This window comes from Hyperoodon ampullatus (genome assembly GCF_949752795.1).
Source record: "Hyperoodon ampullatus genome assembly, chromosome: 3".
In the NCBI taxonomy this organism is placed as follows: domain Eukaryota; kingdom Metazoa; phylum Chordata; class Mammalia; order Artiodactyla; family Ziphiidae; genus Hyperoodon; species Hyperoodon ampullatus.
In genome coordinates, this window is record NC_136916.1 from 33,223,194 (window position 1) to 33,511,551 (window position 288,358).

Genomic DNA, 288,358 nt, shown 5'->3' on the forward strand with positions numbered 1-288,358 from the left:
AATCCAACGGGGCCGGACATTTTAGAAAGGCTGCCACCAACAGAACTTTCCCCAGAAGTTACCTCAGATGTGACCTTCATCAGCTACACTGAGAAAAATCTGTTCCAGGTATACTGTCAGCCACAAGAAGGGACTGAATTTTAGGCACTGAACTTAACGAGAAGAAATTTCTAACTTTGATTCAGTTTCAACTCAGACTCCCTTAAACCCCCCAGTGGAGAGGGGCCGAGGACCCCCAAAGGGAGAGAGGACGGCCCAGGAGAGTGACTACGCCTTGAACACAGCACACCGCTCCTCCAGGCTTTAGAGACCCGAGCCCAGAAGCAGAACTGGGGCTGCTGCAACAGCGGAGCCCGGCGCGGCTCCCACCCGGGCGGCCCAAGGCTGCTGCCACCTGCCAGCCCTCCCGTGCCCACCGAGGCGCGCCCCGGGCGCCGTGCCACCAGGAGGGGCGTCCCGGTCCCGGCTGGCCAGGGGGGATCCCCTCGCGGAGGGGGCGGCGGGGCCCGGCGGGACCCCAGCGAGCATATCCTCCGCCTGTGGCCGGCGGGCTGGCTCCGCAGCCGGGGACCCACCCGCGCGACGCCGCGGCACCGCCGACCGCGCTGCGCCCCAGCCCCGCAGGCACCGCGGCGGCGGGTCCCGGGTGCTCCTGCAATGCTTACCTGGCGAGGCCGTCCCGAGCGCTCGCTGCGGCGCGTGCCGGCCAGGGGCTCGGGGCGCGGAGGGAGCTGTCCAGGCCCGGCTCGGCGGGCAGCGGTCGGGCTGCGGCTGAGTCAGCGCCCCGGCGGCGCGGGCGAGCGCGGGCCAGCCGCCGAGAGGGGGGCTCTGAGCGGAGCCGCGGCCGCCCTGGCATTTTAAAGGCGAGGCAGCTGGATGCTGTTCAAGCGGAAACGCAGGGAGAAACTTCAGCCCCCAGACCAGAGCGTGGATAGCGCGGAGGGGGCCCAAGAGACCCTTGCAGGGGCACAGACCAGTCTGGGCTTCTCTGATATGCTGTTCACAAGCGTTCCCATCAGATTTTTCTTTCATGGGAAAGCAGATACGTCTCTCAGAGGATCCGCCTGCATTATGCTTCATAGCGAGACAAACGTTTCCATCAAAGTTAGGAGCAAGACCAAGAGGCTGGTTTGGAAAGTCTGGTTAATGCAATTAGACAAGAAAAGGAAAAAGGTGTAAAAACACTGAAGTTGTGCCTTTGTAAAACAAAGAAAAAATTGAGGGGGGGGGGCTTTTTAAAAATTGGGAAGTAGAAGAAAAACAGTGACTATATGCAGCAGATGTAATTGTTTAGATGGAAAATCCAAACTGAAGATTGAGTGAAATAGTCGTCTTTTCCAAGGAACTGGCAGGTTACAAAATAAACATCCCAAATTAACAGCGTTCCTGTGCATTTACTAACCAGTTAGAAATGCCAGTGGAAAAAAAAAAATGTCATTCTTACTACTAGCAAAACCATAAAAAGCTAGGAATATAAGTTTACCAGGGAATATATTCTACTTTGTTAAAAACTTCTACTATCTACTGAGGCACCAAAGAAGACTGGAATCTATTAAGACACAATCCTTTCTCTGGGACAAAAATACGCCAACATTGTAACCTTGTGACATCCTCTTTACCTGTAAATTCAATACAGTGTTCATCAAATTCCAAGTAGAATCTTTTTTTCACTTGACATAATGATTGTAGGTCTCATGTGGAAGCATAAAGAGAGAACAGTCAACACAATGTTGATAAAGAAGAGAAACTAGGCCTGGTTCTGTATAAAAGAAACTAGGCCTGTTGGATATTAAACTGAAAGAATGCATACATGCATGAAGGAATAAATAAAATGCAACAGTGACGCAGGGCTTACTATTTAAGGAAGTGCTTTACATGTATTAATGCATTTTGATCCTCACAACAAACCTGTGCTGCAGATACTAATATTGCTGTCACTTTCAGATAAGAAAATGCAGGCCCTGTAGGATAAATATCACACCCCAAATCACACAGCTAGGAGTGGGGGATTAGGGATGTGAAGCAGGCATTCTGCCTCCATAACCTCTGCACCTGTGCTTAAACCTCCCTCACACTACACCACCTTTATCACAAAGCCACAGTAATTAAAACAGCACGTTACTGCCCCAGAGATGACTGTTCAATGGAGCAGGACGAAGAGCCCAAATTTAGAAGGACAGGAGAAGCTGTGGTGTTAAAATGTGGCACTTCAAGTTGATAGAATAGAGGAATTTTTCAAAAAATGATACTGGACTAGTGGAAGCTGATTTTCTACATAGTTCCCTAGGCCAAAATAAATCCCAAATCCATCCAATACTGAAGGTAAAAAAGTGAAGCCAAAAAATAATTAGATGAATATATAGGTGAATATTTGTTGTAAACATGTGATTGTGAAATTCTAAGTATATCATGAAACCATGAAGGAAAAGACTGATAGGTATGATTTATTAAAAATCCAAATAAATTTCTTTGTTAAAAAAGGCACCATAAGGGACTTCCCTGGTGGCGCAGTGGTTAAGAATCCGCCTGCCAATGCAGGGGACATGGGTTCTATCCCTGGTCTGGGAAGATCCCACATGCCACCGAGCAACTAAGCCCGTGTGCCACAACTACTGAGCTTGTGCTCTAGAGCCCACAGAGCCACAACTACTGAGCTCATGTGCCACACCTACTGAAGCCCATGCGCCTAGAGCCCGTGCTCTGCAACAAGAGAAGCCACCGCTCGCCACAACTAGAGAAAGCCCGCGTGCAGCAATGAAGACCGAATGCAGCCAAAAATAAATAAATAAATAAATAAGTAAATTTAAAATTAAAAAGACACCATAAAATAAGTTTAAAAGTAAATGACAAAATGGAAAAGATACTTACTATATATATGTATATATATGATATGAGATTGCTACATTTGACTAATAGAAATACAAACGCTCAGTTAAATTTGAATTTCAGGTAGACAACATATAATTTTTTAGTATGAGTATGTGCCATAATTGTTTATCTGATAGTCAAATTTAACTGGATGTCCTGTCTTTTATCTGGTAGACCTAATATTACAGTAACATTTTAATGTACATAATTTACAAAGAACTTTTACAGTCATTACCAGAAAAGATGATCACCCTAATAGAACAGAGAATTAAAGAGACCAGCAGGCAATTCACAATATCCAGTAAATCGGACAAAACATCCAGTAAATAGGACAAAATAGCCATCCTCTTTTGCAATGAAATAAATACAAATAAGAAGTTTGGAATGTTGTGCTTTTTACTTTCTTGACTGGCAAATTTTAAAATATTGACAAAACTCAGTGTTGGCGTGGGGCTTGGAAAAACAGGCATTCTCTTCTCACTGTTGCTGAGAATGTAAATTAATATTATTTCCAGAAAGCAGTTTAAGAAAAAAATTGAATACTTTATGTGCATAGCCATAAACCAAGCAAATCCATTTTCAAGAATTTATCTAAAGAGATAATTTGACAAGGGAACCAAATGCATACAGTGGATGTTTATTGCTTTGCATAAAGAATTTATAACAGTGAAAAATTGGAAACAACCTAAATGTCTATAGCTAGGGGACGCGTTAATTAAGTAATAATGACATATATTGAGACTTTACTGTGATGCAGGCACTGTTCTAGGCGCTTCCTGTGTATTAACTTGCTTAATTCTCAAAAACAAAACAAAACAAAACAAATCTCTGCAAACCCCCCTACTAACTCCAGCTGAATAGAAAGATAGTGTTAGCATCTCCATTTTACAGAAGGGGAGACAGGACGGAGAAGTCAAGCAATTTCCCCAAGTTCCCACAGCTGGAAAATGGGGGACTAGGATTTAAACTGAGCAGTTTAACTCCAGACACCAGGTCTCAGCTCTTGTGCTATGTTGTGTACTTAATGGAATCTCACAGAGGACGTGCCAGGATGAGTTCCTCCATAGCGTGGAGAATTTTGTAGCCATTAATGATAACAATGTGACTCTGTACTTATTGGCAGAAAAAATGTTCACGACATAATGTTAAGTGTAAAAGGAAGTTTGCAAAACCACATTGCTATAGACTAAATATGTCCCTGAACAATTCATGTTTTGAAACCTAACCCCTGTGAGGGTATAGGAAGTGGGGGCTTTGGGAGGTGACCAGGTCATAAGTGTGGAGCCCTCCTTAGTGGGATTATGCCCTTGTAACAGAGGCCCCAGAGAGTTCCCTACTTACATCCACCATGAGAAGACACAGCAGGAAGGAAACATGTCTGTGAACTAGGAAGCTGGCTCTCACCAGACACTAAATCACCTTGCGCCTTGATCTTGGACTTCCGGCCTCCAGAACTGTGAGAAATAATTTCTGCTACATGTAAGACACCCAGTTTATGGTATTTTGTTATATCAGCCTGAACAAACTAAGACACACATACATAATATAATCCCATTTATGTAAAATTGAATCTATTTATATATGGCTATATATATATTATATATATAGGCTTAGAGAAATATCGGATGAGTAATCAACTAAGAGTTCAACAGGCTTTCTTTCTGAATGATGGAATTTCAGATGATTTTTTTTACTTTCTTTTTTATACTTTTCTAAATGACATAGGTTTCAAAAATTATGAACATATATTATTTAAACATTCAGAAAAAAAAATCTTGGGGGAAAGTTCCCACTTTATGCTTCAGTCCTTCAGCATCCTGATATTCTAGGCTTTTCCCAATCTCGTCTCTCTCTTCAAATTCTGAGAACTCAGTTCCATGGCTGAGAGTTCTTAGCCCCAGATTAATCCCAAGCATCCCCTGTGCACCTTCCACCTGCCCTCTAGCTGAATGAGGACAGTGCACTGGACCAAATCGGGTGAAGTCTTGGTACTGCCACAGAGGACACTGAGAACTTGGATAAGTCCTATCCATTTTCTGATCCTTAGGGTCTCATCTGTGAAATGAGATGGGTAAGGTAGGGTTCTGGTTGCAAGGGACAGAAATCAACTTAAACTAGCTTAAAAATAAGGCATACTTCCTGGAAGGATTAGAGAATCCAAGGAGAGTAAGACAACCAAGGCAGAGTAAGGACCGAGATGCCAATTAGCTTAAAGGGCTGCTGGAGAAGCACAGGTTTCAAGGCTTCTCCCTTTCTTCACCATGTCTGCTTCTTCTCTTTAATCTGACACTTGGCTCCATTCCTCCTCAACCCATGAAACCACGGCAGTCTCCTGAGTTTTATGTAACAGCTTTAGTCACCCAAACTGATGAATTTTCTTGGTTCTTAGTTTTTAAATTTCCAAGTCATGGCTTCATTAACCCAGCTTGGGACACATTCCCGCTAGCTGGGGCATCAGTTAAGATAGACGAGGTTATGCCATGGTCACAAACGAACCCTAAATCTCAGCGTCTCACTACAGTAGAGTTTACCCCTCACTCACGCTGCATGTCCATTGTGGGTGGGCTGTGGCTTGGTACCATGTTGGGAACCCCTTTGGGAACCCAGGCTGAAGAACAAGTTTCTATATGGAATATTTTTGGCCTGATGGCAGAGAGAAAGAGTGGACACAGGTCTTAAAGCTGCTGCCAGAGCAAATCACTTGGCCAAGCCTAATGTCAGTGAAGCCAGGGTCACCCAGAGCAACAAAACAGCCTCCCATAGCCAGTAAACTGTGGCCAAGGGGATGGGGCCATAATAGAATATGACATTAATCACCACAACCATTGAATGGAACAGTGATGCCATGTTCTGACATGTCTCCATCCAGAGAAAAGGGGGTGGGAACATTAAGCAGACAATTATATCACTCTTGACTACAGTGGTCATTAGCTTGAGACTGTGATGATGGAAATGGGCTCCATGGTCCCTGGGGGAAGTTGGGGATACACTGGAAAGAATGCTGGACTTGAAGTCAGACAGCTCTGCAGCTCATTAGACATATAACCATGGCCAAGTCAGGGCATCTTCTCAATCCTTAAATGGAGATAACAATTCTGCAGGGTTGTTGCAGAGATCAAACGCAACATCAAATGTAAACCACTTAGCAGAGTGTCGCTGGGTTGACTCAGCCCTATTGTTGACCTTTAAAAAGAGAAATTTGCCCACCTGCTCTTACACAGCGTCCACCGGGAACAAATCAGTGGCATCATTCATAAAGGGATGCCCTGTGTCTACTGAGTTGTTGTTTTTTTTTTTTTTCCGGTATGCGGGCCTCTCACTGTTGTGGCCTCTCCCGTTGCGGAGCACAGGCTCCGGACGCACGGCTCAGTGGCCATGGCTCACGGGCCCAGCCGCTCCGCGACATGTGGGATCCTCCCGGACCGGGGCACAAACCCGTGTCCCCTGCATCGGCAGGCGGACTCTCAACCACTGCGCCACCAGGGAAGCCCTCTACTGAGTTTTTAATTCACAGGTTGCTTTCAACAGGATTAAAGTGTCACTCATTTGCACCTGATTTTGGTGGATATTTGAGCACTGAAGTCAGCTTATGTGGAAGCCTGCCCTCTTTGTGGGAGGGACTACAGGTAGGGGGGCACCAACCTTACCCTGTGGAGTCTGTTTGCTCTTCCCTGCTTGGCAATCATCATTGGCATCAGCTTGCACCCCAGTGATGCCACTGAAGGCCCAGCATCTGTGCCCGTGGGTCCCTAGTACATTTATAGGTACCAATGCCTTCTCTGCAGCAGGTGACATGCATCTATGACCTCATCATGAAGCAGGCATATAGCTTCCTGGTTCCCAATTCCTGCTGGTGGCCCAGGGATTCTTTTTTTTTTTTTTTTTTTTTTTTTTTTTTGCGGCACGCGGGCCTCTCACTGTTGTGGTCTCTCCCGTTGCGGAACACAGGCTCCGGACGCGCAGGCTCAGCGGCCATGGCGCACGGGCCCAGCCGCTCTGCGGCATGTGGGAATCTTCCCAGACCGGGACACGAACCCGCGTCCCCTGCATTGGCAGGCAGACTCTCAACCACTGTGCCACCAGGCAAGCCCGGCCCTGGGATTCTTTTACTTCAATGGCGGGATTCGCAAGGAGACAGTTGGGGGAAAATATTTCCAAAGCTTCTGGCTGTAACCCAGCATGGGATGAATTATGAACGCAGTAGGTTTTCCGTCTGAGGAGATGCTCAAAAAGAGAGCGGAGGGAAGTGGTGCCCTAGGTGCTAGTATAAGCCTGTACTAGCTGGCAAGAGCCAGTTTTAAATTTTTGGAAAATTTCAAGCCAGTTTGTAAGCATTTTGGTGGCTGGAAATCACCAGTAACATTTTCAGCACAGCACCGGGGGGTGGTCACTGCCTGGAGGGCTGCCGAGGGATTTGAGCTCTGACACGGGCTGGGGCGGAGGAGAGTCATACTGGTCTGTCTCCAAGGCTCCTTCCCAGCCCAAGGTTCTGATTGCTCTGGGCCTGGGAGACGCAGCTTGCTGTCTGTGGCTGGCAGCTTCGTGGTTCCAGACAACTGTGGTCTTCTCTTGAAGCCCACGGTGGGGGGCATAGCCTGAGAAACCGGCTCTGCCGTGGGTAAGGAAACGCAGGCAGCAGATTCCACTCAGCCTCAACTCCTCCCGTGATTTTTGATGCGTTTTCTTACTCTACACTTACTAGTTAATTAAGCTGGTCCTATCTACAGAATACATTCAGAATTTGACCACTCCTCCAAACAGTGGCCACAGCTACCCTCTTTAAAACCTCCCACTGCTTTAGATGCGGAGGACCTAGAGACTGTCATACAGAGTGAAGTGAGTCAGAAAGAGAAAAACAAATATCGTATAATGTCACTTATATGTGGAATCTAGAAGAATGGTACAGATGAACTTATTTGCAAAGGAGAAATAGAGTCACAGATGTAGAGAAAAAACTTATGGTTACCAAGGCGGGAAGGGGGGTGGGAGGAACTGGGAGATTGGGACTGACATATATACACTACTATGTACAAAACAGATAACTAATGAGAACCTGCCATATAGCACAGGGAACTCTACTCAATGCTCTGTGGTGACCTAAATGGGAAGGAAATCCAAAAAAGAGGGGATAGGGGCTTCCCTCGTGGCGCAGTGGTTGAGAATCCACCTGCCAATACAGGGGACACAGATTCAATCCCTGGTCTGGGAAGATCCCACATGCCACGGAGCAACTAAGCCCATGTGCCACAACTACTGAGCCTGTGCTCTAGAGCCCGTGAGCCACAACTACTGAGCCTGCATGCTGCAACTACTGAAGCCCACATGCCTAGAATCCGTGCTCTGCAGCAAGAGAAGCCACCGCAATGAGAAGCCTGCGCACCTCAACCAAGAGTAGCCCCCGCTCGCCGCAACTAGAGAAGGCCTGCGCACAGCAATGAAGACCCAACACAGCCAAAATAAATAAATTTTAAAAACAAAACAAAGAAAAACAAAAAGGAGGGGATATATGTATACATATAGCTGATTCACTTTGCTGCACAGCAGAAACTAACACAACATTGTAAAGCAATGTTTCACTAATAATAGTGAAAAAAAAAACCCACACCTACCACTGCTTTGCAGAAATCTCCACTAGTTTTCCATTTCAGAGTAAAATCCAGGAGATCACCCTGGTCTTTCTCCACCCTCCTCTCCTGCCCCTTCCACCCGCACTCATGCCTCTTCAGCATGAGAGTCAACAGGCTCTTCTGCATTCCCAGTTCATTCTGCCCCTGGGCCTTTGCACTTCCTGCTCCTTCTACCAGGACCATTCTTCTATCAGAGACCAACAAGGGCAGCACCCTCCCTTTCTCCTGTGCTGAAATGTCAGATAACTTCCATGATCATTTTATACACATAGAAACTCTGACCCTTCCACTGTGTCTCACTTACCTTGCTTTGTTTATTTGTAGCATTTATCCCCACTGTACTTACTTGTATAGTTGTGTGTGGTCTGTCTCTCTTCATTGGAGTGCATGTTCATGAGGGCGGGTCACTGTTTTCTTAGGTTCTGTGTCTTTAGTGATGGGCCCGAGTTGAGGACGTGGATGCCCAGGTTGGGTAACTGGTGTGGGAGGCGAGGCTGCTGCCTGGTGGGGATGGGAGAGCTCTTGCCTCCCGTGCTGGGTGTCAGGCACTGGGGCAGGGTCTGCCTATGAAAGCTCAGCTGTGGGCTTCTCCCTGTCTGGCCATGTCCTAGCCCAGAGGAGGCCTGCTTGCCTCCGAGACCTGGGAAGAGGAGACCCAAAGACCCTCAGGAAAGACCTCAGGGGCCACCTCAGGAGGCAGCTTGGAAAGGGCACACTGGGCAGGATTCTGCACATGACTTTGGACCAACCCTTTGCTCTCTCTGGTCACCTTTTCTCCACTGGACTAGAGCACCCTGAGCTTCCCATCAGCTCTGGCATACCATCCCGGGATGGGCGGAGGAAGTGGCTTTTGAGGGAAAGCTTTGGAAAATCCACAGCTGTTGGCTGTTGTTTGCAGTGTAGTACGATTTCTGCCTCTGCTCTGGGCTCCCTCCCGCTGCTCACGACAAGCCAGAGCTGTGGGGTCAGCTCCCCCGCCCTCTCCCAACACCCTGCATTTCGGGGCCAGAACCTTCAGGCGGACTCATGCTCCCAGTGAACTAGAAGGGCAGCAGGCAGCAGGTTTTGGTGATGATGGCCCGTCCCTCCTCTTTGCATTTTGCAAAGGACTGATGGATGACCCAGTCCTAAATGAAGAGGCTCCAGGGAAGAAGATGGCGCCCGCCAGCTGGACCAGCTCAGAGTATGCAGGACCCTTTCTCATACATCATCTGTCCAGGCAGGGCGGAGGGGCAGGGAACGATATCTGTTTTGAGGATGAGGAAACGGAGAGTACAGAGAGATTAAGTAGCTGGTCCAAAGTCCTGAGACTTCAGTCCAAAATCCCAGAACTAGAACCCGTCTCCTGAGTCTCTGGCTGAGGCAGTTTCTGCCATGTCCAACCGCCTCACCTGCCATCGTCACGTTTTCACTCTTGAAGTTGAAATTGTTACTGTGTGGCCAAGTGACACCAGACCTCCTGGTCTATTGTCTCCCTAGGTTCTGCCAAGCCAAGGGCTCAGAGCATTTAGCTGGAAGGGGAAGACTCAAGGGTGTCGATGCTCAGTGTCCCTCGGGGCTGGAGATGCAGACAAGGGAGGGAAGCCCCATTGGACGAGGTGCAGGAGGGAGGTGTCAGCCCAGCCTATGGTCCCTCGTACCATAGGAGGAGGTATGGAGGTGCTGCTCTTCTGTAGCCTGTTTCCAGGAGGTACCCACGTGCCCTCAGGAAATACACTAAAGTATGAGGGGAAGGGTATGGCATGGAAGACCCCTGACTACCTTAGTCATGCATACCACCCTCCTGTCACCTTTTAAAGGGGGAAGGACTCGTAGCTGGCCTGCATCTTGGATGGGCATCCAGGATCGCCTCTTGCTGAAGGGGGCGGGGGGTGAAGAGAACTGGAGAGCCGGGAGAGGGTACGAGATCCTGGCCCAGAAAGAGATGCAGCCAGAGGAAACGATCTGGGAGAGGATTGGGAAGCAGAGGACAAGTTTTCGGGAGGTTCTGGAGCTGCAGCTCGAGCAGAATAAGGGGGGAGGACTCTGGAGAGAGGCAGCAGGGGAGAGGCAGGAAGTGGGTGGAGGGAGGGATTATTAAACAGCTGCCAGAGGGGCTGATATTTTGCGAAGAGAGAAAGACATGATTTTTTTAAATTTTATTTTATTGAAGTATAGTTGTTTATAATGTTGTGTTAATTTCTACTATATAGCAAAGTGATTCAGTTATACATATATATATATATATAATATATATATATATATATATATACACACACACACACATTCTGAGAAAGACACGTTTAGAACAAGCTTTCAGAAAGCCTTGCTGAATGGTTTACAATGTAACCTTCTCTTGTCTCCTGGAGAAAATCCTTAGTAAAGATCCCATTACCTGGAATTCTTTGGGAACCCGTTTTGGGGAAGGTCTTAATGTGCCAGGGAAGGGGGGTTTCTGTGGGATGCAGGGCAACAGCAAAAGCTCTGGTGCCATGAGACACTCGAAGGGTTTCTGGAAGCAAGATCCACAATAGAGACCAGCTGGCTGTGACCACGGGTGAACTTTTGGAGCCAGACAGATGTGGGTTCAAATTCTGGCTTTGCTACTTATTCACTGAGAGGGTTTGGGCTTTTTACTCACCATCTTCATGTCCCAGCTTCCTTCCCTGGACAGGAGGATAAACGGGTGTCTGCATTTTAGGAGTGTTGTGAGGACTGAACCAGGTTACACAGGTAAAACGTGAGTGCAGAGCCTGGTGTATAATGAGTACACCAAGGGTGAGAGAATAGTTAAAAATCATTAAAGATGGACGCATCAATTGAAATGGTTGCCAGTTATGATAGTAATGCTAATGAAGATTGTGGGAAAATGTTTGTCATATGATAATGAGCAAAACATGATGACAAACACTAAACAATGTACAATTATTTATTCAGATGAATAGTGAAAGGAAGAGAAAAAAAATGAAAACCAAAAATGGTTGATTTGTTAGGGTGATGGGATTCTGAACATCCTCCTGTGCATTTTTTACTACTTATATTGTTATGGTATTTGTGTCCACTAAGTCCATAGGAAGAAATGGGTGCTCTCCCCTGGAGGTGACTATCGTGGAGGCTTCTAGTGCTCATCCACAGTGATTCTCTCCTTCTGGGCACATGGGAGGGTTATATTTGACTCTTTCTGGTTAATGGATTGTGAGTGGACATGAGTGTGTCCCCTCCAGGATGAAGCCTCTAATTGCCAATGCAAAGGCTTCTCAGCGCCCGCTTCTCCTGCCAGGTGATGGAGAAAGCCATGGATTCCAAACAGTACAGCCACAATGTGGTAGAATTTCCATCAGTCAGGGTCCTTGAAGGACTGCGTAGAGCAGAGCTCCCTACTGACCCCTACTGGTCATGGACAACTTGAGCAAGAAATAGACTTCATAGCATTCAGCCACTAGATCTGTTGGTTACAGGCCCCATAGTTACAGGCGTTACTGAACCATGGTAAATGAAGGCAGGGCACTCACTCTGAGCTGTTTCCCTCAAAGTCTGCTCTTCCCTATGTGAACACTCCTTTCTAAGTCCTGGATTCAAGTCTTGCCCTCCTGAAGGGGATCTAGAGAGAAAGAAAATGTAAGCAGGTTATTAAAAAAATTTTTTTTCATTGAAGTAAAATGCACATAACCTAAAATCCACCATTTGAAGTATTTTATTTTTTAATTTTTTTGTTTTTGTTTTAACTTTTTATTTTACATTGGAGTATAGTTAATTAACAATGTTGTGATAGTTTCAGGTGTACAGCAAAGTGATTCAGTTATACATATACATGTATCTATTCTTTGTCAAATTCTTTTCCCATTTAGGTTGTTACCTAATATTGAGCAGAGTTCCCTGTGCTATACAGTCGGTCCATTTTAAATATAGCAATGTGTACATATCAATCTGAAGTGTTTCAAAATGTACAATTCAGTGGTTTTTAGTATATTTATAATGTTGTGCAACCATCCCACTGTCTAATTCCAGAACATTTTCATCACTCCAAAAAGAAACCCCACACCCATAAAATAGATAGTACCTCTTCTCCTCATCCCCTAGACCCTGGTAACCACTAATCTGCATTCTGTTTCCATAGAGTTGCTTATTGTAGACATTTCATAGGACTGGAATGACAAAATATGAGTCCATTGTGACTGGCTTCTTTCACTTAGCATGTTTTCAGGTTCATCCGTGTTGTAGCATGGATCAATACTGCATTCCTTTTTATGGCTGAATAATATTCCATTTTGTTTATCTAGTCACCAGTTGATGGACTTTGGTGTTGTTTCCCACTGTTTGACTGTTATGCCACTGTGAACATTCCTATACAAGTTTCTGTGTGGGCAGGTGTTTTCAGTTCTTTTGGGTATATTCCCAGGAGGGGAATTGCTGACTCATATAGTAGTTTTCTGTGTTTAACTTTTGGAGGAATGCCAGCAGGTTCACAGGAAGCATAAAAGATCCTGTGACTGGTGGAGGATTAAGGGCTGTAGAATTTGCCAGGCAAAAGCAATTGTTCTCCATCTGACCCTTTCCCATTTATTTCTGCTGTCACACCTTTGTCCTGGCACCTGCCAGGATGCCATGCACCAATTTCCATGACTCCTCCTCTCTTTTCCAGGCTTTCCCAAGGCCATCCCAGTCTGTCAACACCCCTAAACTGATCTTCCTGCAGCCTGAACATAGCAGCCCCTGAGAACCCAAAGGGTGGCCCCAGGACCCCAGCATCAGCGTCACCTGGGAATTCTCATTTGTGTTAGCTGTTCAAACTCGTGGGCCCTACCGCAGATCTGAATCAGAGTCTCTGGGAGGAAGGGCCCAGTCATCTTTGTTCATGTATGATCCCAGGTGATTCGAGAACCATCGAGTTTGAAAGTTCAGCCCAGAAGAGTCTGACCTCTCTGGGATCTGCATCATTCAGTACAGAGATCTTTGGGCCCCTCGTCTTCTCCTTCAGCCCAGAACGGGTGACCATGTGTGTGTGTGTATGTATATGTATATATGTGTGTGTATGTATGTGTGTATGTGTGTGTATATGTGCGTGTGTATGTGTGTGTATGTGTATGTGCGTGTGTGTGTGTTGAGAGGTGGTGTGGAGGTTTGTACCTGCTCCCAGGAAGATTAGGCTCGAGTTGGTGGCCCCTCAGGAGCCCTGGTGCTGCAGAGTCCCCGTTTACTGTGGATCCTCTTTTCCATCCTTGCTGGAGTCTAGAGTTACTTGTCCTCTGAGAACTTAGCCTCCTCATCCCACCTTTGTCTCTGGGCTTTCTTTTGGAGTGGGGCTGAGCCCCAGCTTCCCTCCTGCTTTACTTCCAGAGACAGGCACGCACTGTTGCTTTAAGGGGCTTCTTCTCTGGGCAAGCAGAAGGCAGTAGCAAATGGCTGGGGGCGGGCGGAGTGCAGAGTTTCCGGAACTCACAGAGCTCTCATCACAGTCCTGATCCTAGGTCTGTGGTTCCTGACTCTCCTACAAGTGAGTGGGCCTGGATGGATGCTTCCCAGGAAGCATTGCCTGCTCAAAAGCCCAGAGTCCCCTGAAGAGCCATAAGGAATCCCCACTCCCAAAAGACCATTTGCCTCTTCACTCCCTGTGCCTCCTCCTCCCCTTCAGGGCTGGGTATGAGGTACAGCTCCAGGCACTGCTGGCATCTCCCCATATCCTCTATCTAACTCCAGACTCCAAATCTCAGCATTGTCTAGCAGATGGGATGCACTTCTAATTCAAGTAAGCTGTGCCCCCATGAAGGTAAGAGCTGATGCAAGAGAGGAAAAACTGAGAGATAAGACTTTTAAAAAGGTCTGAGCTTAGGGTAGGAAAGGAGAGAGACTGAAATGAAATCTCAGACCACTCAATCTGTGTCTGTGATCAGTTCTTGTCTTCTTCCCTAAGGTTGAAGAATTTGTCATTGAAAAGGGTCAGCCAGGCAGTAGTGAGGTGAGAGTTCCGGGTACCCTTTACAGTAATTCCCATGGCCATGGCCACTACTGATGACCCTCGGATGACCTGCCTCAGGAGAGCCTGGTTGTTCAGATTACAGGACAATAACCTGTCATTTCTAGCTACGGAAGAAGGAGGGGACCCCAATTTTTTGTGTCTGCTATACTCTTATCCTGTGCCTGGTAATTTCATATTCCCCACGAGCCTACAAAAGGATGACAAGTATTTCTCTCATTCCCTCTCTCCCTCCCTATCCACACACATATATGCCTCTCCTCTCCCCCTTTCTCTCTGTCTCTCTCTGTCTCTCTCTTTCACACGCACACACACTCATTCATTTAACAAGTATCTATCTACTGGGTTCCCACTGTAAATTCAGTGAATAAAGAAGACATAGTCGGACTTCCCTGGTGGCAGAGTGGTTAAGAATCCACCTGCCAATGCAGGGAACACAGATTCCAGCCCTGGTCCGGGAAGATCCCACAGGTCACAGAGCAACTAAGCCCGTGCACAACAACTACTGAGCCTACGCTCTAGAGCCTGCGAGCCACAGCTACTGAAGCCCGCGTGCCTAGAGCCCGTGCTCCGCAACAAGAGAAGCCACTGCAATGAGAAGCCCGCGCACCACAACGAAGAGTAGCCCCCGCTCGCCGCAACTAGAGAAAAGCCCGCGCACAGCAACGAAGACCCAATGCAGCCAAAAATAATAAATAAATAAAATTAAATTAAAATTAAAAAATAAAAAGAAGACATAGTCTCTGTTCTCACAAAATGTATAATCAAGTGGGTTAGAGTTACATTAAAGAAATGTGTACAAAGTATCTGGTTACAATTCCATTGTGTCTGATGGAGCAGTGCAGGGCACTCTGAGAGAATGTGGTAGGATCTGGGCACTTGGGAAAGCTTCCTGGAGACAGTGACATTCATGCTGACATTTACAGCGAGAAGGAGCTAAACGGGCAAGGAATGGGGAAAGAGCAGACCAGGATAGCAGTATGTGCAAAGGCCCTGAAGTAATACTGAGTTCCATGTAACAAAGGAGGAATGGAAAGAGGACTAGGTCATAAGGTCAGAGTGGTGAGCAGGGGTCAGCCATGAACGACCTTGGAGGTCTCCATAAGGATTTTGCCCTCATTCTAAGAACAATGGGGGGCCTGAGAATGGTTCTAAGAAGAGGGGGACTTGGTTAGATTTGCATCTTTTTAAAAAAATTTGTATTATTTCTTGGCCACACAGCACAGCATGCGGGAACTTCGTTCCCCAACCAAGGATCGAACTTGTGCCCCCTCCAGTGGAAGTGAGGAGTCTTAACCACTGGACCACCAGGGAAGTCTCCAGATTTGCATCTTAAAGTAACCTGGGAGAACTAAAGGACAGCAGGGTGGTGGCAGGGGTCCATCCAGAGGCATCAGATGATGGGCCTGTACCAGGGTGGCAGCAGGGATGGATGACACCGAATGAGGACTTCCAGATATGTTTGAGGGTAGAGCTAATGGGACTAGGTGGTGAACTAGTTTGGGGGGTTTCAAGAGAGGGGCCTACCAGGGACAGTGCTCAGGGTTTTAACTTGAGCCGTCAGGCAGGGGTGCGGCAGGAGCAGAAGAAGAGGCATTTGCTGAGATCAGGAGCAGTTCTGGGGGACAATAGATCATTAGTGCAGGCTTGATACGTCAAGTCTGAGATATCTGTGGGGTGTTCAAGTTGGAATTTCACAGATGCAGTGAAATACACGGGATGGGAGCCCAGAAGAGAGGTACAACTGGGGGGATGTGTGGGTAACTGAAGTCATGCACCAGAACGAACTGCCCCGAGAGAGCAGAAACTGCAAGGGGGGTGGTCGGAGGACTAAACATGGGGACACCAGTGTTTCCATCCTGGGTGCAGGAGGATGAACTGGCTAAGGAGAGGGGTGTGGAGTGGCAGAGGGGAATCTCAGGAAAAGGGCCAACCACACCAAGGAGGAGGTGGTGGACGCCATTGAGAGCTGAGAAAATTAAGTCCATGAGGACGGAAAAGCAAGCCTGGGGCTCAGCAGTGTCCGGGTTCCAAACCATCTTCACTAGAACAAGTGCAGTGGAGAGAATGGAGGGAACACAGATTGGAACTGGCAGAGGAGTGAGCGGGAGGGCATGAGATGGAGAAACTAAGGTCCGACGACTCTCCAGAAGTGAAGGAGGTGGGGGAGCCTGAGGACTTCAGGAGAAGTTCTTTTTGTTTATTTTACTTTGTTGGATTTTTGTTTTGTTTTGTTTTCAGCAGGGAATGACTTAAGCAATTGGGATGCTGAGAGGATGGATCCAACAAACAAGGAGAGGCTAGTGAGGGTAACAGGTAATTCTAGAACCCTGAGAAGGCTGGGAGTGGGGTCCGGGGTCCAGAAGGAGGAACTAAGTTCTACTGGGAGGCACGGGGCTCCTCTATCACATCAGGGTGGGAGGACGAAGCCTGAGTGCAGATAAAGGCAGGTCTGTTAATGCCAAGGGGGTTCCTGTCTGGTGGCCTCTATCTTCTCTGTGAAGAATGAGGCCAGGTTATACTCAAAGAGTGAGGAAGGCAGAGGAGAGGTCAGAGGTTTGAAAGAGTGGAGAAATTATGAAACATGTATCACTGAGTTTTAGCTTTTTCATCAGTAAGGTTTGGGGATAATGAAAGGACCTGTCATCACAAATGGCAAGATTTCGTTCTTTTTTATGACTGGGTAATAGTCCATTGTGTATATATACCACATCTGCTTTATTCGTCTATCAATGGGTACTTAAGTTGCTTCCATATTTTGGTTATTGTAAATTGTGCTGCAATGAACATTGGGGTGCATATACCCTTTTGAATTACTCTTTTCATTTTCTTCAGATAAATACCCAGAAGTGGAATTGCTGGATCATATAGTAGTTCTATTTCTAGTTTATTGAGAAACCTCCATACTGTTTTCCATAGTGGCTGCACCAATTTACATTCCCACAAACAGTGCATGAGGGTTCCCTTTTCTCCACACCCTCACCAACACTTGTTATTTTTTGCTTTTTTCATAATAGCCATCTGGACAGATGTGAAGTGGTATCTCATTGTGGTTTACATTTGCATTTCCCTGAGGATGAGTGACTCTGAGCATATTTTCATGCTGGCTATCTGTATGTCTTCTTTGGAAAAATGTCTCTTCATATACTCTGCCCATTTTTAAAATAGGTTGATTTTTTTTGATATTGAGTTTTATGAGTTCTTTATATATTTTGGATATCAATTCATCAGATATATTGCTTGCAAATATCTGCCCCCATTCAGTAGGTTGCCTTTTCATTTTGTTGATGGCTTCCTTCGCTATTGTCAACAAAAATCAATTAACAATCAAGTTTAGAATAAAAAAAAGGGAAATTTATTCAGGCCTACCTGAGGTTTATAAGCCAGGAGAGACTCACAGAAGCTCTGAGAACTGTTCTGCCTCTTAAAAGTCAAAGCACAGGCTTCCCTGGTGGCGCAGTGGTTAAGAATCTGCCTGCCAATGCAGGGGACACCAGTTCCAGCCCTGGTCCGGGAAGATCCCACATGCCTTGCATCAACTAAGCCCGTGTGCCACAACTACTGAGCCTGCACTCTAGAGCCCCCGAGCCACAACTACTGAAGCTCACCCGCCTAAAGCCCGTGTTCTGCAATAAGAGAAGCCACCACAGTGAGAAGCCCGGACAACGCAATGAAGAGTAGCCCCCGCTCACCGCAACTAGAGAAAGCCCGCGTGCAGCAATGAAGACACAATGCAGCCAAAGATTAAAACAAAAAAAAAAAGTCAAAAGCACAGTTATACACATTTTCGAGATAAAGGATCGTTCATCAGGATGACATACTGATATTTACATAAAGTTCACCAAAGACACATGGTCCAGGTAGGCATGTACAAAGCAAGTAGCAAGTCACCATGACCCCCTGCAGAGCTGGGAAAGAATGCTGTTCTTTTAAGAAGTTATATTGTTAGCATCAGGAGGGAGGAAAAAAATTGATCTCCAAAGTTGAGCAGGCGTTCTCGTCTTTGAGGAGGTCTGGTTAATGTGTAATGCACGTGCACCCTGCACATTAGGGAGGGAGGAGACCCAAAGGGACGCAGAGAGAGAATTTTATGTTTAAATTTTCTTGTCCTGCCTTAAAATATAAATTTGATTTCATCGCTGTGCAAAAGCTTTGTAGTTTGATGTCATTCCATTTGTTTATTTTTGCTTTTGTCACCCTTGCCTGAGGAGACATATCCAAAAAATATTGCTAAGACTAATGTCCAAGAGCTAACTGCCTGTGTTTTTTTCTAGGAGTTTTATGGACCTAGAAGGTATTATGCTCAGTGAAATAAGTCAGACAAAGACAAATACCATATGGTTTCACATATATGTGGAATCTAAGAAACAAAACAAATGAATAAACAAAACAAAACAGACACAGACTCAGAGATACAGAGAACAAACTGGTGGTTGCCAGAGCGGGGGAGAGTGAGGGGGACAGGCAAACTAGGTGGAGGGGACTAAGAGGTACAAACATCCGGCCGTAAAATAAATAAGTCACGGGGATGTAATGTACAACATGGGGAAGATAGTCAATAGTACTGTAATAACTCTATATGGTGACAGATAGTAACTAGACTTATCATGGTGATCATTTTGTAACATATAAAAACATTGAATCACTATGTTGTACACCCGAAACTAATATAATATTGTAAGTCAATTATAATTCAATAAAAAAAGAAAGAACGGACTCCTGTCCATGGCCCTCAGGCAACAAAACTCGGCATGCTTAAACTACACACATCACTCTCTCCTTTCAGATCACTTCTCCTGAGTTCCTCATCTCAATCCTGTGTACGACCGCCCAAGCCAGGTTTCTAAGGTCTACACTGCAAAGTCAGCCGCAGTCATGCCTGCCTGATCTCCTGATCGAAATCAGTCACCGAGGGTCATTGGCTTATGCCTTTTTTTTTTTTCTTTTTTTTGCGGTATGCGGGCCTCTCACCGCTGTGGCCTCTCCCGTTGCAGGGCACAGGCTCCGGATGGGCAGGCCCAGCAGCCACGGCTCACGGGCCCAGCCACTCCACGGCACGTGGGATCTTCCCGGACCAGGGCACGAACCCGTGTCCCCTGCATCGGCAGGCGGACTCTCAACCACTGCGCCACCAGGGAAGCCCTGGCTTATGCCTCTTAATATCACCACCTCCTTCTCTCCATCCACTGCCACTGCTGCATCTGCTTCTTTCTCCACTATGTCAGAATATTTTTAGGGACTTCTTTGGTGGTCCAGTGGTTAAGACTCTGCGCTTCCACTGCAGGGGGTGCAGGTTCAATCCCTGGTCAGGGAACTAAGATTCTGCATGCTGCACGGCCAAAAAAGAAAAAAAAAAGGATATTTAAAAAAATCATAGGCAAGTACAGAGCTTATTATAACAGATACCAGGTGCCAGCCACTCAGATTGAATGTATATTAATTGTCTTAATTTTTCTTTTTTAAAAAAAATTCAAGAAGTATACTGGAATTCTTTCCCTCACAACTTATTTGCTTTTCTTCTGATTCATATATATATTTTTTGATGTGGACCATTTTTAAAGTCTTTATTGAATTTGTTACAATATTTCTTCTGTTTTACGTTTTGCTTTTTTGGCGGGGAGGCATGTGGGATCTTAGCTCCCTGACCAGGGATTGAACCTTTACCCCCTGCATTGGTAGGCAAAGTCTTAACCACTGGACTGCCAGGGAAGTCCCTGAGTTGTATTTTTAAATAGGTAAATAGTCACATGGTACAAGATTCAAAAGTAGGAGAGGTCACTCCTCTTTCTACTGTCCTGACAGCATTATCTAGTGCTAGCGAGTGTGCATTTCAGAAAGGAGTGTGTCTGGGCCTCTAGTCCAGCAGGGCTGTAACAGGGAATGAGGAAGGGTAGTGAGGCACTAATACAGACGCCATGGATCCTGCATCCCTCCACGAACCTCAATTAAAGAATCCATTGAGAACCAATCTTCCATTGACAATTCAGTTGGGTGTGATTTGAACTCAGACTGGGGAGTCGACCCAGGTCTGTCTCACTCCCAGACCATGCATTTTCCTCTCTCTACCAGACCTCCCAAGAGAATAACATGGTGGTGTGTCCCAGTCTCCAGCTGCCCTCCAAGTGGTGAAGGTAGAAGGTAATGGTTGCAAGGGGACCTGAGTGCCATTTCCGCAGAGCTTCTGGGTCAGTGGAGCAGGACCTCGGGTCCTATCGCCCTGACTATCGCGGAGGTAAATGCATTCTTGAGAGAATGCTGTACAAACAATTGTTGCCACCGTAGCATGATTAGATCTTTAGGGTCTGGACTTAGCAAGATGTTAGGCCCCTTCCAGCTCTTGCTGTGTTATTACCCTTGCTTTGCCTCACTTCTTGCACATCCTGGGGCTCGTGGGAGCCGGCAGTGACTACCCCCGGTTGTTGTCAGCACCAGGCCATATGGTAGAAAGAACAATGAATTCCCTATGTGGCTGAGCCAGCTCAATATGCTTTTCCTTCAAGTGGAGGAACACAGTTGCCTCCTTCCAAATGCTGTGGAAACAAGTGACACAATGTATATTCTGCCCTGGAGACTGGGCCCAGGGTCCTCTAACCCAGACACTACCTGTCACACAGAAAAATATAAACTAAAAATTCCTCCACGTTTTATTGAGAAGCTCTTATGTATTAGGCACCACTGGGGCCAGAGACAGGAATAAGACTGTCTCTGGAATTAAGGTGTTTACGGACCAGTTGGAGACGCAGACACATCATCAAGTAAAGTTCAACTGCAAAGCATTAAATTCTGGATGACCAAGAAGACAGAGCACAAGGCATTATATTACCAACCCTCTAGCTGGGTCTTCCAGGCACCTCCTCATCACTCTGCTCCTGTTCTCGAGTGTGTTCTCTGCACTTACTGTCTACACCTTCCCCTCACTGCTCAATTTACTAAGATCTGGCTTATCTCACCAAGGGTGTCAATGACTTTAAATGACTAAATCCAACAGCCCTACTTTTTTTCTTTCCCATCTTCCTTCCTTTTCTTTCTTTACTTCTGTCAACATTTAGCTCAGTTTCCACGCCCTCAGTCTTAGTCTGCTTGGGCTGCTATAACAAAATGCCATAGACTGGGTGGCTTAAACAACATGCATTTCTTTCTCACAGTTCTGGGGACTGGAGGGTCCAAGGTCAAGGTGCTGGCAAGTTCTATGTCTGGTGACAGACTTCTTCCTGGCTGGCAGACACCACCTTCTTCCTGTGTCCTTCCTTGGTGGAGAGAGGAAGCTCTGGTGTCTCTTCATCTTCTTGTAAGGGTACTAATCCCATCTTGGGGGCTGTACTCTCATGACCTCATCTAAATCTAATTATCTTCCAAAGGCCTCACTTCCAAATACCATCACATAGGGGGTTAGGGCTTCCACATATGAATTTGGGGGAACACAAACGTTCAGTTCATAGCATCCTCCTTCTTCCCTTCATTCCATGTTGCCCATCTCCTGTGGCTTTCCTCTGTCCTTTCTGCTATCTGTCTTAGGCTGCCCAGTTGGCATGTCCTTCTTAGGGCTCGAAGCTCCCCGGAGCTCTATCCTGGGCCCTCTTCTTGCCTCAGTCCGTGTACCATCGCTTAGATATCCTGCTCACTCTCAAGGCTCCAATGATCATCTCTGTGCTGACAGCTCCCAGACCGCCAACCAAGCCACCCTGTCTCTCCTGACCTTCAAGCCCACACCTCCAATCACCATCAGCTGCACTTAAGGCTGCTTTATCTCCACGTGTCTAAGACCCAACCGATCTTCTTCTTCCCTACCCCTGGCCCTCTTCTCATGTGTTTTATCTTTGTCAGTGGCACCATGCCCACCCAACTTCTCAAATCCGAGACACAGGAGTCATTCGTGAGTTGACCTCACTCTACTCCACACTCTTAACAACCAAGGCCCTGTATTTGTCCACTTCTCTCCACCCCTGTTGTCCTCACCCACCATCATCTCTCTTCCAGATTATTGCAGCAACTTTCGAACTTTTCTTATTTTCAGGTTGGCCCTTCCCATTCTTCATCATGTAGTTGAAACAATCATTAATAACTCAAATCAAATCATGTCATTCTCTTGCTTAAAACCTTTAAATGGCTCCAATCACCATTGGAGTAAAGCAAAATCTATTATTATAGAGGTATTTTAGGACCTTACTGAAATCCAAACTGAGTTCTTTCTTTGTCCCAGAGGAGATTTCAATTTATTTATAGTACAGGAATAAGGAGGGAATTTCAAGGTGGGGAGACACGAGGCTAGAGAAAGGTGTTTTACTGTCACCCCTTCACCCTTCACCCAAAGCAAGATCAAACACCGTTCAGATGTTACCCACCCTGGTTTCTACCTTTTGAGGGTGAAGGAAGTTTTGTTTATATCTTGAGCATTTCTGGACACTTCTTTTTCTTTGAGGGGGGATGGTCACTCTTGGAAGGTTTTGCCTGAAATTGCCCCAAAGCTAGGAGTTGTTTTAACTCCTTTATTATCTCCCCTGAGGCAGAAATGATTGCTTATCCAAGATGAGGTTTAATGATACCTCCCATACTTTGTATGAGGTGGTTCAGTGGGAAGGATTTTGTTCCAGGATTGACAGTAAACAGAAAGCCAGCATGATTTCTACACAAAAAGATTTTGTAAACATTGCCTGTTCTATTTGCTGTAATATGTGAAATATATCTTTTTCAAGAAGGTATACACATATCTTGCCATATCGTGCTTAAGTTCAATAACGAAATTTGACACAAATCTTATTGCAGATGAGGAACTTGTATCCAGAACATATTAAAAAACTCCTGCAGGGGCTTCCCTGGTGGCGCAGTGGTTGAGAGTCCGCCTGCCGATGTAGGGGACACGGGTTCGTGCCCCGGTCCGGGAAGATCCCACATGCCGCGGAGCAGCTGGGCCCGTGAGCCATGGCCGCTGAGCCTGCCCATCCGGAGCCTGTGCTCCGCAACGGGAGAGGCCACAACAGTGAGAGGCCCGCGTACCACAGGAAAAAAGAAAAAAAAAAAGGACAAAGAACCCAATTAAAAATGGGCAATGATCTGAATAGACTTTCCTGCAAAGATGTATACAAGATAGAATACCTATCTATCTATCTATCTATCATAATCTTCATCATCATGTATCTATTCAAGATGGACAAAAAGCACATGAAAAGATGCTTAACATCATTAGTCATTAGGGAAATCCAAATTAAAACCACAATGGGATACAATTACACACCCACTAGGATGGCTAAAATAAACAAGATAAACAATAAAGAGTTTTGGCAAAGATGTGGAGAAATAGGAACTCTCATGTACTGTTGCTGGGAATACAAAATGGTACATTCACTTTGATAAACAATTTGGCAGTTCCTCAAAATGTTAAACATAAGAGTTAACAAGTGCTGAGAAATTCCACTCCCAGGTATATACCATAGAGAATTGAAAACTTGTCCATGCAAAAACTTGTACAGACGGTCCCTGAGTTAAGATGGTTTGACTTAAGATTTTCTGACTTGATGATGGTGAGAAAGTGATATGTATTCAGTAGACACTGTACTTCGAATTTTGGGACTGCCCTGGTGGCTCAGTGGTTAAGGCTCTGCACTCCCAGTGCACGGGACTGGGATTCGATCCCTGGTCAGGGAACTAAAATCCTGCATGCCACAACTAAGACCCAGCACAGCCAAATAAATAAATAAATATTTTTTTAAGAAAAGAATTTTTATTTTTTCCTAGGCTAGCAATATTCAGTAGATACTCTCATGATGCTGGGTACAGGCAGCAAGCCAGAGCTCCCAGCCAGCCCCAAAACCATGAGGGTAAACAACTGATATATTTACAACCATTCTGGACCCAGACAACCATTCTGTTTTTTACTGTCAGTACAGTACTCAACAAATTACATGAGATATTCAAACTTTATTATAAAATAGGCTTTGTGTTTGATGATTTTGCCCAACTGTAGGTTAATGTAAGTGCTCTGAGCATATTTACGGCAGGCTAGGCTAAGCTATGGTGTTCTATAATTTAGGTGTATTAAATGTATTTTCAAGTTATGACATTTTTAGTTTACAATGAGTTTATCAGGATGTAACCTCAGGTTTGTTAAGTTGAAGAAGATCTGTACAAAGATATTCAAAGCAGTGTCATTAGTACTAGTCAGAAAAATGTAATCAACCCAAATGTCCATCAACTGATGAATGGATAGACCAACCGTGGTATATCCATGCAATGGAATATTATTCAGCCATGAAAAGGAATAAATTACTGATACATGCCACAACATGGATGAACACTGAAAACATTATGCTGTGTTAAAGAAGCCAGTGGCAGATGGCCTCATAGTGTATGATTCCATTTATCTGAAATGTCCAAAACAGGCAAATCTGTACAGACAGAAACTAGATTAGTAGTTTCCAGGAGTTGGGGAAATGGGGAAATCAGGAGTGACTGCTAATGGGTATGCGGTTTCTTTAGGGGGTAATGAAAATATACTGAAATTAAATAGTAGCGATCGTTGCACAGCTTTGAACATACTGAAACCTGCTGAATTGTATACTTTAAAAAGGGTGAATGTTGTGGTATGTGGATTACATCTCAAAGTTATATGTACAAGGAGAAACAGTGAGGGATTCCTCTGGCTCTGGTGGTCCAGTGGGTAAGACTCTGTGCTTCCACTGCAGGGGGCACGAGTTTGATTCCTGGTTGGGGAACTAAGATCTCGCATGTCATGTGGCACGGCAAAACAAAAAAAAGAAAGAAAAGAAACAGTGAGTGGGACAGTGTGGCTGGCACAGTGTTGGGTGGGGGGCCACCAAGTCACAGAGGAGTTGGGGGGTGTCTGCGGGGAGACCTCGGACCATCCTGAGTATGTGGGTGGCATGGGTAGGGTTGTGCCAGGATGCACTTGGCCAGGATGTGTGGAGTGGGCTTGGAATGGGAGGAGGTGGGGGCCGTCTTTTTAGTGATCAAGGATATCTATTTGCAAGAAGCTGGGCTGAGTTTCAAATGGCATCTGTGTTCAGTGAACTGAATAGCTTCCTGGTCTTGACCTCAGCACCATCTGCCGTGTGCCAGGCTGAAAAGAGACCACGTTTTAGGTCACCTTCGCCCCGATAGGATGAATGAGTGGCAATGGGAGGAAGATGCTTTCTCTAAGAGTCCAGGTAAGCGGTCGGGGGTGGGGAAGATGGTCTGATGGATGATGGAGCCTGGCAGCCAGGGGTCTGCTTTCCCTGGGCAGGGGGCCAGGAGAGTGATGGTGAAGGATTTGGCGTGAGGGGTGAGGCTCACTGAGGCTTTCACTGAGAAAGAACCGCCCTTTAGGAGACAATTCACTCAGTGTGTAACGTGAATGATGAAATGAAGGAATGAGTGACTGAACCTAAGAATTTCCTCTTGGGAGTCTGAGGGCCTTTCCTGGATGCGCTGAAACTAGGAACTCGGCTCTTCAAGCCTGAGACCTTCCTGTGTCCTTGGAAAGGGAGCAAGCGGGCAAGTGGGGCAGTGGGTGTGGGGCTGGGGAGGAAGTGGTTTGGGGTCTTGTCCTTCAAGTCATCACGTTTTCCACTGACAATGAGTTAAGATATCATGTGCAGCTTTAAGAAATACAATTGACCAGGAGGCTATGGGAGTGGGTGGCATGAGGAAGCACGGTACCCCATGCTGCCACGGGGTCCCTGTCCCGGTGGGCCTGCAGCTGTCCCCGGCGGAGAGAAAGAAAGGTCTGGGCAGACTCCCTCCCACAGCTCCACGGACCTCCCGGTATGGCCTCCACCCACTTCTTCCAAGGACCTCAGCTGCGCACACATGGGGTCACATCAGAATCCCAAGGTCAATTCCCACTTAACCGGTGCTTCTGCCACAGATCCCACTTTCACAGCCAGTTTGCCATCTGGACCATGTCCGCCATCTTCTCTCCCCTTTCCCTGTCCTGCCCCCACTGGCGCAGTCCTGAGTCCCCTTCCCTTCTTGGCCTGGTCTCCAACACCTTCCTAGGGTCCTCCTCGCCCTCTGCTGTCTCTCCCTGGACCTTTCTCTTCTCTCTACCCGCAGAAACTCGCAACGCCACCTCTCTCAGCATCCTGAGCTTTCCAAACTACCCTCCTATCAGAAACACGCACAGACCCTGAAGCTGGCACGTCTGACCCACGCAGATGCACTCCATGAGGTTTTTGGTTTTGTTTTTGTTTTTTGCGGTACGCGGGCCTCTCACTGTTGTGGCCTCTCCCGTTGCGGAGCACATCCCGTTGCGGATGTGCAGGCTCAGCGGCCATGGCTCACGGGCCCAGCCGCTCCGCGGCATGTGGGATCTTCCCGGATCGGGGCACGAACCCGTATCCCCTGCATCGGCAGGCGGATTCTCAACCACTGCGCCACCAGGGAAGCCTCGACACATGAGGTTTTTACGTACTGGCCATGGAGGCTGGGATCAGGGCCCCCAGAGGCCTCCATACTGATGGAGTTCATCTCACGGGGACAACTTCAAGGAGCTTGTTTGGAGGTTTTTCACCTGCTACTGATTCTTGGTTTAAAAAGGGCACAGGGAAGAAGTGTACATGCAAGAACCTTAACAAAGTATACACATTATTATGTCTTGAAGTACAATCCTTCTATAAATGCTCTCTTTAAGAGAGGTTGGAAAGAGGTATTTCACCTGTTGTATGCTAACACCCTAAATGTACTAGAAAATCACTTCACAGACAACATCTCTCACAGAAATAACATAATAATATGAAGGTTCTGGGGAAATAGCTGATTTCCACGTGCCAAAGGACAAAATTCATTGGCATTAAACAGATTTTGAAAAAAAATTACCTTGAAGATCCTCCAATTACGAACATCAGCTCTCAACCTGTCTTATAGTGTCTCCCCAGTGACTTTTGGTATAAGGTACCACTGTGCTCATGAGACTCCATCTCCCCCAGCAGCGTTCCCAGCACCTTGCAAGATGTGATGAGATTTCCAGAGGTGGAGGAGGGTAGGGATGGAGAGGCCCCAGGGACCCCTGAGACCAGAGCCTCAGCACAGAGACCACGCCCCAGGCCCCAGATCTCATGTAACTCACACTCCGTTCTCAGAAGCCTCAACCCCGGAGGACAAGGCCATGAAGCCTGCAACGTCCGAATCAAGAAGCCCGAGCGCCGGGCTCAGGAAGACCCCATGACTAGCACAGAGGTCTCGGTCCTCGGCTTCCACGGAGCGGACCTCTCACTCGTCCAGCTACTGGGCGCGATTTGAGAGGCGGCGGGTGCGCTGTGCCCATGACACCCGAGTACGCACGGTGCAGGGGGTGGCCGTGGCCTGGTAGCCCCAGAACGCCAGCGTCCCCGAGGACCAGCTTCCCCGCGTTTTCACAGGAGGCACCCTGTGCTCCCTGCCCAGCCCCGCAGACCCCGAGTCCCTGCCCGGCGCTCCAGAGCCTGGAGCCCGCCCAGCCCGCTGTCTTGAAGGCGCGCGGCCACCCGCGAGTGGCTGGCGAGACGGGCTTCCGCCGGAAGGCCTGCTGTCGGTGTTCCCGGGGCCCCGGCCCGCGGTGGCGCATGCCGAGTGCGGGATTAGGAGGGCTTCCCAGCTGCCGCGTCTTCTCCGAGGAGCTACTGGAGCGCCGGCACCGACGCCGCCACGCCGGCCCCGACGCTGCCACCGCGCGCCCAGCGGCGCTTGCTGGTGGCCGAGGCCCGGGAGGTGCAGGCCCAGGAGGAAAGCTGTCGGCGCCCGGAGGCCAGGCTGCGGGCGCGGAGCCGGGCCCTGAGGCGGCTGCTGGAGGAGGCCCAGCAGAGGCGGGTGCGCGCGCTGGAAGGGCTGCGCTCAGACACCGGACGGCGAGCAGGTATGGGGGGTCTGGGTCTGTCCCGACAGCCTTCGAGGCCAGCTCCTTATCGCCTCCGGAGCCCCTGCACCCGCTGCTTCCGGGGTCCGCTCTCGCCCTCCACGTGCCCAGGAGGGATGCCTGGAGGGACCCGGGGCTTTGGGACAGCCGACTCCAGATACCAAGTCAGGGCAGAGGCTAGCCCGCCAGGACAGATTGGAGGCCTCACCTAGAGGATGAGTCCCATGGAGACCCTGAAGATGACCACGGCGTAAGTCGGGAAAGAAAAGCGGATTTCAGGGGACTCTGGGGACTGGGAGGGGCCTCAGCTCTAAAGAGGAGAGGCTGTGAAGGGGGTGTAGCTGATTCCTTGGGGGAGGGCACAGAAGGACTCCAGGATGTGGAGGAACCAGCCTGCACTAGAGCCATGGGAACAAGCCCTCAGCCAAGACAGCAGGATCTCTTCCCAGCCACTTCCAGGGAGAGGCAGGAAGGAGGCGCTGCAGGAGGAGGGCAGGGCCTCTAAGGGGTCAGCTCACCATCCAAGTCCTCTGGCCTCCCTGGGAGAATTGGGGTTGGAGGGATGTCTGTTGCCTCTTTGGGCGGAGTAGAGGTGGCAGCTGGGCTTGGGTGCTGTGCTCTTCTCAGAACAGTAGATCCAGTTCTGGACAGTTCTGCAAGGGAGCCTCTCAGGTGCCATGGAAGCAGCTTAGAAACTAGTTCATCCCTTTAGAGCAGGTTTTACCTTCTGCTGATGAACACATCCGTGGCACTTATTCTTTCTTTGTCCTGTGGTATCAAGGTAGGACCTATCTTGAGATCAGAAAACTGGAAGAAACACCTGGCTGAGAATCAAGCAGCAAAAGAGAGGGTGAGGCCCCTCAACCCTGGAATTATAGCGATGGTCCAGGTGAGGATGGGAAGGGGCATGTTCAGGCCCAGATTCCATCTTGGGCAGAAATACCAAAGTCACAGCCACAGCATCAATTCTTAGGGCTTGGGAAGCTCTGGGGGTGCCAGAGGTGTGTCCATGTCCCTGGGAGATGAGAAGAGTGACATAGGGAACCTTTAGGGCCCAGGATGTGTGGGCAGGGGCTCCAGGCCTGGCACATCCATCCACAGGCTGTCCTGTTTGTACTTCTCAGAGGGACGGAGAGGGATTCTGAGAGTGACAGGGTCTGTAGTGGGGGGAAGTGGGGCTTTGAGGCAGGATCCATTCTGCATGGTTCTGATGATGAAAAAGGAAAGCTTGTGATTCTCAGAGGTACCAGTTGGGAATGGTCTGGCATTTCCAGGATGAGCAGAGGCTGGCTGGAATTTTCCCACTGTCCAAAAAACCTTTTGGCTGAAAAAAAATTCTTCCCCCCAAACTGCATACTCCTAGTTAAATTCCTCTATGTACAGTCCAAAAAAGGCCTCGAATGCACCGTGGTGGATTTTCTAGTAGGGCCTTTGGGGCAGGAAGTTGGGATTGGTGCCTATCAGAGTAAAGAATCTTGGGTGGTTCACATGTTATTATTTTTTTAATTAAAAAAAATTTTTATTTTTATACTTTCTTGACTGTGCCATGCTGTATGTGGGATCTTAGTTCCCCGACCAGGGATTGAACCTGCACCCCTTGCATTGGAAACTCAGAGTCTTAACCACTGGACTGCCAGAAGTCCCTCACACGTTATTTTGAATTGCATTTGGTATCCAGCCTTCTTCTTCACCACTAGACATGTACACTCGGTAGATGTTGAAGAATGCTGTTTTAACCCTCACAGAATACTCTGGTCACTTTGAGGTATAAAGAACAGAAAGGGGTCATTGTCTCTGAATACCACGATAGAATTCTGCTGGGTCTGACTTTTGTATAGTCTATGTGTGCTTTCATCCTTTGATTGAAATCTTTGAATCCAGCTACAAGACTTTTTAACATATTTAAATAGATGCAACTACATTTTTTTTCTTTAAGACAAAATAAGTTTATTTCTATCTTTAAGATGTTAACCGAACGTCATTCTTTCTTAAAATGACACATTCAAAGCATATGTCTGTTGAACTTAAAAAAAATTTATTGTTTTTCAACTTATAAAGGTCTTAACGTTTCCATAGCATGTTTAAATACAGATTTTTTAAAAAGAAGTAGTTACAGTTGCAGCCACCTCCTCATATGTAAATTACACTTCCTGTCTTAATGTGTCCAATTTTCAAAAATACTTGTGTATCCTTCCTTGCATTTTCCTTGCTTGGATATATCTGTATACAGTCACAGGCACACACATAGATTTTTTTTTGAGTTTAGTATTTTCTTTTTTTTAATGGAAATTGGGTCTTACTCTACCCACCTTGCTCTGCCCATCAGAAGGGTACGCATTACTGGAATGAACACTGGGGAGGGCCTTGGGGGCTGGGGTAGGGGGCATGAGCCAAGGGCACCTGGCGGCAGCTCGGGGTCACCACCCAGTCAGTTGCAAACCCTGCGGAAGGCAGGTTGGGAGCCCAGCATCTCGTGCCGCCAGCGACCAGCCCAGCCTGCCCAATATCCCTGGGCCGCCGGGCTTTGCTGGGACGAACCACAGGAGGGGAAGCTGGCGGCTGAGGAGGGCGAAGCTGGGAACCCAGACCCCGGGAGATCCAAGTAGCAGCCGCCCTGGCAGTGCTTGTGCCACAGGTGGATGGCGGAGGGTTGTCAGCCATCGTGCTTCTGGACTGTGACTTGGGAAGGGTGAGGGAGGGACGGTCACACACGTGCCTGCCTCCGCCCAGGTGAGGGGCCTGGGGTCGAAAACCAGGAGGAGGACAGTCAGGACAGTCACACTCTTCCAGGTTGGAGGCTCTGCCCCGGAGGGTCCTCCCAGGGCACTCATCCCTAGTTGGGGGGCCTGAGACCACACTGTGCTCTTCTGGAGCCTCCCAGAATTGCTGTGTGCCCAGGGCCAGGGGTCGTAGGGCTGGGCCTGGCCACCTCCCTTGCAGCAGGTCTGGCTGTATATTGTCCCCTGTGGACATCCTGGCATTTTTGAGGTTCTTTTTTGGTGGGTTTTGGCTTCTGGGAGCAGACACTGCAGGGAGAGCAGGTTTATGACTGTGCACCGCCCTGCCGCTTGGCCCTGGGCCTGTCCACTGCAGCTGTGCCCAGCACATGATCCACGGTTAGAATTTATGGATCCTTTCTAATGATGTACTTTCCTAGATCTTGTTTCAGCTCTATTTCTTTTATTCTTCCCCCCTGCCTCACTTCCCAACCCCTCCCCACTTAATTTCCCTGGGAGAATCCATCAGTTCTCCTTTGTCCCCACCTTCACGTGATTCTGAGGCCCTGGATACCCATCCTGTAGGAATCCCATGGAAGATGCTAGAAAGTGGTCCATGTGCTAACAGCTGCCCAGGACCTTGGGGTGGGAGGCCTGAGGGTCTGCATTTCTTGCAATATCTTGAGGTAATTCCGATGCTGATAAAGTGGGAGCTTTGCATTTTATAGGGTCCCTTGTGAGACTGGCCTCTGATTTCCCACGAGCTCCACAGTCGTGTGTGGTTTAGATGGAAGACTTGGGAAGGAGATGGCGCTAAACGACAAGGAATCTGCAGCAAAGCCTGCCTGGTCTTTCAGTTTTCTCCACTGTCATCACTGGCTGTGAACAGACTGCCCTATTCCTAGACCAAAGAACTGTCTGAATGAGCTTAAAACAGACTCTCCAGATCTCACTTCTGGGTAAGAAATGAACTTAGAAAATTCGACAGTAGCAACAAATCCTGTTTAAAGTTTTATTTGCTAAAACAAACAAAACAAAAAGGAAAAGGGCCCTGAATAAAATCCCAAAGGGCGAGAAATGAGTCTCTTCCTTTAGGCAATCTCCCTAGTCCCAGCTTTCTTATCTCCTAACACTCAAGAGTGTACAAACTAAAATCCTCGGAATAAAGATCCCAGGAATATTACTGTCACCTAGCGAAGATCTCCCCCACTGCTGGGTCAGGCATTTGTCCGAGGTCCTTCTGGGCTCCCTGGGCCTCTGTACTTGACACTCAACACACCAAGCTGCAGAGCTATTAAGACTTCCCAGCAATGGGCATGTCCCCAGTGACCTTGAGCCCCTGAGCCCTGAGCACCTCCCATAGTCAAAGACAGCCCTCCACCCTGATTTCTTCTCATCAGGGGTCTCAGGATTATTCTGGTCCTTGTGTCCCTTTTAGCAGCTTTTCTGTTAAAGGACCTAAGGGCACTTCTGCTTTGTGCCTAGCACCCGGAAAATATGCCACCTCTGAGGCTGGGCAAACAGCTGTGTAAACTACAACTTTAAGACTGGCAGAGGCCACAGAAACACTGGGAAGGAGAGAGGTGAACAGTTAGAAAGGCCTGATTCTGAAGGCAGCCATGGACAGAGATCCAAACTCGCAAAGCTGGCCCCAGGTGCAGTACGCTAAACTTGTGGGTCCTGGGCCCTTTTCTACTTTCAAAGGAGAAAGTCTTTTGCCCTGAACCTTTTCAACTGGATTGGAAGTGCCTTTGACTTATGATATAAACCTCCAGCGCCTCTTGGGGTGCCTGATGGTTCAAGGGGGCCTTGCCTAACACCACCTGTTCTTCCTGCTGGTAAAGAACCCGTCATCTTAGTCTCAAGCTCATCAGCTGACCTCAACTTGGATTATTGGACCTCGAAGGTGCTCTGGCCTAGAAATACTTCCTGGGTTCATCTTCTCACAGCTGATAGCTTGATTCCCTGTTTTATTACACAAGTGAGAAATGGAACCAGGAAAGGAGTATGGAGACATGAGCCCTGACCTGTTAGCATCCACTCCTGCTTCCTGAGGAGGGAAGAGGTAAGGAAGACAGCAGCTACTGTGTCCTTTTACACGTGTGTGATGAAATCCTCACAAAGACTCTCTCAGGTAAGGAGCTGGTAGGAAACGCTTTGCTTTTTTATTTTTAATTTTTTAAATTAAAAAAAAATTTTTATTGGAGTATAGTTGCTTTACAATGTTGTGTTAGTTTCTGCTGTACAGCAAAGTGAATCTGGTATAAGTATACATATATCCCCTTCTTTTGGGATTTCCCTCCCATTTAGGTCACCACAGAGCACTGAGTAGAGTTCCCTGTGCTATACAGCAGGTTCTCGTTAGTTATCTATTTTATACATAGTAGTGTATATATATATGTATGCTGCATATATACATACAAAGTGAAGTAAGTCAGAAAGAGAGAAAAACAAATATCGTATAATATCACATATGTGGAATCTAGAAAAATGATACAGATGAACTTATTTGCAAAGCTGCAAAGGAGTCACAGATGAAGAGAAACTTATGGTTACCAGGGCGGGAAGGGGGTGGTGGGATGAGCTGGGAGATCAGTATAGCATTTAATCAGCTTCTCCCCAAACCCAGGATCGGAACGCCAGCCAATCCTTCACAGAATCCCAGACTTACCCTGAGCCACCTGCTCTGCCATCCTGCCTCCAATTCCAGCTTCTTTCCATTCCTCTGATGCAGAGTTTTGGTTTTAAATGTATTGTCTCCTTTCATGGATTGGACCCAACCCTCATCATGACATCCTAGCCCCGTGGCTCTCAAAGTCGAGCAAGCATTAAGATCACCTAGGGGGCTTGTTAAAACACACATTTCCCGGCCTCACCCCTGGTGTTTCTCATCCGGGACATCTGGGGAAGAGCTTGAGAATTTGAAATTTTCTAACAAGTGTCCGGGTGGTGTTGATGTTGCTGGTGTGTGGGCCTCCCTTTGAGAACTACTAGTCTAGGTGGTGATCACTTCTCTTTTACAGGGAACCCCCAAACTGGGAGCTGTGGGGGCCAAATGGAAGTTATCTCCATGAGGCTCTTGGGCAGCAGCCCCGTCAGAATATAAGGGAGAGGGACTTCCCTGGTGGTCCAGTGGTTGAGACTCCGCGTTCCCAATGCAGGGGGTCTGGGTTCGATCCCTGGTCAGGGGACTAGATCCCGCACGCATGCCACTAAGACCCGGCGCAGCCAAACTAAATAAATATTTTTAAAAGGAATATAAGGTAGAAAGAAGGGGAGGCTAGACTGTTTAGCTGACCTCCTGGGTAGGATCTTTCAAATCATTGGGATTTCAAGCCACTGGAGCCCCAAGGGCTTGGCAGCCAGTGATGTGAGGCTAACAACTGGCCACTGAGGGTTTGGGGGGGGATGCCCAGATTTGTGGCACCTACCAATACCTATCTATGAATATGCTGTAGCCAATCTCAAGCTACAGCTATATTATCTTGGGCAGTCTTCCATTTCCCCAAATATAAAGGGCAGTGATAAAATACATTCTCCGTGTCATCAGGTGTGTTAGCAATAATGCACATAGACTCCCAGGAGCAGAAGGGACACCCAATAAGTGGTTATTCTTGTTTTCAAGATTCCTCCCAAAACTCCCCGGTAAGGATTATAATTTCTCCCAGTGAGTTATGTGTGTGATGCATTCAATCACAGTGGAGGTATGTTTTCAAAGTCAAGCATTTTTGTTTCAGAACCTGTTTTAAACTGCTGGAAAACAAAATTTCAGCTAGCATTTGGCCTAGAAAAAGGGTTGAGAATGCTATGCCCCATTCGGAAAAAAGTTGTTATGGTATTTTTCTCATTTACACTTATGGTCTCTTATTGTGCATCAGTGATATTAAGAATTTTAAAATGATTGATAATTAGTCATTGACTCTTACCAAACTGTTGCTCTTTTTCTTTGGTTATCATGAACAAAGTATTTGCCTGGAAGACAGCGCTTGAGAATTCTTCAAGTCCAAGAATATAGAACAGTGGGAAACCAGACCCCTTCCCACCTTTCAGTACTGTTTCTAGACGGCATTTTCTCCCATAGCAGCCATAGGCTCTCCCAAAACACCAGTTTGGGCACATGCTTGCAAACCTTCAAGTGTGGAGACCTGAAAAGTGCCCATTTGGCATTTACAGATGGAAAGAGGAATGAACTCTTACGCGCCGTAGGCACTCAGGTTGTAGAGTCCTGCCTTCAAAGACTCTCAGTGGGTGAGGTCTGCAGGCATGTAAACATTGAATTGAGTGACTGTGCAGAAAGAATGCCACCAAGTTTAAAATATGAGCTTGTGCAATGCAGGAGGAAAGAGCAGTCCTTGTAATGGCACAAAGATAAAGGAGGCCACTCTTAACATAACTCAAATCCAATTTTAGGACAAAACGTCATACATTTTACAATGAAAAGTCAGAAGTTCTGTTGAATGCAGATTTGTCTTAATTAAAATTATTTGGGGGCCTCCCTGGTGGCGCAGTGGTTGAGAGTCCGCCTGCCGATGCAGGGGATACGGGTTCGTGCCCCGGTCTGGGAGGATCCCATATGCCACGGAGCGGCTGGGCCCGTGAGCCATGGCCGCTGAGCCTGCGCATCCGGAGCCTGTGCTCCGCAACGGGAGAGACCACAACAGTGAGAGGCCCGCGTACCTCAAAAAAAAAAAAAAAAAAACAAACAAACAAAAAAAAATGTACATGGTCTAAAATTATTTGGTTGCAGGTAAAGGGAAGCAACTCAAGTGGCTTCAGGACTAAAAATAGAGATGGGCTCCGCAATGCTTTGGGGAGCCCTAAGGCTTGAAGGTCACAGGACCCTTCATGGTACCCAAGAGCCAGAAAGCCCTCAGATATTCAAACTGTTCTCTCTCCCCATCTCTTTCTCCCTGCGTGTCTGTTTCATTCTTGCCTTTCTTCCATTTTTCTTTCTCTGCCTCTCCAGGAAGAAGATGGAAAATGGCTGCCCCACACATCTAAGTATGTCTTCCCTAAATTCAAACAACTGTAGCCACATAGCAACATGGCAACCGCAGGGCACTCTGCTCGCAATGGGCAGTTCTCAGGGAAAGTGAGTCACGCCTTGTGTAAACCATCCCCATAGTGTAAATCATCAGGTTGGGACATAAATGGGGGATGCAGCCTTTGCCCTCAAGAAGCTTACGGTCCAGTGAGTGACACTACTCAAGTTGCACAGACAGCAATGGAAATGGCAGAATATCACCAGATCTGGAAGAGTGGTGCAGATAAAGTGCTGGGGGAGGTCAGAGGGAGAAGAGAGGGAAGAAATGGGAATAAATGGAGCATTGAAGGAATATTTCAACCAGCGTAGGAATTGGAAGGAACCCCAAACGCAAGGGGTGAAACGGCATCTAAGGGATTATCAAACAGCAACCGGGGAGACTGAACACGGTATGTAATGAGGGGCTGGGAATTAGATGAGGCAAAGCGGTTCAGAAGGAAAGCTGGGACTGAGCTTGTCCTGAAGTTTTCCTTTTGTGATGTGCATAGGAAAGCTGAGATCCTCAAAGAGCTGGCTCTGCAGAGTTACCCCGTGCCCATTCCTTGGATTCATCTTCAAAAAACCTCTCACGTTTTATCCTCATAGTGACCTTCCCATTCTTGTTCTGACTAGTTAACATCTGGTGAGCAGTTTACCATGTGCCAGGTGCTGTGTTACCTATACTGTCTCAGCAGATTCCCATAACAGTGCAATGAACTAGGTGTCATTATTCCCACTTTAAATGCAAAGGTTAAGCAAGTTGCTTAGGGTGACACAGCGACTAAGTGACAGATCCAGGTCTGTGTGATGCCAACACCTGTGTTTTGTTGTCACTCTATTGTCTGTGGGTTCTCTCTCTTGCCGGTTAACTTCTGAGTTGTCACAAAAATAGCATCTGATGTATCACATTTTTCTGCCTCCACTAAGAAAATGACTAATTGCAAATCACCTAAATAGGTTGAAAAGAAGCAACCGAGACTGGTAAATACAAGCAAATTCCTGGAAAAAGTCTGGTACAAAATACAAGACAAGGGGCTTCCCTGGTGGTCCAGTGGTTAAGACTTTGCCTTCCAATGCAAGGGGTGTCGGTTCGATCCCTGGTCAGGGAGGTAAGATACCACGTGCCTCGCGGCCAAAAAACCAAAACATGTAACAGAAGCAATATTGTAACAGATTCAGTAAAGATTTAAAAACAAACAACAACAACAAAAACCCAAAATACAAGACAAGTTCAGCCTAGAAAACTCCCACCAGGTTTCTGCCCACTTTCTGCCTCTTGGGTTAAGAGTTCTTGAAATCTGCATGACCACGTGTTTTCATTGTAAAACTTCTCACAATAGCATTATAGCTCCAGTGGGGGATGCTTTTGAAAGCAGAAGAGCATCCACATTTAGCACAGAAGGTCAGAAGGAAGCCTCTAAGTAGGAAAGTATGTGTGCTTAAACTTTTGACTGATTTAAATATGAAGAGAAATTTAAGCACTCTTTTGGTGTCAACAATTCCAACCTCATAAATTAGGAACAACTACAGTAAATGCATCTGACAGCATTTAAGCTATCCTTTTTTTTTTTTTTTTTTTTTGGTCTAATTATAAAGCGTGGGGCTGAAATCATTTGCTTTGATTTACCCAATTTCCTATTGTCAAGTGCTACGTCTATGCTTGATGTGATTATGTTAATGTGCTAATTAAGTTCAATGTCCTTTGTTGTACATTCTGCTTTCAGCAAAACAAGAGAGTAGTTCTCAAAGTATGTTTTCTTTGACTCTGTTCTGGGATAAATAGGGCAAATACCTTGCGAGGGCAGGAAATGTTATCTTTGGGGCTGAGCTGGCTTCGATACAATTTAATTTGAATAATTGAACATATTTATGAGGTACAAGAAGCAAATAAAAAAAGAGCATTCAAGCTGTGTGTTGTGCCTTGCCTTCACCATTCGAGCTGCAGTAACAGTGAGCATGCAGCTCTGTGGGTCATAATGTTTTGGGGGGAACACTATGGGGACACAAGCCGAGAATATTCTGCTTATGTTTCCCCCAAAGCCATCTTTTCCTTGAAGTTATATCTTGTTGTATTATTTCTTGACTCAGTTTACACAGACATTTTCATTATCTTGCATGTTAATATTGCTTCTGATTTTCATTTTGAAATTCCAGAAAAAGACCTGAGGCCCAGGTCTTGTCTGAGATAATGAATATTTCTTAAAAGAGACTGAAAGAATCCATTGTTTTAATTTGCAAACGGTCCCATGAGTAGAAAGAACTCAGGAATGCCAGTTCCCTGCTCCCAAGATTATCCTGATGGGCTTGAAGGTATTTGGTTAACCTGCACTGCCTCGAGACAGAGCCAAATATCTGTGAGTACTCTGTATTAGGTGACTCATAGGGCAAAGGAAGTTGACACCATAATATCAAAAACTGAGCTGTGAACAGTGGGGTGCAGACTGGCTAAGAGCTGGGATGTGCAGTCAGACCCGAGTGAAGATCTTGGCTCTGTCGTTTACTTGCTTGGTGAGTTATTTAATCACCCTCAGCCTCTGTTTCCTCTTCTGAACAATGGGAAGAGTACTGTGTTTCATAGACACCATCAATTGTAAAATACGTTATTGATTGATGTACCACAACAAAAAACACACATGCACAAGAAACAATGACAGTTAAACTGACGTGATACTTTCTTAGCATTTAAATTTTTATTTCATGTTATTGAGAGATCTTTTAGATTTATTTAGAGACTTCTTAGAAAATCATATATCACTCTTATGCATATATTATTTAATCTTCTCCTAAAAGTTGGTCACATTCAGTGTGCTTCTTCTGAATCACTTTCACCTCAGAGCTGTCAGTGTCCATGTTTTTCTTTACAGTATAATCATGTGGGCCATCAGCAGTGTGGAATTTGGAGCACTTCTTACAAGAATGTCCTACTATTGTCTTCAGGACATTCTGCAAGTCTTTGTTTTGTTTTGTTTTGTTTTTGCGGTACGCGGGCCTCTCTGTTGTGTCCTCTCCGGTTGCGGAGCACAGGCTCCGGACGCACAGGCTCAGCGGCCATGGCTCACGGGCCCAGCCGCTCCGTAGTATGCGGGATCCTCCCGGACCGGGGCATGAACCCGTGTCCCCTGCATCGGCAGGCGGACTCTCAACCACTGCGCCACCAGGGAAGCCCCTAGCTATTATCTATCTGTCTATCTATCCTCTATATCTATTATCCATCCGTCATCTATCATCTATGTATCTATTATCTATCTATCATCTATTTATCCATCTACCTGTCTATTATCTGTTTATCTATCATCTATATCTATTATCCATCCATCATCTATCTACCTGTCTATCCATCTATCTAGCTATTATCTATCTATCTATATCTATTACCCATCCATCATCTATCATCTATGTATGTATTATCTATCTATCTCTCTCAATACTAATAACATCATCAGTAATTGTGAAAAACCAATTCCCTGTACACTTCTCACTCTTGCACCTGCTCTCACTTTCTCAATGAATCTGTGAGTTCTGGCCCCTGGGCATCTCACAAAGCACCACTTAGAGGTCATCAGGTATCCTTGAGAAACACAAAACCGAAGAGCTTACTAGAATAGCTTCTGTCCACACAAAATCCCTTCATATTTTTTGGAGACAAGGCAAGGGGATGAGTCCAGTTGTCTGTGTGCAGCAACATGAATGAATGAAAGACCTGGGTGAGCGTGTTCATGCCGAGGAGCAGACTGTACACCTGTGGCTGCAGAGGAGCAAATACGTTCACTGCGTGTTTTCCTTTGCAAGGGGCACATGACATACTGTAATTACCATACATGAGCAGGGTGTAAGGAGCAGCCGTAAAATGGGTTCTCACCTGTGTAACCTGCGTGTCCACCACCGAGCTCAAGGAATAGCATGTGACAGATGTCTAAGCCCCATGTGCCCCAGCCCGGATCTCCTTCCTCTCCCTCTCTCCCTACTTTTCTGAGTTGTGTGCTTATTATTCCTCTGCTAGCTTTTTAATTTTACCACATGTGTATGTATCCCTTAAACATGCATGTTTTTAACTTTATGTAACCAAAATCATGCTTACGTATTCTTCTGAAACATTTTTTCTTATTCAAAGTTGTTTTTAAGATTCAACCGTGTTGATGTTAGTAGCAGTTGTTCATTCGTTTTCACTGCTGTGTATTACTCCACTCTGGAGCACACACCACATTGTGTTTGTTCATTCTCTTATCCATGGCTATTTGGGCTGTTTCCAGTTTGGAGCTATTAAATAAAATGCTGCCATCAGCATCTTTTTGCGAATCGGCCGTGTCCCTCTGCATCCCTGTGCAATTTGGGGGCTCATCTGCTACTGTGACCCAAAGAGCTTCCTTGCCCAGTTGTTGAGGGTATAAAACACAAAGTCCAATCATAAACCTTAGGAAGCCCAACTTTGTACTTTAGAGAAGTTGTTTAGAGAAGTTATTTCAGTTCACTTCTGATCTCACCAGGAAGTTCAACAATCTGGGGTCGAATCTGTGTACTGACATTGTCAACAGGATAAGGGACAAGGCACTCATCACAGTGTGTGTTCAGCTAGTGACCAGCAAAACCACAACAACCGGGTCTCAGAGTGGTCAGCCTGCAGGCTCCTGCCATCTGCATGACCAGAGCTTATCTGGGGTGTTGAGGGCTTACCAGGGAAGTTACATTTCTAGTTTGTATGTTAAAATATCTATCAGTAGTGAGGGGCTCTTTTTTGCATACATTAACACTTGGAGATTGAGTGAGCAAGAATTTTTGAGTCTGATCAACCTGGGTTCAAAGATTTAGCTGTGTGACCTTGAGACAGTTGCTTAACCTCTATGAATATCAGTCACCAGATCTGTAAAATGATAATAAGCAAAGATTTACATAAAGGGTTAAATGAAATATATACAGAAATAATTTTTCTCTCTTCGGGCACTCTTTATATAGGTATATGTGTAGATAAAGGCCTGGATAGTCACATGAATACAAATGTCATAGAGTTGTCCTATAGCTTGTGTTGATTTAAATTAGACATTGGTGAGACCAGGATCTTCTCCAGGGAGGTCAACGGATGCTCAGCGTCATCTCGGGGCACTGCCCATGGTCTGGAACATTGTTTTTTTTTTTTTTTTTTTTTTTTAATTTAAGCAGAGCTTGTCAGGTGTTGAGGGACAGACTGAACTGACCAAATGCCAATCTTTTTTTTTTTTTTTTTTGCGGTACGTGGACCTCTCACTGTCGTGGCCTCTACCGTTGTGGAGCACAGGCTCCGGACACGCAGGCTCTGCGGCCATGGCTCATGGGCCCAGCCGCTCCGTGGCATGTGGGATCTTCCTGGACTGGGGCATGAACCCGTGTCTCCTGCATTGGCAGGTGGACTCTCAACCACTGCGCCACCAGGGAAGCCCACCAATCTATTTTTAATAGGGAACATAAATACCACGGTGCTCCCAAGGGTTGGTCAGTTCGTTACTTCCTTAGGTAACCAGATCATAGGTTGAAGGCTGCGAGGGCAGGGTGGTGTGTGTTTTGGGGCGGAGGAGGGAGGGGGGTACAGGCCAGATGCTGAGTGATAGGAGATTAGAAAGATGGCCTTGAGGCCAGTATCACTGAGTCATGACAGCCTGATACATCCAAGGGGAGGAACCAGACACATGAACAGGTCCCAAGATCCCACTGGAGTCTTGGACACACTTTGCTTTTTGCGTGTTGCTTGATAAGACTCCTCGCAGACCATTCCTTTTTGCTGCCAAAGGAGTTCTTGAGTATGTTTGTTGGTTGGTTGGTTTTTTAATTGTTAGTTGTAACTAGTCTATTCTTTGTTTATTTGAATATGTATTTATCTTCGGCAGGGCTTGCTTAGATTTTTTAGTCCTGTTCTTTCTGCTTTAGAACAAAGATCTTCTTTTAAGTCAATATCTGCTTTAAACAACTTTATCCATTTTATGTTGACTTCCCACCCCCTGAGCTCTGGGCTGGGTCGCATTCTCAGCACAGGATCCCGTTGCTCTGATCAGAACTTCAGAAATGGCCATGGCAACTTGGCAAACAGCTCCTCTCTTTGGGCACCGTGAGAGGGTGACTGGGGAAGTTCCCAATTAGGAATGCACCTGAAAAAGAGAAAAAAGTGAGGGTTTCAAAGATACCTTGTATTAACAATGTCTGGGACCTGTCACAGCGAGGATGCTACTGTCCTGTGGGTTGGCTCTCCCTCTGACCGAATTCTCCTGAGTTATGTCAACAAAGTGCCAGGGGACTATCCAGGGGCTAAAGCCGAATGGTTCTCACAGTGAATATAGGGGTAGTCAGTATTACTTTTCCATTCAAGGATCATGTAAGACAAATATAATTTGATGGACAAATATTCTGTTTAAATTAAAATTTTAGAAACTCACGTGATGAAATGGAGACCATATGAGGATTTGTGCTTTCTCCTAAGCATTTCCTTGCTCATTTTCCCTCAATCCTGCAGGATGCTATGCTTAAACAGTGACATGAGGATGAGGAGACCCGGCCCCACCCTTGCTATCATCCCACAGTCTCTGTAACAGGGAATCTGACTTACAAGATTGAGAAGCCCATGCCTAGGGAAGGGTACCATTATCAGTCTCATCCTTGTCTTATCCATTCCCCAGGAACAGCGGGGAGGAACCCACATCTTGGTAGGTCAGGAAGGGAATGCGTGTTCCCACTTTCAGTTCTCTAGGGAAGCTGGAAATCTTAAACCAGGAATTGAGGTGGGCTCTGAACTGTCTGAGGGAGGGATGTTCCCAGGTTTCTGGGAGCTGGAAGACATTGGGACTCTGGACTTCAAGGAGCAGAGAAGGCTAGAGCACTGGGTGGTGAGAGGTGTGCACGTGGAGGTAAGGCCAGGTACGTGGTACCAACATGCCCCTGGTTTGTGCTTCATTTGGTTTGGCTTGGTTTTCAGTTGATGGCAAGTTGGTGTTCAGTGCAAGTGGCAGGTGACTTAGCAGCAGAGAGAAGGGCCAGTTTCTGGAGCAGTCAGCACATGGGCCTGTAGTTAGAGAGACTCTGAGGGCTGGTCCCATCCACAGGTGAGAAGAAGGCACAGAGTTGCCCTTGGTAAAACAAGGAGAGCAGAGCCTGCCCTAGAGCCAAGCCAGGACGGCAGCCAGGGTGTTGGCAGCAGTGCCCAGTAGAGCAGAAATCTAGCAGGGTTCCTAGAAGAGACAGGTGCTGACCAGGAGAGAAGTCTGAACTAAGATGTTGCAGGGAGGTGGCCACCTGGGGTGGCAAGAGGCAACCAAGACAGATTCGTGGGAAATTCAAATTCCTCAAGGACCCCCAGAGATGCCTGGCCATGGGAAACCTGGTGAAAGACTAGACTTCTTGCTAATAAGGTGGGTATTTATGTCGTACTCTGAGGCACCATAATGGAGGACTAGGGATTTCTTCCCCTTCCTTCTAGCCATAAGGCACCCACCTTGCCCAAGATGCTCACATGGTACACGTCTCTTGCCGTTTCTAACCTTTAATTGCCTAATAGATACAATAAGCAGAAAGAACTGGAAAGTTTCAAAGGTTTACCTCGAAATTACACACGAGATGGGTTTTCAAGTTTACCTCTAAAAGTCTATGACTGTGTTTAAAACAGGTAGATATTCAGAAGAACAAAGCCTAACCCCTCAGTGAGTGAGACTGAACGTTTGCCAAATAAATGTTCTTAAACAGAAACAGATCTCCCTCTAACAGTGTGACCTACAGGAAGGGAAGTCATTGTCACCTGTCTTTTATTTGTAGTAATTTGCATGCTAGTGATTGAACAGTCGCAGACCAGTTGGTTGGATAATGAATTTGGTCTAGACGTATTGTATCAGAGTAACCAGTGTGGATGCCAACAGAATGCTGAATATCACTTGGAAAGGGAGATTAATCATTAACCCCATTAATTCACTTGGTATTTTTAAGCAAAAATTACCCCTGTAAATGTATAACATGGGAAAAGACCCAATGCATAATAGTTAGCATTACCTACTAAAACACCCAGAGAATCTTGTTAGGCTGAAAAAGAAAATTGTTGTCCTTTGTGAGGTGGTTTCCAAAATGGATTAATACAAACAGGAAAGTGGTTATCTATCAAAATATGAATAATTTCACATAGGTTGTATTTCTTCACTAATAAAGCCAAATCAAAAATGCCTGAGCCTGGGGCTTCCCTGGTGGCGCAGTGGTTGAAAGTCCGCCTGCCGATGCAGGTGACACAGGTTCGTGCCCCGGTCCCGGAAGATCCCACATGCCGCGGAGCAGCTGGGCCCGTGCACCATGGCCGCTGAGCCTGCGTGTCCGGAGCCTGTGCTCCACAACGGGAGAGGCCACAACAGTGAGAGGCCCGCGTACCGCAAAAAAAAAAAAGGCCTGAGCCTATGGAATAGTAGTGTCAGAGTGATGTGAAAGTCAGAGAGTGGGGCACATAGGAGAGGAGTTGTTCTAATTCCTACTGGAAATGGAGTTGCTGAAATCGTTCTCATGCACCTGGAGAAAAGGAAGACTTACACTGCATACAGCGCTGAGTACTGGGTAGAATATCCTTTTTCATACTCACTTCCCTCTGGTTCTCCAAGGGTAACTGATGTAGCTTTTAATACGGATCAGAACTATGGTTACCAATGGGGGGAAAGGTGGGTGGGATGAATTGGGAGATTAGGATTGACATATATACACTATTGATACTATGTATAAAATAGATAACTAATGAGAACCTGCTGTATAGCACAGGGAACTCTACTCAGTGCTCTGTGGTGACCTAAATGGGAAGGAAATCCAAAAAAGAGGGGATATATGTGTACGTATAGATGATTCACTTTGCTGTACAGCAGAAAAGCACATTGTAAAGCAACTATACTCCAATAAAAATTAATTTAAAAAAAGGAAAAAAAAAGAACTATAGCAGGAAATTAAAAATAAAAACCCAGCCAAGAGGAGTTAAAAGATAGAGCTACTGGGGTTCCCTATTGCTGGAAATGTGTAAGATGTTGCAGAGAGAAGCAACATTTCGTTCTGTGTATCCTATCAAGGCAGTCACAGTGGGGAGGCATGGTGGGTTATACGATCACTCATGTCTGATAAGATACTCAACCACTCTCTCCGTAAATATTAGAATACTCCTTATGGGTCAGGATATGAGCTAGGTACCAAAGGAGAAAAAAAAAAAAAAATGAAGGCAGTAGCTCACAGCTTAATGAAGCAAAAAACATATAAAAAAATCAATCCCAGTACAGTGAGATATATGCTAAAGTAAAGGAAAAGGAGGGATATGGAGCCCCTCCATGAAAGAAGTCATGGAGTCATTGCTTGGAAGGGAGAAGCTGATCAACAAATGGTGACCGATGAGTGAGAAGGTCATGTGGGAGGGGCAAAGGAAGCATTATGGTGTGTGTAGGAAATGACAAGTACTGGACTTTACTGGAGCATAGTTGTTGGTGGGGGGTGGAGAGTGAGTGTCAGAGGTCAAATGGATAGGGAGGTGGAGTGGATACACGAAGGTCTTTTCCAAAGGCTCAGCCCTTGGAGTAACTGATAAGTGCTTTTTTTTTTTTTTTTTTTTTTGTGGTACGCGGGCCTCTCACTGTTGTGGCCTCTCCCGTTGAGGAGCACAGGCTCCAGACGCACAGGTTCAGTGGCCATGGCTCACAGGCCCAGCCGCTCCGCGGCATGTGGGATCCTCCCGGACCGGGGCACGAACCCATGTCGCCTGCATCATCAGGCGGACTCTCAACCACTGCGCCACCAGGGAAGCCCCAGATTTTTCTTTTAAATGGAGAGAATCAACCTTTTTTCTCCTCATAATGAAATTGATTTGCACGACACGGATGAGCAGTACCTGTGATTCAACAGCTCTGCTCAGGCTGCCCTTTCAGGCCTCAACCACAACCACAACCTTGGGCACAGGACTCCCCAAAAACGCATGGTTCTTTGAAATATGGTGTGGTTAGCTTTTAAGGGCTGGGTAATTTCGTAGGCTAATGAGAGGGAGGATTATTCCAACTATTTTGGGGAAGGGGCAGAGATTTCCAGGAATTGGGCCACTGCCCACTTTTTGGTCTTTGATGGTCAGCCTTGGAACTATCATGGCGCTGGTTGGTGTGTCACTTAGCTTATGCTAATGCATTACAATGAACGTATAATGAGGCTCAAGGTCCACTGGAAGTCAAATCTTCCGCCACCTTGGATTTAGTTGGTTCTAACCAGTTTTTGTCACGTTCTATGGCTATGTCGTTCTTTTAACGGTTGCCCCCTTCCCTCATGTTTCACCAGTACCTAAAGAAGTTCAGGCCTTAGGATGAGAGCATGAGAGCAACTCCCAAGAGGCAGACATCTCCAGGGAGGAAGACTATGCCTGTCCCATTATGGTCTAGTCATTGTCTCCAGACCCACTCAGTCATAGCCACATGCTTTCCCCTTGGGGCCGGGTGACTCTGGCCCATGCTAAGAGGAAGAGTTGTGCTCAGGCTAGTGGAACAGAGTCTTACGGTCCCACACTATGGCCAAGAGTAAGCAACAAACCTCACATCAACATATCTTACATTTAGCATTTGTTGTTGTTCCATCAACAACCAGAAAAAGCTTAGCCTGCACTGCCACTGTGCTTTTTGTCAGTTCCTTCTTGAATTTCTAGTAGCATTTGCTGTATACATTTTCATGTCATGCTTCCTGGTCTCTTGCTATCTTAAAGTAAGAAGATAACAATTCTTGGGATCATTATACATTATACAGTGGAAGTCCTGTCTCTCGTATCAAAGGGATATGAAGCAGAGGCAAGGGGAGTTCTTTCCCCTACCCAGTGTTATCAGCACTGTGGCCTACACCCCGAGTCATTTCTGGGAATACCGTACCCAGAATCATGTGCTATGGGCCCAGCGGTTCAGCGGTTAATTTTTTTTAAAAATGCAAATCTCAGCTTCAAAAGCAATAGCCTCCTTTGGAATTTAAAAGAGTTCTAGGTTGTTTAAACGTTGAGTGGAATTCCTGAGCCTGTTAACCGGTCACAGTCTGCTAGCTCTCATAATTAGCACAAGACCACTGTACTGTGCAAATGCCACTCAGTATTCAACAATGACTATCCGCTCCATTTCAGACTGTTTACTTAAGAGTGGGGGGTTCGCATCCACAATCGATGTTTCTGGGTAGTTACCTATTTAACACCGAGAGACAAGAGACATGGTGAGGGCCCAAATCACCCACTCTTCTATCCCTTCACAACACCCTGCCCATTCCACCCCTCCACCACCACCCCAAATCCCAGCATTGTGGGTGACTCAATTCCAAGTCTTGTTTGGCTACCGAGCTGTGTGACCTTGGGAAAGTCATTTCCCTACTCTGAGCTTCAGTTTCCTTATCTGCAGACTCTGGGGGCTGAACTGGGTGATGCCAAAGGTCCCTTCCACCTCTAAGGTGTAGTGACTGGGGGAGAGGATGAAATGCCTCCTTCTCTGTTCAAACACAGACATATTTATTACTTACTGAAAACCACAGCACGGCAGACTCCAAGCAGACCATGGTAAGTGTCCCAGCCTCTTGTAGCTGTCCATATTCTACCTTTTATTGCCATGGACAAATGCAAGAAGAAGGATTAAAGATATCTGCAGAGCAACATTTTAGAAAAATGGGCAGAGGGCAGCAACACAGTTAAATATATGTGTGCATGCAGCTATAATGGTCATGTTTACTACACTTTTATTTTTTAGGGAGACTATTAAAAATGTATTTGCTTGGAGATAATACCAAAATGAGCCACATGTTGTGGATGATGCGTGAACACCAAGGAGAGGGACTTGCTTACCTCTGAGGGGTGTGGAAAGTTGGAGAATGCAGAGAGCTTGGTGGGAGCAGGGGTACAGTGATGCTGGGGGCTATGTAAAGATGCGCCACCAGAGACAGAACTGCCAGTGGGGGGCGGGTCCTAAAAGGGGATCGTTCTGGGTAGCAGAAACATTGAAGGTGGATTTTTACCTTGCTTGAGGAGTGCAATAAGCCTCCTCTTCCACTTACCCTAACAAATCTTCAGTCAAGTATACTGTGTATTTATTAAGTGCACATGGGTATTTGAGGGTGTTGCCGGTTGGGAGTATGTGGAAGAGAGCCTGAGCTCTCATTTGACTGATGTTGGGGAAATCAGGGGCAGCTACTTGATACAAGGATGGGGTGGTCCCAGCTGGTACCCGAGTTGCTCTCTCTCTCCCTCTCATTATGTGTCTGGAGCTGGCCCATCGTGATGCTGGATGCACACATGCCTTAGGCTTCACCTGAAGTGTCTTTCTTTTCCACCTCTCCACATTCTGCTCATTTCTTCACAGCCTAGTTTGTGCTTTCTTGATCACTCCACCCTCTCTCTGGCCTCATTCATTCACCAGTGACCACAAGGTGCCCCAGGCAGCTGTGTGCTTCTTGAGTGCAAATACCTTAGAAGTCCAGGGAGGGCAGAGCCCCTGTGGCTCTCTTTCCATGGTCTGGCCAATACCTAGCTTTGTGCCAGGCACACAGCAGACGTTCAATTTCGTGGAATCGATAAACAAATGAATATTAAGCACGTATTAGTCAAATCAGTAGTGTCAAATACTCTCTGGAAGACAATGCTTGTGCGAAAATATATCCCAAGCATTTTTTCTCTACCCGCCCCTCCAAATGCTTCTTCGTAAGGATTTAAGACAGTTCGATGTTTTTGCAAACATGTCTACATTTAGGGGCCATCTTGCCCTTTGTGGCTCTCACTGGGATGTGTTCACTCTTCCATGGAACCTTCCCAGAGCACCCACTAGGGTGCCAGTCTTCTTCCTAAGAGCCAGCCTACCGTCTGGCAGAGAAACAATCCCTCCAAGATCCCTACAGCCTAACTTTACCAGGATATGCCGACAAAAGCATTTAGAGGATCTTTTAAATGCTCAGGTGGCCGTATAAGGTTTCTGCAAGAACTTCAGGTGATAACCAATGACAGCCACCGCGCAAGAAGGAAAGCAGAGCTGAGAGCCTTTCTCAAAGCCAAATCATCCACAAATTCCCGGGCCGGCTGCCTCTGCCTGGGTGTTTGCCTAGTGCGCTCGTCAGCTGTCCGTGGCCGTGGCCTTGGAGGTGCCCGTGGCCTTGGGCGTCTCTAGCCGCGGGAGCCGAGCGGCACGGCCCTGGCATGCTAAGTGGGCAGCACTGGGGCGCCTTTGTTTCTCTCCGTCTCCGAGACCCGCGTCCCTCTGCATCTTAAGAGGCTGCCCCCCCAGCCTCTCTGCCCCGGCCCTCTGGCCTGGGGACAGCGCCCCTCCGTGATGCGTCCCGGACACCCGGGGGTGGGGGAGACCCGGACCCAGCGACAAGGGAGGGGGCGCGCCTCCGGCCCGAGCCTGGGCACCTGCGCGGGCCCGAGGGGGCGGCCCCAGACTCGGGGGTCACCCCCCCGCCCGCGGCCCCAAGTCTCGCGGTGCTGCGGCCTGGCCGGGGGAGCCGCGGCCCGCCGCCCCCCGCCGCGTGACAAAGGCTGAAGCCGGAGGAGGAGGCCGAGGAGGGGGCGGAGGCGATAAAGGCGGGGGCGGCGGGCGGCCGCGGCGGCGGGAGAACGCGGAGGCAGCGCCCGCCCGCGCCGTCCTTTGTGTGGCAGTGGTGGCGGTGGCGGCGGCGGCGGCGCCTGGGCCTGCGCCGGCCTCGCCTGCCCCGGGTGGGGCGCCCGGCTCCGCGCCGCCCCTCCTCGTCCCCGCCCGGCGCGCGCCGAGCCTTCCGAGCAAGATGGCAACCCCGGCGGCGGTCAACCCTCCGGGTGAGTAGTGGCCGCGGGCCCCATCGCAGCCCGCAGGCCCTGCCCGGGGCCGGAGTGGGCCGGAGGGACTGGGCGAGCCGAGCGCCCCCGGGAGCGCGGAGCCGGGCGCTCGACACCCCCTGGGGCAGGGTGGGGGGAGCGGCTGTCATTCTGCGCGGCAGCCTCAGCATCAGCACCAGCAGCGGCATCTTCATCCCAATCTCTGCCCCATCCCGGTTTCCAGGACGCGCCAGCTCCTACCCGCGGGCGGCGGACGCTGGCCTCGCATCCCTGGGAACCAGAAGGGCCAGTCCAGGATCCACTTAAGTTCCGAAAATACCCAGCTTTGCCTTCCCCACCCGACGCCTTTTTCTCTTCCTGTTCCGGCCCCTGTGGCATCAGGCGTTGGCCGGTCGTGGCGGGTAGGAGGGTACCGCGTTGACCGAGGGAAAAGTTTGGACCCAGGATTCAACAGGGTGGAACTCCCCGGATGCTCCCCTGCCTGCCCCGCTCCCCCAGCGCTGGTCCTTTGAGCCCTTTGCGACTAGCTACTATGTATCCTGATCTTCGATGGACACACACACAGTCTGTAGAAACGCAGCGTGGAGAAGCCCAGGCCGGTTCAACATCCTCTGCTTTCTAAGGCTGACCTGTTCTCAGGGTGCCGTCTATGACAACTCTGCTCAATGGGCAGATTTCAAAAAATGGGAAGAGTGCATGATCAGGTGGGAATATTGACCTGCTTTGGAATTGTAGCAGGGAGATTCTATTTTAGTTGGGAAAATGCCCTACCTTATGAATAGGACAGCCTGAAGGGTGTCCGAGAATGGAAAGGGGGACACCTAGACAGACTGCTACAAAGTTTTGGGTGCTGTGCAGTGACTGCTATGGCCATGGCATGGTGCTAGATCCCTGTGGAGGATGCAGGGAGAGTAAGAGAGATGCCAGCCGTCAGGGAATTCCCCGTAGAGGGAGGTCGTGGGGTGGGTGGGAGGGTGAACACCCACAATGCCTAGCAAAGAAAAAAGTGTGTCATCCGAGTTAGAGGTGAAGGATTCCTTCCGTCTAAAGTGGTAAGGGAAAGGCTTTTGGAGGTTGGACATTTTAAAACTGGAGTTTAAAGAACTGGAAGGTTTGAATACACAGAACCCCGTGCTGAAGCGACTTGCAGGTACAAGGGACGGCGTGAGCTATGGTGGACTTACTCTGAGCATGTGTAGATGCCAGTGGGTGGTTGGGGCATTAGGGGTATAAGAGGGAGCAGCGGAATATCACACAGACTGGTTGGGCGGTGGCCAGGCTTTAGAGGGCTTTGAAGGACAGGCTAAGGAGTATGGACTCTCGCCCTACACATTATGAGGGAGTTCTCTGTGGTACTGAATAGGGTGGCCACATGGTCACAGTACTTGTGGAAGATTAATTTGTCAGTTGAAGTACGATGGAAAGGAGGGAGCAGGACTGGAGGCGGGGAGGCGGGGTCAAAATGAGGCAGGTGCTGGGGAGGTGAGACTTAGCGGCGCTGGCTTGGAACAGAAAGAGGAAGGACAGCACCGTTGAGCAGGTGGAGGAGCTCAGACTTGCACTGCTTAGATTGGGGGTAAGGGTGAAGGGGGTGGCCTAGGAGGCACTGAGGTGGGGTGGCCATGGAGACACCGAGGTGAAGAGCCTCAGTCGTTCCAAGGACGGAGGTTGCATTAGCAAAGTAGGGAGTCTTGGAAGAACAGATGAGTTCCCTGTCCAGAACGCTGAGTTTGAAAACAGCTGTGCCAGTTTGCTTGCGACCGAAGCCTGCCATTTCAACCTGTTCAGCTGCTTAAAAATCAATAGGAACTTGATCGATTTAAATGTTATGACATTAGAAAAAGCAAAGGAAGTTAAATGAGGATATTTTAGTCCAATGTAGGTTTATATTGGAAATAGGAATAAAATCAGAGGCAATGTACATTTTATATATATGTATATATATGTTTACACATATACACATATATGTACATACCGTTACATCTCTGTTTAAGGCATTTTGTCCATTACATTGTTCCGTGAGCTTAATGGAATAAATACAGGGCAGCTGCTGGGCTTGGCGGTGCTGAGCACACAAATGCCTGTGCCTTGGACTGTGGGACACTTGAATCAAGCAAGTGCAGGGCATTGTTTTTATTATTTGAAAAATAATAAAATAATTTGGCTTGCTTGATGGACAGTGATGTCTGTGTCTTTTCTCTGTTCGCAGAGATACCAGAGATCTTGAGCATGGTGAGACCTTCTCAAGGGAAAACTCCTTGAGGGGGTCGCCTTTTCTCTTACCCACCCGTCTTTTCTTTGAGTGGTCCTCTGCGGTAACCCTCAGATCTGTGGGGCAGGTTGTCCTCTCACCGTGTGAATCTTGAACTTCTTTGGGGAAAGGGTGTAGTTTCAAGGAATACAGCTAAAGGTTAGAGCCCAGAGAGAGGTTTCAGATTTTTCTGGCAATTTACAACCAAGAGCGGCCAGGTGCCCGAGCTGGACACCCAGAGTCCACCTCTCAGAGGCGTGAGTCATGTGATACTTCATCGAATGCCTCCTCCTCTTTCTCCCACCTCCCCCCTCTCCCCAGATGTTGTTGCTTCGCAAAGAATCAGAGCTCAGTGAACACAGGCAAATGCACTGGGAGGCACCGAGGTTTATTTCTGCTGCTAATCTGTGTCCAGGGTACAAAGGTGACAGGCCATCACTTCCCCACCCCTACCCACTTGTTCCTTTTTCTGAAGCTGACCACCGCACACCAGCAGACCCATTTGCAATGATGCTTGTCTGTGATGTACGGCAGGGGCACTCTGGGGTCTGGGTAATGACAGATGAAGTTGGAATCTTCCTGCTCTCATGTATTCAGGTGATCTGAGCCAGGTTCAAACCTCTAACCTGCCCCTTCTAGGTCCCCCTGTTTGGGTTTTCAGATTCTACCAGTTACTCTGGGGGAAGAGTGGTCTTTGGAGAAGGAAGAGTTTGGCTTCCAGAATTTCTTCTCATGGCATCTGCCACAGTACTCCTGGTCTGGTTCCCATCTCCTGGAGCCTCTGACCCCTCCCTATTTCTAGGTCATTGCAGTCCCTACCTTGGTTGCTGATATTATAGTAGTGGCTGATTTTCTCTATTCTTTCTAGATAGGAAGAACTAATGTCCTCTAGACTAGAGAATGGAACTCTAGAATCTTCTGTTCCGTATATATGTATTATTTGTTTCACTTCCTTTGGGTGATACTTAAGCCTTTCTGATTTGTATGCAATAATGAAGGTTTGAATTCGTTTCATGCATGAAAGGGTATGCGCAGCTGAAATGGCACAGTTCGGAAGGGGACTGTTTTTCCACCTCCATTGTTTCCACCTTAATCTTGTGTAACTTAAGCATGAGGGAATCAGGTTCAGATTCAGACCAGTGATCATTAGGAATGATGCATTATCGGAGCACACTCAGAAATGAGTATTTGCAGAGTGTTAATAAAGCTTGCACATTTTTAAACTTCAGAGGTATGTTTTAAGAGATTTAGAATTTCTATTTTTTTCTGAAATCAACTATTAGATTTTTTTTTTCCCCTCCAGGTTTCTGGTCTCTGGCATTTTAGTTTGGAATCGATTGTATAGTGCAGAAGATTCTTGGTGCAAATTGCCTTAGATGGAGGGATATTTCGGTCGGTTCAACAAACATATTGAACACCTTTGACCTACCAAACACCGTGCAGGGCGGAGGGCAATGTGAACATCCCTTCCTCAACCTCTGGGAGTTCTGAGTCTAATAGGGGAGACGTCAAGACCAGGTTTATAACAAAAGGTGGAATGAAATGAACTTGACTAGGTGTGTATTATCATGAGAGGAAGCTTTGTAGGGAGGTAGCTTCTGAAACTGGGCCTCTCGAAAAGAGAGTTTGGCCTATAGAGAATTTCCGAAGGGTCACAGAGAGCTGGGGGTGGGTGTGTGGGTGGGTGGATTTGTGAAAGTCTGGGGAACCGTCAAGTGGTTGTCTTCTCAGTGCTCTCGGGGACCCAGATGGACCCCCAAGAAGGATGGGGTAGAGTTAGAGCTTTGGAGAGATGCTTGCTGTGATTGCAAGCTGCCCAGCAGCACTGCCTCCAGCTAGAGGTGGAACGCCCAAACGAGCTGAACATACGCGTCCAACGTCTTTACACACTGCATTTCGTGCTTTCTAGAAGTCTCTTGATCGCAAGATACATCATTATTTTATGTGCTTCCAAGAAAAAACTGCTGCCAGTTCAGTGATGACGTACTATCAATCATGAAATGCTCCTCCATTTCAGTGATGTTTCAGAAGATTGCATTTAGAACCAGTAAAATACCGTGCATTAAGAAAAAGTCCATTTTGCTGCCTCACCACCTGTACGTAAAACATATGGTCTCTTTTTCCGGTAAAAAACGATACAGAGTTTGCCCTTTAGGCATGTGCCAGGGAGCCCAGTGATGAACCAACAGCCTTTTAGCACTTGTCAAAAGATAGGAGTGATATCTAAAAAAGAGATTGATTTATTCCTCAGTCAGTATTTATTAAGCAACTAGTATGTGTCAGTTACGGGGAGCTGCGCTAGCTTGAGGTTGGGAAGAGCTGGGCTGGTTCGAGGAGCCAGAACAGGCCAGGGTGGCCGGAGGACGGTGGGTGAGCAGGGGCGACGGGGGTGTGGGAGACCACTCACGGAGAGGCACGGATTGGGGTAGGGGGTTGAGGTTCGAGTCTAAGAGCAACAGAGAGCTAGAGGGGTCTTGAGCAGTGGAGTCACGTGATCCCACTCGCAGTGGCTGCTGTCTGGAGAGCAGACTGGAAGGAGGCCAGTGGAGAAGCAAGGGTCCCGTTAGATGTTGCTGACGTGAATGGGGGGTGGCAGTGGGCGTGGAGAGAAGGAGATGGTGTTGAGATATATTTGGGGGCCAGGACGCCATGCCGAGCAGCTCCAGGGGCACCAGTTATATCCTCGGCCATCCTTGCAGTTGGGCAGGGTGCCTGCAGCACCTCTTTTTTGCGGGTAGCACCATAACTGTAGGGTACGGGGTTGGGAGAAGGTGCTGAGGGGGAGGGAAGAGTCAAGGATGAGTCCCAGCTTTCTGTCCTGACAGCCGGGTGGTGGGAGGTGATGGGCAGATAGTGAGACACACGTGGCCGTGGGGTGTGCTCGAGGCTCCTGCATTAGACGGTTGGGTGCAGGTGCCCAGGAGACACAGAGGTGGAGTCGCTGGGGAGACCGAGGGCCGTGTGGGCCTGAGGGATCTGGGCTGGAGAAATAAGTAAAGAGCAGCTTCTCTAAATGCTTTCCTTGGGGAAAGTGAGATCAAGGAGAGTGGAACACTTGGACCAAATCCCCTCAGTTCCCCAGCAGTGCCTCCATTACTGCTTCATCATCGGCCTGTGCTGAGATTCACCAAGATGCATGGAGAAATCATTTCTGTATCTTTTCCAGAACCATGACTCCACTCACAGTGTCAGCTCTGTGCTGGGCCGTCCTTAGGAAAGGAACGTCCAGCAGACTTGCCCAGGAATGGGATATGCTGTGTGAGGAGGTGAGGGCGCTTTCACACAGAAGTGGGTAGGAGCCGTGCAGGTCAGGCTGATGCACTAGTTTAACACACAGAACTTCTTGTTCAATGAATAAAAATGGACTCCCACTTGTAGTCAAGCCCTTTCCCACGTGAGGGCTTTTGCCTGTGCTGTGTTCCTCTTCTTGGGATGATAAACTGCTCACCTGTCCCTTCCTCCTCTCTCCCACCCCCTCCCCACACCTAACCATTTCCCCATTCGACTCCTTTTGTTTCCTTATGGCCTCAGCTTGAATTCTTACTCCATTGGAGAAAGCCCCCCTGACCCCTTTATCCAGATAAAATGTGCCTGTAATGCATTCCGCCAGGGCCCTGCAGGGTGGACTTGGGTTGGAACTCTTCCTCTCATGCGGAATGAAACAGTAAATCACCTAGATGTTTGATCCATGCCTGTGTCTCCTGCATGTCTGGGAGCCCCCTGAGGGCAGGGAAGGCATCTGTCACTGACGTGGCCCCAGCATCCACCATATTGCCTCTTGTACAGCAGGCATATGCAGGAAGGTTTGCTGATGAGTGAATGTCTGGATGCCAGACAATTGCATCACAGTTTTGTATGTGGCTGCCTTGAAATGCCCACCTTGAAGAAAAGAAAGCATGTGCACTGTATCTGTGGGTCTCTGAAACCAAATACACCAGTGCTGTCTAATCCAGATTCTGATTTTTATTGGTGGGAACTGATTTTGATCTGAAAATCCCACCAGAATAATCTGTCCCCACACCAGTGCCTCTAGACTTTATAATAAGGCCTTGGAAACACAAATATTATCCTTCTCCCCTGAAGGAGGGCAGGGCAGACTGGTAGTAGCCTGGAGACCAGCTGGTAGTGGTGGAAGACCCATATCCCCACCAGATCCCCTGTGAAAGCCCCACAAAGGTCCTCCCCTTTTGGGCCTTCTGCTCTGTGTGTGAAACTGTTGCTGTGGCTTGTGTAATCACCAGCAGTTACAGATAAGGTTCCCCGGCCTGGCTCTCCATCCAACTGCCCCCCCGGAGGGGCTGACACGGGTCCCAGGAAGGCAGCATTGAGGGGCCACAGGCCCTGGAATGGGAAGCGAGACCCTTTGCAGATAAGCAGAGCCTGCGTGGCTTTCAAGACTGACTGTAACAACTGGAACATTTTTCAGGGAAATCCACAAAAAAGCAAAAACGTTCACAAGTAGGTAATTCCTGCTCTTGTACATTGTACAGTAACATGGGGCATCTTTTGCTGCTCCAGTTGTGTTGTGAGCGCAGCTAAGCAGAGCCTGGGAGGGGTCTTCTAGCCCCCGCTGAGGAGTTGGCTTCTTTCTTCCCCATAATCACTTTTCCTCCTGAACACAACAAGAAAGATACGTGCGGATTATGAAAAATTTGGAAACTATACATAAGTGCCAAGATAGTTCTACTACCCACTATTAAGAGTTTTGCATATGTTGTTACAGACTTTTTAAAAAACGTCATAAATCAACACAAAATAGAATTGTTCAGAACATATCATTTTTTTCCACCTTCATTAATGGGAACAGTGTATCTTACCAGAGATACTGAAGTGTTCTGATTTATGGCCTTGTCATAATTTTTTGACTTAGTCTCATATTTAGGCATGTAATATTTGGTGTGCTTTTCCATTTGTCAGAATTACACACAGCATTGTAGTGTACCTCCCTGTATGTAAATATATAATTACATGACTTTTTTCCTTAGGGTAACTGCTAGAAGTGGAATTAAATAGCCAAGTGGGTTGGTATGTTTTTATTTTATACTGCTTTCCACAGAGGTTAAACCAGAGGCTCAAAGGGGTTCAGAGACTCACCTGGGGTCCCTAGGGCATACATGGACATGAGCTCAGATGCTCTGCTTCCTGCTCTGGGCAGGGCCCTGCAGCCCCCGCCAGGCTCCCCTCTGCCCCCCGGGTTCTGTCTGCACCCCAGCCCTGCCCTTACCCGTTCCCTCTTTTCATATGGCCTTCCCAAACACACGTGCTCTAACTGTCCTCGAAACCTTCGATCCCTGTCTGTTGTCCGCACATCCTCCTTGGTTTGAACTATCCATCCCCCACCAGACCACCTGGCTGACCAGCCCCCAGACTCAGAGAGCACAGGGCGCGGTAAGGTGTTGTCCTTCCTGCCTGCCTTCTGTGGCATTAGACAAGCTGTGGCAGTTACTGCCGCTTCAGATGCAGATTCAGGAGGTTTTAATAACGGAGGGTAAATGTGTTTGCTTTTGGTTTTGATGATCCCTGCTTTTCTTCCACAACTCTAAAAAAATAGAGACCAGCTGCAGGTGGCACTGGGCACCTCTGCACCCAGGCTCAGGTAGCAAAAGGAAAGGCTTGAATGTTGGCAGCCTGGGACGATTCTGGGGTGCTGTGTCCAGAGTGAAGAGCACCCCGGGGGGTTGGCCCAAGCCAAAACCAAGCTCAGTGGGTGGATTCAGAGCTTTCCGGGAGCCAGGTCAGTGGAGTACCTTGCTGGGAGCCGAGTGAGGGACCAGAGGAGAGGAGGGTAGTCTTACGTACACGGGGCACTCCTGGGGGCCCTACAGTGACGTACTTGTGGCCATCAGAAGCTCTTTGCCTGTTGAGAAATGCAACTTCCCGCCGGTTTCTGTCTGGCCTGCCAAGCTGCCCTAACAGCAGTTAAGGAAAATCCACTGGAATTGATAAATGATTGATTATTTATCAGGAGAGCCACATGGTTGCTCCTTACAGACAGCAATAGATGAGCTGGGTTCCAGACTTTGAGGCAACAGCAAGTAGTGAAGTTCATTTTGCCCCCATTTATTTCATTCACAGCTGTCATCAAATGCTATTCTCTTTTTTCTCTTGGAGACTCTGACTGAGCCAAGTGGCGGAGCATCTAAGAACCCTGGCACGGGGGGGCCAGAGAGGTGTCCACACAGTGCTTATCGGCTGGGAGACATTCCTGGTTGTTACAACATCAGGGGTGGGTGGGGAGGTAGGGTGGGAGGTGGCATCTTGGGGGTGGAGGCCAGGGATGCTGCTAACACAGGGCAGCTCCCACTACAGAGAATGACCCAGCCCCAAATGTCACCAGTGCCAGGTTAAGAAACCCCGGCCTATGCGGACTGGACTTCTCGTAAGCCTCTGGGCAGTGGCAACTGGGAAAGGAAGCCAGGAGTTCCGTGGGGTACACAGCTGGCAGAAACGAAGGGGCTGGCCCCCGAGACCACCACTTCAGAGAACGAAAACATGGTGGCTTTAGAAACAAGATGGTACTTCTCAGAAAATTATGATATCCATAATGGAAGTTAATTTAAATGTGAAATAACAGAACTGCCCGAATTTTTTATTATTATTTTTAGAACAGCATTGATGTTTCTATCACATCAGCAGGTTTAAAACGAGGCATAGTCTGGACTCATTTGCCATAATTTGATATGCTTGATGGATTCCAAGTCCCAGAAAGAATGAAATGAATGAATGTGATCAAGGATCACAGCTGTGTTCTCTCTCTCTGAAAGCATTTCACACCAGAAAACTTCTGATTTGTTTCAGCCAGCCTTCCCCGGGCACCCCTCTGCCACCTCTGCACAAAGGGTGAGGTGCCCAGTGCTGGGGGCGGCACGTAGAGAGATGCTGAGCGAAGTAGGTTGGCCACACGTGTGTTCAGCCAGTGTCCACAGCAGGCAGGGGCAGGACAGTTTTATGCAAATGACTGGTGGCTTGTTAGAGGGCAGGGGCGAATGTGACCCCCCCCCAGCTCCTGCAGGGCAGAGAGAGCGTGTGTTACAGGAATGGCTCAGGGGCGCACAGCTCGATTTAGCACCAGAGCACGTACCTTTTCCTGAAGTCAGCCTCACAAACCACAGGCCTCTGTTTCCCGCTGCCTGCCGGGCGTCTTGTCCACATCTCCCTCACGTTTTGCAAAGCCAGCATCTCCTCCACGCCTCCCTCCCCCAGGTCCCCTGTGGCAGTGAATGGCACCACACTCCATGCACTGGTCCAAGCCCGACATTAAGTATTTTAATTGCTTATCCAGCTAATTAAACAAATATTAATTCAAAGCCAACTCTGTGCTCACGGTGGTGTGCAAAGCCAGGCGTGGTCCCCGCCCCCGTGGAGCTCACTGTGGGGGGAGTCGGCCGTTTATTAAACAGTCACATGCACGGGGGTATTACTTAAGTAAGTATCAGGAAAAAGAAAGGTGTCTTTGTGTCCAAATGCAACAGGAAGCCATTGAAGTGTTGTGAGCAGGGCTGTGATGTACTGGGAGGTGGATTTTGAAAAGATCCCTCTGGCTGTTGAATCAGGCCAGCCTGGGGAGGGCATCCATCCTCCCCATCCAGGGAGGGGACCACCGGGGCCTCCTCCACGTGGCAGTGGACATGGAGAGAAGCAGGTGGATCCCTGAGATATTTAGGAGGTAAAGCCAACAGGACCAGATGATGGATCAGATTGAGCTGATAGAGGCGGCAGTGGCTAGGTTCCCAATTCAGTCACGGGAAGGGTAGGGTGCCATTTCCCAAGACGGTGAACGTTGATGAGGTCCTGGTATTTTGGTGGAGGTGGCAGGGAGATGACAGACTTGGCCTTGGGACATGTTGAGTTGAAGACATCATGAGCTCAAGGCATCCAAGTAGGGATTTGCCAGAAACGTCAAGTTGCTTCATTTCCCTTTTAGAGTTGGGATTTTCTTTTTTCACTACGGTATCCCCAGTGGCTGGAATGAGGCCTGCCACATAACAGGTGCTTAGTAAATATTACTGAATGAATGAATGAATGGATTGTTCTCCAAGTCCCCCAAATTGTGAACCAATGAGAAGCAGCATGACCACTACAAGGTTCCTTTTTTGTTTTTAGTAACTTTTTTTTTTTTTGCGGTACGCGGGCCTCTCACTGTTGTGGCCTCTCCCATTGTGGAGCACAGGCTCCAGAGGCGCAGGCTCAGCGGCCATGGCTCACGGGCCCAGCCGCTCCGTGGCATGTGGGATCTTCCCGGACCGGGGCACGAACCCGTGTCCCCTGCATCGGCAGGCGGACTCCCAACCACTGCGCCACCAGGGAAGCCCTGTTTTTAGTAACTTTTTATGCTGAAGTAATTTCAGGCTTACAGAAAAGTTGCAAGAATAGTACACAGAACTCCTATATTCCCATCACCTAGATTCCTCAAGTATTAACATTCACCACCTTTGCTTCATCAATTTCTTCAGTTTTTCTCTCTCTTTATTTTCCTGAACAATTTGAGAATACATGGTAGACACGATGCCCCTTTTAATTCTAAATACTTCAATGTATGTTCCTAAGAATAAGCACGTCCTCCTACAGAGCTACAATGTATGATCAAAATCAGGAAGTTAGTGGGACTTCCCTGGTGATCCAGTGGGTAAGACTCAGTGCTCCCCAATACAGGGGGCCTGGGTTCGATCCCTGGTCGGGGAACTAGATCCCGCATGCATGCCACAATTAAGAGCTCTGCATGCCACAACCGAAACGAATCCTGCATGCTGCAGCGAAGATCCCGTGTGCCGCAACTAAGACCCGGTGCAGCCAAAATAAATAAATAAATAAATAAATTTTAAAATGTTTAAAAATTAGGAAGTTGGCATTAATATAACAGTATCATCTAAGCCGCAGACCTTATTCGTATTTTACCAGTTGTTCTTCATAGCCAAAACCATTTTTTTTTTGGCTCCAGGTTTAAACCAGGATTACAAGTTATGATGTCCCTTAGTCTCCTTTAATTCTGGAATAATTGCTGTCTTTTTTTGTTTGTTTTTTTCCCTTTCATGGCTGTAACATTTTTGCTGAGTACAGGCCAGTCCCTTTATAAAATATCCCTCAATTTGGTTTTGTTTGATGTTGCCTCACGATTACGTTGGGATTTTGCTTTTAAAATTTTTATCAAGAACCACCCCCCCAAGTGATGTTATATCACAAGGCTGCTTTTAGCAGGCATTACTTAAAAGCAAGTCTCTGAGTCGATGAAGTCAAGGTCCTGTGCAGATAAAGCTAAGGAAAGATGCTTAGTGGTTCCACGCGCCATTCCCTACGTGCTTGGCAAACCTCTTTGGGTTCTATACACCATATATAGGCAGCTTCAGATGCTCCTTGTCGAGTGCAGGTCCCAGGGTTTTTTGTTTTGTTTTTTTAAAGACTGTAAGGATAACACTTTCCTAACTAAATATCAACTTCACTTGACAAATAAAATAATTATCTAACTGTGTAAGGATTATCCTGTCTCTAATAAAGTCAATAGGAAGTTGAAGTGTTTAATTACCAACTTTCCTGACATATGGATTGGAAAGCTTTTCAGGTAAGTTACTCATGTGGAATGCCTGAAACACACGGCAATTAACAATCGGATCTTCCTTCAAACAGTAATTAGTGTATGATTTGTCCTGCTCTTTGTGGCTGGTGCATATCCAGGTTTAGATGTGTATTTGTGTTTACTTTAGGAAGTGAATTTGCTGCTGCTTTGTTTTTTTTGGCTGCACCACATGTGAGATCTTAGCTCCCCGACCAGGGATCTGCATTGGAAGCGTGGAGTCTTAACCACTGGACCACCAGGGAAGTCCCCTGCTGTTTCTTCTCTAGTCCACTTAAAAACAAGTTTGCATTTTACTGTGACTTCATAAAGAAAGACCTAGTGACTTAAAAGTCAGATATTTGGGTGCATAATTTGCCTGCAGAAACTTGCTGAGTTTCTCCCCAAGATCTGAGAATCCCCGTCCTCCCCCCTTCCCTCTACCCCCTCCTCCCTTCTTCCTTTCTCCGTCTGTCTCTTTCTCCTCCTCCTTCATCTTCTCCTTTCTTCCATTTGTCCTTCCTCCCTTCCTCCCTCTCTCCCTTGGTCCTTCTTTCCCTCCCCGCTCCCCCTTCCTTTGCGTCAAAGACCCAAAGGAACCAGAGAGGTTGGAGATGTTCGGGTAACCCCAGTAGCTCATGCTGGGTCATCTTGCTACAAGTATTTAAAAACCCAGACTCCTCTACTGTGTGTGAGTGGTGACGATGTGAACGCCATCTACTGGGGGACAGTACAGGCAAAGGCCTCAGTTTTCCCATCTGTAAAATGCGGTGACTTCTTCATTGGGCACTGACTGTGCTGTGTGCTCAGGATTCAGAGGTGAGCAGAACACTGCCCCCTGGGCTTGAGGCAGGTGGCTCGAGGCACGGCGGACGCGGCGACCGTGGCTCGTAGGCTGGCCGGTTACCCTCTCGTTGCCACTGCTTCCTCACATGTACAGTGGTGCACTTCATTTGGTTGCATTGTGGATTAGATGGTTCTGTTGAACACCTTTTGGAATGGGACCTGGCACATGGTACACACTGGGTCAGCAGTGACTTGGCTCCCAGTAATTGTTTTTCACGGGGGCGCAGAACAGGGCCCAGGGTTCAGAAGTGAGGGGCATCTTTCCAGCTGCGCAGGGAAAACTCGGGGAACAAATAACCAAACGTGCTTATGAAAGCAGGCAGTCTGGTGTTACCGGGGCTCTTCTGCGCATGTGGGGATCACAAGCTGTCCCCACTCCAGTATTCCTCCTCCCAGGCTCAATGCTGGGAAAGTCCCCGCCCTGCCTGTGCTGCTTACAGCCCTGGGAAGAAGTACATCGGCCACAGGGACAGTCCCTCCCCCACCCTGCTGGACTCCAGGCTTTTCCCTCCTGTCGTGCTGTGACTGTCCTTCTCGCCGTCCCTCCCTATTTGCTAGACTTTCTGCCCTGGTCCTGCCCCTAAGTGCAGACCAGTATGTAATGCCCTGTCCCCTACTTCTCTGCTCCCTGTCCTCACTGGCATAGTGGTGTGGGGGAAGGGTCCCATCGCCCTAGAACAAGTCTCCCCCCTGGCCTTTTCATACTCTGGACAGACTGGGATGGGCTGACCACCCAAGGGGGTCCCCTGATGAATGCCTAGGGCTGCTGTGACCTCAGACACGGTGCCTGGGCGCCTGGAAGTGGCCTCTGCAGGTGGTGGCTTGGTGCCCCTGTCTCCTTCCACCTCTTGAACTGGCGCCACTGGGCCTCAGGCTGCATCCCAAGACATTTCAGTTTTGCACAATACTTTGTGGACAGAATAGGAGTTAGGACGTGTGTTTTCTTTGTTCAACTTTATTCATTCGTCTTCATCCATTCAATAAATATTCATTAACTGTAGGCCCTTTATTAATCATGGTGCTTAAGTGCTGGGATTATACTGGTTAGAAAGAATGGCACAGTCTGTGCCTTCAAGCATTTACAGTCTTGTAGAGGGCAGCTCCTTCCCTGAGTCATTCAGGCTGAATGTTCGCGCAGTATCTTAGGCCCGTCTACCACTAGGTGGCGCAGTCACACAGGTAGCTCAGTCACTGAAACTCGACCTGCCTCAGAATCACCAGGAGGGTGGCTTGTTAGTACCAAGTGCTGCCCTGTCCCAGAAGCTCTGTCAGTAGGTCGGGGTCGGGTCAGAGGGGGGTTGGGTTGACATTTGTATTTCTGACAAGTTCTCAGGTGATGCTGCTGGTCTCTGGACCACCCTTCAGGTCCACAGAAGCAGAAGCAGCTAAGCCAATACTGTGCCCACTGCCAGCTAACTCAACCTGTCTCAGGGCTTCTGGATCTGTGAACTTAATGGATCGTTCTGATGGCTGGACATAATAGCCTCATTTTACAGATGAGGAAGTTGACAGCTGGTAAGAGGCAGAGCTGAGACTGGCACCGATTCTGATCCTAAGTTCACCCTCTTTCCACTGTCACACTGGCTCTCCCTGGGTGGTTTGGGAGAGAAGGAGGAAGGTGAATGACTGAGCGGACCTGGGGAGATGTGAACTAGAAGTGTGATAAGCATTCCAGGCGGCAGGAGAGGTGGGAAGAGGGCTGTATTCATGCCCAGTCCTGGCTCTATCCGACATTGGCCTGGTTTGTGCTCTTGGGCACCCCGCGTTTTCTCTTTGAGCTTTTATTTTCTCATCTACAAAATGAAGGTTTGGACCTTGGTGTGGGGATTTGTTTCATTTATTGTGCTGGGTATTCAGTGGGCCCTTTCGATCAAGAGACTGGCTTTAGGGCTTAATTTTTTTTTTTTTTTTTAGTAAATTCTTTCTCTCTAGCCTCTCTTTCTGGAAATTCTGTTAGTTAGACACAGACCTCCTGGATTGATCATCTCTCTCTTCTGTCCTTCCCCAGCTCCTTGATTGCTTTGGGGAGGTTTATATTTCTTTAGAAAACAAACCTCCAGTCTCATTCCTTGGGGGAAATGCGAGCTTGTTGGCATTAGGGGTTAGACGTTCCTTCCTGTCATTAATGGTGTGTCGGGAAGAAAGAGGGGATGAGGCATGTGTCACTGGGCCTCCTTTAACTGGAAAACGGTGGCTTTTAAAAGAAGCATCTAGATTCACTTTTCTTTTAAAAGAAAAAGATTCTCTAACTGTGTAAAACAAGAGAAGCCAAACTATACCACCATGTACTACTATTTACAACTTGAAAAAAGTGATTTAAAGGTTTGAAAATAAAAGGACTGACCATGGTCTGTCAGGCCAGTGCAAACAAAAGGAAAGCTGTGATCACAATTTTAAAATCAGTAAAAAGGAAATTCTTGCCAAAGCATCTAATGGTACAAAGAAATTATTACCCTATAATTTATTGGTTTTGAACCTTAATGCACCCAACAACACTGTATAACTGATATGAATTTCTTATGATACCTTGCGTGGAAACCCCATCTTATTGCTTTACTTTTACCCATCAAATTAAACCTGCCTCATCTCTGCCAGGTTGGCTGTTGGAACATCCATTTTCATTTTTCCGGGGAAGATACACCCTTTGGTCATTTATGACACCTTTGGACCTTACACAACTCAGGAAAATTGGAAACAGGCCTCTGGTCTTTGGAAGTTCCCAGTGAGATGCTCATTACCCAGACCCTCAGGTCTGATTGAAGGCAACCTGCTGGCTAGCTGTCATTTAGTCCAAGTGGGCTGTCAGGAAATTATAGCACTGAAAAATAAACAAAATCAGGAAACTGATGGATGAGTTAAATAGCTACTAAACACAGATGAGTAGGGAATTAATGAATTAGAAAGTGGAATGAAAGAAATGACAGAAGTCAGCATAAGGATCAGAGTTAGAACATATCAAAGAGTGGCTATGAGACAAAGAGACTAGGCTTCCTACTTCTTTTTTTTTTAAATTGAAGTATAGCTGATTTACAATGTTGTGTTAGTTTCAGGTGTACAGCAAAGTGATTCAGTTATACATACACATATATCTGTTCTTTTCCAGATTCTTTTCCCTTATAGGTTATTACAAAATATTGAGCATAGTTCTCTGTGCTACACAGTAGGTTCTTCTTGGTTATCTATTTTATATATAGTAGTGTGTATAGGTTAATGCCAAACTCCAATTTATCCCTCCCCCCCGCCACTTTCCCCTTTGGTAACCATAAGTTTGTTGTCCGTGTCTGTGGTTCTATTTCTGTTTTGTATATAAGTTCATTTGTATCATTTTTTTTAGATTGCACATGTAAGCGATATATTTGTCTTTGGCTTACTTCACTTAGTGTGATAATCTCTAGGTCCATCTGTGTTGCTGCAAATGGCATTATTTCATTCTTTCTTTATGGCTGAGTAGTATCCCATTATATTATATATGTACCACATCTTTTTTTAAATTTATTTCTTTACTTATATTTATTTTTGGCTGCGTTGGGTCTTCATTGCTGTGTGCAGGCTATCTCTAGCTGCGGCGAGCGGGGGCTACTCTTTGTTGTGGTGCACGGGCTTCTCATTGCAGTGGTTTCTCTTGTTGTGGAGCATGGGCTCTAGGCGCACAGGCTTCAGTAGTTGTGGCACGTAGGCTCAGTAGTTGTGGCACACGGGCTTAGTTGCTCTGCGGCATGTGGGATCTTCCCGGACCAGGGCTTGAATCCATGTCCCCTGCATTGGCAGGCAGATTCTTAACCACTGAGCCACCAGGGAAGTCCCTGTACCACATCTCCTTTATCCATTCATCTGTTGCTGGACATTTAGGTTGTTTCCATGTCTTGGCTATTGTAAATAGTGCTGCTATGAACATAGGGGTGCTTGTATATTTTCGAATTATGGTTTTCTCTGGATATATGCCCAGGAGTAGGATTACAGGGCCATATGGTAGCTCTATTTTTAGTTTTTTATTTTATTTTATTTTATTTTTTAATTTTTATCGGAGTATAGTTACTTTACAATGCTGTGTTAGTTTCTGCTGTACAACAAAGCGAATCAGTTGTACATATACATATATCCACTCTTTTTTTAGATTCTTTTCCCTTATAGGTCATTACAGAGTATTGAGAAGAGTTCCCTGTGCTATACAGTAGGTCCTTATTAGTTATTTATTTTATATATAGTAGTGTATACGTGTCAATCCCAATCTTCCAATTTATTTTTAATTTTTTAAGGAACCTCCATACTGTTCTCTATAGTAGCTGAACCAATTTACATTCCCACCAGCAGTGTAGGAGGGTTCCCTTTCCTCCACACCCTCTCCAGCATTTATTGTTTGTAGACTTTTTGGTGATGGCCACTCTGACCGGTGTGAGGTGACACCTCACTGTAATTTTGATTTGCATTAGGCTTCCTCCTTCTTATGTGCATGAATTAGAATTCCAGTCAGAGATAGTAGGGAGAACAGGGGTGGGGCAATATTCGAAGACAAGAGGCTGATAATTTCCCAGAGGTAAAGAAGGGCATTGAGCCTGAGATTCAGAAGCTACAACAAATCCCAGAAAAGATACCAAGAAATCCCAACCTAAACAAAATGTAGTGAAAATAGAGAACACCAAGGACACCGAAAAATCCTAAAAGCAGTAACAAAGAACAGGCAGATCACCTACACAGCAGTGGCAGTGACAGCCAACCCTTGAACAATTCGGAGGGTTAACCCACATACAGCCTGTAGTCAGCCCTCTGTATCCCCGTTCCTCTGCATATGTGGATGCAACCCACCACAGACCGCGTAGCTCTGTAGTATTTACTACTGAAAATATTCACGTATCAGTGGACCCGTGCAGTTCAAACCCGAGTTGTTCAAGGGTCAGCTGTAGATTGATGAGTGACTTCTTGACAGCAATAATTCAAGCCGGAAGACAATAGAATAATAATTTCAATACGCTAGTTGAAAATAATTGTAAACCTAGAATTCTAAACTTTACAAAATTTTCCTTTTAAGAATGAGAGGAAAATAAAAACATTTCAAGATAAATAAACCAAGAGAGTTACAGATTTCGTCAAAGAAGCTTGTAAAGGATCTAGTTCTGGGAGATGGTAAGTAACCCCAAATGGAAGTTCTCAGGCCCAGGGGGGAATGCTGAGCAAAGAGAGTGATGAACACAGAATAAACAGAAGTATGCTTTGAATATAAATAAATAATACTAACATGTACTTTATGGGGTGATCAGAGGTAAAGCTATGCCATTCAGGATTACTGAACTCTGCCAAGTATGTGTAATCATATTTCTAGAGTAGTAATTAATGCGTATAGAGTATGTAACCTTCGAACTAGCAGAACAACAACAGAATGGTGTATATAACCCCCATCTGCAATAAAACAGCAACAAAGGAGGGGAAAAGAAACAGAAAAAGTGGGACAAAAAGAAAAAAAGCAGTAGAAATAAGACTGTACATATAAATAGTCCCAATAAATTAATAAACCTTTGTTTCTGGATTAGGAAACAAAGATTGTCAAATTAGATTCTGGAAAATGTATATATATAGCCATATGTGGTTTACTAGAATCATATTTAAAATGTAATACAAGGAAGTGTGAAGTTTTTCCATTGGAAAAGTTTATAGCTTCAATAGAGAATGTTTTATTTCTTAAGGTGGGAATTTTTTGTATAAATTTCATTCCCTTTTGTATATCTTAACAGTTTTCATAAGTTAAAATTTAAAAATCAGCTTAGACCAAGTTACATATCAATAGAGAAAATATTTTTAAAGTATGTGAGGAAGAGTTAATATCAATGTATGTATATCTGTACACATGTGTGTATGTGTGAGTGTGTGAGTCTATGTGTGTATACACAAACAATAAAAGGAAGACTAAAACCTCAAAGACCATTTTTGAAATAAAGAACTAAGCAATTCAGAAAATAAATAAAAATAATCACAATTACGTTTAGATTCACTGATAACTAATAAAAGTCAAAACAAGGTATACATTTTGCTTGTCAGTTTGGCAACAGTTAAAAAAGCACATAAAATCTTGCATTGGCCGGGAAGTTCGTTTATTTCTGGTGGTAGTAAATGTGTAAACTCTCTGATTCAAGTATGTTAATCGATTTTAAGAAAATAATCAGGGTGAGAAAATACCTCATACAGAAATGATTTTTGCAGTGTTGTTTATATACTGGAAGCAATCTAAATGTCCAACAATGACAAATAATGGTTAAATTATTTGTATGTATTTTAAATGACCTATCATTTAGGCATTACAATGATGATATACTTCTATTTTTATTGACAGGAAAAAGCTTCATGATTTATTAGTTGAGAAAAGTAAATTCTATAAATAATATGATCTTATTCATATTAAATATATCTATATTTATTTGTATTTATATATGTACAGAAAGGGGTCTGGATTCATATTCAACAAAAAGTTAACTATAGTTACCTCTTTTTGTGTAAGCATATTTTCCAGCTTTTTTGGTCTTGTAATTTATAATAGAATAAAATTTTAAATAGAGAATGTGTTCCTAACTTAGAGGCCATATTTCGTACTGTGTGATTAAAAGCAGTAGCTTTTAAATCCAAGGCACGTTGGTTTGCATGCATTTTAGCTCTAGCCATTACTTAGCTGTGTGACTTTAGGCAGATTACTTAGCCTCTTAACTTTGGTTTCCTTATCTGTGAAATGGAATAAGAACAACACCTGCCTTCTGGAGCAGTTGAGCTGAGCTGTTGAAATGAGACGCTGCATGTAAAGTGTTTAGCATGGTGTCTGTCTGTTTAGCCCAGTACATGTCAGCTGTTCCCATCACTGGAATCATTCTGGCTCTGAGGACCATTTCCACATGGAGCTGAGAAATGATTCTCAAGTGATCTGAACAAGGGCAGCTTTGAGCAGTCAGTGTGGAAGCACACAGCAACTCCTAACACTAGGAGCACATACCTGTCAAAGGAGTGAGTCACGTGATCCGTTATGTCACATGTCCTTTTCAGTGTCTATTGAGATAAGCACAGTTTTTTTTTTCTTATTTAAGCTATTAATAGATTTCCTAATGGTGAATTATCTGCATCTTCCTGGAATAAAAGGTACATGGTAACACTGCATGGTTCTTCTAATATTATTATTGTAAGATATGCTGGATTTGATTTGCTAAGATTTTATTTAGGGCTTTTCCGTCCATATTAATGAGTGAGATTTTTCTGCAAATACAGAATTTGTAGTGTAGCCAGTGAAGCGTTGTGCTTGTCCAATAATTCATCGTATATACAGATTGCAAGTATTTATTGTGTGTGTGAGAGAGACACAGAGAAGAAAAAGAAGAAGAAGGAAGGGAAGGGGAAAGGGAGGGGGAAGGAGAGGAGGAGGAGGAGGAGAAGGAAGGGCGAGGAGGAGGGAGAGAAGGAGGGGAGAGGGAGAAGAGGAGGAGGAGGAGGAGGTGAGGGGAGGAGGAGGAAGAGGGGGAGGGGGGACGAGGAAGAGGGGGAGGGGAGGAGGAGGAGGAGGAAGAGGGGGAGGGGAGGAGGAGGAGGAAGAGGGGGAGGGGAGGAGGGGGAGGAGGAGGAAGACGGGGAGGGGAGGAGGGGGAGGAGGAGGAGGAGGGGGAGGCTCAGAGAAAAATAAAATCACAGTATGTTTGCCAGGATTCTTTCACTCTCAAAAGACAGACGGCCCAGTTCAAACTAGCTTAAACAAACCATGCAGGAATTGTTCATAAAGTTAGGATAGCCAGGCGGGCGTTTGGCTTCAGATGAAGATCCAGAGGTGCTAGCACTGTACCTACGGCACTGTTTGTCTTTCCTTCGGTCCCCTAGCCCTTCCTCTTGTGGTGGTTTTAATCTCAGGCAGGCTCTCCCCGAGTGGTGGTCCAGTTACATCTCATCAGCGAAACTCCTGCAGAAGTCAGATGATAGCACTGAGCCAGGGTCTGTTGCCAGGGGGTGCAGTACTCTGACGGACCAGATCTGGGCATGTGCCCACCCCAGGAGCCCTCTTGGGGTCCCACTTTAGCCACATGGACTGTGAGTGTGTGGGGGGGAGGGCATATCTCAAACGTGGTTCTCAGCACTGTCACCAAAGTGCAGAAGGGGATGGGACAGGCAGTTCAACAGATGATTGATTATCCGTAATTGATCAGGTGCTTTTGTGTGTCCCAGGTTGTGGTTACTTCATTTGGTTTGCACACCACTCCCATGAAGTTTGGTTTTATGTCACTTTACTCCTGTATTTATTGGGGAGATGCTCAGAAGCTTTCCCAATTTGGCAGGACTATAGAGTGGTAAAGTCAGTCCAAGTTGAGGACTCCTCTCCCTCAGTGGGGCTGCTTCTCCGGTCAGGACAGCCTGTGCCACGTCTCCTGGAGATGCTCTCAGGCCAACCACGGCAGTGTCATTGTCAATGTCCCACGTGGTTTTACTATGGCACCCTCTTGTCTGTAATAGTGCTGTAAAATCTGCCTGCGGGTGGAAGCCAAAGTGATTGTACCTTTGCTTCACTATCACCTAAAACCTTTCCTTTCAGTTGTCTGAGTCATAATTTTCCTTTGGTTTATTGACAAAACAGCTTTTACTGTTTTCCTCCCAAAGAGCCCTAAAAAGACAAACAGGCAGAGGATGGATTTCTAATTTGTCTCACAAACTCAGGCTTCCAGACACAACTGAAACCCAGAATCTTTGCTTCAAAGATGCGAATGTGGAGCTCTCTCTATCTATGGTTGCTTCCACGAATCTGACATGAATTTTGTAACATTCCTTGTGAAAAATAAATCTTGTTTTGCAGCACAAAGCGCTGAAGTTGAAGGATCACATAAGACGTACAGCAAGCGAGTTGTTAAAATAAACACTTACCACAAAGATGTTTTTGCAGAGTAACGGGATATTAGTCCATATCCAGCTGCTCTTGACCAAGTCTTGGCACACTGGGTGTTTTTGCTTTACAATATTGAAGGTCTGCTCAGAGTAGCCTTGTTTCTGTCAAGATGTACATAAATGAGATAATCAAGATGAGGATGAAGAGGGACTCAAATGCCTTTAAATAGCTCAAGACAAGAATGTCCTTCCTGGGAGCCTGAAATGCTGTGTAATCTTTGACTTCTTAAATGTAGAGCAGACTTCCTGTTTCTGCTAGTGTGGCTCTCTAAATGGCTGTTTTAAAATCTGAAACCCTAAGACGCACGTTTCTTTTCCACTCTCTTCGATGAAGATAGCTATATCAATAGCATCTCTACAGGGTGACCTCTGAGGGTCCTGATCCATATTTGCTCCCTATTTCAGGTTCCCCAGTCTATCCAGGAGGCTCGATTGAATTAAGTACTCTTTAGAAATGGAGATTTACCATTTATTTGGTGTGTGGATAAAAGAGAAAAGATGGAAATGTGATTGATTGCCTTCTGTGGCCAGGGAGGTAGATTCTTGAGGTCCGTGCTTCTTCTCAAGATAAATGTGGATTATCGGTAGCTCCTAACAGCTCCTGGGTCATGCTGGCCCCCATATTTTCTTTCTTAATTTTTTTTTAAAGATTTTTTGATGTGGACCATTTTTCTAAAAGTCTTTATTGAATTTGTTATAATATTGCTTCTGTTTTATGTTTTTGGTTTTTTGGCCTTGAGGCATGCGGGATCTTAGCTCCCCGACCAGGGATCGAACCCACGCCCCCTGCATTGGAAGGTGAAGTCTTAACCACTGGACCTCCAGGGAAGTCCCCTGGTCCCCATATTTTCTACTTTGAGCTTAGCTGGACAAGTAGAGTTGGGTTTTAGGATATTATCTTAATAGGATACCTAGAACAGCAATCATAGGAGCCCCAGGCTGCCATCAGAATTCAGCTCCTCTTGACCATCTTTCCATCAGAGCAAAACCCAACTTCTTAATGGCCCCTTTCTCCCGAGGCCACTACCTAGGAGGGGGCAGGGCCGAGGAGAGGGAAGACTTGGTTAACACAGGGGTGTGGTCATCGTTCATTGGGTTGTTTTCCCTCGGTGTCCGCGAAGAGGAAAAAAGTTTTCACTACTCTTAATCTGGCTAAATTGTTTAGAACACCTTTCACAAATGAAAGGCATTCTTTTGGACTAGGTGCTGTTGACCAACTGTATTCACTTGGGCTGCCATAACGAAATACCACAGACCCGGTGGCTTCAACAACAGATATTCATTTTCTCACGGTTTGGAGGCTGGGAAGTCCAAGATCAAGGTGCTGGCCCGTTTGGTTCCTGACGGGAGCTCACTGTCTGGCTTGTAGAGAGCTGAGGCTCATCCTGCTGAGACCTGAGCTTGTGTGCTCTGTGTCCCTGTCCCCCTCTCTCCTAAGACATTTAAAAATTACTTCTTTGTTCACAGCTCAAACTGAGTCTGTGTGGGACCATCCCGCTCAATTTTGAGTTTGCAGTAGTGCCTGGCATGGCACCTGATAGAAGACGGCTGCCTAGAAAACCTTAACGGAAGGAAAGCAGGGAGTTTTGAGCCTCAAGATTGAAAACAAGTGAGGTTCTGCTGATGGAAGGAATGGAAGTCAGCTTACCAGATGGTTCGGGAAGGAAAAACTGAGTTCCGTTTTAGAATATAAAGATTGAGGTGAACCGTGGAACCTCTAGTCCATACATCATTGCCAAGTAGTTGAAGATCATGTAGTCGTACGTCTTAGGAAGATACAGGTCATTGATTTTAACCCTGTAGTCACAGCAGGGATCCCTACGATAAAGCCATGGCCCGACAGCCCCCCACCCCAGGCCCTGCCTGGTGCGTGCTGGGTGACGTGTTCATTTATAAGGCATTTAGACAGTCCCGTCCCAGCTCTTGGAACGTTCTCTGCTACCCTTCAGTTCTACTATAATTCCTCCTCGTTCCTGTCACCTGAGGGCTTACAGTCTGCATCCAGCTTCCCTTCCTCCTGCCCGGCCAGCCCCGGTCTGCCTCGCCGTGTCTCTCTGGCATTCATGGTTAGATCACCCACCCTCAGCAGCTGGTCCTGAGGCTGGTGAAGGACAGTCTCTGCTTGTCTATTGTATTGACCTGCGGGCTGAGTACAGGGACTTAAACACCACTGGTGTTTGCATAATAAGGACTGGACTCGTCTAATGACTGAGTGGAACACTCATTGTGGGCCAGAGGCCCAAGATCTTGGTGCTTTCCTCCAACCCTGCAAGAGGCAGTGCTGTGGAATGGTTCACCCTGACCATGTCTGTGCACAGACTCGGAGGACGCTAGGGAGACTGCTGAGCAGTGAGCCATACTCCTATGTGCATTGCCGTATTGACCTACTAACTGTTTCTTGGACATTATCTCATGAGGCATGAGGACACGGGTTGCATCATTTACAGATGCAGCGGGGGTGGGTCAGAGTGTGGCTCACCCAGCTTCACAGGTGAGCAAAGAAGGGACCTGGATGTTCTTGTGTTCCAGCCTCAGCATTGTGTTCAACCTTATACTGCAGTTGTATTGCGGTTGTGTTGCGGTACAACCTTGTACCGCAGGGATGATCTCAGCTGCTTGAAACCACTGTCCGCCGAAGTGCCCTCAGTTGATAAATGTGGGAAGTGGTACTGAAGGAGGGTCCAGGTCACACAGAGGAGGAACTGGCAGAACTGAGACCGTGAGCTTTGTGTCCCATGTCCCTGACACATGCCTTCACAGAGCAGATTCTTCAATTTAATAGGGGCGAATTCCATTCTCTTCTGGAAGAGAGATGCAGAAGATTCTGAGGAAGCAGAGAACCACTTTCGGTTCAAAGTGAGCATTGTCCCTTTAACATGCAATTCCCAACTTTCATTCTCTGTCATCTGCTCATATCCACATCTGGCCCCTGGATCTAGAAATGGACAAAAATAATTTTGTGACGTGTAATGAACTTAACCCTCAATGTTTATTTGACACATCCTTTACGCCAGGAAGTGGCCTGGAAAATATGCAGGGTTTACTTGATACAGTGTAAGTCACCAGAAGGTTCTTTGTGCTCAGAATGCCTTTTCTATATTCCAAGCCTCCTTTTAGGATAGAAAGCAGAGGAAATGAACTTGGCTGACACAGCTTTTCAGAACAAAGGGATGCTGTGGCCTAATACTGCTGGGTCGAAGTTCCCAGCAGAGCCTCCACCCAATCAAGAAAGCCAGGCCCTTTCTCGTGCCAGCCAGGGTCACGACCACCATTCTGTCCTAGGAGGTGGCAGGAGCACCCCTGCACCCCTGCCTGGCATCTCGTCCTTTTCCCTACTCTGCCCCCCTTGGAGTCACATCCACAGGACATCACTGTCCCTCTGAGAAGTGCCAACAGGGCAGGTGGTGAGGGACCCCCAGCCGTCATCAGGATCTTTTCATCCCCTCAGAAGGGTTCTCTTGCCCTTCAGGTCCCCTCCCCAGGATGAGAGCCTCTGTTCCTGGTACCACCATGGCTTCCTAGGCCTTCTGACTCAATACCATAGCTGTGACTGGGCTTTCAGCCTCTAAGATGAGTCAACAGGTCGTATGACGATGTGTGTGGTCCCGGCTCTGAGATCTAGGTGGTCTCCCCACTTCCCAGGCCCAACCAGCCTCTCTTCTCCCTTGTCCACCAGCCATGCTGGCCAGTTTCCTTCCAGACCCTGGATCTAAGGTAGACGCGTGGGAAAATGGAAAGGTCAACTATGTGTCATTTGTATGGTCAAACCAGTCAAACCCACAGCAGAGCTCCTAAGTCAAAGTTCTTCCCCTCCAAAAGCTCCCTGGGTGTATTCCCTCTTGGGATACCCCAGAGCCAGGAAGAACAAGCCCAGAGGAGACAGAGCCCAGAGGACTCCAGATGCCACCACCGCCAGTCTCAGATTTGACGCGTAAATGGTTTCAGGCTCTCCTTCCTGGCTTCTCCATACCCTTCTCCTGATGTCTTTGAAGGGCTGGATCTGCCTGATGCTTCAAGGATATTGGTTGTGACCTTGGGGTTTTGCTCTGCTCAGGTGGTCTCTTTAGCTTTAGTGACACAGAGAAATCGTCAGGATTGGGAATGTGGGAATGAGGGTCATAATATCCTCCCCCCACCCCACCCCCACCGCCAGAAACTTGAAAGCAGTCACTTAGGCAGCCTGTCCAGACCTTGGGTGGGGGGAGGACGGTGTACCTGGGAAAGCCTGTGCAGCTTTCCCTGGTCAGCTCACCCACGAGCTCAGCCTGCCCTGCTCTGTGCTGGGCCCTGTCCTGGGTGGTGCGTGCACAGGGATGAATCCCACGTTCTCCAACCTCAGACCATGTCCTAGGGGAGTTTTCCACCAGCCGACACTCTGCTCATCTTCACTGATGTCATTCACCAGGTTATTGTATCACACCCCCCGCCCCCCTGACCTCCCGCCATGGGGCAGTGGGCAGCAGGCAGGGGAACCATGCAGTGGAATTCTTCTGAAGAAAGACAACCATCACCTGTCGCCACCACCCCATCCCTCAAATGCAGTAAGTCCCCTACACACGTACCTTCAGGTTGCGAACTTTCAAAGATGCGAATGTGCATTCGCACATCCAGTCACATAAGTTAGTTCACGTGTCTGGCGAACATTGTCACGTGTGTGTATCCTGTACAAGTGGTTGTGCTTTCGTGTACTTTACTATACAGTACTGTTTAGAGTACAGTAGTACAGTATCTTTATTTCCAACCCAGGATGTCCAGAAGCAAGCGTAAAAGCAGCAGTGATGTAACTGGTACTGTACTTTTCAAGGTACTGTACTGTAAGATTAAAATTTTTTTTTAATTTTTTTGTTTCTTTTTTATTATTTGTATGAAAAGTATTATAAACCTATTACAGTACAGTACTATACAGCTGGTTGTGTTAGTTGGGTACCTAACTTTGTTGCACTTACGAACGCGCTCTCGGAATGGAACTTGTTTGTATGTAGGGGACTTACTGCAAAGGCAACAACAGAACCAGAAGTCAGACCCCGAACTGTCCCTGCAAAGTCAGCAGCCCAGGCCCTGCGATTAGCAGGCCGTCTGCCTGCTCCACAAGGTCTCCTTCCAGAGGCCCTGGCGCTGTTCCGACAGGTGGGTTGCCGGGAACAGCAGGGTTATGATGGGTTGCATGGAGTCTTTATGGCCTTTGCTCCTGCCCGTGTCCTGGTCACGAGAGGACCAGCCCCCCCGCCGCCCCCCATCTCCAGGGCAGTCTTCCCGAGGCCCTCTTCCCGCCAGCGCCTTGCCTCTGAAAGCCCCTTGGCCTTTCCTTTCCCCGGTAGCTGCGGGGCTTCCTTCAGGATCCTGAAGGTGGCACGGAGGGGCCCTGCCTGCTCTGAGCCTCCTCCCAGAACGCCCGTTTCAGGACCGTCCCTCGTCGGGGCTATGGGCGGGGTTGGGCGGAAGCAGCTTGGCCGGCGCTTCTTGCAGGCCAGGCCCGATTCCTCCCTCTCTGTTGCTTCATCTTGCCCTGTCCTCTCCGTGTGCATTTTCCCTCAGGCCTCGTGGCCAGGACAGTCCCATTGCTTACAGCAAGGACCCTGGTTCTGCAACCCAGTCAGCTGTTTCTCAGCCCCCAGCCCGAGCTGTTGTTCCCGCTCATCCAGCTGCTTCTGCAGGTCTCTGCAGCCTTCTCTCCTTGCCTGCACTGCTGTTGGCAGCTCCTGCTGGCCAGCCAGCTCTCTGGTCTTGGTGCCGAGGGCAGGCTCTGCATCCCTCATCCTCCTTGAAAGATCACCCAGAGGCTGAAGCCCTCTCTGGCCATGCTTGGGTGGCCTGCTGGGTGGGGATCATCTTGCAGGAGGCCAAGCAGTAGAAGCAGCACTCTGAAATGACCAGCCACCGCTTGATCTCTGCCTGGGCCCCTCCTCTGCCTTGGGGTCAAGTCCAGGTGTCGTGGCCCCAATCCCCTTCTCAGGTGGCCTGATGGAACTGACCACAGACCTGTGAGGGTTTGACTTGGTGGAGCCCTCCTGGGAGCTCAGCCTCAGAGATTGGGGGTTTTCTCAATAGGTAAAAATGCAACATCTGTTTCCCATCTAACTACTACTCTTTTGGATATGGACTGTGATGAAATACACACACTTGCTGCTGTTCGCCTGCATCTCTGGGGCACAGTGGGAGGGCAGTGCCTTGCCCACCGTCAGCTGCATTAGAGGTAGAAGATTCCTCAGCTTCTCCTGGGACCTGCTTTGGCAGGAGACTTGGGCTCATTTGCTTAGACCAGAGATTGCAAATAGTGGCTGATGGACAACATCTGGCCTGCCTCCTATTTTTCTATGGCCCACAAGCTAGGAATGATTTTTACATTTTTAAGTGGTTGGGGGAAAAAAGCCCACAGAAGAATAATACTACAAAATGTGAAAATTATATGAAATTCAAATATCAGTTGATAAATCGGCACACAGCCAAACCCACTCATTTACATACCATCTATGGCTGCTTTGGGACCATAACCTCAGAGGTGAGTAGTTGCCACAGAAACCGTGGCCTGCAAAGCCTGAAATATCTACTCCCTGACCCCTCACGGAAGAAGTGTGCCGACCTCTGGCTTAGATGGTCTGGACTGAGGGGGACTTTTCTGCTTGGGCCAGAGCCTCTAAGACACAGAGTGATGTTCCCATGAGCTCTTGGAGCCTGGGGTCTTCATCTATAAGTAGAGTGTGGTCTCATGACCACTGAAGGCCTCTCCAGCCCAAGCTTTCCATGGTTCTAGGAAACCTCAGTAGCTCCTTCACCAGGAGCTCACCCACTCCTCCCTTCAAGTGTCAGGGTCCTGGCAGAAATTGGGCCACGGGGAACAAATCCATTTGGTTTTTGGTACCAAGGAGCACAAAAACAATACAGTAATCACTTTGAAAAGAAAACTGACTTTAACGCCTTGCATGTAAACATTGTTACTCTTTTGCATATTTTGTATTTGTAGAGTCACTCACTGTTTAAAACTGAATGCACAACGTATTTCTCTTGTGATGGATGAATTACATTCATCAAGGAATATATTCAACAAGGAAACCACTTTGTTTCATAAAACTTTTCAAAGGAGATTTTATATCTCTGGAAGGATAGTGATTTCCTTAATCAACTGTTTGTGGGGTGTGTTCCCGTTTTTTTTCTTCTTTTTCAAGTAAAGGCATGTAAAGAGTGAGAAGAATTGCATTTAAAGAATGAGAAGCGTTCTTATTTTTTTTGTTCCTGTTTGACAAGATTTCCTGAATGAGAAACGCTGGTCCTTCCCCAGGCGACAGCATGACACTGGACGTCTATAGACTTGAGCGTGTGTAACAATATTGCCTTCCTCATTGACATTAATCTCTATGTGGACTCACACAGTCGCATGTGACTGCACCTGAAAACTTGAAGCCAGAGATAGAGTCCTGAGGGAGAATACCAGGGCAGAGGGACCTCAGAAAGAGAGAGTTTAGGTGGAGGTGTGCATGTGCTTTTGTATCGGGGAGAGGGTTGGTGGGAATCAGAGATGTCAAAGGGCTGAGAAGTGGGACCAGCAAGCAAGGGACAGAGAGAGGGGCTCAAGGGGGGGCAGTAATGGAGCAAGAGTGCAGGGGAAGGGGAGTGGAAGAGAGTGGGGAGGGAGAGGAGAGGAGGGAGAGGAGAGGGGAAGGAAATGTACAGGAACAGGACGGTGGAGGTAAGCAGGCGGGAAACCAGGAGCTTCGATTAGAGAGGTGAAAAGTGGTACCTCAAGGAGATTTTACATGACTTTTTCTTTTTTTTTTTAACACCTTTATTGGAGTATAATGGCTTTACAATGGTGTGTTAGTTTCTGCTGTATAACAAAGTGAATCAGTTATACATATACATATGTTCCCGTATCTCTTCCCTCTTGCGCCTCCCTCCCTACCCCACCCCTCTAGGTGGTCACAAAGCACCGAGCTGATCTCCCTGTGCTATGCGGCTGCTTCCCACTAGCTATCTGTTTTACGTTTGGTAGTGTATATATGTCCATGCCTCTCTCTCACTTCGTCCCAGCTTACCCTTCCCCCTCCCCATGTCCTCAAGTCCATTCTCTAGTAGGTCTGCATCTTTATTCCCGTCTTGCCCTAGGTTCTTCATGACCTTTTTTGTTTGTTTAGATTCCATGTCTATGTGTTAGTATACGGTATTTGTTTTTCTCTTTCTGACATACTTCACTCTGATGGACCTAGAGACTGTCATTCAGAGTGAAGTAAGTCATGACTTTTTCTGAAGTCCTGGGTGCAAGGACTGGGGTCCCAGTCCTCCCTCCCCCCCCACCCCCTTCTCATCCGTTCCACTTCCTCCCAGTCCAAACGGCAGTGCCTCCTGTGCGTCTTTCTCACCACACTCCTCCGTCTCGGGCCTGCTCCCGCCCCTCTCTCCCTCCACATGGAGCGGGCAGTCATAAGGATACTCTATCCAAGGTTGTTACCGGGTCGGACATGGGTGGTGTGTGGGCTCCAGAGATGGCTTCAAAACTGCCATTGGTTACTTGGCACTGATTTTGCACCTGAATAATTGAGAACCTTTTATGTGCCCCTTGGAGCAGCACTCAGAGTAAAATTAATTCCTCCACCCATTCATTTATTCACGTGAAATATATGTATTGAGTGGCCTGGGCGTCCCATCTATGATGTTCTGCACCAGTGAGCAAATGACCTCCATCCAGGTGTCCAGGAAACCTCCACTGTCTTCACCCAAGTCACCCACTTCCTTTGTCCTTCCCTGTCTCTGCCCAGCTCTCACCATTATAGGGCTTCCCCCTCCTGTCTTTACCCAAGGACATGTCGGGGTGCTTCATCCAGCCTGGGTGAGCCAGCTGTAGCTGAAGTCCCAACTTCTCACCAGACAGGCACTCTCTTTCTTGTTGACTTTCAGGCTAGAGGTGGTGTTTTAGACTGTTTAAACTGCTGTAACAAGAATACCATAGACCAGCGGCTCAAACAGCAAACATTTATTCCTGACAGTTCTAGAGGCTGGGAAGTCCAAGATCAAGGCGCTGGCCTCTTTCCCTCTTGCTGTGTCCTCATGGCTGGGAGCAGAGACAGGGAGAGGAAGCAAGCTCTCTCCTGTCTCTAGTTACAAAGAAACTAATTCCATCATGAGGGCCCCATCCTTAGGACCTAATGACCTCCCAAAGGCCCCACCTCCAAATGCCATTCCACTGGGATTAGGGTTTCAACATATGAATTTCGCGGGGACACAGAGCAGTCTATAACAGGTGGGTAAATCACTCAGAAGAGCAGTTGGGATCTGAGCATTCAGCAAGGCTTCCAGGAACCCTGTTCTATGGGACGCAGTTCATCTCAAACATGGCAACAAGGAAAGCATGGCAGTCGTTGAAAGATGTGTCGAGTCCCTAAGAAAAATGAATAGGCACTGCTCCCTGCCCTCAGGGACTAGAGACCCATGCTCAGCAAATGACATATTGTAACAGCATGATCTGGCTTCCACCCCGTGCCTCCAAGGGTCTCCATCACAGCGCCGCTTCCTTAGGGTTTGAGTGAAGGTACGGAAGTCTTGCTTGCTGGGTGGTTCGGGGAGTCTAAACTCGGCAGTGGTGTTCCCAGGTGACCCACATCCCCCACATCATTAACCATCTAGTGTCCTGGTGGGGGTGCGTTTGCTTCATGGTATATGGGTCCTGGCTCCAGAGGTGTTACCCACCCCTTTCACTGTGGCGTCCAGGACCTGGCGTCCACACACAGCTGCATGCAGTCTGGTTTAATGTATGTGCCACTCTCTGTCAAAAGTGTCCTTGTTTGGGTGAGAATCGATAAGGCCACGGTATCTCTGAGACTGGTCTGACTCGCTTTGTCCGTCGCTTACTAGTTAAACAGTGTTCACCACAAGTCCACCAGCTCATTGCCTCCAGAGCCTCTGGACCCTTCCCATGCATCGCTGCTTGCGGTTTGGGTGTGCTGACACCTCCAGTCCCTGGGGCTCTGTGAACTTACCTGTGTGTCACTTCTCACACAGCCACGTGTCCTGGGCTCTTTGCTGGTCCTTCTTCCCTCACCTTTTCAGGCTCCCTCTTGCCTTTCTATGTGCCTGGGACCTGGCAAGTGCTAGGTAAGCATCGGGGTGTGTTTGAGAGGCCAGCACAGCTGTGAGGAGTTCAGGACCAGGTCCTGGTTCTGAAGGGTACCGACTGGAATGACCGGCCCCCTGTGTGTGCAGGGAAGTGGGCCTTCGCTCCCCACTGCCCACGGGCGTGGAGAAGTCATGGACTGGGGGTGGGGGATGAGGGGCAGGAGGAACATGCCCAGGCCTCTGGCCACCGCTGTCCCTCGTCCCCACTTGTGAGCTGGCGGCAGCATGTCCCTCACCTCGAATGACTACTTTCCCAGTCTTTCTTGGCTGGAGTCTCACCTTCTCTGTTTCTCTTCTCCTGTTTTTCTCCTCTCCTCTGGTCTGGCCTCATCTCCCCATTCTTTCCACTTTCCTGAATATTTCAGATTGTTTACCACATATATTTACTACTGTTCTCATCAGAAAAGAATAAATACTATCTCACCTGGGAAATGGGAATGGTGATGCTTCTCTCACAGCCCTGCTGTGGGGCTCAGCAGGTACTTCATCTTGGAGCCGCGCCCCCTTCCCGCCCACCACCCCTTCCCCTTCCTCCAGGGCGAGCTTGCTCAGCTGTAGGTGCTGCACGACTTCCCACCTGCCGGCCTCTGTTCCACTTCCCAGCTCTGTGCTCTAAGTTCCCAAGCAGCCTGCCCACGGGTCCAGCATCCCACGCCTGCTCCTTCACTTTCAAATCAATCACTTGCATTGATTGTACCCCCATCATAAGAGTACTGTATTCTAAATTGTACCAATGTAGAGATACAGAAAATGGTAAGTGGGAAATAAAAATCACAGGTAATCTGACCATTCAAATATAGCTTTGTCCCCTTTTTAGTGTATTGACCTCAAGACACACACACACACATACACACACACACAGAATCTTTCTCTACTGTATGTGTGTATCAGAGGTGCATTGAATTAAATCCATGGGACCTAATGCTGAATGTCTGAGCATCAAAGTCAACGTTTGGTTGTGTTTGAGGCTGGAGCTGAATATCACCATCGTTGAATGAAAGCCAGACATTTTACAAAAGTAGGTTTTATTACTATTTTATTATTATTTATTAGTAGTAGTTACATTGTAAAAGGTTGACATCTGACTCAGAATAATATATGGGCACTGTTCATGGCTGATTGCTCCTGTGTTCATCATGCTGCAGTCGGTGATACTAAATAGATGTTCGTTTGCAGTTGAGTTTGGGGGAGGAACGAGAGGTATCAGGAGGACTTCATATTTCCCTAACATTTCCTCTTTTTTCTCTTTGTTTTCTTAATTGCATCTAGACTGATGATGATTTCCTCTAGATCAGCTTGATGTACTTGATTTTGAAGGTTTTCTCTCGTGCAGTTTTGAGGTAGCAAAGTTGACAAAGCTGGCTATTAATTCATACTTGTACAGATATGAAAACTTCCAAATAAGAATTTTTCTTGAAAGATACATGGCCTAAACAAATAAATTTTAAAAATTTAAAATCTTGATAGTTTATTGCTATGAAGGCCAGTACATATACCAAACAGCTCCACAAAGATATTAATTACAGGGCTTCCCTGGTGGCGCAGTGGTTAAGAATCTGCCTGCCAATGCAGGGGACACGGGTTTGAGCCCTGGTCCGGGAAGATCCCACATGCTGCGGAGCAACTAAGCCCGTGAGCCACAACTACTGAGCCTGCACTCTAGAGCCCGTGAGCCACAGCTACTGAAGCCCGCATGCCTAGAGCCTGTGCTCCGCAACAAGAGAAGCCACCACAATGAGAACCCCATGCACCACAACGAAGAGTAGCCCCCGCTCACTGCAACTAGAGAAAGCCCACGCGCAGCAACAAAGACCCAATGCAGCCAAAAATAAATAATTAATTAATTAATTAATTAATTAATTTTTAAAAAGCAGTTTTTCAAAATCTCTAAAAAATATTAATTACAGCATACTCTGATAAGCTCTTTTATTCTGCCTTGTATTATTATTGTTCTATAGACATCTTAGCTCAAAAAGGATATAATAGTCTTCCAAAAGGCAGCAAGCTAATGCATTCTCCCTTAATATTTGTATTATTTCCCCATTTTCTCTTCCATTTAAGTATTTGAAAATTCTTAATAATTGGTTTTGCACGTAAAATTAATAGCTTTCAGCCTATGGCAATGAATTATCACACATTATACTCCTACAACAATATATTTATAAACCATCTGATAGGGAGAATTGAAACATATATATAAGGAGCTTTTCAATCTTAGTTCGTCTAGAATGCCTATTTATGTTTGAAAGTGAACATTCAGACTTGAACAGTAAGTTTGTGTGGCGTGCCTTGTTTTGGGATTGCTGTTGATATACTATAGATGTAGATAAGGATGGTGACCCATGTGATTATAGGGTCATTGATTACCCACAAGTTCAGGGATGCCAGAAACGATCCTGAAATGGGTATTCCACTGCTCGTCCTTTCAAAGGTCAAGACATTCGTTCAGAAGCAGGGCAAATACTGTGACTGAAGCTGAATTTTGATGGATCCCTGACAGATATATGTTTGTCTCTAAGCTTTTGTATCCTGCTCTATTAATGTACCCTTAGCATTTTCCTGTAACATTATTCTTTGAAATCATGATATTTAATGGCTGAGTGATTTTCATCTGTGTGGGTATTCCATAATTTATTAGCTTTTCACTTTATGTCAGACGTTTTAGTTCATTTGGTTTCTTTTCAACTTCAAACTGTATTTGGACAGTCAGCACACATGTGAGTCATTCATTTCTTCTCTTACCCTTCATATCCTTGGCCGCCATGCCAAGGCCTTGGCAATAATCAAGAATTGGCCTCTTCCGTTTCATACAGGAAGGTCTCTCACGTATTTGAAGACAGTTTCATGTCTCCTCCTGCCTCAAGGAGTTTCCTTCAACCACAGCCTGGGTTTTAACTGAGGATCCCTCTAAGACCTTCTCAGGGACAGCCTGTCCACTGACAGACCCCGAGCCTACAACCCAGGTGACCTGGCCTGTCTTCTGCCTGACCAATGAGACCCACTTCCCTCTGATGGTCTCTGGCTGTCGTATTTGACTCAAGCATGGGACAATTCATGGTGGAGGCCCCGTTGTGGTTATATATGTGGGCCTTTGTTTGTCATGTCCCAGAAAGCGGCCAGATTGAGTGTGGAGCTCACTCTTCCTGTCTTCTTCCAGAATCATAACCTCATCGGTAACCTCCCTACCTTTCTTCCTCTGGAATTGTTGGTTGCCCGTCTTCTTCTTGGGTCTGTGTTTTACCCTTTTTATAAAGTTCAAGGCAGGGATGCAGGGCCTTCAGCCAGGAAGGTGCGCTTGGACACTAGTGGGAATACAGGTGCTAACGCCCTAGTGGGCTCTGGTGCAGTGTCCGTGTTCTAAAGGGCACAGCACTGCCCGCTCGGGCCAGGGAGCAGGGTTCTGCATAAGCCAGCATTGCTAGCTGAGGTGGGAGGGCATCTCCCCAGGCTGCCCTGGGACTGGTTCCAGTGCCCTAATGCCAAACCTGCCTGCTGGCTAGGAGTGACTCAGGCCCACAGCCAGGGCTCTGTGTCCAGGAGGGAGACACCAGCTGATGGAGGAAGGACCTGGCCTCTTCCTCCTTTCCTGGGTCCACTGGCCATCTCTTCCCATGTCTACCACCTCCTGCCCTGCTGCAGAGACCCCTACCCAGCCCACCTTTGGATGAGGGCTGCCTTACAGAGGATACACGGCTGGTTAAAGTCTAGCAAGGACCTGGGGTCAGAGTCCCCTGGCTCTCAGTCTAATGATTTTTCTGTACCTTGTGCTACAAAAATCCCACCCTGTGGAGGGCCTTTGGGAGTCAGGTGCCCTGCCCTCCTTCCAGAAGTGGAAGGGACCCTTTCTCCCTTGCACAACAGGAGGAATCCTTTTTGATCTCTGCCTGAAGTGTTTTGATAACAATCTAGAGATTTCAACATACATTGTGGTTGCACAAGAAATCCAAGTCACCAATTTTTCAGAACCTAAGCAGTTAACATTAGAAATTTTGCTGCAAATAAATTGATCAGTATGCAAGACAGTTGTCACGGCTGAATCATGGTCCACAGTTAAGGTAAACAGATCTGTGATGACATTTTCTGAGCGGAATACAAATGCAGCTCATTTCCTCCCAGAGGTTTCTGACATTTCTTCTACACGGAAAACAGATTCTCCCAAGAAGGTGCTGGTCACAAGGAAGAAAGATCTTTGTTTAATCCCTCTGAAAAGGTATGGCTGTGATATTTGATGTGCTTTCTGCAAAAAGAATTGTTCTAAGAGAAATGAATAGTGAAGAGAGCGTTTTTCTTTGGTTAGCTGTCCCTCACTCCCTCCCAACCATGGAGAGACCCTTTTGGTTTTTGTTTATTTGAATGGTTATTAAAATATTATGTCAGGGCTCCCCTGGTGGCGCAGTGGTTGGGAGTCGGCCTGCCGATGCAGGGGACACGGGTTCGTGCCCCGGTCCGGGAGGATCCCGCATGCCGCGGAGTGGCTGGGCCCGTGAGCCACGGCCGCTGAGCCTGCGCGTCCGGAGCCTGTGCTCCGCAACGGGAGAGGCCACAACAGTGAGAGGCCCGTGTACTGCAGAAGAAAAAAAAAAAATTATGTCATTGTATTGTGAGAGTTTGCATGTCAATAACATTTTTTTGCAATGTGAAGATCAAGGGATATTTTTCTTATTTAGATTCACATGAAATAGTGGGGGAGGGAACAAAATGTTTTTTCATTTCCTCATGTTCTTTTCATCTGTAATGCTCTCAAGTTTCACATTTTTCCCCAGGTTTTTGCTCCCTATACTGTATTTTAGGAATTCTCTACACTGTGTCTGCATTTGAAATGTGAAATAGTCCTTAGCTAGATGCTGCATTATAAGCTAGATCTGTTTTCTGTATTCTGGTGAAGCTTTCAAAAGCCTCAGCTTGTACTGCAGTTGAAATGAGCTGAAAACCTGCAACTTTGTGTAAGGGCAGGCAGTCATTCCATCCCTGTGTGTAACGGAAACAGCATTTCCTGGGTTGGGGACAATACTGGCATTTGGCGTGGGACTGCTGTAGATGGAGATATTTCTGTCTATTTGTGCATTTGTCATTGGTTATGACCAGGGATCCTGAGCAAGGAGCTATACAAGACGGTTGCATTTGAGGTGGGGGAATAATTCTAGATCCTGTTGGGAGTTGCAGTTGGAGTAAAAGGCCAGAAAGCTCCAGTGACTGGACGTGAACAAGAGGGCATGCCCCTCAAAGCAGGGGCATGAATGAGTCTGTTCACAAATTCTGGAGCAATCAGAGGAATACATTTAGGAAAAGAGCATCTTTTATATCGTGCATCATTCCTCCCTGAAGCGTTTGCTGTCCATTGCCAGGATAGCACAGGTGTGGCCTCCTCCAGGAAGCCTTCTTGGATCTTCCTGGTCCTTCCCACCACCCAGTGTCCAGTCTCTTGCACAGCACACAGCTCTCAGTATGAAATTACCTGGCTCTGGGTTTCCATCACACTCAAGACTGAACCTGTCAGCGGCAGGATGGGGTCTTTTCATCTCTGACCGACCAGCTTGTAGCACAGCTCCTGGCTCAAAATCAGAGCTTTGCAAATGCTGTGTGTAATTGAAACAGGCCCCGTTTTCTTACAGCAGCTTCTGCAGAAGGAAGGGATGTCCTGATTAACCCCATTTCTTAGTTGGAAAATAGATAGGGAAACTGAGTCGCATAGCAGTGAAGCCAGACTAGAACCAGGTGCCTATTTAGTGTGTGACCCTCTGAATAAATGGACAGAGGAAAGTGTAAGCGATCACACCTCTCCTTTGCTGCAGAGTCCCCATATATCAAGTGTATGGTGTGGTAGATGTAAATATGCAACCGAACCAACCGTATTTTTCTTCCTCCTCCAGAAATTTTTTGCCCCGTGCAGTCTCAGTGTAGGAGGATCAGGTGACCAAGGCTTTTTAGAGTCTTCCTTTCTGGGCTCTGACGGTGACACATCATGTATTTTGAGGCAGTAACATCATTTCCTTCCTCCTGAATGCCCTCTGGGTGGCTCCATCATTCAGGCCCTGTTATCTGTCATCTGGACCGCTGTGACCTTCATTCATTCACAGGAGAAGTACAGGTACAGTAAGAATGAATCACCAGGGACCAGACCTAGAATGGGAGGGGAAGGGGTTGGCCAAGGACAGGCTTCCTTGGAAAAGTGATGTTTGAGCTGAATCTCAATGACCGTTAGGAGTTAACTTGGTGAAGAGGTGGAAGAGAGCTTTCTGGCCACAGGACACAGCATGTGCAAAGGCCCTGAGGTGGGAGGGAACACAGTGTGTTCATAAGATTGATAGGGCTGTGTGGCCAGAGCCGAAGAGGTGGGCAGGAGAGGTGGACAGAAGCCTGACCACACCGTAACTGGCTGATCATTGCAGGGAACTCCATATTTGTGCTGAGAGCAAAGAGAAGCCGCTAGAGGAGAGAAGTAAGAGGTGGACTGGTCAGCTCAGACTCCTGTGCGAACAGTGGGAGAGTAGATGCAGAGGGACCAAGGGAGGAGGCCCTGCGATAGGCCAGCAGAGAACCCAGAGGACGGAGAGACCTTTAGGACGTGACGGCAGGACTTAAGAACTGGATTTGGGAATCACCAGCACAGAAATGGCATTGATGCCGGTGCTTGAATGGGTTCACCTGGAGGGAGAACAGAGAAGAGGGAGTGGTGTAAGCGCCTGGAGGCCTGGTGGAGGAGGGTGAGCTGGCCAAGGAGAGAAGGCGGGCCTGAGAGGTGGGAGGGAGAGGATGCGGCCCCTGGCAACCCAGGAGAGAGCGCTGGTGATGGGGAGTGGGCAGCTGCACCCCACAGAAAAGGGTGGGGGCAGAGATGAGACCCCTGTGATGACACCAGCTCCCTAGCCGGGTGACAGGGACAAAGGCCTGACTGCGGGGGACTGAAGGGAGAATGGGAGGTAAGGAGACCCCGAGGGGAGACCTGAAGGGGAGCAGTGACTTTACCACATGTGGCAACTTTTTTTTTTTTTTAATATTTATGTGTTATTTATTTATTTATTTGGCTGTGCTGGGTCTCACTTGCGGCATGTGGGCTCCTTAGTTGTGGCATGAGGGATCTTAGTTGCGGCATACATGTGGGATCTAATTCCCCAACCAGGGAGCGAACCCAGGCCCCCTGCATTGGGAGCGTGCAGTCTTACCCACTGGACCACCAGGGAAGTCCCCACACGTGGCAACTCTTACTCGTACAGTTGACAACTCCTCCTCTGCTTTTAGGATTGATTTGCATGGTGACGTGGTGTTCTGGTCCGTAGGATATGTTCATGTTTCTGTGGCACCAGAGCCTCTCCTTGTTACGTGTGGTCAGCCCTCAACTGCGGGGGAAGTCAAGGTGCGGACCATGACCGCCACGCTTCTCTCAGTGGAATCCCTTGCCAGTGCCCGCCTGGGTCGCCCACAGGGAACCAGAGTCAAGTGGGCGCGGGTGGTTCATCCGGGATTTCTGGGCTCCCTTGCTGGCTTGTGTGAACCCTCTGAAGGCACTGTGGGACCGTGGGGTCCCAGGGCTGTGACGGGGGCACGTGCACCTGCTCAGGTGAGGCTCTCCTGGGTGAGAGCACGGTGTAGTGAGGAGGGAGCCGTGTCCACCTCAGTCCAGGGCAGGGGGTGTGCATCTGTGGAGCCCTGCAGGGACCTGGGAGAGGAGGTGGAGGCACGCTTGGGGCCTGTCTGCTGACCCCTCCCTGGGCTATGGGTGGGCCAGCCATTTAAAGGCAGAGCTCTCAGCAGGGAGGCAGGGTGAGGTCGGCACAGGACGAGGACCGTGGCTCAGGCTGCCCGGGTGTGCGGCAGCCCCCTGTGTCTCCCTTGTAATAGCATCACCCTGGGGGGCATTTTGCACGTGGGGCTGCAGAGGAGTCCGTCCTGTGGCCACCCCCCTCGTCTGTGGCCCACTGTCACCCTTCCTGCACTCCTGTGAGACAGAGCCATAGAAATCAAATCACAGCAGTGACCCAATTCCTTACAGGAAGAAAATGATTGTAAGTTTTGTTAGTGTCTGTGTGTGTGTTTTACTTAGCAGACGTTTAGAAGTGCTTACTATGTGCCAGACATCATTCTAAGTGCTTTATGGGTATTAGCTTTTTTAATCCTCATAGCAACCTCATGGATTTACTATTTCTTATTATGCCCATTTTATAGATAGAAGACTGAGGCACAGAGAAGCTAAGTTTTGTTCAAGGGTTATGTAAAAATACAGACACACCCACACACACACACAATGTCTGCTTTAAAAAACATTCTTTTCTTGGGAGAAAGTCAAAGGGGAAAGGGGAAATAACTTCTGCCAGCATCTATTATTTTTATTGTTTATTTACCAGTCTTCTTTATTTTTTTTTAAACAACAGAAACTTCTTGTCTCACAGTCTGGAGGCTAGAAGTTTGAAATCAAAGTGTCAGCAGGCTTGGTTCTTTCTGAAAGCTCTGAGGAAGACTCTTTTCCATGCCAATCTCATTGCTTTTGGTGGTTGCCCACAGTCTTTGGCATTCTGAGGTTTGTAGACTGCCAGGCCTCTTAAATGAGGGATCTTCCTTAATCCCCACAGTATCTGTGCGTGCTGTGGGGAATATTCCTTTTTTTATAGATGAGGAAACTGGAGCTTAGGGATGATGAATCGCTTGCCCGTGACCCCAAAGCATGGACATTTCCTGCATGTCACGCAGCTTCCACCTGGGCCTGTGATTTAGAGTCTTGCTGTTACGGCATCTCTGGTTGCCCCCACCCCGCCCGGGGAAGGGGTCTGCTGGCCGCGCAGCCTCTGCCTGAGCACCTTGAGGGGCGAGGGCCCTGCAGGGGGTGGCTGAATGGCGAGAGCCCGCTCTGCTGCTTCGCAGTCACGTGGCCGAGGCATGGCCCTGACCTCTCCCTGCCCAAGTTCCCTCATCTGTAAAATGAGTTGACTGTATACCTCTCTTGTAGGCTGGATGTAAAGCACACGTGAAGAGCTTGGGACATAGTGAGCACTCAACATAAATCTTATTACCTTTATACAAAAATATTTTACATATTTTTGTATAGGATGTTTATCATTATTATTAAGCCAATCCATTCCATTGTTGGACCCTCTTGTTATTAAAAAGGTATCCCCTTCCTTTATCTCTGTCTCATTCGTTCACTGCTTCTAGCTCTCCAGCTATATATGCTTTCGACTGTGGCTTACAATGCAACCCTTTAAAAATACTTATTTCTCTATTTGTGGTCATGAAATTAACACATCATTAGATTAATGTTAAATTAACACGTTGTTGAAGAAGAAAACCTTGTATATTCAAAAACAAAAAGAGCTTTTAGGAGAAAATAAAACCCACCTATAATTCCCACAACAAGAATAGCCAAATTTAACACATTGGTGTACTTATATCTGCCTTCCGGTCTTTTTCTGTGCATATATTAAGTGCATACACACACACACACACACACACACAGCTGTGGCATCCTCTTGTGAGGCATGGGTAACTTAATGTCTCTTGACACATACTGCCAACTCATCCTTCACAAAGGCTGTGTTCATGTACACCCCAGGGGCAAGGTATGACCATGGCCACATTGTCACCCAGTAGGTATCTGACTCGATTTCCTCTCTGCTCAGTGCTACGGTCAAGGTTCCACTTTTCTTCCTTTTTGAGTGAAATTCAATAGCCCTGGAGCAAATCAACAATGGGCTTATGGGGCTACTTTCCATCTAAATGTATAATACCAGGCTCTGGGACTTCCCTGGTGGCACAGTGGTTAAGAATCCACCTCCCAATGCAGGGGACACGGGTTTGAGCCCTAGTCCGGAAGATCCCACATGCTGCAGAGCAACTAAGCCTGCACTCTAGAGCCCACGAGCCACAACTGCTGAGCCCGTGGGCCACAACTATTGAAGCCCGTGTGCCTAGAGCCTGTGCTCTGCAACAAGAGAAGCCAACGCAAATGAGAAGCCCTCGCACCGCAATGAAGAGTAGCCCCCACTTGCCGCAACTAGAGAAAGCAATGAAGACCTAATGCAGCCAAAAATTAAATAAATAAATACCAGGCTCTGCCTTGGAGACCCTCACCTCTGACCTGGTGAGTGACCTTCCTCTGGCCACCTTTCCTGGGTGGGTGTCCTAGGAGCTTTGGTAACTTACATTCGAGTCATATGAAAAAGTTGCCAGATCTGGGGAGCAGTAGTCATTTTTCCAAAGAAGGCTGACAGCTGATTACATTGGTAGATATCAACATAGATTACAGATGAGAGAGACATGTTTTTCATATTTTTATTTGAATGTATTAAGAGTGGCTCCTAAAAGACATTAGAGAAAAGTATAACCTTTAAAGTGAATTTTAGTCTCATCAGTTGCGTCTTTCACTTGGTTTGTTTCGTATCTAAAACACTATTTTAGTTACCACAATGGCATTTGCTAAAATGAGACATCTGTTCCTTGAAAAAACTAAGAAAATGGGATAGGAGCAGATTTCCTTGATGTCATAAAGCATATTTGTCTTAAACCAGCAGGTCATTACAATTAAATTCAAGGACCAAGCTAGTTTGCTTACCATCACCATAATCATGATAATTTTAATCACTGCTGCTTGAGAGTTTTTTTCCCTCCCAGGCACTATGTTAGGCTCTTCATATACATTATCCTTAATTTTTAAAATGATCCTTTAAAGTAGATTATTGCTAGGAACTATTTGAGTTGTGATTTGAAACCAGGTATGTTTCACTGCAAAGCTCTGTGGCCTTTCTGTTACCCAGTTATTGGTCATTATTATTGAATATTCTGGAAGTTCTGGCCAGTGAAATAAGACATGAGAAGAAATTAAACCTTTAACTATTTAAAGTGAGAAAATAGTATCATTATTTGTACCCCATAGGATTTGTAAAATTAGAAAATTCAGAAGAATTAATGATGAATTATTACAACAATTTAAAAAATTTGGTGAAATGGCAGGACATGTGGCAATGGCCTTAGAAACTCTTTAGCCAGGCATGCAAATTTTGAAAGCATAATACATACATAGAACAGCAAGGGAGGGGAGGGCAACACCTATCTTAGCTGCTGGTCAAATCAGTTGACATCAAGCATGACAGAGTTATTGTAGCACAATTGTCTTCATAGCTAGTAACCAATCAGAAAGTAATCTGGGAAAGGAGATCTCATTCACACTAGTAGCAATGATCATAATACACAACACAACATCACATCATAATAGCATCACAAAGTACCTAGAAATAAACAGAATGAGAAAGTGGGGGGATCTATATGATGAAAATGCAAGACTTTATTGAGCTAAAAAGGAAGTCTTGAGTAAATTATAGGCTTATGTCAATTCTTTGTTGAAAATTCTAAATATTGCAAAAATATCACTTTTCTCCAAAATTAATTTGTAGGGTCAAGATAATCCAATTAATTTCCAAAGGAGGTTAAACTTTATATCTTAATCAAATTATTCTAAAATTTAAATGGAAGAATAAGCCAGAAGAACAAAGATAATTCTGAAAGGTAAGAGCAGTGAGAGAAACTTGCATCACTAAGTGTGTTATAATGGTGCAATACTAGAGCAAGTATAAATAACTGGGTAATTGACAAAAAAAGAAAATAGATATTCTAGAAACAGACACATTTTCTATGTACAAATAAAATGTAAGACAGAGGGAGCATCAGAAAAACTTATGGGGAAAAGGAAGGACTCGAATAAATGAGGTTAGGACAATTGATCTTTTCTTATGCTGTGGACTGAATTGTATCATCTTCTCAAAATTCATATGTTGAAGCCCTAACCGTACCCCTCCCCCACCCCTCATTGACTGTATTTGAAGCTAGAGCTTATGGGGGGTAATTAAGTTTAAGTGAGGCCATAAGAGTAGGGCCCTAGGATTGGTGGCCTTAGAAGAAGAGAAAACGTGACGACACAGAGGGCAGGTGGTCTGTAAACCAGGCAGAGGATTGTCCCTGGCACCCAGATTGGCTGGCACCTTGATCTTGGACTTCCCAGTCCCTGAACTGTGAGAAAATACATTTCTTTTGTTTAGGTCCCCCGTCTGTGGTATTTTGTTATGGCAACCCAAGCTGACCAATACATCTTAAAACTCTACCTCGTAAAGCTTTCTCTAGTATTAAAAACTCTCTCAACCTAAAAAAGCAAGCGACAGATTGGAAAAATATTGTAAAGGATTTTCAGAAAATGTGGCAAAGCTCTAATATCTTTGTCATAAAAAGAGATCATACAAATAGATGAGAAAAAACCTCTGAGTCTCAGTAGAGAAACGGGTACATGATATACAGATGCAGTTTACAGGAGAAAACGTAAACCTAGAATGAGTCAGGTCTTCTTAGAAATGCTTTTTGAATGCGGGAGCGGGGAGGGAGTAGTTTTGGACATTGTAGATGGTGAGCCGCCATCCTTCTGTATTGTGTGTGCAGCCCCCTTTGCTGGAGACGCGTATGTGCCTCTCATTTTCAAATTATGTCGATGTATAAGGCTCCCTTGCTCCCCTCCCCTTATCCCATGGTGCACGGGCTCTATGACACATGCATATCACATGTAAAGATTGTAGCCAACTCAGCATATCCGCCACATGGCCTTCATGAAGCATACACTTTCTCTGTGGTAGAAACTACTTGTGTCTGCCTGTCCACTTGCACTTGGTATCTCGCACCAAGCCTGGAGGGCACAAGAATATACCTAGTGGGGTCTGATGGAGTCAGGCTGGTGTGGGCCTGTCCTCGCAGAGCTGGCTCTTTTTCTAGGCCAGTGAAACTTAATCATGGGAAACAGTCCAGCAGAATAAGATGCTGATGTGACAGCAAGACTGGGCCTGCCCCTGGCCCGGCCCCTGGTCCACCGTGGGCACCTGTGGAAGTCACTTAATTTCTTTTTCCTTGCTTCCCTCATCTGTCTGAGGAAAGGATTGGACTTTCCATATTCCTCAACCCTTGCCCCATAGCCAGGGCTTTTGTGGAACTTCACCGTCTGCACCTTTGTTTTCCCCAAATAAAATGGGACAAATATCAGCTTGTTTCCTAGCTGCACATTGCCTTCCGTTTTCCACTCCTTCCTCCCCACTCCCCACCTCCGAGCTGGAGGGTAACCACACAGGGAAAAGGTGGGCCTTTCCAGGTCTGCAGACAATGGCGAAGATCTCCTCCAGCCTGATGTTTCTCCTTAACTCAAAGGCAGGAATGAGGTAGTTGATTTTAAAATACTTAAACTAGTGTCACGTGGAACATGAGTTGTTCAGAGAACAGATTTTAAGAGTTTCCACCATTAGAGACCTTTATGATACGCTGGCTTAGTCACAGGTAAACAAACGTCCTTATATCAGGACTTCTCAGTGTGTTTTTTGGTGGGCATTGAAATCTTCAAGAAGGGGGACAAGTGTGTGGCTTTTCCCTAACCTGTTTGACCATGCAACCCTTTTTCCTGGAGAATCTTAAGGGCCTGATGTTCTGTGGGACTTACTTTGGGAAGTGGTGACTTTTGTTTTCACCCATGTTTGCACTGGCAGTGATTCAGCCTTTTAATTTTGGGACTTAATGGACTTAACGTGCTTTAGCTTCCATTGCAGAAAAAAATACAGATTTCTTATCAGAAGCAGGCAGATAGAAGGTTATGAGGTCATTGCTGTTCATACTGCCTAGCTGTCACAAATCCAGTACAGGAATTGTTTAGAGAGGAGGGGATTGCTTTAAGAAAGGGATTTTTTTTTCTCCTTAAGTGCTTTCCAATGTGTACATTAGTTAAAAAAAAAAAAAAACCAAAAAAACTAATAGCCCTCAAATTTTTGTGAACATAGTGGAGTAGCTAAATTAAGATTTTGTTTATTAGTACTGTAAAATTCTTCTACAGAACTTTTTTTTTTTTTTTGGTGCTACTCGGGCCTCTCACCATTGTGGCCTCTCCCGTTGCGGAGCACAGGCTCCGGACGCGCAGGCTCAGCGGCCATGGCTCACGGGCCCAGCCGCTCCGTGGCATGTGGGATCTTCCCAGACCGGGGCACGAACCCGCGTGCCCTGCATTGGCAGACGGACTCTCAACCACTGCGCCACCAGGGAAGCCCTTTTCTTTTTTTAATTGGAGTATAGTTGCTTTACAATGTTGTGTTGGTTTCTGCTGTACAATGAAGTGAATCAGCTATACGTGTACATATATCCCCTCCCTCTTGGACCTCCCTCCCAACCCCTGCCATCCCACCCATCTAGGCCATCACAGAGCACCAAGCTGAGCTCCCTGTGCTGTACAGCAGGTTCCCACTAGCTACCTATTTTACACATGGTGGTGTATTCCTGTCAAACCTAATCTCCCAATTCATCCCACCCTCCCCTTCCCCGCACCGTGTCCACATGTCTGATCCCTATGTCTTGTGTCTCTATTCCTGCCCTGCAATTAGGTTCATTGGTACCATACCTAGAGTCTGTCATACAGAGTGAAGTAAGTCAGAAAGAGAAAAACAAAGACCTACTTATTCTTTTTTTTTTTTTTTTTTTTTTGTGGTACGCGGGCCTCTCACTGCTGTGGCCTCTCCCGTTGCGGAGCACAGGCTCCGGACGCGCAGGCCCAGCAGCCACGGCTCACGGGCCCAGCCGCTCCGCGGCATATGGGATCCTCCCAGACCGGGGCACGAACCCGTATCCCCTGCATCGGCAGGCGGACTCTCAACCACTGCGCCACCAGGGAGGCCCCCTACTTATTCTTTAAATTAACATTTCTTCCTAGAAAGTCCTGGCTGTGGAGAGCCGTTGTCACTGGCTTACCGTGCAGCCTGAAGGGTTGCTTTTAAGGCCCCTGGACCTCACTGTCCTCATCATGAATGGAGGGCCAGGCAGGGCTCTATATTCAGGGATTCTGAGTCCAAATTTAGAGAGGGGAACAGACTTTCCGCTTGAACACATGCCCAGGGTGAGGACCGAGCATCAGTGGTGGTGCTGCAGGGGATCGGCTCTTTTGTTTCTCTGGGTTGGCCCCATGTGGGCTACCAGTAGTTGGGACCAGCAGTGGGGTCCTTCCCCTTAAGCTTTGGCCACATGCCTGGATTCCTGAACGTCTTACCCGCCTCCAGGTGACAGGAGACAGGAGCTCTTTATGAAAGCTAAGTTAGCTGCGCGAACTCTTTTTTTACCACCTAAACTAAGTATGGGCATACTGCCCAGGGATATCCTTTTCCAGACAGGGGAAGGGCTCAGCTGCGTCATGTGACGAATGATGGGCCCAGGACCCAGGTCCCTGGATTCTCCTCCCAGGTGGTGCTTTTGGTCTGCCGGACAATCTTCTTGCTTATTCCTGGACTTTCCTGGCATTAACAAAACCTCTCATCTTTGCTGAATTGCAGAAATGGCTTCGGACATCCCTGGATCAGTGACATTGCCCGTTGCCCCCATGGCGGCCACTGGACAGGTGAGGATGGCCGGGGCCATGCCCGCCCGCGGAGGAAAGCGGCGTTCTGGGTAAGCAACCTCGGTGGTTCCAGGAATTGGGCTTAATACATGTTGAGCAACACTCTTGACCTGTTAGGAAAATATTGTCTCTCCCCCTCCTGGAGAATAAAAGCTCAGCAGTTTGCATCCTGTTTAGATTTTGCAAGATTCCTAACTATGCATGTGATTTGCCTCTAAGTGTTTTTGGGCCTCAGCACCCAGCTGGGGACTTCTGTTTGCTTGTCCTTGTGGTGAGAATGGCTCTGTGCTCCTGCTGGGCTTTGCTCAGGCCATCTCTCTGAGGGAGGGGGCTTACCCATCCCTCTGCCTGAGCCCACCAGCCGGAGGGCAGCCCTGTAGGTCGAGCTTCAGCCCCTGTGGGCAGCAAAGATCCCTCTGGTGCTTTCTGTTCTTTGCTCCGTCTACCCGTCTTTGCTAGGTGGTGTGCAGGAATTCCTTTCCAAAAAACTGGCTCTAGCCCAGCACCTAAAGGCTGGGCAGCTTACATTGTAACCTGCTCTGCCAGCAAAGTCGGTAACCGTGTTAAGTTCTGGTGGGACCAGAAAGACCATCATTCTTAAACTGATGGAACCCAAAACGACATCTACTCATGATGTATGGTGTCTGTAGCTGTGCAGAGATCTACGAAACTGATCAACCAACACAGATCCCTGCAGGAAAAACATAACCGACATTTTCAGACTCTGTATATCAACCAACCCCTTTCCTTCACTGAATCAATTTTATTTTCAATGAAATATTTGATAGACAAATATTTGATAGACAAATACTTTCATGAAGTAGAATCAATTTGTCCTATTAATGCAATTTCCAATAACCCAGGTCTCCCCAGGAAGACAAGGATCCAGGCTCATTTGTAAAATGGTCCATCATTTTAAACCTAAGAGTCGCTTTTAAACCAGTGTGATTCTTAAAGGGGGCTGGGGGACGGGGAGCAGGTATGTTGTGAGGATCTGGAATGGAAGGGAGTAGGCTGAAAAAGCCCCTTCAGCGTTATAATTTGAGATGCTGAAAAGACTGCTGTGTGTGTAGTAGTCATTAAAAGAAGGGCTAAGGTTTTGGTGGTTAGTGAGAGGGTAATGGAGTCTGGTTCCCCAGCTTTCTCCCCTCCATTCAGCTCGCTCCCCTCCAGGGTGCTGATGCAGTCAGCGTTCCTTCCAGCGGGACCAGCAGAGCTCTCCTGAGCGGTGTGCTGCCTGGGGCAGAACTCCTGAGATCAGCTTTGTAGTAGGAAGCAGCCTGCCCTAGGGCTTACTACAAACCCAGACTTCCTCTTTTAACCAGCTATTCTTGCTAACTAGGTGCTAAGCTCAGTGGAGTGTGGGTTGTTGAAAGAATGCACTTGATGTCAACATATAAACTTACTGAATTTTTTTTTAAGATGCCAGGCCTTTTAAAAATTATTTTAAATGTCTGTGCTTGCTAACTTCCATTCCCTGGGGACAGAGCCTCATTGCTGGCCCAATCCTTTTTAAGAAGAGGAAGCACAGGACTCTTTTTGGTTTTTTTGTGTTTTTTTCTGTATATTTAACATTAAAAATTTTTTTTAATTTAATTTTATTTATTTTTTTTACAGCCGGTTCTTATTAATTATCCATTTTATACATATTAGTGTATACATGTCAATCCCAATCTCCGAATTCATCCCACCACCCCCAGCCTCCGCCACTTTCCCCGCCTTGGTGTCCATACGTTTGTTCTCTACCTCTGTAGCACAGGACTCTGATGCAGGAAGGTGGGCTGGGCCAGGGCCATGGACAGGCAGAGATGCTGGGGCCCAGTATTTGCAGGACAAGGAGCCCTCTCCGTGGTCGCTGAGCCTCTGCCACTCCTCCGGCAGGGTGTGTGCCGGGCCTACGCTTTGCTCAGGGCTGGGCTGTGGCGAGCTGAGGCTACTACCCTCCTTGACCTCCGAGTTCCTGGCGTCCAGACCCTGACTTCTGCTTGCTGCCTGAGCTGATGACCGGGCAGTGGACTCGGTCTCCTTTCTGAAGAGGTCCTCCAGGCTGCCCTTTCCCTACCAGGTCACACATACACGGCATGACACTGGAGGTGGAGGGGGACCTGGGGTGGACTGAGACAGAGCCCAGATGTCACTTCCACTTAGAAGCAAGGAAGCACCACACCAAGCAAAGAAACCAGAGATTCAAGGGGACGAACAGCAACTGCTGGCACGCTACCCAACCAGCAGGATGAGGGCCCGCGCCTCCGAAAGGCAGATCAAGGAGCCGACCTCCTCCGGGGGGCTCGCGCTTTATTCTCCTCATTTTTGGAGCCCGTGCGCCTGCCTCCTTTTCTCCGTCAGAAGGAAAAGCAGGCAAATCGCGCTTCCTTCTGCTAAGCCCCTGTGACTGAGGGATGTATCCTCTGCGTCTCAGCAAGGAAACCTCCATTTTTACAGGGCAGTTTCCATAGTAACTCTCACATCTGGTATTTTTACGTGTTTTGCTGAAATTCTGTGATGGAGGCCACCGCGGTTGTAGAACAGCCACAGCAGCGATAACGCTCCGCTGACCACAGCCTGCGCGCTTAGTCCTGACGGAAGTCACATTCATCAAAACGCAGGTCATCCTGGCCTTCCCTGGTGGCGCAGTGGTTGAGAGTCCGCCTGCCGATGCAGGGGACACAGGTTCGTGCCCCAGTCTGGGAAGATCCCACATGCCACGGAGCGGCTGGGCCCGTGGGCCATGGCCGCTGAGCCTGCGCATCCGGAGCCTGTGCTCCACGACGGGAGAGGCCACGGCAGTGAGAGGCCCGCGTACCACAAAAAAAAAAAAAGAAGAAGAAAAGCAGGTCACCCCACTGCGGCGCCCACCCCTGCACCATGGCGCGTTTACGCACGCTCCCCCATCACTGCCACGGTGCTCTTCCTCCTTCTCTCCAAGACTGTGGGGGCACAGCTGGAGACACAGGGAGGGGGAGAAGGAGAGAGCAAAGGAGTGGGGGGTTGGGAGAGGTAAGGACCTGCCTCCCGCCCCCTATTCCCTGCCTAGGTCTTCCCACTCCGACCTGGTGATTCCGGTGGAGGGACATGTCCCAGATTCCCAGGATGACCACCCAGCCCTGGTGTTTCAGAGCCAAGTAGAAGTGACCCCTCGTGGGGTTTAGATGCCCCGGCCACATGCCTGGCCCAGTGCCATGGATCCTCTGATAAATGCTCTTTCCCTGTCCCCTGACGGCTCCCCTAGTAAGCATCTTAGCAAGCAGCGTGCTCTGCTAGCAGTTGGGACAAAGGTGAAGGTTCAGAAGTTTCAGATTGTTTGAAAAGTGATTCCACATGTGTGGCAGAAGTGACCAGAAGCAAGTCACCTGGATTGCATTTTTGTAGAGAACTCCCTGATCCCAGTGAGGGAGTGGGACGGCATGGGGGGGCATCCACAGGGCACACTTGGTGCTTTTCAAGTGACAGGGGAAGTGGCTGTCATTAGACAGGCTGTGCCCACCCCCAGAGTCAGCCCTTGTTGGGGAGGGAGGGTGAGGCTGGAGGGAACTGGGTGTACCAGCCCCTTCCCGCTGCCTTGGAGTCAAATGTTAGGCTTCTAAAATATCGTCATTGGAGGGAAACGATTTCCAAATTGTGTGCAGCCAGTAGGCCAGCGTCTCCCTGCAGTCTAACCCCACGGCTGCTGGAATGTGGTTGAGTAAAAGACATATTACATAAGCAGATGTTTTGCTTGGTTCGAATTTCTGCAGTAGTGTTGCTGTAGCCCCAGTCAGCTGGCCCAGGCCCTGAAGGAAGGGTGTTGGCTGGCACCCGTGTCACTTCTCTTTTTTTCAGCAGCAGCTTCATGCTGGCCTGGGGTCGCTCCTTTGCTGCACTCTAGAACCAGCCTTATTGGCACGGCGTCTCATCTTCTCTCATAAGAGCATAAGTGAATTATTTGCTGACTCATATTTGATGATACATTATTATTATTATGCAATCACTGTTAGGCAGATCCGTATCACTCACTCTTAACTAGCTGCAAGCTCAGAAATGCTTTTCACGGCTTTTTATCGAGGTTAGAATTCATGCTCAGCAACAGGAAAGTGAGGTAAAATGCATTCTCAGCCCACCTTTTGAGGACTCTTATATCATCCACTTATTGTACCGAATTCTTTAAAGTGAATACAATAGGACTTAAAAGTCATATTTTGATTTCTCTCCCTTATTATCCAGATAGATGCTTAAGTATAATAGAGACACATAAAAGACATACAGGATGATTTACTCAGAGTTTTTATAGCAGAAGAAGTAAACATAGTTATTGTAGTCATATTTAAAGTGGAGCATTTGAATTGGTGACAGAAGACCCAAAGGCAGCGTCTTGGCAAGTACTCCTCCGAAAGATCCTTCTGTCCTCAGAAGTTGAGTTTTTTTCTGTGTGGCTGATGAGCAGTGAGACCGCTTTGGGGTCAAGTGAGTTACCCTGAGGATCTGAACAGTCATTTGTGTCCTGATTTCTCTCCTGAGTTCACGCCCACATTATGCATTTCAAAATTCCTAGATGTGATTGCAGCACACGTGTGATCACACGCTGACACAGGTGGGAAGGCACAGTTTTGTGGTCCCTAAGTTTTCATAGCCAAATCCTGCTTCCTAAGTTTTCAGCAGACTTCAGAAAACTCTGGCTCCAGAGCCTGGCCGTCCCTCTCTTACACTCTCTGCTCGACTGGGCTGACCTGATCCAGACTGGGACCGTTTACCGTATGGCTTGCTTACCCATCCGTCTGCTGCATGAGGATCAGGTAAAGAGCCAAGCTGTCCTTAATGAAAACTCTGGTGACCAACCATCCTGGTTGGCCCAGGACTTTCCCAGTTTTAGCACTGAAGCCCAGTACCTCCACAGATCCCCACATTCTGGGAAAACCAGGACAGTTGGTCTCCCTAAATACCCCAAAGATCGTGCAGCCTGAGGAGGGAAGGCTGACTGATAAATTGTATCTTGCAGGAGCCAGATTATCACACTCATATCAACTTGACCTGAAAGGCATTTTTAAAATAACTGTACATCTCACACCCACTTGAGGTTTTGCTAAATGCTTGCATAAATCCATTAGAATTTTGAAAGTGCGAGTTCGTTTTCCTAACACTATAGTCTGTTTTTGCCAGCCCCGGGGTGTTAAGTAACCTTCATGTCTGCAGCAAAGTCGCTCTTACCCGTGATGAACACTGGGTGGCAGTGTGGTTCTGTAGCTCTGCAAAGGCCCAGAGGCTCTGGGAGCAGGATTTTTGGTGCTATCTCCCAGACGTAATTTTTCAGGAAAGGTGAGGTGGTGGCTTAGTAGCTAAGCAGTATATTGATGACTCTACTTCATTTAGAAAGTCGTGCATTCAGCCACCATTTTCCCACAACATAGGCAACTCTGCAACTGCTGTCTGGTGCCCGGCTGCCCAGTCTGCATTGTAGGGGGTGCATGTCTGTCTCTCCCAGTGGTGTTTTAACTCTACTTTCCCTTTCTTATCACTTTTCTTCCCCGCCTTCCTTCCTCTTTGTGCAGAAGTATTTTTGTTAACATTGCTGTCATCTCTCCCAGTTATGTAACTCCTTTTGTTCTTTTATTCCAAGCAGCCAGTGCAAGCCCTGGTGCCTGGAAATCAGGGATTCCAAATTGGCAGGGGATCCCATCAGTTCAACTCAGATTAGAACTCTGGCCACACTGCACATAGAACAGTACAAAAATAAACACGTGATACCATTTTAAAGAAGACAATGTTCCTTTGCCCTATGTCATCACAGTCCCTAAGTCCCCCAAGTAACCCCAAAGCCTAGAGAGTACGATTTATCTCATTAGGGACCTCTCCCATGTGCGTGTCCAGTGGTGGCTCTTCCTATGCAACTGGCCATTTCCTGGTGGCCTGGGTGCCCTGTGCCTTCCCCCCATCACCCATTACCCACTGGGGCCCCCACCCTGAGAGCTGAGGGGGGAATCACGTTCCCTGTGAAGCCAGCAGCCCTGGAATATGTAGCTGTGGTCCTAGAGCACGTCCGCCATTCTGGTGGCAAGCTGTTGGCCGCCAGGCAGGCTGGCCTCCCTTCTGCTTGGGGTCCGCGGAACCTGTGTCCCACTTAGTCCCTCAGTTCCACTGAGAACAAGATGGGGGATGCAGTGGCTCTGAGACGTTCTTCCCCCAAGGAATCCCACTTCCCCCAAGTGTCCAGGAGAGCGAACACACCTGTACTATTTCTGTTTTGTTCCCGAAGGCTCTGGGTGCACCTTGAATAAGCACCTGCTCTGCTCTAACATCTTCAGGAGTAAAATTAATTGACATTAGAGAGGACTGTTTTTTGTTGTTTGTTTTCTGAGAAGGAGAGTTTGGGATATCAAAGAAATATCTATCAAAACTTTTTGTTTTATGTGTATTTGGAGAGGCCCAGTAAAGTGGGAATCTTGAGTATTTATTGGGTGCGTTTCAATGTGCAGACAGGCACTTTGAGTCGCTTGGGCCCCAAACGACTGTTTCTCCCACACACCCATTTACTTGGACCTGGAGTTTATAGGATGATGGCCTTAAATGCCCTTTCCACGTCGACTCATCCAGACCAGCCAAGTCCTCACATGGCACAACCAGTAGTATATGTTTTCCTCATAATCCCTTCATTGCCCTTAAAACGTCCTGTTTTTGAAACCCTCTTGAGCTTTCTCAGTCTGTTAATGTACCACAAAATAAGTTAAAGAAGGAAGGCTCCCTGTGGAATAAATGATGTGGAGGGGAGCAGGTATCCCCAAAGGTGGTGGGAGATAAGGGGTGTTGACTTTTCCAGCACAGCCTGAGCAACCCACTGGCAGCGTGTGTAGGGTTCTAGAAGGGTTCAAGTTGATATTCCAGCACTTTTGCAGAAGTCCCCAATCATATAATTAACGGCACTGGTACTGTAGACCTTTCGTTCTGCCCTTTCTTGTCTTGAACCTGTACAATGACTGTGCGGAGATCCTGTTTTTTGCACTGCCAAGGGTTGGGATTGTTGGGGAGCAATCTGACCGAATAAACCCCCCTGTGTGCCACCAGCTCATGTGTCCAGTTAGATGTCCTGCGTATAATGAATGCTCACTCGTGATCTTGACTTTTCAGAATGGACTTTGATGATGAAGATGGAGAAGGTCCCAGCAAATTTTCAAGGTGAGTTTACTTTATGTTCCTTAGATTTAAAGAAGCCAAGACCATTTATCACCTCATTGGGACCAACAGGGGTTTAAATGTCTTCTGTCATTGAAAGAAAGCCATGCCTCATTCTGTGCCAGCATTTGGCCCAGGGACAGGTAACTATTAGCAAACCTGCCAACCCCAGCCTGGATGATCAAAAGTTAAGTAACAAGTTATTAACTCTGTTGGCTTTTTAAATTAAATACTGACTGCCAGTTTTAATGGATTCTTTTTTAAAAGACAGACCTAGGGCTTCCCTGGTGGAGCAGTGGTTGAGAGTCCGCCTGCCGATGCAGGGGACACGGGTTCGTGCCCCGGTCCGGGAGGATCCCACATGCCGCGGAGCAGCTGGGCCCATGAGCCATGGCCTCTGAGCCTGCGCGTCCAGAGCCTGTGCTCTGCAGTGGGAGAGGCCACAGCAGTGAGAGGCCCGTGTACCGCAAAAAAAAAATAATAATAAAATAAAATAAAAGACAGACCTAGAGTTCAAGTTTAGAAAAACAATCAAGATAAAGCCTCTTTTTCTACCATGGAAAATAAGGAGAAATATAAGAAACCTGGGTGGCCCTGTTCTGGATGCAGGATATAAAACTGGACCTTAAGTTCCTAAGAGCTGTATCACTCACTGGCCACATGACAGCATCTCTAACTAGGCTCTGTGGGGCTGTCCTGAGAACAGACCGCCTCACAGAAGGATACTGGCCCGTGGGAGCCGGTGGTGGTAGATGTACCACATACATGAAGGACAAGGTGGGCCCAGCCCCATGGCTCTTTTTTTGTTTGTTTAAGTTATGGGAGGAAGTTTGGCAACATGGAGAAAAGGGCAAAGATCATTCCATCAGTCTTAGCAAAATGCCCATCTGTACTCAGTTTACTTATGGAAGGGCCTGCCTTGACATTCCTCCCCCGCTGCCCCATCAAAGCACTCCTAATTCTTGGTTGTTGATGCATTTGAAAACGTACCCCAGGTTACGAGTACCTTTCTCCGGTATGCACAGTCCACAGTTTGGATTGACAACCTCGGTTATTTTTTGTTTATTTTTTTATTTTTTTAATGGTACGCGGGCCTCTCACCGCTGCGGCCTCTCCCGTTGCGGAGCACAGGCTCCGGACGCGCAGGCTCAGAGGCCATGGCTCACGGGCCCAGCCACTCCGCGGCATGTGGGATCCTCCCGGACCGGGGCACGAACCCGCGTCCCCTGCATCGGCAGGCGGACTCTCAACCACTGCGCCACCAGGGAAGCCCCCAACCTCAGTTATTTTATAAAAGTTTTTAGCAGAATGATGTCCGTATTGAGCCCCAGACCCATGGCCTCCCCCAGTTTGCTCATCCCCGTGGCAGTTACTTTGGGTTGGGTACCTTTTACCCGTGTTGTGGGTGTGGATTGAGCACCCCTTCCCCAAATCCGAGAGGAACATGCATCTCGTTCCTGTTCCTGGGCTTCCTGGCGTCTCCAAGTCCATGGAAAGTCTTGTCACTTGAGACGCTTTCCTCCCCAAGAACTTTGCCTTCCATCCTCCCGGCTCCACTTGGGTGAGAAGGACAGAGAAGGTGGAGCACACTTTGACCTCGAATGACCCCGGAGTTTCTAATCAAATCAAGACATGAGTTTCAACAACAAAAGCGTGTATTAGTTTTCCCTTGTTGCAGACAGAACCCCAGCTTGGATGTCCACCCATTTCTTAGGATAAGTTTTAATAGCAGGGAGTGCTTTGTTCCCGAAAAGAGAGCTAGCCTCGGAAATAAGGGCACACATCTCCCCAGCCTAGTTTGCGCTCGCCTTACACAGCCTCCCCTTACAAGGAAACGATGACCTATGATTTCTCTGGATCAGAATTCCCCTTGAGATAACATTCCATAGCGTGTTGACCTCAGGAAATGATGGTTCCTGGGTCTCAGAACAGAGGAAGGAAGAGAGACGAGGAGTGACGTTTGTTTGACATGGAAGATCAGTGTCAGTGATGAAATAACAGTGCAGGGACACAGAGAGCTCATTGTCTGAGGTCCCATCAGGAAGAAACAGAAACCCTAGACTCTGTGAAACTGTCTTGTAAGCCCGCCAGTGAGTCAGGTTGTACATAGTCAGGGTTCAAACCTAGGCTTCCGGGAACCATATCCTTTCCCCTGCACGTGGAAAATAAGAGGGAAAGATGGGACATGCTTCCAACATACACTGGTACCCGCGGAAGCCTGGACCCGCTTCAGTGTGTGACCGTAGGAGAGTTGATGGACCTGTCAGCCGGTGGGGGCATCTGAGCTGCTCCCAGCTGGGGAGGCAACTGAGGCTACCCTGCCCTCCGCTTTGCCAGCTGTTCTGGCAGCTGTCCGGGAGAGGATCGGAGAGACTGCTCCAGGCTGTCTCCTGCCAGTGGCGGGCATGGCGTGCCTCGGGGCCACTTCTGTTTCCTGCTCCTGTGCTTACAATCAGCTTAGGGAGTCCTTGGGCGAGGCCCTGCAAGAGAGGGTGGCTGAGATGCGGGCATCTCACCAGCAGAATTTGCTGTCTCAGAATCCGGCCAGGGTGCTAGGCTGTGATTTCTGCCCCCCTGCTGTGTGTGCAGCCAGCTTTCCCAGGTCTTCTTAAGAGCGGTCCCAACTCAAATGTCCGACCTATCATGAGACGTCGTGTCTCAATTTTTGATACGGGAAATGTGGTCACAGTCACGTAGGAGGTAAATCAATTGGGTTTGGTTCCTGCCTGATCACAGCAGGTCTCAGGAAGAACAAGGTAGTAGCCATGAAGCTGCCCACGGCCACCTAACCACACACATGCACACGCATGCACATGTGCGTGTGTGTACCCAGCCGCTGCACACAGGTACACACATATGCACGTGCACATGCGCACACGCACACACGCACGTGTTCCAGGGCCAGAAATGCCCTGAGGCCCGCTGCACCATCCCCAGGCCTCAGCCCTCCTTCCCACACATGGTTCATGCCGCTCTGGGGGCTGTGACACGCAGGACAGGGCTCTGCTGACCCTGGATGCTCCCCACCTCCCACACAAAGTCACGGGCAACCTGGTGGGCAGAAGCCAGTCTGCAGCGGCTGAGGATGGTACTGGGGGATGCAGAATTGAAGCCTGGGGGAGACAGCTCGTTGAGCAGCTTAGATGTGGATAAGAAAGGAAGAGGGCATTTGGGGCTTGGGGAGGGAGACCACTCTTAAGGGTGGTAAGACCATGAGCACATGTCCACGGGGAGGGGGAAGAGTGAGTATAACCGGGGATTTGGAAGGTTCTGGAGTGGGGTTGGGGAGAGATGGGTCAAGGGAGTGGGGAAGGGGAGGGATAGATCCAAGCCCAGCAGGAGGACCACCCCGCCTTGGCCGCAGAGGGGAGGAGCTGCAAGTGTAGCTGAGTGTGATGCTGCTGGGTGTCCGGAGAGTTGAGGGGTTCCTTCTGATGGTTCCTCCTCTCTGGTTAAGCAGAGGCCATGTGCTGTCAGGGGCAGAGGCTTAATGGTGCGCCTGAGAGAGAAGTTTGGGATGCCTGGGTAGAAGAGATGTACGAACTGTAGACTCCACGCCCTAGCACACTGTGTTAGCGTGCGGTTTTCCCCCAGCAGCGCCCAGCTGGTTGGATACCGGGGAATGCAGACGGCCTGTGCGCTCAGGCCCGGGGGGTCCAGCAGGGGCAGCAAGGCGGTTGATATTGATGAGAGGGCCGTTGAAGAGGTCAAGCTACAGGTCCAGCTGCAGAGGGAAGAAAGGCCAGGAGCAGAGAGAAGCGAGGGTTGATGACCTGGGAGAACGTGGAGGGGAGTAGACTTAAATACAGCTCGTGACACCCCACGTTCGTGGTCTGCGATTTCAGTCGGGGTCTAACGTTTTTACCTCCGTTTCCTCCGTTAGCCCCGTTGGAATTCGGCCCGGGGCATCCCAGACTTCCCTCTCAGGCGCACCTGTAAGCCTCTGTCCACTGCAGATGAATGAAGAATCTTCTGCTTTTGTGGGAATCTGAGGGAGCTGGAGAAGCAGGGGATGTGTTCACGAAGTGGGGAGTCGCAGCTCTGGGAGAGGTTGGCCGTGGCTCGGGGGTGGGGGGATGGCCGCTGGAGAAGAAGGGGGACGCGGAAGGTGGTGGAGCCGGGCGGGCTGGTACAGGTCCCCGCTGTCGCGTGGGTGGCTGGTGGGGACGGTGACAAGGAGCCTGCAGGGTGGTCGAGACAGGTATGTGGGAGTGTCAGGGGAGTGGGCGTTCGGAGCCGACCTTTCTTCCCAGGCTGGGCTCCACCTCATGCCTCTGGGAATTCCAGTTACCAAGTCATCCTCCTGTCATCGGATGGGGGTGAGCTCTCCATCTCCGGGAAAACTGATTATACACCAGAAAGTGTTTCTCCGAAGATGAGCCTCCCGGGCGGGGGTGCGTCGGGCTGGACCCGCCTTCGGGGAGGCCAGCGTGAGCCCCTCCCTGACCCCGTCCCCTCGCGGATAGCCCTGGTCTCCCTGGGAGGCGCTCGCAAATCCTGCCCAGCAGATCCTGCATCCCTACACTCGAGGAGAGGCCCAAACTCTTCCATCATGCTGAGCGGTTCAGGGTTCTTCCTACTTTAATGCCCACTTGGTGGATAATCTAGGGAGTCCCAGCATCTCCTCTTGTGCCTACAGCTGGGCTCAGTGGCGTCTTTTTTTTTTTTTTAATTCTGTTTTGTTGTTGTTGCTTTGTTTTTCTCATTTTGGCTGTGCTGAGTGGCATGCGAGATCTTAGTTCCCTGATCAGGGATCGAACCCGTGCCCCCTGCATTGGTAGTGCGGAGTCTTAACCACTGGATCGCCAGGGAAGTCCCTCAGTGGCGTCTTTAATACTGTTTCATACACAGGACAGCTGGCATCCCAGAGCTGTCATCAAGAGAGTCAACTTTACGCACCATGCTCTCTGTGTGACTTACATATATGTACATACATGTGTACGTGTATGTGTGTAATGTTCATTAAAACAGAAGAGTGGAAACATGAAAAATAGAGATCTTTTTAAATGTTGGGTTTATATCTTAGGAACAACCAAGTGTTCACTCCCAAACCTTTAATTTTTGTCGCTACGTTCTATCAACCTGATTTTGGCCATGTTCACACTCATTCTGCACCCTTTCTCAGAAGACCCAGGAGATCTCGCAGGGAGTTCTCACATCTGTTACTATGAATTCTACTATAGTGCATGGGACCATCTACAAACCTGGAATTAAAAGACCTTGTTGATGAGTTTTATTAGTCTCTCTTCCACCCTTCCTTTACCCTTCACCCTTCACCCTTTGAGGACCGGTTCTAATTGACCTTCCCGAGGTTCCATCCATCATCTGTGTGACTCTCAACTGTTCCCTGGGGACACAGTGGCACCCAATTGCAGCAGTCCAGAAGGAGTCCTTATATTTTGTAGGGTTTCGCCAGTGAACCTCTAACATTATCTAAAAGTAAAGCTACCCACGCTAGGAAAGTTTCCACAGAATTGACTTTTCCTTTTTCATCACACCCATTTTGATATTTTCCTCGTGGTTTTGTGCAGTATTTATGCTTGTGGGCATTTTTTTTCCGGGCTCTGTGGGTTGTGATGATGTTTTAGTTTAATCTTTCCCTCTGAATTTACGACCCTGTTTTATTTAGAGCTCTGATAGCAAAACCCTGTTGATAAGGGAAAACTATGCAATGTGGGCTTGTCCTGCAGAGATCTTTCCTGGCAGAAAAAGAAAAAGATTGTCATTTCCCAGAATTCTCAGTCTGTGCATCTTAGCTAAGAGAGCTGAGCATTTTGTTTCGAGGTGGGAAGATGCTCAACGTACTTCTGATGCAGAGAGGACAGCCGGGAAGGAGCAAGGATTGCCTTTTTTTTTTTTTTTCCTACTTTATTTTTATTTATTATTTTTGGCTGTGTTGGGTCTTCATTGCTGCGCCTGGGCTTTCTCTGGTTGCAGCGAGCGGGGGCTACTCTTTGTTGCAGTGCACAGGCCTCTGATTGCGGTGGCTTCTCTTGTTGCAGGGCACGGCCTCTAGAGCGCGGTGGCTTCTCTTTTTGCAGGGCACGGCCTCTAGAGCGCGGGGGCTTCAGTAGATGCGGCATGTGGGCTCTAGAGCACAGGCTCAGTAGTTGTGGCTTAGGGTCTTAGTTTCTCCGCGGCATGTGGGATCTTCCTGGACCAGGGCTCGAACCCGTGTCCCCCGCATTGGCAGGCGGATTCTTAACCACTGCACCACCAGGGAACCCTGGATTGCCCTTTTTTGTTGGACTTCATCTTATCAGTAACCTTGTGGGGGACACCCTGGATTGGCCATGTGGACTCCGTTTAGAGCAGGGAGAGATTCAGCTGAGCCTTCTGACACTGCCGAGTAAACACCCAAGGTGAGCACTGCCAACCTTCCCAAACGTTCTCCTTGCCTCAACAGCCTTAGTTCTTTTTTTTCTGGAGTGTGATTTTCTTTTCTTTTCTTTTTTTAGTTGGAGTATAGTTGCTTTACAATGTTGCATTCGTTTCTGCTGTACAGCAAAGTGAATCAGTCACATGTATACATATATCCACTCCTTTTTAGATTTCCTTCCCATTTAGATCATCACAGAGCACTGAGTAGAGTTCCCTGTGCTATACAACAGGTTCTCATTAGTTATCTATTTTATACATAGTAGTGTGTATATGTCAATCCCAATCTCCCAATATGTCCCACCCCCGCTTTCCCCCTTGGTGTCCATAGTTTGTTCTCTACTTCTATGTCTCTATTTCTGCTTTGCAAGTAAGTTCATCTGTACCTTTTTTCTAGATTCCACTTACAAGCAATATTATACGATATTTGTTTTTCTCTTTCTGACTTATTTCACTCAGTATGACAATCTCTAGTCCATCCATGTTGCTGCAGATGGCATTATGTCGTTCTTTTTTATGGCTGAGTAATATTCCATTGTATATAGGTAGCACATCTTCTTTATCCATTCCTCTGTTGATGGACATTTAGGTTGTTTCCATGTCCTAATAGTGCCGCAGTGAACATTGGGGTGCATGCATCCTTTCGAATTATGGTTTTCTCTGGGTATATGCCCAGGTGTGGGATGGCTGGGTTATGTGGTAGCTCTGTTTTTAGTTTTTTAAGGAACCTCCATATTGTTCTCCACAGTGGCTTCGACAGCCTTAGTTCTTATGAACCAGTAAAGTCTGGCAGAGAAGTTGGGTAGAACCTGGCATGGTGTAGCCCACGAGCAACCCAATTACTAAGGGGTTTAGCTTGAGACCTTCTCGTCGTTTCAGTGGGTTGGGGTTAGGATTGGAGTTAGAACGCTTTGGAATGAGCTCTGTTTCGGGTGGAGCCAGCCCTCTGCCCTCGGGCCCATCTGGATCAGTCACCCCCTCGTAGGTGTTCGGCTCTCCTGCCACTGACTGCAGTTTTGATCCCCTTCTTTTCTTGCTCAGCAACCCCAGCTCCTCCTGCTTTTCTCCTGCAGAGACGAACCTAGATGTGCAGTGACAGTACCTGGATAAACCCAGACTTTGTAGGGAAGGGGAGGAAATCGTTTCTGGAGTCATAAGTAGTCCTGAGCTGTGTCTCTCTAGAAGCCGCCAGGCCTTTTCTTCCCCATAGAGCCTTAGGTATCTTTGCCTGTCAGTCTCCCCGGCTGTTCCAGCTCTGACGCTGGGACCAGTCAGCGCTCTACTGAGGAGCCTAGTTCAAGTCCTGGGACGTCAGTACCTCTCTGAGCTCAGGGTCCTCTTCCACAGAGGGCGGTCCTGAGGACCAGTGCAGTGACCAGTGGGAGAGGCCTTGGGAGGCTGTGGGGGAAGTGGTCCCACCGGAATGGGGGTGATCAGAGACTGGGCCTGGGCCTCCGCTTTGCAGGACCTGGGCTTTCTCAGACTCCATCTCCCTGTGTTTTGTGTGAGCCTTATCTTCAGCCTAAACACCGGGGTACCTTGCAGCTGCTTTGCAGAAAACCATGCCGTGGATGGCTCCTGGGGGCGGGGTTCCTGCCTCCATCCCAAGGAGGAAACATCTTTTGCTCCTTCTGCAGAAGCCTTGGAACCCAGGGAAACTGCCTCGCTGGATATGCCTCTGTGGGTTCCCTCCGCAGGGCCTGTGACCAGTGTCACTGTGGGCTGCCCAAAATGCCCTCCTCGGGCCTTCACGGCTCTCACGGTGCCCTGCCCTGCCACCCAGGAAGGGCTGGCCAGGACAGGAAGGGTGTTCCCTGAAAGCTTGCAAGATACGGTCTCCCTCCCGGTGTCAGGGAGGAGGAACCAGGGCCAGTCTGAGCCTGAGGCTGCTGCCAGCCGGCAAGGACTCATGTGGAACCCCCCCCCCCAAATCCTCCCCCCTTGGTCAGGATGGTTCCCCATCCCAGTCCTGAAGAACAGAGGGTCTGCACCTCTGCAAAGGGTCTCCTCCCACAGTCTGACTCCCCCCCTGGCTGGAGGGGATGGATGCTTCTTTTGCATGAGAAGTGCTGAAGAACTTTACCGAATCAGACCTTTACTGCTGCTTGGCCATGTGTATCCAAGTGGACAGAAGATGCGTTTTGCTTGTTTCATGCTGGTCTGTTGTTGAGACCATGGTGGCCTGGAGAGCAGCATGTGTGTCAGGAGGTGGCGGTGGAAGCTGAGGTGTCATAGAGGAACGTGGCCCTGGTCCCACCTGGAGCAGGGCTGCTCTACCAACAGTCCTGTCACCTGTGGAGCTACTAAGCTGGCAATGGCGGGGGGTGGGTGTCAGCACTGACTTCTCAGGTTTGGGACCTGGCCGTGTGGGTGACCAGGCCGAGAGGGAGCTGGTCGTGTCCCTGATGGTGTCAGGCTGTGTGCCACCCCTCAGGGCTCACAGCTGGTGACAAGAGCAAAGAGAGGCAGCTGGAGGACTTAGGTTTACCACATACTCCTCTCAGCCAGGCCTGCCTAAGGGGCATGCAGGGTCTTGGGGCCCTCGGGTTCCTGGAGATTTCTCGGGGCTTTTGTTGTAAGTCCTGTTTGTTCGTAAGTCCAGCAGACTTAGCCTAGGTCCCCAACTAACACAATCGGCTCTGTAGTACTGCACTGGAATAGGTTTATAATACTTTTCACACAAATAATACATAAAAGACAAACACAAAAAATAAAGAAAACATTTTGACTCTTACAGTACAGTACCTTGAGAAGTGCCGTAGTACAGTACAGGAGCTGGCATCCAGGGGCTGGCATCGAGTGAACAGGCAAGAAGAGTTACTGACTGGAGGAGGGAGAGGAGGTGGGAGATGGTAGAGCTGAAGGATCGTCAGCGATAGGAGACAGAGGGCGAGATGCAATGTCACTCACACCTGACGCTTATGGCACAGGTTCTGATTCCTTGCTGGAATCAGATGCACGTTCGCATCTTTGAAAGTTCGAAACTTGAAGGTTTGTATGTAGGGGGCTCGCTGTGCACAGGGACTGTGTCCTTGCCTGCCCACTCTCTGTTGCCTCTGCTGGTCTGTCAGCGTCTGCCGTGCCTGCCTGCCCGCCCCCAGCACTCAGACCCTGAGGTGCCCCAGGTGTCTCGGGTCTGTGGTGACCGGAAGACCTGGCCCCGGTGTGGAACTGTCCTGTCCATCTGCCTGTACAGGTCTGTCGTTCCCTTCCCACCAGAGATGGGAGACTCAGCTGCCGTCTGCAGAGTTGAAGGAAGATCTTTATTGAGATTTCCAAAGCACCCCTAGTTTGTATTTAATCAGGATGGACGTGTATCTCACTGCTTCGATTAGTCTTAGGAGGTCACCCTTGGGAGCCAAGCTGGAAGAGAAACCCAACGCAGCGTGCAGCTGCACTTCCTCTTTCTTGCCCTTAGTTTCTGCAACCGTGTTCCTGGGCCAGGCTGGGGGCCCTCTTGTGCCAGCAGAGGTGATACAGCCGACGGCTGTGCCTGCGTCCTCAGCTGTCACTGCTGCAGAGCCCTTGCCCCTGTGCCCACGTACAGAGGGGCTCATTGCTTTATTGATGCTGCATGTGGGGCACACAAAACTCAGATGCCAAGGTCACAGGCTGCCCCTGCAGCTCCTCCAAGCAGACCCCGCATCGGCCACACCCTGTGGAGGAGGTGGCTTTGGTCCTGGGACACTTCCTTCTGTTTTCCCAAGAGATGTTTTTCCTGTTTCTTGCCTCCGTGATCTTTCAAAATGGAACTATATATACATACATGTATATGAATAGACATATACATATTTTAATAGATTCAGTAGCTACACTCATTTATCTTGTTGCTAGGTAACTGGCAGCTCTTTGTCATTTTGACCTTCTGTTGGTAACTCAGTCTTATTTTGTGAAATGATTGGAGCATTTTCTGCACTGGTCAGTGAATACAGTTGGTTTTAAACAGTTGCCCTCGTGTCTCCGTCAAGCACCTGATCTCATGAGTTGGGTTTATCCACTGCAGTGATGAAATTGCTTTAGATCCACGTTTAAGAACTTCACAAAGACTCTTCCCCCCCAGACGTTTACAAAGCGAGATGGTCTGTGGCTCTTTTGGAAATAGGATCAGAAGCAGGCGTGCCCTGGTCCAGTCTTGGCATGGTTGCTGTGGTAACTAGCCAGGGGCTTGGACTTGGCCCTGTGGGCTTGGGGCATCACTGAAGGGCTGGAAAGGGAAGAGCTGGGTTTGCGTCTTTAGAAATATCCGCCCAGTCACGGCACGCAGACTGAACTGAGGGCGATGAGATGAGAGAGGTGACCAGACTGCGGAGGCTGGTGGCACCGAGGTGAGGGGTGCCAGCTGGTGGGCGTGGGCCAGGAGAAGGTAGAAGAGAACCGGGAGGTATTTAGAAAAGATCTGACGCAGACTGAGTGTGAGGGGAAGAAGCACTTCGCCGTGGGCTGCCCTGAAGGGGAGGAAGAGGGAACAGCGCATTCCTGTGCTGTGAGGCGAGTGAAGGAGCTGAGCGCCTGCTGGAACACAGGGCGGAAGAGTGGGTGGGCCCTGACTTGGGGCGCAGGGGGGGTCCTAGAAATCAAGCTGAGGGGGTGGAACTTAGACGGCAAGCCGTAGGAGCAAGTTAGGGTTCGGGAGTGTCTCTGAGCAGGAGATACGGGGAAGCATGTCCAGGGCCCCCTGGCAGGGATGTGCATCCTGCATCGTGATGTACCGTTCCTGCATGGCCAGAGTTTCTGTCCGACACACCCTTCGGCAGTCCCAGGCAGCGTTCTCTGCACACCATCTCCGCTCCTGTCTGCCTCGATGAGGTGCGGGCTGGCAGGGTGGAGAGCACGCCCCTGAGCAAGCTCACCCAGGCCCTCCCGATGCACAGTGCACAGTGGGCCAGCGGCTCCACGCCACCTGTGACAGGTGTGTGTGGAGGGCACAAGTGGGTGATGGTGATGAAGACTGGGGCACACAGGAGTCCCCTGACCAAATGTCCCCTTCTCCCCACTCCCCCGTCTCTGTGATGGGCCCCCTCTGCTTGGCTGTCTTTCCTCTCTCCACAGCATACGAGCCCCTGCCCAGGAACCTGAGAGCCGAGAGCCATTTCTCCTGAACAGCGGGCATCCTCCCTTGCCCCGTGCAGCAGGGGCACTTGGGCTGCCTCTGGCTGTTCCCTATGCTCCCTGGTCTACTCCCAAGGGTCCTCACTATGGGCAGGAGGGAAGACCTCGCCCCAGGAGTCCCCTTGCTGGCCTCAGCTGCCCTCTCCTCCTGCCTCCCCGCAGGACTCACCCACCTCCGAACCTTTCCCCAGAAGCCAGCTGAGGGGCATGGCAGACCCAGGCCCTGTTACCAGCCCAGCTTCTCACGCTCCTGGTTGCTCGGCCCTCTCCTCCAAGCCCCAGGACCTCCCCTGCACCCAGGCCTGTCTGCTCCTGCCCACGGAGGCTTCATCCCAATTCCAGCCCTTTCTTTGATCCTGCTGATCCTCCCCCCAGAATATACCCCCTTTACCTGCTGCCCGATCAGGGCCGGCTCCCTCCCAGCTCCTCCCCCACCCCTTCCAGGAGCACCTCCCCCTCTCCTCTCTTATTCTCTCCTGGGGTCTTTACTTCCCATGTGCCTCTGGGAGCATTTAGTCACATTCTGCCTTCGTTTCTACTATGCAAGGTGATGTTTTACCATCCTAACTGGTACTTAGCTGCTTTAGGATAGGAGCGAGACATTTCCTGGTTCCTTCGTCCCCTCCCCCTTGTGCGCCTGGCTCAGTGCTTTTTGTATAGAAGGTGCTCACCGGGCCGCCCAGCTTAGCTTGTCCCCCTTGGTTTGCGTGTTCACGTGACACCTGCCTGTAATCAGGCCTGCCTGGTGTCTGCTCCCAGCCTGGGAAGGTGGGGTGTGAAGCCCCATGGATACATGCAGTGTGTGAGGAAGCCTTGCTTGGGGTGGTTCTTTTCTTGCTCTTAGTGTCACCCTCATACTTTGAGCACCTGTGAAACCCTAAATCCTACAACGGACGTGTGATGTACTTTTAGACAGTTCTTTTATCCGAAGTGACAGCTTTGTCTCAGTGTCATTGAACTGGGTTGGCTGTTACTCCCTTTCAAGCCTAGAGGTGATAATCTCGAGACAGAAACATTCTATCATCCCTTTTGCTAGTTTAGCATCTTAACACGTCCTTGAGGGTTGCTTTCAGAATTCCTGGCAGTGCTGGGTTTTTTAATTGGCTCTCTGTTGTTTAGTGAGCGTGGTGCACCTGTTCCGTTACTAAGCTGCAGAAAATGTGCTGTGCATAGTGCGAAGGCTCGTGCACAACTTGATGTGACGTAGGTCTGTGGCGTGGCTGTCTGTTCAGTGACACCAAGAATGGCAAGGCTAGACATGTTTCTCACTGGGGGTCAAAGTAAACCACGTATTTGAGCAGATGGTAACTACATTCAGTGTGTGTGCATGTGTGTGTGTGTGCGCACACACACGTAGCATGTACAGATCCCTGGGTGCACATGGAAAGCATGTTGAGTTCACTTTGGATGCCTGAAGGATAATGTCTTCGTTATTTATGCTTATTAAAAAGTACTTAGGTACATGGGAGCAGTGGAAAGCTTTGAGTACATATTTAGAGGTGAGTCTGAGGCATCCGTAGAAGCCTGTCCCCACCCCACTCCCCGAGAAAGAAACTTGCTAATGTGTCAGGGAGCTGCTCTGCCCAAGATGTGTTCAAAGCCACTGAATTAGCCATTACGAGCTAGTCTTTTGGTTACTTGGCATTAACGATGTACGTGCCGTTTTACACCGTCAGACAGTAACCCCCTGTCTGATCCTTCTCTTTCCCCCTCTCCTGATCTCGTGCTTTCGGGAAGAGAGAACCACAGTGAGATTGAAAGGAGGCGGCGGAACAAGATGACCCAGTACATCACCGAGCTCTCTGACATGGTCCCCACGTGCAGCGCGCTGGCCCGGAAGCCGGACAAGCTCACCATCCTGCGCATGGCCGTCTCGCACATGAAGTCCATGCGGGGCACCGGGAACAAGTCCACAGACGGCGCCTACAAGCCTTCGTTCCTGACGGAGCAGGTACCCCGTTCGCCCCTCGCCTGCGTGCTTTTCTCCCCGGGTAATGGCATCATTGGAAGGGGAGAGAATGATTGACAGCATCGCCAAGATGAGATAAGCTACGTGGGGAAACAGGGCTAAAGGCTGAGGTAGGGACGAAACCAGGGGATTTTATTTCCATTCTTCACTAGGAAATGCTCTTCCAGGGGTGTTTGTCTGATTTTGCGTCTTCTGCTTTTTAAATTTCCCATGTACCTTAATGAGGCATCACTCAAAAAAAGACATTGTGCTTAACATGCTAATACAGGAAAAAGCCAAGCAAAACCACAGTTTTTCTGTGGTAGAATAGCGGTGGTGATCATGATGGTGATCAAAGTTTTGGTAGCTGTCACAACAATCATAGTGGCAAGGATCCAAACAGCCAGCACTTGGGCCTCTGCCCTGAGCCAGGTCAAAGTCAGATCTGTCTGTGCAGGATTTCATTCAATCCTTATTCTAGCCCGAGGAGGAAGCCTCTGTAATTCATCCCTGCTTTAGAGATGAGCAAGTGGAGGCTTAGAAAGCATCAGTCCCCTGCTCCGTGGCGGGGCCAGGAGTTGACACAGGTTGGTCAGACCCCAAAGCCATATGTTTAACGGCTGTACTAGTAGCTGCATAGTTGGGAAGAGCAAACCCAGGAAATGGTTAGTGGGAAGTATTTTGTAACTTGACCGTTCCCTGCGCTGGAAGGCCTGTGTTCTGGGTCATGGTTCTTCTCCATGCTGGCCAGTAGTAGCGCAGATCATCAGATGCTCTCAGCTTCTGTTTGCTCATCTGTGGATGAACATGAGCTTTCTTCCTTCCTGACTCTGAGGGGTACTGCAGGATAAAGGAGATGATGGACTTGAGAGCACTTTGTGTATGGTGCAGGCAGGGGAGAGGAAAGTGATGTGCTGTCGGGGATGCAGGTAGGAAGTGTTAGGTCTCATCGGGGGCTTCTCGGGAGAGAGCTGGCCCTGGCAGGCTGTGAAGGAGCCCCAGAAGATACACAGAAACAGGGGAGAGGAAGGGATTCGACACGAGCAGACCAGTGAGCACAGAGCCTTGGAGGAACAGGGGAGGAAGGCGTGTCCAGAGACAGAATCGTTTATTCTGCCAGTAGGAAGAATCTGTTCATGTCACTGGACTTAGGTTTAGGAAAAGAGCAAGGGGAGAGGAGCTAACGTGTATTCCTGTGTGGCAGGCATTTTAGCAAGGGCTCGGGTCACCCCAGGGCCCACGTGTTCCTCACCTCGAGGTGTGAGGAGGTGTGGCAGCAGAGTGACCCTCGCTGGGAGGCCACGGGGCCCGGTGGTCCTGGGCACAGGGCCCAGCCTCTTTCCACCTCTGTAAAAGGACCGCAGTGATGGCCCCCACCTGGCAGGGTTGTAGAGACAGGTCAGGGAGGCAGCAGAGGAGAATGTTTAACACGGGGCTGCAGTGGAATGAAGGATGGAGAGCTGGCAGGTGAGCAGGCAGAAATGCATTGTGCACCTCCTGACCACTAGGATAGTGAAAAGCTTTTTCTCTGCATTTCTTTAATCCTTACGTGGACCTGCCAGGGTCCATGTTTGACATTAATCTCTTTACCTGCAAGTGACTGAGGATTAAGAAAGTGAAGAGAAGAGAGAAGGCAGTTATGCAAGTTACATGAGTCCTCCCCATCTTTCTCTCTCGGTTCCCAGGTAGGTTGTTGATGACAGCAACAGCTACATGTGTTAAGCGCCTACTGTGTGCCAAGCCTTTACTAAGTCCTTCACATGTAAGATCTCACCGAACCTCACAAAATCTCACTGAAAAAAGCATGTGAAAACACGGAAGCCGAAGATGTTCAATAGGGAGCCCAGACTTGCACGGTGAAGTGGAAGGGCCATAGTTGATGGTCTCCTTGTATGCCACAATCCGTGCCTTTAGACCTAACTGTTGGTTTAACTGGAGAATAAAAGCAAGGCTCATTCTGGATTCAGGGCACAGGACCTTGGTAATGAGTGACGTGCTCCCAGAAGACAAAAACTGGGGAGAAGGGTGTAGAAAGAGGGGCCCATGATGAGGGTGAGGCTCTGTTCCATAAGCCCTTCCCACAGTCCTTGCAAAAGGGCTGAAACTGTGAAAACCTACATGGAGTCATCAGCGTCCACTTCCTCTCCTCCAGAGACAGAGAATTCTCTGCTTTCCCAGACAACCTGTTTCATTTTTTCCAGTCCTTCCTGTTGGGAAGATCTTCTCCATACTGAAAGTAAAACCGCTGACCCAATCTTCTGAAATGAGTAAGCATCTAAGAGACATGGAACAGCAGAAGTGCCAAGCAAGAGAAATGGACAAAATAAACCTTTCCGTGAAAAAATGCTTGTACAGCCTGCTTCCACCCTAGATTCCCAGACAGAGGATGTTACAGTTGTGACTCAGCCAAGGGCTCAGAGGCACTGGCAAATCTCCCCAGTTTCTGCTCCCCAGCAGACTCACATTTTCTAATTTTCGGGCTTTTGGACCCCCCTCGGGACGGGCACTGAGGGTGGGGTCAGATGCTCTAGACTCCACGTCTTTTGCCTCCATGCAGATGGCCCTTCCTCTGTGTTACAGCGGGGCTTCCACCTAAGATTACACGTGAACAAAGGATTCTCAGCAAAAAGTGTCTGCCAACCACTGACTGGAAGGATCCCTTTGTTCTTCGGGCCCTGAGCAGTGTGTGAGGTTGTTAGAGAGGCGGCTGTGGACCCCAGCACACGGGGAAGACATAGCCCCCCAACTCCTGCAGGAACGGAGCCCCTTTCATTCAGCAGGAAAGGGCTCCTGAGCTTGATGGGAGAATGACAGGGTAGGTAGCCACACCTGAGCTGCCTGCAGGCCCTGCAAAGAGAAGACTTTTTAACAGAGTTGACTTTGCCCCCTCTGTGTCCCTCTCGGGATGATGGCCAGGCTTCCTGCCACCCATTCATTGATCCCAAGCAGCTTCCTTCCTGCCTTCACTGACAGTCATGAGCTGTGTGAGTGTGACTCCAGGGCTGGTGCAGTCAACCTCTCTTCTCACCGTAAAGTGACATGGACAATGCTAGGTGCCCTGCCACTTTCTGGGATTACTCTGAGAGTCTGTTGAGATGTTGGCTGTCAAGGAGTCCTGGAAGTTTGACAGACATGCAGGTGTAAGGTGATACTCTTATATCCACCGCCAGCATTCAGCTCAGAAAGGAAGGAAGAGAAGAAGGATGAGTGCACTCTGAGTGTGGCAGGTGGTGGCTGGGGAGACACCTGGTGCCTTTCCTTCTCTCCTCCCACTTTCCCATGGTCCCTCCCTCCCTTCCATGAGCCCCGTGTGTACCGGACCCTTCTGATCCAATGACATGACTGCAGTTTGAATATGTAGGTGAGGCCATTCACACCTCTGACAACCCAGCACTTCCTGGTGATCACTTCTTGCTCTCTCATTCCCCTGGGCTAGAAATTTCCTCTCTCCCTAAGAGAGGGCCAGTTAAGACAGGTTTAACAGTGTTTGGAGTAGCTGTATCTTAGGGCTAGTATAAGCTTCGTGCATTTTTACAGCTCATTTTCCCAAAACAAACAAGCAAAAGCCCCAAAACTGTTTGTGTATCACAATGAATTTCTGAATAAAAGTTGAAGGTTGCTAATAACACTATTTAATTGGCCTGGGTTTGTCCATGCTTGGTCCTAATCATGATTTTTTTCTTCCCAGGAACTGAAGCATCTCATCCTTGAAGCGGCTGATGGATTTCTGTTTGTAGTGGCGGCTGAGACGGGGAGAGTGATTTATGTGTCTGACTCCGTTACCCCCGTGCTGAACCAGCCCCAGTCAGAGTGGTTTGGGAGCACCCTCTATGAACAAGTGCATCCTGACGATGTGGAGAAGCTGAGAGAGCAGCTGTGCACCTCAGAAAACTCAATGACAGGTCAGTGTAGCTCTCTCTCTCAAGACTTTTCCCTGGAGAAAAATTTCTTTCATTAAACATATCAGGAAGCTGGAGGTCAGAAAAAATTGCCTACAGGTGAGGGATATATTTGACTTAGCTTGTGTAATAGCTTCATTCATCCTGTAGTGTTTTAAAATCTCATTTTTAATACATCATTTTTTCCCCTATATTTTACCTGCAATTAGGGCATGTCGCCCCTAGGAAGCACTGTTGACACATTAGTCACAACCACATGCTCTGAAATGAGGGTTATGCCTCAAGTGCATGATTATTTGTGAACCTGATTATAGGCACTGATTTCCCAGACCTTACTTACCAGAAATGAAATTTCTCATTGAGACGTTTAAATACAGTCAGCTCTGCTCTAACACAAAATACATGTCATAAAAATCACCGCAGTAAACAGAATCATGAAACAAAACCCACAGGGCTTAGTGGGAGAAAATGGGCTAGGAAGACAACACTCAAAAATTTGTCAGTGACAGGTAAGAACAAAACTAGGAACCTGATAAAAATGGGAGCACAGCTTGACACATTCAGTGGTTAAGAAATTTATAAATATTACCATAAATATGGCACTTGACCTTGAAACTGACTTGAAGTTTACTTATGGAAGTGAGCCTCAGAAGGGCTGCCACTTGGGTGTTCCTGTGAAATGATGCAAGGACAGTCATGTGAAATCAGGCAGAAATCAAAAACTGTAACACCAGATGTTGGACAGGTATGGCTCATAACACACACGGTAAATTGAGGCGGCTGCTGTGTGCCTGAGTGTGTGCATTTTGTGAATTCCTATGTGACTGAGTTCAGCTGGGTGCAGTTTTCTGTGTTCATCTAGTATTTCTTGCAGATGAAATCATGCATAAGCAAACACAAAATTCACATTCTGCTCAAATTGTCCCCCAGTGTATCAATGGCATTGGAACAGATTTGCATTTTCAAAACAAGTGTTATAGTAGAGTTGACTTATACCGTAATACTTGCATTCCACCTTATGATATATCTGTTTGTGCAGTGGTGTTCCTCCTGCCACACTGAGAGCTACTGGATTCTCATTCACTTCTGTGTCTGCCTGCAGAGCCTTACTCAGTGCTTGGCATGCAGTAGGCATTCAGCAGAAGCCTGGTGAGCAAATGAGGCAGTGCTTTGCTCATTGTAGTAGTCTGCTAGGGCTGCCATAAAAAAATACCACAGACTGAGTGGCTTAAACAACTGACATTTATTTTCTCAGAGTTTTGGAGGCTGAAAGTCCAAGATCAAGGTTTGGTTTCTGGTGAGACCTCTCTCCCAGACCTGTAGACGGCCGCCTTCTCACTCTGTGCTCACATGGACTTTCCTCTGTGTCCACAAATCTCTGGTGTCTCTCCCTCTTTATTTATTTATTTTTGGCTGCATTGGGTCTCTGTTGCTGCGCGCGGACTTTCTCTAGTTGCGGCAAGCAGGGGCAGCTCTTCGTTGTGGTGCACAGGCTTCTCATTGCGGTGGCTTCTCTTGTTGCAGAGCACGGGGTCTAGGTGCATGGGCTCAGTAGTTGTGGCTTGCAGGCTGTAGAGCGCAGGCTCAGTAGTTGTGGCACACAGGCTTAGTTGCTTCACGGCATGTGGGATCTTCCTGGACCAGGGCTCGAACCTGTGTCCCCTGCATTGACAGGCTGATTCTTAACCACTGCTCCACCAGGGAAGTCCCACTCCCTCTTTCTTCTTATAGGGACACCAGACCTACTGGATTAGGGCCGTACTCTTTTGACTTTATATGACTTTATTCACCTCCTTAAAGGCCCTGTGTCCAAATACAGTCACATTCTGAGGTTCTGGGGGGCTAGGATTTCAAGATATCAATTTAGGGGGGACACAGTCCAGTCCATAACACCTATGATAAGACTGAATCAGATGTTGTCAAAAGTGACAGCAGTACCACTGTTTCTGAACGATAATAGTCATTTTCTCAGTGTTGGTTATCAACGATACATGAAAAGGAGGGAGAAGATAAAGGATTAAGGTGTGAGGACAGAGCCTACATTGTGCTTATCTCGTGTCTCCTGAAATGATGACACGTGACCGTACTTGTAAAACAACGGCGCTGAAACAGACGCAAAGAAAGACGTGCTCTGCCATCCCCCAGCCTGGGGTGAATTAGAGAACTCCCTGTAGAAATCCTTGGGAACACACCTTGTAAAGTTAAATATCTGGGAGGGATGTGAAAGGGAAATAAAGCAGCCAGGAAGTGTTGGTTTGACAGCGGAAATCACCTTCCGTGGAAAGAGCTGTCTTTTTCCAGACTTCAGTGTCTGAACACAGGATGTGGCTTTTTGAAACCAGTCAGGAGACCCAGCTGGGGCAGTTGGTGGGGGAAGTGATGGTCAAGGGCAGGTCAGGCTCCGGGTCAAGGGTTTAGCTAGAGGGCTCACCAGAGTTGGGCGGACACTTCTGTCTGTGGGAAGTCTTAATGTGTCTGGCAATGTTTAAAGGGGCAGAGTGAACCACATTTGGACAGAAATGTCCCTGGAGTGGACACTGGATGGTGGTCTTGGCATCCTTCACCTCCAAAAAGTTCCTTGTGCTCTTTCGTGGCTTTTTTTCTTTTTCCTTTCCTCTCTTCCTTCCTTCCTTTCTTCCTTCCTTCCTCCCTCCCTCCCTTCCTTCCTTTCTTCCTTCCTTCCTCTTTCTCTCTCTCCTTTTTCTTTCTTTTTTTTTTTCTAAGAACACTGAACATGAGATCCCTCCTTACTCCATTTTAAAGTGCACGTTACTGCATCACTAACTACAGGTACAGTATTGAAAGCAAATCTCTAGAACGTACTCATCTTGCATAACTGAAACTTTATACCCATTAAGCACAAACTCCCCATTTCCCCTTCCCCGCAGCCCCTGGTAACCACCATTCCCCTCTCTGCCTCGATGAGTTTGACTACTTTGGGCACCTTGTATAAGAGGAATCGGGCAGGGCTTCCCTGGTGGCGCAGTGGTTGAGAGTCCGCCTGCCAATGCAGGGGACACGGGTTCGTGCCCCGGTCCAGGAAGATCCCACATGCCGCGGAGCGGCTGGGCCCGTGAGCCGTGGGCGCTGAGCCTGCGCGTCCGGAGCCTGTGCTCCGCAACGGGAGAGGCCACAACAGTGAGAGGCCCGCGTACCACAAAAAAAAAGAGGAATCAGGCAGTATTTGTCTTTCTGTGACTGGCTCATTTCACTTAGCATACTGTCATCTAGGTTCAAACCTATTGTCGCAAATGATAAGACTAACTTCTTTAAGGCTGGATAATATTCCATTGTATGTATATACCACATTTTCTTTATCCATTCATCTGTCAGTGGGCATTTGGATTGTTTCTGTATCTTGGCTATTGTGAACAATGCTGCAGTGAACGTGGGAGTGCAGATAGCTCTTTGAGATTCTGCTTGCAGTTCTTTTGGATATACCCTATAGCCAGAAGTGGGGCTGCTCCCAGGCAGGGTTGATTCTCATCCAGGCTCTCCTCATGTAACAAAAAAGGTGTTTACTAGAAGCTCTAAGTTTATGTTCTTCTAGCTTTGCAACACCAGCAGAAACTGTTAGCCTTCCCAGTACTTCCAGCAAATGTCCCAGGATTGGCTCTCTTGGATCAGCTTGGGACACCTGCCCTGCCCTATCCCTGTGGCTAAGGATTCTGAGCCAGGGTGTGAGGCCAGCTTCTCCATCCAAGGCACTTGGACCCAAGAGTTGGGGAGACGTGATTTCCCAGAGGAAATTAGGGCAGTCACTAAAAGTTGGCCCTGGCTGGGAGAGCCAGGCTCTGGGCGTTAGAAGTGATGCCCATGGGGAAGGATGGGTGTTCTCCTGGAGAACGGGGAGCACCTTCTCCTCTTACTGGGAATGCTGGTGATATTGGGGTTACAGGATTCTGGAGCTGAAGGAGGGCAGTGATCAGGTAAAAGTTTGATGGAGGGAGGGGCTGCAGAAATAATTACTGTGGGTCTTGGAGTGACCTGAGCCCCAGCTCACTGTATGGAAGGAGAGGAACCAAGGAGAGGCCCAGGCTTTCTAGGTGGTAGCAGAGCCTCTGACTATAACTGGATGTGCCCAAGGGGTGGGGTCGGAGGGCAAGCAGCGCAGCGAGCTGCCCAGCAGAGTGCAGAGAGAGCAAGTCCTTCTCTGTATCTTCCATGATCTATCCCAAGACCCCACCCACTCACCACCACTGTGGCTGCTGAACTCTGGAAGGCCCTGATGCTGGCAAGCAGAAACTGGAAACACCTTGTCAGTGACACTGTGCTGCGCAGGAAGTGCCTGGCGGCCCCGGCTGGCAAGCGGACGTGGAAGAGGATAACCCGTGGCCTCGTCAAGACTAGGTTTATTTGGCCCATTTCCCCACTTTGCTCTTCTGTGGCTCTGTTTCTGCTTGACTCTTCCTTCATTCAGAGAATTGGGTCAGCCTTTTGGTTCAGTACAGGGAAGAACTTTGCAATAGTTAGAACCGTCCAAAGGCACAAAGAGTGTAAGCCAAGGCTGAATTAACCTCCCTCCCTCCCTCCCTCCCTCCCTCCCTTCCTTCCTTCCTTCCTTCCTCCCTCCCTCCCTTCCTTCCTTTCTTTTCCTTCTTTCCTCTTTCTCCCCCTTTCTTTATCCAGTCACTACTTTTTAAAAATCATTTATTCATTCATTCAACAATTACCTGTTTTGCATGGCCACAGAAAGGTCATTTGGGATGCAGTCTCTCCTTCCCAATCACCGACAGGAGTTTCCAGCTGTTGTTGAATGAGTGGACCCCCATTTCTTAATTGTTCCAAATTATTTGTGATAATTTGGGGAGAGCCCCAGCCAGGTCGGTCCCTGAGGCCTTTGGCCGGAAAGCTCCTGTGCATGATTCACATGTCCCAATCAGCTGTGATTAAGCTTCCCTATCTCCCCGAGAGCTTCACTGAAGTCCAGAGATACTTTCAGCCTTGGATCACAGGATTTGGCCGGGCCGTGGTCCGGGCACAGATAGCAGCTCACCAGGAAGCGGTGCTCAGCCAGCTCTGCCGGCTGACCTGTCATCACGCTGTTTCTGGGAGAGGTTAAAGATGCTGCATCTGCTGTACAGTCTCCCTGCTCGTCCGCGAGAGGGGATGCCTGTGGGACCCATCGCACGTTTTGCTTTTATTTTCTCACTCAACCCTAACAGTGAACGATTAATAACTATAATAAACTTACATTCTTATAGCACATTTTTACCACTTTAGTGGATATGAACCGGGGCTGCACCTGCATCTCCTAAGAGCATCTTAGAAATCACAGGCCCCCTGGGCCTACTGACTCAAGAGCTACATTTTAATGAGATCCCCAAGGGATTTATATGCACATTCTAGATTGAGAAGCCCTGAACTAAAGAATTTAGCAAGTTGTGGTTGGGGTCTTGCAGCTGCTGGGGTCGGGGACATCCTTCGACTGCAGGGACCGGCAGGAAGTGGTGGGATTGGCCCCAGCAACCTCTGCTCCCCAGCTTGGATTTGCCCAGCTCTCGGGCCTGAGGCCAGGCCTTTGGGGAGAGCATTTGGAGGAGCAGCCCTTGGAGGCTTGATGCCCAGGGCACTGGCTGGCCAGGCAGGGGCATGAGCATGCACAGAGCAGCCTGCAGCCCTGGGACCTCGCTCTGCAGTCCACACATGGCAGACTGTCCACCAGGGTCAGGAGGAGGTTTGCAGGGTCGGCAGTTATCCTTCCCTGCAGAAGAGGAGGAAAGCAAGGAGCTGAGGGCGGGCTCACACCGCGCCCTCGTGGACCCGGTCTGGAGCAGAAGCAAACCAGTTACGCGTGACGCCGCGGAGGACAGCAGGCCCGCCTGGGAAAAGAGCTGACGGTAGTCAGCATTCAGCCTCACCCACCCAAGGCAGCTGGGCCTCCTTCGTAACACTTTGCAAAGGAGGGCAAGGACAAGATTGTGTTGGACTCAGCCACGCAGTTGGGTCCTTCCGGGAAGAATGTCAGGCCAATAATTGTTCCCCCAGGGGTCCCATGAAGTCCACCCCTGTGATATCAGCTCTGGAAAAATATAGTCTGTTTCCAAATGTCAGTCACGAAGGTAACTTCATGAAAACCATACTTGCAAATCTATAGCTTATTTTCTTTGGAATAGCCACACTTAGTCTTTGGACTAACGCCAGACTCGGAACTCCTAAACGCATTCATCAGTCCCTTTCTTGCCATATTAGGTAACGTAGATAAATGTGCCCCCCCCAAAAAAAATCCTTATTTTTATCTGAGTCAATTATTAACACTGTTATTGGGTTTCTGCTGTTTGAAATAGAAATAAAGTGTTTTAGTGGCAAGCAAAGCATGTTTATTTGATTCAGGCTCCTTAGAAATTGCCCAGTTGTGTAGTAAACACTTAGGCCACCAGAAACAGCGTTTAGAGTTGGGTCGCCAGAGGTGCTTGGTAAATGCACGTGAGAGTGCAATCGGAGAATCACAGGCTGGTTAGTTTCATTTCTTCCTAGTGACTTTTCCACTAGAAACCGCAACCTACTTAGATCTGTTATCCCAGATGTTTCTCTGGCACCAGTTCAGTTCTTTCTCATTGTTAAATATTTATACAACCTGCCTTGTTTTGCTTTGCTACATACATAGCATGTTGTTGCTGTGTTTTTCTCACATATTTTACGTTGAAAGATATTTCATGAATCTGGACAGATTTCCAGCTTGGGTCGCTGGGTTCATTATCACTCTGGTGTCACCGCGGATAAAGGAGTTGGGCATTGTTTTCACACACGTCGCAGATTGTGGCTGGACAGCCAGCTTCCCTGCCATCAGGGAGAGCAGAGAGAGCTCACCCCAGCCTGCATGTGTGCTCACCAGGGCGGCTGAGGGGTGAGATGGGGTGGGCACGGGGGCCGAGGGGAGACCGCTGGGGGTCGTGGAAGCATCCCCGACTGGTCTATCCCAGTCAGATAGACCTGGTGACAGTTCTCGGTTCATGGCCCTTTATTTTGGGTGAATGACTTAATCTCCCCGGGCTAAGTTTCCTCACCTGTAGATGCAGACAATAATATGCCCCCTACAGGACTGCGTTGAAGCATGCACGACAGGACATATGGGATAGTATTAATGATTGTGTTTGAGAATTGTGGAGATTTCATTCACTTTTTTTTTTTTTTTTTTGCGGTACGCGGGCCTCTCACTGTTGTGGCCCCTCCCGCTGCGGAGCACAGGCTCCGGACGCGCAGGCCCAGCGGCCATAGCTCACGGGCCCAGCCGCTCCGCGGCATGTGGGATCTTCCGGGACCGGAGCACGAACCCGCGTCCCCTGCATCGGCAGGTGGACTCTCAACCACTGCGCCACCAGGGAAGCCCTCATTCACTTTTAAATAACTGAAAATTATATTTAAACACTGATGTGGATCAGTGGTTTTCCAAACTATCTGTCTTGCTTGCTTTATTTCTCTTCTTACCCCCATAAAGCGTGTCTTAGGATTTTGGCACTGTTGACAAGGGAAGGTGGGTAGACTTTGACCTTTCTGAGTTTTGCCCAGTTATGAAAGGATGGCTTCCCCCTCCCATGCTGTGCTTGAGATCATCCATCACACATTCAGGAGGAGGAGAGGGGTTGAAGATGTGCTTACTCTCTTTCTCTCTTTGTTCTGTTGGTTCATTCATTCATTCATTCATCCAGCACATATTTATTGAGTACTAACTCACTTTGTGCTGAGTGTTGGGAATATAGTGATGAACAAAACTGACGCAGTCTGGCTCTCCTGGAGGTTAAAGTTTAGTGGGGAAGAGAGACAGCAAAGAAATAATCACGTGTAACACACACAACACACCATGACAAGTGTTAAGGAGGAAAAGTCCACCGGGGGCATGGAGAACAAATAACATAGGACCTGGCTCATCCGGGCAGATTGGAGTGGGCTCTTGTGAGTGAATGAGGCTTAGCGACATCTGGGAGCTAAATGTTACCCGAGGAGACGGTGAAGGGTGAGGGAAGTGGATGCTCAGTCCCAGGGCAGTAAGTACCCAGGCCACTGCAGGTTTTCAACCAGAGGAGTCCCGGGATCCATGGTGCTTGTGAGAAGCTCACTCCGGCTACAGAGTAGAGAACATGCTATGTGGGAGCCAGCCTGGATGGGGGGAGTCAAGGTAACGAGGGTGTGGGAATTATCCTGGGGCGGTGATGCAGGCAGGGGTTAGGATGGTGTCTTAGTTTCCTTGAGATGCAGTCACAAATTACCACAAACTGGGCAGCTTAAAACAACAGGAATTTACTCTCTCACAGTTCTGGAGGTGAGAAGTCCAGAATCAAGATGTCAGCAGGGTGGAGTCCTCCTGTAGGCTCTGGGGGAGACTCTCTCAGCTTCTGATGGTGGCCAGCAATCCCTGACGTTCTGAGTCCCGCCCACTGCCCCCTGTCTTGGGCAAGACCTGCCACTTTGCACTGTCTTCATGGACAGAGCAGAGCCAGCCACAGTCCAGAGCCAGGGCCAAGGACGTGTTGTGCTGAGAGCAATGGAAGGTCGCCACGGCTGAGGGCAGTCTCAGACGGGGAGAGAGCAGGGGTCCAGGTCAGGGCCCGAAGCTAGAGAGGGAGCTGGGCGATGCTAGGATGGCCGAGGGCAGGGAACAAGCAGGGCACATCATAGAGGGGAGGTGGAGTTTGTCCTCCAGCTTGGGCTGTATTCTGCTGTGACACAGACCTGGCCTGCTCAGGCCTGTCTCTGCCCGTCTTCAAGGTACAGAATCAGTTTCCAGATGTAGGACTTAGATGGTTGGTGCAGCCACTGTGCCTGCGTTTTCTGAGGCTTCCTTTGGAGTCAGGCCCTGCAGCTAGGGCAGGGCACCCATCCCCTCACCAGACCCAGACTCTTTTCTCTTCCTGTCCTTGCCTCCCCTTGTCTCAGGACCTGTCCTGCGTTGTCCGGAGTAACAGCTTGTTGGGAAAGGGTCCAAAACTTAAGTGTGCACAGCTTTACAAGTCTGCAAGAGGCCTGCCTAGGAATGGCACTGAATGATTGGGTTTTCCATTCATCATGGAGCACACCTCTGCCAAGAGAAGTTACGGAGAGGCACACAGCCTCCTGCACAGAGGGGCTTCCAGGAAGGCAGGGAGGCATCCAGGGATGCAGGTGAAACAGCCGCCACTGGGAGTCTTGTGTTCATTGTATTTATGTACAGCCAAGTGGATTCTCCCCTTTGGTGTTAGAGAACCAGCCGCTTCCCCTTCAAGTGAGAGCCTCCCTGGGTGAATCGAGGGAGCCCTCGGCCTCTGCCCAGGCTGTGCCATTGCTCAGTCGGGCAGCCAGGTTTGAGAAGAGAGGGGAGCAGGCCATATCCAGGGAGAGTAGTCTTTTCCCAACTAGTAAGAGCAGTGAGTCCTGAGAAAGGGAGAGCCTGAGGTTAAAGTTCTTAAATAGGTCAGCATACACATTTTCCATCCCATTATGAAGGTATGTGAATTAGACTTGAGAACTCTAAATCTTGCTTCAAATTCACGCCCAGATTTAACCATATCAAAGAACCACTGGTGCGTTTCTCTGAAACGCTAAAATCACCTCCTAAAAATCTGTTCTCTACATGCTCATTTTTGTATCCTGGCTTTTCTTGAACTGAGGAACATCCAAGAGGCGCTTGAAACACAGCTGCTTTGTAAATAAGTTTTTTAAATTCCCAGCCCCTGAAACAGTGGTTCTCAAGCTTGATGCACATCAGAATTTTATTGAATGTTTTAAAAATTCTAATGTCAGGGCTTCACCACGTTTCTCTGATTTTAAGCCCAGGCATCTGTATTTGTAAGAGCAGCCCTGGTGATTCCAGTGTGAACCAGAGGTTGAGAATTGCTGTATCCTGGTGTATCCCCTGCCAAATAAAACCCAATCCAATCAAATAATACAGCCCCATCTGTTTTACACTAGGAGAGAGATTTCAGCAAGATCAAAATAACAAAGAAACAAAATGTTAAAAATGTAATCATGTAGCAACATGATTGAAAAATGAGCAGCTTCAGCTTTTTAGAACCTGTTTGCAAGAGTCTTGATTTCTTAATGAGGTATCTTTTGTCCTAAGTTTGATGCTCAAGAAATAAAGACCTTTTTTTTTCCTTCCATGTATAAGAGGAAACTATAACAAAAATAATCTATAAGTAGCATTGTTTTTAGGCAGATGAAATTATTTGGAGTTAGTTTGGGACATTTGAAAAGACACATGGAGTCATTGCTCCCTGCTGGTATGATTTCGGTTTCAGTAATATTCTCACGTGATGGTCACATTGTGTAATGCTTTGGTTAAAAATAACTTAATTGCAAAAACCCCAGCGTGATCAAGAAAATTAAAATAGTTTCCTTTGGTTTCACTAAAAAAAGAGACATATTTCCTCTGAAAGGTTGTGACTCATGCCAAATGGTTAAATAAAAATGCACATATAGCACTGATCTTTCCTGTTTATTGCTTTCTCAGTAGAAGCTAATTGAGGAAAACATCTACATTTGGTTTTCCCTTTGTTTTTGTTTTTTAACATCTTTATTGGAGTATAATTGCTTTACATTGTTGTGTTAGTTGCTGCTCTATAACAAAATGAATCAGCTGTGCATATACATATATCCCCATATCTCCTCCCTCTTGCATCTCCCTCCCACCCTCCCTATCCCACCCCTCTAGGTGATCACAAAGCACTGAGCTGATCTCCCTGTGCTATGTGGCTGCTTCACACTAGCTATCTATTTTACATTTGGTAGTATATATATGTCCATGCCACTCTCTCACTTCGTCCCAGCTTACCCTTCCCCCTCCCCATGTCCTCAAGTCCATTTTCTACATCTGCATCTTTATTCCTGTCCTGCCCCTAGGTTCTTCAGAACCTTTTTTTTTCTTTTTTAGATTCCATACATATGTGTTAGCATATGGTATTTGTTTTTCTCTTTCTGACTTACTTCACTCTGTATGACAGTCTCTAGGTCCATCCACCTCACTACAAATAACTCAGTTCTGCTCCTTTTTATGGTTGAGTAATATTCCATTGTATATATGTGCCACATCTTCTTTATCCATTCATCTGTCGATGGACACTTAGGTTGCTTCCATGTCCTGGCTCTTCTTTTCTTATCCACCAGTTTTCTCAGGCTGTGATCTGACGGGTGGGTTTCAGTTCTCCCCTCTCTGGTGATGATGTAAGTTACTCTCCAGTGAGTGACTGACAGTGTCATTCTTTAACCTTGAGTTGAAGGCTCATATTCTGGGGACCTAGAGTCACTAGAGCTGTGCATTGTATGGACCTCAGAGGTCACACGGGCTGACTCTTCTCTGGATCATGCAGCTCCTTTCAGAGCACGCCTCTGGAGTGGGCGCCTGGCTCCTTCTGGAGTGTCCGCAGGGGCAGAGCTGACGGCCTCGGCAGACAGCCCTGTCTGCTTTGGGATAATATCCCTGTGCTCAGTCAGTTTGGTCACCCCAGCCCCTGTTCTAACCAGCACAGCTGACTTGTCTGATAGGACTGGGAGTCTGCACACACACACACAACGCACACACGTGGGGCGGCGAGTGAAGGACATGGACTTGGGAGACAGAGTCTGCCATGAGTCTGGGTCCTGGTTTCACTCTTGCCTGGCGAGGCAACCTTGAACAGAGGCCGGGTTCTCTCTGGGCCTTGGTTTCCTCCTCAGGGTTGGAGTACGGCTGGTGCCTAAGACGGTGCCTGGCCTGTGCTGCGGGCTCAAAGCTTGTGGGCATCCACTCCCTGCAGCCGGCAGCCTTGGTCTCAGGTGGAGTCTCCAGACACCACGCCTGGTTGGGGGTTCGTGCACACACCTCCTAAAAGAGCCCCCGAAGAGGAATGGTGAGGGAGAGGCAGTGTGGGTCAGAGGAGGCGCCATACCAGGTTGGGTTCAGGAGAGATCAGCTTCAGCCTGATGCCTCAGGGAGCTCGTGCCAGAGTTTGTCCCACCTGGAGGAAAGGAAGAGGGCTGTCATTGGTCACAGACCTCAAGGGGTGCGTGTAACTCCCAGGCACCTTTAGGCCAGGCGGCTTCCAAGTGGCTCCAAGGATACGCCTCTGAGAAGATGCACATGTGAGCCGTTAGCTGAAGCACCTCCAGCAGCTGGAAGAGGGATCTGCCAGTCAGATTGTACAAGACATCAGGGAATTTGGCTGGGACAATAGCAGTGGCCACGACATCCCTAGAAGTAAAGAAGCCCGAGGGCGGAGATGATGATCCTCAGGCTTGCCCACAAAAGCAGCTGAGGTTTGTCCTAGACAGCCTGACAAAGCAAGTCTTTGGATTCCCCACTGTCCCAGCTCTCTAGCACTGGCAACAGCCAGGCCCAAGACAGAAGCCAGCTCCCAGGGCTTGACCACTAAGTCTTCATGGATGAAGGGGAAACCTCTTCCCGGGAGGCAAATTGCATGTCTTTATTTAATCCAACAGATATTTATTTAGCACACGTCACTGTGTTAGAAACTGAAAATACAGCTGTGGGTGAAACAAACATGGTCATCATCTATGATGGAGCTCTTGGTGTGGCTGGGGGAAAATAGCAAACATGGTCAGACGAATATAGAATTTAAATGGTGATGTGTTCTAAGGGGAAAAAACAGGAGTCTAAACACAGTAAGAGGGGACCCCGACTCCCATGTTAGCAGTAGTAGGGAGAGTGGCACAAGGAAAGTCCTCTCTGAGGAAATGATTGCTAAGTTGGGACCTGAAGGATATGAATAGGGATTAGCAACCTGTAGGGCCTGGAGTGTCAAGAACTTCCCCAGCCATGGGACCAACATGTGAAAAGGCCCTGTGGCAGGGAAGTGTGATGGGGGAGGTGAATAAGGCCATGGAGTGTGATGGGGGAAAGGCCAGGACGGTGGCAGCCACGGAGGACCATTATGCATTAGAATTTACTCAAAGTGCAAGAAGCAGTCCCTGAAAGCACGTTATCATGCTCCGATTTTCATTTTTATGCATTTTCTGGTGCAGGGAAAGAAATGGTTTTATTTGGAATCCAAGAATGAAAGGAACTAATATATACATACTACCTGAGGTGCTCTGTGAAGTAACTTCGCAAATATTTCTCATGTAATGCTCATGACAAGCCGTTTTTTGTTTTTGTTTTTTTACATGTGGATATCCAATTGTTCTAGCACCTTGTTGAAAAGACTGTCCCTTCTCCACTTAACTGCCTTTGCATCTTTGTCAAAAATCACTTATCGCTGTGTGTGTCGGTCTATTTCCGGACTCTCTATGCTGGTCTGTTGATGTCTTTGTCTATTCATACACCAGTTCCACAGTGTCTTGGTCACTGCAGCTTTATCATGAAATCAGGTAGTGTTCATCTTCCAACTTTGTTCTTCTTCTCTAGAGTAATTTTGGTTCTTCTAGGTCCTTTGCAGTCCCATATGAATTTTAAAATCAGCTTGTCTGATCCTACAAAAAAAGTGTGATGGGATTTTGATTGAGGTTGCATCAAATCTGTTGATCAATTTGGGAAGAACTGACATCTTCACAATATTGAGTCTTCTGACTCGTGAGTGCTGTATGCCTCTCCATTTATTTAGTTTCTCTTTAATTTCTGTCAGCATTATTTTGTTATTATCATGGTACAGATCTTGCATGTCTGTCAGATTGATCTCTAAGTATTTTGTATTTTTATGCTTTTGTAAATGGTATTTTTTTCATTTAAAGTTCTAATAGATGGAATATAGAAGTAGAATTGATTCTTTTTCTTGCCTGATTGCATTGTCTAGAACTTATATGTAAAATATAATGTAGAAAAGAAGTAGTGAGAGTGGATATCTTTGTTCTTTTTATGATCATACAAAGTATTTAGTCTTTCAACATTAAGTATTATCTTAGCTTCAGTTTTTCATAGACTTGAGATTTGAGTTATCTTCTACACAAAGTTTGCAGGGTGTTTTTATTACAAATTGATGTTGGATTTTGTCAGATACTTCTATGGCATCCATCATGATAATAGTATGGTTTTTCCTTTTTAGTTTGTGCATGCAATGAATTACATTGTTTGATTTTCAGAAGTAAAGCCAATCTTGCATTCCTGGGGTAAACTCTACTTGGATGTGATGTATTATACTTTTTACATATTGCTGGATTTGACTTGCTAACATTTTGTTTAAAAATTTTTATGTCCATGTTCATGAGGGATATTGGTCTGCAGCTTTTTTGGTTTTTGGGGGTTTTTTTCTGGTAGTATCTTTGCTCCACTGTCTTGTCACTTGCATTGACCCCTATGAGAAACCTGCTGTCATCTTTATCTTTGTTCCTCTTTTCTTCTCTGGCTGGTTTTAAGGTATTTCTCTTTGTCACTGGTACTGAACAATTTGATTATGATTTGGCTTAGTACAGTTTTCTTATGTTTATTATGCTTGGGGTTCATTTAGTTTCTTTGGTCTTCAGGTTTATAGTTTTCATCAAATTTATTTAAAATAGCAGCTATTCATTCTTCATATTTTTTTCTATCTCCATCTTTCTTTCCTGCATATTAGACTGGCTGAAGTTGTTCCACAGTTCACTGATGCTCTTTTTATTTTATTATCTTTGTTTCTTTTTCTTCTTAAAAATCCTTTTATCTCTGTGTATTTCACTTTAAATAGTTTTTTTCTATGTCTCCAACTTCACCACTCTTTCTTCTGTGATACCTAATTTGCTATTAATTCCATCCTGTGAATTTTTTATCTTAGACATTGTAGTTTTTGTATCCAGAATTTCAGTTTTTTCAGTGTTCAAGTTTTTACTGTCCTTTCTAATATTTCAGTTGGTGCTTTCCCTGTCCTCAGATAGTCTCCTCACATGCATGTGCTGATCAGTACCCTGGTACTGATTCAAGGGGGACCCTCTACAGATCTCTGGGGTTCTCTATGTGGACCTCTCTCCCTCCTGGTACTCTGTCCTGTGGATTCTAGCTGCTTGGTCTTCCTGGCCTCTCAGCTTGATTTCCTCAACTCAGGGAGTCAGCTGGGCACAGCCTGGGTGCCCTCTGCCTATGGTGCACCCTGAAGTTCTCCAGGTAGTGTGGTGGGGGATTGTAGGGCTCAACCTGTCTGTTTCCTATCTCTCACAGATCACTATCCTTCACTGCCTCATGTCCAGTGTTTTGAGCACTACTGTTCTATGTTCAACTGTTCAGCAATTTTGTCAGTTGTTTTGACTGTTTCAGAAGGGAAGGCAAATCTGGCCTCTGTTACTCTGTGTTGGTTGGAAGCAGAAGTCCTTATATTTCTTTGAATGTCTCTCCTCTGTCAGCTCTGTTTTGCATTTCCCGTGATGGATCTCCTGACTGTTCCCTCAGAATGTTAGATGTTTGCTTATCACACTCACCTCCTTTTTCTTTTTCTGTGATGTCTGGGGCAGTTTCTCAATGGATCTTTCTAATTCAGCAATTGAGTTTTCAGCAGTATCACTTTGTACTGCCTCTATTTGAGTTTTCAATCCTGAAATCATGTTTTTCATCTAAAACTAATCTTTCCTGGTCTCAGGTTGTTCTCTTTTTATTTATGAAAGATCTCAAATATCGCTGAGATTTGGTATTTCGAAATATTGTTTTCTTTCTTGGAGTGTGTTTCATGGAGTGGAGTGGTATTATTCTAACTTTTCAAATCACTTCCTTCCTTTTTAGGTACTGAATCTTTACATCTATTTAGCTACTTTTCCCCCTCCCTCACCTTTTTATTCATCCTACGTTCTTAACATTTATTAAGACTTAAGATGATTTAAGTCATTGTATATTTCTTTGAAACTTAATTTGTCTAGCTTGGGGGTCTGGTTGTCTGGGAGGGGCTATGAGGTTGTGCAGGCAGAGGCCGCTGTGTGCTCTGGATGTGGCAGCCTCAAGTTGGCAAGGGCATCACCCACTCCTCTCCCTAGAATGCTGCCCCTTGGAAGCAGCCTTTCCTCCTTTTCGTGGAGCAGGTTGGCTGCTGTAAGTCAAGGTGATGTGAGAACTCTGCCCCTGGCCTCTCTGGGTCCAGACTCTGGACCACTTCTCTGCTTTCTGACCCCCTAGTCTCTTTCCTGCTTGCAGATTTAGAGGCTTCTTTTAGGGGACCCTTTCACTTCCTTCCCAGGCAGCCCATTCTTTTGTATTTGTTGAGCTCATATTCATTCTCATCCCATCCTTAGATGTACTGTTTCTTGCAGAAATCCCTCCATGTTTCTGATCCATGTTTCAAGACCCCTTCCACTGTTTTTCTGCATGGGTACACGTCGTCCCTGCTACTTTTGTATTTCTTTGATCATTTCATTAGCAATTTGCAGGGGAGGCGAAGCACGACCTGAAGTTGCCTTCTTGAACTACATGTCAACCCGGGCTCTTTCCATACACCAGGCAGCCTCTCTGCAGCAGAGGACAGAGAGTAGGGTTAATCATCCACCCTCAGGCTTGCATTTCTGGCATTTTTGTAGCATGATACCCCAAGAGGAATGTATTTCTTTAAATCACACTCCAGCACATTCTAAACAGGATGAAGAATTTGTACTTTGTCTACAGATTAAATAGCAGAAGAGGTGCCGGCCGGCCACAGGGGGGACTGCAGGGTGACGATTTTATAATGAATAGCAGAGCCCCGGGCTGCAGCACGCGGCACTCCAGTGAATCCACGTCATGTTTGGAACGTGAGCGTTGGAGAAAGCTGTTAGGCTCTGGGGCTTTTCAGTGAGGTATGAGAGCTGTTGTTTAGGTGGATGAGATGGTGTGGCCTGTCACGCCTGCTGGTGCTGTCTGCCCCATCCCAAATCCTTGGTACGGATTTGCCCCAAATGTTCTGGTCTTGGGCTTGTCCCTGCACACAAGGCAATTATCCCTTGGATGCTCTGTGCTGATTTCACCGCCCTCCTTTTGCAGAGCTGCTGCCTACTCCTTGCCCAGTGAGCAACTCCTTACCACCTTCCCCAGATGGTGGAGTGGGGAGATGGAAGGATTGACACAAAAACCAGACTGCTTGGCTGGGAGGCTCCTTCTGAGTGTCTGCGGGGCCTCTTAGTCACCGTGCTCAGTCCTTTTTGCCAGCCCTAGCTAAGGGTCCCTGTGAGCCCTTTTGCGTATTTTGTTATTTCACAGCCACAGGCGAGAGTCCTGACCCAAACCCCAGCCGCTAGCTTCCTTGGTCCAGAAAAGCAAAAGGGCTCAGAGGAGGGATGTTTCCCCTCAAACCTATCCCTGCCCCCGAAAACAGTTCACTCTGTGGGTCAGCCAGGAGCCTGGTTCTGCTCAGTGATCATGATTGCTCTTGCCAACGGTCACTTCTTCCCAGCGTTGATTTAGAAAAAAAGCACAACCGAAAAGTTGACAGTTACGTTTTATTTGGAGACCTTACTGAGGACTATAGCCTGGGAATCAGTCTCTCAGACTGCTCTGAGGAACTCTTCCAAAGAGATAAAGGAAGAGCCAGGATATACAGTAACTGCCCTACATACGAACCTTCAAGTTGCGAGGTTTCAAAGATGCGAACGTGTGTTCGCATGTCCAATCACGTAAGTTAGTTCATGTGTCTGGCATCCCTTGTCACGTGTGTGCATCCTCTACAAGTGGTTGTGCTTTTGTGTACTTTACTGTACAGAACTGTACAGAGTACAGTATCTTTATTTCAAGCTCAGGATGTCCAGAAGCAAGCCTCAGAGCCCGTTGGTGTAGCTGGTACTACTGTACTTTTCAAGGTACTGTACTGTAAGATTAAAAGTCTTTTCTTTATTTTTTGTGTTTGTTTGTTTTTTATGTATTATTTGTGTGAAAAGTATTCTAAACCTCTTCCAGTACAGTACTGTAGAGCCAGTTGTGTTAGTTGGGTACCTAGGCTAACTGTTGGACTTATAAACAAGTTGGACTTAACGAATGCGCTCTTGGAACGGAACTCGTTCGTATGTAGGGGACTTACTGTACAGGAGTTTTTGCTAAAAACAAAAACAAACAAATAAAACCAGATAGTTGAACATGAAAAAATTACCGTTACTCACAAAAAAATAGACATCTCAGGGATGTTAGTCCTTCCTGTGTATGGGAAGATGCAGTGAGTCTGGGCTCATTGAAATCATTCCTTTGATATGCATCTTAACTCTCTGGGGCCAGTATCCTGTTTTTCTCCATCCTGAATCCCCTCAGGGCGCACCACAAGGTGGCTGCAGTGGTTGATGGCTTGATGGCAGGCAACATTTGTTGTTTACCGGAAAGGCAGGAAACAATTTTTTGTCCATACCAGCGAGCTTTTTTGCTGCGGACTGAATGAACGCTGTCCCTGGATACTTGGGACAGTGAATCCCAAGCCTGGCGTCTCTGTTTCCCTGAGTGTCAGAGGTAGGCAACATTGGATAGTAATGCTAGCCTTACAGGTTTTTTGCTTCTGAAATAGAAATTATTGTTATTCTTATATAAATCATACGAGTTTCCCCAGACAGTTCTGGGGCAGTTAGAAGTTTTGCTTTTACAATACAATGTGGCCTACGCAAAGCACATTCAACGTTTGTTGCCAAAGACATCAGGGGACGGATAGGTCTGTCGGAAGCACATTTCCTAAACATCTGGAATCTCTGGCTCTCCTGCCTCTGTGTGAAAGACAGTGGAACAGCCCTGAAGGCTGGACTCTTCTGTTTGCTTCTGTTCATGGCGTTCTGGCCTTTTGGGCCCTGGGGTTAGGCCCCAGCCTCTCTCCCCCTGAGCTCCACCTGGACAGGACTGTACCCCATTTGCAGACCCCTCCCTCCACTGTCCTGCACCCTGCTCAGATCCCTTGGCTTGGGACACACCTCCCCTCTAGCTCCACCTCTCTGGACCTCCAGGGCTCCTCTAATGCCGCCTCTTCCAGGAAGCTTCCCTTGATACCCCTTTGTGCTCTCTGACATGAAGCACTCTCTTTCTGCTCTGTGCTGCCTTTGCACTTGGTCTAGACTTCTTCTCCAGCCCTCAGTTGAGTTGGTTGAATAGCTGGCAGAGAACGGTGCCTTGTCTCCCCCTAACCATGAGCCTGCTGGAGCTTGCACTTTGAAGTTTCTATGGAATAGAGCCAGTTCCTAGATTCTTGCTCCCTGCGAGCCTTTCAATGTTCATGAGCTTCCATGTGCCCTCTTTCGACAATATTATTTTGACAAAAAACTACTGCTCTGTGTGGTTTATTTCCATCTCAGGGTAATTGGGCTGCCTTTTGTAGTCCCTTCTTGTCCAAATTCACCGCATGCCACCACCCTCTCCTGCCAGCCTGAGCCGTGAGCACCGGATGTGATATGGAAGAACCCTACCCAGCATACGGTCTAGGTGGGGAGAGTTTAACACAGCGTGTAACTCGAGCTGGGTAAGGAAGCGTCCCTCGGTTGCTGCCATTAGACTGTGTGTCTTTTCTTACAAAACCCTTTCCAGAGTCAAGTGCCAGTGTCTCAGTGTATAAATAGTTGTGAACTGGCTAGTGTGACACACAGCCTGCCCTTCATTGGATGTCACCCAGCTTTCCCTGCCTGGATAACCATACAGAACCAGGGGCCCAGGTTACTAGGGGAGGGCCCTTGTTTACTGCCCCTGTGTTGTTGAGGAGATCTCAGGAGCTCGGCTTCCAGTAGCTGCTCAGGTTTCCTACTGCCAAAGGGAGGTGCAGTGAGGCTTGAGGTGGGTGGAGGTGCTCTGAGACAGAAGCCCTAGTCCTAAAACTTCAGGGATCCTTTAGAAAATAGGGGGAAAAAAGACTCATGGGACATTGATTAGAGCACGTGAAGATTGTAATTCAGTCACCATACAGTCATGACAGCTTAACCTCCGTGGTAGGTGGTGGCGATTCAGGACAGAGCTATTGGACACCTAACGTGTGGGAGACACCTGGCCTGGGGGACACGAAGAGATCCAAGTCATCTGACCAAGTACAGTAAGTCCCCTACACACAAACGAGTTCCATTCCAAGAGTGCATTCATAAGTCCAGTTTGTTCATAAGTCCAACAGAGTTAGCCTAGGTCCCCAGCTAACACAATTGGCTCTGTAGTACTGCACTGGAATAGGTTTATAATACTTTTCACACAAATAACACATAAAAGACAAACACAAAAAATAAAACATTTTTAATCTTACAGTGCAGTACCTTGAAAAGTGCAGTAGCGCAGTACAACAGCTGGCATTCAGGGGCTGGCATCGAGTGAACAGGCAAGAAGAGTTACTGTCTGGAGGAGGGAGAGGAGGTGGGAGATGGTAGAGCTGAAGGATCGTCAGCAACAGGAGACGGAGGGCAAGCTGCGATGTCACTCACACCTGATGTTGATGGAACGCAAGTTCACATCTTTGAAAGTTCACAACTTGAAGGTTCATGCGTAAGGGACTTAGTAGCTATGATGTTAGGGAAAATGGTGGACAGTATATTCAAAGGTTCCCCAAGCTTGCCCCCCGCCCCCGATTATTCACTCAAACATGAATCTAGGTTCTACTGGGAAGGGATTTTACTGATGTGATTAAAGTCCCAAGTCAGGTGACCTTAAAAAATGAAGATTATCCAGGTAGGTCTGACCCGATCAGATAGGCCATTTAAAAGCAAATCATTTTATCTGGCTGGTGACAGAAGGGAAAGTTGGAGAGACCCGAAGCACGAGAAGAATACCGTTGCTGGCTTTGAAGGTGGAGGGGACCGTGAGAAATGGTCTGTGAAGGTCTCCCTGAGAGTGACTCCCCCCACAAAAAAAGCCAGAATGGAAATGGGCACTTCCGTCCAACAGCTGCAAGCAACTGAACCTGCCAAGACCTTAAATGAGTTTGGAGGTGGTGTCTTCCCAAGAGCCTCGAGACAAGAGCCCAGCCCAGCCAACACCTTCAGTTTGGCCTTGTGGGACCCTGAGCAGAAAACCCAGTCAAGTCCACCCAGACTTGGACCTAAAGAACGTGAGCTAATAAATAGGTGTTGTTTTAAGCCTCTGGGCGTGGGATAATTTGCTACAGGGCAATAGAAAGGAACACAGGTATTAGCGGGTAGAGCATTCCCTGGGCTGTCGGGGGTTCCCAGAGGAATAGGAGAGGATCCCTGCCCTGAGAAGCTCACATCCTGCCACCACCAGTAAATGGTTGCATGTGGATTTGAAATAGTACAGCAGTGTTGCAGACGAGATCATTATGAATGTGTTCTTGATGAGGAAAATGTGAAAAAGAAAGGCCTTCTTTCTAGAGCAAGAATTTTAGAGGGAAGGGGAAAGAGAAGCGCTTTCTGATACATTTCATCTCGTGACTTCACTTTCATGTTCATCTCCAAGCATTTGCAACAAGTCAAACCCTTGAATGTGACTCAGGCAGTGCTCCTGGGGTAGCATTAAGCCGGTGCAGCTCAGACCAGAGCAGCATGAGTTGAGCCAGCCGCTCCACTTGGGCCCCCAGAGGGTTTCTTTAGAATGGAGCTTTCCCACTCCGCCCGAGCATTAACTCCCCCTTCCCAAACCTGAGTGAGCTTTTACTTTTTGTGAACATGTCCCGCTGAACCAGGGACTGCATTGCTCGCACACCCTGTTCTTCTGAGAGGCTCTTGGAGAGCTGCCCCCTACCTCTAAAGACAAAATGGAGACCCGTCCAGGGGCAGAGGGGCCCGAGCGAGGGACAGGAGGGCTAGGTGACCTCGAATCTAGCAGAGTTTCTCAATCTTCCTAGGGTGAGATCCATCTCTCACTCTGATTCCCTCTGAGATCACCTGTAAAGAGGGACCATATGTATATAGTCTATCATCCAAACCTGGACACTTCGGGAGTGGAAAGAGACCCTACTAATAACTATGCTGGGACATTGGGCAAAAGCCAGGACGGGCAGGTGTGGTCATTCTAACCGTGCCTGCCCTGAGGGGTGCTGCTCCTTCCATAACTCCATCCAAATATAGACATAAATCCATTCCAGTGATGTCCGAGGAATGGTTGAGACAGGCTAGCATAATCTACAGGTCTCTATTAAATCAGAGGGAAAAACTGAAAAGCAGGAAACGCACACACAGTTAAGAATTACAAGGAAAAAAACCTTGCATTTTCCTAGTCTAGGTTTCTGATCCTGAAGCAGCCACAAGCTGGCAACAATCCCCTGCAGATGGCTGACCTCTTGTCCCCCTGACTGCCCATCTGCTTCCGTTTGGTGGGTGCTGTCTTATTATCTGCTGAGGGATATGGCCTTCCAGTTCCCCTGAGCAATCGCTGCTGTGACAAGCACAGACTCTAGTTCAGATCATGACTCCCCACTCCCCAGTGATGAGACCCATCTTGGCTGAATTATTCAGTATCTCTGGGCTTCAGTTTCCCCATGGGAACAATCCAACCTACCCAGGGGCTAGCAAGGAGGGGGTGTTGTTGTGAGTTTCTGTCCAGGGTGCCAGGAATAAAGGGCTGCATTGTTTATAGAGAATTAAAAAACAATAACAAAGCCTACTAAAAGTTAATCTGCTTTTTATTGTCACCCTGTACCAGCAGTTCTCGGCAATATCAGTGATAAAACATTTCTCCCCTCTGAGGCTGGTGACTCCCAATGCCCTTTTTCCTTCTCCCCACTCTACCTCGGTACACCACTCTGACCTCATTCCTGGGGTTGTGATGTAGATCAAACAAATAGAAACATAGAAACATAGAAAATGTTTAATAATATTTTTTGATAATAACTGGCCCTTCATAAAATCCTCTAAAAATGAATCCCTTGTCTTTCCTTTTGTTTCAGAGACCAGAGATTGTTGTATTGGTCTGGGCTATTTGGTTGCAAGTAACAGAAATTAAAATCGAACTACTTTAGGCATTAAAGAGGGAACTTATTGGCATCAATGATTTGAACACTGCAAAGGAACTCTTTCACTGGTTTATGTCTTCACTGCTTTCTTAGAGTCAGCTTCATTGTCTTAGATCCAATTCTCCATGAAGCTGGAATCATGGCTGCTGAAAAAGCTGTGCTCAGATTCCTAAAGAAAAAGGGGAGAGGTAGAAATGGGCACATTTTGCCTATGGAGGATTCTGATTGGCCTGGCTGGACCATGTCCTAGTCTTGGGGCCAGTCACTATGGACGGAGGAGGAGTGAGGGCCAGTGATCGGTCCAGCTTGTGTCAGGTTGCCCAGCCTTCACCCATTCACTGTGGGCACAGGGTGGACGAGGTGCTATGACTGGCCTAGCTTGTGTCAGGTACCCAACACTCAACCAATCACTACATCCCAGGAGATGGGATCTTATAAGATGGCAGCTTCTTGTTTGACTTCCATAATAAAGGACTAGCACAAGGTAACCAACAAGGTCCTACCGTATAGCACAGGGAACTCTACCCAATATTCTGTGATAACCTACATGAGAAAAGAATCTAAAAAAGAATAAGTGTATGCATATGTATAGCTGAATCACTTTGCTCTACACCTGAAACTAACACAACAACATTGTAAATCAACTATACTTCAATAAAATTAAAATATTTTTTTTAAAAAAGGAATAACCCAAGAACATTGTGATGGGGGGAGGTTCTGGGTGGATAGAGGAGCAGTTGTCCTTAGCAACTCTACTGCCCATTCAGAGACCCCCGCTTCTGGTTTGAGAAGAAAATAGCTTGGCTACAGCTTCAGAATTGGTATATTTGTATCCTTAGTTGTGTCCAAACACCTGCCAGAGATAAGGAAAAATGAGGAAAATGTACCCACCCTCGGTAGCAGAAGACCCATTCTCTCCCAGGCTCAGTAGCTGTAGCTCATGCTCTGGAGTTTGTTCTGGAACAGGCCTCGTGCACTCAGCTTAGGTTCCTCTGCTGTGGGGTATTTGTTCGTGTGTGCACAGCTGCTGGAATGGCTGGGCTCAGCCTTTTGAGAATGAGAACACAATGTCACTGGAACAGCAACCAAAGTCTCTTCTAGCCCCTGGGCTCCCATTTCAGGGGCCACACATTTTTGGAAGGACATCAAATATTGTCCATCATGGAGCTGTCGCTTTGCTTTTGTTGCTAATCATTTTCTCTTGTTTTCCTCCTTTTCAAACCAAGATAAGATGTTTCCAGTTTTCTTAAGGATTCTTTTGATGAAATAATTCTAATTTATATTTGTATTTCTTTTATAGCCTGGGGAGCTGTTTTATGAGCACAAAGCCTTCTTTTGTGATCTTATCCAAGACAAACTTCTGATTCTTCTTTTATCAAAAAGTTACTACTGACCAAAATAATACTTAAAAATCAGCTTACTGAAAACAATTATAGAAGGGTCCTCTGCCCATAGATAAAGGTGCTCTGTTGTTGGACTCTTTATAATCATTCTTCTTCTAAAGTAGGAGTCAGCAAAATGTTTTTTGTAAAGGGCCAGATAATAAATATTTTTGGCTTTGTGAGCTATATAGTCTCTTTCACAACTACTCATTCTACTGTCGTAGCATGGAGGTAGCCATGGGCAGTACATAAGTGTATGGCCATGGCTGTGTTCCAATAAATATTTAAAAACCAGAGAGTGAGCCAGCTTTGGGTCATAGGTCAGAGTTTGCCAACTCCTGTTCTGAAGCATCTTATGCTTTTTCACTGTCTTTTAAAAAGTATAGTTAAAACCCAGGATGTGTCATAATTCTTCTTTCTATTTCATGGAGCAGAAACACTGAATATTGGTCCATGTGTTAACTGCAGGGTTCACTAGGACCTGGTATGGAGAGCCTTAAGAAAATTTTTTTCATTTGATGCAGTAATTCCATTTTCAGGAATCTGTCCTAAGCTGATATGGCTATTTTTTTCTCTGTAGTTATTTACCACAGCATTATTTGCCATGTAAAAAACCTGGGAACAACTTAAGGTCCCATGGTAAATTGTCTACTCAAAATAGTATCACAGAGCCTTTCAAATAATATTTATGATTAAATCCTTATGAGTTTATGTCATAATATAAAGTGGAAAAATATATACCATGAAACCTCATTTAATTAAAAGAAAAGAGCAGGCATGCATAGAAAAAGATTGACAGGAAATACACTTAAGTATTAATAGTTTTTTCTCTAGAGAGGAAGATTATCTGAGTTTTTTACTGCGTGTGTGTGTGTGTGTGTGTGTGTTTGATGTTTCTAAAAAGACCACTTTAGTTCTAGAATTTTAAAGAAGTATTTTAAGGGGAAAAGTAGTTCTTCAACCTTTTAGCCTGAGAGAGTGTAGTATGCATTATTCTAGAATCTTCCTTAGAGAAGCCAAGAGGCAGGGGCTGGGTTGACTCTAGGAGAGTCTCTCAGACCTGTGCTCTGTAGTCCAGGACAGTCATCTTAGGGCTCACAGAGTGGCTGCCTGGAGCCTGCCAGTCATTTATACGCTAATTCTTGAAGGGGGTTATTGAGCTCTTATGTGTAAGTCTTCGAATCCCCACAGAACCTTCAAAGTAGGCAGGTCTGACCCTGCTTTCCAGTTAAACGGACTGAGACAGAGAGAAAGGAAGTGACCTGCTCATCTCCCACAATTGCACCTGCAGGATCTGTGTCTCCTGCCCTTCCCAGCCTTTCTCTTTGAAACAGCATACTTCAGGTTTGGGATGTGTTATTAACTCGCTGATGGTTCTCCTTTGTACATCAAATTTAGAAAAAATATCTGCTTCCACAGCTGCTGGTTGCGTTGGAAGATTTCTGGGGCTTCTTTGGAAAAGTGGGCCATTGTGTAACGTGAGACCTGCCTGCTCTGGTGACCGGCTGGATGCCAGTGCTCAGAGAGAAGCTCGTGGCTTCTGTACTGAAAGAAGGAAGAGCTGATGGGTTGGGAGGCTTTGGGCACTGGACTGGCTGAATTCAAAGAACTGGTGAAGTGGGAGGGCCAGAGTGAAAGGACTAGCGGGTGTGAAATGTGTGGTGCAGATGGGGATGTTTGAATGTAAAATCTCCAAGTGAGCAGTTGTAGATGCCTGTGAGTTCCAGAATACGGTGGTGGGCGTGGAGTCTGCCATGGAGTGGGGGGAACATACTCAGAGTTGAGGAGGGCAAGTACTGAGGCAGGGATGTTAGGTGAGTCCTCCACATGGATGCTGAATCCATCCATGGTGACAGCAGGTCTTGGGGTAAAGAGAAGGACTATGAGTGATGTGCTAACATCTAAAAATGAAAGAGGAGGGCTTCCCTGGTGGCGCAGTGGTTAAGAGTCCGCCTGTCGATGCAGGGGAAACGGGTTCATGCCCCGGTCCGGGAAGATCCCACATGCCGTGGAGTGGCTGGGCCTGTGAGCCATGGCCGCTGAGCCTGCGCGTCCGGAGCCTGTGCTCCGCAACGGGAGAGGCCACAGCAGTGAGAGGACCGCGTACCAAAAAAAAAAAAAAAAAAAATTAAAATAATTAAAATAAAAATGAAAGAGGAGCAGTGACCCGGAGGTTTGAAGACTACAGAGAACGGGGGGAAAGGGATAGTTAAGGAGTTTAGGACTGACATGTACACACTGCTATATTTAAAATGGATAACCAACAACGACCTACTGTATAGCACAGGGAACTCTGCTCAATATTATGTAACAACCTAAATGGGAAAAGAATTTGAAAAAGAATAGATACATGTATATGTATAACTGAATCCCTTTGCTGTACACCTGAAACTAACACAACATTGTTAATCAACTATACTCCAATATAAAATAAAAAGTTTTTAAAAACTACTGTAAAAAAAAAAAAAAAGAGGGCTTGCAGGTGAACGAGGCTGACATGGTGAATCTGGAAGGAGCCTGGGGTCATATGAGGGGAGTGCTGGTTTGGAAGGGCTCTGGGGGCCCAGGAAGATGGCAGACCTACCTCTGACCCCGTAGCATATGGGACATGAGAGAACAAGTCTCTTCTCCAGAAGAAATGCTGCCAGGGAAGCAAGCAGATCAGGCTGGACTGTTAAGTCAGGGGGGCTGGGGAATGGCCTTCAGCTTCTGAAAGGAGCTGAGGATATAGGCGTTTGTTTATTTCAGAGTGCGTGTTCCAGATGGCACCCAGAGGAGATGAGGGAGGAGGGGAACGGGGGGCTTGGCTCGTCGTGGTTGAAGAGGAGAGAGTAGAGAGAGGTGACCAGGGTGGCGGGAGTTCAGGCACCAGCCAAAGGAAAGCAGGATGGGATTCACGGTGAGACCAGCCAGTGACAGGATCACAAAGCAGGGAGTCCTCCTGACCCAGTGGATGAGGTTGGGGGTCAGGGGAGATTCTGGAAGGGGTCAGCTTTGGCCTGGTTGATTGTGTTTCTAGGGACCCACTGGGAACCAGTCCTAGAAATCCAGACCCATGGTTCTAAGCAGACCAAGGTTTCTGTGGGTCAGGAAAGAAGGTTAAGAGCAGTATAAACAGCAGCTGTGTCTCCATGCTTGCTTCTCTTCTGGGGAGCCCCGTTGTAAGTAAACTCGACACCCAGTTGCCATGGGATGGAGCGTGATTCTCAGTCCATTACACTGGGACTCACTGCCCAGAGCCCGGGGGTTGGCCCCCTACCTTCATACATCTATCTCCCCTGCTATTAAATTTGTCACAAATCCAATTTCCATAAGCCTTTCAGGACCACACCTACTGCATAAAGTAGGCATGGTTTCCATTTCCAAGGAGCCTGGAGAGGGGGTTCGTTGTGCCTGAGGAAATTGGAGACGCACACGGAGAAATAAACGCTGAAGCTGTTGCCCCTCAGGGTCAGGACAGCAGACCATGGAAATGTGTTTTTTCATTTCCTCATGTTCCAGGGCTCATGTGCTTCGCAGCTGTGATTTATTTTCACAGCACACTCTGGAATTTGACAGACTCTCATGCTGGCCTGCTTCACAGCTGAAATCATTTGCCATTTGGTAGATGATGAAGCAAGTGACAATTTCCACTAAAACAGCCCTAAAAAGAAGACGTCTATGAGTGAGACAGACAGGTGTCAAACACAGGCAGATGGCCCCAGGGCCTCCTTCGCGTGGGATGGTGCCAGAGCTCCCAGCAGACAGAGAGCCCGGGAGACGGGCTTGAACTCTGGGGTGCACCTCCTGCTTAAAGATGCGTGGCTCTGTAGTGGGCATGATGGTAATTACCGGTGTTTGGAGGCCTGCTCACCCCACACCCTACAGAGCCCTGGTCCACGTGGGGAGCTGGGGAGCGAAGGCTGCAGTGTCCCAGCTGCTGCTGCAGGTGCTGGGGAAAGAGAGTTGACGCCCCTTCCGAGACCCTGCGTGCCGCCCCTGCTCCCTCCCCTCCGCTGGAAGCAGTGGGAGTCACTTGGGTGGGGGGAGGGTGCCTTCTTCAAGGACCTTTGGATTTCAAGTGATAGAAACCCATTCAACCCATTCAGCAAAGGTGTGGCTCTCTGACCACTTTCTTACTCTGACTTTATTTTGTTCCTAGCGCTTATTTCCTCCCGACACACACTCTCTCCTCCCTTCCCTTCTTCTGTTCTTTGGTTTTTGCTGTCTGTTCACGCACTGGAATATAATGGCCTTTGCCTGTTTAGCTTTTTGTGCTTATATTGGTGCCGACATATTGTAGGTGTTTAATAAATATGTATTAAATGATGACAAGATGACACCTTGGGTAGATTGTGACAATAAATAGGAGTTAGTCAGGCAAAGGGAAGGGAGGTCCCAAGGCAGCTGCAGGGAAGGCCCAGAGCTGAGAGGTGAGAGCCGCCCCTGGGGACCCATGATGAGTCATTGTATGCCAGGGAGGGAGCTGAGCGGTGGTGGGTGACTGGTCCGCAGGAGGGGGTGACAAGTAGAGTGAGGTGAGCAGAGACCAGATCTTGGGGGACTTTTTAATGCCATGCGGCATGCGGCATGCGGGATCTTAGTACCGATCAGAGATTGAACCCACGCCCCCTGCAGTGGAAACGCAGAGTCTTAACCACTGGACTGCCAGGGAAGTCCCATTGGGGGACCTTTGATACTGGGCTACAGGACTTGGATTTTATTGGGAATCCATCGCGGGGAGCATGAAGGGTTTTCAAGGAGGAGTGTGACAGGATCATTTGTTTGAAGTCTGCTGGGAAACTCACACTTACTGCTTTCCTTCTGTGTGCAGATCACTTGTGTGTGTGTTGTGTCACAATGATCCTGAAAGTGAGGTCCTACTCCTCCGTTTTGCAGGAATAAGACTGTGGACTAGAGAAGCTAAGTGCTGGGGGTCACACAAGGCATAGAACCATTGTCATTTTTGTGTTTTAAGTAAGGACTTCCGGTAGCTGTGCAGAAGCCTGATTGAAGGGGGCAAGGCTGTTGCAGCACTCCATCCAGGGGAACAGCGAGGGCAGATCTAAGTAGTAGCAGTGCAGATGGACGTGCATAGACCAAGGGGTACAGGAGGGAATGTTGACAGAATGTCAGTAATTGACCAGACGTTGGAGTGAGTTTTTCATATTCACTATTTAATAAGCAGTTATAGAGCACCTTCTGTGAGCCATGCTCACTTTATAGTATTAACCCATTTAATCCTCGCAACAACCATCCGAGCAAAGTGCTATTATTATCCTCGTTTTACAGATGAAGAAGCTGAAGCACAGAGATGTTAGGTAACTTGCCCAGGGTCACACAGTAAGTGAAGGAGGCAGGATTTAAAGCTAGGTCCACGCTCTTAGCTGTTCGATTTCTAGATTGAGCAACTGAGTCGCGGTCGTGCCAATGACCAAGGTAGGGAGCTATGGAAAAGGCAGCTCTGGATGCTTTGGACAGGAGGACGGATTTGGTTTTGGACCTGTGGAGTATAAGGTGTCTGAGATGCCCAAGAGACCGTTGGACACAGAGGAGCTTCCCAGAGGTCTGGCTGGAGATGACGTCTGGGTGTCATCGGCATGTAGGGAGTAGTGGAGCCAAAACATTACTAGAGGGTCCTGGGGAGAGTGAGAGAGAAAAGGACCGACGCCCCCACACCCCAGGAGTGCCAGGCTGGGCTGAGGAGGAAGAGCCACCACAAGGGCTGAGAACCAGCAAAGGAGAAGCAGGAGAAAGTGGTGTCCTGGGGTAAGAATGTTCCAAGGAGGAGGGACGGGTCAAGGTCAGGGATGAAAGCAAGAGCGACTGAATAGTGTGTGTTGAATGTGGCAACAAACAGGGACCCTGTGGTCTAGGCTGGAGCAGCCTTGTGAGCTGTAGAGAAGGCAGAGTGCGGGGGCCAAGCCATCAGGCGGAGCGGGGCGGGAGACAGTGCACGTGGACAGGACGCTCTGACTGCGGGGGTTAGGGGGAGGATGGGAACTTCAGAAGTTGGGGGACAGGACGGGAACTTCCAAGAAGGATTTTTTGTTTGTTCCCCACCCCACCCTGAGACACCCATGATGAAAGATACTTGATGATGTTTGAATACTGGAAGGAGCGGATGGTAGGGAGGGGAGAAGTTAGAAATAACTGGGTTGGGGGGCTCTGGCTAATGGAACAAAGCCCATTGTGGGTGGGGAGGATGCACTGAGATTCAGCATTTCTTCCTCTGAGATGAGAGCACAGCGGGTGATGGGTGCAGATGTGTGTGTGTTTTAACGCAGGGACAGGGAAACAAGGAGGTAACAATCCATTTATACTAGCGTGTTACTTAATGCCAATTGTGTTGAAAAGTCCTCTTATGGATGGGTAAAAACAACTCAGTTCGACTAGCAAGCGTATACAGTCGAGCCTCAGTATCCATGCGATTAGTTCCAGTACCCGCCACAGATGCCAAAGTCCACGGACGCTCGGGTCTCTTATATAAAACAGTGTAGTATTTGCATGTGGGATCTTAGTTCCCCGACCAGGGATCGAACCCACATCTCCTGCATTGGAAGCGTGGGGTCCTAACCACTGGGCTGCCACAGAAGTCCCCCTCCTGTATACTTTAAATCATCTCTAGATTACTTGTAACACTTATATGTAATAACAATATAAATCCTATGTAAATAGTTAATTCAAGTTTCGCTTTTTGGAAATTTCTGGAATTTTTTCCCCCAAATATTTCCCATCCATGGTTGGTTGAATCTGGGAATGCAGAACCCATGAAATACGGAGGGCTGATTGTACACTGAATCAGACACCATCAGTGGTGCTAGGACACCACATTTTGAACTTGATTCCTTTCTTCAAGGTACAGAGCTCAAGGTCAAGGAAAATGCACATGTAATTAAATCATTACAATACAATGTGGAAAGTGTTATAAATGTCTGTTTCTTCCACCAGCCACGGTGGTAGACATGATCTTGCACATAGTTGCATCCCCTGAGCCTCACAAGATGCCTGTCTCATGAAAAGCATTTGATAAATACTGAAGGAAGGAATGAGGGAGGAAGGGAGGGAGAGAGGGAGGAAGGGAGAAGAAGGAAGAAAAGGACATGAAGCTCTGCCTGAAGAACTTAGACAAGATCTCCCAGAGGTTGTGACATGCGGACTGGTGCTGAAGGATGAGTAGCAGCTCACCAGGATGACAGTTCACGTGGAACAGAGAGAGCATCTCTGGCAGAAAGGACCATATCTGCAAACGTGTGAGGGCACAAGGCACTTATAGATACGCCTGCCTGGTGAGTGCTTTGATGAGGCCACGGTCCAGAGCTGCTCTCTGTACTGCAGGGACGCCTCTAACCACATATGGTTACTAAGCATCCGAAACGGGGCCAGTCGGAATTGAGATATGCTCTACATGTAAAATACACACCAATTTCAAAGACTTAGTATGAGAAAATGTGAAATATCCCATTAGTAATTTTTGCAGGGATTACATGTTGAAAGGATAATGTTTTGGATATATTATTAAAAGTAATTTTACCTGCTTCTTTTCACGTTTTAAAAATGTTCCTGCTAGAACATTTAAAATTACATAGATGGCTCTTAGTATGTTTCTCTTGGACAGGGTACTAGGAAATGTAGGGGAAATGAGGTTGAGTGGCGGGCAGGGGCCAAATCATGAAGGACTCTGTAGGGACCTCCTGTAAGCAATGCAGTTTTTAAAAACTTTTTATTTTATATTGGAGTATAGTTGATTTACAATGTTGTGTTAGTTTCAGGTGTACAGCAAAGTGATTCAGTTATACATATACATATATCTATTCTTTTTCAGATTCTTTTCCCGTATAGGTTATTACAAGAGTATTGAGTAGAGTCCCCTGTGCTATACACACTCCTATATATAAAATAGATAATCAACAGGGACCTGCCATATAGCAATGCAGTTTTGTTTGTTTTTGTTTTGTTTTGTTTTGTTTTGTTTTTGCGGTACGCGGGCCTCTCACTGTTGTGGCCTCTCCCGTTGCGGAGCACAGGCTCCGGACACGCAGGCTCAGCAGCCATGGCCCACGGGCCTAGCCGCTCCGCGGCATGTGGGATCTTCCCGGACCGGGGCACGAACCCGTATCCCCTGCATCGGCAGGCGGATTCTCAACCACTGCGCCACCAGGGAAGCCCACTAGCAATGCAGTTTTAAGCCAAAGCGGGCACAGTCAGATGCGTGTTGTCTAGACAGCTGTCAGCCGTGTGAAAGGTGGACCGAGGAGAGAGGATGCTGGGGGTTGGAAGTGAGTCAGTCTCCCTCGAGGAATGATGAGCCAGATGAGATGGACCGACTGAGTGTGCGGGAGGCAGGGGAGAGGAAGGTAAGATGACATCTAGAATTCTGGCTTCAATTGCTGTTGGATGGAGATGCTTTTGCGGGTATCTGGGGAGAAGTGGGTGACGCTGCCTTCGAGGTATACAGTCACCTGCTGGTGGTCTAGATCTTGTTGCTGGAGGTGTAGACGTAGGGTCATTAGGATAGAGGTGATCATGAAAACCTCGGAGTGGATAAAATCGCATAGAGGATGCATAGAACAAGAAGAGAAGATGGCTGAGGTTGGAGCCCCTGGGGGATGAAGGGGCGGACACGAGGAGAGTGGAGAGTGCTTGTCACAAGCCAAGGGGAGGGGGGCTTTTTGAGAATCACTGTGCCGTTGAGTAAAGTTCTGCAAAGCAGCCAGATGAGTCAAAGAGAGAACGCGTTTTGGATTTAGCAATAAGAAAGTTGCTGGTGACCTTGGTGAATGCTGTTTCCATGAAGTAGTGGGGGAGAAAGCCGAATTGGAGGGACTGGTGGTGATGGAATTGAACAATGCAGAGACAGCAAGTGTGGACCACTCTTTGAAGAAAACAAGGCATTTGAATTGTGTGGATTTCATTGCTTAAAGAATGTTGGGAATTCCAAGAAACAAACGATTTGCGATTTGCCCCGTGTGTTTGCATTTGTAGAGCTCTCCCTGCACCTGCACGCCCCCCCAATCAAAGGCAGAGACTTATGCAAATGTCCTTTTCTCTCTCTCTCTCAGGCCGGATCTTGGACCTGAAGACAGGGACGGTCAAGAAAGAAGGACAGCAGTCATCCATGAGGATGTGCATGGGCTCCCGGAGGTCCTTCATCTGCAGGATGAGGTCTGTTTGGGGGAACAGTGGGCTGGGCTCTGATGGGGTTGCTCCCTTCTCACCTCCGCTGAGAGTCCTGATGGGCTGTAAGGTCACACCTTCACTCTGGTGATGTCATCTCCTGACTGCAGCGTGTAAGCCTCCTCCTTCTTGGTCTGTCTCACCTGTAAATGGAGAAGATAGGTCGACAGTTGGACATATAATTCAGGAATTCACAGGAGAGTTTGGGGCTGAAGACATAGAGTCAGGGATTGACGACAGTGAGGTGTATCTAAAGCCCCGAGACCACATGAGATCACCTGGGAAATGAGTGTTGCTAGAGAAGAGGTCAGAGCTCTGAGCTCAGGCCACCCCTGCACCAGGGAGGCAAGGAAGAACCGGCAGAGACTGAGAAGGAGCAGCTGGGCAGATGGCAGGGAACAAGAGAGGGAGAAGGGGCTTCCCTGGTGGCGCAGCGGTTGAGAGTCCACCTGCCGATGCAGGGGACACGGGTTCGTGCCCTGGTCCGGGAAGATCCCACATGCCGTGGAGCGGCTGGGCCCGTGAGCCATGGCCGCTGAGCCTGCGCGTCCGGAGCCTGTGCTCCGCAATGGGAGAGGCCACAACAGTGAGAGGCCCGCGTACTGCAAAAAAAAAAAGAGAGAGAGGGAGAAGGAAGTTTCCAGGAGGAAGGCATGGTCCACTGCCAGATGCTGCTGCTGATTCCCAGATACGGGGACTGAGGATCCATCACTGGCCCCCAGGGGGAGAAACAGCGGCAGCTGGAGCTGCAGGCAGGTGAACGAGGCGGGCGTCCTCCTCTCCTCCAGGAAAGAAGTCAGTCCCCGCTGGCTCGGGCACATGGTCTCCCAGGCTCTTCTTGTGCACTTTTCCCGACAAGTCCACCCAAGTCCACACCGATCCTGATTCAGCTCCAGCGCCTCCTGCCCTCTCCGACCTCCTCCCCGCCCCTGCCAAGCTTCCCGATGCTCCGATCTCAGGGCCGGGCACAGTGGAGCTGCTCACTACCGTCACCTTCCTCCAGTGGTTTGCTTCTGGGACGGGGACTTACCACTTGAGCATCTGTTGGGAACTATGAAGTTACAGACAATCAATGTTTAAAACAAGTCTATATTTTCACTAATTCAAAGTCACCTTTTAAAGCAACTCTACTTCTTAAACGAAAACTGTTCATCTACAGGCTAGGCCATCTCAGATCACAGGTTGCCTGTGTTGAGGGGAGACCTGCCTCTCTAACCTCTAGCTGAGTCCGGAGAACCAGCAGAGGACTTGAGTATGGCTGTCCTTTCCTCCCAGTCGGCTCCTCTCCAGGCTGAGCATTTGGAATGCTTCCAGAAGACACGGATGGAATCCCCTTCACCGCCTGCCTCAGGTCATAAGGCCGTGTTGGAGTGACAATACACGAGCATCTCCTTGTGATTTAGCACTGAGTCTGCGCAGACTGCCTTCCCTCTGTTCAGCCTACAGGGGGAAGCTGGGGGGCTCGACTCACATGCATTAGTGTCCAACCAGGAACAGAATGCCGTCAGGTAATGTAGTCCAACACAGCAAGGGCTTTCCGCAGTGCTTTGGCCAATAGGGTAAATGCCCATCCTAGCTTGATGGACATTCAGTCTAGCACCAGCAATGTGAATTCTTAATTGCACCATCTAAGCAGCTGCCTTGTGAATGAATTTATTGGAAGCATCAAGTTCACCATTCCTGAGTAGCCTCCAATGCCATTATCACTCCCGAATCGACCAGATTCAGGCGGTCCGCTCCCTGCCCTGGTGCCTCTCAAGACATGCTCTAGGTAGCTTTTCCCAGTGCCAGACCCACACTACCTGGATTTACCTGTAAGGTGAGCAGCACTGCCATCCGCTGAGAGCATGGCCTTCCCCTCCAAATCAGCTTAGTTTCAGGAAGACACTGGGCATCCCCAGGCAGCAATGTCTTAGATTGACACTGCTGTGAAAATACGCCTGTGCTGGCAGCCATCCCAGGTCTCAGAGTATATAATTGGACTCTTATCTTTGTTGTATTGAATACTGAGGCATCCAGGGCATTACCTGCTATGCAGTTGGGAAGTGGAAGCACATGTAAAGAGTGGACGTCCTGAGAGCACAGGTCAGAGGTTGGCCACAGTGCAGGCTTTGGACGTGCAGAGCCTGGATGCTGAGACAGTTATGGAGAAGGCAGAAAAGGTGCTACCAGAGTGGGCAGTGGGACGCCTCACATCCCCTGCCTCCCAGAGAAGGACCCCAGAAAGCCCTGATTCCAGACTCATCCCTCCCTGTCCCCACTCTGTCCTTTGCCATCCGTAGGCTTGCAGCTGTCTGCTTATTCCTAGTGCCAGAACATTGCAGGGGAGGAGGCAGTTTCCATACTGTGAAGCTAAAGCCTGAGAAGATGCTTCTGTTCATCAACTGGCAACATCTGTTTTGAGTTGATGCCTCTGCTCGGGCCTGGAGAGACGCTGTTGCTGTCATCACCCCCTTCCCTTGTTTCCTGAAAGCCACCAAGTTACACTGAAATGATCTGCAGGACGGAGCATGGCCAGGATCCTCCTGGTGTCTTTCTGGATGTCTGCGGCTCCTGGGCTGGGCCCTGAGACAATTTCCATGTGCAATGCAGAATGGCTCACGTGCCTCTTGCCTTCAGTGACAATCAAAATTCAATCAAAATTTTCTCTTTCTGACTTACTTCACTCTGTATGACACACTCTAGGTGCATCCACCTGACTACAAATAACAGGCATGCAACCCTGCCTCTGCACTTTGGAAGGAACTTGGCTACAGGGTGCTCGCATTAGATAAGGCCCATATACTTGCCTGCAGCACTGTGTGCTTTATAAACTTGCCTAGGTCTTCACTCACTCTAATATATTTATCAAATCTTAGGTGTGGAAATGCTCCTTTGGACCACCTTCCTCTAAACAGAATAACCACCATGAGGAAAAGGTTCAGGTCAGTAAGCCTTTCTGATGTATGTTTTGGGGCTATGCTGGTAGATAGCTTCAATGCACTAAGCTAAGGAGTAGCTGAACTTGAAGATGGGGCTTAGCCTTGGAGAGCACCAAGAGACCCGCACATCAGGGTTGCAGTGGTTGAGATGAGAAAGGGAGTTGGGTGGATTTATTTTGCACATTCAGACCATGTAGGAGGAGGGAAAACAGGATGGTGGGAAGTCAAGATTGAAAACACAAGGCCAACAGGAGAACCCAGTAACTTAGATGCCAAAAGAGTCATGGACATCCTTGCCTCACCCCCAGATGTCGAAAGCAAGCTCACAGAAGTTCTTTCTCTAGGAATGGCCTTGGCCCTGTGAAAGAAGGAGAAGCCCAGTATGCTGTGGTCCACTGCACGGGCTACATCAAGGCTTGGCCTCCAGCAGGTAAGCAGAACCTGCATATTCATTCCCAGGGATCTCATGTTATTTCACCTCACCATGGTATCCTGTTAGAAATGCATTCTTTTTTTTTTAACATCTTTATTGGAGTATAATTGCTTTACATTGTTGTGTTAGTTTCTGCTGTATAACAAAGTGAATCAGCTATATGCATACATATATTCCCACATCTCCTCCCTCTTGCATCTCCCTCCCACCCTCCTTATCCCACCCCTCTAGGTGGTCGCAAAGCACTGAGCTGATCTCCCTGTGCCACACAGCTGCCTCCCACTAGATATCTATTTTACATTTGGTAGTGTATATATGTCAGTGCTACTCTTTCACTTCGTCCCAGCTTACCCTTTCCCCTCACCGTGTCCTCAAATCCATTCTCTACGTCTGTGTCTTTATTCCCGTCCTGCCCCAAGGTTCATCAGAACCATTTTTTTTTAGATTCCATATATGTGTGTTAGCATATGGTATTTGTTTTTCTCTTTCTGACTTACTTCACTCTGTATGACACACTCTAGGTGCATCCACCTAACTACAAATAACTCAATTTCATTTCTTTTCATGGCTGAGTAATATTCCACTGCATATATGTGCCACATCTTTATCCATTCATCTGTCGATGGACACTTACGTTGCTTCCATGTCCTGGGTATTGTAAATAGTGCTGCAATGAACACTGTGCTACATGACTCTTATTGGTTTTTTTTTTTTTAATGTTTATTTATTTATTTATTTATTTATTTATTTTCTTATTAGTCATCCATTTTATACACATCAGAGTATATATGTCAATCCCAATCTCCCAATTCATCACACCACCACCCCCACCCCGTGCTGCTTTCTGCGCTTGGTGTCCATACGTTTTTTCTCTACTTCTGTGTCTCAATTTCTGCTCTGCAAACCGGTTCATCGGTTCCATTTTCTAGGTTCCACATATATGCGTTAATATACGCTATTTCTTTTTCTCTTTCTGACTTACTTCACTCTGTATGACAGTCTCTAGATGCATCCACGTCTCCACAAATGACCCAATTTTGTTTCTTTTTATGGCTGAGTAATATTCCATTGTATATATGTACCACATCTTGTTTATTCATTAGTCTGTCAATGGGCATTTAGGTTGCTTCCATGACCTGGCGATTGTAAATAGTGCTGCAATGAACATTGGGGTGCATGCGTCTTTCTGAATTATGGTTTTCTCTGGGTATATGCCCAGTAGTGGGGTTGCTGGGTCATATGGTAATTCTATTTTTAGTTCTTTAAGGAACCTCCATACTGTTCTCCATAGTGGCTGTATCAATTTACATTCCCACCAACAGTGCAAGAGGGTTCCCTTTTCTCCACACCCTCTCCAGCATTTATTGTTTGTAGAATTTTTGATGATGGCCATTCTGACCAGTGTGAGGTGATACCTCATTGTAGTTTTGATTTGCATTTCTCTAATGATTAGTAATGTTGCGCATCTTTTCATGTGTTTGTTGGCAATCTGTATGTCTTCTTTGGAGAAATGTTTATTTAGGTCTTCTGCCCATTTTTGGATTGGGTTGTTTGTTTTTTTGATATTGAGTTGCATAAGCTGCTTGTATATTTTGGAGATTAATCCTTTGTCAGTTGCTTCGTTTGCAAATATTTTCTCCCATTCTGAGGGTTGTCTTTTCATCTTTTTTATGGTTTCCTTTGCTGTGCAAAAGTTTTGAAGTTTCATTAGGTCCCATTTGTTTATTTTTATTTCCATTTCTCTAGGAGGTGGGTCAAAAGGATCTTGCTGTGATGTATGTCATAGAGTGTTCTGCCTGTGTTTTCCTCTAAGAGTTTTATAGTGTCTGGCCTTACGTTTAGGTCTTTAATCCATTTTGAGTTTATTTTTATGTATGGTGTTAGGGAGTGTTCTAATTTCATTTACATGTAGCTATCCAGTTTTCCCAGCACCATTTATTGAAGAGGCTGTCTTTTCTCCATTGTATACTCTTGCCTCCTTTATCAAAGATAAGGTGACCATATGTGTGTGGGTTTATCTCTGGGCTTTCTATCCTGTTCCATTGATCTATATTTCTGTTTTTATGCCAGTACCATACTGTCTTGATTACTGTAGCTTTGTAGTATAGTCTGAAGTCAGGGAGCCTGATTACTCCAGCTCCGTTTTTCTTTCTCAAGATTGTTTTGGCTATTCAGGGTCTTTTGTGTTTCCATACACATTGTGAAATTTTTTGTTCTAGTTCTGTGAAAAATGCCATTGGTAATTTGATAGGGATTGCATTGAATCTGTAGATTGCTTTGTGTAGTATAGTCATTTTCACAATGTTGATTCTTCCAATCCAAGATCATAGTATATCTCTCCATCTGCTTGTATCATCTTTAATTTCTTTCATCAGTGTCTTATAGTTTACTGCATACAGGTCTTTTGTCTCCTTAGGTAGGTTTATTCCTAGGTATTTTATTCTTTTTGTTGCAATGGTAAATGGGAGTGTTTCTTTAATTTCTCTTTCAGATTTTTCATCATTAGTGTATAGGAATGCAAGAGATTTCTGTGTATTAATTTTGTATCCTGCCACTCTACCAAATTCATTGATTAGCTCTAGTAGTTTTCTGGTAGCATCTTTAGGATACTCTATGTATAGTATCGTGTCATCTGCAAACAGTGACAGTTTTACTTCTTTTCCGATTTGGATTCCTTTTATTTCTTTTTCTTCACTTGTTGCTGTGGTTAAAACTTCCAAAACGGTGTTGAGTAATAGTGGTGAGAGTGGGCAACCTTGTCTTGTTCCTGATCTTAGTCAGTTTTTCACCATTGAGAACAATGTTGGCTGTGGGTCTGTCATATATGACCTTTATTATGTTAAGGTAGGTTCCCTCCATGCCTACTTTCTGGAGAGTTTTTATCGTAAATGGGTGTTGAATTTGTCAAAAGCTTTTTCTGCATCTGTAGAGATTATCATATGGTTTTTATCCTTCAATTTGTTAATATGGTGTATCACATTGATTGATTTGCATATATTGAAGAATCCTTGCATTCCTGGGATAAACCCCACTTGATCATGGTGTATGGTCCTTTTAATGTGCTGTTGGATTCTGTTTGTTAGTATTTTGTTGAGGATTTTTGCATTTATGTTCATCAGAGATATTGGCCTGTAGTTTTCTTTTTTTGTGACATCTTTGTCTGGTTTTGGTATCAGGGTGATGGTGGCCTCGTAGAATGAGTTTGGGAGTGTTTCTCCCTCTGCTATATTTTGGAGGAGTTTGAGAAGGATAGGTGTTAGCTCTTCTCTAAATGTTTCATAGAATTCACCTGTGAAGCTGTCTGGTCCTGGGCTTTTCTTTGTTGGAAGATTTTTAATCACAGTTTTAATTTCAGTGCTTGCGATTGGTCTGTTTATATTTTCTATTTCTTCCTGGTTCAGTCTCGGAAGGTTGTGCTTTTCTAAGAATTTGTTCATTTCTTCCAGGTTGTCCGTTTTATTGGCATATAGTTGCTTGTAGTAATCTCTCATGATCCTTTGTATTTCTGCAGTGTCAGTTGTTACTTCTCCTTTTTCATTTCTAATTCTGTTGATTTGAGTCTTCTCCCTTTTTGTCTTGATGAGTCTGGCTAATGGTTTGTCAATTTTGTTTATCTTCTCAAAGAACCAGCTTTTAGTTTTATTGATCTTTGCTATTGTTTCTTTCATTTTCATTTATTTCTGATCTGATTTTTATGATTTCTTTCCTTCTACTGACTTTGTGGGGTTTTTGTTGTTCTTTCTCTAATTGCTTTAGGTGTAAGTTTAGGTTGTTTATTTGAGATTTTTCTTGTTTCTTGAGGTAGGATTGTATTGCTATAAACTTTCCTCTTAGAACTGCTTTTGCTGCATCCCATAGGTTTTGGGTCGTCATGTTTTTGTTGGCATTTGTTTCTAGGTATTTTCTGATTTCCTCTTTGATTTCTTCAGTGATCTCTTGGTTATTTAGTAGTGTATTGTTTAACCTACATGTGTTTGTATTTTTTACAGTTTTTTTCCTGTAATTGATATCTAGTCTCATAGTGTTGTGGTTAGAAAAGATACTTGACACGATTTCAGTTTTCTTAAATTTACCAAGGCTTGATTTGTGACCCAAGATATGGTCTATCCTGGAGAATGTTCCATGAGCACTTGAGAAGAAAGTGTATTCTGTTGTTTTTGGATGGAATGTCCTATAAATATCAATTAAGTCCGTCTTTTTAATGTATCATTTAAAGCTTGTGTTTCCTTATTTATTTTCATTTTGGATGATCTGCCCGTTGCTGAAAGTGGGGTGTTAAAGTCCCCTACTGTGATTGTGCTACTGTTGATTTCCCCTTTTATGGCTGTTAGCATTTGCCTTATGTATTGAGGTGCTCCTATGTTGGGTGCATAAATATTTACAATTGTTAGATCTTCTTGTTGGATTGATCCCTTGACCATTATGTAGTGTCCTTCTTTTTTTTTTCTTTTTTTTTTTTTGCGGTACACAGGCCTCTCACTGTTGTGGCCTCTCCCACTGCGGAGCGCAGGCTCTGGACACGCAGGCTCGGCGGCCATGGCTCACGGGCCCAGCCGCTCTGCGGCATGTGGGATCCTCCCGGACCGGGGCACAAACCCATGTCCCCTACATCGTCAAGCGGATTCTCAACCACTGTGCCACCAGGGAAGCCCTAGAAACCTCATTTTTTTTGTTTTTGGTTTTTTTTGCGGTACGCGGGCCTCTCACTGTTGTGGCCTCTCCCACTGCAGAGCACAGGCTCTGGACACGCAGGCTCGGCGGCCATGGCTCACGGGCCCAGCCGCTCCACGGCATGTGGGATCTTCCCGGACCGGGGCACGAACCTGTGTCCCCTGCATCGGCAGGCAGACTCTCAACCACTGCGCCACCAGGGAAGCCCGGTGTGGGGCTTTTTTTCTGGCTTCTTTCAAGATTTTTTCTCTTTGTTTTTGGTTTTCTGCAGTTTGAATATGACAGTGTAGTTTGTTTAGTTTGTTTGTGGTTTGTTTTTTTTTTCCATTATTTGTACTGGTTGGTATTTTCTGAGCTTCTTGAGCCTGTGGTTTGGGGTCTGTCATTAATTTTGGAAAATTATTAGACATTATATCTTTAAATAATCCCTTTGTTCCATTCTCTTTCTTCTCCTTTTGGTATTCTAATTACATGTATATGTTTTGAAATTGGACTACAGTTTAGGGGTATTCTGTTCTGGGTTTTTTATTCTTTTTTCTCTTTACATTTCAGTTTTGGAAATTTCAATTGACACATCTTCAAGCTTACTGATTCTTTCCTTGGCTATGTCCAGTCTACTGATGAGTCTATCAAAGGCATTCATTTCTGTTACAGTGGTTTTTTTTTTTTCCTAGCATTTCCCTTTGATTCTTTCTTAGAGTTTCAATCTCTCTGCTTACATGACCCAACTGTTCTTGATTTTGTCTACATCTTCCATTAGCACTTTGAATATATTAATCATAGTTATTTTAAATTCCCAGGCTAGTAATTTCAAAATCCATGTCATATCTGAGTCTGGTTCTGATGTTTAGTTGTCTCTTCAGGCTGTGTTTTTTTTTTTTTTTTTTGCTTTTTAGCATACCTTGTAAATCTTTGTTGATATCCAGACATGATGCATTAGGTAATAGGAACTGAGGTAATTAGGCCTTTAGTGTGAGGTTTTATGTTAATCTTGTGATGAGTTGGCAGTGTTTAATGTTTGAGATATATGTATATAAATATCTACAGGTAGATAGATATAGATTTATCAGTTTTATTTATATCTTATTTTTATATGTTTTTCTACTTAGACCATAATGCACAAAATTGTCAAGCCGTTGTTTGCCTAAAGGCTGGACTCGAGGACAGGGACTCAGAAGGCAACGATACCTTTACAAGTGTCCAGAGCCTGGACCTCAGCTTTGTAGATCCACTGTCAAGACAGTGCTGTCAAACCGATCAGATGCAGGGTTCTCAGCAAGAGTTCTCTGAAGCTGACATGTTAATCAGGTGCAATTTTGTGATGCCCTGGGGTTTCCTCGCCACTGGCATGGATGCCCATGTCCATTGTCCAGGGAATCTATGAGGTTTGGAAGTACTTGAGACAACAGGTTTGTACTGGAAGGTTGTCCAGTGAGAAGCAAATAAGAGCAAAAGGATGTGGGCAGCCTGGAGAGAGATTTCCAGCAGGGGCTCAGTTCACCGAGCACATGAGATGACCTCATATGTGCAATCTGCTGAGCAAGGCTCTCGGGCACCAGACATAGCCCATCCCTCAGGGAACGCAAAGATGTGTTAGTGGGGGACCAGCACGTGCACAGGTGACTTCAGGAGACAGTGGGCAGGCAGTCAGCCCTGGGACAGAGGAAGGGTCCCTAACGTGCCCTGGGGTCAGGAGAGGCTTCCTGGTCTCCTGAGACCCATTATATAGCCGCCCCAGTCCTGCCAAATGCAGCGTCTCGGGACAAGCGGGCCATCTCCTTCTTGATGCTTTCCTCATTTGAATTCATCATTCTCATTATACCAGGCCATTCTTCTTCCTGTTTCTGGCGTCAGAGTGCTCTTTTTCTACCACTTTATTTGAGCGCCAGGCCTACACATCACAGGAAATGCCACCATCGTGGTCAAACTAACCCACAGTGTCCTTGTGGATGAGCAGGAGAAAGGAGGCTGATGGCCGAGGTGTAGGCAGGTGACTGCATCCGGAGAGTCTGCCAGGAGGATTTGGGGCAAGCTTTTCTGGAGTCGCATGGAGTTCTGTACCCGAGGGTGCTGGAGGGTACAGGGTCACAGGGGCGGGAGGATTTGTTATGCATTTTCTCCGACGACCACCCCTGAAACTTTGCCACAGGAGAAACGGTTGAAGGAACCGGAAGTGTTTATCTTGGAGAAAGTGAGACATGACTTTTGTCTTCAAGTATTTAAGGGGCTGTCATATGAAGGAGGAATTAAGCTTATTTAGGATAGTTCCAGAAGGCACAAGGCAGATTTTAACTTAATAGGGAGATATGAGCAAAAGCTGTGAACAGGGTGTTAAATACATATACAAATATGAATACATACACACACTAAGCATCTGGAAAAAATTCAGCCTCCTGTTAATCAGAACCGCAAGTTAAAATAATTTTATACCATCTCCTCTTACCTATCAAATAGCAAAAAATTAAAAAGACAAAACACACAGTATTGGTAAGGTTTAGAAAAATGGACACTCTTATGTTCTGCTGATGGGAATGTAAATCAGTACAAACCTTCTGTAGAATAACTTGCGAGTATATATTAAATGCCTTAAAATGTGCATTCCTTAATATACAGGAATTGTACTTCTAAGAAGTTATTTTAGAGAATTGATCAGAGATGTGTGTGTGTTGTATGGTTACACATTATTTATAATTGTGAAAACCTTGAATTATTCTAAATTTCAAATTCTAAAATTCTAAATATCTAAATTTAAAGAATTGGCTAAAAATAGCATGAAACATCTACATGTTAGGCTACTAGACAACCATTAAACAGGCATGCTTTCAAAAGATATTTAAGAATGAAGCAAAGTGCTAAGAAGTGTTAAAAAGAAAGACAGGTTATGCAACGTAAACATCATGGTCCCAATTTTATTTTTAAATTATAAATGAATAGTGTATGTATTGAAAAATTGTACATAGAATATTAATCATTGTTATTTCTCTGTAGTAGATTATTGGTTACATTTTCTTCTCTATTCAGTCTTACATTTTCCAAAATTTTACATGACTTTCATAATCAGAGAAAATGACATTTTTAGGAAATCAAGCTGAATTTTCTAAACAGCATTTCAGACAATTGGATTGAGTGGTTTGCACTGAATTCAGAAATTGTGTCATTTTGTTTGTTTTTTGGCTTGGTTTTGTTGTTGTATTTAGTTGTTGTGTTTCTATAAAGATAGAGGTTCTAAAAAATAAGCTTGTATCCACACGTGATGATTATATCATGCCTCCAGGGTCCTGAGCTGATGTACCTTGTTCCATGGCTGTTAATACTCTGTTTCTTGATTGATAACTCCATTCTTTACACATATAACCCACTATCTTGCTCTTACATTTAGATCTCTCAAGACCAAGTACATGCTTCATTTTCTCAAGCAGTGCTTAGCACATAGAATGCATTTCACACAGACTGGATGGATGGATAGATGGATGGATGAAAGGAAGGAAGGAAAGAGTCTTGCCTAGACAAAAGAAATAATTGACCTAAGGGGACGGGTATTTGAAAGAATTTCTTGCCAGAATTTCCAAAGATATTTATAGAATCCACTTTGCCAGAAATCTTTTGAGAGGGTACAGACAGTCTTCTGGTCTAGATGAGGTGACTGAAAGGAGGTCATTGGCATGCTTGCCCTATAATAACGTCATGAAACTGGAGCATTGGAACAGCAACTCACTTGATGCTTGAGTGATGCCTCGTAAATGCCCACGAGGAATGCTGTCCCTGCTTGGTCACGGGCTTAAGCTCCTTAATTATAAACAATGACTTCGTTAGGAAATATGAAGATTCCTAAGCACCCACGGTGTGAACAATATCTACAGGCCATCTTGGAAATCTCTAAAGGTGAGCAGAAGCGGTACGCTTTGTGCAGCAAACAAGGGCCTCATAAGTAATTCTTTGACAACCCACTCGCAACACGTGTGCTTATTTCTGAACCAGTGAGTCCTGCACTCGAGGTTTTGCCTGGTGCCCGTGACTCCACGGTAAGCATAAACATTGCAAAAAATTCTGCTATATTCCAGAAGCCCTTTCTATTACACAATGGCCTTCCCAGGGCCTCACAGCATCTTATACTACGTAGGTTTCATTTAAACTATTTGGGTATGACTAAAGAAAAAACAGAGTTCCACAGTTGCTTTGTCTAACCCTCCAGTCTCAAGAACAAACGCTGTGTTCAACATAGTAAAGAAGGCATCACCATAGGTGCCGAAGAAAGCACCCACAATGGGTTGCATTTTACATTTTGTGAGGTATGTTCAGAGTCCAGGGGAAACTTTGAAATTCTGAAGATGTGAATTGTCTCCACCCCATTGTCATTGCCCCAGCATCTTGCATTTTGAAGACTGGAGTCCAGCTTTGAGCCAGAAGCCATTTCTGTAACGGAGACCTCTTTTCCAGTAACCATGATCTGATGTGCTTGGTTCATCACTGAGTCATCCACGGAAAATCTCTGATTAATTGGCAGTGTGTCTGCACAGGAGAGCCAAGGCCTGCCCGGGTGGAGGGAGTGCTTGACCAAGATCTGGTTACCTCCCCTTGGGACCATCCTGGTCAGGAAGAGGCTCGGTTCTCGGTGGCCTCGTGTGCTTTTTCATCAGTGAGGCTGATGCTCTACTTCGTTGTGCTGCTAGACTTTCAGTAAGCCTCGGCCACAGCATGCCAGAGGCCTGAAGTTATTTGGGGGTTTTAGCTAGAATCTGCAGTGGCCAGGCCTGTGTTGTCACTTTACCAGACACCTCAGCCCTGCCACGAGCTCATCGACAGCAGCCCTGTACTTCTTGCGGTTTGCTTGTTGAACATAGTGTGTTTGTTTTTTTCCTTCAAAAGCTGCTTGTCTGTATTGAAGACATCCACCCACGAGACAAAAGCTGGATCCCTGCTCTCTCCAACCCTCAGCCAGTTCTGTCCTGCCCGGGTTGCATATGCACATCAGGACTCAGTCTCCTGCTCAAGATCTCATTCTGATGTCCTGGTGAGACATCAGAGCCATGAATTTAGCTTGTGAGATGGAGAATAACGGTTGGCCACATCTCCCCTCCTCCTCGTTCTTAGGCAGGGCACAAGCCACACTTCCATTTCCTTCAGTGAATACTTTCTGATCACCTGCCATGGGCCAGGTACTTTGCTAGGTCCTGGGGATCCTAGGGTGAGTCTGACATAGTAAGCCCTTAAGGAGCTCACAGTGCAGTGGAGGAGACAGGTAGGCTTGCAGGTCATTGCAAAGCCCTGGATCAAGGGTCATAACAGAGGCACTCATAGGGGAAAGCATGTAGGAGGTAGATTCCATCTGCTGGGAATGTCAAGGTTGGCTTCTCACTCCTACACGCTATGGCCAAGCCTCACTGAAAGCCTAATAGGCAGAGAGTAACCTTTGAGCTGAAACATAAACATAAGGGAGAGATAGGAGTTTGCTAGTTGAAAAAGTGTTTTTAGGCAACAGAGTGGTGTGGATAGGGCAGAGGAGGTATACCGATGATCACAGTTTTCATTTGTGAGAGCCCACTATGTGCGGGTGCTGTGCAAAGTACTTTATGCACTTTGTGCCTCAGCGTTCGCGACAACCCTAATGAGGTCCAGGCATTGTTATTATCTCCATTCTGCAGAGGAGATGCTGGAGGATTAGCATAGAGACTTAATCAGCCCAGTTCACACAGTAAGTAGCAGAGGTGGGTAGTGACTCTAGGCCTTCCTGATACTCTGATGTGGGAGAGAGATGCTGTCTTGGGAACTGTGTATAATTCACTGTGGCTGGTATGGAGGATGGCTGGACAGATGGGTAGAGTCAGATCCTGTGGGCGAGGCCTTTTGTGCTAAGCCTGGGAGTTTGGACCCTTCTCTACTCTTTATGGAGAGTCACTGAAAGCCACTGAAGGTCTTTAAAGATCATTCTAGAAGTTGGAATGAAGTGAGAGGAAGGGAGGGATAGACCTGATGGCAGGGGGGCCCAGAGAGGACTAACCCAGGGAGAAATTGTGAGGCCTGAATGAAGGCAGTGGCTGTGCTGATGGAGAGGCACGTGGAGAGTGTACGGACAGGGGGAAAGTGTGAGCCCATGGGGAAAAGCAGGCCGCAGGCTGGGGCCGTGCTGGGCACATGGCTGGTGGGTGGCGAGGCTGGGATTCGGTCCCAAGGAGACCGACTCCAGGGACCTCCCTGGCGGTCCAGTGGTTAGGACTCTGCGTTTCCAGCACAGGGCGTGCGGGTTTGATCCCTGGTCGGGGAACTAGGATCCCCCATGCCGCACAGCACGGCAAAAAAATTTTTTTAAATAACTAAAAACAAAAGAGTCTGTGTGTTTAAGAATTACACTAGATTGCCTCCCCCATCCCTGCCAACTAACGTGGAAATAATCTGGGCTTTAGATCCGTAATTTAGATTTTAGATATATGGTCATTATTATTTTACATTATCTATCTTTCAAGAAATAGGTTTGCCATCGCAGTAAAGTCTGGGACTATGTTACCAACAATTAATCAGCCTCCCTGGTTTCCTCACTCCCCTCTCCTGGCTTCTTGACCGTGCTCCCTCCATATTTTGTGTCAGTGCCAGGATGAGCCTTGAAATAATTTCTTCAAGATGGGTGAGTGGGTGCTACTTTTCACAGTTCCTTGGACATGTGAGAAGTTCCTCCTGTTGCTCTTTTACGGCTGTATGGAGACTTCGTGGGCCACGGGATTCTCTGTCAGAACCGGGACAATGCTCCGTCATCTTCAGACGTCAGCACTGTAGAGAGGTCTGAGACCAGCCTGTAGTTTTCTTTTCTCCGTAGGCTGTTTCTCTTTTCTCCCACTATGACCCTTGTAGTTTGTTTTGAGTTTACCCTTGGAATTCAAGACTTTCACTTAGATATGTCTAGTGTAGATCTGTTTTCATTAATTTTATTTGGAGCTGGATGGGCCCTTACAGTTTGCAGACTTAAGCCTTTCCTCACCAGGGGGAAATTTGTCTGGATCTTTCCAAGTTGCTGCTGCTTCTCAGCCCACTCTGCTCACACCCAGAAGTTCCATATCCGTTTCGTAGATCTGTTCTCCCTACCACTTCAGAGTTTTGCTCATCATATTAATTTCTTTATCCTTTTGTTCCAAATTCTTGGAGAATTTCTCAACCCCAATCTTCTATTCATGATTCCCATTGAATATTTTAATAATTTGGCCATTGCACTTTTCATCTGAACTCAATCCTTGCTGAATAAAGGCTGTACCTTTTTCATAAGCATTATGTCCTCTTGAGTCACAATGAGTAGTTGAATTTAGATTTTCCCTCTCCTTTTTTTTTTTAAATAAAAAAGTATTTTCTTTAGTGGGAACAGTTGCTGTGATTCTTTAACTCAGTCTTCTCTTGTCCACATGCTTGTGATTTTTTCCACGTGGTTCCCCTTAGAGAGGTCGCCGTGTGGGCGTCCATCATCGAGTGTTGAGCACGGTTCCATCATTGGTCACGTGGATTGTAGTAAGAGTTCTCAGGCCCTGACAAGGGCAGAAGAGGAATGTTTAGCTTTACTGTTACCTGACGAGGAGTTCAGTTTTCTGTAGCTGAGGGCCAGTGGTGGGGCGAGGTGACCAAAGTCACAAGCAACCCTGATGGGACACACTGGCATTCTGCCGCCATGCTGTCTCCTGGGAGGCGTGAGGTCAAGATTGGCTCTCCCTGGAGACTTGGCCTGTTCTGTGCCACTGTCAAGCCGAAGCAGCTCTAAGCTTGTAGATTAGTCCTGCTGGGGGCCCTTCCACACACTCCCTATTGCTTCATGTGCAGGGAATCATAGCTTACTCAGTTCTTCCCTCAATCCCATCTTGCCCAAACAATACCTCAACAGTTTCTCACAATTGCTGGTCTTTTAAGGTAATCCTCCCTGGTTTCTGGTACTGACATATCCTTCTCCTATCTCAGACTCTGGTCCTTTCCACAGTAATTTGGGAGGGACAGGTAGCCACTCAAGTGGTCTCAGTTTGCTCTTAGGAGCCAAAAGCACCAGTTGTACTTTGAAGCTCTGCTTTTCAAAGTGGGGGGATCCAGCTCTTTAGGGTTCCCAGCAGGAACCCTGAAATACAACATACCTGCAGGTCAGCAATTCCTAAAGTATATTCTGAGATCACAGTCCCCAAAGATACACCATGAAGAAAGGATTCCCTGGTCAATAATTTGAGTACCTTTCTCTCTCCTAGAGATCATACTCCAAAGGTGCATATGTCCTGAGAAGGCCTACAGGGATAAAACCTCTTTATCTTTGTTTAAACTATGTTTCCCAAATGTATTTGGCCAGAGAATCATTTTTTTCCCCTAAAACTTATTAATATTCCTCAGAGAATACTTTGGAAACATACTGTGAACAAGTGGCTGTTTTTTCCCTCTGCATTTGGTGGAATGAAAAAATACATCTTAATTCACATATGAAAATGTGAATCCCAGGACAGACTCCACCCAGTGTTACTGAAAAACAACCCAACTTTCCATGAGTGTTTGCACAGAGTTAATGCAACCCATAGTAAGACATGAAGAAGCCTTTCTGGCCGATATTAAGCTTCATCCCAAACAGCAGTTTCCAGTTACACTAAACTTGAGTGTTGTTTCTATTACTCAAGATTTACTTAGACCTGGCATTAGTGAAAAGTGTTTCCAAAGAAAAGGTAATTTAACGTCAGGCAAAATGGGCTTGTGAAACCAATTAGGAAATCGTTGAAATCTGTTAAAATGGTAGGATTATCCTGTTCCTATTAAAAATCACTTTGAGAAATGTTGCAGTTCCTGCCAGGAAGCATTCCCGCGTTCCTCCTGGCCCTGGCTTCCCGCCTTGGCCGCCCGCCCTTCCTCAAAGCAGCGTGTTCTTTGCTCTGTTATAACAGTAACCACATGCATCGTGATGATCTGGTTCTCTGTTTCCCCCTCCAGCCATGAACTCCTTGAGAGTAGGAACTGGTCTCATGCATGCTGAATCCCTAGTGTGTAGCATACTGTCAGGCACTTGATAGGTGCTCAGAAGGTATGTCAAACTTGACTGATCCCATGGCCAAACTCTGACCTGGTGTTCGGACTGAGAATGTCAGAGTCAAAGAGAACCTTCAGCGTTACCCTGAGCCAGCCCCTCCTCTCTATAGAGGAAGAATCTAAAACCCTTCAAGGCTCTTGCATCTCAGCTGACCCCCACACTTCTCCTCTCCTCTTGACCACAGCCCAAACACTGCGTGGGAAGCCTGCAGCCAGGCAGAGCTCAGCTACCAAGAGGCTAGCTCAGAAATGGGATGATTCCGTGTCTTTTGACTGGTGCCAAGGAAGGCATTACCAGCATCACAGCAAAGACAAGAGCTGGATGTATTAAGCCCTATGTGGCAGGGACTGTGCTGAATGCTTGATGTATACTTTCTCATCTGATGCCCAAGGCAGCCCCATAGAGGAGGAACTATAATTGTCCCTATTTCACAGATCATAGCTATTATTATTCCCATTTCCTGAAACTGACAGAGGCCTAAGACTTTGTAGTCAGTACATAGAGGAGTCAGGGTTCCTGACTTGAGACTCCTCTGGTCACTCCAGAGCTGGAGCCCTTAATCACCAGCAAGTCACCCTGTCCCATAGACTTGTCTTCTGTCAGTGTCAATGCCAGGCATGATGACCATTTTCCCTTTAAAGCATTATTTCCTGGAACCAGCTTTGCCACTCAATGTACTCGTTGTGAGGCCTTCATAGTGGCACCTCTGCCCCTGACATACAGAGAAAGTCTCGTCACCACCATTTCAAATATAAAGAAACTGCCTACCTTCCTGGATTGAGAGGTAACCTACAGTGTTCAACTGCTGTGCCTGGAAAAATTCTCTCCTAAGGATGTAAGTGCCTTCTTTGCTCCATGTGCTTAGGCCATAGACCACTTTCTAAAAGACCCTCATGGTGGCCAGTACACTGCAGGGCAAGACAGGAAGAAGAGCTCAGCCAGCCTGTAACAGAAAGTCATATTATTCTTCTGTCAAACCTATTTGCCCTTCGTATCACTTATCACTTCCTCACTGTCCAGATTCTTACTTGGGTGAGCTGCACCAGAACAGATTCTGAGATGTGTTTTCCAGGGAGTAGTCACTAGAATCAATTTCACAGGTGGAATGAATGGCCCTGAAATTGGTGACGGGTGGGGAGCCTTTGAGGTTTTTGGAAAAGGGGCTTGAAATACAGTCAAGGCTGTGCTTTGGCAAGACAAAAGTAGCGATAGAGTAGACCACAGTCAGGGAGAGGCGGGGCTGAAGAGGAAAGCGTGGTAGGAGTACCTGTTGGGAGAAGAGTCTTTGGAGCCCTGGTAACGGGAGGGTTGTGTGTAGGCAGCGTCTGGAAGGGGACCAGGGGCTGTGACCAGGGGCTGTTGGAGGAAGAAGTAGCTTCTCCTGGGGAGGGGGTCACAGTCAGGGAGGTGCCCTGGAAGCAGCCAGATCACAGAGCCTGTGAGAGGTAGACGGCCAAGGGTGCCCATCTTCAGTTGCAAAGAGTACGGTTCCCAAGGACTGAGAAGAAGGAACTTATTTGGGAGGTGGATAGTTTTGAGAAACATGAGCAAGGCCAGGTGGAGGCTGGTCTTCATGGGGGGAAGACTGTGGAGCAGAATGCAGCAAGACACTGATGGTGGTGAGAGGGGATAGCAGAATCGGGATGTGAGGGCCACAAGGGGGACCGGCTGTGGTGAATGATGAATTAGCAAACTTTGAAGTCATGGAGGAACTCTTGGTGCCAGCCAGTCCCCAGCCTGCCCAAGACAGAAGTATGGTGACCAGAAGTTGGAGCCATGGTGTAGCCCTAGAGCGGGGATGGGTGGCAGGTGGACTGCTAGACACAGCCGTACCTTCTAGATGCCTGGTCGGCCCTGGTGAGGATTTCCAGCTTCTAAAAGGTGGAAATGGGGGAGATGCTAGTCAATGGAGCATGTCATTGATCTCTGAACTTTTTATAACTGAAAGCTAAAAATAGCAGTGAAGTGCCACAGCTAAACTACAGAGAGGATGAGAGGTTCAATGTCCTTGGCTTCCTTTGGAACACAACCCACTGCTTTCCATCGAAATCCCTCCTCTGTCAGGGAAGATAACACAGACTCAGGGGCCTCGAAGTGGGCAGGGGGACTGGGGGACCTCATGGCCCACTCCTCTCTGCACCCATCGTGACACCAAGGCTGGGAGAGGGGTGGCTGTCATGCCCCCGAATTCCTTTCTCCTGATGTCTCCGCTGTACCTCAGTGCAGCTTTATTGTTACAGCCCCTTAGCCCTTTGTTTACAGATTACAATTTACTGGAAATGAAGCTCTGTCTTCCGAGTCCAAGTTTATACAGAAAATACTCATTTACAACTTTCCCTTTAGGCAAAAGAAGATGCACGTTAATTTTCATGACTTAATGGCAGTTTATTTGGCAAGAAGAGTTGCATCTCTACCAAATGTTTGAGAATTAAACTTCCACCATCATCGCGTGCATTTTCCCTCAATTTGGTAATCAGAGCAGAGCTCTAAAGTCTGAAGTTAAGTACGCCATGCTCATGTTTCTGACCTTGTTGGACAATGAGGTGCAAACTGGGAAAATTTCCCAGGTATGTGAAGCCCACCTTTTTAAATACCAAACATCATGTGCCAGCCTTTTTTTTTTTTTTTTTGCGGTACGCGGGCCTCTCACTGCTGTGGCCTCTCCCGTTGCGGAGCACAGGCTCCGGACGCGCGGGCTCAGCGGCCATGGCTCACGGGCCCAGCCGCTCCGCGGCATGTGGGATCTTCCCGGACCGGGGCACGAACCTGCGTCCCCTGCATCGACAGGCGGACTCTCAACCACTGCGCCACCAGGGAAGCCCTCAGCCTTTTTTTTTTAAATCACCTTTTTATTATTATTACTATAAAACAGACCATCTTTGTTAAAGAATTCGAGAAGATCTATAAAATCTTTAAAAATAAAGTCAAATTCACCTGAAAACCCATTTTTAAAAAATTTTAAGGGGTTGTGAAGTAAAAAGTAAGTCTCCCTTTCCACCCTGGTTCTACCCCCAAGAACCAGTTCATAACACCCCAGTGCTTCTTATTCTAGATATTTTTCTCTATATTAAAGAAATGGAGCTCATATATGTATATTTTATTACACAGCCTGTTTTTTGTGTGTGTTTTTTTTTACTTTTCATGGATATCATAAATGTTTCCAAGTTAGTACATATAGCACTACTTCATTCTTTTAAATGCCTGTGTAATATTCCATCAGCTGCTCCCCAAATTAGAACATTAAGATTGTTTTCAGGGACTTCCCTTGCGGTCCAGTGGTTAAGACTTTGTACTCCCAATGCAGGAGGCATGGGTTCAGTCCCTGGTTGGGGAACTAAGATCCTGCATGCCGCATGGTGCAGCCAAAAAAAAATTTTTTTTAAAAAGACCGTTTTCAGTTTGGGGCTCTTGCAATAGATACCACAGTGGATATCCTTGCACATGATTCTTTGCCTATGAGCTCTGGTGTTTCTGCAGGATAGTCTCAGAAGTGGAATAGTGGAATAAAATACATTTTAATAGATATCATCAAATTACCTTACAAGGCAGGATGCGTGTCCATTTTTCCACACTCCTACCAGCTCTGAATGTTTTCATTCTTTTGTAAGTTTTGCCAGTCTGATAGGTTTTTTTGGCGGGGGTGCAGATGACATATTTTAAATTGGATTGTCTTCATTAGTGAAGTTGAGCATCTTTCCTGGGTATATCAACTACTTGTATTTTACTGTGAGTTGCTTGTTCATGGTATATGCACATTTTCCTGCAGAGTGATTTGTGCTTTTCTTATTTACTTGTAGGAGGTCTTTATAATATTATGAATATTAATCCTTTGTCTACTATATGTTGCAAATATTTTCTTCTGGCCTGTCGTTTATCTTCTACTTCTGTTTGCAGTATCTTTCATTGCACAACACTTTTTTTTCTGCTTAAATGAGAGGCCCAGAACATGCTCTCATCTTTTTCCCAGATGATTCAGAGCTGGCATGACAAAGGTCCAGAGCTGGATGGGAATTGAAAGGACAATTCAAAGATGTCCTCAGGACTTTTCAGCCCACTGCTGCCTCCCCTGCGGCTGTTGTTGTTTTGTTGGTTGTTTGTTTGGGTTGTTGTTTGTTTCTTTTTATGCTCTGTGAGGATTCGCTGTCCTCAAGTTCACCTCCTGGTAGATAACTCGTCTTACTTTCCATGTGCCTATTTTTATACTGTCCTATCCAATCACAAATTGCTGGTTCTCATCCTTCATGGTCTAGACAACCAAACAGCAGAACTTGTCAGTATCATGGGCAAAGGGAATAAAATAGGTTGTGAGTTGGGAACTGACAGCTTTTCCTGAGAGTAAAGTGCCCGGGCTGTAGTGAACGGCCTTTGACATGTCTGTTAGGGCTGCGTAGAGACCTTATTCTGGTTTGCTGAGATTGATAAACATATAATTTGTTGATGGATGAGGTGCTTTGGTAGGCTTTTTTCTTACATGAGAAACATTTATTTGGAGCCTCTGCCCTGATTTCATGGGACTCAGAGCCTTGACGCTATATGGAACTGTGCCCAACTCGTTAAGACACCATACTTCACCCTCCTCCCCCTGATGCCATCCCTGGAGACATCTTTCCCCAGTCTCCGCCGGTCCCACCAGACAGACACACCCAATTCTGATGAATCCTTTTCTATAAAGCCTTCACCAGTATTCTCCCAGCAACTTCCCAGCCAAGCTATTTGTGTCATGTTGAACTTTTCATTATAGCTTTTTTGCATCTGTCTGTCTTCCCTGCTTATAACAGTGCTCCTGGAAGGCAAGGACCAGATCGTATGCATCTCTGTATTATTTAAGCTACTGAGCACAGGGCTTAGAACACAAAGCGGGCCTGGTGAGTGTTTGGTGACTAAATTTCTCTTTGCATCTCCCGCTCATGTACCCTGCAGTACCTACTCAGAAGGAACCCAGGTTTACTAATACCACTATTTTAATTTGTTATTTAATCATTACTATTGAAATAAGTTGTACAATTTTATAATAAAACACTAAGCTAAGAAAACAGAAGCGGCAAATACGTTTTATTTTATGGCCCACTTTGATGAACTGTTTTGGGTCTGCTTCAATAGCTAGTGGGAAAATATACCATAACCAATTAGTGACACTTGTCGTGGGTATAGGAAGGGGTTCTCCCAGTTCATATGCTAGGTTTGTGTCATGTCTAACCTGTCAGAAAGGCCAAGAATAGAGTATTCACAGAGGTGTTTTGGGTTGAAATGGGTCCCCCTACAAAATTCATGTGTTGAAGCCCTAATGTCTAGTACTTCAGAATGTGACCTTATTTGGAAATAGAGTCCTTGCAGATGTAATTAAGTTAAAATGAGATCATACCAGAGTAGTGTGGGCCCCTAATCCCATACAACTTGTGTCTTTATGAAAAGGTAAACCAGTTGTGGTATTTGTACAAAGAAACCTATCCTGACTAACTTTTGGTGCAGGATGGAAATCAAAATTAAACTCTCATTAAAGACTGTTTTGTAATTAACAATCATGGCCCCATTCCATATCAAGACTTAGTGGATGTGGCCAAAACAGTGTTTATAGGAAAGTTGTGTCTTGAAATGCTTTTCTTATTAAGTGTGGGAAAACTAGGTATTTAACTTATGAATTAGGAATTTAACTTATGAAATAGAACTTATTTAACTTACAAACATGGAAAAAGAATAACAAAATACCATGAGCAAACTAAAAGGATAGAATTAATGAAAAAAGAGAAATGAGACAAATTAAACTAGAAAACAAAATTTTTATCCTACTGATAAATAGTTATTCATCAAGACTGGTAAAAGAGAAAACCTCTGACAAGTCTATTCCTAATTTTTTTTTAAAAAAGAAAGAAAAAAATGCATGTTAAGGGTGAAGAGATTTATCAGAGAAAGTTAAAAAACTTATAAACATAGTGTGCATAATTTAGATTGATACATGCTAAAATCTTTGGGAAGAAAGCTAATTTCTGGGAAAATTGAATCAAAGAAAGGTTTTTTTGTTTTTTTTTTTAATGAGAGGAGATCAAAACTTGGCAAGAAATTGCAAAAGCTGACAAAAAACTGCTCTCCCCAATGGTGCCAGGCCTAGAGGTTTTATGAGCAAATTATTTAGACACTTAAAAAGCATAGGAAGAGATAGCAAGTGTACTGCTTCGTTTCTTAAAGTTCGCACAACTTTGATACAAAAACTGACAAGGGCATTTTAAAAAAGAATACAATGAACCCCATTTCATTTACGAACATACAGATGCTAAATGCATTGTTAGCAAATCAAATTAACAGTTATACGTATACATATTAATTACAAATATACATATTAATTACAAGACTACCTTAGTGCTTTAACATTAGGAAATCTGTTAATATAATTAATCAAAGGAGGAGAGCTAATTAATTTTACCTATTAATTTTTTAAAATAAAAAATCTTTGTAGGGCTTCCCTGGTGGCGCAGTGGTTGAGAGTCCGCCTGCCGATGCTGGGGACACGGGTTCGTGCCCCAGTCCGGGAGGATCCCACATGCCGCGGAGCAGCTGGGCCCGTGAGCTATGGCCGCTGAGCCTGCGCGTCCGGAGTCTGTGCTCTGCAACGGGAGAGGCCACAACAGTGAGAGGCCCGTGTACCTCAAAAACAAAAACAAAAACAAAAACAAACAAACAAAAAGTCTTTGTAAACCAATAATAGAAAGATGTTTCCTTAATGCAGACAAAACAAATATCTGAAACCCACAATCAATATCTTGCAGAATGGTGAAATATTAGAAGGGTTCTAATTAAAATGAGGAATATGAGAGGAGTGCTCAGTATCACCTCTATTAATCAACATTGTTTTGGAATTTTACTCCAGACAATAAAATAAGAAAAGGAAATAGGGAATTCCCTGGTGGCACAGTGGTTAAGAATCCACCTGCCAGTGCAGGGGACATGGGTTCGAGCCCTGGTCCGGGAAGATCCCACATGCTGTGGAGCAACCTGGCCCATGCACCACAACTACTGAGCCTGCACTCTAGGGCCCACGAGCCACAACTACTGAGCCTGCGTGCCACAACTGGAGAAAGCCTGCACACAGCAATGAAGACCCAATGCAGCCAAAAATAAATAAATAAATTTATTTTTTAAAAGGAAAGGAAATAAAGCATAACTACTTGAAAGGAAGAAAAGAAAGAAAATGATGATAGACTTAACATTACTTACAAATGATATGATTACCTGAAAAACCAAATCCAATCTACTGAAAATCTTTTAGAAAATTGAATACAAAGCTATTTAGGAAATACTAAAAAAGTCAGTATCACATTAGACAATAGCATATGAAAAAATAGCCATCTATAAAAATAGCAACAATTTAAAATACATGCTAATAACATTAACATGAAATATATTGTAGAAGATTTCTTCACTTAAACTACGAAATAATATTGAAGGATATGAATGTAGCTAATATGCGAATTATATATGAATATAGCTAAGTGGAGAGTCACGTGTATTCTTTGATATAAAGGTTTAAGTATTACAAAGATTTCAGTTTTTTTCTAAACCAATCTATAAATTTAATACAGTTTTAATAATTGCCCCAATGGGATTTCTTTGAAATGAAAATTAATTCTGAAATTCATACGGTCAAATAAATATAAAAGTAGCTAATAAAATTTTTTTTTTGCGGTACGCGGGCCTCTCTCTGTTGTGGCCTCTCCCGTTGCGGAGCACAGGCTCCGATGCGCAGGCTCACGGGCCCAGCCGCTCTGCAGCATGTGGGATCTTCCCGGACCGGGGCACGAACCTGTGTCCCCTGCATCGGCAGGGGGACTCTAAACCACTGTGCCACCAGGGAAGCCCCAAAGTAGCTAATAAAATTTTGATTAACAGAGTACTGGGGAGTAATTGCCTTACCATATGTGAAAATATTTTTTAAAGCCTAAATAATTAAGATGTGATCAATGAATTTTATAAATCCAATTACTGAACAAATATAAAAGACCTAAAACAGACCCACGTATCTTTAGAAATGTGGTGTGTGATGAAAGATGCATTTTCAGTTAGAAAGGAAAAAATTAGTGTATAGTTTGAGGACAACTGACTGATCATTTGGAAAACCATGAAATACAGCATATCAAAAATAAGTTTTAGATTTATTAAAGGTAAATATGAAACTATAAAAGTACTGTATGAAAATATGGGTGAATATTTTACATAATCTTAGGATAAAGGTTGTGCTTTTCAAAGAATGACCCCCAAAGGCAAAAACCACAGAGTAAAAACTGACAGTTTTGATTATCTATACTTTATACTCTCTGTAGAAATAAACAAGGAAAACACTTTAAAGAAAAAAAATATAGAAAGTAACTTATATGAGACCCATATCTATTCTTTTTTTTTTTGGCTGCGTTGTGTCTTTTTTGCTGCCCGTGGGCTTTCTCTAGTTGCCGCGAGCAGAGGCTACTCTTCATTGCGGCGCACGGGTTTTTCATTGTGGTGGTTTCTCTTATTACGGAGCAGGGGCTCTAGGCGCGCGGACTTCACTAGTTGTGGCACACGGGCTCAGTAGTTGTGGCTCGTGGGCTCTAGAGCATAGACTCAATAGTTGTGGTGCACGGGCTTGGTTGCTCTGCAGCAGGGCTCGAACCCGTGTTCCCTGCATTGGCAGGCGGCTTCTTAACCACTGCACCACCAGGGAAGTCCTGTATTCTTAATATATAACAAGAATTTTTAAATCAATGAGGAAAAAACCCACAAACAGAACTTTTATATGGCAAAAATCACGTACAGGCTGTCCCTAAAAGAACAAATGGAAAACAAATACATGTTCAAAGAAAATCAGAGAGAAGCAAATACAACTAATAATAAAGTACCATTTGTACTCTTTGAGCTGGCAATTTCACTCCAAGGATTTTTATGCTAAAGAAATCATTGACATGCTCCAAGATTTTGTCTAGAAGGATGCAAGTATTTCTTGTGTGTGTGAAAAACTGGGGAAAAACTAAATGCATTAAGTATAAGAGAAATTGGGTTAAACAAATCACAGCACATCCATACAAAGAAAAAATGAAAACACAAAAATGTTTCAACACAGTGAAAGATTTTCTCAGTAAGCTGGAAAGTTTCCGAAGTAGATTATAAAACAATATAAGAAAAAAAAGACATTTTAATATATACATATACACACAGTAAAGGACATAAGGATATTAACATAATTAAGGTTAAGTTTTAATGTTTGTCCTTTTATTTATCTATAGTTTTCTAAATTTGCTCCAAAAAGACTGGATGGAAATATACCAAGACATCACTTTTGAAATTCTTGTGGTAGGTCTTATGAGTGGCTTTTTTACTCCCCTTATTCCTACTCCCTTTTTTTTCAAAATCTTGTTTATGTACCAGCTTCATTGAGATATAATCCACATATCATAAAGTGTACAATTTGAAGTGTACAATTCAGTGGTTTGGGGTATATTCACATAGTTTTGCAACTATCATTAGAAATAATTTTAGAATATGTTCATTATCCTAGAAAGAAATTCCATACCCATTAGCCGCTATGCCTTGTTTCCCCCCAATTCTAGGCAACCACTAATCTACTGTCTGTATCTGTGGACTTGCCTGTTCTGGACATTTCATATAAATCGACTCATGTAATATGTGACTTTTTGTGACTGACTGCTTTCACTTAGCATGGTGTTGTTAAGGTTTCTCCATGTTGTAGCATGAGTCAGTATTTCCTTTTTGTTGCCAAATAATATTCCAGTGCCTTGGTTTGCCACATTCTGTTTATCCATTCATCAGTTAACAGGCATTTGGATTGTTTCCACTTTGGGGCTGTTGTGAATATTGCTGCTGTGAACATTCATGAGCATGTGACTGTGTGGATGTTATGTTTTCATTTCTCTTGGGTGCATACCTAGGAGTGGAATTTCTGGGTCATATGGTAGCTCAGTGTTTAACCTCATGAGGAAATGACAGACTGTTTTCCAAACGGACTGTACCATTTTACATTCCCAGCAGCGGTATATGAGGGTTCCAATTTCTCCACATCCTCACCAACACTTGTTATTGCATTTTTTTTATTAGAACCATCCTAAAGGGTATGAAATGGTATCTCATTATGGTTTCGATTTGCATTTCCCTGATGACTAATGATGTTGAGTATCTTTTTACATGCTTACTAGCCATTCATATACTTTCTTGAGAGTAATGTTCAGATCCTTTGCCCTTTTGTTAATTGGGGATATTTGTCTTTTTATTGTTGAGTACTGAAAGCCAAAACCACTTTAAAAGATCATGTGTAGCTTGAGAGTATTACCCAAGCAACGCTTGGAAAATAGAGAAAATCCAAATACCTGGATGATAATCTGGAGATTGTACATCACTGCCCTGTCAGAGGCATTTCATCAGAAAAGCATGTGAGGGCTTGATCCCGAATCCTTTCCACCTGCCAGTGCCAGAGCCTGCCCCTGCCTTCCTGTGGTCATCCGCAGCCACCTCCAGACCCTGGTAGTCTGAGCAACGATGATCATAGCTTTCTCGGCAGTTGGGTCCCTACAGCTGCTCGTGGGATTGTGTCAGAGCCGCCTTTACAAATGTTTGTCTCCACTGTGTTAGATGCTGACCCTTTCATGGGAAAACTGAGTCCAATGTCTTAAGGAGAACCTTCAGACAGGCACATAAATAAATTCCTTTAAGGAAGTTTGGGTTTACTGAAGATTTTCTGGAAATTTCGCAAACACAAACTTGGATCTCATTCACAACTAAAGATTACTTGCCCACGTGAAGGCCAAAACTATTTATTTAATAAGTCACAACTTTCCACCTCATTTGTGCAAAGCCAAGGGATTATTTTAACAAAATGCCTTCTTACAAATGAGCCTGTTTATACACTTAAAGGACTTGTAGCTTGGGCCCCCATCAACTCTCTTCCTCTACACTTCTAGACTGATGCACCTTCTAACTGAGACACCTTATTTTATTTTATTGATAAAACTACCACTATTTTATTTATACTCGCAGCTTCTGTGGGCCAGGGGTTGACACAGGGTGCAGTAAGGATGACCCATCTCTCCTTCTCAGTGTCGGGGACCCCTTGTCTAAAAGTCAAACAGTGTCACTTCCACTGTATTTTATTGGTCAAAGTAGTCACAAGGAAATCTAACTTCAACTCTTGATAGAAGATACGTAAAGAGCATTTGTGGCTATTTTTTAAAAATCTGCGAAAATTCTCAGTCAACTGGTGGAATAAAGAATGAATCAACAAATGGATTGTGATATCTCTAGGCAGATGGTCTCAAGTATCATCCAATGAGAGCCTCATCCTGCCCAATTCCTCCAAAGGATAGAACAGAAAAACATGGTTTCTTCATGCGTCCTCTCTGCTTCCTGTTCTGGCCAATGGTATTGCACCCTCATCCTAAGTGTGACAAAGATGCATCTGTGCCCACTGCCCACAGATGTACCTGCTGCCAGCAGTTGGGGAGTGAGGTCAGGGAAGCGAGAAAGAAGCTGACATTCGGGCCTTGGGCTGGGGACTCCACGCATCCTCTCATTCAAGCCTCACAGCATGAGGTGAGCTATTTCATACCCATTTCAGACAAGGAAGCAGAGGGTAGAAGAGGCTGGGTCACTCTAACAGACACCACTGGTGCCCTCCGGCACTTCAGCCTCAGCTGCATGCAGCAGGCGAGCTCAGACTCACCTCAGGCTGACAGCATCCCATGTCAAGAGGTAGTGTCTGGGACTTCCCTGGTGGCACAGCAGATAAGACTCCCAATGCAGGGAGCCCAGGTTTGATCCCTGGTCAGGGAACTAGATCCCACATGCATGCCACAACTAAGGAGCCTACATGCCTCAACTAAGGAGCCCGCCTGCTGCAACCAAGGAGCCCGCCTGCTGCAACTAAGACCCGGCACAACCAAATAAATAAATAAATAAATATATTTAAAAAAAAAAAAAAAAAAAAGATGTGGTGTCTTTCTCCTCTGCACCAGGGACTCCCCTGCAAGGGTCACAGTTGGCCCAGTTGTAGGCAAAGCCCAGAGCGTGGAGGCGCTTCCCTGATCTTGGTTTTTCTTCCTTTTCTCTTTCACTCTCCTCACTGGCTCGCCCCTCCTTTCTTGGACTCACTTCCCCTGTAAACTATCTGCACTAAAGTCCTATCTTAGGCTCTGCTTTTGGGTTGACCCTAAACCAAGATACCCACTTGTCCATTTTCTGGAAAAACTAGGATTTGGAAAACTCGGATCTGAACTTGGTTTAGACCACAGAACCTGAGGAGTGGTGTGAATCAAGTGGCCCCTCGAGACTTTTTCCACTGTCAGCCAAATTCAGTGGAAGAAGAGTTGGGCGTGGAGAGAGGGTGAGGATAAAAGAGTGGATGGGACGGTTGCTTACAGTCACTGTTTCTCCTGCAGTCCTCTCTTGAATAAGACTGTTTATCAAGATGGGCATGAACAAATCAGTGAAGGAGGACGTGAATCAGTGCATTCAGTCTTCTAACACTTTAACTTCCTTCTCAAGTAATTTCTGGAACTGCAGTCAATGACAGTAGTTGTCGTACCACTCATGAGCACTGTAGCACGTAGAGGCCTCTCCCAGGGTGGATGCAGAGACGTCACACAGACCTCAGTTTAATGCAGGCTAAGATGGAGCTTAGCCAGTGTGGCTCCAGGACCCTGACTTCTGTGTCATATATTGTCAGTGGCATATACCATGCTAGAGAACTTCCCATGAAGTGAAACTGTAGAATATGGATACTACCCCCAAGAGGGTTTAAAAACCATCTAAGACACAAATCAGCTTGAACTTAGTTCTTTAGTATTTCTTCTAAGCAGCATATGGTTAAGTCTTGCTTTTTTATCCAGTCTGATAAACTTGGCCTTTTAATTGGGGCATTTAGACCATTTATATTTAATGTGATTATTGTTATGGTTCATTTATGTATCATTTTCTGTGTTCCTATTTGTCCTTTGTTCCCTTTTTCCTCTTTTCCTGCCTTCTTTTGGAATTTTTTTATGATTTCATTGTATCTCCTTTTTTGAATTATTAGCTGAAATTGTTTTGGTATCTTAATGGTCGCTGTAGTGCTTATAATATGCATCTTAACTTATCAGAGTCTATCTTCAAGCAATATTATACCACTTCACGTACAGTATAACAATCTCACAATAGTGTGCATCCATTTTTTCCCCTCCTGGCTTTTACGTTACTGATTTATTTCATAGGAAAATAATCTTGGGAATTCCTTGGTGGTTGGGTTCAATCCCTGGTCAGGAAACTAAGATCCTGCATGCCGCATGGTGTGGCAAAAAAACTTACATATTTACTTATGGTTACCGTTTCCAGTGGTTTTCATTCCTTTGTGTAGATTCATATTTTCATGTGGTGTTATTTCTCCTGTGGCATAAAGATGGTTTTAACATTCTAATAATGATGGTGTGCTGGTGCTGAACTATTTCAGCTTTTGTATGTCTGAAGAAGTCTTTATTTCACCTTTACTTTTGAAAGATATTTTCACTTGATATAGAATGCTAAGTAGACAGGTTTTTTTTTCAATACTTTAAAATATTATCTTCTTACTTACATTGTTTCTGACAAGAAATCAGCTGTTATATTTATCTTTGTTCTTTTGTATGTAAATATGTCTCTTTTTTTCCCCTCTGGATTCTTTGAAGACTTTCTCTTTTTTATTCTTTTTAATTAATTAATTAATTAATTTTTGGTGGTGTTGGGTCTTTGTTGCTGTGCGTGAGCTTTCTCTAGTTGCAGCAAGCAGGGACTACTCTTCGTTGCGGTGTGTGGGCTTCTCATTGCAGTGGCTTCTCTTGTGGAGCACGGGCTCTAGGCGCACGGACTTCAGTAGTTATGGCTTGCAGGCTCTAGAGCACAGGCTCAGTAGTTGTGGCGCATGGGCTTAGTTGCTCCATGGCATGTGGGATGTTCCCCAACCAGGGCTCAAACCCGTGTCCCCTGCATTGGCAGGCGGATTCCTAACCACTGCACCACGAGGGAAGTCCTGAAGACTTTCTCTTCATCACTGGTTTTGAGACATTTATGACGTGCCCTGGTGTAATTTTCACATTTCTCGTGCTTGGGGTTTATCACCATGCATTTGCAGGAAAAATTAATTTCAAAATTTAATTTAAAAGTGCTGGTTTCACTTGAGAATGTCCTTGATGAAGAAGTAAAAATATTAATAATATTAATTGTATTAAAGTCTGAACTTGTCAGTATATATAAAGTGACTTCTGCTGCATACCAAAGCATGCTGGTTGTGTCAAGGAAAAGCGCTTGTGCAGTTGTTTGAGTTGTGAGCTGAACTAGCTGCTTTTTTCACAAACACCATGTTTTTACTTGAAAGAATGACAACAAACTATGGTTATTCAAACTTGTGTGTTTGGCAGATAGTTTTCTTAAAAAGTTAAAATGAGCCTGTCACTTCAAGGAAAGCAGTTGATAGTATTTGTTGTCAGTGATAAAATTCAAACTTTTTAGTGAAAATTTGAATTTTGGAAAAGTTGTAGCCACCACCATAATCATGACCAATACCTAACCATATTTTCTGATGCAATACATGGTGAAATTAACAAGTGTGATTTTTTTTATATTGTATAATGTAATGTGTCAACATTTAGAAGATCTGTGTAATTTGGTAAACCAGTATTTTCCAAATGACCAATACATGATGTTCAAAATCATGTATGGGTAAAAGATCCAGTCAAAGTGTTTGACCAATCTATTTTCATGTAACAGAGTATGAAAAATTCATTGATATAGTCAGTGAATCACATTTCAATTAACCTTTAAGAAACTATCACTTGTCAAGGTTTAGGAAAATATCAAAGAAGAATATCAATAATTACCTTAAAAAACTTCTCTCCCCTCCCACTAGCCTCCATGTGAGGCTATATTTTCTTCATATTCCTCAAGTAAAACAACATATTGTAACAGACTTTATGCACAGCAGATAATAGAATACAGCTATCTACTATGAAGCAAGGCATTAAAGAGATTTTCAAAAATGCCAAACAGTAATTCAGAGATAATTTTTTAGGTATCTTATTTAGCAGAGAAACCCTTGAGACATTTCCACTAAGATCAGAAACCAGGCAAGAACGCCCACTATCTCTACTACTAGTCAACATTGTAATAGAGATATTAGCCCATGTAATTAAACAAGAGAAATCAGAGGCAAAAACTGTGTAAAGAAGAAGGAAAACTATCTCTATTTTAAATTATATGATAATATACCTACAAAAGCCCAGTGAATCAATGATAAAATTAACTGAAGCAATAATTCAGTGAAGTAACACAATACAAAGTTAATATACAAAAGTCAATAGTCTTTGTATACATAAACAATACACAGAAGGCATAAGGGTAGAGAAAACCCCATTTATAATAGCAGGAAGGAAGGTTAAATACTTAGGATGGGGGGAGTAGGAAGACCCTGAGCTCACCTCCTTCCACGGGCACACCAAAATTACAACTATTTACAGAACAATTACCAATAAGAACAACCTGAAGGCTAGGAGAAAAGATTTTCCACAACTAAAGAGATAAAGAAGGAACCACAGTAATATGGGTGGGAGGGGCAAACATGCCATATAGTCAAGACCCACATCCCCAAGGAGGTGACCCATGAACAGGAGGATAATCACAATTGCAGAAATTCTCCCCATAGAATGAGGGGTCCAAGCCCCACTCGGACTCCCTGGACTGAGAGTCCTGCATCAGGAAGACAAGCCCCCAGACATCTGGCATAGAAGGCCAGCAAGGCTTACGTACATATATGTGATGGTGTTGGGAAAATGGACAGCACATGCAAAAGAATCGAACTAGACTACTTTCTCACACCATACCAAAAACAAATCAAGATAGATTAAAGACTTAAATGTAAGACCTGAACCCATAAAACTCTGTGAACTAAATATACTATGCTCTTTGACATCCATCTTAGCAATTTTTTTTTTTTGGATATGTTTCCTTAGGCTAGGGAAACAAGAGCAAAAATAAACAAATGGGACTACATCAAACTAAAAAGCTTTTGCACAGAGAAGGAAACTAGCATTAAAATGAAAAGGCAGTCTACTGAATGGGAGAAGATATTTGCAAATGATATATCTGATAAGGGGTTAATATCTAAACTACACAAAGAACTCATACAACTCAGCATCAAAAAAGCAAACAACCCAATTAAAAAATGGGCAGAGGATCTGAATAGACATTTTTCTAAAGAAGACAAACAGATGGCCAACAGACACATGAAAAGGTGCTCAACCTCACTAATCATCAGGGAAATGCAAATCAAAACCACAAGGAGATAATCACCTCACACCTGTCAGAATAGCTATTATCAAAAAAACAACAAATAATAAGTGTTGGCAAGGACGTGGAGAAGAGAACCCTCATGCACTGTTAGTGGTAATGTAAATTCGTGCAGCCACTATGGAAACAAAATGGAGGTTCCTCAACAAATTAAATATAGAACTACCATCTGATTCAGCAGTTCCACTTCTGGGCATTTTTCCAAAGAAAACGAAAATACTAATTCAGAAAGATATATGCACCCTTATGTTCATTGCAGCATTATTCACAGTGGCCAAGATATGGAAGCAACCTAAGTGTCCATTGATAGATGACTGGATAAAAAAGATGTGGTATATATACACAACTAAATATTACTCAGCCATAAAAAAAAAATGAAATCTTGCCATTTGTGACAGCCTGGTTGGACCTAGAGCGTATTATATTGATACTAAGTGAAATAAGTCAGGCAGAAAAAGACAAATACCATATGATTTCACTTATATGTGGAATCCAAAAAACAAGACAAACAAATAAACAAGATAAAACAGAAACAGACTCATAGATACAGAGGATAAACGAATGCCAGAGGGGAGGGTGTTGGGGGAGAGTGAAATAGGTAAAGAGAATTAAGAGGTACAAACTTCCAGTTATCAAATAAATAAGTAACAGGGGTGTAACGTACAGCATAGGAAATGTAACAACTTTTAAGGTGACAGATGGTAACTAGACTTATTGTGGTGATCATTTTATAAAATATCAAGTCACTGTGTTGTACACCTGAAACTAATATGTCATTTACACTTAAATTTTTTTTAATTTAAGTATAAATGACATATTACACTTAAATTTTTTTTAAAATTTAAGTACTTAGGAATTTTCATAAGTATACAAAGTACAAGTATATATGAGGAGATTTTTAATACAGTCTGGAAGACACAAAAGCAGGCGTACAAATGGAAAACATCCCCTGTTCTTGAGTAGGACAATTCAACTTTATAAAGATGTCAGTTCTCCTGAAGTTGATTTATAAATTTATTGCAGTCCTAATAAAAATAACAGCAAGCTATTTATGGAGTTAAATAAGTTGATACTAAGTTCATGTGAAAAAATAAACGTCCAAGAATAGACAAGAAAACAATGAAAAAGAAAAACTACAAGGGAGGAATAGCCCTGCCAGATACTATAAATCCTCTGTAATTAAAATCCTGTGGTACTAATGCTTGATAGACAATTGGCCTGTGGAATAGAAGAGAAAGCCCAGTATTAGACCCAAATACATATTAGAATTTATAGTATGATAAAGGTGGCATCTCAAATCACTGCACTTTTAATAAATGTTAGTGTGACAACTGGATAGCCATTTAGAAAAAGATAAAATTAAATCCAATATATCTCACACCCCTACACAAGAATAGCTCCAAATGGATTAGGGATCTAAATGTAAAAAAGGAAACCATAAAATATCAGAGGAAAACATGGCTGACTTTCTCTTTAACCTTGGTGTAGGAAATGGCTTTCTAATTATGACTCAGATACTAGGGTTAATAGATTGATAAATTTGACTACATAAAAATTATAAATTTTTTCAATCATCGTAAGGGAAGTCAAAAGACAAAGGACCACCCGGGAGAACATATTCACAACATATACCACAAAGGCTTAATATGCCTGATATACGAAGAACTCCTGAAAATTGAGGGGCAAAGGATCAAAATCCCAATAGAAAAATGGGGAGGGGACTTCCCTGGTGGTGCAGTGCTTAAGAATCCACCTGCCAATGCAGGGGGCCCGGGTTCGAGCCCTTGTCCAGGAAGATCCCACGTGCTGCAGAGCAACTAAGCCCGTGAGCCACAACTACAGAGCCCACACGCCACACTGAAGCATGTGCACCTAGAGCCCGTGCTCTGCACCAAGAGAAGCCAGCACAATGAGAAACCTACACACCTCAATGAAGAGTAGCCCCTGCTCACCACAACTAGAGAAAGCCCAGGCACAGCAACGAAGACCCAACGCAGCAAAAAATAAAGTATATAAATTAAAAAAAAAAAAAAGAAAACCTTTTTAAAAAAATGGGGAAGATACACAAATAGACAATTCACTAAAAGATAAGATACAAAAATGATCCTCAAACATATGAAATGATGTGCAGACTCACTCATAATTAGAGAAATGCAAATTAAGACAGCACTGAAATACTCTTTCTAACCTATCCAACTGACCAAAATTAAATCATATGACAGCATATTCTGTTGGCCAAGAGTGGGGAAAAAGGCCTCTCATACCTTGTTGGTGGGAATGCACATTGGTACACTCCTTCTGGAGGGGAATTTGGCCACACCTAACAAAACTACATACATATACACTTACCTTGTAACCTAGAAATCCCACTTCTAGGGTAGGTGTATCTTCTGGGTGTATCTACACCTCCAATTCTTAAGAAAATATGTGTGCGCAAGATTATTCTTCGCAGCCTTGTTCGTAGTTACAAAGTATTGGAAACACCTAAATGTTCGTACATAAGAGAGTGGTAGTATTCAACCTTGGTTACTCTACATAATGCAGCAATATGCAATTCTGAAAAAAGAATAAGGAAGAGCTCTATGAATAATCATGGAGTGTCTTTCAGGACATACTGTGAAGTGAAATAAACAAAGCCCCAAAGAGCATCTACAGTGCACTGCCCTTCATAGGAGAAGAGGAGACAGATGCTCATTTGTGCAAAACAAATACAGCAAAGGATAAAGCAGAAACCTAAGGGGCTGGTTACCTCCGGCGGGGGAGGGGGCGCAGGGAGGCAGAGAGGAGTGTGAAGAGGGTGGTGGGGATGAGGAGGGAGTGACATTTCTCTGGCCCTTACAGCTAGAGTCGTGTTAACACTCCCTTCACAGTCTGTAGTGATGGGCTGTCACTGTGCTTGTGTGATTCCATCACCGTGAACCTTCGGTCTGACCTAGTGCGAAAATACTTATGTTGTATGTTAATGCAGTATAAAAGGGAATTTTCTACTTAACAGCTCTTGTCTAGGAGATATCAGAGCAGAATGCTTGTTTCACTACAACAGTTCTAACCAACAACAGTGAGGATTGTTTTAACCAATTCCTTCCTATCCAGAGCACTGGTTTTTAGCGCTTAATCATCATTCCCATCACCAGTTTCTCCTTTCTTTTTTTTTTTTTTTTGCGGTACGCGGGCCTCTCACTGTTGTGGCCTCTCCCATTGCAGAACACAGGCTCTGGATGCGCAGGGTCATCAGCCATGGCTCACGGGCCTAGCCATTCCGCGGCATGTGGGATTGGGGCACCAACCCGTGTCCCCTGCATCGGCAGGCAGACCCCCAACCACTGCGCCACCAGGGAAGCCCAGTTTCTCCTTTCTATCCCTCGAAAACCCTGGCTTTACAACAGAAGAGTGAACACTGGTTATGTTCTCTTGCCTGGCAAGTTAGTCATTTTGGTTTTGGTGAGTTTTAGTTTTTGTTTTTTGTTTTGTTTATGATTCTGCCTCTGATGGTATTTGATTTTGGGCAACAGATAAGTGAAATATTTACATAATTTGAAGTGCCCCTATACACTTCTTATCAAAATTTCTCTTATAACCAAGTGCTTTAGCCAAGTTTTGCAAATGTATAAATGAATAATTTGTTTCACCTTCCTTAAATCCCTCTGCATCATCCACAGATGCAGATGATAATGTACCATGAAATTATCAAAAGACATCAGGCAGGGCTTCCCTGGTGGCACAGTGGTTGAGAGTCCGCCTGCCGATGCAGGGGACACGGGTTCGTGCCCCGGTCCAGGAAGATCCCACATGCTGCGGAGCGGCTGGGCGCGTGAGCCATGGCCGCTGAGCCTGCGCGTCCGGAGCCTGTGCTCCGCAATGGGAGAGGCCACGGCAGTGAGAGGCCCACATACCGCAAAAAAAAAAGACATCAGGCCAAGAGGAGCAGGGAATGAGTGAGGGGTGGTGAATTCATGGGCAGCTTCCCAGACCCTGCAGGATCAACAGTGGATCTGTATCTTTGATTGTGTACATAAAATCATGGACACTTTTACCCCTTTTCGATTCATCTTGGACATGTCGTTGATGACTCTGGCATTTCTCATTTCAGGAATGACCATACCTGAAGAAGATGCCGACGTGGGACAAAGCAGTAAATATTGCCTTGTGGCAATTGGAAGACTCCAGGTAAGAAAAAGCTCACAGCCTTTTTGATCTCCAGGGAAAGCTTATTATTGCAAAGAGCAAGAGCCTGTAGGTTTGGATGCCTTTTTCGACCTCCTGTGTCCTCAGTATGGTTGGGTTCTGTGTCTCACTCTGTGGGAGAAGGATGAGGCTGCATCTGGGAGAAGAAGGGGGGCAGGGACTCTGAGCTGGGGGCAGCAGAAGCAAGCTGTCCTTGCTTCACTGAGGGCCTGAGTCAGTCCGTCCCCACATGTGCGCCAGTTACTGCGAAGTTGAGCTCTGCTCACATCACACCCGGGTTTAAAAAAATTTTTTTATTGAAGTATAGTTGATTTACAATATCATGTTGGTTTCAGGTGTACAGCAAAGCGATTCAGATATATAGAGAAAGATAAATAGAAATATAGGTAGATAAACAGATAGATAGATAGATAGACAGATACATAGATTGACACATAAGCACATAGATAGATACTGGGTTGGCCAAAACGTTCGTTCACGTTTTCCGGAAAAACCCGAACGAACGTTTTGGCCAACCCATTGCATAGACAGATATATCTTTTTCAGGTTCTTGTCCATTATAGGTTATGACAAGATACTGAATATAGTTCCCGGTGCTACACAGTAGGACCTTGTTGTTTCACAGCCCTGTTTAATCCCCTTGAATGTCGCCCCATCGTCTGCAGGATAAAGCACGCACTCATCTTACAGCCCCACCTCCTCCCTCCCCCCTCATGCCCTGTTCCCAAACCACAGCATGCCCTTTCCACAAGCCCACCGTGCACTTCCCCACCGTTGCAGGTGTCCACGGGCTGTTCCTTCCGCCTGGTATTTCCTTGTTTCCCTTCTTCTCCTTTTACAACTCCTTCTCCTTTTGTTTACTTCCTATTTCCTCATCCTTCAAGATCCAGTGAAATGACTCCTTATCTGCTTAGTCAAAATGAATCATCCCCTCCTCCCTACACGCCTGGCGTTAGGTTTATATGTCAGTTATGATTCTTCACTGTCTGTTTTCGTATAGTTAGTTGAGGGCAGTCCCCTTCCTTGCAAGCTCCTCAAGGGCAAAAAATGTGTCTTTTTAATCTTTTGAGAATTAGATATGCTGAATAATGTATATAAAGTCCACTGGCTTCACGCCTGGCACACACAGTAGCCATTCAGTCTTTCTCCTTGTGGCATCGAGGACCTTCTCCGTACTGATGAAGGGGCCATGACAGATGTAGTTCAGAGGACACTGACCTTTCACATCCCTGGTTTCCTAGGTCTTACCATTTTCAGACAGATGAACAAGCTATTCCATTCACATGTGATAAGCATTGGTTATTCCTTGCAAGTGGGGAAGAAAGAATACTTGGGTAAATTCAGTTCACAAATATAGACTTTCCAAATATTTTGACCAGTTCCTTAGACTCATTTCCCATCCTTAGTAACAGGAAGGTGGGGGAAGGGAAGGGTATTAACATTTCTGAGCACCAGCTGTGTGCCAGGTGTTGTGCCAGGGTTTGACGTGCAGTGTCTCTCTGAACCTCACAACCACCCTATGAGGTTACAGCTTCCTAATTCCCAGGGACTGATAAGGAAACTGGGGCTCAGAAAGTGGTCAGTAAAGAAAGTGGTCCACTCTTCCGGTTAGTCCAGGGTGTGGCCAAGGCAGTTTGAAACATTTTAGACTCATTGTACTCATGACCTGGAAGGATCTGTGAAATTAAATCCACATGGGGGACTTCCCTGGTGGTGCAGTGGTTAAGAATCTGCCTGCCAATGCAGGGGACACGGGTTCGAGCCCTGGTCCGGGAAGATCCCACATGCCATGGAGCAACTAAGACCGTGTGCCACAACTACTGAACCTACGCTCTAGGGCCCGTGAGCCACAAGTGTTGAACCCACATGCCACAACTACTGAAGCCCGCACGCCTAGAGCCCATGCTCCACAAGAGAAGCCACCGTAATAAGCCTGCGCACCGCAACGAAGAGTAGCCCTGGCTCACCGCAACTAGAGAGCCTGCACGCGGCAACAAAAACCCAGCACAGCCAAAAATAAACAAATTAATTAATTAATTAATTATTTTAAAAATCCACATGGATTGTTCCCATTCTCTAACTCAGTCTCCATCACCACCTCCCTGTGGATTTCTCCATCCAGGTGACCAGCTCTCCTGTGTGCATGGACATGAGCGGGATGTCGGTGCCAACGGAATTCTTATCCCGGCATAACTCTGACGGGATCATCACATTTGTGGACCCAAGATGCATCAGTGTGATTGGCTACCAACCCCAGGTAGGTGGTTTTGAGCTCATGGCAGTCAGCTAGAGATTTAGTTTTACTTAAAATGCACCTACTACATTTGTTCAAGATATTGTACATCACAATATAGGGAAACACAGGATAAAAATCCATCTCCCTACCTGGGTACAGTAATGTCCTTCCAAAGCAAAAAAGAACATTGTATGCCACTGCACTGCTTAAAATTAACTCTTGCATTTTTTGTCCTAACCATTTCGTTTAATCTAAATGATTTTTCTCAAACTAGAGTTAAGATGCTCTATGAAAAAGAGGCTCTCTGATCAATTAAGTTTTATTAACACCAAACGGAAAATCTCCTTAGAAACTTTAAAAGTATATTAGTGTGAAAGATGCTGAAAAGTCTTAAAGATGTTCAATTAATTTTGTCTAACTGCTTGTTTCTCAAATGTATTTGGAAACTCTTTTTACAGGGGGTACATTTTCAAGGCCTTTTATCTAAAAAAAGTCCGTGAGAAACACAGAAGTCATGAGAAACACCAAAAGGCAGGAGAGATTGTTCCAAATTAAGATAAACCAAAGAGATAAAATAATATGTAATATTATTTTATATTAATTTTTAATTTTAATTTTAATTTTAATTTAATTTTTAAATTTAATTTAATTTAATTAATTTTTAATTAATAATTATTTTATATTAATATGTAATGTAAGACCCTTAATTGGGTCCTCAACCTGAAGACTTATAAAGGACATTTGGGAGGAAATGTTAATATGTATGGAATAATGGGTGATTTTATCAAATAACTTGATTTTTTTTAGGCATAATAGGGTATATTATGGATTTGTGAGATGGTGTCATTTTTATGAGATACATATTTCAGGGAGAAGTGTCATGATTTCTGCTAATTATTTTCAAATGATTCAACAAAACTTTAAAAAATATATGTGTATATGAAAGATATTTCATTTCTGTATATTTTATGTTTCACTTTTATATTTATGTTTACATATATATGAAAGAAAGAGAAAAATGCAAATGTGGCAAAATATTGACAATTGATGAATCAAGCTAAACAACACACAGGTGTTTATTATACCACCCTTTCAACTTTTCTGTAGATTTAAATTTTCAAAATAAAAAGCATTTGAACAAAAAAAGAAAGAAAAAAAAGGAACAAAGTTTGGGATATGCTGATATGGGTATTTTAATTATATATATATTTTTTAATAAATTTATTTATTTTATTTTTGGCTGCACTGGGTCTTTGTTGCTGCACGCGGGCTTTCTCTAGTTGTGGCAAGCGGGGACTACTCTTTGTTGCAGTGTGCGGGCTCATCGCGGTGGCTTCTCTTGTTGCAGAGCACAGGCTCTAGGCACGTGGGATTCAGTAGTTGTGGCACACAGGCTCAGTAGTTATGGCTCACAGGCTTAGTTGCTCCGTGGCATGTGGGATCTTCCTGGACCAGGGCTCGAACCCGTGTCCCCTGCATTGGCAGGCGGATTCTTAACCACTGCGCCACCAGGGAAGGTCCCCCATGTAGAGTTAATTTCACAGATCCTTCCAGGTCATGAGTACAATGAGTCTAAAATGTTTCAAACTGCCTTGGCCACACCCTGGACTAACGGGAAGAGTGGACCACTTTCTTTACATTTCTGAGCCCCAGTTTCCTTATCAGCCACTAAGGAAGCCCACATATATATTTTAGAACAGACCAAATTGAAATATTGGAACCATTCATATAATTCTACATCTCTAGGTTGATGCAAAGTTCAGATTTTGGATTGGAATGATGGGGAAAATTAATCTGTTTCCAAAATCACTATAACCTCTGATGGCCCTCTGTTTCCAGCCAGATCCATTTATCCACTGGCACCTTCCATGAGCATCTAGATGCTTTTTGGCACACAAATAAGACTTCCTTTCCACTGTCAGTGTCCGCTCCCACTGAAGCCATTTGCTGATTTGGGTTCTGATCGATGACTTAGTTTAAATCCTTTGCCATTTAAGGCCCTTCCAACTGGACCACTTTCTTATAACGCATTTGCCTTTTGACGGTTTATCTTTTTATAGTTGGTTTCATTGCAAAACACTTTCGTTTGGGGTTAATGCTGAGTCCTTTGAATAAAACATAGAGGAGCAAAGATAGGTAGTAAACAGGCTTTTAGCAAGTGCAGTTATTTTATGATAACAGCATTTCTCCAGGCACGAGAGAGCTGCAGTTTCCCCATTTAAACAATTCCAGTTTTCATAGGCAACACATCTGTCCTCATGCTATCATTTGCGTTCTTTTTATTTATTAAAATATGTTTATTACAGTTTGCCTGTGCAGTTTGCCTCTCCAAGGCAAACAAAAATAAAATTGTATTTTGAAACTGCTGTTCTAAATGCCTTAGCAAAATTAGAAGTCGGTGTTGAATATGCCGAAAGGACTGAGGATAGCGTACCAGATGCCAGCTCCATGATTGCTCAAAGAGAAAATTTGCATCCACTTTTCTTCCCCTAATGATGGTGCGAGCTAAAGGATTGAAGGGGGTGTATGTGAACGCTCTCGTCTAACAGTGAGATATAAAAAAATGAAACGTGGAATTGGAGATTATTAAAGCTTGTCTCTTTATTTAGGATCTTCTAGGAAAGGACATTTTGGAATTCTGCCACTCTGAGGACCAGAGCCATCTGCGGGAGAGCTTTCAGCAGGTACCACCGGTGCTCACTTACAGCTGACGTAGAAGCCGGCTACACACAGATGTAGTCCTTCGATGTGCCAGGCAGGCCAGCAGGGTCCCACCGAAGGCATCAGTCAGGGCCCCTGCCGTGAAGGGGCTCGCAGTCCAAGGGGGATGGTAGACCATCAGGAAGGAATTTCTGTTCATGGGAGAAGAGCAGAGGAGGGAGAGGTTGACAGTGTGGGGAAGAGGCCGGAACGGTCTCCGAGGGGAGGCAGCAATTGGGATGGGTCTTGAAAGTTGAGCAGAGAGGAAATGACATTCTAGACTGAGGGGCCATCCCCTGAGATGCAAAAGAGCATGGCTTTTTGGGAGAGTGATGAGTAGTTCCTCACGGCTGGAGTGACACTGGCCGGCTTGTGGGGAGGAGGTGGGCAGTGGTCAAAGATGAGGCCGGTGAGGCCAAATTCTGAAGGGCCTCATATGCCATTGTGAGGCACTTAAATTCTCTCCTGAGTCATTTAAGTGCGGATTCCCTTGAGGATTTGAAGTGGAGCAGTGTTTTTGAAAAATAATTTTGGCAGCCCAGGTATGCAGAAGAGACAAGGGTACGAAATAACTGGAACAAAAGACAAATTGGGAGCCTGCTTCAGTTGCCCAGGTGAGAGGTGGTGAGACCTGAAATGAGGTAGGAGCAGCAGAGGAGGCGGTTGCGGGGTTAGTGATGCTTTGGATAGAGACAGTGAAGGAGAGAGAAGGATTGAGGATGACCGTGAGGGTCTGAGAGGAAGGCCACACTACTGACTGCATCCCGAGCATCACTGTGGTCAGCTGCTGTTTATTGAGCACCTACTATGTGCCAGGCGCTATGGAGATCCCTTTCGCACACACTGCTTTCCTGAATCTTCACGACAGTCACAGGAGATGGGCATTATTATCTTCATGCTACAGGTGAGTCAAGTGAAGCTCAGTGCAGGAAGAGCACCTTAGGGTCACGTGGGCAGTCAGCGAGAGAACCAGGCTTCTCACTGAGGACCTGCCACCTCCTGAGCCCGGGTCCACCTGGGAGGAGAGAGAGAGAGCCAGTTTCTCAAAGGGCTCCAGCGACTCACTTCAGCCCCCGCAAAGAAAAGGACGGGTAATGTTACAGCAGAGGGGCCTTTAAGTGACCTTTGAAGAGGGAATAATAGTTCGTCATTCATCTGAGAGAATAAGTCCTTGACATTCTGCTTTACAAGTGTTTCAGAATGAGGGCCTCTGACAGCTGAGCTCTCCTATTAAAGGCCTGGATATGTCTGCACAAATAGATCTAGTGCTCCAATTACACGCCTCCCGTGCACGCGTAACCCCTCCTGCGCCCTGCGCGCTCCGCTCTGTTCTTCCCAGACATCACCAGCTCCTGGTTTTCTTTCCACCTGTCAGACTGCTTTGTCGTCCCTCTTCTGCCTGCGTCTCCAAGCCATGATGCCCTAGGGCTCCGTTACTGACCTCCTCTCTAATATCCCCCAGGCGATTTTTTTTTCATTAAAAAAAATGTCACTGGAGTATAGGTGATTTACAATGTCGTGTGAGTTTCAGGTGTACAGCAAAGGGATTCAGTTATAAGTATACATGTATCCATTCTTTTTCAGATTCTTTTCCTATATAGGTTATTACAGAATACTGAGGAGAGTTCCCTGTGCTATATAGTAGGTTCTTGTTGATTATCTATTTTATATATAGTAGTGTGCATACGTTAATCCCAAGCTCCTAATTTATCCCTCCCCCCCAACGTTTCCCCTTTAGTCACCATAAGTTCGTTTTCAAAATCTGTGAGTCTGTTTCTGTTTTGTAAATAGGACAAATACTGTATGATATCACTCATAGGCAGAATCTAATTTTTTTTAATGATATAAATGAACTTATTTACAAAACAGAAACAGACTCTCCCAGGCGATTTTATCCACTGGATGACTTCAGTCCAGACCATCGCCTGCGGATATATAGGCACGTACCCCTCCCTTGCACTCAATGCCCATTAACCTTCAAACATAGAATGCTCGATTCTCTTCTCACAGCCCACAATCTCCCTCGCACCACTGTCTTTCTGGCTGCAAAGGCCAGAAACCAAGAAACAGTCTTCACTCCTCCCTTCATCTCCCTCCACACATCCAGCCCGTCGAGCGCTCCTGTTACACCTCAAGAGACGCCCGTAACCCGCCCCCTTCTCCCTCTCTTCGCTCCTACTGACCTTGCCTAGGCCACCCGTCCGTCTCTCTCATTTTGACTTTGGCAACAGCTCCCTGGCTGGTCTCCCTGCTCTTACTCTTGTCCCAGGCCAAACCATTCTGAAAACGTAAATTAGATTTTGCCACATCTTTACCTGAAAAGTGCCGACGGCTTTCCCGTGCACCTAGAAGCAGGTCCAAGCCCCTTACTCACCACGGCTGCAGGAACCTCGCCCTGCATGTCTCATCCACATGTGTTCACTACACATGGGCCACCCTGGCCTTCTTTTGGTTCCTTGAACACATTATGCTTTCTCCCACCTCAGGGCCTTTGCACGTGTCTCCTCTGACCCTCACTCTTCACGTGACTGACACCTCTTATCTTTTAGGTTTTAACTCCTGTCACCTCAGAGACCCCGTCAGTGACGACCCTAGCTGAGAAAGGTCCCCTAACCTTCTCAGTCCCTCGTTTTTCCTCCACAGCAACTGTCCCAGTTTTCAATTGTTTTCTTTGTCCATTGATTTCCTTTTTTTTTTTTTTTTTCCTGTCTCTTCTACTAAAACACAAGCTCCCTGTGGGCACGCTCCACATCTGTGCTTTTCACCATCATCTCCACCACTGGCTATGGTGTTTGCATGTGGATGCTCTTAATAAAGTAGTCTAAATGGATCATCACCCACAGCAGGTGACTTTCAATTTGGAAAAAATGTGGAATCAGAATGGTTAAACATCCAATAAACACTGCTATAGTATATCTCTTATGCCGTCTTTGCTAAATATGTGGAAATTATTATAAACTGTGTGGTCTAGCATCGTCCTCTTTGGACTGAGTTGGCTTCATTTTCTTATGGAAATGAAGCTCTAACAGTGATGGGACCTCCCCCCATCACTGTTGGTAACCAGCCAGACCCTTTGTCATACATTATCCTGTATGATCCTCAATCCTTCACAGTATATTATCATCCCCACGTTTTTGCAGTGGAAACCAGGACTCAGAGAGGTTCAGTCACCTGCCCCGACTCACACAGCAAGGCAATAACAGAGCTAGGGGTGGAGCCTGCCTCCTTCCAAAGCATCCATCCCCATCACCAAAGCCCCACACCGGCCTCACCATCTGACAGCACCCCTGAGATTTGAAAAGAAAAAGAAGGAATTTAACATTGATCCCACCCTGGTATCTGGCTTAAGTAACCCTCGCTCTGAGAGCAGCCACCTCATTCCTCAGGCAGGAGGCAAAGCCAAAGCAGCCACGCCCTAGAGCCGGCAGCCAGGGCAGGTCACAGGGCTCAGCGGGCAGCAGGCAGCAGCCACAAGGACATCCTGGAGAGCGCCAGGCCTGGGCCCCTTGCTTGTGTTCTTTGGATTCTAGCCACCAGTGGTCGGGGTGAGGGACAAATGTTGATAAAGGGAAGTGCCTTGTTTTTGCAAAAGCACGAAGGAGGCTATGTCAGTTCGGAGTCAGCCCTTGAACTCTGGATTTAAACAAGAGTATTTGAATGGCCACGACGTGAGACCTTAGAGTGGGATCGAGTTTGTGAGGAATTTTGAGGTTGGTTTGTGAGGTTGGCTGGGAATCCTGAGTTCGCTCTGGTGTCTGCTCTTGGATTCCCTCTCGGGATCCCAGCTGACCTAGAAGTCAGATGAAAGAGTGGAACCCAGTGAGATTTAAGGCAGGTTCCTTCTTCTCTCTGCTCAGATGCCTTCAGTGGTGACGGTGGCAGTAGTGGTGGTGGTGATGAGTAAAGCTGTTTTCAGGAAGAGCTGGGCTAGGCTGGATTTATGCGTGGCCTTTGTGATCTGGGACACTAACATCGCACCTGAATAAGGCACAGTTGAACATACCAGCCTGGTCTCCAGGCCTGGACTGTGATACCCACACTGCCTTAACCTAGTGCCTAGTCCCATCCCCCATCGCACCCCAGGTCTCCCCGCCCCCAAACCTCTGCTCACGCTGCGCCTTCTGCCAGGAGAGCCCTCCCCAGAAGGCGCAGCGTGTTCACCTGCCAGCATTTTACCCAAACCCATCTCCCTCCAGGAACCCTTTCTGGAGCCTGAGAAAGGCTGTCTCCTCGACTTGCTGGTAACCTGTGGCCCCTGATCTTGATCTCAGGCGGCCTCGGCCTGCAGCAGCTTGAAGCAGGGCTTCCGGTTCCCGGCCAGAGATTGAGGTCAGGTCGCGGCAGTGAGAGCACCAAATCCTAGCCCCTAGACCGGTGGCCAGTGACAAGGCCCTGGCCCTTCAACTTTGCAGAAAAGAATCCCACAGGGACAGAAAGTAGTGAAACAAGTAAAATGTCCATTAGGAGGAAAAAGAGTACGTGTGGATAGACACATGGGTGGGCTCAGAGAATCACTTATAGGGGGCATTTCTTCCCGTTTCCTTTGTCCAGTCGTCTTGCTTTGCCTGGTTCTGAGTCCATATTTGATTCATGTCAGGGTCTTCCCACATGTGTGCGTGCATCCCTTAGCCAAGGTGGATTCTAGGGAAGAGGCCGACGGGTAGGTTGACATCACCTACTACGGGGTGGCTCCCCTTTCCTTTTTGACCTCCAAGGAGCCTTTCTGCACGTGTGTAGTCAGGAAGGTCTCCTTGACTTCGAGGATGAAGAATATGTGGTCTTTTATCTCTCATCTGGGCAGGGCCCAGCTCATTGTCTCTCGCTCCTGCTATTTTGGAACGTCTGCCCACAGCGGGGCAAACTCCAGCTGCTCAGCCTGGGGCCCATCTATCTCCTGCCTCAATCTTATGTTTCTGTAGCGGTGTTTGCTCTCTTTGAGTTACAGTTACCCATGCACCTGCCCTGCCTGTGCCAGGTGAGAAGCTCTTTGGGGACAAGTGTTCTGTCTCAGCTGTAGCGATTCAAGAAAAGACAAGGGGCACAGGGTCCGGTAGACCTGGGATCCCATCCTGTCTCTGCCCCTCCTTAGTCATAAGGCTTTGGCAGGAGAGTTAACTCCTTTGAGGCTCAGTTTCCAGTTACACAAAATACTGCTGTGAGGACTGCGTGAGGTGACATGCACAAGATGCTTGCACGTCGGCCCCGAGGCGGATGCAGGGCTGCTCTCCCTCCCTCGGCTCTTTAGCCGCAGCTCCAAGGGCTGAGCTTACACACAGGCCGTGCCTTGGGAGTGTTGGTTACATGGAGTTAAAAAATTTCACACCATCTCGGGCATCCTGGTTAGAGGAAACATGAAAAGGCTCTGTCCGCGAGCTTCAGAGTGTGGAAGACGTGGTCTCACGACGGGGGCGCTGCCTGTGTCCCGTGTGCTTTGTGCAGACTCAGAGGAGGACCCCTCAGAATATCGACCTGAGGGGCACGTGGCCTTGACCTCTGGCCAGCTTCCTGTTGTGGCTGCGGGCCGGCTGGCAGACACCCCCGAGCGCCCGGCCTGGCCTCACCCCACGGCTTTGTTCCCTCACGTGAGGTGTCAGGAAGGGTCTCCCCTCCTTGCGCTTTTGGTCTGGTTTCTTTATCATGTGGAATTCCCCACCAGGGAGCCCAGCACCCTCAGGTTTCATCTCATCCTGCTCCCCAGGGGTGGCGCAGAAAGAGGATGACCGCCCCGGCTGCATCAGCCCAGGACATGGGGCCAAAGATGCATCAGGTCGGCTGAGGAAATGTGCTTGAGGTGCCTGCTCTGTGCCGGGCCCTGGGCTGAGGGTGGGGGAGACTCGGTGACCGAGGAGTCCCTGACGTCCAACCTGGAATAAAGCACAAGTGCCTCCCCGACCCCTAGGACCAGGTCCCCATTCTCATCTCTGGTCACACTATGGTCTGCAGTCGGGTCGGCCCGCTGCCCAGGGCCTGGGGCCTTCCCGTCCTGAAGGCCAGGAGGGGGCGCTCCTGTTTGCCTTGCTTTGTCCTGGGTGCATGAGCACAGCCAGGCCCAGACGCACCAGCCATCTGTGTCCTTTTTCCTCACGTTCCTGCTTCAGCTGAGAACTGCCGCCTTCTGCACCTGCGCCCGCCCGCCTCTACATCTCCGGGTTTCAGTTTGTGATAGATCGTGTGTGTCTGCACAGAGCAGGAAAGCCAGCCGTGTGTTCGCTGAAACACACTTGTGGTTTGGAAGCAAGATCTTGGTTCCTGTCCCAGCTTTTCCACCAAAGTTGTCCGATCTTGGGCAACTTATTTTATTTCTGTGACACTCAGCATTATCCTCTGTAAATAGTAAAGCCCACCTCACCTAGTTCTTGTGAGGGTTTACATTTGGAAGTATTCCGGAAACCATACTGCAACATAAAAGTAATCCTAGAGGGACTTCCCTGGCAGTCCACTGATTAAGACTCCACGCTTCCACTGCAGGGAGCACGGGTTCGATCCCTGGTCAGGGAACTAAGATCCTTCATGCCACACAGCACAGCCAAAAAAAAAAAAAAAAGGGTAATAATAGATACATGCATACAAATAGATAATGCATAGAAATTAGTTATTTCATTTTATCTTCTCCCAGAGAGTATATTTAATCCAATCTACAATGTTAAACAGAGTTTAAGAATTTCTTAATGAGAGGTATGAATAAATAAACCCATGAATACAATGTCACGACATAGCTGAGTATGAGAGCCTTACTTCACGGGAGCACTGGCACCAAACTCAGAGCGCCCTAGCAGCCAAGGCAAAAAGGGAAACCCTCCAGCGTGTAGAGTTTTCATGATCTGATTTGTAAACGCTGAAACGTTCTGATATCAAGTGGGCATTGACTAGTTGGTTTCTCACACGGTGGCGACAGAACAACCTAAATGCAGTGCCCTGCCTCACAGGGGAAGTGGACAGAGGGCTCCCGTCAGGTGACCGCTCTTTCCCACCCCGACCCTCCCTCCGTGCCTGTCTTTGGCGACGATGCTCCTGTCCTGAGCTCCCGCTGGCTGCCTCCCCCTCCTCTGTCTGGCACCATCCCTCCTCCCGCTGACTTCCTTCTCCAAATGTTTGCTCAGGTGGTGAAGCTGAAAGGCCAAGTGCTGTCGGTCATGTATCGATTCCGCACCAAGAACCGGGAGTGGGTGTTAATCCGCACCAGCAGCTTCACCTTCCAGAACCCCTATTCTGATGAGATCGAGTACATCATCTGCACCAACACCAATGTCAAGTATGTACCTTCCCCTCCCGGGACCCCCTTCTCAATTCCCTCCCGAGGTGTGAGACCCCAGCGCTGAGCGATGACCCCCATGGCCCTCCCCCTCCGTCGGTTCGAGGTGCTCTGGTTTCCCATGCTGTTTCCTCTGCAGAGCCCAGCAGGGCAGAGCTGGGGGCTTCCTCGTGCCTCCGCCGTGTGCCTGCCGCCTGACCTGGTTTCGTGGTCCTGCTGAAGCCGGGGGCAGAGGAGTGAGGCTGAGCCTCTTGGCAGCGCTAGGGTGTCGGGGCAGGCGGCGTGGGGGTGGGCGCCCCCGGGACACGTGGTTTCTCTTCTGCCTGATCACTGACGCAGTCCTCCCAAGATCTTTGCTGGCGTCACCACCGCTGTGTCCCACGCATGTTAACACACAGACCCGAGCTCCGGTCTCGGCCCCCCCGACTTCCCAGCCGTGTGATCTTGACTGCTGTGTCCCCTTATTCCTCACGTGTGGAAGGGGTGATAACACCTTCCTCTCAGGCTCCCGTGAGGATTGGATGAGGTCCGGCTCCTAGATACAGGCGGGTCACACCTCCTCTCTGGACTTCCTCTCGAGGAAATAGAAGTCCAGAGAACCAACAGGAACAAAGGCAAAATGATGCTGAGGTGTGGGGGAGGAATTGCAGGCTTCAGGGACACGCGGTGAGCTGACTGGTGAAACTGTCACCGTGGCTCCCCGTACCGGTCAGTGCACTGCCGTCCTCCACTTTCCCAGGTTCAACACTGAGTCCGTGGAGTCTGTTCCCACCCTGGCCACCTCCCCATCCTCATCTGCTAACAGCCCCCCTGGGCACTGATGCCTCCGGGCACTCACCGTGACCTCCTGGCCTCCCTCAGGGCTCTCCATTGCCATATCCCAGCTCCCTGGGTTTGGGGGTTCCCATCTGGGTCCCACAAAGCAGCCTCCTTTCCAGGCAGCACCCTCAGTGTCTCGGCTTTGGCCCTGCTCCTAGGCCACAAGGCACAGAGCTTGACAGGTGGGTCCACACAAGATCCCTCAGAGGACAGGTGACCTGGGTTTCAATCCCAGCTCCCACCTGGGCAAGCCACCTGCTCTTTTGAAGACTCAGTTTCTCATCTGTAAAATGGGGAGAATAACAGAACGCCCCCCCCCACCCTGGCCTCGGATCCTGCGGGTAGACAGTGTGTGTGAATCGCCCTGGCGGAGTAGCAGCTCTGGGCGGTGGGGTCTGCAGCAGTCAGTACCGATGCTCTGGAAGCGGCGCAACCCCTCTGCCACCTGCTGCCGCTGCTCGGGTTTCTTGGCTTGTTCTCTATGGGCTGCCCCAGATCCGCTAAGTGCGCGCTTCCTTCGAACCCTGCGCACATCGTGTGGCCTTCCAGCGAACGGAGAAGCCAGGGCTCTCTGCGTGAACCTCTCCTTGTTCATGTGGGGGTCTGTCTCCATCCCCTCCACTCCTGCTCTGCTGGCTTCTCCCTCCAGGGCCAAGCCCTCCATTTGCTTTCTAGCTCCCAGTGCATCCTCTGTCTCCCGTGGCCCCTGGGTTCTCGTCCAGTCCCGCCACAGCCTCCCTCCCAGGCCCTCACCTAGGCACATGGCTTCCTGATCTTGGAAAACCCCTGTCTTGCCAATCCTCCTTGCTTTTCCTCCCAGCTGGCCCTGCCACCTGTCTGTACTGGAGCCCCCTCCCCATGAATCTCTTCTTGACCCCCGAGAGCCTGGCTGTGGCACCCAGCTCTGCTAACTTGCTTGCCCAGCAGCCACCAGGGACCCCATCAATAACTCGTTCTCACTGGTCATTCTTCCCAGACTGTCTGGCCAACTCCTCTTTTTGTCTCTTTTTTTATTTTAATATAAATTAATTTATGTATTTATTTATTTTGGGCTGCATTGGGTCTTTGTTGCTGCGCGTGGGCTTTCTCTAGTTGCGGCGAGCAGGGGCTGCTCTTTGTTGTGGTGCACAGGCTTCTCATTGTCGTGGCTTTCCTTGCTGCAGAGCGCAGGCTCTAGGCGCATGGGCTTCAGTAGTTGTGGCTCGCGGGCTCTAGAGCACAGGTTCAGGAGTTGTGGCGCATGGGCTCAGTAGTTGTGGCTTGCGGGCTCTAGAGCGCAGGCTCAGTAGTTGTGGCGCATGGGCTCAGTAGTCGTGGCGTGCAGGCTCAGTAGTTGTGGTGCATGGGCTCAGTAGTTGTGGCTCACGGGCTCTAGAGTGCGGGCTCAGTAGTTGTGGCGCATGGGCTTTGTTGCTCTGTGGCATGCGGGATCTTCCCGCACCAGGGCTCGAACCCAACTACCCTGAATTGGCAGGCAGATTCTTAACCACTGCGCCACCAGGGAAGTCCCGACTCCTCTTTCTTTACATCTTATCCCTTGGCTTACTTGATTCTGATTCTTCTTACACCTCCATATTCTAGTCAGGACTTTGCTGGTGGTGAGAATAACAGGAGTAAATATAGCTGTAGATCCAGGTATGCAAAAAGATAATGTTATTATGTTTTAATAACTGACTTTGTCTAGTCACTGCTTGATAAACTCAGTCAAATGGAGGGGTTTTTGCTTCTCCCACTTCCCCCGACCTGGGCAGGAGAGGGAGCCGAGCAGCACCCGCTAGTGCCAGGCCTATGTCCCGCCCTGGCCTTGGGGAAAATGGTGAATCTCAAGAAACAGGAGGAAGAGTCAGACGGGCAGGGCTCAGGATCCCATGGCTCCTTCTTCATTCCACACAGGGGAAGTGGAGGTGAGACACAGGCCTGACCTCCAGGAGCTCCTAGGATGAAGGTAACAGGTGTGCTCATTGACCTGGAGCCAGGGACGGACAGTGGGAACCCCAGGGGACGAGGCTGAAATGAGCGAGAGAGCAACAGACCTGCTCGGCACCTGTTCAAGCCACAGCTCATCTGCAGGCTCCCCCTGCCTGTCCCGGCCCCTCTCCAGCCCTGCCAGCTGCCTGTGCCCGAAGCCGTGGAAACGGGCAGGCCGGCCACGCATTCTGAGCTGTGGGCACTCTCCTGGAACGTTCACCCTGGTTTTTTTTGTCTTTTTTTTTTGCGGTACGTGGGCCTCTCACTGTTGTGGCCTCTCCCGTTGTGGAGCACAGGCTCCGGACGCACAGGCTCAGCGGCCATGGCTCACGGGCGCAGCCGCTCTGCGGCATGTGGGATCCTCCCAGACCGGGGCTCAAACCCGTGTCCCCGCCATCGGCAGGCGGACTCTCAACCACTGTGCCACCAGGGAAGCCCCCACCCTCTTGATGCCCACCCGTTGACTGGCTCTTAGTGCAAGGTGCCTCCTGCTACGATCCTGTCCCTCTTCCCTTCCATTCATCCCTGCCTCCCTGCCCCACGCCTGCTGCGTGTGTGGTGCCTGATGTCTGTGGCTTGCTGCGAGAGAACCTCTGAGGGTGTGGCAGGAACAGCCCACCTGTCACTGAAGCTGCTCAAGTGCGGGCCTCCCTCTGCAGTAAAGAGCATGGTCCCAGGCTGGGGACCAGGCAGAGTCCTCTAGACTTAGGGCAGAAGAAGAGACTGAAGCTCCCTTTTTTTGGGTTTTTGGTAGTTTTACCTTTTTCACCATTCATTCACTTCTGACATGAATACAAGCTTCAGCCATCACGGTCGCGTGCCTTGTTGCGACTCAGTTCAATGCAGTGGGTAGTCACTGAACACTGTGCCAGGCGTCCAGTAAACTCAGGATGCCTCTGTTCTGGTCTCTGCAGCACCACCACCCCGCACCCCCAGAAGGCTCCCAGCACGTGGAGAGCATGAGAAGTAGGCAGCAGGAGGGAGGGACAGGTAAAAACGCCGTCATGAGGGCACAGGGGAGACAGAGAATTCACGCTTCCACACAGGGCCTCTGAGAAAACATCCCCAGCAGGTAGCGCTGCAGCAGAGCCTGGAAGGAAAGTGAAGTCCTTCCTCCTAAAAGCAGTCACAGGCAGAGGTTTTGATTTATTTTCCTGGAAGTCAGACATCGTTGACAAAACAGAACATTCTGTCCCCAGGGCTGTCCCTACATCTCTTCTCAGGACGATTGCTCCTGGCAGCTCACTGAGGTTAGATGGGGTGACGATGTCCCTCGGCACATGGGCTCACAGCAGAGGCCTGAACTACTGTCTGCTGGACCGAAAGGTCTTCAGTGGGTAGAGATGGTAGGAAATGTTTACTGTGGACAGTAGAGGGCAGTGACAACTGTCATGAGAACGATCCTCCCTGCTTCAAATTTGTGGCTAAACGTCGCCAGCAGTAGGCAGACTCGTTATGGAAAGGTCCTTACATGCTCTGTGCTTGCAGGGCGGGGGGCAGGGGGTGGTGGGGAGTTTCAAACCCAGTTGCATTCAGTCAAGAGCATCCAAAAGAAACTTCCCAGGGAAATGGAGTGTTAATGGTTAGCATTTGAAGCTGCTGAAAAGAAGGCCTCTTTGTCACCCTTGCCTATTTTCCTGTTACGTCGATGCAGGAAAATGGAACGAAGTCCAGGAAACACAGACTCCCATTTCACACACTGGTGGCGCCACTTTGAAACGTGCCCACGTCTTAGTGTCTAGTGATCGACACTGTTTCAGGTAGACAAGCCGTGGGCGTCTTGGTGCAGGGGTCATTCGCACGACCCAGGTGCTGTGCTTTCCTTAGCGGGGACGGAAGGCAGCCCTTTGCATCTGCTGGGTCTGAGCCCTGTTTGTGTGACAGCCCCTTACAAAGTCACTGTAGGTCTTCATAACCACAGCTGCGTGTTGTGCCTGTGTAGGTGTGTCCTTGAAACTCCACCACGCCCATAGTCACGGTGGGCGTCTCAGGGCCCGCCGTCCATCCCCACGTCTTCAGGGACGGCTGTCTCGGGCCCAGCCCACCTGGCAGGTAGTTGGCAGGATGTGGGAGCAGGGAGTAAAAGGAAGCAAAGAAGACCTACAGGGAAGGTGTCATTCCTGGTCTCTGCAGAACCTCGAGAAGGGGAAGGGGCCAAAACACCCTGTCACCAAGCCCCATCCTGGGACTTGTCTTGGGTCCTGCCCTCTCATCCACCTGCAACAGACAACCTGGCAGAGAACCAGCCCACAGATTCCGTCTGGGGTCCTCTCTGGCCCTCCTTCTCCTCCTCGGCCCCTTCTCCGATGACCCCATCCAGGCCTTTGCCATCTCCTGGGCGAGCATCCGTCCTCCTTCCTGACCGGTTCCTCCTGCCTTCCATCCGGCCCCAGACGCCATCTCTCTAAAATCACACTCACACTGCGCCCTGTCCCTGATCAGAACAGTTCCAAACCCCTTGACAGGCACCCAGAGTCCTTCACAATGGGCATGCAGACGGCGCTCAATCAATGGTGGGTATTATTAGCCTCGCTCTGGTCAGCTGAGCTTGCGCAGCCCCTAGATGGCTCCAAGCTGGATTCCAGTTACACCCAGGGGTGCAATCCCATGCTGCCCCCGAGTGCCACCCTAATGGCTGGTTGCTCACTTACTCAGGCTGAGTAAAAAACCTCCATTCTGGGAGCGTCAGAGATAAATTGACAGCATCTGCCCAACATCCTGCGCCTTCCCATGCAGGGAGGCCACACGACAGGAAGCCTGGGCTTGATGCGTCTGGTTTCTAATCATCAGCTCTAGTCCCCCAGCTAATGGGCAGGGGGCAGGGGGCAGCGGTCGGGGGCAGTGGGAGCCCGGTTCCCTCAGGTCCCTCCCGTGCACTGTCAGTCAGCTTGCAGCCGAGCTGCCGTGTCTCTCCCTCTCTGGAATTTGCAAGCACACCAAGGTTTATTTTTATTCCGTTGCCGTGAAATGTCCGAGAAAGCTCCTTTGGCCTCTTCTCAGGATGGGGCAGCCTGCAGGTCAGCATTTCTTCCCCATGCACTCGGCGATGGAAGCGGAAACCAAAGGCCAGGACAGAGAATCTGATGTCCGGACCACAGGGGGAGTGAGGTTAGGATCCTTGGGATTTGCCAACCAAGCCTGAGACTTTATTTTCCTTCTACGGTGAAAGTTGCTTTCTGTGGTCTCAAAGCCCCCAGAGCAACAGAGCTGAGAACAGACTCCCATCGTAACACCTCAGGCCCTGACCACACTTCTGTGCAAATTAGAAGCCCATCTTCCCTGCATCGCAGACCAGCCCCAGGGTACACAGCAGGGTGAATGGAGAGGTCTGGGTTTCTGCCCTGTTCACCCCACGGCCAGGCGCCAGGCACAGCAGCACAACTGCCCACTCACCAAGATTCTGTGCTTGGGCTGGACACCAGGGCTGAGCCACAAGGTAGGAGTCGTCATTATTTCTCAGAAAAATGCTTGTGGGTTGAAGGTTGGGCCCTGGGCAACTTGTGAAAGGAAGAAAGGGTGGTCCACGGATTCCCGCCATGAAGGGGTGTTCACTGCTCCAAAAATCCCAAAGCACAGTTCTTTTTTTCTCTCCCACCTGGTGGCTCAAGGTGGTGTCTTGTGGGGCCCACAGCTCTGGAATGGGAGGCGTGACATGATGGTTCCTGTTACACCTGCGGGACAGAGTGCGGGGTCTGCAACCAGACAGACTTGGCTTTGAGTCCTGTGTGCACCACACAGACCTGTGTCACTGCACCTCAATTTCTTTATCTGTAAAATGGGACTTCTGCAGAGATGTGAAAACAGTAGCGAAGTACTGGCTCTGGGTACTACACTCGGATTTTAGAGGCCCTGCAAATGAAAGATGAGGGTGCCCTCAAGATGTAAATCAAAATAAAAGAAAACAGAACTGTCAAGTAAGAATAAGAAAACATAGAAAGTTGTGATTTTTCTATTGATGATTATATCGATTCTTTAAAATGTTTTTGAAATGTCCATTTTTTGGAAAATTATTTTTAGTGCTCCTGTTTCCTGGTGTTACAAACATAGGCTTAGACTGCCTGGTGGGCAATCTCAGGATGCTGGTTTTATTATTAACCTTTTCCCTGGGCTCTCACACCAAGGTGGGAAGACATACTGTGTGCTCAGATAGAACCTCATTCTTGCCGTGTCGTGGCCTTAACTCAACATGCCGCAATTGCTTGCCAACTTGTCTGTTTTCCTCTGGAGGTTGTCAACTCCCCAAGGGCAGAGACCACATAGGTTCTGAATCATCATCCTCTCTCCAGTGCCTGGCACAGAGCTTGGCGTAGACATTTCAGCACACTTCACTGCAGACATGGCTCACCCGGGCTTAGTTCCAAATAAACTATTCACTGGGTCCTCCAACGGGGGTCCTTTTCTAGGATGTCTTCCCTTACAGGGGACACACATGCCAGGGGCACCAAGTGAAAGGCACGGCTGGAGGAGTGAATAGTGTTCGGACCGTACATCTCTTTGAATGCTGAGAAAAAGAGTTGAGAAGCACAATTCAAGTTATTTTGTGTTTCTCCAGGGCAGAATTGGAACTCAAACTGGGAGTTGTAGGAAGGTAGATTTGGGCTGTTTTGGGGACAGACTTTTTATATTGTTTCTGTCTACAAATGGAACAGGCTGCCTCGGAAAGTAGCAAGCTCCCCAGGACGGTGGCGGTCGGGCAGAGACTGGCCAGTGGCCCTTCTGAGATGATGGATCAATACTAGGAACTGATCCAGCTGGGGAGCTGGGGACCAGACCCCTCTGTTCATTCCGTTCCTAGTTGCTGAGAATAGTCAGGAAAAGGAATGCTTCCGCGCTCGGAGTTAGAAAGTCTCTTCTTTCTCAGTCTTCACCACCTACCAGCCTGGCGGTTGTGTTGACGTTCGTGTTTGCCCTTTGAGACCTTGTTTCCACCCTCTGCCCTGCTATGTGCCTGGGAAGGGCCAACGTTGAACTCTGTGGACAGGAACGAGAGGGTTTCCAGTTGTCCAGCCAGTGGAGGGACAGACTGCAGACCGTGGGGTGAGAGGAGGCCGGCCACCTCCCAAGGCGAGCGGAGGCCGCATCCGTCATCAGGCAGCTGATCCCTGCCGGCTCCCCCTGCCCCTTCAGCCCGGGGGGGAGTTGGGCTTCCCCGCCACTGCTGCTAGCCCAGGGGTTCTTCAGTATCCAAGCCGAGTCTCCTTTACCACTGACCCACTCCTGCCAAGTAACCCCTTCCCTACACCCTCTTTGATCACCCCTTTCAAGAGCGCCATCCAGTCTCTGCAGCCCAGTAGCCTCTCTGGGCCTCAGTTTCCCCACTTGTAAAGGGAGTTTCTAAAATATCTACCTCGAGTGTTAGCTCACGGTGAGGCTAACGTTGAGTTGCGTGAGTGCAGAGCCGTAGCAGAGGGCTGGGGCGGTTGCACAGTGGATGCCGGCGTCTTTGCCCTCCCCCTGGCCCAACTACACCGCTCCTCCGAGGGGGGCCCTCCAGATCCTCGGTTGCTGATTCAGGTTGCAGTTACCCCGCTGCGAGCTCGCAGTGGCCCCTCTGCAGGGACCTGCTCCCCTGACTGAGCCGACCCACACCAGCCCACCCCTCCGTTCCTCCCCGTGGAGTATCTAGTGAGCTCTCCGTGCACCTCACACCCCGAGTGAAGGCGGGGGGGAATCTGTGAGCCGTCCCTCCAGCGGTCCTGCTACCTCCCTGTCCAGGGCGTGGCCAGGGATGAGAAAAGCTTGATGTCCGAAGATACACAAAGGGACCCCCTAGGATCATTCTTGCCTTAAAATAGTGAAATAGTGAAAACGAAAATCTGTCCAATTAATGCAAGCACTTAAGATATTTTTTTCCATGTTCCAAATCTTGTTCACCCACATAGGACATAACGTTTGTAGCCGTAATCATAGCGTCCGTAACATTTCGTGCGGAACTTTTCCACACGCTCTTATCACACCTTCTGGTGTTTCCAGGCGGTCTTCACAGTGGCCACTGCTGGTGACCGTGGAGGATTTCCTCAGCAAATTAATATACGTAGTTTACCAAGCCACTCCCCTATTACAGCCAGCTTTGTGTGGATGGCTCTTGTTTCCTGCCCCTGAATCATTTCCTTGGCAGAAACCCCAGCAGCAGGGGGACCACCTGGAAGGGAAGGGTGTGACCCTGGCCGTACCCCCTAATGTGGTCGCCGTACTGCTTTCCAAGAAGATTGTATCCACACATGCTTCTCCTACAGGGTGTGAGCCGAGTGGTTTCAACGCCAAGCCACCACACTAAGCATGTTTTTACCAACTTAGTAGGTGAAAAATTATACTTCGAGGTTATTTTAATTTGCACTTATTTTGTTTATTTTAGTGGTGAAAATATTTCCCTAATTACTTGCTTGTTATATGTGTATACATGTTACATGTATACATATTGCATATTACATATTTGTTTATGCTTGCATGGTCTGTTCATGTCCTTTAAATTGATGCATGGTCAAGGGTGGGGGACTGATTTTTGTCAGCAATTTGCCCGTAAGTTTTTGCCTGACATCCTTGTTGGTGTTTAAGGGTCATCCTGCCCCTTTTTTAGGCTCTGAGCTGCAGGACTCACTGTGCCTTGAAAGTAACCCAGTTTCCATACTTTAAAATGTCAAGCAACCATTCCCTCTAAGTAGTCTTTTGCTTTCCCAAGTCAAGCATCCCGGTACCATGCAGAGAGCAGAACAAGCCGGGTCAGACGCGGGAGGTCAGATCCTGGCTCTGTCGTGTCACAGCCACTTGCTGGTCAGCCAACTGGGACAACCACTTGGCCTCTTTCGACTTCTGTCTCCTAATTTTAATGTGGGGTAAAGTAACCACTGTGAAAATTTAGTGTGAGACTTGGATGGGATGATGTCACCTCCTACCAGCTTACAGGGAAGCAAGCGTTGGCCGAAGCCAACAGCATCGTTGGGCTTTTCTGAATTTTGCCTTAAATTTTTTTCTCTTTTAGTGTTGGTGTCTTTTACCCTGCATAAAATGAAATCATAAATCAAAACTTATTTCCTAAATATTGGCAGCCTACACTTGAAAGACAAGGCTTGGGGTCTTGATTTGGGACATACAAATAATGAAATCAGTCATAACTGAGAACAGTTTAGAGATCCATCGGGCATTGCCGTCTGTGCCCTTGGGGAGCGGGGACAGTTGTGGCTCCGCCCCGTCGGCACCACTTCTCTTCTTCGTGACTGCTGACTCCTTGTTTCCCAGGCAGCTTCAGCAGCAGCAGGCGGAATTGGAGGTGCACCAGAGAGACGGGTTGTCATCCTACGACTTACCGCAGGTGAATTTCTGGAAAGCGCTTTCCCAGTTGGAACTGTCTCCAACCAAAGGACTGCGGACTAAATCCTATCCTTAGCTTGAGCCCCTCAGCTCAAGAGGTGCTGTCTCTCCCTCTACCCACCCTGCAGAAAGCATTTTGGTCCCCGGAGTGGGGCGGGGGGTCGGCTGTGACTCTTCCATGCAGAGCCGAGCCGAGCCGTGAAGAGTGTAAAACAGGAAGCGCTAGGAGACGCGGTCAGCCAGCACAGTAAGTGCCCTACATACGAACCTTCAAGCTGCGAGCTTTCAAAGATGCGAACGTGCATTCGCAAGTCCAGTCACGGAAGTTAGCTCACCTGTCTGGCGTACATTGTCACATGCGTGCGTCCTCTACAAGTGACTGTGCTTTTGTGTACTTTACAGTACTGTAGAGAGTACAGTAGCACAGTATCTTTATTTCAAGCCCACGATGCCCGGAAGCAAGCGTAAAAGCAGCGGTGATGTAGCTGGTACTACTGTACTTTTCAAGGTACTGTACTGTAAGATTAAAAAGGTCTTCTTTATGTTTTGTTTGTTTTTTATGTAGTATTTGTGTGAAAAGTATGATAAACCTATTACAGTACAGTACTAGAGAGCCGACGGTGTTAGTTGGGGACCTAGGCTAACTTTGTTGGACTTACGAACAAGTTGGACTTACGAACATGCTCTCGGAACGGAACTCGTTCGTATGTAGGGGACTTACTGGTACTGAGATGCAGAGGCTGTGTGGGAACTAACCCTAAGCCTAAGCCTAAGCCTAACCCTAACCCTAACCCTAAGCCAGCACGGCTTTGAACTGTGTCAGCCCTGCAGCCTCCTCGCTGCTTCTCCCGCCTTTAGTCTGAGCCCCTCTGTTCTCAGCACACTTGTCCAGTCACAGCCTGCGTCTCCCACTTCACTGCCCTGTCCCCTTTCCTTCTCCATCTCCCCAGGCCCCCCTGCGGGAGAAACTGCAGCTTGTGTTGGTATTTGGCCTCTCTCTCCAATTAAACTTTATGTTCACTTTTCCCGATATTTAGACTAGGTTGATTATTTTTATTTATCTATCTCCAAGTGATCAGTGGGACTCCAGGGACCTTTCTGTGACCTCTCGTTCACACCCCCGCCCGTCTGTTCTTGACTTTCCTGTACAGAAAAGCTCCTGCCCTACACAACACCGAAGGTTGAGATGCCAGCAATTCTGAGGGAGGGGGATCTGGTGGAGGCAAACAGGTGACCGCTGGGAGCGTTTACCCTGCACCTTACACGCCGGATGTTCTTGTGTTTTCATGTGCAAACAGGTTCCTGTCTCCAACCTACCAGCCGGGGTTCACGAGGCCGGGAAGTCTGTGGAAAAGGCAGACTCAATCTTTTCCCAGGAAAGAGATCCGCGGTTTGCCGAGATGTTTGCAGGAATCAGTGCATGTAAGTTTCCAAAGGATGCTGAGGTGAGATTGTGGGGTTTATAGTCGCCGTCCAGCCATTTGGAGGCAGCCACCCTTGAGGGTGAATTTACAGCGACTTCTATAGAGTAGAAAAGTAGCACCAAATACAGGGGTCCCAGTGGATCCTCTCTACTCCTGGCCTCGCCTCTCATTTACCCATTACCTGGGGCAACCAACCTGGGGCCTGTGACATCTCATCTTCAAAATTTGAGGAATTGGAATAAATGAGCTCTATTAATCATGGTAGAATTTAGTTTTATTAAGACAAAGACATGTCCCTATAAAAAAAAAATCTCTTGGGACTTCCCTGGTGGTGCAGTAGTTAAGAATTTGCCTGCCAATGCAGGGGGCACGGGTTCGAGCCCTGGTCCGGGAAGATCCCACATGCCGCGGAGCAACTAAGCCCGTGCACCACAACTACTGAGCCTGCACTCTAGAGCCCATGAGCCACAACTACTGAGCCCACGGGCCACAACTACTGAAGTTCGCGCACCTAGAGCCCGTGCTCCGCAACAAGAGAAACCACCGCAATGAGAAGCCCATGCACTGCAACCAAGAGTAGCCCCCACAACTAGAGAAAGCCCGCATGCAGCAATGAAGACCCAACACAACCAAAAATAAATAAATTTATTTAAAAAAAAGAATCTCAAATTAATCTCTAATGTAGAGAGGACCGCATTTTAAAACAAAAATATGCAGTAAAAAGGAAAATAAAAATTTTCCAGTATCCTACCACCCAGATTTAATCTTTTTTAACTTTTTAAAAGTCCTTTTTGTCTTTTTCTATACATATGAAATCTTTTTATATACAAAATCGAGCTTCTGCTGTTTGGTAGCTTACTTTTTCACATGACAATTCATTATGAACATCTTTCTAGATTATTAAATGGTCTAAATCGTATTTACCGCCTGCATAGTGTTCCATTGTATGGGTGTTCCACGGCTCATCCTTCATGGTGGTCACTGGGGTGCTCACCTGTGTTAGCACTGCAGTTAGAGAAAATGGTGCCATTCTTGGGACTGCGCTGGCGGTCCAGTGGTTAAGACTCTGTGCCTCCACTGCAGGGGACTCGGGTTCAATCCCTGGTCAGAGAGCTAAGATCCCACATGCTGCGAGGGGCGGCCAAAAATCAATAAATAATAAAAAATAAAATGGTATAAGAAATATTTTTTAAAAAGAAAATGGTGCCATTCAAAGTTCAGGTGTCACGTGGAACCCACGTTTGCAGCTGCCTCACTCGCCCACTCAGACTGCCGCCAAGATCAGCAACATATAAAACTTGGAAGTGTCTTTGTCAGTTCCAAAATTCAGAGAAAAGATTCAATTTTCATTTGATCAGTGAGATACAGTGTAATCGGGATCAGCTGAAGGGAGAAACCGGCCGACTCACGCCATGGAAGCATGGGGAACGCAGTAATGGGAAGGGACCCCCATTAGCGTCCTCCTAGGACTAAGGAACTGGGGTCAGCACGGGCCACAGAGAGGACAGAGAGGCCCCGGGCCGCTGGGAGAGAGCAGATCTCAGGCCTCCTGCTGCCAGCACCTGTAGTGGAAGACCCCAGCCCTCATGCCCACGTGGCTGTGAACCAGATGCTAGGAAAGTAGGGAGCGCGCTGGAGCTGCCTGAACTGAGAGCAGCAACAGAGAACAGACCTGTTAGCATGACGGGGAGGCTCCCCTCTGGTGGTTCCCACCGGCCATCCAGATGTGCCACCCGCCCACAGCGGTATTTCCTCGACTTTTATAGAGAATCGTAATTTCATCCAGCAAGAGGAAACAATAGCAAAAGTTCCTCTTCCTCTCAGATAAGCCTGAACTATTTGGTCAGATACCCACAGCATTTCTGGGAAACCCATTTGAAATTTTAATATTATACAAACATAGACCTTTTCCCATAAAGATGACAAAGTAGAAAAAAAAATTAACAGAAAAGGAAAAAGAAGGGAAGGAAAATATGTAATCCAAGAGTATTTCCACCAACCAAGCTGCTTTCCTATATGAAAAAGCAACAGAAAGACCTTCTCGGACATGCACCATCTACTTATACTTCCTGGAAAAAAATTACTTGCAGAAGACTGTGCTTTTTGTGAAATGAATCAAAATATGGGACACAAGAATGGAAGTGATAGGTTGGAAAAGAAGTAGTGATGAAAAAGTGAAACTAGTGACACCTGGAATTAATATAACACTATTAGGAGATAAAAAAGACATTTAAAAATAAAAACCAGAGTCAATTCAGCAAAGATACATACTTTGGATCAGGGGACTAGAAACAGAAATTTCTCATCAGTCTATACTATTTTATCTCTGACATATAACTTCAAGTATGTTTAAACATAACCACTAATGGACGGAAAAAAAAAAAAAAAAGGTGGAAGGAAAGAGGTCTCGCCTCCAAACCACTTCCAAGAAAAGACAAGGAAGTTTTTAGCAACTTGCAAAACACTCAGGAGAATAATAAAGAGAGAGAGCAAGAAACTATCAATAGCACGAGTAATGAAATAAGTTGATGTTCAAGGGCTTCTGATTGATAATTCTTGCATACTATGGTGCCAAAATATGATATAACCAAAACAAGATGAAATGAAACTATGTAACCGGAAAGAGCAGGTGGTGATGATGCTCTCCAAAACCAAGGAGGAAAGCAGAGAAAGAAGCTTATCGTGTACAGGTAAAAGATGGAACCTAAAATGAAGATATAAATGTCATGAACAATGAAATGTGAAATCCAAAAATAGTTTGAAACACAAGAGATCCTGACAAAGCCAGATTATAGCAGAAGATTTCAATATGCTTTTCTTCATCTCTAGCAAATCATGTAGATCAAAATAATAAAGGTATAGAATATTGAATAATTTTATGTATATATATATATTAAGTTATAGATAGATAGATAGATGTAATTTTGTACCCCACAGATGTCCTGGAGCATTTAGAAAAAAAAATGTTTCTTATTTAACCAACCACCGAAAAACCTTAAATACATGAGAAAAAGTGGCTTGTGTATAGTCAAGAGAAGTCCAGAAGTCTTCCTAACTCATGCAACTTTTAGCCTCATCTCTTTCTCTCCAAGATCCAAGGCCTTATGATTGGGTTAGCAATACACGCCCAAGAGTCTGATCTCTTTCCATCCTGTAAGGATTTCCCAATGAGCACCCCATCACTGCAGCAAAAGAAAATGGACCAGGAAAACTGCTCAGTGCCTCCGGTTTCTCAAAACGTCACAGAGGTTTGTTGACACGTGTGGGCAATTTGTCACATGGCCCCTGAAGCCAGCTCTCGGGGCCCCAAGCCCGTGAGCCTGAGCGTCCATCACTTCTCATGCCCACTCAATGGAGGATCCACCCGCTCCGCCCATCCCCCCAACAGCAAGCCAAAGACAGGTGCAGACGTGGGGTCTGTCCAGGCACAAAATAATTGCCATGTAACTCACCTTTATATCCTTTATTCCAAGATCTTGTTGCAAGCAGGGATGTTAGGGTCTATAGGAATAAGATACATAGGGCTTTTAAGATTCTAGGGAAATTGGGAGGGTGCTTCAGAGAGCCCTGGACCCCTCAATTACCAGAGGGAGTGAGAAGGCTCCTGTTCCCACTCCTGTTTCTCAAACTACCACCCTCTTCCTCGTGTTAAGATCTAACAGTCCAGCTGGGATTTGAGCCCATTTCTTCAGCCTCTCTCTGTGGGAGAGACTGCTGAGCTGAGTTTTCTACTTAGCACTCCGTGGTGGCAGAAAAGCATCCACTGTTACGCATCTTGGCTGGGCCTGAGTGTATTCACTTGTATGAGGAGCTTGACCTCTCAAAGAAACCCTCGTGGGGGGCTTCCCTGGTGGCGCAGTGGTTGAGAGTCTGCCTGCCGATGCAGGGGACACGGGTTCGTGCCCCGGTCCGGGAAGATCCCACATGCCGCGGAGCGGCTGGGCCCGTGAGCCATGGCCGCTGAGCCTGCACGTCCGGAGCCTGTGCTCTGCAACAGGAGAGGCCACAACAGTGAGAGGCCCGCGTACCACAAAAAAAAAGAAAGAAAGAAAAAAGAAACCCTCGTGGAAGGGTAAGGAACACAGGTCAGGGCTGCTCCAGGTTAGCTGGAGCACCTGCAGGGTCAGGCAGGGTTCTGGGCCAGCGGGAGGAGTGCTGGACTTGGATTCAAGCCCTGAGTCCTCCTTCACTGGCTCGAGAGCTTGGACAAACTTGAGCCTCAGTTTCCACACTAGCAAGTGATAACAAACATTTAAATGCTGTTGGCTCTGATACTGGCCCCTGTTCTAAGCACCTAACTAATGCTAACTCATTGAATTCCCACCACAGCCCTATGAGGAAGCTACTATTATTATCACCATCTTTCACTCGGGGAAACGGAGACAGGAAGAGGTTAAATAACATGTCCAAGGCCACACCCCAGATAAGTAGGGCAGAGCTGGACGTTAGGGCCTGTCCTCGTAACCATGGCTCCGCACCTTCTCACACATCAAATGAGAGAGATCGGGGATTCCTTAGCGGTCCAGTGGGTAGGTCTTCGCCTTCCAGTGCAGGGGGTGCAGGTTCGATCCCTGGTCGGGGAGCTAAGATCCCACATGGAGACTTCCCTTGTGGTCCAGTGGTTAAGAATCCGCCTGCCAGTTCAGGGGACACAGGTTCGATCCCTGGTCCAGGAAGATTCCACATGCTGTGGAACAACTGAGCCTGCGCTCTAGAGCCCATGCTCTGCACCAAGAGAAGCCACCGCAATGAGAAGCCCGCGCACCGCAACAAAGAGTAGCCCCTGCTCGCTGCAACTAGAGAAAGCTCGTGCACAGCAACGAAGACCCAGTGCAGCCCCCCCAAAAAAAAGCACAAACATATAATAATAATAATTTTAAAAAGATCCCACATGCCTTGCAGCCAAGAAACCAAAACATAACACAGAAGCAATATTGTAACAAATTCAATAAAGACTTTTTTAAGAAAATGGTCCACATCAAAAAAATCTTTAAAAAAAAAAAATGAGAGGCATCATACCCACCCCAGGTGAGAAGAACTCCGTAAAATACTGTCTGAGGAAGAACACTCTTTAGATCTTTTCATCTTCCCGACTGTCTTGAAAAGAGCCTGCCTTACAGCTTGTGGCCCAGCTGAGGCTTCAGGGAACAGCCGGGGGCCCTCGAGCAGCTTCAGAGATCAGGGCGGGGCAGGCTGCATGGGGATGGGATGGCTGCCCAGGCCGGGCCTGTGCACGCCGCCCCTGCATCTGTGCTCGGGTCTCCCTGCCCTGGGGTCTGCAGGGCAGGAACTCCTCCAATGTGACCCTTGCTCTGTTTTTCCCAGCGGAGAAGAAGATGATGAGCTCAGCTTCTGCAGCAGGAACTCAGCAGATCTACTCCCAAGGAAGCCCGTTTCCCCCAGGACACTCGGGAAAGGCCTTCAGGTACCTGGTGGGGGCAGGCAGCGGGGCAAGAGGGCAGGAAGAGGCCCCCCTACCCAGTGAAGCCCTGGGTCTCAGAGCGTGGCTCTGTGTGCAACAAATACTACACACCTCACTTGGTGCTTACACATCCACATGCCCGGGCCAGGCTGAGGAATCCGGTGGCTCAGGTTCTGCCCTGTGAGCCCTAGGTGAGTCACCGTAAGTGCATGGAGTCAGTTACTCTATATCAGATGTGAAAGGTGCCAGCCACTGCGTTGTGTAGCGGTGCCTGCCGGGAGAAGGGAGTGAGGTGGCCTCTAGCCAGGACCCAGATAGGGCAGAGCTGGGGACACCTGACAAGGCAGCAGAAAGTGCCCTGTTCCCTGGTTGTGAGGCCATGGCCAACTCCAAGGGGGAGAGGACAACTTGGCCCATCATGTCTGGGGTCTCAGCCTAGAGGGCCACTCATGGGAGGTACAAGCAGGATGTCTGGCCTTCCCACAGCTTGGTTCTTAGCATCAGGGACTTCTTGCAGGTCACAGAGGAAGCTGTGACAACAAAACCATGACAGTACCACCAGAGGCAAGGCCTGGCTCCACTGCCTGCCAGGGAAACAGGAGCACAGGCTGGGGAGAATGGCTAGAGGAGAGACCCGCAGCATTCAGGGAGAGTGTGTGGGTACTCAAGTGAGCATCAGATGCCCGCAGACTCACGAGGAGAAGCATCTCAGATGCATGCCCAGGAGGATGGGGCTCCTCATACAGCCCAGCCTCTGGCTGACTTGGCCAGAGCTGAGTTTCCAGATAAGATGCGGGCAGGGGCCAAGACTGGGCAGGTGGGACCAGCCACCCCAGGGAGAGGTCCAGGCTGGGACTGCCCTCTCTAAGGGGATGAGGCCCATGCTTCCACACTGGTCCATGGACAGACCTCCTGGGGAAGCAGCAGGTAACTCAGCAGTTGTGCCCTGGAACAGCAGCCTCTGAAATCTCGGAGTGGCTCTGACCAGCCGTGCAGCTGGGCCTCGCTGGATTGCCACCTGTTCTGAGTCTCTGGGGAACCCTGGCCACAGGCAGCGACTCTCTGGTCTGGGGACAGGAGGACAAGACGACAGCCCCCAGTGAGCTGCTCCTGAGCCAGCATCACTGCCGGTCACCCCGCTCTGCTGAGCACTGGCCGAGGCTCCAGACCTCTGCCCTGCTGCTGTGTTACTCACGCACTCAGCACACGGTGACCAATTGTAGTTCCGTGCCAGGCTGTGTGCCAGCCCAGGCCCGTGTTCACCGAGTCCTCATAACACTTGCTGCTCCCCCCCATCCCCCTGCCGTCTGGACAGAGGGACGGAGCAGAGGCCAGAGATGAGGAGGGACAGCCCGAGGCAGCATGGCAGGGGGCGGGAGGGCGGCCCAGAAGCAAAAGTCAGGTGGCCACCTGCTGCCAGGGCGGGCACTCAGCCATCAGGGATGTGGTGAGCAGAGCCCAGGAAGCAGGAGAGATGGGGAGGCCTCGAGTCTGGGAGAAACGGAATGAGACCTCAGAGGCCTTGAATACCACGCCCGGGAGTTTGGACTCCATCACTGATGACTTGTGGGAGAAGAGGGACTTGAGGAAGCAGAGTCCTGGAGAAAGTTCAGGGCGGCAGCGGTGCGGGGGTCGCAGTGGAGGAGTGAGGCGGTCCAGCTGGAGGTGCTGTGCCTGTGTGGACTGTCGTCACAGAAACAGAAGAGCAGGACAGGGTGGAGGGCGGTTACCAGAGGGAAGGCAGACTGGTGTCTGGACGGCTGTGTAAGGAAGGAGTCTTGGGGGGACAGCAGCCTCCGGGTGGAGCCTGGCACTGGGGAGGCGCTCACTAGATACTGGTCTATAGAATGAATGGATGGATTAATTAAAGAGGGCTTCCCTGGTGGCGCAGTGGTTAGGAATCTGCCTGCCAATGCAGGCGACATGAGTTCGAGCCCTGGGCTGGGAAGATCCCACATGCCACGGAGCAACTGAGCCCGTGCGTCACAACCACTGAGCCCACGATCTAGAGCCCTTGCTCTGCAACAAGAGAAGCCACCACAATGAGAAGCCTGCATGCAGCAACGAAGACCCAGCGCAACCAAAAATAAAAAATCAATCAATCAAATAAATTTATAAAAAATAATAATTAAAGAACACGTGAGGCTTTACGCCTGTGGGATGGGCAGTTTCCTGTAAATCTGCAGGGCCTGAGCTGGTTTGAGTGGGAAGGGCTATGGGATGAATGACCCTGAGCCCCCAGCAGAAGGGCACAGCTGTGGCAGCGCATCCCTAAGTATGTCCCCAGCCCAAGTCCTGCTGTGGTCCCGTGGGCCCTGTGCGTACGTTAGCCAGGGCACCTTTCCTAGGACCCACAGGGCTACTGCCAGCTCTCCAGTCCGTGCTGTGAGGGCACCGAGGGCCACCCTGCCCCAGAGAGCAGTGATCAGAAAAGGCCCTCTGAGCTGACACATTCTTCAGGAGGGAGAATGGGAAAGGAGTGCTGTGTTAAGTGAGGAAGTGCTTTCAGGAGGATGGGAATGAAGTTCCCCTTGATCATGGTTAGTGCAGGAATGTCTTGTCATCTTTGAGTTCTCCTTATTTTAAGAGGGACCGGATAGCATGGAAACCATATTGTAATACAATTAGTGAAACGGTACCCGGTCTTCTTTACTGGTCTATAACCTTCCATTCCTTAAACCCTGGCTGAAAACCCACCTCCACCCAGGCCTTCCGTGATTAGCCCCCTTCTTCCCGCGTGATTCGCTCGCGGGCACCCAGCACTCTGCCTGTGCAGAGCTGGCCCTGGGGAGGCAGGAGGAAGAACCTGAAACGAAATGCAAGTCTTTCCCATCTCCTTATCTGTAATGAGCTTGTTGTATAATTGGCGGAACTGGGAAAATCTCACAGAAGCCGTGCCTAGCAGTGCAGCCAGGGCAGGCCTAGGGGCAGAGACAGCGGTCAGGGACTGAGCCTGCGGGAGGACAGGCAGAGAGCACGGGTGACGCACACAGCGGGTGTCTACTAAGGACTCGTTGGATTCAACTGAAGATTCACTGAAGGGTCAAAAGAGGTAAACAGCAGTTTGCACTGGGATGGGGGCGGGCAGGTCCAGGCCCCACCCAGCAGGCTTCCACTGGCAGGCTCTTTTTTCTGAAAGCCTGTGGCCTATTTCCTGAATCCTTAAGCTTTATAGGTGCCCCAAAGGAACAAATTAACCAGAGCATAAGGAGCAAGTTAACACCAAGACTGATTTTTTTTTTTTTTTTTTTTTTTTTTTTGCGGTACGCGGGCCTCTCATTGTTGTGGCCTCTCCCGTTGCGGAGCATAGGCTCCGGACGCGCAGGCCCAGCGGCCATGGCTCACGGGCCCAGCCGCTCTGCGGCATGTGGGATCTTCCCGGACCGGGGCACGAACCCGTGTCCTCTGCATCGGCAGGCGGACTCTCAACCACTGCGCCACCAGGGAAGCCCCAAGACTGATTTTTATTCCAGGAAGCTGCTCTCTTCCTGGGAATCATCCATTGGAAGCAAGAGACACAGGGGTGGGATTGGGGCTGCGTAGAGGAGAGTGAGGGGGAGACCCTGTGGGGGAAAACAGGCAGCAGTGGTGAGTTGAGGGAGCCCTGGGGGAGAGAAGGAAGACCAGGGGCTCCCCCTGAGGGCCTTCGATCCAGTGACGCACAGCTCCGGTGGGAGAGAGCGGTGCGCTCCGGGAGAGGTGGCCCGGGACAGGGCGCGTGGAGCTGGGGCGTCTCCCCAGGACGAATGCATTTTCTTCCCTTGCAGTTCTTCGGTGGTGCATGTGCCTGGCGTGAACGATATCCAGTCCTCCTCCTCGACGAGCCAGAACATGTCCCAAATCTCCCGGCAGCTAAACCAGAGTCAGGTGGCGTGGACGGGTAGCCGGCCACCCTTTCCCGGACAGGTATGGGTGTCGGTGAGGGCACTGCCCCCAGGTGCCCAGAGGGTGCAGAGCGCCTGGGCTGTGCTTACTGTGCATCCCAGCTCTGAGAAGGGGCGGCACTCTGAGCTGTGGCTGACCACCCCAAACGCAGCCGGGCTCCCAGGAGCACTGGCCGCCCTAAGGGTACTCTGAGAACTGGGTCCCCAGCAATGGTACCGAGTCTGGTTTCAGCAGCCTTTTCTCCCCGCAGTGTCGGGGAAGTCCTGGGGAACCTGGGGGAGGGGTGGGCGCACAGAGGCCCTCGATCAGGAGCGAGCCCCTCACCACTCTGGACCTGCATTTCCCTGGCCCAGGAGTGCGTGAGAACATCAGCGCTGGGACACACGCGGCTCCGTGGGGTCGCCATGAGGACGGCTGTCCTCTGGGCTGAGGGAGTCCTTGCCAAGGTCCCATAAGCAGAAGGCAGAGGACCTAGATCACTGTAGCCCTGGGGATGAATTTCAACCAGACCTGCCCCAAAGATCCCGGGCCCGAGTGCTGTGGTTCTTGGGCCGGCGCACAGTGGCCTGATCCCAGGCCTTGTGCCCAGCAGGCCCAGGAGGGCCTTTGGAGCCACTGTCAGCCCAGGGCGGGACTGCCACTGCGGGTGGCAGTGACCAGCCCAGGCCATGGGCCGGGGAGACCTGCTGCTGATGCTCTCCATCTCTGTGCTTCATCCCGATCGCAGCCAATCCCCTCTCAGTCCAGCAAGACTCAGTCTTCTCCCTTTGGGATTGGAACGAGCCACACCTACCCGGCCGACCCCTCCTCCTACAGTCCTCTCTCCAGTCCAGCCACCTCCTCGCCCAGCGGGAACGCCTACTCCAGTCTTGCCAACAGGACTCCAGGGTTCGGTAGGTGGGGAACGAGGGAAAGAATGCCTGGGAGCGTCAGCAAAGATGCTTTCTGAACATTCTGAGTTTGGGGGTCTGAGCCCCAAGCTCCCAGAGTCCGGGTACCAGGTCTGGAGATTTGCCAGCGCCTCTTCTCTCTGGCTCTCTGGAGGCCAGTCGTGTCCCTAAGGGACTGGCTGCCTAGACCTCGGCTTTGTGGATTGACTTGCTCATTTTCAAGGCTCTGGGACTCTACTCTTGCACTGATGTCATCTGAATGCTATTTTAACCCTTTATGGCCCTTGGCAAGGACTTCTAGGTCCCCAAGTCAAAAACCCTGTAGTCCTATTTCAAAAAACTAGAGAAGTATAGGCTATAGGGATGACCAACTGTATAAATAAATTGTGTAAATAATAAACATTGTAAAGTTCACTTTTTAATAAGAACACCTAAGAACACGTAAGAACATCTTGCCTAGCTTTGTTTGCACAACCTCAGGCCATAAAGGGTTAAGTAACCACTTCCTGTGGTGCACGTCCCAGGAGCCCTTACCACTGCTCACCCTGCAGGTATTTAATGGACCCCCTCAGCATGTCTGCCAGGGTCAGGGTTCCATGTCACATGGCAGGGGCTCAGAAGGGACCGTGGGGCTGGCAAGAAGCCTGAGCTGGTGCCCATCTTCCCGCAGTGCTGTCCCCGGAGAGAGACAGCCAACAGTGTGCTCGGGGAGGGAGCATGAAGCAGAGTCCAAACATCTGAATTTCCATTTGAGTTGCAGGCTTCCCCTTAAGCCGTGTCAGCCTTAGGAAGGAGCTGTGCCTTGTACCTAGCCCATACCTGGAATTGGCAGCTGCTCTCACGCCCTCTCCGTCCCCACCACTAATAGCAGCACTTCTGGCCCCCTCAGCCCGAGGTCTCGAGGTCTCGAGGCCCAGCATTTCCCGACTCCTTATCTGTCGCTCCCCCTTGGACTCAGCCGTTCCCTCAGCGTGAATCCCATTTCCTTGTAGCAGGCTCTCACATTCAGCCTTTAAATATTCTTGCCAGATTATTCACTGAGTTTAGAAGCATAGCGCCCTATTTCAGGAAGGAGAAGCCCTGAGGCAATTGCTTTCAAGTCAGCCAGGCCCTCAACATAGATCCACCCTGAGGTTGGAAGCCTCTGGTTCCCAGGAGGACTCCTGCCTCCCTGCAGTCTCTGCATCCAGCTCCCTCACCAGGATATGGAGAGACCTCCCACCCTCCCCCACCCCCAGTCTTGTCCTGAAGGCCGCCGGCTGTGGCACACTTGGCATGCAGGCACCTAGTCCTTCCTGGAAGCACAGGGCCCACCTGGCACTGACTACTCACCAGGCCCTCCCGAGTGCCAGGACCTCCTGAGTGCCAGGCCCTCCTGAGTGCCAGGCCCTGGGCTGAGCCCTGGAAACAGAGGGAAGGAGACTCGGTTCCGACCAGCAGTGCAGGCACGGAGGCAGGGGAGACTGATGGGAACAGGGAGACGGCAGGCCAGTGCTGGAGGTGCAGCGGCCAAGGTCTACTGAAGGCAGGAGGGTGAGGAGAGGCTCAGAGGAGACCTGGCACTCACCCCGTAAGGCCTAGAAGCACATCAGTGTGGCTCTAGCAAGAAAGGAGGGGAAGCCACCCGCTGCCCCAACGACTAGGGCCTTTAGCTCTGTGAATCTGTCTAGTCTCCACTTAGCAAATGCTAGGCCCTGAAGTGCAAATGGAGATGGAACACAGAAAGGACAAAGTGTGGGGCTGGGGCCACCGTACAAACTGAAGACCAAGAACAGGATCACACAAACGAGGTCCAGGCTCAGCAACCATTTTTACAGCTGCTGTCCAGCTATCTCACACTCGGATGATAACAATAATAATTATGACAGTAGCTAACTCTTAACCAGATGCTTACTACATGCCTAGCACTTTACACATTTGAGTTCACTTAAAGCTCATGGTAGCCCTATGAGGGAGAAACTATGATTATTCCCATTGCACAGATAAGTAAACTGAGGCACAGTGAGGTCAGATAACTTACCCAAGGCCTCACGGCTGGTCAGTGGTAGCATCGTGCCTGTGGAGCCAGGTAGTGCCATCTGAGCCTGTGCTCCCATCACTACCCTATCCTGGCCGTTCTCTCTAATCCATCGTTCAGGGTATCTTAGAATTAACGCGGGAATTGGATGCGTCCTGATTTATACTAATGAGAAAGGGGCTGGAACCCTTTCAATGAGTGCATGGAAGAGACTGTAAAATAGAGAAAATAAGGACTGAGAAGTTTCTTGGGGCCTTACCATCAGTACCTTGTCTGTTAGCCTCACACAAGCAGTTCGAGTGGGAAAGGACACAGTTGGCGTGTGTTTGGAAGCCAGCTCAGGTGGAGCCATGAGGTGGGGACAGGAAGCTGAGGAGGAGGGAGGCTCAGGCTGGAGGTGGGGAGGAGGACCTTCAGGGGGGTGGGTGCCAGAGCCATCTGTGACGCAAGGCTCCTGGAGGACAGCTCCCAGTGCAGGCGGGGGAGGCCCAGGCAGAGGGGTCAGAGTTCACAGCAGGGTGGAGGACCATGGTGTGGAGGTGGCCTGCAGAGTGCGCGGACCATGGGATCTGTGGGGTGTGGGTAAAACAAGCAGCTCCTGCGCCAGAGGGCTTCAAGGGCACGGAGTCCTGGTGGAGGCGGCGGGGGGGCAATCTTCCGTTATGGTCAGAGAAGAGAGGGGGCGTGATTAGGGAAAGGGTCTGAGGGGTGTGTTATTAACGACGATGGCTGCTCCAGAGCACGGAGGGGAGGGCTGCAGGGAAGAGCAGGTGGGAGTGGGTGAGTGTGGAGGGAACAGAGCAATCTCAGTAAAAGGTCAGTTTCATTAATTATTAAATAAATAGGAAACCATTAAAACAGCTGGTGGTGCTTACATTTGCAATAGACATACCCTGGCCCCGTAGGTGCAGATCTGAGCGGCTTCCCCTGGCCTCCGCGAGGGTGTGGGTGAGACAACGGGGCCTGTTGGTTGGGCCTGAGGGTTACAAGCAAGGCAGCCTGGAGAAGACCACACCCCATGAAGCCTTACCTTGTTGAAGGTGTATCCACCACAGGACACACAAGCTACTGGGGGTAAACAAACTTGCCAGAGGCTGTGGGCTGCAGCAGGTCTGCAGAAGCAGCCTGGCAGCTGGCAGAGACACTGGCTAGAGGGTGCAGGTTGGACCAGAGCCAGTGGACCCCCCCACCAGGTGGCTGAGGTTTCATGGAGAGCACCAGCAGGGTGGAGCTGGCCTGCAGCCCTCTGGGTGATTGAGGATGCTTGCTGAAGAGTGAGTGCCCCTGGGCCTCCTGCACGCTGCTGGTAGACACACGCCGGGCAGAAAAGCCACCCGAACCAGAAGACAAGCCACTTCCTCTGCTGTGCCCGGCCTGTCTCTCCAGCCCCCTCTCTTGACAAAGCCTAACATTGCACCAGCTAGCAAAGGAGAAATGTTTACAGGGTCCAGTTCCCATTTCACAAAGCAGGGCAAAGAAGGGTGGATTTAGAGTTTGGAGGCATTCAAATGATAACTGCCAAAGATTTATATGATGCGAATCCCTGACTTGGTTAGTTCTCTGTTTCAACTACCCTCAGGCAGATGCTTGTTGATATGCTTGTTGATATCACCATGTTTCTAGGAGAACTGCAGGGAGCCAGGCAGACAAGTTGCACGATGAAAGTGGTTCAGAGGTGCTGTGGCAGGCCAGGCTTTCATCCCCTGACTTGGCTCGAGGGCTGCATATATGCCTTTTCAGTGCTGGAGCTAACTTACATGACTGTCTTACCACAGTGCTTCCTGATGTAATAAGTTGGCAGACACGAGCGTGGCCATTGCTTCTCATTTGTTCCCCATATGCCTTTCAGTTTAGGAAGAGATGGCTAAAGTATCTCATTCCCACATAACACAAGTCACAGCTGGCCTAGCAGATTTACCTTGGAGAGGAAGATTGAAAGAATATGTCATTCCAGAAATGTCTGAAGATTCTTTCAGGGAGAAATAGGATGAATCATTAGAGATAGGGAAGCAGGGTAGGAAAAGCACTATGAGAGAGAGGATTTCAATAACCCGAAATGTTTGCAGACACCCTGTCCCTCTTACTCCCCACCTCCTGCCCCCAAAACTCAGCCCTGGGAATTCTTCAAATTCTGTAATTTGAGGGAATTATAGACCATCCCACCCTTACTAGTTAGTGATGAAAAGACAAGATCTTAACCAGAAATCGTACGAAGGTGCAGCTCTTGGCTGAGACCCACAGGGAGGCCTTTACCTGGAAGGCGCTCATAAGAGGATAAGCTGCCCCTTTGGTGCTCTTTGCTGGCTTTATCCAGCAGGGCTTCTGAGCTGCAGGGCTGTGGACACTTGGCCCCAGATGATTCTTTGTTTGTTCACGGAGGGTGTTTAGCAGCCTCCCTGGCCTCTGCTTACTAGTGCTCCTCCGTTTATGACAATGGGAAATGTCTCTAGACATTGACAATTGTCCCTCCAGGGTGAGGGGGCAAAATCACCCCTGCTTGAGAGCCACTGAGCTAAACCCAACCACTTAGGACCTCTGAGCTGGACTTCAAGTGAACCTTGACTCTTAGGGCAATTTCCAAATCAGATGAATCTCACCGAAAATGTTACTTAGCAAAAGTGAAATTATAACACTGAGTGCCAATGAATTTTTCTTTTAAGGAAGTTGTCATCCCCTTCCCTCTACAACCTAGAAATCTACAAGCTCCTCAAGGTTCTCACTTTTGGTTTAAAAGCCCACCCAGTTGGCCCAGGTTGTAGCAGCCTAAAAATATATTCTATTTGGACCCCTGGGCTGGCAGGTGGCCCAGGCATCCAGCCAGGACTGTAGCAGCCTAGGCCTTGCTCAGGAAGCCTACAGAACACAAGAAACAGAGCATGGCTAGAACCTAGCTCATGGTTTGCAGCCATATACATGGCTTTGAGAGCAATAAAGCAACACAAGGATGTCGGTTAACACTGGGGCTTTTTCCAGAAAGAGACATGTGGGTACATCTTGAGGGCAGGCCATGAACATGCCCTGTTCACCATCTGTCTGCAGGCAGGTCAGTCAGGGCCAGGGTTTAGGCTAAGACCCCACGTGGCTCTGTCATCCGGGAGAGGTCATGTCGTAGTTATGACTCATTATTTAATCAAAGAGGTCACTAATGCAGCTCAGGAAAAATTTTAGTAGCAGAGGCTGAATGGAGGGCTTTCCCCTTTAACTCTCCCACCACATGGCCGGGGAACTCATCCTACAGATCGTCTTTGGATGTAACTTTCTCCAGGAAGATGCAGACTGAGTTAGGTCTCGCTCCTTTGTCCCTCCACACTGCCCATGCTTCCCTTCTAAGCACTCTTAACAATTCCAGTTGCCGTCCAGTACTCGTCTTTCTTTCTCAATGCATTGGGCCATTGCAATGCATTGTATCCCCAACACGCTGTGTCAGGTACATAGTCAGGGTTCAGTATGAAAGCTGTATTTATCAAATGAATGCACGTGGGCTTCAGTGTCAGAAAGATTAGGTTCATACCCTGCCTCGGACATTTGTAAGCTAAATGAGTTGGGCATATTTCTTGACCTCTTTGAGCCCCGGTTTCCTCATCTGAAAAATGTGGAAGATGGACCCATCTCTTAGAGTCAGAGTGAAGAAGAAATGAAATGAAATGATGTCTAGAAAGTACCCAGCACGATGCCTAGCACATAGTCAGTACTCCAAAAATACTAAGTCCTTTCCCTCCTTCCTTCCTTCCTAACTAGTCTGTGCTGTTTCTAAAGCGATCCAGTTAATTGATTTTGTCTGTGGCACACATTTAAGAAGAGCACTTCCCTCCCCAGAAGTTTAAGAATTTTTATTCTGAAATCTCGTCCCTGTAATTAATAGAATCACCCCCAGATACAAATGAAGAGCTAATCTTCCTCTAATCTTCACGCCCCCTCCACCCTACCCTGTCTCTGGCTGTCACCGAGGAAGACCGATGAGAGAATGTGTTTTTGTTTCATTATAAGTCAACAATGTCCAGGAAGCCTCAAAGGGGAATAGAAGTAAAAGTGTACAGAGTGTTCATGCTTCTGCCTTCTTCTCCCCTTTCCCTTCCTTTTTCCATTCCTTTATTCTTGCCTTCAGCGGATACTTATTGAAGCCTCCTTTATTCCAGGCAGTATATACTCAGTAAGGCCTGGGACAGACGTAGATAAGATCTGTGGCCTTAAGTTACTCACGATCTGGGGATGAGTCAGTGTAGCGCGATGGGCACCGTCCCGAGAAACAATGCAAGTGCTGCAGACGAGCGAAGAAGACAGAATCAGTTGTGCAAGGTCACATTCAGTCGGGACTTTGAGCATGAGTAGATTCCTGCAGGCACAGAGCAGGGGAAGGATGCGCACGGCAGGGAGACCACAGGTGCAACAGCACAGAGATGGAGCAGTGTGCAGTGTTCAGGGCGGGGGGTAAGTCTACAACAGCATGTGACTAGGGTGAGAGGCGCTGGGGGCACAAAGAAGGGGGAGATGGGGTTTGAAAAACAGGAACCATATGCCAAAGGCTCGGGTGTGCCCCCTCTGAGGAGCGTGGATGCTGGGGGACTGTGTTTTTTTGTTTTTTGTTTTGGCCGTGCTGCATGGCTTGTGGGATCTTAGTTTCCCGACCAGGGATTGAACCCGGGGCCACAGCAGTGAAAGCACCAGGTCCTGACCACTGGGCCGCCAGGGAACTCCCATGGGGTGGGGGGGGGTGCGGCGAGGGGAGACTGTGTTAGTTTCTAAGCAGCGGATGCCGTTGTAGGAAGACCACCCCGGTAGCTGCGTGGGTCTGGGGGAGGTTGGGTGCTGGCCCCGCTCGGAGCACTGATGGCAGCTGTGAGAATGGATGGAGCGAAGGAGACTGGGCGGAGGGGTGTTAGGGGATTGGGGATGCAGCAGAACCCAGTGAGTGACTGGACGTGAGGGGTGGGTGAGAGCAAAGAGTTGACAGGCGTGGTGTCCCCGTCTGGGCTGTCCGAGGAGGTGGGACGATTGTTTTAGGCGTGAGGGGTCCAAGGTGTCTGTCATACTGTTTAGACACGTCTCCTACGGTGGATAGATGGACCCGAAACTTAGGAGAGAAGCTGCGCTGTAAACACCACCAGAGATGTGAGATGTGAGTCTGCCACTCCCAGGTCCTCCTTTCACGCCCCTCAGCACAGTCAAACATCAGTCCACAAGTCCTCTTTCCCCAGAATACCTCAGATCCACCCACTTCTCTCCACCTCACGTCTGGTGCTACTGTCATCTCCTGCAAGGATTACTCCCGCAGCCTCCTGCTACCTGGGCTTCTTCCTCCTCCCCTTGTCCCCTCGTCCACTGACAGAGTGATCTTCCCAAACATGAAGGTCTGTGTGTGACGCACCTCAGCTTAAGAGCCTTCAGCAGTTCTCTGCTGCCCTCAAAATCCGTCACCCTCATGGTGTGGGACCTGACCCCTGGTGTGCCCTCCAGCTGGGTCACACTTCTCCGGGCCCTTTGGCATCTGGAACCTGCTGTAGGTCCCTGGGTGGAACGGACCCTCTTCACTGCCAGGTCTTGTACACACTGATCCTTGTGTCTGGAATGCTTTTTAACCCCGCCTCCAAGCCTTATGCCTGGATAACTACTAACTATTCCCCTTCTGCTCGCAAGTGAAGCCTCTGAAAAGCATTTTCTACTTTCCATAACTAGGTTAGGTATCCCTCCTAGGAGGTTTTTATTCCAGCTCTGCTCAGCCTTCTTAGAGCAGCTTACAACTGGATGGACATTGCTGCTTCCTCCTCTCCCCCGACCATGCTGTAAGCTCCTAGGAACTGTCTTGTTTCCCAGTGTATGTACAATACCCGCCTGGAGGCTGGGTCAGAGTGGGAGCTCGGGAAATATCTGCTCAATGAATCAATGAATCAGTTATCATGGGGATAGAAGAGGTTGCCCCCATCCTCTCTGCTGATCAAAGGGAAGTTCTAACTCAGACCTCTGCATTCAGCCCATGTTACGGGGCGGAGACGTATGTAAGAGCCAGGGGGCACCTGGCAAGGAGTGACGTAGAAGGTGGTGGAACCAAGATCAGGCGTAGTCGGAGAAGTCAGCCAAACAATTCCAAGAAGGTGGTGGTCATAAGTGTCGATACCCAAGAGAGCTTAGCAATGAGAATTGACTTTGAATTTCTGTCGGGTTGGGCTCGGCTCTACAGACTTCGCTGCAGAGTGATTGCAGAGCGTGGAGGAGGGAGGGAAAGGTGAGAAGACGCTGTGCGTATGGCCAGCAAAGGGAAGGAGAGGTAGACATGGGGCTTGAGGAGCCTGTACTCGTCTGCTAGAGCCGCCATCACAAAATACCGCAGGCTGGGGGACTTAAACAGCAGAAACTTACTTTCTCACCGTTCTGGAGGCTGGAAGTCTGAGATCAAGGTGTCAGCAGGGTGGGTTTCTTCTGAGGCCTCTCTCTTTGTCTTGTAGATGGCCACCTTCTCCCTGGGTCTTCACATGGTCTTCCCTCTGTGCCTGTGTCCGGATTTCTTCTTCTATAAGAGCACTGGTCATATTGGATCAGGGTCCACCCCTATGAGCTCACCTGAATTGTCTCTTTTTTAAAATTATTTATTTATTTATTTTCCTGCATCGAGTCTTAGTTGCGGCATGCAGGATCTTAGTTCCGGCAGGCGGGCTTCTCTCTAGCTGTGGCACACGGGCTCAGTAGTTGCGTTGTGGCACACGGGCTCTCTAGTTGTGGCACGCAGGTTTAGTTGCCCTGTGGTGTGTGGGATCTTAGTTCCCCAACTAGGAATCAAACCCATGTTCCCTGCATTGGAAGGTGGATTCTTAACCACCAGACCACCAGGGAAGCCCCCTTGACTGCCTCTTTAAAGGCCCCTTCTCTGAATGCAGTCACAGTCTGAGATACTGACGGCTGGACCTTCCACACATGAATTTGGGAGACACACTCCAGGCCACGTAGGGAGGAAGAGTGGAGAGAATTAATTCATGATGGGCAGGACTCCAGCAGGGAATCACTGTGGCAGGAAGGTTCTGGAGGAAGCCGGAGGACTCTGGAGAGGCAGCCACCTCTGAATATGTGAGGACAGTCCTCATGCTCTGCCCCAGCCGTGCTTTCAGCACAGGTGGCTGTGTCCATCCATCCTCCCTCCGAGCAACAGGTGGCCCAGCTTGTGCTTTAGCCTCCTGGGCCCCCAGGATGGGGGCCAAGTGTCTGTCCAGTGGGGCTTCCCTCACTGCGCCAGCTGGGGCTGCTGTGCATTTAATCTTGCCGTACCAGGCCTGTTCTACATTGTCCCATTCTGAAACTGGCCCAGGGGACGTGATTCTGTGAAAGAGTTCCTCCTGGCCCAGGGAGTCTCATGAGAGAATCTTAGGTAAAGGCATTTCAGCAAAGCCAGACGCATTTTTTTTAACAACAGAATCCTACATACACGATAGATTTAAATCCCTCTTGTGCTGAAATAGGGAATTGTATCCTTCCCTGATTTTCTAAACCCCTTTACCAACTGTGATCGTGCAAAGCTTGAAAGGCACCAGTGGTGAAGCATTCAAGGGAGTGTATGTCTTATTAAAGCCGTTTGTATCTCAGGCAGTAGGTGAGATGTATGTGTGAGAGAGAGAGGGATTGATTCTTCCCCCTGCACACTGTCTAGCCTTCCCCCAGATTAACCCAGTGTTCACTCATCAGGTGGTGAGTAGGGTCGCCTGTGGTCAGTAGGACCGTTGGAAGAACAAGCAGAGCCACCATGGGGCCTGTCCTGCCACCCAGAGCTTGACAGTGAGCCCATTGCCTCTAAAACATTATTGAATGGTTTGGAACAAGAAAAACTTCCTGTGGTTTTTTTTTTATACACCTTAGGATAAACTACTGAATCTTTAAATGTTTTAGACAAAATTCTGCTCATTTTTCTTAGTTTCTGTTTTTCCATTGGGTATTTTTTGTAAAGTGTAGACAGAAGCAAGGTTGCTGTCACTTACAAATTATAATTTGCTGATTCCCACAAAGAGACCTGTCTTCTTCTCTAAGCTGCACCCAAAAGCCTTTCCTCCCAAACCAGTGGTGCTGAGAAACCCTCAGCTAAAGAGATGGGCAGAAAGGGCCATGGCTCTTGACCCCCGTGGAAGGACCTTGTGGAGTGCCACATGTGGCTTCAGCCAAGTTCCCCAAAAGGCAGCGAGGCTGCCGGAGGTCAGGGTGAGGCTCTTCCTCTGTCAGGGCCAGGTTCCTTTAAAGAGCAGCCTGTGAGCCGAGGGGCATCCAGAGTGGCAGGGCCCGCCTCTCCCTTCTCGTGCATGTCAAGGAGAGGGCTGCTCTCAGCCACAGACAGGCCCCACGGAAGCAAGCCTCCAACAGTGATCACAAAGGGCCGAGGGCTCTGAGGCTTCCGGCCCTGGTCACCTGGCAGGGGCACCCACCCTGGCAGGACAGCCACCCTGTCCGGCCGGTCCCTGCACCATTCGCCAGGGAGCCCCCTTTCCTGTTTCACCCATCCAGCTCTCGGGGGCACAGCCAACTTCTTATGTATCAGCCAGCGTGAGAGAGAGGGGGACAGTGAACACAGCCAGCTCTGGATGGAACGCGCCTTTCAGGAATGTGGGGCCCTCTGGGCTGCAGTGGTTCTTAGGTCTCCCAGAGCCACGGGATGGCTTTTAAAGGAAGTGTCCTGTGCGTCGGATCTTTCAGCTGAAAGTGGACAAGGTAGCGGGCAGTTCCAAGGGCGGCCCTCGGAAGTCTGGTCGCAGTGGCAAAGCCAGCACCACGGACAGCAGAGCGGTGAGCAGCACTCCCACCAGCAGCCCGGTCAGACTGAAGTGTTCCAGGTAAATCAGCGAGCACCGCCTTCTCGTAGGTACCGGCGCCTCTCTCTGCTTCCTCTCCCCCTCGGTCTCTGCCTCCCTGCCACAGCACGACTGCCCATAGAGACTGTGCGTGCTGGCCCCTCCCAGGGAAGGTAGTAGCCCTGACTTGAGGGGGTCCAGTAGGAGGCTCGGCTCTTCTCGTGAATTCCGCGCAGGTATTGCTGGTTGAGGCTGCCTGGGCGCCTTGCCACTCTTGAGTTTTTTGAGCCATTCCTGGTCCATCCCTCGCGCCTGGGGCAGCCCTGACCTAAGTGTGCAGCAGCAGTGGACACCACCGGCAGCCCCACGGCGCAGGACTCAGCCCCTTTGGGGTGTTCAGAGCTCCACTTTTCAGCCAGAAAAGTTCTCACTGGGGAAAGGCTCCTGTGGGGGGGCATGAACCGGCTGATGCTCCATCCACCCCACCAGGTCTTCATGAGGGAGAAACACCTCCTAACAAGAGCCCCAGGTGCCTTCTGTCATGTCCCAGAGCCTGCCCCGCAGAGCGAGGATGGGGGAGGAAGCACCTGGTGGTAGGGCTCTGAGACCCGCAGACTAAGATCCCCCTTCTCAAGGGAGAGCTTGCCCTTTACCCCACCCTCATCCCAAGCACCTTTCCCACCAGGTCGAGCAGCATCTTCAGAGACAAAGGTCTAGAACCCAGATGTCACTCCAGGTCCCCAAAGGGGCAGAATCCTTTTACATATGCAGAGAGGTACCCTGACCTGTAAGGATTAGCCCCTCCTTCCTCCGTCCATAAGGCTCAGCCCCAGCCCATTCTTATGCCTCACAACTGCCATGTAAGGCAGAATTCCCTAACCTGGTTCTTCATGGTCATGATGCTAAAAAGAATTCTTGGTCAAATAAGTTTGTGAAACATGATTAAATAGAGTTATTCGGTTTCTTGACTGCAGGACTTATCAGAGCCTTTATTATACTAACGAGGACTGAGGATTTTTAGGAGGCAGGCAAAGTATACCTTGTTTCCCAAACTCATTTGTCCACAGAATTCTTTCCTCCCAGAGTATCTCATGGGCCAAGAGTTGGACACAACACACTTTGGGAAATTTGCCATAAGGGCTCCTCGGATTTTCTGGATGGGTAGTCTGAGGCCCAGAGAACTTGAAGGACTTGTTAAAAGTGAAGTCTAACCTTGCAGGGATTTGGCCTTGCCCTAGATATACACAGTGAAGACAGGCCACTCAGCTGTTCACGCACGTAGCCCTCCTTTTGCCCCTCCCCGTGTTTCAGTGTTGTTGCATTTTGATCATCGGTTGTATGTACCTTGCTTGGCACCAAGCTGGGTTCTCCCCACCAGTGGGCCTCTTGTCCACCCTGTGTCCTGGCTCAGTTTTAAATAGAGAAAGGTCATGTCCTGAAGTTGTGTTTGTGTGCTGGAATGACAGCTCCCAGGAGAGAACAGCTTCCCAGGATCTCAGACATTTGAGGACCGTCTCAGAGCATCCCTCAGGTGGCCGGTGGCGTGTTCCTGGGCCGCCCCCTTAGAGAGATGACCGTGAGGGTGGCTGGCAGGCTGGGCTCCTGGGACGTGCCGGTGCCCAGGAGGATGAGCCGACTCCCCTGCGCTTTTTTTTCTTCTCTCCTGCAGGACATGCTGCCCATGCCAGGAGATCCAACCCAGGGGACCGGCAACTATAACATTGAAGACTTTGCCGACCTGGGCATGTTCCCGCCATTTTCTGAGTAGCTGCGCACAGAGCAAGGCTTCCACTGGGCAGTGCCCCCCATGCCGTGACATCGACGTCCACGTGAACAGGGCCCCTCCGCGCCCTGCTTGCCCTGCCGCGGAACCCCCCAGCAGAAGACATCTTGCCCCCTGTGTTCCCCTCACTGCCGTGGTGTTGCTCAGCTTCTAACCCACAGCTGCAGCTGCTCGGCCACTGACCAGGAGCCCAATAGACGTCGGGGGCTGGTTGTATTTATTGTATTTTACCTGTCTGTGCTTGGGAGGCGAGCCCATTGGGTTCTTAAAATATGGTTGTGAATAATCTCATATTAGACCATTTTCATCTATAAAAAGTTCAGTTACAGCTCAGAGAGCCCAAGCCGCACCCTCAGGCCTGCCCAGGAAGCTGGAATCTGGTTTCTTCTGGCCTTTAACTCCTGTGTCCGGGTGGGGCTTAAGGGGTGCTGGGGAAAGAGGTGAGCAGGATGCACAGGCTTTGTTCTCGGAGCTGGAGAGGAGCAGCCTGGGGACACCGGGGAGGGGGACGCCGGCTCCTCTGGGCCCTGTCTCAGCCACGTCTGTGCGTCCGTCGTGCCGTGAGACGTGTGTACTTGGTGCAGTGTGATGTGAATCCTTGTCCTGATGGATGTGTTGTGCCCCGTGTCTGTCGTGTGCGGCCACAGTGAGGGTCTAGAATCCAGGGTGTGTGGCGAGAGTGACATCCCAGATGTGCAGCCCCGTCCAAGCTGAGCAGGACCCCTGTGGCCGGGGGAAGCAGGGCCCAGGGCCTGGGCGCCAGGCGGACAGGCTGAACTGAGCAGACGGGCACTTGACAGCATCACCAGGAGTCCTGGCCAGGAGCCGCCCACTTTGATGGGTCAGTTCTTTGGTCCAAGCCCCCCGCGTGCAGATTCAGAGCCCACACGAGTGCCCACCCTTTCCTCTCTGTGTCTGAAGAGCAGCCTCTCCTGGTTCCGCCAGGGTTTCTCATCCTTGCCCTGTTGGTGAGAGCCGGGCTTTGTCCCCGCCCGATGGCTGCAGGGTCACCCCTTGAGCTCACAGAGTCTCTGGCCCCCATGGGGGTGTGAGGGGGAGGGCAGGGCGCCCAGGCCTCCCGGTCCTTCTGTGCCACAGGGGTGCTTTCCTGGGACCAAGGTCTGGAGATGACTGAGGGGTGAACCCTGTGCGTGGAATGGGAGCTCTGAGATGTTCCCCGCCAGGCCGCCCGAGCCTCCTCTCTTCAGCCGGCTGGGAACAGTGGCATCTCGGGGGGCGGAGGCGGGGGGTGGGGGGGATTGCGGGACTCCGGCTCCGGTTTTGGTTCCAGTTCTGATTCTGCCGCATACTCGCCAGGGCCTTGAATTCCTCAGGTGGTCTCAAGACAGAGTAAGAGCTGACTTCTAGAAGCTTCTACCTGGCTGACCTCTGAGCCCCCGGTCCCTGGCTTGCTGTGTTTCCCTCAGATTTGAGGAGATCAGTTGAAGAATCCATCCCTCCAGTTTTACTTACCTCTGCCCCTCGCATGCCCTTGACGCTAAGGAAAGAAACTCTCGTGTTCTCTTCCTTTCCTGATGGTCACCCTCCTGTCCTGCATCATCATACCTGGCTGGGAAACAACCCTTGTATCCCTCCTTCCTTAATTCTGATGGGCCAGGCAGAATGGAGTTGCTTCTAGGCTGCCTGAGGGGGGAGTGAGCCTGGCCTGCAGGAAGGAGCCAGGGGAGAGTGTTTGCTCTCAGCCTCTGAAAGTTCTGCATTAAAACCCCAGCCCTGGCTGGCATCCAGAGGGGGTGTGTGCCCAGTCCTGCCTGGAGAGCTCCAGCTATAATAGTCCTCCATTGTTCAGGAGAATACCTTTGTCCGGTAGCTTTGTGTGATCCCAGTTCCTAGGCTCTAAATTAACACTGACTTTACAGTTTCTAGAGTGGCTCTTAATCCTTTTGTATATAGTGGTGATTGGACGTGGGGTTTAGACGCACATGATATCCTTTTACCCTTAGGAGCCTTTTGGCTTCTGGGAAAATGGCAAGTGGCTGAAACTCCACACACCCTGTCAGTACCAGAGCCAGAAAGGGCTCCCGGGCGTGCCCTGCCCCTGGGGCCACCTCTGCCCACCCCTACCAGCAGCCCTGAGCTTGCCCCAGGCGGTGGGCTTAATTATTTCCCAGAAAGGCACAAGAATAGCTTTTGGATCAAAGAGTTGTTTCTCAGTGAAATGAAAATGGACTTCTTGTGGCGTTTAGTCTCTGGATTTGGAAGTTTGATGGGGCATGGGGGTATGTTTGTCTTTCCTTCTGGTTTCAGAGGGCACTTGGGGATTTTCTGAGGGGCACACAGTGGTCGGCACGCCGACTAGGCCCAGCCCACCTGGGCTGTGCTGGGTGCCGAGGGGATGCAAAAGGACAGAGGAGGACAGCCTTGCCCCCAGGGTCCTTTCATCTACTTCACCCACTTACACAGCATCTAGGGTGAGGACCACTCAGTTCTTGGTCCTAGAAGGCGAGGATTCATGGGCGACTGAAAGCCAGACATAAAGGGGGAGCATCGTGACTAAATAGGCCCAACGTCCCCCTTCCAGCTTTGTCCCCAGAGCCCGCGAGGGAAGTCTGACTGCAGTCTGACCCACAGCTCGAGTTCTCTATTTTCTCTATTCCCCATTCTACTCTTTGGTTATGATTCTTAGAAGCCACCATGTGGCCACTAAGGAACAGAGAAGACCAAGAGGATCCCACATCTGAGGGATTCTCTCCCCAAGGAATTTTAACACTGGAGTGAGAATTAAAGCCTTAGAGGGTCTAATTACCCCAGTTTGCAGGAGAACCTCCCTCGCCAGTCCCGCCCAGCCAGGAGGCCAGGATGCCCACAGCCCTGCATCGGCGTGGCCTTTGGCCCTGATCCCTCTCCTACTGGAGATGGAGGCAAAGCTGGGTTGGGAAGGCGAGCAACACCTAGGACTTTGGCTCTGGGACTCTCTTCCTCACACACACATCTCATCTCACAGCTACTAGGCCTTCGGCTGGCTTTCCTTAGGCTGAGCAAGCAGAAGGCTTTCCACCCAAAAGGGCCAGACGGTGGCTGCCTGAACTATTGGTGAGGACACAGACGCAGCCACGCTGAGGCTTGGCCTGGACTTGGTTAGGGAACTGTGACAGTGGCTCCGGAGGTTCTAGAACACCCTGCCTCTGTGTTGGTCCCCACTAGCTTTGTCTTTAGTTTTGGTTTCAGGAAGCAATAGAGTACCACAAACAGCCACATTCTTCTCTGCTTCCCGGTTTATCAAGTTCAACCCTTCTGTTGTTTCCTGAATACCTGTTGCAACAAGTAGGATTCTGACAGCTGATGGAACTGACATCGGGGAGCGTGGATCTCCTGTGCCAATAAAGAGACCGCGTTCCCCAGACGACCCACCCTGGACACTATCAGTGCTGCAGCCGGGCTTGGCTGAGAGACGAGTCAGGCCCCGGGGAAATGAGTGTGTTCCCTTCCGCCCACATCAGTACCTGGGCCAGCAGATGAGCAGTGAACCTCTCCCCCCTGGGCCCACCTGCCCCCTAACAGTTATGACCTGTCATCTTAGCAAGACCAAGCCGGTCACCTAACAGCTCTAGCCAGTAACAAGTCAGGATGGAAATGCTCCTTGTTCTACTAGAAAGTATGGGTTTGGTCATGAGGTCGCTGTGTCCTGACTTGCCAGGACGACCCAACTTGTCCGTTCCAACCCTTCCCCCCGTGCCAGATCCTCATCTTGTATATGAAGGGAACTGGCTGTCCTCCTTTTCCTCAGCTGCCTGGCGTCTGGGGCAACTTGAAGCGGCATCACACCACGATGCAGGCACATTTTCACATGTAGGTGTGCCTGGGTCTTGGGGCCAGAGCCTATGGGCCAATGACTGTGGAGGTGGGAAAAGGGGGTCTCGCAGGACCAGGGCAGCTTGCTTCCAGTAACAATCTCATTTTCCTTCAAAAGCGAGAGAGTTCACAGATGAGCTTCAGTGGACAATTTAAGCACTTCATCATTTCTCTTTTAACCTTTCTTCTTATGAATGTGAACTGTGCTGTGGATAAATCATCACTTGTATTTCTTGAATGTTCTCTATGACTAACAGTTATTAAGTCAGTTGTGTATATGTGTAACTAATGTAACTGCCTTTTAAAATTTCATTACAATAAAAATGGCTTTGCTCTGAACGCCGAATAGCCCAGGCCAACTTTGTAATTGAACAATTCGTAGAACCTACTCTTGGAGTTTGGGAGATTATCTCGTATTACGCTTCCTAAGGGCTGTGTTGTGTTGTAGCCAGGAAAGGGTGTAGAATACACATATGCTAAAGAGTGACTCTGTCAGGGGTTCTAGCTATGCAAAATTAAAAAAAGAAACTAATAATTCTTGGCTTTGTATGTTAGGCAAGGCCCTCTAGAAGGCTCTTTGCAAATGCAATTTTTATTATCATTATAAACCTCTGCTCTGTGGATATTATTCCTGGTTTATAGATTAAGAAACTGGGACTCAGAGAAGTTAAGTGACTTATCTAAGAACACACAGGAAGGAAATGACAGAACCAAGATTTGATCTTAGGTCTCATTACAAAACCCTGTGTATACTGTCCTCTTCAAACCTCTACAGTAATTATTTCTTTTTAAAATTCCCCCATAATTAAATTAGTATTTTAATATGCTCAAACTTCTAGTAAATGCTTACAGAATCTAAACTTCTCTGTTGAAAGAGGACCATTTGGATTCTAGCAAAATGGCAGACTAAAATCACTTGGAAACTCTTTTCCATCAAACATTTAGCGTTGTTATTTTTTACGGCTTTATTGAGCTACTACTGACATAAAAGAAACTACACATATTTAATTGCACACGGGAGGTGGGAATTCCCTGGCCATCCAGTGGTTAGGACTCGGTGCTTTCACTGCCATAGGCATAGATTCAATCCCTGGTCAGGGAACCAAGATCTAGCAAGCAACACAGCGCAGCCAAACAAAACAAAAGCAAGTACTACAGGGAAAGTCAGTGCAGAACAGGAAATGAAGGTGACGTCCATCCGATTCCAAGTTTTGAGAAGTGGTGCATACACCCCATCAGCAAGTGATTGTGGTTATTTAAGAAGAAAGTATTTTTTTAAATAAAATAAAATAAATGTACACAGGAGAAAATTTTGCGTCCTTGAGTTAGGCATAGATTTCTTGGATACTAGACCAAACGCACGACCTGTAAAAGGATAAAATGACAAACTGGACTTTAAAAATTCAAAGGTCACAAACGTGTATTTAAATGACAAAACTCATGACATTGTTCACTTAAGATGTGTTCTTTAAATTATGTTTTGTGTAAATTATGTCTAAATTAAGTGGATGTAAAAATCATTGCTGTAAAATGTAAAATTTTTACATCTCCTGATGTAAAAATCAGGAGAGTTTTTTGTGGAATTTGACAAAGTGATCTCCAATTTCCTATGGAAGAAGAAAAAAAGAAGAATAGCCAATACATTTTAATATGATATTTTAGAAAAAAGAAGAAAAAGAACAAGGAAGAAGAAGAGAAGGAGAAAGATGGAACATTCAAACTACGAGGCTCCTGGAAACGTCATAATTAAAAGTATGGATTGGCATAGAGATAGAAAACTAGATCCATAGGACACCGCAAAGAACCTAGAAGTACACACATTCAGAAAAGAGAATATTTGGTACACGTGCCACTGAAGCGAGCCGGAGACTGTTATTTGCAAGAGTCAGCATTACAAATCATGGCGACCAGACAGACTTCCAATAAATGGTGCTGGGGAAAAGCACATAAGAAAAGAAGTAATTATATGCTTATCTTACACAATACACAAAAGATAAATTCCACACAGATGAAAACATCTGAGTGTTAAAAAGCAATATATGTAAAATGTTTAGAAAAAAATTTAGGAAAATATATTTATGAAATCAAGTCAGGGAAGGAGTTTTTAAACCAGGCACAGAGACCACAAACCAGGAAAAAAACTGTTATGTTTAAGCTCACTAAAAAATAATCCACTTAAAGAAATGGAAAAGACAACCAATAAACTGGTAGAAATATTTGCAATTTATATACCCAACAAAGTGGTATTCACTTTGTTGAGAGAGAATATTCAGAATATAAGGATTCATAAAAATCAACAAGAGGAACTTCCCTGGTGGTCCAGTGGTTAAGACTCTGCACTCCCAATTCAGGGGGCTTGGGTTCAATCCCTGGTTAGGGAACTAAGATCCCGCATGCTGCAACTAAGAGCCCACGCACCACAACTAAAAGATCCTGCATGCCGCAACTAAGATTTATTTGGTGCAGCCACATAAATAAATAAATATATTTTTTAATCAATAAGAAAAATATCAATACAACTCAGTAGATGAATAGCCAAAGAGTTTGAATTGCCAATTCACAGAAACTCAAATGGCATTAGATACATGAGAAAAGACTGAACCTCACTAGTAATTAAGGAAAATGCAAAATTAAAGCAAGATAACATCTGTCACCCAGATTTACTAGGCAATTGTTATGAAGATATGGGGAAACAGGGACTCTTCCCTTTCTGGTGGGAAACAGGACAGATGCTCTGGCGAGTGTTACACAATATCCCGACACATCAAAAATGTACGAGCCCTATGACTCAGTGAACACAAGTGTCTGTCCTAGGAAACCTCCCACGTGTGCACGAGAGGGCTGGTAAAAGGAAATTCACTGCACTGCTGGTAATAGTGAAAAAGTGGGAACCGGTCTAATCATCCTTTTAGCAGAGAAATAAACTGATTTAGTCACAAAATTTGTGTGCAGCACTTAAAACGATCTTGTAGCAGCGTGCACACATCCTGAAAACATACTATTGAATTTAAAAGACTGTGCATATTTGTATAACTGAAGGCAATTACATATTTTTTTGTGCATAAATAGATATGCAGTAAAAGTTTTTTAAAAGAAGAATCTCATGGACGGATAGGCACAGCTGAGGGAGGACATTGATGAGCCCCAGACTGAGCAGCTGGAGTTTGTCCTCTAAGATGAACAGGAGGATAATAGGAGAGGCTGAGCCCTGCCCAGATAAAAGACAGAGACCACATATTTCTCATTCTCAAAGTCAAGGAGACCTTCCCGACTACACAAGCACAGAAAGCCTCCTTGGAGGTCAAAAAGGGAGTGATGCCAACCTACCCACAGGCCTCTTTGATGGAATCCATCTTGGCTAAAAGATGCGCGCACACCCAGGGGCGGACCCTGAGATAAACCAAATATGGACGCAGAACCAGGCAAAGCAAGATGATTGGCCAAAGGAAACCTGGAAGAAATGCCCCCTATAAGTGCTTCAAACTACCACGAGGGCATGACTCTCTCTCCGAGTCCTGCCGTGTGCCTATCCACACTTACTCTTTTTCCTCCTAATAAACACTTTGTTTCACTACTTTCGCCTTTGTGGGAATTCATTTCTGCAAAGCCGTATGGGCCAGGACCTTGTCACTGGCCACTGGTCTAGTGGCTAGGATTCAGCACTCTCCCTGCCACGACCCAACCTCAATCTCTGGCCAGGAACCGAAACCTTGCTTCAAGCTGCTGCAGGCCGAGGCCGCCAGAGATCAGATAGAGAGGGAAAGAGGGGAAGGAGTGGCTGTGTGGTTGAATTCCTTAAAGCAGATTAAGACAGAGAAAAGAGAGAGGTGTTGATTGAAAATAAAGGGAAAGGCTTCCCTGGTGGCGCAGTGGTTGAGAGTCTGCCTGCTGATGCAGGGGACACGGGTTCATGCCCCGGTCCAGGAGGATCCCACATGCTGCAGAGCGGCTGGGCCCGTGAGCCATGGCCGCTGAGCCTGCGCGTCCGGAGCCTGTGCTCCGCAACGGGAGAGGCCACAACAGTGAGAGGCCCGCCTACCGCAAAAAAAAAAAAAAGAAAGGGAAAAAGAAAAGTATCTGAAGCAGTTATGGCAAAATGTTAAATGCCTGTTTCATCTTGGTGGTGAGCACATAAGAATATGGTATACTTTTTCTCAACTTTGCTGTATAGTAGAAATATTTAATAATTAAACATAAATCAGTAAATGAAAAAAACAGCTACTTAATCTCACTATGTAGGACTTCCCTGGTGGTCCAGTGGTTAAGACTGGGCTTCCACTGAAGGGGGCACAGGTTCGATACCTGGCCGGGGAACTAAGATCCTACGTGTGACAGGTTGCAGCCAAAAAAAAAGAAAGAGATCTCATTATGTAGTCAGAGAAATGCAAATTAAAGTAACAATGAGATGGCGTTTCTCACTGATGGATTGGCAAAAGCACAAAATAGTGATTATATCTGCCACAGGTAAGAATACATGGGAAAGAATTTTCTCAAGTAATTTTGGTAGAAATGTAAGTTTTCACAACTTATTTTGAGGGTAAGTGGCAATATCTGTAAATTTAAAACAAACATATTTTGATTCAGCTATCTCACTTCTAAACACCCTTCCTAATGAAATAAAAGCTTTGAAATGTATAGGTAGATACATAAGAACGTTTACTGCAGCAATATTTTCCAGTGGGAAAAAGCGAAACTAAGGCAAAGCCTTAACAGATGAACAAACTGGAGAACATCTGTATCATTAAATATTATATAGCATTACCTCAATATATTAGCAAATGAAAGCAATAATCAGCAAAGCATAAATATTTTTAACCCATTTGATAAAAACAAACATTAGCAAAAGCTCATTTTGTAGGTTCGTTTATGAGTACATGATTGTGCATATATATGTGTGTGCGTTGTACATGTAAAGTGTATAAAAATATCCACATTAGACTGTGTTTGAAGGGGAGAGAATGGTCAGAGGGATTGTAGAAGTGGAGAGAGTAAGCAAAAATGAAAATAAATACATATAACTGGAAAAGTGTTCTGGTCCCATTGCATTTATATAAAATTCTGTGTGCGTTTATATGCATGAAAGATTATGAAACGATAGTAACCTATCTCAAAATAGATAGAATCTCGGTGAATTTACCTTTTATCCTTGTAATTTTTAATGTTATATGTTTTACAAAGAATATATATTACTTATAAAATCTTGAAAAATAATAAAAAGCAAATCACCTGTTAGAGTAAGAAAATACTACTCAATGATCTGTGGTGACCTAAATGGGAAGGAAATCTAAAAGGAGGCAATATATGTATACGTATAACTGATTCACTTTGCTGCACAGCAGAAACTAACACAACATTGTAAAGCAACTATACTCCAATTTAAAACAAAAAAAAAATAAGAAAGTTAATGCTGCATACTTAGGAATTTAGATGCCAAGAGGTGGGAGAGAGAAGCATGCACATAGGCAGTGGTTACAAAGAGCCGTAGCTGGACACACCTGTGACAGACTGGACAGTGAAAGAATTGCCAGGCAGGAACAGGAGAGAAGAAATAGTGAATAAAGCCCAAATACTTGCCAGGACCTGGGCTGGTACTTCACCTGTAGCCTCTCTTTAATGCCCCAAATAGACAACTAAATGAAAATATACTCTTGTCATAGACAAAGCAATAGTTATTATTTTCCTGATGTTACTAATAATATACGCTCATTATTTTGAAAGTAGAGAGTATAGGAAAGTATGAAGAATGAAAGATTTGGGCTTCCCTGGTGGCGCAGTGGTTGAGAGTCCGCCTGCCGATGCAGGGGACACGGGATCGTGGCCCAGTCCGGGAAGATCCCACATGCCACGGAGCGGCTGCGCCCGTGAGCCATGGCCGCTGAGCCTGCGCATCCGGAGCCTGTGCTCCACAACGGGAGAGGCCACAACAGTGAGAGGCCCGCGTACCGCAAAAAAAAAAAAAAAAAAAAAAAAAGAATGAAAGATTTGATTCCAATTCATGCTGTTGATGAAGCGACCCAGTGAGTAGGGAGGGGCGACAGGAATGAAAAGCAGTGGTGTGGAAGCACGAGGCTTCTCAGGATTGGAGGGGGGAATAAAGATGCAGGAGCATCAGCTACGTTCTCACTGTACTCCCTACACTTCCAAGGCCACCTCCCAGCCTCCCCAGGATCCCAGTGGCTCCGCATCTTCCACTGAGAGGAAAATAAGGTCGTCTCCCCTGTGACCACTTTGAAGCCTAACGGTTGTGAACTTTTACTTCTCCCGCAAACCCTCTCAAGCTTGTTCTCTCTGTAAACACTTGCGTGGCACCTGCCACTTGCCAGGCATGGTGCTGGGGCTACACAGCACAGACCCATCCCCACCCCTAGAGGCCCCATCCCTTGGGGAGAGAGACAAGCAAACAGAATATGACATTCCAGAGTGTGCTAAGGGTTTAGGAGGAGAGCACACATCCTGCGCCAACACAGATGGCCAAGGAGAGCTGGAGAAGGGCTGCATAGCTTGGAAGGCTGTGATTAGCATGACTTCACCCAGCAGGTCCCAGATGGGGCCCATCAACAATGGGGCCTCCCCACTGGGCTCACAGCTTGTTGGCTCAGCTTTTGCAGAAAGCACTTAATGGGTTCCCATCTCCAAGCCCAAGACCTTTATAAGTCATGAACTAGGTATGCCACCCCTCAGCAGGACACCAGATTAAAATGACTGGAATGCAGCCTGCCTCTTGTCCTACAGCCCAACTCCTAATTCTTCCCACACATTTCACTTAAGAGTCAAATAAAAATGCCAAAAACAAAGAAACGTGACCTGGCACTAACGGGGCAAAGAAAACAACATTTCATCACAGCAATTCATCTGTGTGTGAGCATTTCTCTTCCCGAAGTGTCCTTGATGGTAAAAGCCATGTCAACTCATGTTTCTCATGGAACTTCCACATCCCTAAATGGCTACCATGTTTTTCATCATGGCCATGTTTGAGCGTAAGCTGGGCCCACAAAACTAAGCTCTGTCAGTGATGATGTCACACAAGGGTGATCCCTTAGACCCCTGACTACTCTTCTGGGAGGCGTAGTTCTGAGAGCTGCCTGTGGAAGACACAGAAGGTCACCTAGTTGCATCAACTCAGTCAGGAGCCAGGATCCCAAGTGCTGAGAAGATGCTAGAGAACTTGGAGTTATGTTTTCCTAGGTTCACTTCCCTCTGGCAGAAGAAAGTGTTAATGCACTTCCAAGTCAGCGGGTAAGGGTGGGAGGGAGACTCTCGTGTAAGCATGGGTGCTCACACAGGGAGAGGGGCCGGCTCCCAGGAAGGTGGGACAGAAAAGAGAAAGGATCTCTGGTGTGGTGCTGAATAGGTTTTCAGTGGAGGCTAGTTCAGGGTTTTTTTAAATCAGTCTCTGCCCAGTACATCCAACAGTACATGGTGCTGCATTAAATTATAAGGAATTCCTTTGCTGTACACCTGAAACTAACACAACATTGTAAGTCAACTACAATATGAAATAAAAATTGAATTAAAAACTTTTTTTAAAAACTATAAGGAATTCAGGACTTCCCTGGCGGTCAAGTGGGTAAGACTCTGCACTACCAATGCAGGGGTCCTGGGTTCGATCCCTGGTTTGGGAACTGGATCCCGCATACCTGCCGCAACTAAGAGTTCACATGCCGCAACTAAAGATCCCGTGTGCCACAACTAAGACCCGGCGCAGCCAAACTAAATATAAACAAATAATAAACAAAAATAAATAAGTATTTTTTTAAAGTTAAAAAAAAACTATAAGGAATTCATTTTGCTCTAAGTCACAAGAATTTGACAGAAGAGGCAGAGACAGATTCCTCAATTGTCCAGATCTACAGTGAGTTCATAATGACTGATAGCAGCCTGAGAGGCTTCTGGAAGGTCTCAGACCCCACGTCTGTGCCAGGGATGGGCATGCACACTTGTATTTTCATTGCTGTCTGCCTCAAGCAGATGGAGAGGACGGAAGTCAGTGGAGAACTGGGATGGAGACGTGGTTAGCATTGGGTCATGATGAAAACTGTCTGAGCTCAAGGGAGAGGGCTGAACCAGGCTCAGCAAGGATTCCTGAAGAGCGACATACAGGGAACGCTTGAGAACCCATGAGTAAAGGCACTTCCTGTCGCCTGAGAAAACAGCCCCATGATGCCAGGGCCAGGTGACAGAGAGATGGCATGTTCCAGACAGATAACCTGAAGATAAGAAATGGGAGAGAAGCAGAAGGGCAGGCTGTGTGGCAAGGGCCAAGATGGGGGTGCTGGTCTTCAGTGTGCCCTGGGCCCAAGGATCCTGTAGAAACCACAGGCCCGGGGTCCAAGGGGACTGAGCTTCAGCATGACATCCGAAGTTAACAAGAAAGTCATGCCATGTGACGGGGTTGAGGGAACACAGCCCTTCTGAGCAGACCACGGAGGTCCCTGTGAGTCTGTTATCCTGCTGCTGAAAGACCTATGCCCATTTTCACGCACCCCAGCTCTCTGCTTTCACTCTTGGAAGCTGGGTCTCCTTGTTGAAGGACTGTCCTCAGGCTACTGGATTCTACTTTGCTGAAGCACACAGAGCCAGGAATGCCTGAGATTTTTACATCCCACCAAGAACAGCCCTTTACCAATGACCAACAAATGCAGCAGCATCAATACCCCAGCTCCCTTGCTCCTTGATGGGATATCTCCACATTGTAACTTAGTATATTTTCTCTAGAGCATCCCTGTGAGATTGCGATACACTTACCTCTGTGGAAACCTTATTTCCTTGATACTGTAGCTTGCTGAGTCTTCCTCTTCAATAATACTTCCTGGGGTGAGGTGTCCCTGGGAGCCTTCCTTGGTGTTTGAGGTCAGCTGTCCTGAGTATCCTGTGAGTACTGTATCTTCTAGATTTGTACAGTTACGGGATGGAGGTGGCGGTAGGTCAAAGTGCCGCAACACCCCTTAAGTAAATCACTTTCACAAAGAAAGTGATTTCACATTTTTCTAAGATGATACTTCTGAAGAAGCCTGTCTCAGACAGCCCGTCTATAACAAACACTAAACTGCAGCAAAGTAAGGAATAGGAACATTCACCCTTCATTATTCTATCAGAAAAAAAGAAATTCAAAAATATTTTTAGGGACTTCCCTGGTGGGGCAGTGGTTAATACTCCATGCTCCCAATGCAGGGGACGTGGGTTTGATCCCTGGTCGGGGAACTAGATCTGACATGCGTGCTGCAACTAAGAGTTCACATGCCACAACTAAGGAGCCCCCCTGCCGCAACTAAGACCCAGCACAACCAAATAAATAAATATTTTTAAAAAATACTTTTAAAGCTATGCATACAAAGAATTTCACCTTTCTTTTTCAATAAAAATAAATTTTAAATTTTAGTAATATTTGATACTGTAGATGTGGAAAAGACCTTGTCCTCAAAGAAACCTATTTTTCCCAGGACTAGGGAACGCTATTTATCCTGGCTGACCTGAGATTTTCACAATTTTAGCAGTGAAAGTCCTATGTCCTGGAACCGAAGATAACCAGGACATTTGTTCACCTACCCAGGACCTCAACATTTCCTGGCAAGGCACACAGAGCCCCAGAAGAGGAAGGAAGCTGCTGACAGGATATAGTGGAACCACAGATGTTTAGAGCTGGTGGGGATTTCGGTGATTACAGAGCATTTTTAGGTAATAGATGAGGAAAAGGGGTCCAGAAGTTCAGAAGAACTTGTTTCCCAGAAGCTTTGGCCATCAAGGAAAGCTCCTCTCCGCCTGGTTCTTCTAGATGAATAAAGCCAAGAATCAGACCCACAAAGATCTCATTTGTGGGGAATTTTCTACATCACATTCAACTCCCCAGATGTGTGGAGAATGACCCTTCCCCTTTGACCCCAAGGTGGCTGACCAGGTCAAATGTGCATGTTCTACCTGAGTCCACATCATAAAGGGCTTAGCAACTGAATGCAAACCCGCCCTGGCAGGTTGGCTCACTGAAGAAAACACTTGAGTATTTGAGGCTGAACTTTCTGAAGGGAGCACATGGTTTTTCCCCTGAGGACACCCGACACAAGAGCTCTTGTCATCTCATGGGACCCTCTGAAGACCCTGAGGAGGATGGAGTGGCTGAAACCCCAGCTTGTCCCTGTGGAAGAGAAGGGAAGAGGCCCCGGGCAGAAGCCCTGGAGTGGTGGCCACCACAGAGTGTGTGGCCCAGTGCTTGGCCTGCCACGGGACTCCCAAGCCAGAGGCCATTTAGGAACAAGCCCGGTATATTAGTTTCCTCGGGTTGCTGCGACCAATTACCAAAGCCTGATTGGCTTAAAACAAGAGAAATTAATTCTTTCACGATTCTGGAGACCAGAAGTCTGAAATCAGGATGTTGGCAAGGTTGGTTCCTTCTGGAGGCTCTGAGGGAGGGTCAGCTCTGTGCCTATTTCAAACCACTGGTGGCTGCCGGCAGTTTTTGGTGTTCCCTGGCTTATAGCTCTGTGCCCCCAATCTCTGCTTCCATCTCTACGTGGCCTTTCTGCATTTCTGTGTCTCAAATCTCCCCCTCCTTTCTCTTATAAGGACACCAGTCATTGGATTTAGGGCCCACCCAGATAATCCAGGGTGATCTCATCTCATGATCCTTAACCTGATTACATCTACAAAGGCCCTATTTCCAAGTCAGGTTACATTCACAGGTTAGGACTTAGATATATTTGGGGGAAGGTACAATCAACCCATTCCACAAGGCAAGGGGGTAGGAAGAGTTCCAGTTGCCTGGTCTTCCACAAAAACATGCAGGAGTCCAGACACTCTGTCTCAAAAGTGTGGAGGCCCAAACAGAATATCCAGAAATGCCTGGAGCAACAGAAAACATCACTGCTACCGACGAGTGAGGCCAAGGAAAATGTGTGTCGGTTCCTGAAGAAGCACTTGGATGAGCAGAGAAAACAGTTGCATGAGCTGGAACAGCAGGTGGACGGGATGCAGAAACAGCAGGCCTGAGAGTGACAACAAACACCTGGGCATCCTCAGTGCCAGAGGGGGAAAGGCCTGAGGGCGGTCACTGTATGATTCAGACTGCCAGAGAGCACTAACCAAGTGGGAGGTTCACGTCTATTCCCTGAGACCCTCCTTTCAGGCACTTCCATCTGCCACCATGGCCACCATGACAATTGCACAGATCTAGAAGACACAGTGCTTACAGAAGGCTTGGAACTGCTGACCTCACACCCCAGGAGACAGACACCTCACCCAAGGAGGAGGGAGGGGAGGCAGGACCTCCAGCGGAGAGTGACGTGTTCAGGATGCTGAGGACCAGTTGCACTACTCTTCAGGAATAGAATGGATTCATTGAGAAATGAAAGATGGGAGGGGAGACAGTATCCAGAAAGGCAGCTCAAAGCTTAGTAATTTCTTGGGGGAAAGGAAGGAGATGGAGCAGTGGCAGGAATTATGGTGAGGTTAAACAAATGGGGCAATGGAGACCCCTGACAGGACAGGAGCAAATGGTACAAGTCCCTAAAACCAGCACTGCCTCTTCTTGCCCAGCAATCTCCATCAGAGAAGAGAGCAGGGCTGGTGTAAAACCAAAACAAAATAAAACAAAAATCATGCAACACGGAGACAAAGAAAAGCTGTTCTCAAAAATCTGAATCCACCTGGTTTGAGACTAATAGGTTCACTGACAAAGGTTAGGGATTTTGTTCTTTTTTCTTTTTAATTAATTAATTAATTAATTTGGCTGCATCGGATCTTAATTGTGGCGCACAGGCTTAGTTGCCCCATTGCATGTGGGATTTTAGTTTCCCCGACCAGGGATCAAACCCATGTCCCCTGCACTGGAAGGCGGATTCTTAACCACTGGACCACCAGGGAAGTCCCTGTTCTTTTTTCTTTTGTTTTGTTTATGTTTTGCATTAGAAATATTGCCTTCTTATCTTTCTGGAGTCTATTTCTTGGAGGCCAAGATTATGCTCCAGAAATACCCTAGAATGGACAGATACCTAGGATGTGGTATGGGTAAATTCATCCCTGTATCTCTACCTTCTAACACAACATCCAAAAAAGCGATCAAAGCATGTTTTTAGCTTGATAGAATATAAGGAAATTTATCCAAGGGCAATGATGGATTTGCCCACTGGGGTACCATACTCTCCATCTGTAGGCACCTCCTTGGCCTGGAGATAATGGTGACATGTCTCACAAAAACAGAGGGACGACAAGTTGTTGACCTAAATTTCCAATTACAATTTTTACTTTTGGGGGGTATCATTCATGCAAAAGCGTGGAGCAAATCCCAGAGAAATTTCCAGTGGACCCTGGAGACTCCCAGATGATTATGGATCAATGACGAACGTTAGAGTAGGAAGAAGACCAAAGGAGGGCCTGGATCACCTCACATTTGTATATTGGACAGGATCCCATCTCCAGTTCCTTTGGCCCCTGCTGCCTGACCCAGTGTCTCTGAGTCTGGAGAGATGCTCAGCCTGAGCTCTTCCAGGAGGGAACACACACAGGAACACCTGGGATAGGCAGGGACTGGACTTGGAAGTCTTGTTCAGAGACACAGGCTGTGTGTGGATCTATAAATCACAGATGGTTGGTGCTATTTATTTATTTTTTTGCTTCCATATGGGCCTGTCTGATTTGTGTGGGATCTGAAGGCTAGAAGAAGAGAGGACTACCATTTGGGGAGGAACAGTAAGACAGTGAAGCTGCTTGAGCCTAGAAAGAGGGGGGGTCCACTCAGATTTCAGAGATAAAGTCCTCTGTCATTCATCCATTGTAGAGGGTGTTTGAGGAAAGCTGGTTCACGGCTACAGCAATGAGCTGAGATGAGATCAGCGTGGTGTGGGAGCAGGAAGTCATCCATGGGTCAGAGCACCATGTGCATGTGGAGGAGGCTCAGCTCCAGGTCAGAAACCCACAGTCATGGGCTGCCAAATTGGCATTTCTCAGCAACGGTGACGTCCTGTGAAGGTGCTTCTCTAATGGGGTGAACGAAGGGTGGAAAAGGGTATTTCCAACTCAAACAAGATGAAGATGGACATACTCCGGAGCATCACAGGAAGTGTCCGTGCTGACCCACAGTAGAGAGAGGGCTGGCATTCCCGGTGTGGGCCAGAGGCTGTGTTGGGCAACAGCAACTGTGCAAGAAGCATGGAGCTAGAGAATGCTGCCTTTTCGGAATAGGTGCACCAGCCAATGTATCTTCCCTCTTTCTTCTGTTCATAAAGAAAAGCAAAAACAGAGGAGGGAGTGTGTTTTAGAAGAATTACTCTGGAAAGAGGATGGTAGTTACATTTATCAAAATTCTTCCAATGACACATGTTGCATTTTTCGAATGGAGATAAAATTCACATACCATGTTAAATTGTACAGTTCAGTGCTTTTAGTCTATAAACAAGGTTGTGCAACCATCGTGACTAATTCCAGAACATTTCATCACCCCAAAAGGAAACCCCACACCCCTCCTATTCCCCTCCTCCCTTCAACCCCAGCAGCCAGTAATCTACTTTCTGTCTGGATGGGTTTGCCTGTTTGGTACATTTCATATAAATGGAATCCTACTAAATGTGGCCTTTTGTGTCTGGCTTCTGTCATTTAGTGTAAGGGTTTCAAAGTTCATCCACGTTGTGGCATGTATCAGAACTTTATCCCTTTTATTACCAAATAACATTCCCTTGTATTAATATACCACTTCATTCTCTTAACAGCCTTTCAAAGAGCAAAAATTTTTAATTTTTACCCAAGTTCCAATTATTAATCTTGCTTTTGTGGATGTGCTTTTGGTGTTCTTAGCTAAGAAATCTCTAACCCAAGATCACTGTGGTTACCTCTATGTTTTTCTTCTAGATATTTTATCATTTTAAGCTTTATCCTATTCTTGGATACTCTGTCTCCATATGTATTGCTTCAAGTGGTTTATTTCCTCTTTGTTTTTGTTTCATGTTTTCTAATTTTGGAGGAGGGCAGTACTCTCAGCTCTGTGAGATCAGAGATCTCTGTCTGTTTAGTTCACTTATCTCCCCCAACAGCTGGAAATATTACCTAGCACATGGTGGAGACACGATATTTGATGAATGAATGAATGATTTCTGAATTTCCCTCTCCCATCTGCCAGAAGCACTTCTGCTTCCTCGTCTTACTTGGTAAGAACATCTTCTACTTCTTATTCTTCTTCCTACAATGGACTGCATTGTTCTAGGTGTTAGACATCCTCCCTGTCCTTGAGTTCATAATGACAGAAAGGCCTACAGAAGAAGGAACATATCCAGATTACTAAGAGAGAAAAGTCGTTAGAAGGTATATCAAAAATACTTTCTACAATAGGCATTGTTGTTGTTGCAGCAGACAGATTTATTTGATCCAGATTATTTCAGAGTTATAAGCTAAGCCTTTCCTATTAACAATATGAGGCCTTTAGGCATTAGAGAATTAGCTAAATTGAAACTGCAATGAATCAAAAAAACAAACAACCCAATCCAAAAACGGGCGGAAGATCTAAATAGACATTTTGCCAAAGTAGACATACAGTTTGCCAACAAACATATGAAAAGATGCTCAACATCACTAATCATTAAAGAAATGCAAATCAAAACCACAATGAGGTATCACCTCACACCGGTCGGAATGGCCATCATCAAAAAATCTAGAAACAATAATTGCTGGAGAGGGTGTGGAGAAAAGGGAACCCTCTTACACTGCTGGTGGGAGAGTAAATTGACACAGCCACGATGGAGAACAGTATGGAGGTTCCTTAAAAAATTAAAACTAGGGCTTCCCTGGTGGCACAGTGGTTAAGAATCCACCTGCCAACGCAGGGGACATGGGTTCAAGCCCTGTTCCAGGAAGATCCCACATGCTACAGAGCAACTAAGCCCGTGCACCACAACTACTGAGCCTGCGCTCTAGAGCCCTCAAGCCACAACTACTGGGCCACGTGCCACAACTACTGAAGCCCGCGCTCCTAGAGCCCATGCTCCACGACAAGAAAAGCCACCACAATGAGAAGCCCACACACCGCAACGAAGAGTAACTCCCACTCACTGCAACTAGAGAAAGCCCGTGCACGGCAACAAAGACCCAAAGCAGCCAAAAATAAATACATAAATAAATAAAATTTTTTAAAAAACTAAAAATAGAACTACCATATGACCCAACAATCCCACCACTGGGCATATACCCTGAGAAAACCATAATTCAAAAAGACACACACACACACACACACACAAAAGACACATACACCACAATGTTCATTGCAGCACTATTTACAATATCCAGGACATGGAAGCAACCTAAATGTCCATTGACAGATGAATGGATAAAGAAGATGTGGCACATATATATACAATGGAATATTACTCAGCCATAAAAAAGGAATAAAACTAGTTATTTGTAGTGAGGTGGATGGACCTAAAATCTGTCAGAGTGAAGTAAGTCAGAAAGAGAAAAACAAATATTGTATGCCAACACACATATATGGAATCTAAAAAACGGTACTGATGAACCTAGTGGCTGAGCAGGAATAAAGACGCAGATATAGAGAATGGACTTGAGGACACAGAGGAAAAGGAGAAGCTGGGATGAAGTGAGAAAGTAGCACTGACATATATACACTACCAAATGTAAAATGGATGGCTAGTGGGAAGCAGCCGCATAGCACAGGGAGATCAGCTCGGTGCTTTGTGATCACCTAGAGGGGTGGGATAGGGAGGGTGGGAGGGAGACACAAGAGGGAGGGGATATGGGGATATATGTATACATATAGCTGATTCACTTTGTTGTTCAGCAGAAACTAACACAACATTGTAAAGCAACTATACTCCAATAAAGATATATTAAAAAAAACTGCAATGAGATATCATTCCCCATCTATCGGAATGGCTTAGATGAAAAATAGTGACAACACCAGATGCTGGCAAGGATGCGGAGAAGATGGATTGCTCAGACCTTGGTGGTGGTGAGGTTGCAAAATGGTACATCCACTCTGAAAAGTAGTTTGGCGGTTTCTTTCAAAACCAAAATAAATGGATTTGCCATACAACTCAGTAATGGCACTCTTGGGGATTTATCATAGGAAAATGAAAGACTTATTTTTCACTCAAGAAATTGCAAATTTTAAAAAAATTGTAAATGAATGTTCATAACAGCTTTATTCATAATAGCTAAAAACTGTTCTACAAGCGGTTGAGTGGGTAAAAAGAATCCTGTGTTACATCCATACCATGGAATTTTGCTCGGCAGTAAAAAAGAACCAACTTTTTTTTTTTTTTTTTTTTGCGGTACGCGGGCCACTCACTGTTGTGGCCTCTCCCGTTGCAAAGCACAGGCTCCAGACGCGCAGGCCCAGCGGCCATGGCTCACGGGCCCAGCCGCTCCGCGGCATGTGGGATCTTCCCGGACCAGGGCACGAACCCGTGTCCCCTGCATCGGCAGGCAGACTCTCAACCACTGTGCCACCAGGGAAGCCCAAGAACCAACTATTGATTCATGGAACAACTTGGATGAGCTTGGAGGAAATCACGCTGAGTAAGAAAAGCCAATCTCAAAAGGATACGTGCTACTTGATTCTATTAATGTGACAGTCATGAAATAAGATAATTTTAGAGACAGAGAGTGGATTAGCGGTTGCCAGGGTTTAAGGAGGGAGGGATGGGTGTGACTATAAAAGGTAACATGAGGGAACCTTCTGGAGATGGTACAGTGAGTATCTTCACTGAAGTGGTGGTTCTACAAGGCTATACACAACCACATATTGCATAGAGCTACGGCCACACACACGTGGACATGCACACAAGTGCGTGTAGAACTGGTAATAACCAAATAAACTCTATGGGTAGCACCAATGTCAATTTCATGGTTTTGATGTCATCTACAGCTGTGAAGGGTGTAAACAAGGGGGCAGAGGAGACAGGAAAAGGGTGCATGGGACTTCCCTGTACATTTCTTTGCAGCCTCCTGTGAATCTATCATTATTTCAAAGTAAGGCTTTTTTTTTAAATGAGGCTTTAGTACAGTATATTTATAAATTACAAAATGCTTTTCCAATTTTGCTGATATAAACTTGTGTCCAATGCTCAAGAAACCCAAAGGGAAACAATTTTTTTTTAATAGATGTGTATTAAGGAAGTAGCATCAGCAGTGTCAAATGACACAGCTGTCAAGTAATATCCGGCCTGGAAATTGTCCACTGAACTTAGGAGTCACTAGGGACCTGGCAAGAGAAAGTCCAGTGGTATAGCAAAGGCAGAATCCAGGTGCCCTTTCTGTGAGGACTAACCCCCAAGAGCGCAGACACCAGGAAAAAGGAGGTCTCCAGACCTCAATCATAAGGCAGCACCTGGGTTTCAGAAAAGCTCAATGAATACAATGAGCAGCAGGTCGACCTGATGGTTCTGGGCAGAGCCAGTAGGTGAGGTCAAGAGGTCCCAGCAGTGGGCAGGGAGCCAGGGGGCTCGGAGCTGGGAGGCCCTGATGGACACTTCTTATAGTACAAGCACATGTTCAAGGTCCTATAAGGATTCTAATTCGAGTTCTCGCCCCTGCTGCACTTGTACATACTGGCTTTATACAACAGTCTTAAGAACAAAAAACGGGACCTACATGTGCTGTCCTTCCTCCACTAAGTGGTCATTATTGATCACAGGGATACAGACTCTGTCCCATGAGACCTAGAAAAAGACCACTGCAAGTTTCTGACTGTCATTTAGTAATAGATCATAAGCCACGCAGACCCATGTGTATACTCTCTGATCCATTCACTCAGAACGTGGGAATTTATTATATCAAACTTACTCAACAGAAGGAAAAGTTAAACCCCTAAAATTCTTCATTTTTGTTATATTTGTATAATAAGTAATGATTTAACATTAAACTGTGAACATTCCATTCTCTTTATCCTATCCTTCCCTACGCACTCTCCACTCAGGGAGCAGGGAGAGCCTCTATGTATCCTGCTTCTAGGGGGGAATAGAAAGTGCCTTTAAAAAGAGAGATTACAGGGCTTCCCTGGTGACACAGTGGTTAAGAATCTGCCTGCCAATGAGGGACACACGGGTTCGAGCCCTGGTCTGGGAAGATCCCACATGTCAGCAGCAGCTGGGCCCGAGTGCCACAACTACTGAGCCTGAACTCCAAAGCTGGCGATCCACAACTACTGAGGCCGCGTGCCACAACTGCTGAGGCCTGCGCGCCTGGAGCCCGTGCTCTGCAACGGGAGAGGCCACCGCAGTGAGAAGCCCGTGCACCGCAAGGAAGAGTAGACCCCACAGGCAGCAACTGGAGAAAGCCGCGCGCAGCAATGAAGACCCAATGCAACCCAAAATAAATAAATAAATAATTGGTTGATTTTTTAAAAAAAGAGAGATTACATATAGACACTTTGGAAGATTCAGCCTTTACTGAAAGTTTGAAGGAATTTTCTAGGCATTCTAGGATCTAGACTACAAAAATACAAAGCCAAGCTTCGAAGGCTGAGGGGAGTTTTTACTTCCCTTTGGGTACCGAAGACTCATGATGACCTAATAGTGATCTTTTTACCTGCAAGTGTTCTGAATATGTCACCCCCAAACATGCCATTTTTGGCATATTGATTACTTTTAATTAAAGGTCCTTGAGAAACAGCCACTGCAAGAAGGGCCATCTGACCCCTCCTTTGCCCCCTGAAAGCAGAAGATAAATCTCCCATGTGAAGTTGCCCTCCTGTACCAGGAGGGTAGAAATTATCCTCATCACAAGAGACAGGGAATTTAGGGCTGAGAAAGCTGTATCAAAATACCTTGTTACTTTTTCACCATCTTACTATTCTGGGCCCAAATTTCTTTGTTCTGTCAATTCTTCACAAATGTATTGTTTCTTTATCTGAAAGGAATAAAAGCTTCCTGCTCTGGTCACTTGAGTCTCATATTTTACGGGGGTCCCGTTTATACAACCATAATTCAATTTGTTTGTCTCCTGTTAATCTGTCCTTTTATTACAGGGGGTGGGTCTCAGTCAAGGACCTAGAAGCATAGAGGGAAAATTATTTTTCCTTCTCTACGCACCCAAAAATGAAGTGAGAGTTTGACCAGAGAGCAGAAGAGGAGATTCAGAATGGGCAAGACTGGAGTGTAGATGTAGGTGGGTCCATGGTCATCTCACAGGATACTAACCCTGGTGTAGACATGTGTGTGGGCATCCCAGTGGGGCTTGTGCCCTCTTTATAACAAAGCAGTTCACCACCTAAACAGGAAGTCAGCCATGGTCAGGGTGGTCCTGAGGGAGCAGCAAGAACCCCCCAGTTCCCAGGGGGATGCGGAAATGCTGAGACAGCTGGCGGCTGTGAAAGGTGGGGGGTCACAACAAGGATGACCACGGGAGCCTTTGTACCAAAGATGGGGAGCATGGACCTGAATAGCCAATACCAGCACCCTCAATACCAGCACCCAGTGTCTGATCCCGGGTCAATACAGCACCCAGTGTCTGATCCCAGGTCAATACCAGCACTAAGTGTCTGATCCTGGATCAATACCAGCACCCAGTGTCTGATCCTGGGTCAATACCAGCATCCAGTGTCTGATCCGGGTCAATACCAGCACCCAGTGTCTGATCCAAGTCAATACCAGCATCCAGTGTCTGATCCGGGTTAATACAGCACCTAGTGTCTGATTCCAAGTTTGCCAACACAACAGAAGGAGGTAAGGACAGAAGATGGCACAGATAAGGGAAGCAGCCCCTGCCAAGATACCCCTTGGTCCCCTAGAAATTAGACCACCTGCAGGGGGCTGAAAAGTGGAGTGAAATGGGGAGAGTCTCAGATCTGATCCAAAAGATACTAACTTTTAAAGCAGAGTTGAGTGAAAGAACAAGAGTTTTCTACCATCTACCAAACTAAGCTGAGTCCAGTCGCAAAAAATAAAGTTGTATTCACACGCAAAAGAGGTATGGCTGTACCTTGTTGCTGTGCCACAGTGACAGCAGTGGAAATTTGAACATGAGGAACTGTCTGGCAGCCACGAAAATGATCCACATGAAAAGGCTGGAGCAGCCTGCCTGAATGTGGGCATAGCCGTGAGGTGAGCAAAGAACTCCAAATTGTCTGTTCATTTTGGATGCAGTGCCGTGTGGCTTTGTGTGCATCTAGCTAGCGAGTACAAGGGAGGTGTGGATAGGGAATTCAGGAACACCAGATTTCTGGGATTTCCTAGACTGAAGATGCTAAGCCCAAGGTGTGTCTCTAGGAAAAAGAGGTAGGATGTTCTAAACTGACCATGATCATGCTCTCTCTCTTTCAAGAGGCCCCAGCACTGAACGGACTAATGGATACCCCCTCAGATTTCCAGCCTTTGAGAAAATCTGTAGTGGTGTTTGACCACCAACCCAAAGCGATGCCAGGTGTCACCCTGGAGACCATGCAGACTTGTCCAGGATGTGTGAGGTCCCATCTGGGAAGCAGGGAAAGCAAAGCTGTAGGACTTAGACACCTGCTTCTCCCTCTGTGTCTCAGCATCTCTAAGAACACAACCAGATTAATAGTGCAGGCGTGGGGAGGGTTGCCAAGGAAGGGGGCCCAAGTCCAAACACAGCAGAAAGGGGTATCCCTCCTCCAGGGATGCGTGTGTGCCTGTGTGTGTGTGTGTGTGTGTGTGTGTGTGTGTATGTCAGGGGGCTGGAGGTTGTGAAGCAGAGGGCCCCCTCCCCTGTCTTCCAGACTGCCTCCCCTCTTCTTGTTTTCTCTTTATTTATTTATTTATTTCATTTTTGGCTGCGTTGGGTCTTCTTTGCTGCACGTGAGCTTTCTCTAGTTGCGGCGAGTGGGGGCTACTCTTCCTTGCGGTACACGGGCTTCTCACTGTGGTGGCTTCTCTTGTTGTGGAGCATAGGCTCTAGGCTCACGGGCTTCTGTAGTTGTGGTATGTGGGCTCAGTAGTTGTGGCGCACGGGTTTAGTTGCTCAACAGCATGTGGGATCTTCCTGGACCAGGGATCGAACCCGTGTCCCCTACATTCGCAGGTGGATTCTTAACCACTGTGCCACCAGGGAAGTCCCCCCTGCTTCTAAAGACAGCCCAGCAATGAACTGGAACTTGCTGACCCCGACTGCTCCGTTTCTGGAAGGAGAAGAGAGGAACGTTCTTTTCACCCTGTTCCAGAAACACTAGACTAGCAGCTCGGCCCATTTTTACTAGACATACCATCAGAACGGCAAACGCTCACTGCCGACCCAAAGTGTTCTCACTCAACCCCTCCCTCGTATTCTTCACTAGGCCGAACTCTGAAGGACTTTGGAGGTCTCCGAAGTCCCAGTCACGTATTTTAGCCATTGTGCAGTGTGGTCCCGCCTATTTGTCCAGCCTCGTTTCTCCTCCTTTGTGTCATCCTGTTTCCCAGTCCCACCTGACTGCTTGTGACTACCTGTATTCCTCTGCTCTGCCTGCCGTATCAGAATACCACCACCTGGGTGGCTTCAACAACAGAAATGTGTTATTCTCACAGTTCCGGAGGGTGGAAGGCCAAGGCCAAGGTGCTGGCAGGGCTGGTTCCTGGTGAGACCTCTCTTCCTGGCCTGTGGATGGCTGTCTTCTAGCTGTGCCCTCACATGACCTTCCCTCTGTGTTCCTTCGGGGAGAGAGATCTCTGGTGTCTCTTCCTCCTCTTATAAGGACACAGTCCTATAGGATTAGAGCCCTAGCCTATGACCTGATCTAACCCTATTGCCTCCCTTAAGTTCCTATCTCCAAATATAGTCACATGGGGAGTGAGGGCTTCAACATATGAATTTTGGGAGACACAATTGGGTCCCTAACACTGAACGCATTTCTGCTTTCTTGACTTTTTTTCCCTCGTTTTATTTTATTTTATTTTTTATTTTATTTATTTTTATTTTATTTTATTTTTTTTTGGTTCAGAAGCAAAGGAACCTTTATATTTTGATCAGAGAATGGAGAGGTGAGAGCGTGCGCTCCACCGCGGGCTGTGGGTGGGGCTGCTGTGTAGGGATTCCGTCAGCATCCGCGGGAGGCAGGGGGCGGAGCTCTCGAGGGCCGGGTTGGCTGGAGCTCAGGCTCTATGTCGCGGAGTCTGCACAGGGCCCCGCGAGCTGAGGTGTCGGCCCAGCCATTTTGCACTAGGAAATCGGGTCTGAAGTGCCTGGTGTGGGACCTCTGCATGTGGAAAACTAGGAGCAAGTGAAATTAGACAAAGCACAAAGGAAAAAAAGGTTAGACTTTATTTTATTGCCCAGATTCTATTTTTATCTCCCAGGAATTTTTCATGGGCTTTGCCGGTGACAAACCCCTCCTCTGCCTTTTGTCCCGTTCCTCATTCTTGGGGCGCTGAGGGTGCAGACCCGTCTTCTGTAAATGCTTCGTGCTGAGTTGGCAGTTGAGGGATCTTAGTTCCCCGACCAGGGATCAAACCCACACTCTCAGCAGTGAAAGCGCAGAGTCCTAACCACTGGACCACCAGGGAATTCCCTCTGTTTTCTTGCCTTTGCTCATCCCAGGCCTCCAACTCTCTGCTCTCTCTACCCCCATCCCGACTCTCTAGCTGCCAAAATCCATACCGATTTCCATCGGTTCCCTGACCCTCCTGACTCAAGGGATGTCTCCCTTTTTTACCCTCCATTGCACTGGGAGTCTCTAAGGACATGCAATTTCTGTCTCGATTCCTGAAATTTGTGGACTTATATTTGTTCCCGCCTTTTACTGTGAGCTACCTGCGAGGAATGCACATGTTTTATTGCATTTTTAACCATCACAGCACCTGACATTGGTTGCTCAATAAATATTTACTGAAATTAATCAAAAAGGTGGAGCCGGGCTTCCCTGGTGGCGCAGTGGTTGAGAGTCCGCCTGCCGAGACAGAGGACACAAGTTCGTGCCCCGGTCTGGGAAGATCCCACATGCCGCGGAGCGTCTGGGCCCGTGAGCCATGGCCGCTGAGCCTGCGCGTTCGGAGCCTGTGCGTTCAGAGCCTGTGCTCCGCAACGGGAGAGGCCACAGCGGTGAGAGGCCCGTGCACCGCAAAAAAAAAAAAAAAAAAAAAAGGTGGAGCCATGCTACTGTTGAGAGTATTTATTCAAAAGAATGAGCGTATCATTTCCGTTAGCCATTCCTGCGTACATTTTCCCACGATGAGCCAGTGATGCTGTGTTGCAATATGTTTCTAACACTATGAGTATCCTATGGCAATCGTAACAAATCACCACACACACATAGTGATTTATTATTCTCTAAGAGTCCTGGAGGTCAGAAGTCCAAATCCAGTCTCACTGGGCTGAAACCAATGTGTCCGCCAAAGGGTTCCTTCAGGAGGTTCTGGGGAGAATCCATTCCTTGCCTTTTTCAGCTTCTACGGGGCTGCCTGCATTCCTTGGCTCAAGACCCCTTCCTGCAGTAACTCCAGCCTCTTATTTGCCCTGTCACATCTTCAACTACCAATTCTGATCCTCCTGCCTCCCTTGTATAGGATTTGTGATTCCACTGGCTCCACCCACATAATCCAGGGTCATCTCCCATCTCAAGATCCTTCATTTAATCTCATCTGTAAAGTCTCTTTGACCATGTAAAGTGACCTATTCGCAGGATCCAGGGATTAGGATGAGGACCTCTTTGGGAGGTCATTGTTCAGTCTACCACACCTCCCAAGGGAATAGCAATCTCATTCAATCAGAAGTGCTGTGATTATCAACAAGCAGTCATGTTACAGAATGTTCTGTTTCAGAGTAGCTTTGCAACAGGCCGAGGAGGAGGAACAGGCATCCTCCCCGTCTGGCTCTCCAGACAGTCAGGCATGCCACACTTGGGCCTCCAGGGTGTTCTCTACTCCACATTCTTGTACTCCGGTGTTTTCAGGTATAAAAGACGGTAACACAAGGCTGCTCTGCAGGCAAGGAGGTGATGCCTGTGGGCAATGCTCCATACACCTGCTTTATGTCATAAAATCCGTTTCATGTCATTCATGTACCCCTCCATCAACCCTGCTGCTTCACACGTCCTCCGCTCACATACCTATGACACCTGCCAGTGCTGAATTTGATCGTGATTAAGTAGGCTCCGTGATGGAAGCCATGTTTCCTCCACTGGCTGACTTAAATGAGGGCCTCCTGAGTTCCAAATGCAAATGACTCACATCTGACTGATGTGCAGTACAATTCAAGCATGTCTGGTTTCACTGTCATTTTCAAGGTCGATGGAAACTCCCATCAAACAGACACAGACACACAGACACACACACGCGCACGCACACACATTTACGCCGGGACACTTGGGTCTGCTGATACAACTTCCTGCTAAGTCCGCAAACATTGAGTGACCCCGCCCCCTCATGAGGACATGACCTGGGCAGCTGGTGAGGGCCCTGAAGGAATGGAGAAGGGGTTGTTGCTACCCTGGTGCCTCTGGAGCCCCTCAGCAGCCTCCAAGCCCAGGCTCGTGCCTTCTAGCTGGTCTTCCACACTGTGGCTCACAAAATGTCTATTTAAAAGGGCAAATCTGATTGATGCCTCTCTTCCTAAAACCCTTCACGCTTCCCCCACAGGACAGTCCACACTCTTTCACGTGGCATTCAAGGCCTGCCCGTAAGGCCCTGCCCACCCATGACTCCAGCTTCACGGCCAACTCTTGCCTCCCTCACCCTCTGGACTTCACTCTGCTGCTCTTGCAGGCTGTCGCCAGCCTTCATGCCTTTGACTACGCAGCTGCTTTGCTTCTGATGCCCTTGCCCTTAACTAATGACCTTCCAAACTTAGCTCAGGAAGCCTTCTCTGGCCCCCCAGCCTGACGAGGCATTCCTGCTCCATGCTCACACATGGGGTAGGGGCCACTTTGCATGGACACAGCTGCATGGTTCCCTTAAGGACAGTGACTGCCCCACGCACTTCTGTTATCTCCAAAGCCTCATACAGTGTTTGGCACCCAGTAGAAGAACTGGATTAAAAAGAATTCAAGGGATTTCCCTGGTGGCGCAGTGGTTAGGGTCCGCCTGCCGATGCAGGGGACATGGGTTCGTGCCCCGGGCCGGGAAGAGCCCATATGCCGCAGAGCAGCTGGGCCCGTGAGCCATGGCCGCTGAGCCTGCACGTCCGGAGCCTGTGCTCCGCAACGGGAGAGGCCACAACAGTGAGAGGCCCGCTTACCGCAAAAAAAAAAAAAAAAAAAAAGAATTCATCCCAGCAGAAGAAGTTAAGCTACCCTGTCCTATGCTCTCTTAAAGGTGTGGGTGGGCTTAGCTCCCTGATGTCGGTAAAGCAGCCCACAGATGCTGCAGTTTATAAAAATCTCCCTTGGTGGCAGTAAACTGTTAAGCCAGCAAGTCCAGAGCTTTAGAAACTCCCAGAAAAGGACAAAAGTGGCGGAAGCTGGTATTCGTTACTCACCACAAACATTTGTTTTCCAACCAAATGGGATTCTTGATTAATGGTTTTGTAAATCATTTGGGAAATATATAAAAACAAATTAACGTGATGTTCCCTGATTCCCAAATCCCTGCCAGCCATCGTCCGTAACATTACCATCAGGCATCTGACGAGCATCTCTCCTCTTTGCCCAACCCTTTGGAGTCATGGGGAGAAATTCAACAACCTGATTTGAAGCAACAGTCTCGATGAAGGACACATTGATGTCACTGATCCCAGGAAGACACAGAACAGTCACCATCTCCTGCGTGAAGGCTGATGTGTAATCCCAGAGAGCTATTTTATTTATTTCTTCATTTCCTCTATTCCCTGCCCTCAAATGGCTTTGGAAAAACAAAAAGATAAATTTTCCTACCAAGATTTGACTCAACTGATGTATAAGAAAATCAACAACCAGTGAAGATTTCTTGTAAAAAATGTGCAACAACAGCTACCTCTTGTTGACACTACATGTGCTGTAATTTATCCCTAACAGTATCCCAGTGCAGTAAGGACCATATTCGCATTTTACAGATGTGGGAGCTGAGGCTCATCTTTACCAAGTAAATCCGAGTAAGTGACGGAGCCATGATTTGAACTTGGGACAGCTCTGACTTCAGAAACCGTGCTCTGAGCTGCTGCACGCAGTGTCCAAGTCCACAAACTCTGACCCTTAATCCATGAATTGATTCAGATAATCCTAGCAACCAGAGGTCATCTGACCCCACCACCTTTCTCACTACCCACAACATTTCTGCTAAAGCAGCAAGCTCATTGCCTCCCACGGTGGCTGGATCCAGCTCTGCTCAGTAAACCTTGTGAGCCAAGCCTTTCCCAGGTTGAGTTCAAATCTACTATCGCTCCTCCCATTAGGTACTACTTTTGACCTCTGGGACCTCACAGAACCATCTTTCACAAGACGGCCCTTGGGAAGACTGAAGACATGATCCACCGCCCTGGGCTGTAGCAGGACACAGGACTGAGCCCAGGGAAGAAGCTGAATTTAGAGAGGGGACTGATCTTGAGTAGATCAGTTACACCCAGCATTGCTACTACTCCATGTAAGGTCTTGAGCCAACATCCAAATTCTCCATCTGCCAAATGGAGCTGAACTTTTTCTCCCCTGGGGACTAGGAGAGGAATGGCTACTCTCATAATGGTCGTCCAGAGACACACTGAGTGATAAGGATGGGCCCTAGCAGGGTGAGATGCTACAACAGTGGGGTCAGTCACTGGGCCTGTCCCATCCCTCACTGCATCCAGAGGGACCCTCATGGAAACTCAGTGGCCAGACCTAATTAGTGGATCCCAAGCCCTGTTCCTATCTGACAAGGCTAGGCTCCCCATCTTAGAGGTGATGGTTGTGGTTTGGTTTGGCTCTTCCCCTGCTCCTTTCTCTTCTCTTGCTATTGTGGTTAGTGAAAAAGAGTTTAATACAGGGTACAGCAAACTTTCTCTGTAAGGGGCCAGAGAGTAAATATTTTAGGCTCTGTGGGCCATACAGTCTCTGACACAACTACTCAACTCTTCCATTGCAACAAGAAAGCAGCCATAGACATAGGCATAGGTCAATGGGTGTGATGGTATCCAACAAAACTTTAATTTTGGAAACTGAAATTTTAATTACATATAGTTTGTTTTTTTTTTTTTTTTGGCCATGCACTGTGTGGCATGCAGGATCTTCCCTGACCAGGGATCAAACCCATGCCCCCTGCAGTGGAAGTGGAGTCTTAACCACTGGACCACCAGGGAAGTCCCATAATTGTATATAATTTTAATGTCAACAATATTACTTGATTTTTTTCAAATATTTAAAAATCACATAAAGATTGCCAGCCATGCAAATATAGACAGAGGATTATATTGGGTCCACGGGCCATAGTTTTCAGATCCTTGGTCTAGGATGTTTACTGATCCCAAGTGTGGCTGGGCTGAGAGACTCTGGACCATATGATCTCCCAAATGTTTGACCCCAGACTCTGAATCTGGGCCATGTGCAATTTATATCCCAATGACTCTTCTGGAAATAACGTGTATCCTGGCTCCACATGGCTCCTTCCCCTGCAGTTCCATTTCTCTGCCGAGGGCCGTGCCAAGTCCAACATCAATTGCTTCATCACATCCGTTTGCATCTGAAATTTGTGGTGTCACTCCTTGGAAGCCTTGGCCTGCACAGGAGGAATATTTGACAGCTGCCTGGAGCTTTGACTCATTAGTGAAAAAAGGGCCTAGGGGAAAAAATATGATTAAGAGGAAACGTGAAGGCTTAGGGACAATAGCAATTTGACAGGAAAACGGGCACTTGGGAAAGCAGGAGTTAACCAAGAGTTGGGATGGGCCATTGAGTTGGATCGGTTGAGGACTCAGTAGTTCTTCCTGGAGTTGAAAACTGATCTTTTCCCATCGTAAAAAGATTTCTTAAACTTAATGTACCTTTTTTGGTGCTGTGATGTGAGAGTTTTTGGTTGCAGCAAGTTGTTTTCCTAATCTGGAATTGGAAGTTTTGAGTTCTGCTAAATATTGTTATTTCTTTTAAATGCTTTGTTTGTTTTAGGAAAGTCCCAGGGCTCTTATTCCTGTTTGCATGTTGACTTGTTCATCAAAACTACTCTGTTGAATTCTGTTCTTTCCTGCTTTCTGTGCTGCCTGGGAAAAGGAAGACCACATGGTTAGAGTGGAAATAGCAGGGACCTGAGTCGGAAGACAGGGGGTATCACTAACCAACAGGTCAATGGATTCCCCTTCACTGTTCATTGTTCCATACCCAGGAATAGGTATAAACTTCCCCAAGCACTGCATCATGAAGGTGGGTGAGAGGTACAGAGTATTTACAAGTGTCAGGTCTTACTGCTCATGGAAAAAAATCCAAGGTACTTTTGCCAATCACATTCTGATCCACAACTCTGAGGAAGGAAATGAGACAAGTTTCCAAGTTGTCAGCAAAGTGATTACATGAACCACATGTTGGAGCCATTGTAAATACATATCAGTTCACAGATTATGGGAAAGGTTGAAAGGCTCTCAGTACATATGATTTCACTTATACCAGGTATCAAGTATAATCAAATTTAAAAAGCCAGAAAGTAGGATAGTGGTGACCAGGGGCTGGAGGAAGAAGGGAAAGGGCAGTCAGTGTTAAACGGGTACAGAGTTTCACTTTGGGAAAATGAAGTTCTGGAGATAGATGCTGGTGACAGATGCACAGTAAGGTGAAGGTACTTAATGCCACTTAAAAATGGATAAAATAGTAAATTTTATGCTTTGTATATTTTACCACACTGAAAACATTACCCATTAACAAAAGAAATACAAAACATACACTCCAAAACCTCTAAAACATTGTTGAAAGAAATTATAGAAGACCTAATAAATGGAAAGTCATCCCACGTTCGTGGATTGAAAGACTTAATATTGTTATGATGGCAATACAAATTGATCTACAGAATTAGAACAAAAAATTTATAATTTGTAGAGAAATACAAAAGACCCCGAGCAGCCAAAGCTGTCTTGGGAAAGAAAAATGGAGCTGGAGAAAGCAGGCTCCCTGACTTCAGACTATACTACAAAGCTACAGTAATCAAAACAGTATGGTACTGGCACAAAAACAGAAATATAGATCAATGGAACAGGATAGAAAGTCCATAGATTTACCCACGCACTTATGGTCACCTAACCTAGACAAAGGAGGCAAGAATATACAATGGAGAAAAGCCAGTCTCTTCAATAAGTGGTGCTGGGAAAACTGGACAGCTACATGTAAAAGAATGAAATTAGAACATTCTCTAACACCATACACAAAAATAAACTCAAAATGGATTAAAGACCTAAATGTAAGACCAGATACTATAATACTCTTTGAGTAAAACATAGGCAGAACACTCTCTGACATAAATGACAGCAAGATCATTTTTGATCCACTTCCTAGAGTAATGAAAATAAAAACAAAAATAAACAAATGGGACCTAATTAAACTTAAAAGCTTTTGCACAGCAAAGGAAACCATAAACAAAATGAAAAGACAACCCACAGAATAGGAGAAAACATTTGTAAATGAAGTGACCCACAAGGGATTAATCTCCAAAATAACAACAGCTCATGCAGCTCAATATCAAAAAAAAACAAACAACACAATCAAAATCTGGGTGGAAGATCTAAATAGACATTTCTCCAAAGAATACATACAGATGGTCAAAAAGCACATGAAAAGATGCTCAACATCACTAATTATTAGAGAAATGAAAATCAGAACTACAGTGAGGTATCACCTCACACCAGTCAGAATGGCCGTCATCAAAAAATCTACAAACGACAAATGCTGGAGAGGGTATGGAGAAAAGGGAACCCTCCTATTCTGTTGGTGGGAATGTAAACTGGTACAGCCACTATGGAGAACAGTATGGATGTTCCTTAAAAAACTAAAAATAGAATTACCATATGACCCAGAAATCCCACTCCTGGGCATATATCTGGAGAAAACCATAATTCGAAAACATACGTGCACCCCAACGTTCATTGCAGCACGATTTACAATAGCCAGGACATGGAAGCAACCTAAATGTCCATTGACGGATGAATGGATAAAGAAGATGTGGTACATATATACAATGGAATATTACTCAGTCATAAAAAGAATGAAATAATGCCATTTGCAGTGACATGGATGGACCTAGAGGTTGTCATACTGAGTGAAGTAAGCCAGACAGAGAAAGACAAAAGACAATATGATATTGCTTATATGTGGAATCTCAAAAAATGGTACAAATGAACTTATTTACAAAACAGAAATAGAGTCACAGATGTAGAAAACAAACTTACGGTTACCAAGGGGTAAAGCGGGGGGAGCAATAAATTGGGAGACTGGGATTGACATATACACACTACTATATATTAAAGGGATAACTAATAAGAGCCTACTGTATAGCACAGGGAACTCTACTCAATATTCTGTAATGAACTATATGGGAAAAGAATCTAAAAAAGAGCAGATATATGTATACGTATAACTGATTCACTTTGCTGTACAGCAGAAACTAACACAACATTGTAAATCAACTATGCTCCAATAAAAATTAATTTTAAAAAACCCTATAAAACATTGTTGAAAGAAATTATAGAAGACCTAATAATTGGAAAGACATCCATGTTCGTGGATTGGAAGACTTGATATTGTTAACATGGCAACACAAACAGATCTGCAGATTCAGTGCAGTCCCTATCAAAATTCTACTTAGCTTCTTTGCAGACATTGACAAGCTGATTCTAAAATTTATATGGAGGGGGCTTCCCTAGTGGCCTAGTTGTTAGGATTCCGGGCTTTCACTGCCATGGTCCAGGTTCAATCCCTAGTCGGGGAACTGAGAAACAAAATGTATAAAAAACTGTATATGGAAATTCAAGGGACTCAGATTAGTTAAAATATCTTTAAAAAGAAGGACAAAATCGGAGGACTCATATTTCCTAATTTCAAACTTACTGCAAAACTATAATCATGGAGAAGCCAGTGTGGTACTAGCATAAGTTTAGACATATATAGATAAATAGGCTGGAACTGAAAGTCCAGAAATAAACCCTCACATTTACAGTCAATTGATTTTCCACAAGAATGCCAAGACAATTCAATGGGAATGAATAGTCTTTTCAACAAATGGTACTGGACAACTCTATATCCACATGCAAAAGAAAAAAGTTGGACCTCACTCCTTACGCAAAATTTAACTTAACATGGATCAAAGATTAAATGTGAGAGCTAAAATAAAACACCATACACTGCTGGTGGGATTATAAAATGGTGCAGACACTTAGGAAAACGGTTCCTCAAAAGGCACACAGCAATTCCAGTCCTAGGAATATACTCAAGAGAAATACAAACATGTATCCACACAAAAACTTGTGCAACAGTATTCATAACAGCCAAAAGTGAAAACAACCCAAATGTCAATAAACTGGTGAATGGTTAATAAAATTATGTGGTATATCTATACAATATAATATTATTCAATCATAAAAGAAAAGAAGTACTGATTCAAGCTACAACATGGATGAAACTTGAAAACATTATTCTAACTCTATTGTATTCTAAATAAAAAAAGACCACATATATTTTATTTCATTTGCATAAAATACATGAAATAGACAAATCTAAATCTTTTTAAAAATAAACTTGTTTATTTTTGGCTGTGTTGGGTCTTCGTTGCTGCACACAGGCTTTCTCTAGTTGCAGCGAGCAGGGGTTACTCTTCTTTGCGGTGCGAGGGCTTCTTATTGCGGTGGCTTCTCCTTGTTGAGGAGCACGGGATCTAGGTGTGGGGGCTTCAGTAGTTGTGGCACACGGGCTCCACAGTTGTGGTTCACGGGCTTACTTGCTCCACAGCATGTGGGATCTTCCTGGACCAGGGCTCGAACCCGTGTCTCCTGCATTGGCAGGCGGATTCCTAACCACTGCACCACGAGGGAAGTCCAACAGATCTAGAGAGACAAAGTTGATTCATGGTTGCCTAGGGCAGTGACTGCTAATTGGCACAGTTTCTTTTTGAGTGGATGAAAATGTTCTAAAATTGGTTGTGGTGATGATTGCACAACTTTGTGAATATACTAAAACCACTGAATTGTATATCCTAAATAATGAATTTTGTAGTTTGTGAGTGATATCTCAAAAGAGCTGTTACCAAAAAAAAGTATCCATAATCATTATTAGTATTTTGGTATATATCTTTATGATGTCTTTATGGCCATTTACCCCCACATATTTATACATTTTTAAATAAAAGTAAGATTGTAATGTTTTATAGCCTGTATTTTTAATTAACTATATACTTCCATGACATCAGTCTTCTACAGGATTATTTTAAATTATTTTATTGTATTCATTTTATGGATGGACCATCACTTATTTAATCAACACCCAATAGTTAGACTTTGTTTCCAACTCTTTGCTCTTTATCTAACATCATGATGAGCCTCATTTCAGGTAAATTTCTTAGCCATCCATAATTAGTCCTTGGTATGGATTCTAGAATCAGGAATTATGGTCAAAGTATATGCACATTTAGTAGTTTTTTAAACATAGTACCAAATTGTTCTCCAAAAAGGATGCACCTAGCACATGAAAAGATGCTCAACATTCTAACCACTAGAGAAATGCAAGTCAAAACCATGAGAAACCATATAGCATTGAGAAACCATGTAGCATTGTACACCCACTAGGATGGCTGTAATTGAAAAGACAGACAATAACAAGTGTTCACAAAGATGTGGAGTAATAGAACTGTTTTATAAAACTAGGGGGAATGTAAAATGGCGCAGTCGCTTTGGAAACCAGTTTGGCAATTCCTCAAAAGTTGAAACATAGAGTTAGCATAAGACTCAGTAATTCCACTCCTAGGTATACACCTAAGAGAACTGAAAACTTGTTCACACAAAACTTTGTACACGAATGTTCATGCAGCATTATTTATAATAGCCAAAAAGTGGAAACAACCCAAATGCCCACCAACTAATGAATGGATAAACAAAAAGTGCTATATCCAGCTAGTGGGAAGCAGCCGCATAGCACAGGGAGATCAGCTTGGTGCTTTGTGACCGCCTGGAGGGGTGGGATAGGGAGGGTGGGAGGGAGGGAGATGCAAGAGGGAAGAGATATGGGAACATATGTATAACTGATTCACTTTGTTATAAAGCAGAAACTAACACACCATTGTAAAGCAATTATACTCCAATAAAGATGTAAAAAAAAAAAAGTGCTATATCCATGCAATGGAATATTATTCAGCCATAAAAAGGAATGAAGTACTAATACATGCTACAACATGGATGAATCTTGAAAACATTATTCCAAGTGAAAGAAACTAGAACAAAAGGCCACATATTGTGGCTTCCCTGGTGGTGCAGTGGTTGAGAGTCCACCTGCCAATGCAGGGGACACGGGTTCATGCCCCGGTCCGGGAGGATCCCACGTGTCGCGGAGTGGCTGGGTCCATGAGCCATGGCCGCTGGGCCTGCGCGTCTGGAGCCTGTGCTCCTCAACGGGAGGGGCCACAGCAGAGAGAGGCCCGCATACCGCAAAAAAAAAGGCCACATATTGCTGGTTCCAAATATATACAATGTCCAGAATAGGTAAAACCATAGAGAAAGGAAGTAGATTAGTGGTTGCCAGGAGCTGGGGAGGAGGGAGAAATGGAGAGAGACTGCTATGGGGTACTGGAGATTTTTTTTGAATAATGAAAATATTCTAGAATTAGATAGTGGTGCTGGCTGCACAACTTTGTGACTCTATTAAAACCACTGAATTTTATACTTTAAAAAGATGAGTTGAGGGTTATGTGAATTATATCTCAATCTTAAAAAGCTATACCTCTTTTTACTCCCAGTCATAGAGCATGAAGATTATTATTTCCTTGCACCCTTTACTTCTAGCTGGCATAATTTTATCCTTCTTAATTTGATAAGCAAAAACGTCTTGGGTGTTTCAACTTGCGTAATCAAAGAAATTGAACCACTTCTTACGTTTATTGGACATTTGCATTTCATATTTGTGAATTGTCTGTTCACAGGTTTTGCCCCTTTGTCTTGTAGGTGTTCATTTTCTTCTCACATTAGTTCATGAGATTCTTCTCTATATTAAGGATTTTAAGCCTGTAATCTTTTGTCATAAAGTTGCAAATATTTTCCCAGTGCTTAATTTTCCTTTTAATTTTACTTACTTGTTCACTCTTTCAGTCAATATTTATTGATGCCTCCTATATGTCCTATGTGAGCCTTTTGACTTAATGCAAATAAAAATATTTGTGGGGTCATTGCATTACTCTTTCTCTTTATGCTTTCTGACTATGCTCATATGCTTAGAAAAAACTTGTCCACATTAAATCCAAAAGATGTGAAAAATCTAATTTTCTCTTAGGATCTCTTTGGTTTTCTTTTTTACATGCAGCTCCTAAGTTTGTGTGGAATGTTTTCACCATAGTATGTGAAGGGAACAGTGCCCATCACGGGGGTCCTTGGGGGGCTGGGGACCTCTGCTCCTCATACACAGCTCCCTAGATGCTCCATGGATGCTTCAGAAGCACTGGGGGTAGGGTAGGGGTGCCTACTTCCGTCCATTTTTGCTTCCCAGCTCACTGTGTCACAACAGTGAACGTTTATTACCCGCCTGTCACTGTGCTCAGTATTTTTTAACGAATCAGGTCACTTAAGTCCCACACGATAGACAGCATCTCTGTTTTACAGGTGAGAAATTGAGGCTTAGGAAGCTTAAGAAGTTGTCTTAGAATTCACAGAAATCTGTCACCAACCCCTGCCTTCTCAGATCATGTTATGAAATGTGGGAAACCCAGAACCCAGAGAGAAGGCTCCTTCTGATTCTGAGATGTAATGGTGTACATCACTCACCGCGGGGCAAGCATCTATTGAAATCCATCTCAGTTCCCTGCACGCCCTGGGTATAGCTGATGGACGCAGATGAGTAATGCAAAACCCCTGTCTTCGGGAAGGTCACTGTTTGCTTAGTCCCTTAGAGAATATGTGCAGCATCATTTTGCCTATTTCTAACCTGATGAACCCTCCTAGTTCTCTTCTTACCTAATGTAGCAGAAACCTGGGTAAGCTTTTCTTATACTGTTTCATGGGCCAATGACAAAATGCCTCTTACTTCCCTTAGCCTTTGGACAAGCCTCAGTCCTCATTCCTCTGGATCTCAATACACCAATAACGGTCAGTCTCCATGGTGACAGGGTCAGGCACTTGAGACTGCCCCCAGGGAGCTGGTAATGGCCTTCTGAGCGATAGCTTTACTGCTTGCTCCCCAACCCCACCCACTTACCCTTCGCCCTGGGAGCAGGGGGTTGAGTGTGTGGTGGGGGAGGAGTTGGGAGGACTCACAGTCTGCTGCAGGGGCTGCAGAACCCCCAGGGCATCCACTAGGCTGAAACACCGCACCCAGGCATCTGACATTCACCGTGCCTGCCGTCCTATGGGTGGGAATTGCTACCTGCAAGAAGAGGTTAAGACAGACTGATTTCAACCAAACCCAGCCAATTCCCAGAAAGGAAGTTAACCAGGAACTGAGACTGGCATTTTTTTTTTTTTAAGTTTTTAACATCTTCATTGGAGTATAGTTGCTTTACAAGGGTGTGTTAGTTGCTGCTGTATAACAAAGTGAACCAGCTCTACATGTACATATATCCCCATATCCCCTCCCTCTTGCATCTCCCTCCCACCCTCCCTATCCCACGCCTCTAAGTGGTCACAAAGAACCGAGCTGATCTCCCTGTGCTATGTGGCTGCTTCCCACTAGCTATCTGCTTTACTTTTGGTAGTGTATATAAGTCCATGCCACTCTCTCACTTCGTCCCAGCTTACCCTTCCCCCTCCCCATGTCCTCAAGTCCATTCTCTACATCTGCGTCTTTATTCCTGTCCTGCCCCTAGGTTCTTCAGAGCCATTTTTTTTCTTAGATTCCGTATATATGTGTTAGCATATGGTATTTGTCTTTCTCTTTCTGACTTACTTCACTCTGTATGACATACTCTAGGTCCATACACCTCACTACAAATAACTCAATTTCGTTTCTTTTTATGGCTGAGTAATATTCCACTGTATATATGTGCCGCATCTTCTTTACCCATTCATCTGTCAATGGACACTTAGGTTGTTTCCTTGTCCTGGCTATTGTACATAGTGCTGCAATGAACATTGTGGCACAAGACTCTTTTTAAATTATGGTTTTCTCAGTGTATATGCCCAGTAGTGGGATTGCTGGGTTATATGGTAGTTCTATTTTTAGTTTTTTAAGGAACCTCCATACTGTTCTCCATAGTGGCTGTATCGGTTTATATTCCCACCAACAGTGTAAGAGGGTTCCCTTTTCTCCACACCCTCTCCAGCATTTATTGTTTGTAGAGTTTTTGATGATGGCCATTCTGACTGGTGTGAGGTGATACCTCATTGTTTTGATTTGCATTCCTCTAATGATTAATGATGTTGAGCATCCTTTCATGTGTTTGTTGGCAATTGGTATATCTTCTTTGGAGAAATGTCTATATTTAGGTCTTCTGCCCATTTTTGGATTGGGTTTTTTGTTTTTTTGATATTGAGCTGCATGAGCTGCTTGTATGTTTTGGAGATTAGTCCTTTGTCAGTTGCTTTGTTTGCAAATACTTTCTCCCATTCTGAGGGTTGTCTTTTCGTCTTGTTTATGGTTTCCTTTGTTGTGCAAGAGCTTTTAAGTTTCAGTAAGTTCCATTTGTTTATTTTTGTCTTTATTTCCATTTCTCTAGGAGGTGGGTCCAAAAGGATCTTGCTGTGATTTATGTCATAGAGTGTTCTGCCTATGCTTTCCTCTAAGAGTTTGATAGTGTCTTGGCCTTACATTTAGGTCTTTAATCCATTTTGAGTTTATTTTTGTACATGGTATTAGGGAGTGTTCTAATTTCATTCGTTTACATGTAGCTGTCCAGCTTTCCCAGCACCACTTATTGAAGAGGCTGTCTTTTCTCCATTGTATACTCTGGCCTCCTTTATCAAAGATAAGGTGACCCTATGTGCGGGGATTTCTCTCTGGGCTTTCTAACCTGTTCCATTGATGTATATTTCTGCTTTTGTACCAGTACTGTACTGTCTTGATTACTGAAAAGGCTGGCATATTTTTAATCAAAGTGTGCTCCCTAGACCAGCAACATTAACAATGTCTTCTGGGAACTTGTAAGAAGGGTAAGTTCTTGGCCCCCCAAGATGGACCTACTAAGTCAGAAGCTGGGGGTGGGGTGGGCACAGCAGTCTGTGCTTTATCGAGCCCTCCAGGTGATCCCGAAGAGTGTTAAAATTTGAGGGCTGTTGTTCTAAAGCAGTGGACTCCAGATTTAGCTGCACTTTGGGCTCAGCTAAAAGCTTCAAAAAACAGCTGGGGCTTCCCTGGTGGCACAGTGGTTGAGAGTCCGCCTGCTGGTGCAGGGGACACGGGTTCGTGCCCTGGTCCGGGAAGATCCCACATGCCACAGAGCAGCTAGGCCCGTGAGCCATGGCCGCTGAGCCTGCGCGTCTGGAGCCTGTGCTCTGCAACGGGAGAGGCCAAAACACTGAGAAGCCCGCGTACCACAAAAAAAAAAAAAAAAAAAAGGACAAAGAATCAATATTTATTTATTTATTTTTGGCTGTGTTCGGTCTTCGTTTCTGTGCGAGGACTTTCTCCAGTTGCGGCGAGCGGGGGCCACTCTTCATCGTGGTTCGCGAGCCTCTCACTATCGCGGCTTCTCTTGTTGCGGAGCACAAGCTCCAGACGTGCAGGCTCAGTAGTTGTGGCTCACGGGCCCAGTTGCTCTGTGGCATGTGGGATCTTCCCAGACCAGGGCTTGGACCCGTGTCCCCTGCATTGGCAAGTGGATTCTCAACCACTGTGCCACCAGGGAAGCCCGAAAGAATCAATATTGAAATGCCATTTTCTACTCGTGTTGACAGTTTAATGTAGATGATAACCATTGACTCTCAGGAAATGATTATTATTAGGCACAAAATACATTATGTAATGGATTGTTTACTAACATATTATTTATGATAGTGAAAAGGTTAAACTAAATACCTAATAGAATGATGTTAATTATTGTAAATCCACAATATGAAACACTATTTAGACATTTAAAGGTCTAAATAATATATTTAGAGTGTACAAGATGTACAATTTAGACTAAGTGTGAGAGTACATTTAAAATGTCTAAGTTAAAATAATCCTGTAAACAAGAACCTAGTGATATATAAAAATGTTAGTAGAATAATATTACTTAGTAAAGTAGAAAAAAGCAAAATTTTTTTTTGGCTGCACCACGTAGCATGTGAGATCTTAGCTCCCCGACCAGGGATCAAACCCGTGCCTCTTGCATTGGAAGTGCAGAGTCTTAACCACCAGACTGCCAGGGAAGTCCCCAAAGAAAGCAAATTTAAAAACAAATAGTAGGACTTCCCTGGTGGCACAGTGGTTGAAAATCCACCTGCCAAAGCAGGGGACACAGGTTCGAGCCCTGGTCCGGGAAGATCCCACCTGCCACAGAGCAACTAAGCCTGTGTGCCACAATTAGTGAGCCTGTGCTCTAGAGCCCGCAAGCCACAACTACTAAGCCCGCGTGTCACAACTAGTGAAGCCCACACACCTAGAGCCTGCGCTCCGCAACAAGAGAAGCCACCACAATGAGAAACCCCCGCACTGCAACGAAGAGTGGCCCCCGCTCTCTGCAACTAGAGAAAGCCTGCGTGCAGCAACGAAGACCCAACGCAGCCAAAAATAAATAAATAAATTTATTTTAAAAATATAGCATATACATTTAGTATGATCCCATTGTATTAAATATATGCACGCATGTGTATATACGTAAGAGATATTTTTTAAAGGGAAGTTTTAAAAAGTCCTCTTGCCCAGGTCACACCCCAAACCAATTAAATCATCATAATAATTTACTGGGCTGGACTCAGGCCTCGGTATCACCTCAGGAGATTACAATGTACTGTCAGGGTTGCAAAACACTGCTGTAAGCACACCCAGTCTCAACCTATGCACTCTCCTCTACACCTCTATTTAAATTTTTTTGTTAAATTGGTTCGATTTAATTAATTTAATCAAAATTTGGTTAGTTCTGATTAAATTGATTGATTTTTTAATTAATTTTTGATTAAGTCAATTGGATCCCAATTGATTTTTTTTTTTTTTTTTTTGGTGAGCGTTTGGTCTTCAAGAAAATAGACAGTCCCCGTGTCAGGCTTGTGGCAAAGAAGCCTGGAGCATTCTGCTGGGGTGGAAGTGTCTGGAATGTCTCCGTAGCCAGCCTGACCTCACCTGAGTAAACCATCCTCCTCCACCCCCATCAGAAGAGCAAAGGGTCTATCTCCGTTTATTCCACCATGTTTTTTATTTTTATTTATTTATTATTTTGGCCACACCACGTGGCATGCAGGATCTTAGCTCCCCGACCAGGGATGGAATCCGAGCCCCCTGCAGTGGGAGCACAGAGTCCTAACAATTGGGCTGCCAGGGAAGTCCCCACCACCGTGCTTTTTTAAAAGGAGTAAGGGGTCAGGTGGATCACAGCATAGAAGAGGGGACTGAGCTGTCTAGTTGACTCTGTAATTATTTTTGCAGGAAGCGATTCCAAATGTTTTCAAACTTCAAAATGGCATCGAGCAACCTCAGGGAACTCAAAAGGTAGGCCCAACAGTGGGGTGGGAGCCTCCTGAAGACTGAAGAGCTACCTGCCTCCGGCTCCATCCAGCCTCACCCAGCTTGGTCCATCTGTCAGGATGACCTCCCATCACTCAGGGTCTGGCGGGGATTACCACCTGCTGCCTGTCGCTGTTCCCATGGAGGGCTGTAGGACTGTGCAGTGGAGGGGAGGAACAGTCATTTCCCTCTACCCTTCTAGGTTCTGTGGCTGAGACCCCATGTGTAACAGACAGATTAACAAGGGAAAAACCCTCAGTGCTCTGTGGTGACCTAAATGGGAAGGAAATCCAAAACAGAGGGGATATATGTATATATACTGAGTCACTTTGCTGTACAGCAGAAACTAACACAACACTGTAAAGCAACTACACTCCAATAAAAATTAATTTAAAAAAAAAAACAAGGGAGGGCTTGGCTTCCCTGGTGGCGCAGTGGTTGAGAGTCTGCCTGCCAATGCAGGGGACATGGGTTCGTGCCCTGGTCCGGGAAGATCCCACATAGCTGCGGAGCGGCTGGGCCCGTGAGCCATGGCCGCTGAGCCTGCGCGTCCGGAGCCTGCGCTCCGCAACGGGAGAGGCCACAACAGTGAGGGGCCCGCGTACCGCAAAAAAACCCAAAAACAAACAAACAAAGAAAACCAAAAACCAAGGGAAAAACCAACAGAAGTTTAATAATATGTATGTACACCTCATGTATACATGGGTGATACCCAGGAAAACTGAGTGAAACTCCCTAAGATGTCCCAAGCTACCACCTTAAACACCACCTTTAGCTAAAGGCAAAAGAAAGATGTTGGGCGGGGCCCGTTAGGGGAGGCGACCAGGAAAAGCCCAGTAAACAAGGGTCAGGTTTGTTATGCAGATTTAAGCTGGTGCCTTCTCCACTGATACACAGTTTCTGGAGATTTAGAGTCTTCTTTCTCTTCCTCCAGGAAGACATCCTTACAAATGGAGACTTCTCTTACAAATGTAAATTTCCCTCACAAAAGGGCAACTTCTGGCCTGTTTTCAGAGATTCTCCAGCCTGCCATTTCTTAAAAATAATCAGCTCCAAATAATCTTGATGTCAAAGAGGCACTTTCTGTTCCCCTTCTCCTTTCAATTTTTAAAAATTTTTATCGAAGTATAGTTGATTTACAGTATTGTGGTAGTTTCAGGTGTACAGCAAAGTGATTCAGTAATACATATATCTGTATATATATCTTTTTAAGATGCTTTTCCATTATACGTTATTACAAGATATTGAATATTGTTCCCTGTGCTATGCAGTAAGTCCTTGTTGCTTATCTGTTTTATGTCTCGTGGTGCCTAGCTGTTCATTCTGCTCCCTTCCTTGTTTCCCGTGGGCAGAGCCTCAGCCCCACGTGATCCCCACACCTATTCCGTGTCTCAGCCTGCTCCAGGTGGGTGGGTGTGAGACAGGCTGTGTGTAGTGCGGAAGGAAAGAGCACAGGAAGAGGAGCCAGAGGTCTGGATTCAAACGTTAGGCCCTCGGTGTTCTAGCTGACTGACCTCAGCTTTTCCCATCCTCACTTTTCTCGGCAATGAAGTAGGAATAAGCGTTTCCAGCCTTCCTCCCAGCTGTGTGTGTGAGCGTGTGTGACACCTGCAGTGGATCTCAACCTGGCTGCACACTGGAATCAGTTGAGCTTTGAGAAATACTTGTCCTACGCACAGAGATTATGATTTAGCTGGTCTGAGATGCCTCTAGCGCATCGGGATGTTTCAGAACTTCCGGAGGGATTCCCGTGCACAGCCAGGGCTGAGCGGCCCCTGCTCCACTGGATGTGAAAGGCCTTTTGAACAGCAGACACAGCTTTACTACAGTGATTTTCAAAGTAGGGAGGGGACCAGCAACTACTGGTCCCCTTGTTAGAAATGTCAACTACGGAGCCTTACCCCAGTCTTAGGAATTAGTGACTAAGAGCAATCTGTCTTTAACATACCCTCCAGATGATTCTTGCAGTGATAAAATGGGAGAACCGCTTTTTTTATTTTTTATTTTTTGCGGTACGCAGGCCTCTCACTGTTGTGGCCTCACACTGCCATGGCCTTTCCCGTTGCGGAGCACAGGCTCCGGACGTGCAGGCTCAGCGGCCATGGCTCACGGGCCCAGCCGCTCCACGGCATGTGGGATCTTCCCGGACCGGGGCACGAACCCATGTCCCCTGCATCGGCAGGCGGACTCTCAACCACTGGGCCACCAGGGAAGCCCGAGAACCACTATTTTAAAACAATGGTCCTAAACCATGATTGTTCAGTAGAACTGGTGGGGGAGACTTTAGTTTGAAAACAATGCTGATGCCCAGACCTCAGAGGGTGATTCCCATTCAGTCACTGGGAGTGAGGTCCAGTCATTGTTTTTTTGGTTTTGTTTTGTTTTGTTTTTAAGTTTTCCAGGTGATTCTAATGCCACCAGGTTGGAAAATCTCAGTTTTTTTTAAAAAAAAAAGGTCTTTTTGAGCAGCAGAATCCTCTAGAAGGAACACACACACAGCAGAAAAGCAGGCTGTGTCTCCAGCTAGCCGGGAACAGATGTCGAATCTCTAATGTTTATAACGTGATGGGATTCATCTCTTTCATTAGTGACCTTTGGTTAGGTTGAATCATTTCCTCTGGAAATAAGAGAAAATGCCTCCATTGTTTCTAACAAGTTCTCTTCATCTTTGAAAATATTTTGTGAAATGACTTGGAAGCCTCCAACTTCCTCATGATTTTGTCTCTACTGACCTAAGCAAACAAACACATGATGTCGTTGGGAAAACTCTTGATTTAATGGGGGGATTTTTCACATTGGATGTGAAGGCTCTCTTAAACTTCACCCACTACAACTTACTCCACCCTGCCCCCATCCCATTTTATGGCCAGGATGCCGAGACCCAGAGAGGCTCCATATACCTTGCTGGGGTTGAGCAGAACATTAATAGCTGAGCTGGGAGTGAGGCCAAACTCTTGCCACCTCCTCCAGCTTTATTTTTGCCAGATGACACTATGTGGGTGATAAACATTTCACTGGAATTTTCCCTAGTATCACCAGATTGCTGCCTGGTGCAGTAGTATAGTGCAGGGCCTCTTGGTATCAGCCTGCCCAGGTTCAAATCCTGGCTCAACGGAATGCTAGCTGTGAGCATTTTGATAAGTTACTTAACTACTCCGTGCCTCAGTTTCCTCATCTGTAAAACGGGGACGCATAGAGTTCTTGTGAGGATTAAACGTAAGGCACACAGAACAAGAGAGCCTGTGCGTAGTAAGTGACAGTCATTTTTATGGTCCACGAGGTGCTTTGCCCCACTGTTTTTGCACCAACCTCCAGCCCCTCTTTCACTTTGGCCTTACGTCCCCCTCTTGGTGCTCTCTTTCCCACACTGTGTCCTGGGAGTCTGTGTGCTGGGCCAGAAGGAACTGGGCCCTCACACCTCAATAGCGGGAAACGCTGCTCAGACTACAATAAAGTGGGAGGGTGGAAGTTTGGGACCTGGGAGCAAAAGAGGGCTTTCGAGATCAGGGCTTCTGAGCACTCTTGTTCAGAGCACACATGTACATCCAGTCCATCAGCAAACCTTATTGACTGGGCCACTTGGGATGATGACCCTGGTCCAATGAGAACCATGAGCCTTTTGGACAGTTATCTGAGAACTTCCCATCATCAGCTACTTGGACTGGAGTGCGGACACTGTTGTGGCCACAGTTTGGCTCCTGAGGTGCCATGTGACATCGAGCTGGACACCGGTCTTCTCTGGCCCAGGCTCCCCATTGGCCCAGCAGGCACAGACTGGTTATAAAGTGCTATGACCTTGTCACATTTGATCCTCACAAAAACTGGTAGTGAGGGTGGGTGTTGTTACCCTATTTGATGAAGGTAGAAGCCAACTCTCAGGAAGACTTGCCCAAGATTGTAGTTTAATACAAGGAAGAGGCACAGGGGAAGAAGCCCCCCTACCACCCAACACCACTCTGTTTTCTTATACCCACCACCATGGGCTGACCTCATGCCCTCCTCCCTCCCCTCCACCATCCATGTCCAACCTCCCTGGGCTTCTCTCCTTAGTCCCTCCTTTTCCATAAAAATCTATCTTTTTTTCTCCATGTCTCCACCAGGGCCTAGTTGATTTTAAATGGTGTGTTGGTTTCAGGTATACAGTAAAGTGTGTGTGTGTGTGTGTGTATATATATATATATATATATATATATATATATTCTTTTTTAGATTCTTTTCCACTATATGTTATTACAAGATATTGAGTATAGTTCCCTGTGCTATACAGTAGATCCTTGCTGGTTATCTATTTTATATATAGTAGTATGTATATTTTAATCCTAAACTCCTAATTTATCCCCTCCCTACCCGCTTTCCCCTTGGTAACCATAAGTTTGTTCTCTATGTCTGTGAGTCTATTCTGTTTTGTAAATAAGTTCATTTGTATCATTTTTTTCAGATTCCACATATAAGTGATATATGATAATTGTCTTTCTCTGTCTGACTTAACTTTAGACAGAGATGACCCAGTATGATCATCTGTAGGTCCATCCATGTTACTGCAAATGGCATTATTTCATTCTTTTTTATGGCTGAGTAATATTCCATTGTATATATGTACCACATCTTCTTTATCCATTCATCTGTTGATGGACATTTAGGTTGCTTCCATGTCCTGGCTATTGTGAATAGTGCTGCAAGGAACATTGGGGTGCATGTATCTTTTTGAATTATAGTTTTCTCTGGATATATGCCCAGGAGTGGGATCACTGGATCATATGGTAGCTCTATTTTTAGTTTTTTAATGAGGCTAGGCTTTAGGCAAAGTGAGCCAGCCTGGTCCACAGTGAGTTCACAAGTTACCACTTTCAGGAAACTGAACTAATATTTAGCACAACTTCTTCAGATGAAATGCCACTCCCAAAGAGAATGACTGACTCATGCATGACAGAAATTTCTGGTGCCTTGGCATGGCAGAGATACAGCTGCTGCTGTGGATGAAGCTGGCCCGTGGAGGGTGGAAGGGACGCAGGAAGCACCGGGGCTAACTTGCTGGGGGTACTTCACTCCACTTCCTGACCTCAGCTTCTCTGTCTATACAGTGGATGGTGGAACTAGGTATTGGCTGATGTAACGTCCAACTCTGGTGTTTCCATCTTCCTTAATGTCCCAACACCCACTGCTGGGGGGCTGTGGGTCTTCGGGATACACTGGTATCTTGCTCCCCTCTCTCCTATATCCCTTATGAGGAATTCCAAATTACCTAAAACTTTTTCTTTTTTTTTCCCTAAACTTATGGTTAATCATTTAGTAAGAAATTTAATTATGCTCTAATGAATTGTGTTATAATAAAAAGTCTAATTGGAGGTTTTGTGGCTGTGTCACCACCCACCCTCCACCCATCCTTTTTTTTTTTTTTAAGAGTGTAATTGCTTTACAATGTTGTGTTGGTTTCTGCTGTACAATGAAGTGAATCAGCTACACGTATACATCTATCCCCTCCCTCTTGGACCTCCCTCCCATGCCCCACCCCCCATCTCACCCATCTAGGTCATCACAGAGCACCGAGCTGAGCTCCCTGTGCTATACCATAGGTTCCCACTAGCCATCGGTTTCACACATGGTAGTTTAGATGTCAAACCTAATCTCCCAATTCATCCCACCCTCCCCTTGCCTCTCTCTTCCATAGCTTCGAAATATTTCAGGCCTTTTTAACCTCACCCAGGCTTCCATTGTCCTGTTTGCCTCTTGCAGACAGAGAAACTAGAAACAGGAAATCAAAATGTTGGATTCTACAAATATTACTTTAGTGGCAATTGGCTGTCAGATGCATGGAGTGACCACAAAGAGGGTGGGTCTTGGTTCTCTCCCTCAAGGCCCCAGACTATATGACCCAGTCGCGGTGGAGCCAGATGAGGGCCACAGGAGGGGAGGAACCAAGAGCCGAGGGGGCTTGGAGGAAGGAGATTTGCTCAGTCGGAGACACCTGGCCAGTTAAAAGGGGGCAGAGCCGGTCCTGAGCAGCAGGCCCACTAAAGACGGAAAAGTGGGTCACCGTGGGGCCTTCCTTTGCATTTATTGTACAAACAAATGAAACAGCAACAGTAGAAGTCAGGGGAAAAGAAAAACAACAGACTAAACACCACAACTTTTCTGCTTAACACATCAGATGTTTTTATTTTTCCAAGTCTTTTTCCAGGCCCTGGTGACATTTATGCAAAAATGTTTTGTTGTAGTAAACACTGCAAGGCTTAATTCTGAACTCAGCTGTTCTCACTTAGCCTCACATACCAGTACATTTCCATGTTGCTACACAAACTTCATAGGTTTAATAGCTGCCCTGAATTTCACTGGGTGCTTTCACCAATGCCACCAACAATAGATGAGTGTACAGTTTCCTGAAATCTGCATGATTATTATTATTTTTTTTAAAGATTTATTTATTTATTATCTCTTTATTTATTTATTTAATTTATTTTTGGCTGTACCAGGTTTTCTCTGTGGCACACAGGT

At 47.1% G+C, this 288,358-nt stretch overlaps 1 protein-coding gene across 3 annotated transcripts; it reads left to right on the plus strand.

Annotated features, from left to right (window-relative positions):
• Window positions 1–49,750: 49,750 nt before the first annotated feature.
• Window positions 49,751–238,491, plus strand: ARNT2 (aryl hydrocarbon receptor nuclear translocator 2; the record flags this gene model as incomplete). 3 transcript variants are annotated; one of them, XM_079699491.1, is made up of 19 exons in its annotated part: window positions 49,751–49,781; window positions 96,742–96,856; window positions 103,902–103,949; window positions 117,171–117,384; window positions 121,070–121,283; window positions 154,371–154,473; window positions 157,344–157,409; window positions 157,751–157,836; window positions 191,949–192,025; window positions 194,166–194,300; window positions 196,889–196,963; window positions 204,080–204,231; window positions 214,255–214,327; window positions 215,625–215,748; window positions 221,076–221,175; window positions 224,940–225,078; window positions 225,785–225,950; window positions 236,629–236,765; window positions 238,393–238,491. In XM_079699491.1, 19 exons carry the CDS (start codon window positions 49,751–49,753, stop codon window positions 238,489–238,491), a joined length of 2,154 nt encoding a protein of 717 aa, XP_079555617.1. The 3 variants fall into 3 exon arrangements, with proteins under 3 accessions (XP_079555617.1, XP_079555618.1, XP_079555619.1); XM_079699492.1 differs by having other exon boundaries at window positions 225,800–225,950; XM_079699493.1 differs by having other exon boundaries at window positions 117,183–117,384; window positions 225,800–225,950.
• Between the last annotated feature and the right edge of the window lie 49,867 nt (window positions 238,492–288,358).